The 236,731-nt window shown below is 33.8% G+C and overlaps 18 protein-coding genes, 1 long non-coding RNA gene and 4 pseudogenes across 22 annotated transcripts; 10 read left to right on the top strand and 13 right to left on the bottom strand.

Moving 5' to 3' along the window:
• The first annotated feature begins 12,452 nt into the window (after positions 1-12,452).
• Positions 12,453-15,067, top strand: LOC120205241 (annotated as a pseudogene).
• Positions 15,068-16,561: 1,494 nt separating this feature from the next.
• LOC120205240 (rho-associated protein kinase 1-like) lies at positions 16,562-20,947 on the bottom strand. Its single transcript, XM_039205154.1, has 5 exons — positions 20,850-20,947; positions 19,523-20,572; positions 18,644-19,330; positions 17,226-18,124; positions 16,562-16,720 (listed from the first exon to the last, which is right to left on the bottom strand). The coding sequence occupies exons 2-4, from the start codon at positions 20,555-20,557 to the stop codon at positions 17,549-17,551; spliced, it is 2,298 nt and encodes a 765-aa protein (XP_039061085.1). The 5' UTR covers positions 20,558-20,572; positions 20,850-20,947; the 3' UTR covers positions 16,562-16,720; positions 17,226-17,548.
• A 3,236-nt stretch (positions 20,948-24,183) lies between these two features.
• Positions 24,184-25,995, top strand: LOC120205196. The gene is made up of 2 exons (XR_005524014.1): positions 24,184-25,586; positions 25,714-25,995. It is a non-coding gene; the product is annotated as an uncharacterized LOC120205196 (long non-coding RNA).
• Positions 25,996-38,689: 12,694 nt separating this feature from the next.
• Positions 38,690-39,095, top strand: LOC120205199. Its single transcript, XM_039205115.1, has one exon. The coding sequence runs from the start codon at positions 38,733-38,735 to the stop codon at positions 39,093-39,095; it is 363 nt and encodes a 120-aa protein (XP_039061046.1). The 5' UTR covers positions 38,690-38,732.
• Positions 39,096-45,635: 6,540 nt separating this feature from the next.
• On the bottom strand, positions 45,636-56,780 carry LOC120205239 (malate dehydrogenase, mitochondrial). 2 transcript variants are annotated; one of them, XM_039205153.1, is made up of 8 exons: positions 56,485-56,780; positions 55,376-55,549; positions 54,844-55,012; positions 54,565-54,626; positions 54,341-54,462; positions 54,087-54,204; positions 53,642-53,789; positions 45,636-45,658 (listed from the first exon to the last, which is right to left on the bottom strand). In XM_039205153.1, the coding sequence occupies exons 1-7, from the start codon at positions 56,716-56,718 to the stop codon at positions 53,649-53,651; spliced, it is 1,020 nt and encodes a 339-aa protein (XP_039061084.1). In that variant the 5' UTR covers positions 56,719-56,780; the 3' UTR covers positions 45,636-45,658; positions 53,642-53,648. The 2 variants fall into 2 exon arrangements, with proteins under 2 accessions (XP_039061084.1, XP_039061083.1); XM_039205152.1 differs by lacking the exon at positions 45,636-45,658 and having other exon boundaries at positions 53,426-53,789.
• On the bottom strand, positions 47,620-49,209 carry LOC120205322 (annotated as a pseudogene).
• Positions 50,264-53,294, top strand: LOC120205237 (transcription factor GTE4-like). Its single transcript, XM_039205150.1, has 5 exons — positions 50,264-52,092; positions 52,189-52,234; positions 52,355-52,456; positions 52,561-52,621; positions 53,008-53,294. The coding sequence occupies exons 1-4, from the start codon at positions 50,470-50,472 to the stop codon at positions 52,587-52,589; spliced, it is 1,800 nt and encodes a 599-aa protein (XP_039061081.1). The 5' UTR covers positions 50,264-50,469; the 3' UTR covers positions 52,590-52,621; positions 53,008-53,294.
• A 3,583-nt stretch (positions 56,781-60,363) lies between the features above and the next one.
• Positions 60,364-64,622, bottom strand: LOC120205238. The gene is made up of 9 exons (XM_039205151.1): positions 64,482-64,622; positions 63,556-63,744; positions 62,622-63,401; positions 62,223-62,381; positions 61,994-62,126; positions 61,799-61,918; positions 61,212-61,366; positions 60,596-60,788; positions 60,364-60,526 (listed from the first exon to the last, which is right to left on the bottom strand). The coding sequence occupies exons 2-8, from the start codon at positions 63,646-63,648 to the stop codon at positions 60,600-60,602; spliced, it is 1,629 nt and encodes a 542-aa protein (XP_039061082.1). The 5' UTR covers positions 63,649-63,744; positions 64,482-64,622; the 3' UTR covers positions 60,364-60,526; positions 60,596-60,599.
• Positions 64,623-76,733: 12,111 nt separating this feature from the next.
• Positions 76,734-125,363, top strand: LOC120205232 (receptor kinase-like protein Xa21). The gene is made up of 6 exons (XM_039205143.1): positions 76,734-77,665; positions 77,769-78,134; positions 122,368-124,221; positions 124,358-124,720; positions 125,117-125,126; positions 125,225-125,363. The coding sequence occupies exons 1-6, from the start codon at positions 76,735-76,737 to the stop codon at positions 125,361-125,363; spliced, it is 3,663 nt and encodes a 1,220-aa protein (XP_039061074.1). The 5' UTR covers position 76,734.
• A 1,502-nt stretch (positions 125,364-126,865) lies between these two features.
• On the bottom strand, positions 126,866-130,392 carry LOC120205235 (cold-responsive protein kinase 1-like). Of its 3 annotated transcripts, none has more exons than XM_039205145.1 (7): positions 130,277-130,377; positions 129,566-129,690; positions 129,367-129,482; positions 129,028-129,238; positions 128,716-128,953; positions 128,229-128,379; positions 126,866-127,551 (listed from the first exon to the last, which is right to left on the bottom strand). In XM_039205145.1, exons 2-7 carry the CDS (start codon positions 129,639-129,641, stop codon positions 127,183-127,185), a joined length of 1,161 nt encoding a protein of 386 aa, XP_039061076.1. In that variant the 5' UTR covers positions 129,642-129,690; positions 130,277-130,377; the 3' UTR covers positions 126,866-127,182. The 3 variants fall into 3 exon arrangements, with proteins under 3 accessions (XP_039061076.1, XP_039061077.1, XP_039061078.1); XM_039205146.1 differs by having other exon boundaries at positions 127,183-127,551; positions 129,566-129,686; positions 130,277-130,392; XM_039205147.1 differs by lacking the exon at positions 130,277-130,377 and adding an exon at positions 129,889-129,918 and having other exon boundaries at positions 127,183-127,551.
• A 4,278-nt stretch (positions 130,393-134,670) lies between these two features.
• On the bottom strand, positions 134,671-138,003 carry LOC120205234 (protein DJ-1 homolog B-like). Its single transcript, XM_039205144.1, has 8 exons — positions 137,854-138,003; positions 137,562-137,762; positions 137,068-137,217; positions 136,756-136,938; positions 136,548-136,628; positions 135,747-135,947; positions 135,508-135,648; positions 134,671-135,040 (listed from the first exon to the last, which is right to left on the bottom strand). Exons 1-8 carry the CDS (start codon positions 137,986-137,988, stop codon positions 134,834-134,836), a joined length of 1,299 nt encoding a protein of 432 aa, XP_039061075.1. The 5' UTR covers positions 137,989-138,003; the 3' UTR covers positions 134,671-134,833.
• A 7,893-nt stretch (positions 138,004-145,896) lies between these two features.
• Positions 145,897-149,074, top strand: LOC120205236 (probable beta-1,3-galactosyltransferase 14). Its single transcript, XM_039205149.1, has 7 exons — positions 145,897-146,322; positions 146,528-146,680; positions 146,767-146,849; positions 146,955-147,054; positions 147,719-147,832; positions 148,315-148,457; positions 148,754-149,074. The coding sequence occupies exons 1-7, from the start codon at positions 145,946-145,948 to the stop codon at positions 148,846-148,848; spliced, it is 1,065 nt and encodes a 354-aa protein (XP_039061080.1). The 5' UTR covers positions 145,897-145,945; the 3' UTR covers positions 148,849-149,074.
• A 1,283-nt stretch (positions 149,075-150,357) lies between these two features.
• Positions 150,358-151,090, top strand: LOC120205190 (anther-specific protein LAT52-like). The gene is made up of 2 exons (XM_039205109.1): positions 150,358-150,563; positions 150,697-151,090. Exons 1-2 carry the CDS (start codon positions 150,389-150,391, stop codon positions 151,056-151,058), a joined length of 537 nt encoding a protein of 178 aa, XP_039061040.1. The 5' UTR covers positions 150,358-150,388; the 3' UTR covers positions 151,059-151,090.
• Positions 151,091-154,586: 3,496 nt separating this feature from the next.
• Positions 154,587-155,231, bottom strand: LOC120205197 (anther-specific protein LAT52-like). Its single transcript, XM_039205113.1, has 2 exons — positions 155,050-155,231; positions 154,587-154,967 (listed from the first exon to the last, which is right to left on the bottom strand). Exons 1-2 carry the CDS (start codon positions 155,222-155,224, stop codon positions 154,609-154,611), a joined length of 534 nt encoding a protein of 177 aa, XP_039061044.1. The 5' UTR covers positions 155,225-155,231; the 3' UTR covers positions 154,587-154,608.
• An 8,377-nt stretch (positions 155,232-163,608) lies between these two features.
• Positions 163,609-164,298, bottom strand: LOC120205230 (pollen allergen Che a 1-like). Its single transcript, XM_039205142.1, has 2 exons — positions 164,090-164,298; positions 163,609-164,011 (listed from the first exon to the last, which is right to left on the bottom strand). Exons 1-2 carry the CDS (start codon positions 164,250-164,252, stop codon positions 163,653-163,655), a joined length of 522 nt encoding a protein of 173 aa, XP_039061073.1. The 5' UTR covers positions 164,253-164,298; the 3' UTR covers positions 163,609-163,652.
• A 408-nt stretch (positions 164,299-164,706) lies between these two features.
• On the top strand, positions 164,707-166,517 carry LOC120205231 (annotated as a pseudogene).
• A 507-nt stretch (positions 166,518-167,024) lies between these two features.
• On the bottom strand, positions 167,025-169,835 carry LOC120205229 (tubby-like F-box protein 7). The gene is made up of 4 exons (XM_039205141.1): positions 169,381-169,835; positions 168,518-168,605; positions 167,975-168,104; positions 167,025-167,682 (listed from the first exon to the last, which is right to left on the bottom strand). Exons 1-4 carry the CDS (start codon positions 169,729-169,731, stop codon positions 167,109-167,111), a joined length of 1,143 nt encoding a protein of 380 aa, XP_039061072.1. The 5' UTR covers positions 169,732-169,835; the 3' UTR covers positions 167,025-167,108.
• A 6,558-nt stretch (positions 169,836-176,393) lies between these two features.
• Positions 176,394-179,208, bottom strand: LOC120205179 (axial regulator YABBY 5-like). Its single transcript, XM_039205096.1, has 7 exons — positions 178,972-179,208; positions 178,133-178,252; positions 177,138-177,252; positions 177,009-177,057; positions 176,839-176,914; positions 176,693-176,761; positions 176,394-176,582 (listed from the first exon to the last, which is right to left on the bottom strand). Exons 1-7 carry the CDS (start codon positions 179,047-179,049, stop codon positions 176,547-176,549), a joined length of 543 nt encoding a protein of 180 aa, XP_039061027.1. The 5' UTR covers positions 179,050-179,208; the 3' UTR covers positions 176,394-176,546.
• Positions 179,209-179,356: 148 nt separating this feature from the next.
• On the top strand, positions 179,357-188,693 carry LOC120205321 (annotated as a pseudogene).
• Positions 188,694-196,604: 7,911 nt separating this feature from the next.
• On the top strand, positions 196,605-197,009 carry LOC120205320. Its single transcript, XM_039205229.1, has one exon. It carries the CDS (start codon positions 196,605-196,607, stop codon positions 197,007-197,009), a length of 405 nt encoding a protein of 134 aa, XP_039061160.1.
• Positions 197,010-197,985: 976 nt separating this feature from the next.
• LOC120205178 (ubiquitin domain-containing protein 1-like) lies at positions 197,986-199,396 on the bottom strand. The gene is made up of 4 exons (XM_039205095.1): positions 199,143-199,396; positions 198,881-199,003; positions 198,344-198,463; positions 197,986-198,248 (listed from the first exon to the last, which is right to left on the bottom strand). Exons 1-4 carry the CDS (start codon positions 199,177-199,179, stop codon positions 198,184-198,186), a joined length of 345 nt encoding a protein of 114 aa, XP_039061026.1. The 5' UTR covers positions 199,180-199,396; the 3' UTR covers positions 197,986-198,183.
• A 13,431-nt stretch (positions 199,397-212,827) lies between these two features.
• Positions 212,828-213,898, bottom strand: LOC120205319 (receptor kinase-like protein Xa21; the record flags this gene model as incomplete). Its single annotated transcript, XM_039205228.1, has 2 exons — positions 213,277-213,898; positions 212,828-213,135 (listed from the first exon to the last, which is right to left on the bottom strand). Coding segments are annotated over exons 1-2 (930 nt in total), but the record flags the coding sequence as incomplete, so codon positions are not given.
• A 2,811-nt stretch (positions 213,899-216,709) lies between these two features.
• LOC120205317 (receptor kinase-like protein Xa21) lies at positions 216,710-226,517 on the bottom strand. The gene is made up of 4 exons (XM_039205227.1): positions 225,677-226,517; positions 225,269-225,562; positions 217,205-219,064; positions 216,710-217,065 (listed from the first exon to the last, which is right to left on the bottom strand). The coding sequence occupies exons 1-4, from the start codon at positions 226,515-226,517 to the stop codon at positions 216,710-216,712; spliced, it is 3,351 nt and encodes a 1,116-aa protein (XP_039061158.1).
• Positions 226,518-236,731: the final 10,214 nt, after the last annotated feature.

Genomic DNA, 236,731 nt, shown 5'->3' with positions numbered 1-236,731 from the left:
AGGTTTTTTGCCGATATAATCAGAATTTTGTAGCGAAGCAGTCTGCCAGATAATTTGGTTCGGTCACCACACCTTTATCATTTCGTAAAGCATCTCGTTCGACAGAAACAAGGAGTTTTTGTAGCACCCCAAATCCTGAGTTAGTAGTTTCTGGTTTACCCGAGAGGTAAGTGGACCTCATAGAATCAATAATTCAAGTAGTTGGGCTTAATTGGGTTTGGTTATTGCCCAAATAGCCTGAAGAGGAGATTTTTGAATGGTAGAAAGATGAGAATGACCAAAGATACAATTAACCAAATTTAGAAAAGATTAGAGATTTATATCTCATTTCGACTTTTTCCTTTCATTCTCCATCTTTTCATTCTTTCTCTCTAAGCTCTATAGCCAATGATAAGCCTTTTGAGCCTTTTCTTTACCTATTTCAAGTTCAGTTTTCGTTCTTAATCCCTCAAGTAGCATGAATTTAACCATTCAAGCCTTGGGTTCTTTATTTATAAGAGAAAGTTAGGGGTTTTATCATCCAAGTCAATGTGGGCCATGATTTATAGCAAAATGAGCTTCATTTCAGGATTCAATCAGCAAGGTAGTGTATTTCTAATATTTTGAAGTGTTAAGCTTTCATAAATTTCATGAAATAGCTAAGATTTGAGTAATTGGATATTTTAGAGTTCAAAATTGATTCTCGCCATAAATGATATTTTAGATGTAAAGAAAGTGTTTTTATGATGCCTTAAGACCTTAGTTAACTCCCTAAAACTTCAGTACATTTTTTAAAATCAAACCATGACCTTTAAGGTACTTTTTAGAAGATTCTCGAGCCTAAAATAACAAGTTCTAGATTATAGTATCGAGACTAGGAAGAATAATACCGAGATTGGGGTGTTCTGAGTAAAATTATGGGTTTCTGGGCAGGGAGTATCGATATTGCCCCTTTGATATTGATACCAAGAATGTTGGTATCGAGATCGGACCCTAATTTTCAATAGCATAGTGCATCTTTAATACTGATACTCATAGGGGTATCCATACTTGACCCTAGGGTATCGATACTACAAATAGAGTATTGATACTACCACATTCGATGACCAGTTTCAACTCGGTTAAGGTCTATAAGAACTTAGGATGGTCTGTAAGGAATAAGCTTAGTCCGTGAGGGATGTATTTGTCCAAATGGGCTTATAGACACTCATGGGAGCGGGTTACAAATAGAGTAACCATAGAAGACATAACTCATCCAAGTACATTCAGTGAGAGCGTAACAGATAACTAGGGACGGAGGATCAGTGCACAGGGTGTACCGACGAGTGGTATGACAAAGGAAATAGATTATGGAACAACAATGTCGTACATCACAAGAACAACGAGAGTGTTGGACGCATAATATTTCCTTTAATTCGAGGGTGAATTGGGGTAAAACGTAGAGTTGCAAATAAAGTATCGTTACTCAGGAAATGAGCCAAATCAAATACAAGGCCAATTAGAACCACAACCAGTAAATAATAACCCCAATAATTGTCGTAAAATCTCAAAATGCTTAGAGATTTTCCCAGAGTTAGAGAATGACTAAAATACCCTTAAGTAGCGAACAACCAAATCATTACAGACTATCAATAGTAGTAGATTATTTAACCCTCACGTAACATTATTGACGAAGGAACGGGCGAGTAACAATTAAAAAATAGTAACAATCAGAAACAATAATAATAACATTAAAAACAATAACAATAACGACTAAAAACAATAACAGCTAGAATGACATAAAACTGACCTTCTATGACACTTGGGAAATAGTTAGGACACCTGAGTTACTTCAGCAGTAAGATGATTGTCTTGTTGTCAGTATGTCCATGTATATACCAGTTGGTGCTACGACACTTCTTTTACTAGCTGGGCGCCAGATGCCCCAAGACTCGACAGAGAAAGTTGATGAGTTTACGTTTTCGATGCAACATTTCGGATCTCACCCCGAGTACCTTCGAGTATTCCGGTAGGCTAGAGGGGTGTGTAAGATTCGAGATACACAACTCTCAACCGCACCATGATGTCTGCCACAAATTTTTTTTTTGTATATCATATAATAGTATCTGATAGAGGGGTGTGAGCTCCGAGATGCAACCCCTCAGTTGTACCATGATGTCTACCACAACTAGTGTATGAGTCACAGCAGAGTCAATCCTACAGTCAGACTATGCAGAAAATAGTCCGTATGATATTTAAATAATGCCCAGTAAAGTCAGTATTGTATTTAGGTAATGTGTAGCAGATTCAAACATTAGGGGTTAGTGACCCTTACTTCAGAGATAGGACATCTAAGCCTTAAATAAGTAGTACTTGATCTATATCATATATGTACATACCGTTTAGTATCAGTTCTTTAGCATGCTTGAGTTTATGAAATTCTTATGTTGCACTAGATTAGTGATTACTGCTGGGCTTGTAAGCTCAACATTCGGATGTTTTTCGTTGGTAGGTTAGTAACATGAGCAGTTCGTGGAGCACCGTCGCTACAGGACTTCCAGCATCTCCTTCAGAGTATTGTACTGTAGTTTAGCATGCATATGTATATATAGTACCTTACTTACGTATTCAGTTTATTAAAATCAGATTTGCATTATTTTATTTTAAATTATGTGTCATGGAACTCCGATTTTTTAATTTTTTTAATACAGTTGTGTTTTATTTATGGTATCATTCAGTTTATTTGAAAAGAAAATGAATAGGTTTTGAAATCAATGGTTGCCTCGGTAGCCCAATGTAGTACTTTAGGCCCATACAAGTTTAGGATGTTACAGTTTTATGAAGGTTACTGAATTATTTTGATGTTAGTCTGCATTCTCAAAGGAATATTTCGTTATCTTCATATATTTTAACTTAATTTTTATTTTTGTATGGAATTTTTGTGATTATTGTCCCTATTTTTCTCTTTATAATTGGATATGTTTTAATTCCAATTATTTTTTATTTTTATTAATAAAATTTAGTTGTTATTGTTAATTAGTTTCCATAAATATTTTCCTACAACATATGAAAATCTCCATTTCTTACCCGTGTGTGTATATTATTTAAATTTTATACCCATAGAGATTTCCGCGGTGCATGTACCTAAAACCTTATGAAACAAGAATTACTGTTAGGGGTGTAAATGAATTGTGTTTGAACAAATGAAGTTATGTTTGTGTTCGTTTGTTTATTCTTAAAATGATTCATGTTCAATTCATGTTCGTTTAAATTTTTAGTATTGTATTCGTGTTTGTTCATTTATTTTTTAAGGCGTTCGGTTTTGTTTATTTATTCTTGACGAACATGTTCGCTTAATGTTCGTGAACGTATTCGTTTATATGTTAACGAACGTGTTCATTTAGCGTTTACGAATACGTTCATTTAGGGTTAGATGTTCAATTTTTAGTTTTACTATTTCAGGCTAAAGAAAAAAAGGGTAAAATTATAATATTGTTGCTTAAATTCTTTAAAATTCACTGTTTAAATTACAATTTTTGTCATGTGTTCAATCTAGTCACTATCATCACCAATATTTAAAATGTAAAAAAAAAATTGAGTAAACGAGCTTGTTCATGAACACAATTAAATGAGTCGATAAACGAGCTTATAAACGAGTTTGTTCATGAACATAAACGAACCGAACACACATCTATTTGTGTTCGTTCATTTATTAAATGAATATAATTTTTTGTTTACACTCGTTTACTTAATTTAACAAATGAACATAAAAGAATACCAACGGTTCACAAACAGTTAAATGACAAATACCAAACATATTAAGTTTATAATGAGTGCAAGCTAAGGGGAATCTTTTGCAGCTTGTTAAATGAGATTGATAGTAAGTTTTGTCTTAATTCATTGGCTAAATTTAGCACGATTGGATCATTCGATAAAATAAATATAATTTTAGTATTTTAGATGAATTGTATATTGCATATAAATGGTTTTCAAATCACCAAATTAAGTTGGCAATTATATTTATAAAATCTATTATTTTATTTTTTTTCCTCACCTATATTTAGGGTTTATTTTCAAATCACATAATTTGGTCAACATGACTTTATTTTATTCATTATATATTTTTATGTAAACATTCTTTTTGCTCATTCTCTGCCATAAAAAATATATATATTTGATACATTTTATTTATAATTTATAATTTAATATTTGATGGTTTATTTTTAAATTTAAAACATATAGTAATTAGTTATATAAATTAAGAAAAATATATATCTTTGGATTGGACTTTTTAATACTCGAATCCACTGATCTTGAGAAATTTTAAATATAACATTTTATAAGATATTAACTTCTTTTATGAATTAATTTATAAAAATGTTGAAAATAAAACACAGTTGATTTTTATTTATTATTCAAATGTTTTGATAGTTTCATCTACTGATTTTTATTTTATATATTTTTATTAATAAAAATTTTCCCATTTTTTAATATAACAAATCCACTTTAAGCAACTCAGTTATATATATATTGACACGGTGATCTAATATTTTATTAATCCTTAAGATTTTAAATTCGAGCACTAAGAATATCACGAGTATAAAAGTTAAATGTTAAATGATTGAGAGTTATATTTAAACAAATATTTTTAAATCTAAATTAATAAAAAAAACATTTGATTGCCAATATTAGAGGTGTAGATTAGGGTTGGTAAACCTAGGTTAAGCTGAAAATAATAAATTATTAAAATAAATTTAAGTGGGACCCATTAAAAGATACTGTCGTGGGGTTAGAGCGAGACCTGGGGCGGTCAATGCGGAGCCTGGCATTTTTTATTTGTTTTTTTTTCTCAACTCTTTCCATCTTCACCCATCCACTTGCTACCATACACGCGCCAATTCCCTCTACTACAGTTTTGCAGTATTATGTTATAATTATGGTTCCACCCTCACTATGTTATAATTATGGTTCCACCCTCACTATTATGTTGGAACTTTAAATTCGATCATATATATTTTAGTTTGGTATAATTTAGTACGTTTGTTTTTATCAAATTGTTAGTATGTATCTAAATTAATAACTCCATTAAATTTTTTTATTAAAATGAAACACCAAATCATTTCAGAATAATATTAAGTAATAAGTATCTAATTATATAAAGGTAAAAGGGTCACTTTTATCCTTGTAGTAGACCAATTTAACATTTTCTCCTATATCTTATTTTCGTATCAATTTAACCCTCAAAATTATTTAATCGTATCATTCTATACTCTAAACTCTAAACCTTGAACATTAAACTTTAATTTATAAACCACAAACTATAAACCCTAAACAATAATACATGTTTTAAGCGTTGACGTAATTAATGAACTTCGATGATTAAATTGATGTGAAAATACAATAAAAATAAAAATAATAAATTAGATTTATTATAGGGGCAAAAGTGATGCTTTTACCTTCTATAAATTTATTCCATGATACCTTTTTGAATGACATTGATTGGTACCAATTTGTACGGTCGTACATACCGAAAACGTTATAAAATTATAACACCGAATTAAAAAAAAGAAAAGAAAAAAGAGTAAGTCAAATTTCCAGAATAAGAGACGGACTAATTTGCGTGGATGAAAATGGCGCGTGTAGATGGAATGGAGAGGGTCGCAGGTAAGGGACACAGTGCCCTGCAATTCGTGCGCTTTCGTTTTTCTTTATGAGAAACGATGCACCGACTCACTGCCGATGACACGTGCGCACGTGACGCCTTAATCTGACTCAGTACTCACACGCCTGTTCTCTGTTTTTTTTTTCTTTCTTTCTAATATTAATTAATTAATCTCTGTTTAAAATCATTTTGTTTTTGTACTAATTTGATACGTGCACCTCACCCCTTTCAAGGGACTCTTCAAAGACATTTCTATCCCTTTTTATATTTTCCATTTATTTTTTTTCCGGTTCCAAGATTTTACATGGACTAATCTGGATAGACCGCGTCACACACTTAGTTTTGGTGGGTGAGTTTCTAACAGATATTTTCATCTTACAGAATGACTCGAACTTAAGACATTGCTTAAGTGATATCAAACTGTTTACCATTTAAATCAACGCTTGTTGATACTATTTTCCCTTTCTTTAAAAACACCACTATTACAACCCGTTTGGTTCACGGACTTCTTCATTCCTGGGAGGAATTTTTTTTCTCGGACTAAGATACTAATGTTTGGATAGGCCATATTCCCAAGTGAGGGTAAAAACTAAATACCAACAGTGGTTTTTTTGTTATGTTTAACTGGGAATCCAAATACCACATCTCCCTTAGGTATTTGTTTATTCTCATCCTTTGATGGCTAAAATACCATTCTTCTAGTTAGCTTGGTTATGGCTGAAACAAAATTTATTCTTCTTCAATTTGGCAAGAGTTGCGAATATCTGTCCATTACTTTTTCTGTGGTGCTCTAGCTCTATCTGCTAATCTGTTGCTAGGTTTGTCTCTCTCTCTCTCTCTCTCTCTCTCCCTATTTGTAGTTTTTGTTCCTCCCCAGTAGTACTATTAAATCCACGTGTTTCTATTATTCAAAGGTTACTCCTCCATCTTTGTCTTCTCAGTTATATCTTGTCTAGCACTCGATCTTGAACTGGGATTTGATGGGTCTTTGGTTTCGAGTTTAGTTATTTCATTTGATTCATCGACTTGATGGTTGAATTTGAAAATTGGTTTTCATGGTCTAGGGAAACAATTGTTCGCTTTCTTTCATGGTCTAGGGAAATAAAGGTTTAGGGTTATTTGAATTATTTTCCTAGCATTATTTCTTATCCTTCCATTATTTAGTGGGTTTTTTTGGGGGTTAAATGGAGGTCTTGATACATCACCTGGATGGAATTCAGGAGGTTGATAAGTCTTGGTTGAGCCCCGTTCTCTCCATTGTTGCATTTACATAATAACTTGGTTTCTGATAATTATCTGTTAGAAAGCAAAGTTAATTCTTCGGTGAAGAACTGCAGTTGCAATTTTTGTTCAAGAGTTACACGATTCCCTCACTACAATGACCCACTGAAGGTATGAAGCTATAATACTTTGTTCTACCATTATCTTCTTTTTTCTTTTCCTTGTGTGTGGGGTTCACGTATCAATTGTTGAATTTTCTCCATTTCTTTTTGCAGCTTGTAAAAACAAGGGGCGTTGTGGAGAGTGAGCTAATTGCTTCACATTGTACTGTTGTGCTTTTGGCTATGACTCTCGTCTGGTTAGTCATTTATATGTCAATTCAATATCCAAATCCAATTGACTAAAACATAACTCTTTCTATCGTTAAAAAGAAGATGGTTAAGCTAATTTATAATAAGAAAGAAATTTGCTCCGACTGTTGTACTTGCAATATATATGTGTGGTATATATGGACCTGGAATTGTTATTCTTTCAATCTAAAGCTTTTGATGACAGGATATCTGTAATATCTAGTCCACTAAACAAAAGGATTTGGAAATTCATTGAAGATAAACCTTTTATTTGATATTAGGACAATGTTTGACCTGGATTATTTTGATTCTGTATTGTCTGCCAAACAAAGAACATGTTCAAGATAGATTTAAAGAATTTTGAAATGGTATGTTTGTTTATGTATAATATTTTGATGTCTTTGACATTATAATTGAAACCCATTTTTAGCTTTATAAATGAGTGGTTCACTGGTTCCTTTGTTGATAATTGTATAAATTGAAGTTATTGATTCTGCAATATATGAAATCAATATTTATGGTGGCATGGAATGTATCTAGAATTGTGTACTTTAATAGCAAATGTGTGCATAGCTGCTTACATTTTAATTAGCTATAGCTGTTTAAAGATGACATTCCATGGGACTTCGGATAATTTGCTTGCTTGAGATGATGTTTTATTTGCACCAACTCTTCATTTCTAGGTCCTTGATTTTACAGACCATGTTTGGACATAATGTTATTCAGAAGCCATGGGAAGGTAAAAAAAAACCCAAATTGATGCCTTTTAATCTTTAATTGGGAAGGATCCCTATTATGTAGCAAAGAGGCTAAACTATGTGGTCATTTCACGAACTAATTATTCATTCATTTTTGTACAGGTGGATGCATCTTGATCCTTGTGAAGCAATCTATGACAGACCGCTATTATATGAAAAGGGGTACTCTAATTTGTGTTATTATCCATTTTTCAGGAAAAAAATCTTTTATTTTTGTTTTGATACTACAGTTATAGTAAATGCTTCCTTTCTGCAAGTGGAAAAAGAAATTAAATTATGTAATTGCTATTGCAGAAGATGGAGTTTATAATGTCACTAAACGTTACACACGGAATTGGAATGAGGTAATTATGAAGAAAAAAAATAGCACTTTTATTGCCTCTAATGCTTATTTCTTCTTATTCTTAGTATTTCTTATCTATGCATTGTTATGAAGAAACATGATTCTCTTCCCCAAACTCATCTTTTTGTTCATTACCATTTTTTCAGGTTTTGTCTCGACGAACCATTACCAGAGAGTCCTCTCTGGTGTCTGCTCTCACTTCAATGACCAAAGAATAAGTAACTTTACATCTCAAATTCTTTCAGTATTGGAAGACCGTGACAAAATTGAAAGGGAAGCTTTAGACAAAGATTTACTTTCTATTGATGATGCTCTGATCTCTTTACCTGGGAGGCAAAGTGGGGATAAGCAATGGCGCATTGCAAGATCAGAATTTGGGACCGACTCTCTGAGTTCATCTGCTTGTGAAGTTCGCATATGCAGAGACGAGCAAGTCACAAAAATCTATAATGCCTTTTCTTCTATACTTCATAAGTTTGTTGAAGAATCTGTAATTGCTTCAAAAGGTGTTGAAGTTCTCAAGATTCTTAGAGCAACCGTTGTAGATCTTAAGAAATTACCGTATATAAAAAAGGAGAGCTTCTTTAAAGTCAAACTCAGTTGTTGGCACATCTTTGTTACATCGATTGCTGCCATTCTCTAAGGAATTTCTTAATGCTCTTTCACTAAAGAAATTTTTGTGTATATAATATAGCCAACATATATGATTAAGTTTAGAATGTCATGGCTATTATCTTTTGTAAGTCTGAACATTGTTGTTGCTTTTTGATGGTTAATGTTATACTTATTTTTGTTCTGTAAGCTAAAAAAAGAACGTAAGCTTATCTCTTATCCTTCAGTTTGCACTTTTACTTTTCATTTTGACTTTAGAACATTGTTGTTGCTTCCAGTGTTTCTCATAAATGTTGCATCGTAAAGGGTATCAAGAATACCACATGTTTTGTGTTCATCTAGCCCTGTCTGCAAAATAAAATGAATCGATTGTGTTGTAATAAAAAGGGTCTTGCAAAGTCAATAGGTTGCTGCTCGATATTGGATGATGAGTTATGGGGTATTTATGAAAGTTTAAAGCTTCTATGGGAAATTTAACTCCATACTTGTAAGATAATTATGTTCAACATTAATAACTAAGTGGACAAGAGAAGACTATCCCTTAATTATGTTCCGAACACCTATTTACTTCTCAATTTAATTCTTTATACCGGGTTGATCCTTATTCCATGTAAGCCTGGTTTAAATTGTTTTACTATATTGGGATGACAGGGCATTCCTAAAAAAGGGATTAATTGTTACCTCGACAATGTTAAAAATAAAATTGGGAATGGTTGCGAATGCTCTGCTCCAAACATGGACAAAAGATTCAACAGTCAGATTTTCGAATCGAACTTCAATCTTCGGGAATTCCAAATCCACTCTGCGACACCACAAACTAGAGTAAATTTTAAACAACAATAAAGACCACTCTAGGAGAGAATAATAATAACAACATCAATCAATAACTTCAAAATAAAATGCTGAAATTATTGAATGAATAATATAAATTTTAGTTTTTGTTCTGATTTTAAAAAATGTTTAAATTATAAAATTTAACTTTTGTTATCTTTAGGAGTAAAATGGTTCATCTATTAAAATTTTCATATGCTTATTTAGTTAAATCATGATGTAAAATTTTAATATATTTTTAAATAATTAATGTAAAAAATAATATTATTTATAATTAAAATAATACATGATATATTTACTCTTTTATTCTATCCATTTATCTTTTAAATTTTATAAAAAATTATATATAAATTTTATTAAAAAGTATATAAATTTAAAATAATAAAGTAATATATTTTTATGCTTTTTTATATGACTATTTTAATTTAAATATTTAGAATTCCACTTGTTAACACATAGGGATGGCAACTCAACCCGAATCCGACAGGTTCCGACCCGACCTGACCCGATCGGGTCGGATTTTTAAAAAAAAAATTCGGGTTCGGGTCGGGTCGGGTCGGGTTTTTTTTAAATGTACTGTTCGGGTCGGGTTGGGTCGGGTTTAGGGTGAAAAAAATCCGACCCGACCCGACCCGAAAATATATATAATTTTATCCTATATATTTAGGGATAATTACAATAATGTCCCTCCATATATAATTTTTTTCAATTAAGTCACTGTTTTCATTGAATAAATTTTTTTTTATTATTATTTCGGGTCGGGTCGGGTCGGGTCGGGTTTCTAAGTCATATATTCGGGTCGGGTCGGGTCGGGTGAAACCTTAATTTCGTCGGGTCGGGTCGGGTCACGGGTGAAAAATCCTTTCTTCTCGGGTCGGGTCGGGTGGCCCAAAAACCCGACCCGACCCGACCCATTGCCATCCCTATTAACACATATGGCACAAGGACAATTTGGTAAAATATACATTTCAGTAATCTCATATTCCTTCAACCAAACACTGTAATTATATATTCCTGCCAAACAAACCAAACACAATAATGTAACATTCTCAGTAATCATATTCTCTGATAATCTTACATTTTCATTGGTAATCTTACATTCCGTGAACCAAACGCACCCTTAAGGTTATTTGATCATTATATAATATTACAAAGTGTTATTTTTTAATATTACGGATTAATTCTGTTAAATATAAATATTATCCTCATTATAAGAAGAAATAAGGTCGAATATGAATTTATAATTGTTGTCATTAAATTTTTTAAGTGTCATGTATAATATAGTATCTCAATGCTAAAAACTTAACGTGTTTAACATCTAAACTATTAATTTTGGCTTGTTTTAGTACTTAGATTTTTAATTTTTTCAAAAATTAACGATAAATTTTAAACATTGATGCTAAAATGAAACAAAAACTAAACTTTAGATATATATTTTTTAAATAAATTTAAATATTAAAACGGTTCAAACTGATAATTTAAATATTAAACTTATAATTACCTATATTCAATTATGTTTTTGACGAGTCTCTCGTACCACCTATCAACTTTAAGAATGTCTTTTAAAAGAGATGTTTGATTTATAGAATATAGTATCGATTTTAAGCATAAAATTATTATAATATAAAGTTATTTAATAAATTATAGTGAGTTATATTATAATTATCTGTTTCATTCGTTTAAAAATATAAAAAGATTATTATAATTGTTTTCTAAGATCAGTTTTTATCTGCATGACAGATTTTTTGGATGGTCTCTTTCATGTTGATGTTATCTAAGATCAATATTAGGTCGAGCATGAGAATAAGTCACTGCTGATAATGACGACATACATGTAAATTATGTACCATGACTAAATGAGTGTATGTTTTGAAGATTATATTTAAAAAAAATATTTTAAATTATTTTTAAAAATTCATATATAAACAATATGAAATTTTAGAATATTATGATAAAATTTTATTGATTTTGAGTTTTCAAATATAGTTCTTAAACTTGACCGGACTTATATCGACATACAGTCAAAGAAAACTTTTGACTTTTGGACGAGTTTGATAAAATTTACGAATTATCTTTCATAGCTCAATCAACAAACTTGTGTTATGATATTCTCAAAACTCATATTTAGACGTGATCTTTTAAAGTGTTTAAATAACCTTTTAAACATACATTCATTGAGTAATTGAAGACAAAACCTATACATGTACATCATCATCATAGAGATACTTTTATAATATTAAAAAATACTTTTATAATTTTAAAAATGAATCATAAATTTATATATATATAATTTATTTTTTAGAATTATTATTCCAAAATATTGAAAATATCAAAATAAAATTTAGTTTATAATTAAGGGTTGAATGAGATTTTTTATTATTATTAATTTAACATGTTAAGTTATTCTTTTAATGATAATTAAAGATTCAATGCTCATTTTGTAATATAATTGAGGGATTGATTGAATGAGATATTATATAACTTTTAAAATTTGATGCTCAAAAGAAGTATTTTAGTATAGTTTAATGACCATTTAAAAATATTACCTTTAAAATTAGTAGTACATTTCGATACTATCGTAGAATTTTCCGACCCCACCAATTTTATATCTTTCATACTTGAAACTACTTGAAACAATGCAAATATAAAAAATGCTTCTTCCCTTTTTGTTAATATTTTCTTACGAAGAGAAAGGGAGCTGCATTGGTTGGGGTTTTCAGACAAAACAATAGTTAGTAAAGCAAGAAGCTTTGCTTTGTGGTCTTCAAAGGCAGCGTCTTCCCCCCCCCCCCCCTCTCCTTATTTTTTGCTTCTAAAAACCCAGAGAGAGTGGCAAGAGAGAGTGATTTTGAAAGAGAAAAAAGAAAGGAAGAGATGGTGGGCTCAGGTTCAGCAGATAGGAGCAAAGATGCTGTTGGGATGATGGCCCTTCACGAAGCACTTCGAACCGTTTGTCTCAACTCGGACTGGACTTACTCTGTTTTCTGGACCATCCGTCCTCGCCCGTATCTATCTTTCTATTTATTCGCTCATCATCACTTAAAGTTCCCATTTTTACTTCTTCTAATTTTTCCCATCTTCTTCGAGTTCTTTCACCTGTTTGACTCAATGGGTTTTCTTTGTTTTCTTGTGTGTTTGTAAGGAGGGTGAGGGGTGGTAATGGTTGCAAGGTTGGAGATGATAACGGCAGCTTGTAAGTTTTTATTTTTCTTTCTTGTTGTTATTGTCTGTTTGTTTCACGGGAAAAATGGAGGAAAACGAGGGTGTTTTGACTGCAAAATCTGTGGTTTTAAAGGATGTTGATGTGGGAAGATGGATTTTGCAAAGGAAGAATTGCAGATTGTTTGGAAGAGATAGATGGAGAAGATCCAGTGAGGAAAGCTTTCAGCAAAATGTCCATTCAATTGTATAATTATGGAGAAGGGTGGGTATTGGGTAGGTTTTTTTTAATATGTATAAACACACACACACACACACAAACACACACACACGTATATATATATATATTTCGATCCTTTTAGTGTAAAAACAAATGGAAATCTGTGTTTTTTGATTTGTTGAAATTTGATTTATTGAATAGGTTGATGGGAAAAGTTGCATCAGATAAGTGTCATAAATGGGTATTCAAAGAACCAACAGAATGTGAACCCAATATCTCCAATTACTGGCAGAGTTCCTTTGATGCTGTAATTTTCTCTCCTTTTTGATTTCAATTGTTTACACTATTTTTCGAGTTCGAAGATTAATCTATGTCGAATCCGGCACATTCATGACATCAGTAATCGGTATTGTGGCTGTGATTGCAGCTTCCTACTGAATGGACTGATCAATTTTGATTCAGGCATTCAGGTCAGCACAGAAACTATTCGATTTTCATATGTTCACTGTTGGTTTACTTTGTCTAATCATTAAGACTTTGGTGATTTCTTGGTGTGCTTTTCTTTCTTTCTTGCTCAACAGACTATTGCTGTGATTCAAGCTGGCCATGGTCTTCTCCAGTTAGGTTCCTGCAAGATTGTGAGTCTTATTATTATATGTTTAGTTGGTTATATAGTAGCTCCTCGAAAACGTAATTTCCGGGGTGTTTTTTGAACTTTTCGATTATCGAGATTGAAGTTCGGTTTTTAATCTCATCGTGTGAATCCTCATGCACCTTTGAACCACTTGGATATCAATCTGGTTTCTGGTATGAAATATTTATGTTCAGTAGTTATTTAGTTGATCATAAAGTTGCTTTTCAAAATGCAACTTTCGTTTTCTTTAATCGACTCATTGCAAGTTGGTTTTCGGGATGAAAGTCCTTTTTGATCTCGGTGTGCAAATCCTCGGATACCTTTGAATCTCTTGGATGCCAATCTGGTTTTTGATATGAAACATGTATACGATTACTGGTTTTTGAAATGTTGGTTCATTTTCGAGATTCAAATGTCGATTTTCGAGATACATTTGAATCTCTTGGACATTAATTTTGTTCTTCATGTGAAAAAATTTATTATTTCTAGTTTAGTTGATTTTCGGGATTGAAGTCTCGTGTTTTAATCCACAGATACCCGAAGACCTTCATTTCGTGTTGAAAATGAGGCATACCTTTGAATCTCTTGGATACCAATCTGGTTTCTATCTGTCTCAGTTTGTTTTCGTCAAACAGAAACGCTTCGTCTCTATCGACGATTCCTTCGAAGCAGTCCGTCGTTCCAACACAGCCACCTCCTCCGCTCTTCAATTGGAGCCAGCGGCCACTTCCGACAGCAACTAATCCAATGCTTGCTTCGCCTAATTTTCAGAATCCGGCTAGACTTGGATTTCAGCAACCCAAAGACGAAACCCACATGTTCCTAATGCCTCGTTCGTCCGAAACCCGAATGGAAGACATGATAGCCGAGCATGAAAACGACATCAAATGGCCTAATGGCTTGAGTTTCTTCAGTGCTCTAACCGGACGGACCGAAGACGCCAAGCTTTTATTCAACTCCGAGGGTTTAGGAAACAAACCAGAAACAAACCATCACCCTCTCATACTCGAAGGAAAAGACTCGAATCAAAATTCAGACGCCGGGGCGAACCCGAACGAGTTCCTGAGTTTGGATAGTCCTCCGGAGAATATGAGGAAATAGAAAACAAGTTGAAGAAAAACTTTCAGATACCTGCAAGGATGGCAACGTCTTCATCGTCGACTTCAGTCGAACATCATCAGCACCAACCCGGGGAATATCTGAACTCCGAGCCCGGGATGTACTCGGGTGTCATGGAAACGTTCTTGGAATGAAATGTAGAAGGATTAGTGTTTGCTTTTTTCATATAAATGTCTCTTTAATCCACCAAACTGAACTTTCTAATCATTTCTTGTAGTTTATCCTTAACATAGCTTCCTCCTGCTAGGTTTTCCTTCAGAAAATTATCGGGTAAACTTTAAAAATAGTCATTAAAATGGTTTCTTTATCTCCTTAAAATGAATCATGGATCGTTAATTGAAATGACATGATACATTAAGTATCATTAAAATTAATAGACACCATTTTTTAACTTAAATCTTATAGTATATTTTTCTATGTTTTAATTATTAATCCATTTATATTCTATAACGATTAATTTTAATTTTAATGTGTTCGAATATGTATTCATGGATCCAAGATAAAGTGGACTCATTTTGGAACAAAGGGGGAAAGGTTGTAATTAATAGTATGCAATAATTCAATCATTTAGTGAAATAAAAATAGTAACTAACAGCATGCATAAAATAAAATAAAAATCTAAAATATCAAAAGGAAAAAGGAAAAAAAACTATAAACACTCTCAATATTCTAATGTCGTCTTCTTCTTTTCCTCTGTTTTTTGTTTAACCGACGACGACATCAATTTTAATATGATTTTCGACAGCTGGTGATTATTAGTTTTCTTCTTCTTTCGCCTTTGTTTTTTTTCTTGAGTTTTTTCACTTTTAAATAAAAATCTTTGTCCTTGTGATACGCTTTTCTCTATTTTTGTGGTACGTTTTTTTCTTTGACCTTATGACTCGTTCCTTATTGTTTTTGATAAGTTTTTTGCATAGTTATGAGGTCGTATTGGTGCTTTAACAAATATCATCACGTATTTGTTTTCTGATTGGCTTGTCGGTGTTCACGTATTGTCAGATTCTCTCCTTTGTAAATGATCGTTTGCTGATATAATAAAAATTGTGTAGTGAATCAATATGCCAAATTGTTTAGTTCACCCACTAATCTTTTATCACATCGTAAAACGTCTCGTTCGACAGAGACACGTGAAGATTACTAGATTTTTTTGATGTTTGGAAGGTTTCATTTTCTTCTTATCTTTGGATTTAATATTTTTATTTTATGTATGAATTGTTGATGACTACTGTCTTCAATTTTCTCTTTGGATTCAATTGCCACTGTTAAAAAAAACATAAACTAAGTTTTAACCCCTCACAAATTTTTGAATTCCATTGCTGCTTAGGTCTTCTTAATTTTGAAACTAAGCAAATTAAGCCTTAACCTCCCAAATTGTTGGGTAAAATTGCTTATTAGGTCCCCATCAGTTTTTAAATTAAGCATATAAGCCCCCAACCCTCCTAATATTTAAATTGAAAACTTGATAACTAAACTATAACTCTATTTAATTTGCACACCTGAAATTTTTATTATGTGGTTTTCAGCTATATGTTTTTTCAACAAGAAAGAGAGATTTTTCTACATATCAGAACATGCATGCACCCAACACTGTGCTCAACAAAGTGGGATAAATACATAGCTTTAGAGTATATAACAAATCCTGGAAATCTTGCAGAAATATGCAATTGCAATGAATAACACAAGACCAAATTCAATTCATCAAAGAAACCGGCCCTATACTCTTCATTTTGCCCCATTATATATAAATATGTATAGTTCACAAGAAAAATAAGATTCAGATTACAGACTTGTCAATCACCTTTGATTTTGTTGATGAAAACTGACAAATCCATCTTTGCATTTCCATATCCACCCTGCAATATTGAAATTCCTCAGTTAGAATTTCTAATTTGATGTATTGGTTCAAGTATTTACAATGGAAGTAACTCATACATTCAAGAATATTACACTCTTTAACTTCCGGATCGGAAGCATCGCAAAGCGTCTCGATTGAGTCCCCATAATATCAGATCATGATAATGTAGCATAAAATTGCTCGACATGGATTTATTTATAAAAAAAACAAGTTTTATCTCGAAGTCTTCTGGAAACTCATATCGCAAACTCGTGTTTGGATACAGGTAGTTCAGAAAAATGCAAAGTGAAGTAACATAGAAGCCTATGGTGTTCATGCAGAATGAAAGTTTGAGTGTATAAGCTCGTATACACGACGAAAACTGATTTCAAAGAAGTGCAAGAAGTTAAAATAATTGACCTCAGCAACATCAAAAGATTTGAAATAAAAAAAATGGAAATGGAAAAATAGAATTATAATATGTTCGAATGAAACTAGCCTGCAGAATCCAAAACTTGATTTACCATTTGAGAAGCATAATTCCTGAAGTAGCAGCTGGCTCTCAAATTCCTTGAATTGGCTTTCAACACAACTTCCCCAAGATCTGTCATTTTTGGTTGCATGCACCTTGAGATGACATGGATGATCCAAATGGCAGGCATGAAAAGTTAGAAGTAAAAACGATCCCGGATGGTGCCACAAATGGTTTCATTTTCTAAGGCAATGAAGCATTATGAAATTACGCAAAGCTGCAGAAGAGAAAAATGGAAAACCCGTATTTTGCATCAAATAAGGCAATTCTGAAGTTGTGTTTAGACTCCATAATCATCAAAAGCTACTCTAATAATCAGGATCCGGACAGCGCTGCTAAATCCATTAATTTCGTATGGCCAAGGCTTGTTACAAGCTCCAGGGAGATGAAGTGCTTTGGTATATCTTCAAATTCTTCTTCTTTCAGATTATATTTCTGTTGAAGCTCTTTTGCTTCAGAATTAGCTGCATCGGCCTCTGCAAGTAGAAGGCTGGCCTCTTCCTCGTCACCCAACTCTAGAGCAGCTGATCTTTCAGCTTTAGCAGGGCCAACAATTAGGAGTAACCTCTGGAACCTAGCCATTGCCAGTTCTTCTTCTTTTGATGAAATCAGTCCTTCAATCTCCTGCAATTTATCTACTGTATGCTTTATCTCTTCCTCCAGTTTCCCCAGATCCAAGACAGCTTTATCCAATTCACTTTGTACGCTTTCCTTTTCAGTGCTTAACGATTTTGCTTCAGTTGCTAATCGTGCAGCTTCCTTGAAATTTCTCGAAGCAGCAGCAACTTTCTTTTCTGCTTCGAGTTCTGGAACCATTTTGTCTATGAAAAAAACCCTCTGCTTTAAAGATGCTATATTCTGCTGAATGTTTGATTTTGTTGAAGATAATTCCTGAAATTCATAGAGGGCAAATTTAAACAACTACTGGTACCATAGAAGGGGCGACAAAAAGATTAGCAGATATCGAAGGCTCTTTGTATACTGCTAACTAGCACATACTAAATTCAAGTGAAACATACTACTAAGAAAAGAGCAACATCATGGTATTTAATATTCCACTTACCGACTTTCCAGTGGAAGAATTGGTTATCAATAGCTTTGGTTATGAAATTATGGATAAGTATACATTGTTTTCCTAGATGAATATTTGCAGTAGGTTTTTAAAGAATTCATCTGAGGTGAGGCTGGGAATTCAATCCAAATTATGCAAAGCTTGAATTCACAAAGTAGGACTACTAGACAGTGCTTTATGATAGCTAAGAGGGTTAGCATTTCATGTTGGATGAAGGAAATAAGAATGAATCTCATGTTGGGACTTGGGAGTACAAAGAAAATAAAGTAACAGAAGTATAGAACACAATCAATTATAGAAAATCAATCTTGTTTATATATTAGAGAATAAGAACGAACCTGAAAGGAAGCCCTCGCTGTAGAAGCCTCCAGTTGAAGCGTTTGAACATCCTCAGAAAGCTTCTCTTCAGTTTTAGCAAGCCTCACTTTATCTTCCATGGACTTCAGAACAGAGGATAGCAAACTTTTTCTTAGCCCGACAACTTCGTCATACATTTTTGCTTCTCCCACAGAGACCTCTGCAAGTTCCTTGAGTTTGGCCCCCCTATGTTCTTCTTCAGCAAGGACTTTGTCAATTTCTTCCTTTTTCTTTGACAGAGTTTCGCTCTCTATGTCCATCAGAGAAAGATGAGATTGAAAGCTGTCATACTTGGAATCAATGCTCAATCGCATATCTTGAAACTCAGAGATCCATTCAGCAATCCTTTGATCCACTTGTTTCATTTTGGAGTCGTTTTCGGCGATTTCTTTTTCCTTTTCCTTTACTAAGGCAAGCAGTTTTTGCAATTCACCAGTCAAGATATCCTTTCGATTACAAAGAAATTCTTTCTCTCTCTTATCGTCTTCGATCAAGCTGTCAAGGGAAGCATTGAATACCGCACGAGCATCGTCTACTATATGTGCCTCAATTTGCAATTCTAACTTATTCAACTCCAAGGCTTCAGTCGAAGAAAGCCATTTCTCCCTTTCTTCTGAAGATTGAGCTTCTGATTTCTTGAAAACTGAATCAGCATCACTCGTAGCATCCTGTGGGAACAAGAACATGTAAGACCAGACACAGAAAGCACAATCTCTAATAATGGAAGAACAGAACCGAATTATATTCCACTCATAACACATAAGAAAGTAGTTGTAAGAAAGCGCTACATATATAAGCAATCTATGACAGTGAAAGATTGAGATGTTAAGTCATTGACAACTTTGCTACTAATGATTAACCTCGGAGAAACGATGGAGCAAAGTGGCACATTCTTCCTCTACCGCAATCTGGCAGTTGAGAACCTCTAGCATTTTGGAATCAATAGCATTGCATTGGGCCTCCGCATCTTGGAGAGCAGTAAGGAGAGCCTGTTTATCCTTGTCAGCAGCAGCAAGGCTCTCATTGATTCTATCAGCAGCTTCGAAATCTTCGGCTTCACAAGCTTCATCCAATTGCTTTTCAAGCTCCCCGAGTCTAGTAGTTGCTAAATGAAGATCATCAGCAGCCTTTCTTCTCCTCCCAATGGAGTCCTTGCGAGCTGCAAATATAGAGGCAGCCAATTCACGAGCATGACTGAGCTTATCAGCAATCTGGGTCTTGATTTGGTCAAATTGGGATCCAGCATCATTAACGGTTTGCTGTTGTTGTTGTTTTTCCTGCTGCTGCTGCTGAGGTTGGCTTTCTTGAGATTGCAAATCCGAGTCCAAGGCCAAAGATATTTTACTGGCCATGGTGCTGCTACTATGAAGAGATGGTTGCACACGTTGGTTAGCATCATGACCATCAGTATTATTATTAATCTGATCATCTCCACCATATCCAATCCTAGAAGTGGTATCATGACTACCAACATCATTATTATTAATCCGGTAATCTCTACCGTATCCAATTCTGAACCCAGCTGCTTTCTTTTTCTTTCGATGAGTCGAAGACATCTGCCGAGAGAATGCAGTAGCAGAAGCCGGTGCGGGTTCTGGTTCATGCTTGGGTTGAGGTTCAGGTTCAGGTTCCAGCTGATCAAGCGAGGTTTGAAGGACAAGGTCAGAGAATAGATTCTCATCAAGGGGCTCCGGAACCCCTTCCTGCTGTTGCTGTTTTAAATCCATCTGTTCGTGTTTAGCCTCGGGTTCAGATTCCTTGTGATTGGGATCTTGCTTTTGCTCTAGTTCATGGTCTTCTACCAACTGGGATGGTGTAAAAAGAACCATCCCTTCAAACAAAGAATTCATTTCATCAGCATCCATCTCCATTCCACCTCCACCTGCCATCTCCATCTCAGCTTTCTTTGTCTAAATATTTTCCCACCAACCAAACAGAACAAAACAAACCGGAAAATCACATATCAAATCAAGCATTCAAAAGCGATAATTCAACACCCAGAATGATTAAAAGAAAGAAGGATCAATATCTTACAGCGATAATTACAAAATTTGGCCTGAACCCGATTCAAACCCAACTAAACTAAACTCAATTCTAACAATACTAGAAAACACCATTACTACTGAGATTTAGGCATAGCTGACAAAGATTATTGGAAAAACAATTTAAAGAAACTGTCTTTCTTACCTGTTTTGAAATTGAATGCAACTAATTCCCTTTGATCCGAGTTCCCCAATTCTCCTTGATTTGTAAAAAATCTCGTCGGGAAGAATTCCCAGTATTCCCTTTTGCATTTTTGTCTTCCACTTTAATGGGCTTGGGCTACTGTATTCAGAATTCAATCTTAATAAATATAAAAATATATTTTATATTAGTTTTATTATTTATAGATACAATTTTTCAGATAATGTGATTGAAAAAAAATCGTAAAATAATGCAACCGAAAAATTATTTCGTGAAATAGGCCGAGTGTTGCACTAATCCCTACCTCCCTTTCTTTTTACTTTCATGCATGGAATAAAATGCTAGTTTTTTTTCTTTTTCTTTTTTGGTATTTTAGGGTTTTTTTTTATATTTTAGATTTAAGGATTAGAATCAATGTTTTTAAAATCAGATCGAACATTAAATCGATAAAGATACTGGTTCACTGGTTCAACCGCGGTTGAACCAGATTTTATATAAAATAATATTTTTTAAAATTTTACATAATATTCAAAACAATATTAATATATATGCAACACTTTTTTTAAGTTTACAATATTAAAAGGTATAAAAATATTACAAGTCATAATATATATAAATTAAAAACCATAAAATAAAGTGAAACAAAATGATTCAAATAAACTACAATATAATATATAAGGTAAAACATATTAAATAATAAATATAATTATACAACTATAATCAAAAAAATAAAATTGGAACTTAAAAAATCATAACAAATGATGTCATTTGGTTTAATTTTTTTAAAAAAAATAAACAATCCCACATGGCTAAGAAACATAGAAGAGCATCCCAAAAGTTTAAAGAGTAAAAATATGAGAACAAAACAATCTCACATGGCTAAGAAACATAGAAGAGCATCCCAACTTACTTCTATAAATAATAGAGGTAATTGGACATTCAAAATCATGGAGTCTTTTAGTGGGCACAGAGCAAACTATTTTTTCGCTTCAATTGAGCTCAAATTTTTAGCTTCAATTGAACTTCTAAATTTTAGACAATATTGGTGCACCATGCGACATTGACATTATTATTAATCTAAATATTTTAAAATAAAAATGGATTTGGAGTTAAATTTGGTTTTTTTATTAAGCTAAGATAATTATAGGATAAAGTATAAAAATGGTCCTCCGACTATATGATGTTGTTTTGTTGAGTCCTCCGACTATTAAAAGTTACAAAATGGTCCTTCAATTATAGGATATTACTTTTTTGAGTCATTCGACTATTAAAAGTTACAAAATAGTCAACTGACTATTCATTATGTTCCAATATTATCCTTTTTCGTTAAAAAATTAGCGACAGTCTAAGCTAAAAGTTAGTATGATATGTGAGATATGATAAAATATAATCATTGAATCTGAAACGGTTATAATATCTCAAACAACATATTAACATCCAACTCAGATTGTCGTGAATTTTTTAAAGTAAATGACAAATTTGGAACATAATAAATAGTCAAGTGACCATTTTGTAACTTTTAATAGTCGAGGGATTCAACAAAGAAATATCCTATAGTCGAGGGACTATTTTGTAACTTTTAATAGTCAAGAGACTTAACAAAATAATATCATATAGTCGGAGAACCATGTGTATACTTTACCCATAATTTATAAAATAGTATATGTTCTAAATACTCTCAATGATTTGACATTGAACGTTCAATCACCCATGCTACAGTTGTTGATTCTCAAGTCTGCTACCTTTAGAAATAATAATTATTTTTTTAATCATTAAAATAATTTGATTTGTGCAAATTTAGTGTGAATTTTAAACATGTACATGTCATCAAGTTTATATAATAGTTCATGTATATTTATTTAAGAAATTTTGTTATCCAATTCTTTTAGACCATCAAATTTGAAATGAACATAAGTGAGGTATGGTAGTAAACATGTAGTGCGCATAATCATAATAAAAGTATATAAATGTAACACCAGCACATTAAGTATTGTATGTAACCAAAAAAAAAAAACACATAAAGTATTGTCATATACGTGCAACGTATAATTTATAATACGAGTTGTTAAACACACGAAGTATTAGTTCGATCCGAGTGATCTCTGTGGCAAAAAAATTATTGTTATTTTTTGAGACTCGGATTTGAACACTATAGATGTCAGGACTGTAAGCGTTCATTGTTGAAAGGTTGAGAGTTATCTATGAATAAATATTACCTTGTGCTTACCCCATATTAATAAAAAAAAAAACTCACATTATTAACATACCTATTAGAGGCGGACAGGGGCGGAACTTGGTGATAAAATTTGGAGGGGGGCAATGTAAAATTTTAAAAATTTCATATGTTTAAATTAAAATCTTTAAAAAATTTTAAGGTTTTAGTTTACATTTTTCCAAAAAAAAAAATAAGGTCTAACTAATTTTTTTGAACTTTTGAGAGACTTGAGAACTTTTAGAAATTATGAAAGGGGTTTCATAAAAAAATTAAAAAATTAAAACTTAATTTGAATTTTTAAAAATTTTAGAGGGACCAAATTATTTTTTTTGCAAATTTTAGGAGTCTATATTGTAATTTTATATTTTTTTTGGGGTTGGGGGCATGGCAGAGCTATGTGTTACAATTTCAGGTTCGAAACCTCTCCCTTCCGTCAGCCTTAGAAACCTAACAGCTTTATCTGTACTGTCGATCTTACACAAACCATTAAGAAGTGTAGTGTAAGCAATTAAATGAGGCTGATACCCCTTTTCGATCATTTCATCGAACAGCCTCACAGCCTGAGAAATCTTACTTTGCTTGCAAAGTCCATTAATCAAAGTGGACAGAGTTACAACGGTTGGTTCAACGCCTAACTTTAGCATTTTCCCCAAAACAGAAAACCCAAAATCAACCCGACCTAATTGACAGAAGCAATTAATCAAGATGCTCAAAGAATAAACATCATGGGAAACCGCTAGTAATTCAATCCGGCTATACAAAGAAACGACAATGGCATAATGTTTCATTCAACAATGGGTCCTAATAGTTTATTAAATTCCAAGACAGAAGGCTTTGGGTACTTGGCAATCATCTTGTTGAACACAATCAGAGCACCACCAACAATATCAAAGCCATCATACTTTTCCCCCTTCCCACTTGCGGAAATGGAATTCTTATTTAAAGCATCGATGTAGGGGTTAACAGGAGAAGAAGAAAAAGAAGAGTGAAAAATAAATAAAAACATCAGATATAATTTTTAAAAAATTGATATCAGAATGAAATAAAAAAATAATTGAGATACTAAACTAATAATTTACCCTATATAATCTAGGGTTTCCATTCCTTAGAGCGGATCGCAGCTTACCAATCCCTAAATGTCTCATCTCCTCTTTTCCTCCCAGAGCTAAAGGAGAATAAAAACTATGTACTTTCGTCATTCGATGGGGGCGATGAATCCTAATTTTAAGCCACCATCTGAACCGCCGTACTCCCACCGTCCCACTTCCTTTGACAGCCACCCTGACGAGCATTTTACTGACAGTATATTTAGGGTTTTGATTTTTTCGATTATTCATGTCTTCATTCTAGCCTCGTGCTGCAGATGCATGCGGGTTTCTCCTACTCTTACTAGGGGGAACACTTGCATCCGCTGCTTATCTTGTCCGGTGAATGTGTTGTTGATTCTGCATGGTGTCAACCATTTGTCTACTTAAGTTTTCTATTGGTGGATATTATGATTAGATCTAAATCTGCTTCTCATGGTTTTTCCTGTTGGTTTATTTTTTTTATAGTATTGTTAATCACTTATGGGTAAGCTTGATTCTTCAGTGGTTAATGAGATGATTGTAATTTATGATGCCTCGACTTTGATTAATAAGATTATTGTAATTTAAGAGATCCGTTGTCAGGATGAAATGATATTTTTGTTGTTGTTTCTATACGTATCTGGATGGAATTATTAGGAGTTCCCCATGATGTTTATTCTTTGAGAATATTAATTAACCGCTGTTGTTAATTTGATCAAATTGACTTTGGATTTTCTTTTGAGTTTGGTGTTGAACCTATTATTGTCAACTTTTTCATGTTTGATGAATGGACTTTGTAATTGAAGAAAGATTTCACAGGCTGTGGGTTTGTTTGATTATATGGTTATATGATGAACCTTTTTATATGATTATACCATCAAACAAACTCACAGCCTGTCATCTTTAATGCATTTGTTTACTTATCCGGAGAATGTGTTGTTGATTTTGCAGGGTATCAACCATTTGTCCATTAAAGTTTTCTATTGTAGATATTATGATTGGATTATATCTGCTTCTCTTTGTTACTTCTGTTAGTTTATATATTTTTTATTTTTATTGTATCATTAATCACATGAGATATGTGTAAGCTTGATTCTTCATTGGTTTTCATCTAATTCTTAGGAGTTCCCCATGATGTTTATTCTTTGAGCATATTGATTAACTGCTGTTAATCTGATTAAATTGATTTTGGATTTTATTTTGAGTTTGGTGTTGAACCTGTTAGTGTAACTTTTTCCAGTTTGTTAAATGGGCTTTGTAATTGAAGTAAGATTTCACAGGCTGTAGGTTTGTTTGATTATATGATTATGTGATGAACGTTTTTATATGATTATATCATCAAACAAACTCTTCTGCATCTTTAATGCATTTGCTGATGTAGCCTTAACAGGTCAGGGTTTGAGCATTTGCGTTGTTAATGGCTTCTGAAGTTGAGGATAATGTTGAAACAATGATAAGGTGAGGCATTGAGCAAGTATTTGCGCCATTGGTGTTCGTGGTGGTTCTTTTCGGTTCTGAAGGATATTATACCTTGTTATTGGGTTTTGTTGTTCTTGGTGTCGGTGATTGTATACTTTGTTTTCAGGTCAAGTTCCACTTAAAATTCCCGATTGAAGATGCATTCCAGAATGTATTTTTCTTTAAACTTGATAGGTTAGATGTATTTTTCTTTAAACTTGATGCATGAAGGCGTGCGGATGCACGATGGCGGATGCACGATGCCATTGTGCACGATGGCGGAGGCACGATGTAATACATTGTTTTTGTAGATTTTTGCTGCACTAGGATCATGTTGCAGTTAATTATACTGTGTTGTTGTTCTAAATACATGGGGTATTGTTTGCCTATATATAGTTGCATTGTTTGAGTCTTGCATTTTGATGGCTTTTCAGATTTTCCCAGTAATAACTAAAACTTTAAACCCTTGTACCCCAAGAGAAAACTGATTATATTTTTTCATATATTCATATGACATTCAATTTTCTTTTAGGGTAAACTACTTCAAATGCTATTTTGACCTTTAAGCCTTTAAGCATGGGTTTGAAAATGTCATTGATGTTTTAATTTTGTTAATTTTAGAATGTTTATGTTTTACTTCAATTAAGCCACCATGTTGTTAATCCGTTAAAGGGATACTGACATGACATGGACGGGTTGTGATGGTAATAACATGGCCTACCAAAACTTTATTTTGGTATAATTGTTTTGATGCTCAAAAAAGCTCAAAACGTCGTTTTATTAATGAAAAAAAACTTGTCTTCTTTTTTCCTTGATCGAACAGTCAAAACCCAATTTTTTTCCACAATCATTAGCGGACCAAACGACGGCGTTGTTCCTAGAAATGTCGTGATACCAAACGGAGAAAGTGTAGAGATTAGCTTAAGAATCTTAAACCCAGCAGCGAAGACTCCATTTCTCGAGACAAGAGACCTGTTTTGCGATGGATCGAGACAAGAGACCTGTTTTGCGATGGAATCCATGGGAAATCTGAGAAACTAAAGGATGGGTTTTGCTGGGACAACAATGGGTGAAGGTTTGAGAGGAAGAAGAAGGAGAATAAGAAGAACAAAGGCGTTGTGTTTCAATGGCTTCTCTGTCAATGGAGAACTTGGAGATGTTGAAGAAGAAGAGAGTCCCACCAAAACGACATCGTTTTGGTGAGGGAATCATACTATCACCGTCACGGTTTGTTTATGTCATGTTAGCATCCCGTTAACGAATTAATTGTGGGGTAATTTAATTAAAATAAAACATAAATGTCAATGCTTAAATTTGCAAAATTAAAATGTCAGAGACATTTTCGAACCAACGCCTAATGGTTAGTGATATTTATAGCAAATTACCCTTTCTTTTATCTTCTCGTACCCTTTGCTTATACATCATTTCGTAGTTATTATAACATTAACTGTGTCAATTGAAATAATGTTCAGTCTAAACTAAGTTGACTTCAAAATTTGACTTTTTTTATTCAATTCTAACTGATTTTGAGTGTTAACTTTTTAGATTCAACTAAAATAAAATACTTAATATACTTTTTAATGCCTAGACTATATTTTAAAATACGATTTTACGTTTAAAGAATTTTCGTTAAAAAAAAATGTCTAACGTTTCTAACGTCACACTTTTAGGTGTCTGACCATAGCCGCCGTCAAATTTGATCATTAATTGACAAGTTTTGCTCTCATATTTTTTTAAGTTTTTAAATTAGAATATTATTAATTTAAAAAACCTAATTTTTTTTGAAGTTTTAAAAAGATTCCTAAAATTCTAAAATCTTTCATTTCAATTCTCATATCGTCGTCACCCGTCATCATTGGCCGCCTTCGACATCATCGAATGGCCACCCACATGTCACCGAATTTTCATTGACGTACGTCCCTCTTATCATCGTTTGAATCTCCCTAAATCTATGAATCCCTAAACTTAAAATCCTTAATAATAAATCTCATAAACACTAATTGTCCGATAAATATTTATAAAAACTAAACCATTCTTTGATGCAGAACGATATAACGTTGAAAATGATAACAAAATTCTAGCAAAAAATGGTTGCGCGAGGGAGGGAGATTTGGGAAAGGGTTGCGCAGGTGATATGTTGAATTCTGGAAACTACAATGTCAACGAGTGTTAAGGCCTATTCTCAATGTAGTTTATTTTCTTGTTAAAATTTAATCAGATTAGTCCAAATTTAATAAGATAAACTATTTATTTATTCGTTTATGTATTATTTAATTTGATCATCAACCATTATTCCTTTTAAATTGTACTTAATCATACATTTCGTTTATATTTTAATCATCTGTCGTTATAAAATAACAATATTACTAACATAATATCTTTTAGTTATTTTTTATTATTTTTAATTTTTCACATCAATAACTAATGATAATTTTTAATTAATTTTATTTTTTTGTTTAGGGAAACCATGGCCGTTTAAACCCTCTGGTCTCTGTCAATCATAAAATTGTTAAAACATATTAGGGTGAATTACAGTAGAGGTAATTTATGTTTTCGTGATGACGTATTATATTCTTACGGTGAAAAATCAAATTTTCAACATCACCATTAAATTTTTAATGAACGATACTAAATTAAAAAAAATAAACCTCATATATAATTTAAAAAAAATTAGATATCAAAATGAAATAAAAATAATAATTGAGATACTAAACTAATAATTTACTCTATATAATCTAGGGTTTCCATTCCTTTCTTTTCCTTAGAGCGGATCGCAGCTTTCCTATCCCTTTAAATACCAATATATATATATATAGTTTAGGGCTTCAGTTCATTCCTTTATCTCATAGCCGCTCGCAGCTTTCCTTTCCTTCCCTGAATGTCTCCTCTTCTTTTCCTCCCGGAGCTAAAGGAGAATAAAAAGTATGTCCTTTCGTCATTCGATGGGATGGTGAATCCCAATTTTGAGCCATCATCTGAATCCCCGTACTCCCACCGTCCCACTTCCTTTGACAGCCACCCTGACGAGCATTTTACTGACAGTATATTTAGGGTTTTGATTTTTTCGATTATTCATGTCATCATTCCAGCCTCGTGCTGCAGATGCATGCGGATTTCTCCTACTCTTACTAGGGGGGACACTTGCATCCGCTGCTTATCTTGTCCGGTGAATGTGTTGTTGATTCTGCATGGCGTCAACCATTTGTCTACTTAATTTTTCTATTGGTGGATATTATGATTAGATCTAAATCTGCTTCTCATTGTTTTTCCTTTTGGTTTATTTTTTTATTTTTATAGTATTGTTAATCACTTATGGGTAAGCTTGATTCTTCATTGGTTAATGAGATGATTGTAATTTATGATGCCTTGACTTTGATTAATAAGATTATTGTAATTTAAGAGATCCGTTGTCAGGATGAAATGATATTTTTGTTGTTGTTTCTATACGTATCTGGATGGAATTATTAGGAGTTCCCCATGATGTTTATTCTTTGAGAATATTGAGTAACCGCTGTTGTTAATTTGATCAAATTGACTTTGGATTTTCTTTTGAGTTTGGTGTTGAACCTATTATTGTCAACTTTTTCCTGTTTGGTGAATGGACTTTGTAATTGAAGAAAGATTTCACAGGCTGTGGGTTTGTTTGATTATATGGTTATATAATGAACCTTTTTATATGATTATACCATCAAACAAACTCACAGCCTGTAATCTTTAATGCATTTGTTTACTTATCCGGAGAATGTGTTGTTGATTTTGCAGGGTATCAACCATTTGTCCATTAAAGTTTTCTATTGGTAGATATTATTATTGGATTATATCTGCTTCTCTTTGTTATTTCTGTTAGTTTATATATTTTTTATTTTTATTGTATCATTAATCACTTGAGATATGTGTAAGCTTGATTCTTCATTGGTTTTCATCTAATTCTTAGGAGTTCCCCATGATGTTTATTCTTTAATCTAATTAAATTGATTTTGGACTTTATTTTGAGTTTGGTGTTGAATCTGTTATTTTAACTTTTTCCAGTTTGTTAAATGGACTTTGTAATTGAAGTAAGATTTCACAGGATGTAGGTTTGTTTGATTATATGATTATGTGATGAACCTTTTTATATGATTATATCATCAAACAAACTCAGCTGTCATCTTTAATTCATTTGTTGATGTAACCTTAACAGGTCAGGGTTTGAGCATTTGCGTTGTTAATGGCTTCTGAAGTCGAGGATAATGTTGAAACAATGATAAGGTGAGGCATTGAGCAAGTATGTGCGCCATTGGTGTTCGTGGTAGTTCTTTTCGGTTCTGAAGGATATTATACCTTGTTTTTGGGTTTTGTTCTTCTTCTTGGTGTCGGTGATGTTATCCTGATTGAAGATGGCATTCCAGAATGTATTTTTTTTTAAACTTGATAGGTTAGATGTATTTTTCTTTAAACTTGATGCATGAAGGTGTGTGGAGGCACGATGCCCTTGTGCACGATGGCGGAGGCACGATGTAATACATTGGTTTTGTAGATTTTTGGTGCACTAGGATCATGTAGTAAATTATACTGTATTGTTGTTCTAAATACATGGGGTATTGTTTGCCTATATATAATTGCATTGTTTGAGTCTTGCATTTTGATGGCTTTTCAGGTTTTCCCTGTAATAACATCAACTGTAAACCCTTACCCCAAGAGAAAACTGATTATATTTTTTCTTATATTGATATGGCATTCAATTTTCTTTTAGGGTACACCGACCTTTAAGCGTGGGTTCGAAAATGTCATTGATGTTTTAATTTTGCTAATTTTAGTATTGATGTTTATGTTTTACTTCAATTAAGTCACTCTGTTGTTAATCTGTTAACGGGATGTTGACATGACATGGACGGGCCGTGATAGTGATGACATGTTTACCAAAACGACTTTGTTTTTGCATGATCGTTTTAATGCTCAAAAAGCTCGTTTTATTAATGAAAAAAACTTCCCATGATATTCCAACCCTAAACCTCTAGGAACTAAAGCCAAACACTTAACTATTGTGCTAAGTTAAGAAGTAAACACTTAACCATTGTGTTAAGAATTTGTTATGAGTCATCTATGAACTTTCAACTTGTCTTCTTTTTTCCTTGATCGAACAGTCAAAACTTTTTTTTTTCCACAGAAAAAGTGTAGAGATTAGCCGAATAACTAATTGGCTTAAACCTAGCAGCGAAGACTCATTTCTCGACACAAGAAACCTGCTTTGCGAATTGCGATGGAATCCATGGGAAATCAGAGAAACTAAAGGATGGGTTTTGCTGGGACAACAATGGATGATGATTTGAGAGGAAGGAGAATAAAAAGAACAAAGGCGTGGTGTTTCAATGGCTTCTCTGTCAACGGAGAATTTGGAGATCTTGAAGAAGAAGAAAGTCCCACTAAAACGACATCGTTTTGGTGAGGGAACCATATCATCACCGTCACGGTTTGTTTATGCGATGTTAGCGTCCCGTTAACAAATTAACTGTGGGGTAACTTAATTGAAATAAAATATAAACGTCAGTGCTTAAATTTGTAAAATTAAAATGTCAGAGACATTTTCGAACCAACACCCAATGATTAGTGATATTTGGAGCAAATTACCCTTTCTTTTATCGTTTCGTACCCTTTGCTTATACATCATTTCGTAGTTATTATTAACATTAATTGTGTCAATTGAAATAATGTTCAGTCTAGGATAAACAAAACTAAGTTGAATTGAAAATTTGACTTTTTTTATTTGATTCGAACTGATTTTGAGTGGTAACTCTTTAGATTCAACTAAAATAAAATACTTAATATACTTTTTTAGTGCCTAGACTATATTTCAAAATACAATTTTGTGTCTAAATATTTTTTGTTAAAAATAGGTATATAACGTTTCTAACGTCACACTTTTAGGTGCTTATATTATAACCGCCGTCAAATTTGATCATTAACTGACACGTGTCGCTCTCATATTTTTAAAGTTTTCCAATAAGAATATTATTAATTTAAAAACCTAATTTTTTTAAAGTTTTAAAAAAATCTCAACTCTAAAATCCTTCATTCCAATTCTCATACCGGTCGTCATCGGCCGTCTTCACCATTATCGAATGGTCACCCACCTGTCACCAAACTTCCATTGACGACCGTCTCTCTTATCATTGTTTGAATCTCTCTAAATCTATGAATCCCTAAACTTAAAATCCTTAATAATAAATCTCATAAACACAAATTATCCGATAAATATTATAAAAACTAAACCATACTTTGATGCAGAACGATATAACGTTGAAAATGATAACAAAATTCTAGCAAAAAATGGTTGCGCGAGGGAGGGAGATTTGGGAAAGGGCTGCGCAGGTGATATGTTGAATTCTGGAAACTACAACGTCAATGAGTGTTGAGGCCTATTCTCAATGTAGTTTATTTTCTTGTTAAAATTTAATGAGATTAGTACAAATTTAATAAGATAAACTATTTATTTATTCGTTTATCTATTATGTAACTTGATCATCAACTATTATTCCTTTTAAATTATACTTGATCATACATTTCGTTTATGTTTTAATCATCAATCGTTATAAAATAATATTAATACTGACATAATATATTCTAGTTATTATTTTTTTATTTTTAAGTTTTCACATCAACAATTAATGCTAATTTTTAATTAATTGTCAAATAAATAAGTCGATGAGTGTTTTATTTTGTTGTTAATTACTCCATGTTATCTCTTTGATATTGCTGATTTGGGTCGTTTATGTTTAATTTTGTGCATGACTCTATTTTCTAGAAAACAACATTTAAAGGGCAAGTTCTGCAGTTTTTTTTTATTTTCTGGAACCAAGACTGGACACATAGGCATGACGATGTCGACGTGGTAAAATCCGCAGTTCAGTCAGCGACAACTTCTTGAAGGTGACCTGCAGAATCAAGAAGAAATGACGAGCAGACGAAAACTCTTTATGGTTTAAGAATTGTAATTGAATTTAAATGTTTGAGAATTATTATTTTAATTAGGAATTATCTCTAAATTATTTAGAATTTTAGATTGCTATTAATTGGATTTAAGTATTTGAATTTTCTTAGGATTATCGTTAGGTGTTTTATTTTCTTTTGGTTATCTCAAGTTATAAATACTCATTAAGGTGAAACTTGACAGATGTATTGTTTTTGGCTTTTATTTGCTTTGGGATATTTAGTCTTATAAAGGCTATTTTCTTCTTTATCTTTGTTTATTTTCTTTTATTTTCTTCTCTATCATTACTTTTTAATTGTGGGATACCAAAAGAAATCTAAACTAAATACTACGTATAATTTAAAAAAAATTAAAATTTAGGTATTAAAACGAAATAAAAATAATATATTAAGTGCTAAATATATAATTTACCCAATATATTATATGTATACAAATATATGTACATTATTTTTTTAATAATTGGGGGTGGGACATGGCCCCCACTATCTTTTTAAATCTCTGTTTTGAAAATCGGATCGGATCGACCGATTCAATCGGGAACCGTTACTTAGTTCGGTTTAATCTAAATCGGTTGAACCGCTATTAGTGAACCGGCCAGAACCGTTAAATCATTCGAACCGGACCGGCTGAAAATCGAAAAAAATTGGGAAAAACCGAGATTTTTATTTTTTTTAAAAAATTAAACCAAACAACATCGTTTGTTAAACGAGCCAAGTCGAACTCGAGTATTGCTGCTCGACTCGAACTTGAAAACTTTAAAAGTAAGCTCAACTCAACTCAAACTCACAAGCTAAAAATTATCAAGTTCAACTCAAACTCGAAATATAATATTGAAATTTGAACTCAAAAAGGCTTGAACTCAAAAAAAATTAGAAGCTTGATTGAAGCCTAAAATTCGAGCTTGATTGAAGTGAAAGAATAGTTCACTCAATGCTCACCAAAAGGCTCTATGATTTAGAATGTCAAATTACCTCTATTATTTATAGAAGTTAGTTGTGATGCGCTTCTATGTTTCTTAGCAATGTGAGATTTTTTTGTTCTCATATTTTTACTCTTTAGACTTTTGGGATGCTCTTCTATGTTTCTTAACCATGTGTGATTGTTTAAAAAAAATTAAACCAAACAATATCATTTTGTTATGATTTTTTTAACTCCAAATTTATTTTTTAATTATAGTTATATAATTATATTTATTATTTAATATGTTTTACCTTAAATATTATGTTGTAGTTAATTTGAATCATTTTGTTTCACTTGATTTTATGGTTTTTAACTTATATATGTTATAACTTGCTTTGAATATGACTTGTGATATAAATTTTTTTTATTAAATATTTTTGATATTTTTATTTAATTTTTTAAATAATTATGAATTCGTCCGGTTCTTCCGACTGGTCAGACCGACTCGACCGATTAAACCAATAAATCGATAACATGACCGGTTCGTTAACCGATTCGGTTCTAAAAACCATGTTTTAAAGCCGCCACTGCTACCAAACCCACGTTCCATCTTTCTACCCTTCTCAAATTCAGATTCTTTTAACCAAGTCTTCCTCCCACGTTTTTAATATTTAAAACCATTTTCTTTTCTTTTCAACCCACGTATTACCACCAGCATTAATAAAACCAAAACCCTTATTTTTCTTTTTCTTCACTATACACTTTATATTTTTTTTAGATTTAAGCCTAAACAAGCATAATTTTTTATTCTTATTCATTTATTTGATTGAGTGTGCCGGACTAATGTTGATATTATAAAATTTATAATTAAATGTATATCGAGACTACATATTAAACTTGATGTTTTAATATGATAGAGGGACTTGAGATTTACTTTTCTACTAAAATTGCCTTCCCATTTATTTTTCCATTAGTGAACAAATTTTGTACCTTTACCCTTTCATTGTTTTTACCACTTTATTAACTTTAGGGATGGCAATAAGCCGGGTTCGGGCCGGGTATTAGTCTCTCCATCTCCGACCCCGTTTAAAAAACTCATACCCGTCCCTGCTTAAAAAACCATGGGGATTTAAACGGGGATCCTCATCGGATAATCGGGAAAAACTGCGGGAAAACGAGTATCCTCGTTTAGCATAAACGATTATTTAAACGGGTATCGGGCCGGATATATATATATTTAAATTAAATATATATATATATATATATATTAATTTAAATTAAATTTATTAATATTATATATATATAATAATAATTAATTTTAATATTTATCGGGTGGGTATCGGGGCGGGTAATCGGGGCAGGGATTACCAAACCTGTCCCCATCCCCGTTTAGCATAAACGATTTTTCCCCGTCCCCGTTTAATTCAGTTTTCGATTTTCCCCGTCGAATTCGAATTTTTTTACCATCCCTAATTAACCTGAAGCCTTTTATTTATTATTTTTACTTTTTTTTGTTACTATTGTCAAGACAAGAGATAAATTTGTTCCATGAACAAAAGAAAAAGGGAGAGAAGAACCATTTAAAAAAGCAGAAAAAAATTATGGTTCAAATACTGTTTGGGCAGAACAAAAAAAAACAATAGAAAAATAGAAAAAAAGGAGAAAAGATTCGAAGAAAACATTGTTTATTGTAAAATAATACAAGGTTAGTGACCCAAAAATATGTTTAAACGTCGCATCCATTACTTTAAGCTAATTCAATTGCATTCCCTTTGGAATCATTAAGTTTCCATTTGGTCGGATCCATTCCAAGTTAAGGTTTATTTATTTAAGCCTAATGCTATACATGGTTCGAGCATACAAACCGGTGTAACAAAATATTTAGGTCAAAATCAATAGGAATTGGTTCAAGTGATAAGCAGTTTGATATCGTTTAAGTAAGGTTTCGAGTTTGAGTCATTGTGTATGCATAAAATCTCCGTTAGGAGACTTACCCACAAAAACCAGGTGTGCGGTGCGAATCGATCCGGATTAATCAAGATAAAACCTTGAAACCGAGAGAAAAAAAGTTTTAGGTCAAACATTGATCATACTTCATAGCATATTGTTCTTAATACACGATGAAAATAAAACATTAATAAATATCAGTAAAACGACTATATTCAAAATATATATTACAATTATTAATTATTGATATAATCATAAAATTAGTTGCAAATCTAGAAAGGTCAATATAAACATAATAATAAATTTATTTAAAAAAATTCATATATATATTGATTACCTACTGTTAAAAAACTAACAATGATGTTAATCTTATGATGATACATCAACATCAACGTTAATATGTTAAAGCGAGAGATCAAAGTATAACCAAATGTAACATTAAGTGTGGTTTAAAATAAATAATAGTTGAATGATTAAAACAAAAAATAAATAATAAATGAGTGACTCAATAAGTAATTTACTCTTTTCGGGCATGGTGGGCCATGGGATAGGTAGGCTTAGATACCCCTGAATAAAATATATTATTATATTTATTAGAAATAAATTAAACTTCAATAGCAGAAACTCTAACCATAGATTAAATTTAAATTATTTTCAACTGACATCACATGTCAATGCACTAATTTAATGAAAAGTACATAGTATTACTGGTGGTAGCAACTAGTGAGTACATCCACATCATCCCGTCAGTGACGGCGACGTATCGGCATCTCTATCGATTAATGCTTTGCATTTCACAATCTTAGGGGGTTTAGAGATGGGAATGTAGGATTTTCCGGAAATAAAATCCACATTATTTCGTTTGGTTTGATTAGGATTGTCATTTTTGGTAATGTTTTATTATTAATAGTAGATTTTTTGGATATATTATCGGGAATGTCATTATCTCATTTCTCTTTAGGGTTGGCAAAAAAACCCGAACCCGACGGGGAAAACCGAAAACCGAATTAAACGGGTCGGGTTAGGGGATGATAAACGGGGACGGGGACGGGGACGGGTTTGGTAATCCCCGCCCCGATTACCCGATTACCCGCCCCGATACCCGACCTGATAAATATTAAAAATAATTATATATATATATATATATAATATTAATAAATTTAATTTAAATAAAAAATATATATTTAATTTAAATATATATATACCCAGCCCGATTCCCGGCCCAATACCGACCCAATACCCGACCCAATACCCGGCCCAATACCCGTTTAAATAACCGTTTATGCTAAACGAGGATACCCGTTTCCCCGCGGTTTTCCCCGATTACCCGACGGGGATCCCCGTTTAAATCCCCGCGATTTTTTAAACGGGGACGGGTATCGGTTTTTTAAATGGGGACGGGGACGGGGGGACCAATACCCGGCCCGAACCCGGACCGTTGCCATCCCTATTTCCCTTAGGTATTGTAACATTACTGGCGTTTTGGACTAAAATACCCTTAACTTTTTATTATTTTTCAAAAATATCATTCTTCTGTCATTGAATAATAAAAATTTATATGAAGGTTAAATTACAAATTTATCCTTTAATTATTTTAGATTTACAAAAAAAATCTATAATTAAAATTTTATATGAAGTTCAGGAGTTAAAATAAAGTTTTACCCTTTCATTAAATATTTTTTATATTTTTAATTTTGTAAAAAAAATTATATAAATATTATGAATTTAAATTTTTTAAATAAAATATATAAATATTTTTCAACTTGTAATATTATACAAATATATAATAAGGACAATTTGGTCAAATATACATTTCAATAATATTTTATTCATTTAACCAAACACGGTAATCTTACATTCCTGCTAAACCAATCAAACACAAAATACAACATTCCCAGTAATCATATTCTCTGATAATCTTTTATTTCCACTGATAATCTTACATTCCGTGAACCAAACGCACCCTTAGGGTTATTTATGAAGTTGTAGGGTTTCATGCTTATGTTATAGTATCTTCGAATCTTCAAAACCTAAAAAATTCCAGAATACATAGAGAAATTGTTTCCGAAAGAAGGGCCTTGAATATCTATTATTGATCTTCGGTAAGTCACAACTTGTTGGTATGATTTTTAGTGAACCTATATGATCTGTAAGAGTTAAATTTGTTGTTATTTGATCGTTTCTATCAAGCCTACCGACATACAAGTAACTATTATATCTCTATTACACCAACACCAACTCCAAAAGTTACAAAATTTTTCGACCAAGACCGTGAGAAGGGATGAATCTAATGAAACCACTTTACCTTAACTTTTCTTCACCCTACCTCGTTATGGAGAAGAAATGCATTAATATTGCTCATCCGTCGATCACTCACCGATTACAACTCTCCGTTAGCTTCATTTCTATTTATGATACTATCGATCCTATATTATCTATAAAACAAAATGAAAGTGTAACATGGTCCATGAAGCCTCTAACATGCATGCATGAGTTTCTTGTTTTAAGTGGTATAAATATATTAAGTGAGTGGAGGAAAGGAGTTGTTTAAAGTCGAATAACCTGAGTAAGGTGCATGAATTCGGTGCTAAATGTTGCAGTTTTCTGTTTGTAAGACATGGAAAGATGCATGAATTCGGTGCCAAATTAAAATGCCCAGCCTTTTACCGTACACATTTATACTTTTTAAAAATCCATTAATTGGTCGAGTGGTTAAATATATTTATGTCATTTTACTATAATCTTGATATTTAGACACTAATCATCTCGATGATTAAATAAATCGTTGGTATATTTTAATTTTAAAATACCACATTTTTATCCAATGAAAAAGCAAAATGAAAAGCAATGTGTGCTTTTCAACTAATGCTTTATTACTGATTGAAGTTGTATTTTATTTTATTTTATTTTATTTTATTGTCTTCAAAAAGTCTGCTAAAAAGTATCATCCAAAAGAAATATCTGATCTGCTTTCTGCATTTTTCTTTCTGCACATGACATCTGCATTTGGTCCTTTATTACTCAGATTCGTTAATGAGTCCCACATATGGTCAAAATATGCATCCAATCCCTGTGACAATCTTTTTAAGTACGAGGATTAAATGTCAAATTTAGTAATATATTGGGAGTGATTGCATATTTTAACTTACATATCCTTTAATCTTTGCTTAAATTAATCCTCCAAGTGCAAACTTAAAATACTTTACAAAAAAGAAGAATTTTATTTATCTTTTCAATACCAAAAAGAAATATGTATACGGCCATTGGGTCTATATATACCTATCCATCCCATTCCAAGCTCTGCAACTATAAACCCTGGTTTCTAACGTTCAATGGCGAACTTCAAACTTTTATTCACGCTTTGCCTTCATGCCTTGTTCTTGATTTCCGGTTCCGGAACTCGATTGTTTCGATTCCATCCGCTTTCGATCGCCGATCAAGCATCGAAAGACCAGAGACTAGAGATAAATATCGACCGGTATTTAGATTTTAAGAAAATTTCAGTCGCCACCCGGTCATCGGCATTGGCGGTTGAAGCTAAAGGAGTCGAGTCGGATCGGCTTCGGAGCAGCAGCAAGCGTGCATTAACGGAGGAAGGCAGAGAAGCCATTAGAGCAAGCATGGAGAGACACGGCGGGAATCCATTCGAGTCGAAAAGATTGAGTCCAGGGGGACCTGACCCTCACCATCACTAATCAGAGGGGGTACATCTTTATAGCGGCCGGTGATTTACACCATGAGAAACGATAGGGTGCAGAACATTTGGTATTTTTCGTCAATTTGTTCAGGTTCTTTTTATGCACATGACTTGGTATGTGGTCGGGACTAAAATAGTTGTACGTTATCGTAATAATCACCTTATATAACAGTGAAAATATTTTTCAAATTTATTATTTTACAAACCTTTGTTATTACCATAATCATAATAAACACAATATAATCAAAATCACAAGTATTACTGATAAAAAGGACAAGTGTTCTAAATGTGATAGGGTCATTCAATCCACAAAGTTCAGGGCAGCGATTCACAAAAATGCATGGTTTGATCAAACAAGTACCAACACAACTAAATATTAACATAACTCGTAAAACCTGTAACAAACTAGCATGCTTCATCACTAACAGGTTGGTTCAAGTGATAAGCGACTTGATATCGTTTAAGTAAAATCTAGAGTTCAAGTCCTTGTGTATGCAGAAAATCTCGCTAAGAAATTCACCTATAAAAATCAAATATGCGACACGAATAAATCTAAATTAATCAAGATAAAACCTTCAACCAAGATAACGAAGAAAGAACTAACATGCTTCATCTTTAACCAGTACAAATACAAAAAGAACTGAAATAAACAATAACAACAACAACAACAACAACAAAACCCAATTCCCATATGCAATTGGGTAAGGGGGAGGTAGGATAGTAGGCTGCCCCCAATGCCAGGTTGAGAGTATGAATTATATATATATGAGTTGAATTATATTAAGTTTTTGATTCATTTGAATTTAATTTAAATATTATCTTTTTTATTTATTGTCTAATCTGATCTAAATTTAAAGATATTCCATCAGACTTAAAATCTGGCATAAAATTTGAAATAAAACTATATATATAGATATAAATATAATTCTCGCACTAAAATAAGGATTTAATTGATATAATATATATATATATATATATATATATATATATATATAAATGGATATGTTAAGTCATATTGAAGATATTTCATGTTAAATTCAACTCGATTAAATTTTATCAGTACAATTATTTTAATTTAAGATATTAAAAAGAAAATTATACTCTATTTATTTAGTTCAAAACGACTCTTTACACAATAAATAGGGTAGAACCTTAGGTGGTGTTTGTTTTTGCAGAGGTAAAAGGTCGGCAGTCTGCGAACTACATCTGCAGGCATCTGCAGCAGAAGAGGTGGACTAAAAGTCTGCAGTCTGCAAGAAGAAGACTGTTTGTTTTTTAACGTCTGCAGACTGCTAAAATGAACTGAGATTTAAATAAATTGATTTTTTTAAACTCAAAAGAGTTTTGCAATACTGAGATTTAAATAATTTTAGTTTTACAATACTGAAATTTAAATAATCCATAAAACTACAATAATAAATTATTTAAAATAAATCAATCCATATTTTAAAAAATCAATCCATACTAATAAATTATTTAAAATAATCAATCCATACAACTACAATAATAAATCATCCATATTTTAAAATAAATCAATCCATACAAATAAATTATTTAAATAAATCAATCCATACTAATAAATTATTTAAAATAAATCAATCCATATTTTAAAATAAATCAATCCATACTAATAATTATTTAAAATAAATCATCTATACAACTACAATAATAAATCAATCCATATTTTAAAATAAATTAATCCATACAAATAAATTATTTAAAATAAATCATTCCATACTAATAAATTATTTAAAATAAATCAATCCATAATTTAAAATAAATCAATCCATACTAATAAATTATTTAAAATAAATCAATCCATATTTTAAAATAAATCAATCCATACTAATAAATTATTTAAAATAAATCAATCCATACTAAATTATTTAAAATAAATCAATCCATACTAATAAAATTAAAATAAATCAATCCATATTTTAAAATAAATCAATACATACTAATAAATTATTTAAAATAAATCAATCCATATTTTAAAATAAATCAATCTATACTAATAAATTATTTAAAATAAATCAATCCATACAACTAAAATAATAAATCAATCTATATTTTAAAATAAATCAATCCATACTAATAAATTATTTAAAATAAATCAATCCATACTAATAAATTATTTAAAATAAATCAATCCATATTTTAAATAATCAATCCATACTAATAAATTATTTAAAATAAATCAATCCATATTTTAAAATAAATCAATCCATACTAATAAATTATTTAAAATAAATCAATTCATACAACTACAATAATAAATCAATTCACATTTTAAAATAAATCAATCCATACTAATAAATTATTTAAAATAAATCAATCCATACTAATAAATTATTTAAAATAAATCAATCCATATTTTAAAATAAATCAATCCATACTAATAAATTATTTAAAATAAATCAATCCATATTTTAAATAAATCATTCATACTAATAAATTATTTAAAATAAATCAATCCATATTTTAAAATAAATCAATCCATACTAATAAATTATTTAAAATAAATCATCCATATTTTAAAATAAATCAATCCATACTAATATTTAAAATAAATCAATCCATATTTTAAAATAAATCATACATACTAAAATTATTTAAAATAATCAATCCATATTTTAAAATAAATCAATCCATACTAATAAATTATTTAAAATAAATCAATCCATACAACTAAAATATAAATCAATCCATATTTTAAATAAATCAATCCATACTAATAAATTATTTAAAATAAATCAATCCATACTAATAAATTATTTAAAATAAATCATCCATATTTAAATAAATCATCCATACTAATAAATTATTTAAAATAAATCAATCCATATTTTAAAATAAATCAATCCATACTAATAAATATTTAAAATAAATCAATCCATATTTTAAAATAAATCAATCCATACAAAAATTATTTAAAATAAATCAATCCATACTAATAAATTATTTAAAATAAATCAATCCATATTTTAAAATAAATCAATCCTACTAATAATTATTTAAAATAAATCATCTATACAACTACAATAATAATCAATCCATATTTAAAATAAATTAATCCATACAAAAATTATTTAAAATAAATCATTCCATACTAATAAATTATTTAAAATAAATCAATCCATAATTTAAAATAAATCATCCATACTAAATTATTTAAAATAAATCAATCCATATTTTAAAATAAATCAATCCATACTAATAAATTATTTAAATAATCAATCCATACTAATAATTATTTAAAAAATCATCCATATTTTAAAATAAATCAATCCATACTAATAATTATTTAAAATAAATCAATCCATATTTTAAAATAAATCATACATACTAATAAATTATTTAAAATAAATCAATCCATATTTTAAATAAATCAATCTATACTATAAATTATTTAAAAAATCAATCCATACAACTAAAATAATAAATCAATCTATTTTAAAATAAATCAATCCATACTAATAAATTATTTAAAATAAATCAATCCCATACTAATAAATTATTTAAAATAAATCAATCCATATTTTAAAATAATCAATCCTACTAAAAATTATTTAAAATAAAAAATCAATCCATATTTTAAAATAAATCAATCCACTAATAAATTATTTAAATAAATCAATTCATACAACTACAATAATAATCAATTCACATTTTAAAATAAATCAATTTATACTAATAATTTTAAAAAAATCAATCCATACTAATAAATTATTTAAAATAAATCAATCCATATTTAAAATAAATCAATCCTACTAATAAATTATTTAAAATAAATCAATCCATATTTTAAAATAAATCAATTCATACTAATAAATTATTAAAATAAATCAATCCATATTTTAAAATAAATCAATCCATACTAATAATTATTTAAAATAAATCAATCCATATTTTAAAATAAATCAATCCATACTAATAAATTATTTAAAATAAATCAATCCATATTTAAAATAATCAATACATACTAATAATTATTTAAAATAAATCAATCCATTTTAAAATAAATCAATCCATACTAATAAATTATTTAAAATAAATCAATCCATACAACTAAAATAATAAATCAATCCATATTTTAAAATAAATCAATCCATACTAATAAATTATTTAAAATAAATCAATCCATACTAATAAATTATTTAAAATAAATCAATCCATAATTTAAAATAAATCAATCCATACTAATAAATTATTTAAAATAAATCAATCCATATTTTAAAATAAATCAATCCATACTAATAAATTATTTAAAATAAATCAATCCATATTTTAAAATAAATCAATCCATACTAATAAATTATTTAAAATAAATCAATCCATACTAATAAATTATTTAAAATAAATCAATCCATATTTTAAAATAAATCAATCCATACTAATAAATTATTTAAAATAAATCAATCCATATTTTAAAATAAATCAATCCATACTAATAATTATTTAAAATAAATCAATCCATATTTTAAAATAAATCAATCCATACTAATAAATTATTTAAATAAATCAATCCATATTTTAAAATAAATCAATCCATACTAATAAATTATTTAAAATAAATCAATCCATATTTTAAAATAAATCAATCCACACTAATAAATTATTTAAATTAAATCAATCCATATTTTAAAATAAAACAATACATACTAATAAATTATTTAAAATAAATCAATCCATATTTTAAAATAAATCAATCTATACTAATAAATTATTTAAAATAAATCAATCCATACAACTAAAATAATAAATCAATCCATATTTTAAAATAAATCAATCCATACTAATAAATTATTTAAAATAAATCAATCCATACTAATAAATTATTTAAAATAAATCAATCCATATTTTAAAATAAATCAATCCATGCTAATAAATTATTTAAAATAAATCAATCCTTATTTTAAAATAAATCAATCCATACTAATAAATTATTTAAAATAAATCAATTCATACAACTACAATAATAAATCAATTCACATTTTAAAATAAATCAATCCATACTAATAAATTATTTAAAATAAATCAATCCATATTTTAAAATAAATCAAACCATACTAATAAATTATTTAAAATAAATCAATCCATATTTTAAAATAAATCAATCCATGCTAATAAATTATTTAAAATAAATCAATCCATACTAATAAATTATTTAAAATAAATCAATCCATATTTTAAAATAAATCAATCCATACTAATAAATTATTTAAAATAAATCAATCCATACAACTACAATAATAAATCATTCATATTTTAAAATAAATCAATCCATACTAATAAATTATTTAAAATAAATCAATCCATATTTTAAAATAAATCAATCCATACTAATAAATTATTTAAAATAAATCAATCCATACAACTACAATAATAAATCACTCCATATTTTAAAATAAATCAATCCATACTAATAAATTATTTAAAATAAATCAATCCATATTTTATAATAAATTATTTTATAATAAATTATTTTAAAATAAATTATTTTATTAAATTATTTAAAATTATTTTAATAAATAACTATATTTTATAATTGTTATTGAAGATATTTGAAGACCTTTTAAGACATAAAATCAAGTCTGCATCAAGAAGAGCTCGCGCAGACGTTTGAAGGGCTTCTGTCTTCTAAAAAAACAGTATGCGAAGCCTAATGTCTGCGCGTGGTCTGCGCAACGCAGACATAAGTGGTTTGAAGAGCTTGCATAGTGAAAACAAACACCACCTTAGTAATAAAAGTTAAAATATGTTGTAAGTTTGAAATAAAACTATAATTCTCGTTCTTATCCACTAAAATAAGGATTTAATTGATATATATATATATATATATATATATAAATGGATATGTTAAGTCATATTGAAGATATTTCATGTTAAATTCAACTCGATTAATTTTTTTTTTGAAAAAATTTTAGGATTGAAATCAATCAAATCTAGATTTCATCGCCATCGATATTAATTTAGGCTTAAATGTAAAATAAGTGTCCAAACTATACCGATTTTCACAAACAGGTGCCTATGATATTTTTGGACTCATCTCGGTGCCTAACATTACAAACGTTATAGTTTTAGGTGTCCAGACCGTCGACAAAATTAATTTCTTCCAGTAAGTGACACGTGTCATAATATGGTGATTTTGAAATTTAGTTTTAAAAAAATTAAAAAAAATTATTATATTTATAAAAAACACTAATTTCTCTTAAATTATATAAAAACCCAAAATCCCTAAAATCCTCAAATCCTAACCTTAACCTGCCAGCCACCACAACTGTCGCTGATATAGTTCATACCATCCTCCTAGTCATATGTTGTCGTAGTTGCCTCCGATTGACCTTCGAAATTACGTGGGATCACAATTTTCATACTAGGTTTGCAGGGTATAAAACGTCGTTGATCGGTCATGATTTCATAGGGATTTTAGTCACCGGGGAAGGTGAGGTCGGGTGGAGCTTCGTCAACAGGCAAAGGGCAACGATCAGTGTGGGTTTAGGAGTTGAAATGAAGATTTTTAAAGTTTTGAGGTTAATTCAAAAATTTTATGTATTTTATAAAAATATATAATTTTAAATACTTTTTTTTAAATATCAAATTATGACATGTGTTACTTAACATTAAAAATTAACATCGTTGATAGACCAGACAACTATAGTGATAGCGTTTGTAACTTTAGTATGAGCACTTATTTTTATATTTAACCCTTAATTTTAAGAGTCTCCAAACTTGATGATGAAAATTTGGACGTATCGTTGTAATTCCCAAATGCCTATCAAATCCACCCAACGGTTGAGCAAAGAATCTTTCAAGCCTCTGCAAAATTTTCAGCACTAAGAGATTTTGAAGGCAAAAATATGATTTCATTTACTTTTCAACAAGTCGATTTACATTTAGTCAATTTGGTATTTCCAAAATCTTATTCAAACAAAGACTCCCTCTTGAATCTTCCATCTTTTCTTTTCCAATTCTCCAGGTTTTGACACTTTTTCTTACCCTTTTTCCTCTTGTTTCATCATTTTCTACCTTGAATATTCTTGCATAATCATACCCTTTTCTCTTATTCATACTCACCTTTAAAAACCCACATGTCTTGTACTATGACAATGTCTTCCAATCAGAAATGGAGTACAAAGTTATGAACAATAGAAGTGGACGATGGTGTCATGGATATGGTAGCCATAGTTGGAATGGATCCCCTTTTCAAATTAGATAATCCAATATGCGATAAGGCCCTTGATTTTGCACTGATTTATACAGACTTCTACTTTACGTACTATTTCTTATCTTCAATTCCTAATTGTCAAGAGAGTTAGGATAACATCTATAGCATCGTCAATCATATTCTATTCCTTTCGAATCCACTACCGGATGTACGAAAGACTCATGAACAGAGACATCCATGAAGCCTTTGTGCAATGATCCATATTTGTCTGCTATTTTTGTGACACAAGTGGTAAAGACAGTGTGTAATTCAGGCACTGCAACTTCAGCATTTGTCAACTATATTCCATAGGCTAATATGTGTGCTTCTCAGGTAAATCTTACTACGGATGCTTCGGGATTGGGAGAATAATCCGCCGGGAATACCAATTTTGAGTACTTATAGCGCCTTTTGTGCATCGTAAGTGATAACAGAGTTGTCTATATGAAGCATAGGTAGAGCCGTAGGTAACTGTAAGAACCAACATGTCATGTTAATCTTAGGACTGATGATCAACTTGTCATCTGAGCATATCAATATTTGATCATTATTGATGAAATCTCAGCCACTAAATGTGGGTGTAGTTGAGTAAACTTTGACTATGTGTATGTAAAATGTATGCATGTAATAACATCTATATGCTGTCTTAGTCAATAATCTCGTTTCAATGTGGATGAGATATGCTGATGTATGATTCTATCCTCATCAACTTGTCGAATCTGAATTCTATCCAATACCTTTCTGACAAATCTTGCTCTATCCCTAACTTAAACCTTTTGAAATTCAATGCAGAAATCATTATATATCACCTGCACCAACTGCGTTTCTTGGCTGTTTTCTGAAGGGAAAGAACACCAACTTCGGATTGCAAATAAGAATTGGAAATGAACTAGTGTGATGGAGATGGCTCGGGAAAAGCGGAAAATTAGCTCTGTTTTGGATGGAAGATAAGCGGTTTACGATAAACTATACATCGGTAATCGATGAACTGATATGAATGTCTTATAAGATGACTAACTTTATGTTGCTTGATCAAGCTTGGCAAGTTCATTGATCACTTCTTTTCTCCTTGTTAAAAGAGTACTATGGCCTCAAATTCTTTGTCTACTATCTGTAAAAAGTGTCTGTAATTGATCTGCATATGATTGTAAAGAATTCAGGTTGTCTCACAACAATGCTTTATTGGTGAATGCACCAGCTAATGTAAAATTTAACTGTGAAAAACACATTTTATTTCTGAAATAATTTACCTGAGAATACAGTATTGAAGTAAAATAATCTCAAAAAAATACATAATCAATAGTATATCAAATCATCATAAACCAACAGTAATTTGACAGGAAAAAATAACAAAAAAAAAAGGGTTAAGAAAATGAATGTTTCTTTCACAATCTGTAGGAAGAGTGTACTGACAGAATCTGGGATTCTTCATGCAGAGAAAGAACCTTTCATAAGCATCCGCCATTTTACTTGCAGTAAACATCGATAATGCATGTTTTCTTCAAGCAATCCCTTTGTTTTTCAACACTTTTTGGCCCATCTTTTATTGCTGATTCCAATGCATCAACAAAGGACTCTACATTGGGTGAAAACGTGTATCCAAAAGTTTGGTTGACAACTACCGTCCCAACTATGCTAGGATAATTTGGTGTCAAAATTGGTTTCCCACAATGCATTGCTTCCATCAAAGTAAGATCGAGGCCTTGAGGCATCGACGTCGGGTTCACAAACACGTCGATTGCGTTGTAGAAGTTGGAAAGCTCCGAAGGCTCCAGTGCACCTAATACTTTCACATTTGAGACTAAATCTGCATACCTTTTCCCCCATGGACCTGATCCTGCAACAAGCAGATAAACACCGGTGTGTGTTTTGCTGATCTTTGAGAAAGCTTCATATAGAAGTGGATGCCCTTTGTCTCTAACTAATCGTCCGGCAACCCCCAGTACGACGCTTATGTTGGCGGGGATACCATGCTTTCTCCGGAACTTTGCACCGGATGCCGGATCGAGAACAAATTTGGTCTGATCAACACCGTTTAATATCACATGGACATTCCTTTGAGGGAGCTGATAGATGTTAACCAATAACCAGTACCTGACCAGCACTTTTTGCTTATACATATATGTTGTGTATAGCTAGGGAAAAATCGGATTTCATCGACTAGTCTCGGCATTGCTTCATGAAGCTCACCTACTGGTCTTGGCGTCGTCTCTTGTGAGTTAAAAACAAGCTCTTCAAATAACTTTGAGTACATAATTTCATACCAGATTCCATGCCAAGTTACTGCAACATTAGGCACCATTTTCGCACGCCAATGAGGCAACGAAACGCTCTCAGTATGCACATAATCGAACGGTCCATTAGCGTTTATGGTGTTGAATATCTCAAATGCTAAAGAACAATTGACCGAACCATGATAATTGGCAGCGAAATATACATGGAGATTGCCTTCATGGATGTCGAGGTGAGGCTTTCGATCGGACGGCATGGTAAAAACATGGATTTCATGGCCTTAAGCGGATAAAGCACGGTATAACGTTGCAGCATGACGTTCCATTCCACCAGGGGCAGCACCAATTGGCCCTGTTTTGGAGAATACTGCAAGCTTAAGCTTCTCGAAATTGTTCCCAAAACAAAGACGGTTCCGTGGGAACTTAGAATCCCTAAGATCACCATTGAATCTGGTTTCTATTCTTGTCCAAGAGCATGGCTCAGAGCCATGGTTGATCGGTGAAATGAAGAGATAAACTGAAGTAAAGACGACGGTTATGGTTAAAACGGTGGAAAATCTGATGGAGCAACAACCTGCAGAAGAAGACGGGCTGGTTGCCTTTTTCGAAAAGGATGGTGATTTAATCAGTTTGAATATTGTGGAATTGTCGATGATGTTAATGCAAGGTACCATTAATGGCGGATCTCCATGAAAACTTCCGCAAGTTTTTATGGGATGCACATGGCTGTTCCTTTCCTTGAGATTTTGGGCACGCCTGCAACACTAAGTTCAATGCATGCAGGTGGAGTAAAGGATACGTATGAAGCCGGTGCTGTATTATAAAATTAATTAAATGTTTAGAATTTTTCTTTTCATAGGAGTAATTAGTTTTATTAAAAATAAAAGTATTTAGAATTATAATGAAAATTTATAAATCAAAACTTAATATAAAAAATTAAAGGAAAAATAAGGAATATTGATCACAGTGATTAGCACTGAAAAAAAATAAGTGATTTTAAGTTTTTCTCTAGATATATGTGAATTGATGTGAATAATTGATAATGTTTCTCAGAATGAACTAAGGGATTGAGGATACTTTTTTCCTCTAAAAAATATAAATTTTCATATAATTTAATTATTTTTCATATTTATATTGATTATTTATTTTCATCTCTCACTAAAATTTTATAAATTCGTAATATAGAATTTTATAAGTTCGTAAATCTTGCGTCCATCCCTTGAAATTTCCTAACTATATTTAGATGCAAAATTTGTAAGCATTAACTAATCTAATAGAAATACTTTATATAAGTATTAATGATATGACTATATGATAATAAAATCATATTTAATATGCGTATATGTATAATATAAAAATATATGATATCTTTAATGCTGATTAAAATATTATAAAATAATCGTTAAATTCTATTAAATTATTATAAATTAATTTTTGAAAATGATCGAATTTATATCATCAAAATATTCATTATTTGAACCATTTAATAATTATTTTATAAATTTTAAAAGATGTAATCACAAAAACATCATTTTTACTTTTACCCTATTATTATGGCTCGAATTGGATTAAGGTACCATCCAACGTGGCTATACCCTAAACATTCTTTCCCCTTTCCCTCACTCGCTCCCGTAAGCGCGTGTATTCACCTCTCAGCCCCAGTCTCCCGAGTCTTCTCCGTTCTGAAAACAAACAAAGAAAATACTAAAGAAATAAATCGTACGGATCCAAAACCTCCATTACCCCTCTTTTCAACCCAAAACCCTAATTATCAAATTACCCCTTTTTATCTCTTATGAACTTGAATCTTCCCGTACAATTCAGCATAAACCCCTGAAGAAACCCTTTCTAACCCTCTAACCCATCTGGGTATTTCTTAATTTGGGGTTCCCCCCTTTTTTATTTATAAAAATTTGAACTTGTTACTTGTATGAATGGCTACGGGGACAATTGAAGGTGAAGAGTCGAAGAACGATAAGTTTTATGCCAGGAAAATCCACAGCGAACCCCAGAATCCCACTTCTCAGCAACCTCTAGCCACCACCACCACTTCAGCTGACGATAACAACTCCCAGCATCAGCTGCCACTCCAACCTTCCGATGCCGTGGCGTCGGATGATTCGTCTAGTCGTAAACGGTCGCGGCAAAGCGCGAAGAATGCTACCAATGGGATTGCAACATCTGGGTACGTAAAATATGATAACCTTGTTAAGATTGACTTGAATGTTTTATCGAAGAATGAAGTTAGAGTTTTGAAAAGGAAGTTAGCTACTGAACTTGAGGAAGTTAGGGATCTAGTTAAGAAATTTGAGGCAGAAGAAAGTAGGTTTAATGGGGTATATGCATATTCACGGGTTTCAGGGAATGAGAATGTTGATAGAGGCTGCGGAAGTTTAGTTAGAGCGAATTCGGATGTTGGTTCCGTAGGATTGCCTAGTTCGAGGTCTTTCCATGGATTATCCGTGTCGATGGCAGAGCCTGATCATAGTAACAACGATGATGGTGGTGGGAGAATGGGTGTGAAGAACGAGAAGAGAAACCCGAAGGCAAATCAGTATTATAATAATTCAAAGTTTGCTCTAAGGAAGGAGAAGTTGAAGCCTATAGAGAGTAATAAGAAGATGAAGCCGAGTGGTGGGAAGAGTAATGGGGGTCAAATGAGAGGTGGGATTACACCGGATAAGTTTTCCAGTCAGTTGTTTAAGAGATGTAGTAATTTGTTAGGGAAGTTAATGAAGCATAAGTTTGGTTGGGTGTTTAATAAGCCCGTGGATGTGAAGGGACTTGGGCTGCATGATTATTATACAATTGTTAAATGTCCTATGGATTTGGGTACAGTGAAGACTAGGTTGAACAAAACTTGGTACAAGTCACCTAGGGCGTTTGCGAAGGATGTTAGACTAACTTTCAGTAATGCAATGCTTTATAACCCAAAAGGACAGGATGTACATATTATGGCAGAAAACTTATCTCAGATATTTGAAGAAAACTGGGCAGCTATAGAATTGGAGTATAATCTTAAAAGAAGGTGTGAAAGGATTCATGATTACAGTTCGCCAAATCCCACTTCAAGGAAACTTCCTGCTCCGGTTCCGCCACAGGCTTCAGTTCCGATTCAAACTCTTGCTCCTTCATCGCTATCATTAGAGGTTAGGACTTCGGGGAGACCAGAATCCATGACAATGCCCGATGATCCGAAATCAAGAGCTGTGGACTTGACTCCTACTGGTAAGATTGCAGTACCAAAGAAACCCAAGGCAAAGGAACCTGATAAGAGGGATATGACGTATGAGGAGAAGCAGAGACTCAGTGTAAACCTTCAAAACTTACCTTCAGAGGAACTTGATAGCATTGTCCAGATTATCAAGAAGAGGAACCCTGCACTTTTCCAGCAAGATGATGAGATTGAGGTGGATATTGACAGTTTTGATCCAGAAACACTTTGGGAACTTGATAGATTTGTGACCAACTATAAGAAGGGTTTGGGCAAAAGCAAGAGAAAAGTTAAAGTTCCTCTTCAAGCAAATTCTGGAGATGGTCACAATGTTCACGAGACTGTAAGATTATGAACAAGTGATTCTTGAGCATCATAACTGTTTTTGCTGTATAGAATTTCTGTTCACTGCAACATTTTGTTGTTATTCTTTGTGCAGAATCTGGAACCACTTGCTGAAGAGGTACCAAAAGTAGCTGAAACAGGTAATCACCATGGACCGACAAGAACTTTTATCATTTTTGGTCTATTCTTCACTTGTTTCGTTCTGAAGAAGATGGAATTTTCATACACTTATTATCATAACCGGTTGTATTGTGAAGCAGAAGAGAAGATTGCTCCAACGTCTCCTGTTCATAGAGAAAAACTACAAAATAACGAGAATGGATCAAGCAGTTCTAGCAGCGGCTCTGGATCGTCATCAACTGGTAAACTTTAAAGTTTTTCCTTTTGTTTTGCTCGAATGAGTTATATTTCAGTTTTTTCACGCTAATACTTTCTTTTTTGGTACTCAACCCAATACTTTATGCAGACTCTGACAGTGATAGTTCATCAGGGTAAGGTGACCCTGTCTTTTAATGGACTTAACTAAGGTAGGACATGTTATCTTGGGTAATGAACTTTTTCAATCCTTATTTTCAAAATAGTTTTGCAATTTTTTTAAGGTGATAAAGCAACTTTTAGTCTCTAAATTTGCCAACTTTTTTTCAACTCGGTCCCTGAACTTCTTTTGATCCACATTGGTCCCAGAACTTGGCAACTTTTCTCCTTTTTAGTCCTATGATGTGGCATGTTGATATTGTGACATGTAGCACAATCTTATATCATCAAAATGACAAAAATCCAAGTTCAAGGACTAAAAGTCACTTTATCCCATCTTTTCATGGTGCTAATTTGAGTTAAATCTCGTGATAAAACATATTGTAACCAGGGAACGTATAGGTTGATCCCTGCTTAAGTTTTGCTCTGTAATGCATAGGTGAACATCAAACACGAGGCTGATTCAGTATCATTACAAGTAGCAATCAATGATTCTGCTTAGCATTTCTGGAGGACCTGATCGAACTGTGTAACAGACCAATCTGAAGGAGATGAACGGCATGCGACTCAACTTTTTGAAAAGCTGGTTCTTTCAGTTGCATCATGCGGGCCTGGTATTCAGTTTTTCGAAATTGTTATGGCAAGGTTTTTCTGTAGGTCATGACACGTTCTATACCTGTTAACTGCTTATCTCTTAATGGTATCCCTTCATTGCAGACCTCAATCGTATAGAAGAAATTGTTGAAAGGGAAATGTGTAATGTTTTTGTGATAAAACATCAACTTCTCTTATTAAAACATTTACTAAAACAGGTTCCTGGCTGACCGAATGTGATTTCACACATTCACATTTTAATGCTCGAATGAATGGAACATCCCCAACTAAACTGGAATGAGAAGTTCTAATCAAATCCCCCTTCACAACATATCACTGGGAATTATTACTTGAAATGCTTATGTAAGGCCTATCCTACTAAGAACAAGTAAAGCCGATGCTGTTTGCAGCATGAAATACATCAGTTGCACTAAAACTTAAGAATTTACGATTGGTCTTATGGAAGAAATCATAAATAGTTGAGAACTAACTCTGGTTGGCAAACTTGATGCCCTTCTCAATAGATGCTTTCAGTTCTGGTTTGAGGCTCTCCAAGCCTTCTTTCTCGTAGTCTGAGAGAGGGCCTAACCCCAAAACTTCCTCCACTCCATTCTTTCCGAGCCTTACCTGCAAGTCAGAAATTGTGCTCAAGTGATCAGAGACGAGAAAGAAATCCCTACATTCCAGTTTAATCCAAAGCAATCAAGACTTAAATGTAAACAAATTGGGGGAATGGGATGATATAAGTGTGATATGGTATCAACTATACATGGGTGGGTGCAGGTTACAGCAGAGATAATAAATTCAATGCAGCTCACCTTCGGTATTGATGCAAAATTGAAAAGCAAATAGGGAATGGTAAAATATCAAAGAGATGTTGAGGGACTTTTGGACAATTCAACGATGTATAACAGGGATTATCACCTTGGACGCAAAGTAGGGGAGTTCAGTGACAGTTGACTGCACAAATGAACACTCCACCACATCAGGAACGCCATTCAGTCCCTTAAGGCAAGCATCAGCAAAAAGGGCTCCAGCATAGCTGCCCAAAGAAACAACACAACTTTGTCGGGCTAGAATGTCGTAAACCAAAATGATATGGCTCCATTTCAAGGCCATACAAAACAAATGCAAGGAAATCGAAACCTTCAAGTGAATATGTGATAACTAATACTTACGCCATTGATAGTGTTGCCGAACCCTTTCCGGCCTTTGCTTCCACAACTTCAGTGCCTCCGTCTTGTGTTCGCTTCGTGAGAGCCTTGATATCATCTTCAGGCAAATTGGCTTTTGGTGTGGCCTAAATGAATTTAAGATGCAACTAAAATTAGCAAAGACCAACAGAAAACTAAAATGAGCAAGGGTCAATCACTGCATGCATTAAAATAGAGAGAGAATGTACTTGAGAAAATAGAGGGAGAATGGTTATTCCAGCATGACCACCAACAACGGGGACATTAACATCTGCAAGCAAGAGAATAAACTTAGTCAATCAGCAAGTTCCTCCTATAATCAATATGCACTTATGCTATGATAATACCTTGCATGAAAGGAAAATATATCTACTTAAAAAAAACTTTTCTGGGCCCCAGAAACCCTTTGATAAGCTTCCTTTTTTCAGGAGAAAAAAAGGGATTATAAAGGGAGAAGGAGAGGTGAGGTAAAATAGTAGTAAACAAACCTGCAACATTTACTTTTGCCTTCCCAGCATAAAAAGTCTTAGCCCTAACCACATCAAGGGTGGTTACGCCAAACAACTTTCTCTCATCATATGTCCCTGCCTTCTTGAAAACCTCAGCTGCAATCGGAACAGTTGAATTGACAGGGTTGCTGATCATATTAACAAGTGCCTGGACCACAAATTTGGTTCATTAAAGTTGGGAATAAAAAAAAATATTCTATCCATATAGAAGCTCGCAACAGAGAAAAATTCTTAGTAGCTTTCAGTTACCAAAACTCTGTTAAATTTTAAGCATCAGGGGGAAAGAATGATGATTAGTTGATCGAACAGAACTCTAAACTCTTTACTAAATCAGACAACAAAGTGCAGTGTTAGGTTCTCTGATCATTTGTATGGTTGCCTCATACCTTGACACGATAGACATTAATACTCGTATACAAGACAGAGGACCAAACAAATTATATTTTTACAAGCATTAAGGATCCCTGATATATGGAATTTTCAAATTAAAAGAAAAAGGATAGACACTCACATTGGGACAATACTTGGCGATTGCAGAGCATAGACCCTTGACAATTCCGGCATTAATGTTGAAAAGATCATCACGAGTCATACCAGGCTTTCTTGGCACCCCAGCAGGAATGATGACAACATCACATCCCTCCAAAGCTTGCCCCAATTGCTCTTCACCAACATATCCGACAACCTGAAGGTAAAAAAGGGTAAATACATAAGGAATAGGAATAATGATTACAAAATTAAGAGTTTAAGACACAAGATTATAAAATAAATACATTTCATAACAGAATGAAGATCATAACCCTGACAAAAGAATAACCAGGTAGAAAACAGAGTACTTTGATTAAATCAAATAAAAAATGGGCCCATGAGCATGAACCATAGAAAAATGGATAAACTGATTGTCATAAAGACATGCTTAAAAGTTCAAAAAAATAATCAGGTAAGCCGTAAACCACACAGATATAAAACATTGGAACACGTATAGACAAATGAAATGAAACTAAGCCGTATCAAAGCTCATACAAATATAGAAGAATCATATAAATTTCCAGATGTTAAGAAAAATACAAGTAATGATGGGCATGGACATCAACATGCAACAAATCTCAATTCTTCAATCCTTTTTTATGGAATGAATCAAGTAAAAAAGCTAGATCAGAGGCAAATACATATTATTTAGGTAAGAAAAAACAAGGTTGATTTCAAAATAGAAACCAGTCAAATCATATTAGACACATAAATACATTCACATAGACACTTTAAAAGATGAAACCATATAGCAAAGCCAAATTGAAATGAATCAAAGAACTAGACCATTAAGCTGAAATCCCATCTACAAAGTTTGAGATCATAATTTCACTATAAACACATTCATACAAAATGTCACATTTTACAAGCAATAAATCCATTCTTTAAACAAATTAAAAATAAGCGAAATCAATAATAATAAGATAAATAAAATAAAAAAGGGGAAAATCCAAAATAAAACACCAAAACCAAAACAGAACCGACATCAGAAACAGCTTGAAACAACTTTGTAAACTAAACAGTAGGAAAACTAAATCTAAAAACCATACATTTTTACACGACAAAAAAAAATGAGATTTTTTATATATGGACCTCAGATCTAGTGTTGATATGGCTGACATCAGCGGCAACACCGGGAGTGTTAGCGATATCATAGAGAGTAAGTCGAGAAACAAGAGGGTTAAGCTTCATAAGAAGAGCCAATGGCTGCCCGATCCCTCCAGATGCGCCCAAGACGGCAACTTTCCGATCGGGTACGGATTCAGTGGAAAATCCTCGTCGGAGGAGGTGCTTTCCGGCGGCCGATCTAGCAATTGATCGAAACATTTTCGCAGGAGGTTGAAGCTGCGGACTGGCGAGAATAAATAAAAAAGAGGGCTTTTGGTATTGGTTTGATAGCTTCGAGGAGTGGGTAATATCTGAGGTTTATGTAGGCATATTTGATTTGTGAATTTAACATTTTTTTAATTTTAACATTAAAATAAATATTCAAACTATAATGTTTTTTTAATAGAGGACTAATATTATTATTTTTTTGACTGATTCGGTGTCATATTAGGTAATCGAACCATCAATGATATTAATTTTTTCGTTAAATTACACGTGTTATAATATGTTAATTTTAAAAAATTTATTTAAAATAAAAAAATAAAATTATATATATTTTTAAAAAATATAAATATTTTGAAATAACTTCAAAACCTTAAAAGCCTTCATTTCAACCCCTAAATCCACACCCGCCGTCACATTTTGCCGTCAACAAAGCTTCACCCAGCCTCACATCCCTCCGACGACAAAACCCTTATGAAATAGTGATCGATCGATGATGAATCGATATAATCGTAATCCCATGTTATTTCAACGGCCAATCGATGGCAACTATGACAACGTAAGACTAGGAGGAGAGTATGGACTATGTCGACAGCGGTAGTCATGGTCGGAAAAGACGATGACGACGAATTAAAGTTTGGATTTGAGATTTTGTAGTTTTTTATAATTTATGAGAAATTAGGATTTTTTTTATAATTATAATATTTTTTAAATATTTTTTAAAAATAAATTTCAAAATTACCAAATTGTGACATATGTTAATTAACGAAGAAAATTAACGTCATTGACGGCCCAAGCACCTAAAATGATAATGTTTGTAACGTTAGGCTCTCAGACGAGTCAAAAAATAATTGAGCACCTATTTGAGAAAATTGGTATAGTTTAGATACTTATTTTGGTTTTAAGCATATTTTTTCAAATATTTTTATTAATAAATTAAAATATTAAACTTAAAATATAATTTAAAAATATATGTTTTTAAATATCAATTTAAAATAATATGGTTAGTTAATTTAGATACGAAATTTATAGTTAAATCTATTATGTATTTACGAGTTAATTTTGAAAATTTCAAAATAAAAATGTTTTTCTTATATTTGAAGTTAAATGGTTTTAATTGATTTCTACCCAATTTTAGCATTAATTGCTAACCTTTTAGCTACAATAAAGATAAAATAATTTGTTAGTACTCGACATTTTACCATTTTGACACTTAAAAAACCATAAATATAGATTATTGAAAATGCATTTTGTTCGTTTTTTTTATTTTTAAAAATTAATAATTAAATTAATAAAAACTGTAAACATATGAAACTAAAATATAAACATTTTGAAATTAAACATATATTTTAGATTTTTTTATGTATATTTTAAAAATTATACATCCAATTTAGCATTAAATAGTTAATATGATTTGATTTGAATTTAGGAGTAATGATTTAAATAACAATTTGTTATCGTAATAACAATTCTGACTGCCGAAGGTCTTCCACGGAAGTTACTCTCAACCTGGCGTTGGGGGTAGCCTACTACCCTACCTCCCCCTTACCCCATTACGTATGGGAATTGGGTTTTGTTGTTGTTGATGTCTAAAATTATTATTGTATGATTGCGATACCCACAATGATCATAATAATATTTGTTAGGTCCGCAATTACAACAAACATAACACAATAAAAAATATAATCACAGCCGTAATTTAGATCCCTAAGGGTGCGTTTGGTTCACGGAATGTAAGATTACCAGTGGGAATAAAAGATTACCAGGGAATAGGATTACTGGGAATGTTGTATTTTGTGTTTGGTTGGTTTAGCAGGAATGTAAGATTACCGTGTTTGGTTAAAGGAATAAAAGATTATTAGAATGTATATTTAACCAAATTGTCATTATATATTTGTATAATATTACAAATTGTAAAATATTTATATATTTTCTTTAAAAAATTAAATTCATTATATTTATATAATTTTTTTACAAAATTAAAAATATAAAAAAAGGTTTAATGAAAGGGTAAAATTTTTTTAACCCCTGAATTTTATATAAAATTTTAATTATATATTTTTTTATAAATCTAAAATAATTTAAGGATAAATTTGTAATTTAACCTTCGTATAATTTTTATTATTCAATGATAGAAGAAGGATATTTTTTGAAAAAAATAAAAATTTAAGGGCATTTTAGTCCAAAACGCCGTAATGTTACAATACCTAAGGGAAGGGAGGTAATGACATTCCCGGTAATATACACAAAAAAATCTACTATTTGTAATAAAACATTACCGGGAATGAGATTCCCGACCAACCAAACATGAGAATGTGGGATTCTCATCTCATGGGAGATGGGAATCCCCAATCTTTGAACCAAACAACCCCTAAATACAACGATCGAGTACTATTGCACTCGATTCATAATGGAACCTATCTCAGATCATGCAACAAATCATATTGTACTAAAACGTCTAGTGAACCTGAAATCCATATATAAACATGACTAGAGATGGGAAGGAACGAACATAAATTTATAAATGAGACGAGATAAATCGTGAGCTATTCAAGATCGACTCGATCAACGCTCAATAAATACTCGACTTGTTTCGAGTTCATAACGAGCTAAAATGAGCTACTTCATACTTGATTCGAAAAAATTATATATTAAAATTATATATTTTAAAAAATTAAATTATTAATAATATTAACATTTATGTGTTTATTTAAAAAAAATGTAGTAAAAGGTTTTCATGTGCTTAAGGTTTAGATTAAATTAATTTCAAGATTTTTTTTATTTCGAGCTTTGGCTAGTTTTTTTGAGCTGCAATTCATGATTTCAAGTTCGAGTCGAGCTTAAAAATTTTAGGATTACAATTTTTCAAACCAAATCGAACTCGATTTTAGAGTTTTCGAATTAAGTCGAGCTCAGAAATACTTGAGCTCGATTCCACTCGTTTACAGCCCTTACCGGATGTATTGGTGTTTGAGAGCTACGTATGGTGGATGTACAAGCCTCAGATCAATGATACGTAAGTGTTCGGTACCGCGTAGGATTTACATATGAATATATATGAATTTCACTTCAACCATGTTAATATCTTATACAAGACTGTAATAACATAATTCCGAAATCGGAATCATGGTCATTGCTTTCAGCTACGGATCCATGGAGGATGTTCAAGTATATAATGTCACAACTGCTTACAGAATAGCAATGGAAACTTGGGCAACCTGGTTAGAATCCGCCATAGATCCTCATCTGCGAAAGTTCGTCTTCAAGGTTCATATTGGGGCACAGGGTCTAACCCAGATATCATGGAGATAATGCATGAAGTTCTACAAGATCTTAAAATCAATGTCACATTCTTTAACATTACCCAGTTATCAGAATATAGGAAACATGATCATACAACGGTTTCCGGAGAACGGAGAGGCAAGCTCTTGACAAAGGGGCAAAGAGCCGAGGCAAGTGCCCGATACATGGAATGAGATTTTGTATGCACATTTGTTGCAAGGTTATCAAAATTTTTTGTGATCTCAACTGTATTTGCATGTGAAAGAAAATGGAGATGAACATCAAAATGATGATGCAAACATGTATTTCAGATAATCAAGCTTGATTATGAAGAAGTAATGGCTCATGTGCAATAAAATATGTATGAAGAAAACATAGAAAACTAGATATACACTGTTGAAATTTGAAACGCTGTGCCATTTATCATAGACAATTTGATTTACAGGACAGATTGATTACCTGCATGTTTATTGTAAATACATTGAAGGTGGAACTTTGAACATGAGTATTCACAGCGTATCTCATTCTTATGGCACGAGGGAAAAGCTTGAGAATGAATCCGGTTGAAGATGATCAAAATAAAAGTCTTTATGTGCTTAAAGGATTTCCCAGTCAGAATCACATACAAGTTCTGTCTGCGTATTTTTGGGCTCCGAGGATGATGGCTGTAGAGTTTGAAAATGATCGTGGACTGAACACATGTCCGCATCGCCAAACCAAATTGCTAGCTGCTCGTACTCCTTCGCCCGCCTCTTTCTTGAAGTTAAAGCATCCTGTATTCTTTTCTATTGAAAGAAAAATGAGAATGCAGCAATTTAGCTAATGACTATATAGAAAGTAAAAGAAGATACTATCAGATCAGGCCGGGCATATGAGAGACCCTGATTCGGTCCCCATTTATCTAAAGCATCATGCAAAAAGTAGCCTAAGGTTCATTGTCATTTATGTACCTATGCATGTCTCAACATAAATAAAGTAAAAATGACTATTAAATTCTAGGTATTTCACATATTAAATGATTTTTGCAGGTAGATACTAATAGTATCAACTCTATTTGCATTGCGAACATAAAATTTTCTCAAGAATTTACTGACATAACTGAACATTCAATTGGAGAATACTATCACATTTTCTCATGTTGAAAAGTAAGATCTCCAATGTCCGTGACTTTATGCATGTGTGCATAAGAGAAAGTGAGAGAGACGGACCCTGTATGATTTGTGTTTATTTAATCTACGCGAGACCGCATAAAGTGCACTACTATCAGGAATGACACAGCTGTCCTCAAGCTTCACCTTGTCATACAAATCAATGGTCTCCATGGAAGAAAACTTGATATCATCATTGGAATCATCTACATGTCCTGTGTATGGTTTCCATAAAATTAGAAGATGGTTACGTTTCTCCAATCAACATTTCTTTTGGTGCAATGAGATATACCGTAAAAAAAACCTTCTTATGCTATGGTGCAAACCAGGTCACCAAAAATGCATAACATAAAGAAATCCGTTCATAATTAGCAAAGACTGGCCCCTTCATACTATAGATATACACACAGATATGTACCGATATGAAGACACTGACTAGTTTGAAACTCATTTTGATCAAATTGCTGAATGACCTAACCGTTTAATATATTACCAGCATAGTTTTTAAATAAACCTTCTTTTGAAGGTAATATCATTTCATTTTTCATGCATATAGTGGCTTGTATTAGCAGAAAAATCAATGACTACACACATCTAAAGCAAGCCAGGTTTCTGATGGTCTAACATTTTACATTATGCTTGCTTACCTATATTAGAAGAGGATGAATCCTGAAGTTGAGGAGATTCACCACCAAAGTGAAGATTTTTGTTTCCCGAAATTCCAGTCAGAGACTTGGAGCTATTAACAGTTCTGTAGGCACCATTTCCTGTTATATTACAACTAAGATGAAAATCAATTCCACGAGAAATAAAATATCATTACATAGGAACAAGAGGCTAACCAACTGATGCCATGGACAAGTCATTTCTAGATGAAATGGATGCTTCCACCTTCAACTCCTTCTCATCGGATAGAAGTGAAGCCAACATGGAAGATGAATATACATTGTGAGAAACTAACCCAGCTACATTAACAGGGTCATGATAAATAAATGTTTTTGCGGGTGAACTTTCTAGTGAGTTCTCAGCCAAATAAAATTCCTTAAATGCCGAACCACTAGAAGAACAGACCCCAACCTCTGCCATATCTTCCTCACAACCAATGACTAAAGAAGCCATTTTGGAAGAAGTAACATCACCTAAAGAATCTGAGACACGCTCATCCTTAATTTTTCTTGCATTTTGGTTACCATGAGCTGAAGTTGTAGAGGAAAAATCAGTGTGAACCATGGATGGATTTTTATCTTCACAATTAACAATTCCTTCCTCGCAAGGAAAGATCGATTTCGAAACATCAGATGCAGATGGTTTTCTCACATCCTGAATTGAATTAGCGGGAGAAACCTCAGCTTCAAAATACATTTCTTTATCATTACTATCATTGAACTTGCTCAACAATGAAGCTCCAAGGGGTTCCTTCGCAAAAGGTGTCACTAACCCCGATACCTTGGAAACTGAAGGCTTCTCCATTGTGGGATATTCCTCTAGGTTTACTTCAAGTTTTGTATCATTCAAAGCCTCGGCAGCTTCTTCTGATGTTATGGATTGTTTACCCAAATGGGAATCCACAGTATTAGGGTTACCTGGTTGGTCTACATGGCAAAGCTCACCAAAAGAACACGCGAGCTGCCTGTTGACCACATCAACTCCAATGTTATCACTAATTCCTGCCTCCTTTCTAGGGGATTGAGATTCCATATCATGAACTAGCATTGCAAGAGAAACCTCACCCGCAGCCCCAGGTGAAATTTTCTTGGTACAATCAATGAACTTATTATTAGTCAATGAGTCTCCAAATGATTCTTCCACTCCAAAAGAAATCAGATCTGGTACATTAAACCCAGATGATTTTTCCCTGATGGGATTTTCTTCTATGCTTACAACAGAACTTGTAGTTTTCATAGCATCACAAAGTTGTTGGGAAATTATGCCCGACTCTGCCCCATCGAGGGTATCAGCAGAAGTTGGAAAGCTTGATTGAGCCAGAGGGAAAAGTTCATTAAAAGCATGATCAAGCTGTTTTTCAATTGTATCAACTGCAACAGGCTCAACATGTGATAGGTTACAAACAGTGCTTATGTGATCATCCTGAATAGCAGCCTTCAATTCAAAAGGGGTATCAATTGTAGCGCTTCTTTTTAAAGCAACTCCTTGACCTTCATGTTTTGAAGGAAGTACAACATCAGAATAAAATCTCTTCATGCTTTTACCCACACGATGTGCCTGGTTTTCAGCATATTTGATAGTGTCCTGCAGAGAAAGCCATTTACCAGATCATGAAAGAACTTCAATGCCAAAGCATATATATTCTTGGGTGCATCAATGACTATTAATTGTCGAAAACTTGTTTCAGTCAATTGATAACAGAGCATGGCTGATGAAGATGAGATCAAAGAATTAATACCTGATTCACAATATTATCCATCTCATGACACAATGTTTCGAACTTCTGGTAAATGCCCCCCACCCAGCCAATACCTCTGATTTTAAAATCCATCCCCGAGTGTTTTATTGTCAAAGCCAATGACACACATACCTCAGTTCAAACAACAGGTATACGTCCTTATTCTTGCCCCCGAGTTCTTAATTTAGCCTGAGAAAGTTCCAGAACAGAAGAATCACTTACAAAATTAGAAGAAAAGAAAATATCCAGATAAGCAAATACCATCTGCGTCTGAGTCAGAAAAACTAAATAGGAGGTAAACAGCAATAGACTAGACACAGACGAAAAAGTGTAAATAGATTGTCAAATAAATTTAAGTCTTTCCCAATCACTATAATAGCAGTCAAACTACGGCTAACTCATAATTACCAGGTAACATAAATCAGAATGATGAAAAAGAAATTTTTTACCACATTTAATCCATAAATCAACAGCTCAAAGTACTCAAAACTCACTATATCCTCCATGGATAACCATTTAAAACTCACTGCTTGCACAAATTTAGCTACCCATAAGTATCGTCGCTCTAAAAAGAATAAAAAAAAGAAGATAGAGAACTTTAATTCTCCATTATTGCTTTTAAACGTTCCCTAAAAGAAGTCTATCACTTCCCCACCATCATACATACATATATGCATGCATCATGCACAAGCATAGAACACGGAGATCATCTAAAAAAACGTATTTTGCAGAATTTCCAGATGTTTTTTTTTATAAATAAAATTCGATTTACATCAATATATATATATATATATATATCCGTACATAGGATAGAGCCCAAACTCATCAAAAGAAAACAATTCCAGATGAATTTACGAAAATTTCAAAAACTGAGGAATAGAATAAAACCCAGAAAGATTATAAGGAGTAGGAGATGGGATGGTTACCGGTGGTCGGGGCGGGTGGTGGACGGCGGATACCGGCGGATTATTTATCAACGGAATTCTATTGAGTGAGAGAAAGAGAAGAGAATGGGTTTTGTGAGGAGAAAGAGGGGTTTTTTAGTAATCATCAAATTCGTAAACCACACCGTGTTATCATCAATCAAAGAAAAACAGCTTTCTTATATATATATATTATGAAAGTTAATTGTGTTATTATGAACAAATAATACCAATTTGGGAAAGTTTTATCACTTCCTTTTGCGCTAATTAATCTCCAATTTTAGTTATTTATTTTGAGAAAACTTGTATTAGCCTTTCTTTCTAACGATAAATGTATATAATATTTAACTTAAATTATTCAATTCATAAATTAAATACTAATAATTATAAAAATTTAAATAAGAGCTTATAATTAGTACTTTTTGTGCAATTATAATATGAATTAACTATAGGATTAATGATTTTGCTTTCATATTGGTACGCTTTTATTTATTTTAGATTTAAAAATATTATTTTTTGGTTACTTACGTTATTAATTTATTAAATTTTGTTTACTTTACGTTACCAATTTCTATGTTTATATCATTAAACCATTTATACCTAAATTTTAGATAAAATATTAATTTGACGTTAAACTTTAGATAAAATATCATTTTTGACACTTAAATTTTAGTTAAAATATCAATGTGGTGCCTAAATTGCACAAAAAATCTCGTCATTGACTTTTCTCACCGTTGTTGTTGTCGGTCACTACTAATCACCGTTGATTATAATTGTCGATGACTGTTGGGCTGATGACGATAATGGTCAGTGACGGTTGACAACGACTATAGTCAATGGAAACTGGTGGTGTTAAATTAAACTCGAAATAACAAATTGAAGCACGACTTGACATGAAAGCTCGCAAGCTTAAAATTTTCAAGCTTCACTCGAAAGTAAAAACTCAAACCTGAACCTTAAGTACATGAAAGTCTTATATTGTATTTTTTAAAATAATATATAAATATTAATAATATTAATACTTTAATTTAATAAATATAAAAATTATAATATATCGTTTTTTTAGTATCTCATGAATTTTTGAGCAAGTATTAAGTAGATCACTTCATCTCGTTCAGAATTCGAGTCAAGTTCGAGCTCGAGTCTATCCAATTCAAATATTGACCAAGTTTTATCCGAGTCAATCTCAGGTAACTCGTGATCTGTCTCGTTTCGTTTACATTCTTATTATAACAGCTCAATTAGGAACATATCTATTTGATAAATGGGAGTGGCTATGGCCCCTAACCTGGAAAAAAGTTTTTTTTTTTACATTTATATATATACATAATATAAACATTTATGGTATGACCTAATACTTTAGAAAACTTACATTTTACCCCTCCCGAGTTAGAATTTAGCATTATCCATAGACTCAATGATCAAAATGTAACAATCGATAATGTAATCGACCAAAATTCAATAAACCAATAAAGTAAATAACTGAAACATAATTTTTAATTTTTGATAAATAAAAATATACAAAAATAAAAAAATGGCCAATCAAATAATTTACCTTGTAATATTGATTTTGGCCGTGAAAGTTCATCATGTCAATGTTTATTGAAGAATTATTATCGTAATTAAGATTAATTAGAAAATGTATAATCCATTTTTGTACCTATCAAAATTCCATCAAATATTTTTATTATATCGAATTAATCAAAATTAAGAAATTCAATTCTTTTAAAACTCTTTTATAAAGACGATTCTCTTCTGTTTGATCATATGGAGTATATTTAAATAGCTTTATTATCTGACACATAAAAATATTTTTTTGAATTAATCACACTGTTATCCGATCTATTGACCGACTAATCCAGTTTGAGTACTGTAAAGGCAAAAACGATCCTCTCAACCCAGCTTGCTCCATTCGCAAACATCAGGATTCGAACTCGTGACCTTGCTTAAGGTACTTAATGTCTCATCCTATTAGACCAACTAATTGTTGGTCATGAAAAATAATTTAAATATATGCATCGATATGCTTTAATAAATAGTAAGGGCAACCATTTTTTTTTGCATTGTACTCGTAAAATCCCCATAGTTCCTTAAATATGTTTTATATTTGCATATCAAAATTGTTGTTTTGATAACTTTTAATTTATTTAAAAATTTATTAAATGGTAAATTATTTTAGATGATTCATTCACCTAGAAAAAAATTAACCACTATTTATTTGTATGATATTTTCTTTATTTTAGCAATAAATATAACGACTTTAAAATCATTAGAAGGCAAATTATGTCAAAATGACTGATATAATGTCTTGGAATTTTTTTGCCAAAATAGTTTATCTGGAACATTATTTTCCAGATAGGACGATTGTTACGGTATAAAGAAGAAGGTTACTGTATAAAGGAGAAGACTCGTTGTGTTTCATACGTCTTCAGAAGACCCTACGAGTCTTCAGTTGAAGATTCCAAGACTGCTATGCGTTTTCAACCTTCCCATATATTTCAAATTCTGGAAACTCGTTGAATTCCTGAAATCTTCAACTGAAAACTCGTTGCACTCTTAGAGTCTTCTGATGTTGCATGGATCACCCTACGTCTTTGCCTTAACATTATAGCAATCACCCTAATTTGAAAAATAATGCTCATAAGAATTTTTTTTAAACTCAGCAATCAGTACTAAAAGCCCGTCTCCTCTAGTTTGTTTATTTTTACAGAAATCTTTGCTTGGAAATACGAACGTGAACTTTCCCTACTCTCTCTCTCTAAGACTGTCAATAGCCATGAAAATTGGCCACCACTCTCTTGGCCGATGAAAGGGAGTTTCTAGCATATCCAGCACCAAAAACGAATCGATCTCACCACAAGCTCTCAAGTAACCACCCCATCAGCCATTATTAATAATTCTAAAGCAGTCTTAATAGCAACTACCAAAGCCAAATCAGACCCGAACCCCTCCACTGGACCAGAGAACATAACACGAAGGATCCCATCTGGTTGGCACAACACTCCTCCGCAACCTAGCTGGCCTTCTACCATAACTCCTGCCACCATGAATTTCGCCAAACATTCCAAATAGTCCTCCAATCCTGCTTCAGAAGAGAAACTTTGGTGATGCAACAAGTTGAGCTCCTCGGACAGCTCCACCAACTATCCAACTTGACTTCCAAGCAATCCTTCGAAGACTTTAACCAGGTCAGCGAACGTAGTTTTGTATTAAAAATCAAATCCTCCACCCTGCACAACTTTCCTTTAAATATCGCGTCATTTCTAGCCACCCAAATACTCCAAATTGCAGCAGAGACAGATTAGCCACATGCTTCTACTCGTACCTGACCAACCCGAATTAAAACAGAACGTAAACAACCCATCTAAATCACTAGGACTTGGTCGGTGTATATTCCACCACTGGCAAAAAAGGCTTCAAAAGTTAATGGTGACCCTGCAAGAAGTAAATAAATGCTTTGCATCTTCAAAACCTGATCCGCACCAACCACACATTTCTTGTCATTCCTCAAGCACGACCCCTCGATCCACAAGAAAACGCTTTGTAGGGATTTTATCCAGTTTTAGCATCCACAAGAAGCTTCTCACCTTCGGAGGCACCTTTAGTTTCCACAGTGTATCAAAGTTAAAAGTTGGGACCTCCACCCCCGTATTCACAATCAACTCGGTAAGTTTCTTAACTGAAAAATCTCCACCTTATCATGAAGCCAAATAATCCGATCTGGAATATCGCGAACCAACTCCATTACCTGAAATACCTGCAGTAACTTGCTCAATTGGACAGATTCTCGGTCTAACAAGCGTCTTGTGAATTGTAGATCCCAATGAACGACTCTGGCTCCTTCCCTTATTGCCACATCGGCCACTACCACCCACTTCTGACTTTACAGTCTATAAAGGCGCGGAAATTTACTACTTAGCGTTTAATCGCAACACCAACAATCTTCCCAAAACAACACCAACTCTCCGTTCCCCACCTTCTATTTAAACTCATCAGCTCCCATCCATTTACTAATATCTTCTGTACACCAATTATAAACTATACCTCTCCACACAATAGACATCCTTCTCACTTTTGAGGTCTTCAACAACCAACTCCTTCTAGACTTCCCGTATTTATTGATAATTACTCTCCTCTACAACACCTTTTCTTCCATGGCATACCTCCAACCCCACTTGGCCAATGGAGCCTTGTTCTTCGCTTGTAGATTAATAACCCCCACTCCTCCCTTAGATTTCGATAGACAAATAACTTTCCACCTAACACGAGCCAGCTTCCTGCTACCGAGAGAACTATTCCACAAAAAGTCACGCCTAAGCCTATCAATCTTCTTCAAAACCATCTTAGGTACCTCAAAAATGGACATATAATAAAGCGGTAGTACGGATAAGATCGAATTGATCAACGTCACTCTTCCTGCAAAAGACAGTCTTGCACTTCCACCCAGCTAATTTCGCACGAACCCCTTATACTATCGGATCCCAAGTCCTGACTCTTCTCGGATCCGCTCCCAGCGAAATTCCCAAGTATGTAATTGGAAGGCTTCCAACCTTGCACCCCAGACAGGACGCAAGATCAATCTCTACATCAGAATCAGTCTCGGCCTCCACCAAACAAGATTTGTTAAAATTTATCGTTAGACCCGAGCACAACTCGAAACAATTTAGAATGCTCCTAACGTTGACCAAATTTTTTTTTTCGATTGAAAAAACAACACTGTATCATCGGCAAACTGCAAGTGAGATATCGAGCACTCCTCCACCACACCCCTGATCCCTTCAATTACCTTAACTCTTTCTGCCTCATCTAGAAGGAGATGTAATGCTTCAGTTACAAAAATGAACAAAAAACGGGGACAAAAGATCCCCCTGACGCAGTCCCCTCTTCATTTTGCATTACTTCGTAGGTGAACCATTTACAAGGACCGAAATTCTAGTTGCCGAGATACATTCCGCCATCCACCTGTTGCGGAATACGGCTATCGGATAGAGCAAAATCGTAACTGATAATTTGAGAAAATAAAAATGAAGATAAATAAGACACAAATTTTACGTGGAAAACTGACGCCGGACATAATAATGATTATCCTGCAGGCGCTCCAACAGATGATTCACAAGAGAAAATTCGCCCAAAAAAACCAGAGAAAAAAAGTCTCCAGGGTTTAATAAAATATTATAACATCAAACAATGCCCAAAATCAGTCCACAAGCCGGACTGTTATAGCAAAAAATCGTCTTTATTCAAATTTTGCCAAAAATAGCAAAATTCCAAAAATCACTCTAAATTGAAATTCGAAATAAAATAAGCAATCTCCAAAAAATCCGGCCTAAATCGGATTTAAATTGACTTCCTAATTGACAATCGAAATATTACCATAAATATTAAAAAATATCTAAATCTAGTGATTCGGAGGGGATAACGGCAGAATTTGAGGTTGAAAAAAAGGTTATATGGAGCATAACTCCATGTGGAGAGCGTGCGCGTCGAAAAGAGCTTTCCGGATTGGGGTCTTATGCGCGATTCTGACACCTGTAGCCAAAGTTATGGCTAAAAGACTGAAACATACTCAAAACGACCCCAATGAGGACCATGTCACAATCAATTCCCGCCTTTGCGCTGATCTGCCAATTCATGGTATCTCAGCGCCATCAAGGTGCAATCTGACAGCTCATCATCATCTGTCTTAGATCCCCTGCATCAGTCACCCCTAAATAATATAGGGTAAAAATCACGGGCAATGGTAGAATAATTTCACTATGAGAAAATAGGAATTACAACTTCTCTCGATCTAACAATGAGAAAACAATAACAATTTTCTCTTGATAAAAAGGAGAAAACAACTTTCAAAAAAACTCTCTAAATTCTCTAGTATAGGGAGAAAGCTAGAATAATTTGGGATGATTTTGAAGTTAAATGGGTTAGGATATTTATAATTGAAGCTTAAGAACTAATCTTGTAAATACTATAAAGTATAGGGACTAAATGTGTAATTTTCCCATCTCACTTTTTTCAATATTATTGTTGCCAACTTTCATTGAATCATTGCTGCCAACTAATGCACTTTATCATTACTGCCAACTAATGCACTTTCAGTGCATTATTGAAACAAATTTTCAACAATCTCCCACTTGAAGATTTGATTGGAATAATCATATCTTCACACCATTCTTTCTACCTTGTATCATCATGTTGATTACGTCTCTGATAGGCCACAAGAGGATCGACACCAAGTAAATTTATCAGCATTGATCGCCTTCGTCATGCAATCTGTTATGTTGTCTTTGGTATGGATCTTCTGCATATCTACCGTCCCTTCTTCCACCTTTTCACGAATAAAATGGTACTGAACTCGTATGTGCTTTGTCCTTGAATGAAATGATGGATTCCTTGCTAAATGCAAGACACTTTAACTGTCACAAAACAGAGAGACATACACTTGGTTGTTCCCAAGCTCCTCTAATAGCATCTTCAACCAGATTGCTTCTTTAATGGCTTGTGTAGCTGCTATATATTCTGCCTCTGTTGTGGATGTAGCCACAACTGACTGTAATTTTGAAACTTAGCTTACACCTCCACCAACAACTTTGAACACATATCCTGTAGTAGATTTGCTTTTATCCAAATCTCCTGCATAGTCAAAATCGACATACCCATTGATAAGTAAGTTTGATCCTCCGTAACATAATGTAATATTTGAGGTCCTTTTGATGTATGGTCTTGTGCATATCATAGCGAACATTAAACTTCCCACTGCTGATGCATACGGTACTCGAGACATCTCCATCATCTCTTCTTTACTACTAGGACTCATACTGGAGGATAATTTGAAGTTAATAGGAAGAGTGGTAGAAATTGGCTTACAATCTTGCATGTTGAATCGTGACAAGATTTTCTTCAAGTAATTTTTTGTGAAAACCAAATCCTCCTATTACTTTTGTCTCAGTGAATTTGCATCCCTAGAAACTTGTTTGTTGATCCCAAGTCACTCATTTCAAATTCCCTATCCAGTTGTACCTTCAATTCTTCAATATTATCTTTGTTGGGTCCAGCAACCAACATGTCATCCACATACAACAATAATATAACAAAATCATTATCACCAAACCTCTTGAAATAAGCACAAGGGTCTGCATTAAGTCTGTTGTATCCAAGGCACATAATGAAGGAATACCAATACCTCGGCTTCTGCTTTAGACCGTACAAAGATTTGTTCAACCTGCAAACCAAGTTCTTCTTTTCGTCTTCTTCAAAACATCTAGGCTGGAGCATATAAATCTCTTCTTCAAGATTTCCATGAAGAAAAGCTGTTTTAACATCTAGCTGCTCTAGATGTAAGTTCAATGTAGCACACATTGCCAAAACTACTCGAACTGTTGTTAGTCGAACCATATGAGAAAAGATTTCATTGAAATCAATACCTTGTTTTTGAGCATATCCTTTGACCATCAGTCTTGCATGATAACGCTCAACTTGATCGTCACCATTTCGTTTGATTTTGAAGACCCATTTGTTACCAATTGGCTTCCTTCCTTGTGGTAGTGGCACAAGGTCCCATGTATTATTTTTATAAAGGGATTCAATTTCTTCTTGCATCACCATCATCCACAGTGAAGCATCTGAGTTGTTTATTACCTCCTGGTATGTTGATGACTCACCGTCCTCTGTACAATATGCAATATTTCCTTCTATAACATAATCTGAGTGCCAATTGGGACTTCTTCTCACACGATCTGCTTAAGTTGTTGGAGCTTCAGAACTCTCTGGCTCTTGGTCATCATGTGTTGGTTCTGCTTTAGAAGAATCTCCTTGTTCAACCTCCTTTTCCACATATATCTATGTAGTCTATGACTTTTTAGTGCTATCATCGTCTTCTTTTCTTTGTAGTTTATCTTCTACAAAGATAACATCTCTACTGATGATCACTTTGCGGGCAGTAGGATCCCACAAGCGATGCCTCTTTACACCATCAGCATACCCCAAGAATTTGCATTTCCTGGATTTTGGATCCAGCTTTGAAATTTCTTGGGAGTTGTACATCACGTACACAATAGTTCCAAATACATGGAGGTTTGAATAATCAGCTGGTTTATCAGTCCACATCTCCATTGGTGTCTTCAGCTCTATTACAGTTGATGGAGCTCGATTCACCAAATAACAGTCGGTATTGACTACTTCTACCCAAAATGATTTTTTCTAGGCCTGCATCCCTCAACATTGCTCTTGTTCTTTCTAACAAGGTTCTGTTCATCCGCTCTGTCACTCCATTTTGTTGAGGAGTGTTCGCCACTGTGAACTGTCTTTTGATGCCCTTTTTCCTGCAAAAGTCATCAAATTCTTCACTTGTGTATTCACATCCATTATCTGTTCTGAAACACTTGATCATCTTTCCAGAATCAAGTTCTACCCGCGCTTTGAAGTTTTTGAAAGTTGAAAACACATCTGACTTTTTCTTAATAGGATACACCCAACATCTCTTGGAGTAGTTATCAATAAATAAGACAAAGTATTTTGCTCCACCTAGGGATGTAACTGGTGCTTTCCATACGTCAGAATGAACCAATTCTAGAACACTTTTGCCTCTAGAATTTGACGTGTTGAATTTCAACCGGTGCTGCTTACTTGTTATGCAATGCTCACACAAAGTAAGTGATACATTTGTTAAGCCTGGAAGTAGCTTTTGCTCCACAAGGACTTCCATTCCTTGTTCTGACATGTGTCTAAGTTTCTGATGCCATAACATTGCAGAATCTGAACTACATGAGGCAACAGAGGCTTCTGCTTTTTAGCAAAGTCTCTCTCTTCTGCTACAAGTTTGTTGCTATCTTTTCACCTTTTATCACCACAAGCACTCCACGAAACACTTTCATGATTCCTTTTCGTGTTTCAATCTGACTTGCATTATTATCCAATAATCTGTAGGATAATAAATTTTTCTTCAGGCCTTTCACGTGCTGCACATCTCGAACAACTTTAATTGTTCCATCATACATCTTCAATTTGATGGTTCCCACGCCAACGATCTCTAAGGCATGATCATTGTAACTATACACAGATCCTCCTGAGACAGGTTCATAATGATGGAACCATTCTCTTTTTGAGGTCATGTGATATGTTGCTCATGAATCATTGAGTCATATATCTGCAAATCTCTTTCTGCCTTCCACGGTGGTTGACACTTCACAACATAGAGTATCTCCATTATCTAAAGTGTTTACGGTATTGCCTTATGGATTGTAGTTTTTATTTAGACTCCAACAATCCTTCTTCAAGTGACCCTTCTTTCCACAGTTGTAGCACTTTAAATTCTTCTTGCTTCTCGACTTTGATCTACCATGTTTGTGACTGCTGTTTTGGCCATGTTTTGTTGATCTCCCTCTCATCGTTGTCAACACTTCTACTTGTTGCAGATTTACTTGTCTGTCTTCCTTGTTCTTGCGATGCTTTTCTTCTTGTAGAACAGGAGCTGCAACGTCATCGAAGACTAGACTGGTGACATTACTGTTTGTCAAGTTGATGATGAGTTAATGATACGAATCCAGTAGACTTTGAAGTAGAAGTTCAGCACGTTCTTGTTCTCCTATTTTATAGCCTAAGGATGTAGGATGAGAAAATAAAGTGTTCAGTGTGTTTAAGTGCTCCGTCACTGAAGTAGATTCTGGCATACAAAGAGTGTATAATTTCCTCTTAAGGAAAATGTTATTGTGCAACGATGTGGCCTCGTACAGTTTGGTGAGATGATCTCATATCACCTTAGCTGTCTTCTTCTCCTCGATGCTTGACAATACTTCATCTGTTAATGCTAGATGAAAGTTTGCCATAGCATTCCCGTCAATTTCTATCCATTTGTTGTCATCTGTGAAATCTACCGGCCTTTCACTGATAACTGCTAGACAATCGTCTTTCCTCAGGATGACCTTCATCTTCAATTTCCACAATGAGAAATTTCTCCCATTGAACTTTTCAATATCAAATTTTGTTGCCATAGCTTCTAATACAGATAGCTCTCACTATTTCACTATCGTGAATAGTTCTCTGGAACCTTCAAAGAATGGGTAATACCTTCTTACTTTCTTATGTTGGAGGATTCATCTTTTGGTGGCAACCACAAAGACAATAAGTATATATTACACACTCTAATATGGCTCTTGATACCAATTTTTGCGAAATACGGCTATCAGATAGAGCAAAATCGCAACTGATAATTTGAGAAAATAAAAATGAAGATAAAGAAGACACAAATTTTACGTGGAAAACCCCTAAATAATATAGGGTAAAAACCACGGGCAATGGTAGAATAATTTCACTATGAGAAAATAAGAATTACAACTTCTCTCTATCTAACAAGGAAAAAACAATAACAATTATCTCTTGATAAAAAAGATAAAATAACTCTTAAGAAAACTCTATAGTATTGGGAGAAATCTAGAATGGTTTGAGATGATTTTGAAACTAAATGGGTTAGGGTATTTATAGTTGAAGCTTAAGGACTAATCTTGTAAATACTCTAAAGTACATAGACTAAATATGCAATTTTTCCATCCCATTTTTTTCAACATTATTGTTGCCAACTTTCATTGAATCATTGCTGCCAACTAATGCACTTTCGGTGCATTATTGAAACCAATTTTCAACACCACCCTCGCCATCTTGCCCCAAACCCCATGTTCTTCATTACCATCATGAGAAAGTCCCATATGACACAATCATAAGCTTTTGCAAAGTCTAATTTCAATACTACCCCCTATTTCACTAGAGCCCTTGGACATCGAATGTATAACTTTATTTGCTACTAAAATTCCGTAAAAAATTATCTACCTTTCACGAAAGTGCTTCGAGTTTCTCTAATCACCAAGTTTATCACGGACCTCAATCTTCGGGACAGCACTTTTGCAATAATTTTATAAATTGAACCCACTAAACTTATCGGTCTGAACTCTGAAATATCCATTGGGTTATTCGACTTCGGGATCAACGAAATGAAGGAAGAATTAATCTTTGCTGGCAACTTACCCTTTTAATGAAACACATTTAGCAACAACTGCAAGTTGTCTTTTACCAGTCCCCAACAATGTTTATAGAACTTTAAATTAAAATCGTCCGGTCCGGAGCCTTCAACTCATCACAACTCCATATCGCTTCTTTGATTTCCTCTAGAGAGAAGGGAGCCTCCAAATTACGTGCTTTCTTCTTAGGGAGCCTCTTGAACTCTAATATTGATTAGAGTTAGAACAGCCAGTGTAGTTTATTTTCTGAGCATGTTATTGGTTCTTGCAGGTTACAGACGATGATGCAATGCTAGATGAATTATTTACTATGTACAGTCACTTCACTGACAACTTGAAGTATTCAACTTAAACGACTGAAATGGTGCACAATTCAATCTTATCAAAATGATCTAATGTGCTGATCTTCCCCATTTTTGTAGTCTCCATAAAAAAACAAATTTTAAGTGTACATTCATACCAATATTGATTTTAAAATAAATTATGATAAAGTTAAAACCACCGATTTTGTTAAAATTGAAATGTTTGTCTTCTGTCCAAAAGTCGCTCAATCCTAAAGTGAAATAGAACTCCAAAGACACGTCTAAATATTGAATGCATAACATCAAATTTAATGCCAACGGTTTATTGCTTTCGAGATAGTTAATGAGACTGAAATGATGAAAGAAAGTAGTTGGGAATTCAATGCATGTTGTTGGTTGAGAATTTTTTAATAAATTATATATCTAATCTTAATTCTACTTAGAGGGAGAGTAAGGAAGAAGAGTGTTTTTAATAGGTACATAATCCATTAATAATCAATCGATCAACTTATAGTAAAGCTATATGATTTTAGTAGATATTAAATATATATACGAAAGTTATAAGGAATGAATAAAATACTTTTAGTAGTACAATTAGCTGGAAAATAGAAAATCATGTGCTCTTGAATGCAGGTAGTTGTGATTGGGAAATTATGTCAAGTTGATGGAAATTTAGTGAGAAAATTCTACGCCTATGGGGTATGATAAGTAATTCCATGATGGCTGTGAATTGTGATATTCCCACTTTGATCGAGATGGACTGAAGAGGCGGTTGAAGGCAGTCGTCCTTTAAAAAGTTCAAATCAGTATATATTTCAGGTTAAAATTTTAAAAGTTCGCTCTTAACATAAAATTTTATAATTAGACTCCATCTTCCCACGTTTAACCTTTTTTTTAATCTCTTGGTAATATATGTCCCAATAAATGTATTTATAAAATTCGTATTTGAGCATGATCTCTGCGATTTTCTTCATCATCCAACTACTTTATCAATTCAAATTCTCTCTTCCTACTTTTCTTGGTTTATTTCCTTTTATAAACATGAAGTGCAACCCTTGCTTCCAACTACTCTATGTTTTGTGGATACAATGTTTCGTAGTTTGTTCATCAGCTGTAACTGTCAGGAATCTCAGCACTGATCAGAATGCACTTGTCCAGTTTAAAGATGGAATTGTGGATCCTCATAATGTATTGGCCAACAACTGGACGACCTCTACTTCTGTTTGCAAGTGGGTTGGTGTTTCTTGTGGTGTCACCCATGAAAGAGTTGTAGCTCTGAATCTTACATGCATGAATCTTACGGGTACGATTCCTCCACACCTTGGGAATCTTTCATTTCTACATTCTCTTGACTTGGGCATCAATAATTTCCATGGTCATCTGCCAAAAGAATTGGGGCAGCTGAATCGTTTGCGTCTCCTTCGATTAAGCTTCAATGGTCTTAATGGAGAAATCCCATCGTGGATAGGGAACTTACATAGAGTTAAAATCTTGAAAATGAGAAGTAATAAGTTCACAGGCACAATCCCTCAGACACTCGTCAACATGTTCAATCTTGAGATCTTGAACTTGGGATTCAATCAACTATTTGGTCAGATTCCATCTTCTATCTTCAGAATGACCTCTTTAAAAGAGATTTGGGTTGATCATAATAGTCTTTCTGGAAGCTTGCCCGAAGATCTCTGTCACCATCTTCCCAAGCTTGAAATTCTTCTACTAAGTGTGAATAATTTATCCGGTTATATTCCATCAAGTGTAGGCAAATGCAGCAACCTTCAATGGTTGCATTTGTCTATTAATAAATTTAATGGGATCATTCCAAAAAGCATTGGAAATTTAACACAGCTCAAGCAATTATATTTAGGAGACAATAATTTAGAAGGTATGGATTTTTCGTGGATATCTTAATCTAATCAGCTTTGTATTTCCAAATTAGTATAGATCAAATGGATTTTTTGTTGTTGATATTTTCACTGTGTTTGCAGGTGAAATTCCCAAAGAACTTGGTAATCTTTTTAGTTTGGAGATATTGAACATTCAAATAATTAAAGGACTCACTGGTCAAATTCCACCTTCTATCTTCAACATTTCTTCTCTCATGATTATTAATCTTGCCAATAATAGTCTATCAGGTGGTTTACCCGATGATTTGTGTCACCGTCTTCCCGAGCTTGAAGAACTTTACCTGGATACGAATCAATTATCGGGTAATATTCCAACAAGTATAAATAAATGCTCTAATCTTCAAGTTTTGTCATTATATGATAATAAATTCAGAGGAAGCCTTCCAAGAAATATTTGGAACTCAACCATGCTCGAAGGGATATATCTACATGACAATAATTTAGAAGGTATGTTGCTTCCTTTCAATTTTTTTTAAGTCCAAAAACATTCAATTTAATTTGTTCCTCCCTTCCGGTCACACATATATATAGATTGTTGTGGAATTTGGTTAATTTCCACCAATAATAACAAATTCATCTTGAAAACTATTATCTAGGTGACTAGTGTGAAAACGATTGTACTAAAAATCACCCCAATGTAGATTCCCAGGAAAGAGGAGGGGTAGAGATGCACAGAAGCCGGATTTCAATCCGATCCGGATCGGATAAAAACCGATCCGGTTTTTTCCCCCAACCCAAAAACCGGATTTTAAAAAAACCGGTTCGGATCCTAACTGGTTTGGAGGGTCGGATGGTGTAACCGGTTTCGGTTTGCAAAAAACCGGTTTTTTAAAAAAAAACCGGATTTTTTCGGATAAAAATCCAGTTTTTTAAAAAAACCGGATTTTTTTTCGGATAAAAAACCGGTTTTTTATCCGGTTTAAAAAAAAACCGGTTTTTAATCCGGTAAAAATACCGGTCGTTCAATTTTTCCCAAACCGGTTATACTATCCGGTTTTTAAATATCCGATCCGGTTTAAAAAAACCGGTTTTTCCAAAATCCGGTTTCGGATATTTTTTACCCAAAATCGGATATTCGGATTTTTTGTGAACCTCTAAGGAGGGGTCACAATGGTCCCTCTTAAAATCCACTTTCCTTAGACAGAACTACCAAGACAAGTAATTTTAATAGGACAATAATTAACAACTATACCCGACAATAACTATTAAATAGATATAAAGAGAACACAAAAATTTAACGAGGTTAGGCCAAAATTTTGCCTACCTCCTCGAACACTACTAAAATAATATTTCACTAATAGAGGAAATATTACAAAGAGAGAAAGAGTACAAATAGCCTTTAATAGTGAAGAAGACTTATATTTGTGGGATGCTAAACTAAGAAGGAGGAGGGCTCTATTTATAACAAAAGAATTTCCCCTCCTCCTTATACAAAACCAATGTGGGATATTTGCCAAAAACCAACAAATCTCCACCTTGGCAAATTTCACACACGTCTCTCAAAAAATCCAATCTTCAGTAGTGTCTGCAAATTCATCTTTCAATTTGTAACAATATTGACCAAGTCTAAACAATGTTTAAACTTGACCGCAATTACCACTTTTGTCAACATATCAGCAGGATTCTCAGTGGTTCGAATCTTCTGGATTATGACTCCACCTTATTCTAGAATCTCTCGTACAAAGTGATATCGAACATCGATGTGCTTCGTCCTTGCATGGTAAACTTGGTTCTTTGCTAAATGAATAGCACTCTGACTTTCACAATGCACTTTGATGTGCTTTTGTTCCATTCCCAATTCACCAAACAACCCTTGAAGCCAAATTGCCTCATTCACAGCCTCTGTAACTGCCATATACTCTGCCTCTGTAGTAGACAAAGCCACTGTTGACTGTAAGGTGGACTTCCAACTGACCGGTGCTTTTGCAAATGTAAACACATAACCAGTAGTTGATCGACGCTTGTCCAAATCACCTGCATAGTCTGAATCACAATACCTAACTACACACTGACCATCTTGTTTGTCCTGCCGAAAGACCAAACCAACATCTACGGTGTTCAGAATATACCGCAGAATTCATTTCACAGCTTCCCAATGCTCCTTTCCAGGATCATGCATATACCTTCTCACAATCCCAACTGCCTGTGAAATATCGGGTCTCGTACACACCATTGCATACATTAAGCTACCAACAACACTTGCATACGGAACCTTTGACATGTATTCCCGTTCTGCATCATCTTTAGGTGACATGGATGCACCGAGCTTGAAATGAGGAGCAAGAGGTGTACTAACTGGGTTTGACTTTTCATTCATGCCAAAACGTTTTAGTACATTCCTCAGATATTCTTTCTGAGACAAACAAAGCCTCCCCAATTTCTTATCCCTTGATATCTCCATGCCTAGAATCTTCTTTGCTTCACCAAGATCCTTCATCTCAAACTCCCTGTTCAATTGAGTCTTTAGTTTCACAATTTCTGTCTGACTCCTGGAAGCTATCAACATATCATCAACACAAAGAAGAAGATATATATAGTATCCGTCTTGTAGCTTGCGTAAATACACACAATGATCATATTTGCTTCTTGTGTACTTCTGCCCTATCATAAACTTGTCAAATCGTTTATACCACTGCCTTGGAGATTGCTTCAATCCGTATAGCAATTTTTCTAATTTGCACATCATATCTTCTTTTTCAGCAACTTTGAATCCATCTGGCTGAGTCATGTAGATTTCCTCATCCAAGTCTCTATGTAAAAATGCAGTTTTTACATCCATCTGAACTAGTTCCAAATCCAACTGTGCTACCAAAGCCAACAAAATTCTGATGGAGGAATGTTTTACAACTGGAGAAAATACTTCATTATAATCAACTCCCTCCGTTTGAGCGTAGCCTTTAGTCACCAATCTTGCTTTGTAGCGGATGTTATTCTTGTCAGGAAATCCATCCTTCTTTGCATATACCCACTTGCACCCAATTGCTTTCTTTCTCTTCGGAAGACTAGCTAGTTTCCACGTCTGATTCTTTTGAAGGGATTGCATTTCTTCATTCATTGCGATCCTCCACTTTTTATGTTCTGAACTTTGGACTGCTTCATTAAAAGTGGCAGGAACGTCATCAATTGCAATTGGTGATGCAAAAGAGACCATATCAGCATAACGAGCAGGTTGTCTAATGGTCCTCTTTCCCTTTCTGAGTGCAATTGATTCATGTTGCTGTGGAGGTTCTTGGGTCTGAACCTCTTCTTCTACCATAGGAGAGTCAATATCAGTTTCTTTACTGGCTGGGTCAATTCTGCTTCCTTCAAACTCCACCTGTTTGGGAGTTCCATCTGTCTGCTCCAATTTTTCTGAAGTCACATTTCTCAACATGGTAGATTCATCAAAGGTAACATCCCTGCTGAAGATTATTTTCTTTGTTTTTGGACACCAAAGACAATAGCCTTTCACACCAGAGGTGATCCCCATAAAGATCGCCTTATTTGCTTTTGGATCCAGCTTTGACTCCCTAACATGGTAGTATGCAGTGGAACCAAACACATGTAAGGAATCATAATCTGTAGCAGGTACTCCAAACCATTTCTCTAATGGTGTTTTACCACCAATAGCAGTCGATGGTAAACGATTGACAAGGTGACAAGCATAGACCAAAGCCTCAGCCCAAAATTCTTTGCCTAACCCAACATTAGACAACATACACCGAACCTTCTCCACTAATGTTCGGTTCATACGCTCTGCCACCCCATTCTGTTGTGGTGTACTTCTGACAGTGAAGTGCCTGACAATACCTTCTTCTTCACAGACTTTCAGAAATTGATCATTTTTGTACTCTCCACCATTGTCTGTACGGAGACGTTTGATTTTTCTGTCTGTTTGAGTCTCCACCATCTTTTTCCATTTAAGGAAAAATCCTAGCACCTCATCCTTTGTCTTTATTGTATACACCCAAACTCTCCGGGAAAAATCATCAACAAATGTGACATAATAATGTGTTCCTCCCAATGAAGTTGTTTTGGAAAGCCCCCATACATATGAATGAACATAATCCAAAATACCTTTAGTATCATGGATTGTTGTTCCAAATTTCACCCTCGTCCTCTTCCCTTTGATGCAATGCTCACAAAAAGCTAATTTGCAAGCCCGAGTACCCTTCAATAATCCTTGATCTATCAACAATTTCAAGGATTTTTCACCAACATGCCCCAAGCGCATATGCCATAACCTGGTTGCTTCTGACTCCTGTTCATCAGTAAAAGCTGCCACTGCTGATGTCCCAACAATTGTACTACCCAGAAAGTAATACACATTGTTTCTTTTCCGGATTCCCTTCATTATCACCAGTGCACCAGAGATAATCCTCATAATCCCATCTTTTGCCCTCACTTCTAAACCTTTTGATTCTAAGGTTCCCACAGAGATGAGATTTCTCATTAAATCTGGTACATAATGGACACCTGTTAAGGTTCTAATTGATCCATCCTGATTCCTCAAGCGAATTGAACCAATCCTAAGTGTGTCAAGAGGTGAATTATTTGCTGTGTAGACAATTCCACCTTTTAGTTCTTTAAAATCAAAGAACCAATCTCTATTGGGGGTCATATGGTGGCTACAAGCTGAATCTAACAGCCATGAACTGGAACAGCTGGTTGATGGCGTAGCAGCGAATGCGAAATCTGAATCTGTATCATCATACTCGACCACATTTGATTCTGAGACAGCCTTTCTCCTTTCAGGTTTGCCTTTGTTCTTTAGCCTGTGACATTCTTTCTTCCAGTGCCATTTTTCTCGACAAAAGGCACATTCATCTTTGCTCAATCTGGACTTTGACTTCTATCTCCCTCTTCTTCCTTTATTCTGACTCTTCGAGCGGCCTCTAACAACAAGAGCTTCTACTTCGACACTTGTGTTTTCTTGTTTGTCTTTCTTTCTCAATTCATAACTATACAAGGCAACAATTACTTCACTGAGAGACACATCAACTTTCCCATGAAGTAGAGTAGTTTCAAGATACTCAAACTCATCAGGAAGTGATCCCATCAACATCAGAGCCAGATCTTCGTCTTCAAAAGTCACGTCCATGTTCATCAGATCAGTCACCAGTTGATTAAAACTAGTAATGTGATCATTCATAGTGGTACCTGGTATATAGTTGAAGCGGAACAATCTCTTTTTCATGTAGAGCTTGTTCTGACCGCTTTTCTTCAAAAATTTCTCCTCTAGTGCCTTCCACAATTTACTTGCAGAAGTTTCCTTAGAAAATGTATACTTCTGCTCTCTAGAAAGACACGATCGAATAATACCACATGTTAATCTATTGATCCTCTTCCATTCTTTCTCCTCAACATCATCTAGTTTCTCTCCTTCAATAGCAATGTCTAGACCCTGCTGAAATAGGGCATCTAGAACCTCACTTTGCCACATGCCGAAATGACCGGTGCCATAAAAAATCTCCACTGCAAATCTAACATTTGTCACAGCTGTTGACGACGATGTGGATGTTTTTGTTGCGTCTGCCATTTCTGCTACAAATTCTATTTAATAGTTGTTAATGCGAAATGCCAATTATCCCAAGGAAATTTTTTCTGATGTGGAAGATCAGCCTAAGCCGCAACCACAGAGCATACTAAAATAAACCAAGAGCGATGATACCAATTGTTGTGGAATTCAGTTAATTTCCACCAATAATAACAAATTCACCTTGAAAACTATTATCTAGGTAATTAGTGTGAAAACGATTGTACTAAAAATCACCCCAAAATAGATTCCCAGGAAAGAGGAGGGGTCACAATGGTCCCTCTTAAAATCTACTTTCCTTAGACAGAACTACCAAGACAAGTAATTTTAATAGGACAATAATTAACAACAACTATACCCGACAATAGCTATTAAATAAACATAAAGAGAACATCAAAATTTAACGAGGTTAGGCCAAAATTTTGCCTACCTCCTCGAACACTACTAAAATAATATTTCACTAATAGAAGAAATATTACAAAGATAGAAAGAGTACAAATAACCTTTAATAGTGAAGAATACTTATATTTGTGGTATGCTAAACTAAGGAGGAGGAGGGCTCTATTTATAACAAAAGAATTTTCCCTCCTCCTTATACAAAACCAATGTGGGATATTTGCCAAAAACCAACATAGATAACATCTAATTATACAATGTAAAACTTTTTAGTTTTACACGGATTCACCGTTAAAGTTTGACACCCTGAGTTTTCTTTTTATGGAATTATAAATCCCTCTTGCTTCACCATGTAAATCACTACTTTTAACTCTTCATGGAGAAATGTTATTTTCACTGTTTGATTCTCATATAAAGATTGTATTTCTTACTGCATAACTTTTAATCATTCTTCTTTGCTGTCATCATTTATTGTTTCATCAAAACTTTGAGATTCCCTCTCATTAAAGGTGAAAAGTAAATTAGGCATTCAATGAATTTTAAAACTGAAAAATAATGTAAGATGCACTTTTAACAGGAAATTTGCCGCCCTTGATCAATGTTCCAAAGCTTGAGAGGCTTGTTTTGTATGGAAATAAACTTAGCGGAAACATTCCCAGTTCTATCTCCAATGCTTCCATGCTCAAGCGTCTAGAGTTACAGAAGAACTTCTTCTTTGGCCTAATTCCAAATACGCTTGGCAACTTAAGGCACCTTGAATGGTTAAATATCGGATTCAATAATTTGACCACAGAATCTGCAACTCACGAGTGGACCTTTCTTTCTTCTTTGTCGAATTGCAGGAATTTGACAAAAATATTAGTTTCGGAAAATCCATTGCATGGTGTACTCCCTTCTTATATCGGGAACTTTTCGACATCCCTTCAATACTTTTTTGCTTACAATTGTAAGCTTAAAGGTAATATTCCTATGGAAATAGGTAACTTAAGCAGCGTGTTGCTTCTACAACTTGGAAACAATCAGTTGAGTGGATCTATTCCGACTTCAATAGGACGAATGGTAAATCTCCAAGTTTTGAATCTTACCTCTAATATATTAAGAGGTCCCATCTCAGAAAGCATATGTGGCTTGGAGAGATTGTACACGTTGCATTTATCGTTGAATGAGTTGCATGGACCTATACACACTTGTTTTGGTAATTTGACTTCTTTGGGATTTCTTGACTTGGCTTCCAACAAATTGAGTTCTGCAATACCCTCAACTCTGTGGAATCTTAAAGATATCTTAGAATTAGATTTATCATCAAATTATCTTAACAATTCTCATGCTCTTGATGTTGGAGTTCTGAGGAGTCTATTGAAATTGAATTTGTCTAATAATCTGCTCACTGGTGATATCTCATCTACAATTGGGAGTCTTCAAACTCTGCTTTCACTAGATCTATCTGATAATAATTTACATGGTCATATCCCTCAATCATTTGGTGGTTTGATTAGTTTGGAATTCTTGGATTTAAGCCATAACAATCTCTCTGGAACCATTCCCGAGTCTTTGGAAAAGCTTTCATATCTGAAATATTTTAATGTTTCTTTCAATAGACTTGAAGGTGAAATTCCCACCAATGGATGTTTTCCAAACTTTTCTAGCACATCATTCATCAGTAATTATGCACTTTGTGGTCCATCAAGATTGCTCGTCCCACCTTGCAAGAAAAACATACACAAAAGTTCCAAGATGATGATATTGCATGCTTTAAGCTATGGCTTACCGACAATTGGGATTGTCATAGTACTAATAGTCTTAGCTATTATGTATAGAAAATGCCACGGTAGGAGTACAACTCTACCAATTCAGGATGACTCATCGTTTTTGAACACATGGAGAAGAATTTCACGTTCGGAACTTTCACAAGCAACCAATGAATTTGAGGAAAGCAATTTACTTGGTTCAGGGAGTTTTGGATATGTATACAGAGGAAGGCTTTCAGATGGAACGGAAGTAGCAATAAAAGTCTTCAATTTGCAGATAGAGGGAGCATTTAGGAGCTTTGACATTGAATGTGAAGCTTTGCGTAATATAATTCATCGGAATCTTGTAAAGATCGTTACTTGTTGCTCTAATGTTGACTTCAAAGCCTTGGTGCTTGATTTCATGTCTAATGGAAGCCTTGAGAAGTGGTTACATTCTGAAAACTGTTCACTTGATATCCTACAAAGGATGAACATAATGATAGATGTTGCAACAGCTCTTGAACATCTCCATACTGGACATCCAACACCTGTAATTCATTGCGACCTAAAACCGAGTAATATTCTACTTGATGAAGACATGGTTGCACATGTGGGAGATTTTGGCATTTCCAAATTGTTGGGAGAAGGTGATGTAATGAGACAAACCATGACTCTTGCAACTATCGGCTATATGGCACCAGGTCAATTTTTTACTTCTTTTTATGATCATTTTCCCTTTTTTTCATTTTATATTATTTCATGTGTACGTGTATATATAATGAGATAACCATTTTAGAAATAATCAAGGATTAACAGCTCTTTGATTGTGCTTGAAATGCAGAATTCGGATCAGCAGGAATTGTTTCTATAAAATGTGACGTCTATAGTTATGGGATTGTCCTATTAGAAACTTTCACAAAGAAAAGGCCAACTGATGAATTTTTTACTGATGGAATGACTATGAGAGATTGGGTGAAAAGATCATTGTCTAGAGGACTGATAGATATTGCAGATGCTGATATATTAAGAAGAGAGGATGAGTACTTTGTTGTTAAAGCAAATTGTATTGCATCGATCATGGACTTAGCTTTGGGCTGTTCAGCGGAGTTACCAGAAGAAAGAAAAGATATGGAAGATGTTATGGTTGAGCTCAAGAAAATCAAACGAAGGTTTCTAAACAGTATCGAACATGTTTGATAAATACGGTAAGTAATGAGTACGTTTGTGATTATGAATTCACTTTTAATTTTGGATTAACTAAACATTTTAATTATTATAGCAGCTATGTATATTAAGCTTGTCCTATCTATATCACACATTGATTGTCCTATATATGTCAAATATCCAATGCTTCAAATGGAATTCATCTTTGCACGCCGATACCTCGGATGAAACCATATTAGTTTTTTTTTTTTCATAAATCTCGTAACCAACATTTGTTTTTCCTCACAATTTTATTGTCTCAGCTCAACAGTTTGGTAATGAATGAGTTACAAAATCTGCAGGAAACGGTCCCAGATTTCCAGTAAATGCAGCAAGTTCGAGGTCGGGAGGGGTTATCTTTTTACCGAATTTGAACCTATACCAGTTAGTAGGCTTTTCAACTTTATTTAATCAAGCTGCTATACAATGATTTTGGCAGGATGCTGAGGCAAATCACCAAATGAGGCAGCAGAAGAAGCTGCTGAAAATCAAGAGGGACATCAAAACCTAAGTTCAATGACCGAGAAGTCTACAGAAAAACAGCTGAAGAAGAGGGTCTCAACTCCCGAGCTTCTGATCCCCCAAAACAAGAATTCATCAATACCGGAGCTTGAAGAAGCCCAACAACAATAAGTTCTAGTCTCTCCAATTTAAATACTATTTATTTGATTATCTTGTTGTCAATGTCTATACCTACTCTAAACCCTCGACCGGATAATGATAGAAATCCATTGTTGACAATGATTTTATTTGCATCTATCAATTTTTCTTTTTTAGTTTGGTTGAGTTTTTAACTATTTTCCTATATGGTCTTTTTTTTGTCAATTAAATGACTATTTTATAAACTTCAATAATTTCAGGGAAGATACTCAACTTATATAATTTTTATTTTTTTTTATTTTTTTGAACTCTTATAATTTTTGAAATATGTACTCCTAATTTAATAAAAGTAATCGTTATATTACAATAAATGACTGAATTATTAAAATAAGGGTAAATTATATGGATTATTTTGTGTAAATTCTAAATTCCTTTTATTTATTCTTTTGATGTTTCATAAGATATTAAAGGATTAATAAAATTTGTTGTAATTTTTAACTTGGACCTTTGGCATAGTGGTTTGGGCGTCCGCTTGCTCAATCTTTCTCCTTGACCGTGGTTCGGCTCTCCACTTATTCAAATATTCTTCTTTTATTTTCATTTCAATCGGGGCGGTTCACCACCAGATTAGATAGAAAAATTATTTAATTAAATAAATTAAAATCATAAATAAAACATTCTAATCATATATTGACACTTTTCACCTTCTAATTAAACGATTAATTTATTAAATTAAATTTATTTAATTGAATTAAAATAGTGACTAAACTGATAGAATATGTAAATATTAAAGATTGAATATATAATTATGTTAATTTTATTAACTGACACGTAACTACATCCGTTAAAATCAACGGTTGATGATTTTATTGAAATATTTAAATAATTGAGTGATCTCATTGATCAAATCGAAACGTCGATGGTCAATATGAAAATAAATAATAGTTTAGTAGATTGAATATTTAATTATGTCAATTTTATTAACATACACGTAACTACCAATTAGCGATACATTGAATGTGTAATAGTAAAGTCGTTTTTAATGTTTTGTTTGCTTTTCAAAATGTTGTTTTTTTTTTTGATATTTCAGGTTCTACCAATTATATATGTGGGGTATATTATTTTTATTTTGAGTGGTAAACGAAAAAACTAGGCAAGACTAGTTTTTACAATATGGAGGGCCTTCAGTATCTCGGCAAAGGAGATCATGAACATAAACAGGAGAAGAAACATGCTGAATCAAATCAAGCATGAGGGGAGAAGCATGTTTCTTCTCCTGATCTGCCGGGAAGTTGGCTTCCTGGTGAATCCACTTTAAGTCTAGGACCCTACATCTTTGCTGAAGAGCAGAGATAGCTCTGATTAAAGGGATAGGGCTAGAAGAAGAAAATCTAGAAATCTCAACTAATACCTTAAATGTCAATGATCCCATAGTACTATCAGAATTACAGGTACTATCAAGGGAAGACCCTTATCTATTTCGATACAGTGAGAGCACACATAGTTTCATTAACCCAGGCTGGGCCAAAGAAGGAGCATAGTTAGTACATACCAACCCATTAGTGATTACTGCAGCTGGGGGCCAGAAGTTACAAAGTATAGCTAAAAGTAAAAACCTAGAGTGGAAAAGGCAATGCCATATCTTTCAACATGATTTTAGGGTATTACAAATGCGAGGCAACGATATGGTTGTGGGAGTGGATTGGATGAAGAGGTACATGATTTTAGGGTATTACAAATGCAAGGCAACGATACGGTTGCGGGAGTGGATTGGATGAGGAGGTACAGTCCCATTCTTATGGACTTTAACAAAATGACACTACAATTCACTAAGGATAACAAAGAGATCACCTTACAAGGTGGCAATTCAAGTAATTCAGTGAAATTGATCTCAGGAGCTAAATTACGAAAAATGGCAGCAAAAAATCCAGAACTCACAGGGGAAATTTACTTCTTAAAAGCCCAATAGGAAGAAGACAGAAGAAATCCCTGAACCTATTTATTGACTACATATTCTAGAGTATTTGATGACCCTACAGGTTTACCCCCTCCGAGAAGTCATGATCATGCCAAACAACTACAACGTAACACACAACCAATCAATTTATAACCATATAAATTATCAGAAAACATAAGTTGAGAGACAGATACAAGAAATGCTCACTTCATCCATTATACAACATAGTAAAAGCCCATTTGCATCCATGCCTTTTAGTTAAGAAAAAAAATGGGAGTTGGAGACTTTGTGCAGACTACATACAGCTGAATAGTCAATCTGTCAAGGATAAATTCCCTATTCGAATTGTGGAAGACCTACTTGATGAATTAGTGGGAGCTACTTACTATTCAAAAATTGACCTTCGATCTGGTTACTGGCAAATATGGATTAAGGTATACAAGACCGCATTCAGAACACACCACACATTATGAATTTAGGGTGATGTCCTTTGGGCTCACTAATGCCCCAACCACCTTTCAAGCACTAATAAACCAAGTATTTGGGCCTTACTTATAGGGGTGTTCATTTTTCGGTTTTAACCGAATTAATTCGGTTGGCCACCAAATTAGTTCGGTTGAGGAACGGTTAATAAATTTTTTAAAATTCGGTTAACGGTTAATTCGGTTCGAAATCGATTAATTAACCGAAATTAAATTTTAAATATTATATATATATTATATATAACATATGAGTTCAACCCAAACTATTTAAAACTCAATTAATAATTTAAAATTCAATAACTTTTAAACCTAAATCAATATTAATTAATTAAAAAATCCATATAAAATTTTTATTTTATAATTATATATTATTTAAATTAATTATAAACTGTTTTTTTGAATTAAAAAATATTAATTTTTTATATAAACTAGAAAATTTTAAAAATTTTCGATTAATTCGAAAATTAACAGAAATTTATTCGGTTCGGTTAATATTTCAAAAAAAATGGTTCGGTTAACGGTTAAAGAAAAAAAAATTCGACTAATTCGGTTAATGGTATTTCGGTTCGGTCGGCCACCATTTTAACTGAATGAACACCCGTACTTACTTAAGAAAAATTGTATTAGTTTTTTTTACGATATTTTGGTGTACAACTCTACTTTGAAGAACGTATACAAAACCTACAGGTGGTTCTAGAGCTACTACAACATCACAAAGCTATTTGCTATGAGGAAAAAAACGTTTTTTTACTTAACGACAGGTGAAATACTTGGGCCACATAATATCATCAGAAGGAATGGCTACAGATCCTGCTAAGGGGGAATCCATGCAAAACTGGCCGCTACCAAAATCATTGAAATCATTGAGGGATTTTTGGCACTAACATGCTACTACAAAAAAATTATAAAGGGGTATGGAGAGATCAGTAAACCACTTACAAACATGCTGAAAAAAGAGATTTTTCATTGGTCACCAGAAGCTAGGGACGTTTTTTTTATTATTCAAGGAGGCTATGTGTCGAGCTCCAGTGTTGGCATTACCAGATTTTACAAAGAAAGTTACCTTGGAAACAGATGCAAGTTCAAAAGGGATTGGGGCTGTATTGTCACAGGAAGGGATGCCTATTGCTTATCTAAGTAAGGCATTGGGACCTAGGCATGCTGATTTATCAATCTATGAGAAAGAATACTTAGCTATCTTAATGGCAGTAACAAAATGGAGACATTATTTGGAGGAAATAGCTCTCATTACCAAAACTGACAATGAACCCCTAAAACATTGGTTGGAACAGAAATTGACAATTGTTATTCAAAAGCAAGGATTAACCAAACTACTTGGATTGGATTATCAAATTCAGATAGAAAGGGCAGACATGAGCTGGTGACTGATCCACTCTCTCGGAAATATGAGGGCCAGAATGATCTTTTTCAGATGGCATCAGTGATCATTACACCTCAGTGGGTACAAGAGATTGAGCAGAGTTATATTGAGAATGCTTTGGCTAACAAGTGATGAGTGCTTGATATTTATTTCTGTTGAGTGACACTCACCAACTATATATTAAATCTCTATCAAAGAAAAATAATCAAGGAGTCTATTAAAATTTATAACTCGAATTTCATAAATAAAAATATTTTATGTCTCCAATTTTTCAGGTCATACTCATACATTCGAACAAAATTTATGCGTCCCTGATTAGGAAGCGAAAACCCTAACCAACGCCTCAATTTGTCCCTGATTAGAAGTATATAGAATCACAAATTATACCGTATGAATGAAAGTAAGTTTACAAAGCAAATTTCCTAGACTATTTTTCTGTCAAAATTCATTTAAGCCATTTTGTTGTCTCCATCATTTCACTAACCCTTTTCTCCATTGATGAATCCTTCCATTTTAGTGAGAAAAAAGTGAATGGATCAAGCCAAATTTCTAATGCATGATTGAATTAGGTATAGAAAAGTAGATCCCTTGAACCAAATCTTAACCGAAATTTAATATGTCATTTTGAGTCGGTACATGTCACCTAAAAATTTAAAATTCATAATTTGATATTGACTTGTGATTAGTGTGATTCATTTTCTTTCCTATAACTTGAAAATGTCTAATGATTCGGTGAAGTTAATCGACCTTGGATCATTTAACAATTTGGAGTGTGCTTTACTCAAAAACTTACTAATAATTAAGTGAATATTTTTGTAGTTTACCTATTCTAAAAATAGTAAGAGAGATTCAGTAAGTTAAAGTAGCTACATAGTTTACTTATAATAAAGTATATAGTTAGCATATTATAAAAATTAGTAATTTTAATATATATTATTTTGATATAAACAAAAAAATTAATAAAAATAATCTTGATAAACTTTTAATTCGCATGCATTTCCAAATCAGTTGTAGAAAAGTCAATAACCCCAAAGACCCATCGGATTTTGATATAATTAAATTGATTGGTCTCATGATAGGAGACTTGTTAAGGAAATGTAAGTCAGTAGCTAAATGAAATACATCCAACCTTTCATGATGTTTGTGTATTTTTTTTAAACAAAGACAAAAACAAGAATATATATATTGGCGGGCTTAATGAATATTAAGCTGACATCAATAATCGTATTTTTGCCCATTATATATATTTGATCATTTTTAAATTTTTTACAATTTATATATATATTTTTATATATTTTTAAAAAAATTAATATTTGATCATCATCAAATAATTTTTATTTTTTTTATATAATATGACAAAATAGTTGAAGTCGACATTGATAAAAAAATATAATTGAAAAATTATGTCAAGTTGATGGGAATTTAGTGAGAAAACTTTAAGTCTATGGGGTAGGACGAGTGATTCAATGATGATTGTGATATTCCCTGGAGCTCAGCTGATTTTGATTTCGTGATTTGGCACCTAAGTGTCCACGTCTTCAATAACTGATTTAATAAATGCTAATTAATTTGCATTTTAATTGTTTGTCGAATTTTCAAAATTGAAATACAAGTCTTTGATTTCAAGTTTATCCTTTTTTTTAATCTCATGATATCAAAATGTAAACGGCGAGTATTCGATTAAGTTGAGTCGATTCAAAATATTTTGAGTGATTCGAGTTGACGAGTCGTATTTTATGACTCGAATTTAAATTTTTTTTAAGTTGAGTTGAGTTAGTTTTTATACTAATATTATTATAATTATTTATAGTATTATGAAAAGGATTTGTTCTAATTTTTTGACTTCCTCTAACCATATAAGATATATATTATATTTTTATTACATTATAATATTATTTAATATATTAAATATATTCTAAAGTTATAAAATATATTTCTAATATTATATTTTTATTTGACCTTCGATCTGGTTACTCGCAAATATGGATTAAGGCAGAAGATATATGCAAGACCACATTTAGAACACACCACACATTATGAATTTAGGGTGATGTCCTTCGGCCTCACTAATGCCCCATCCACCTTTCAAGCACTAATAAACCAAGTATTTGGGCCTTACTTAAGAAAATTTGTATTAGATTTTTTACGATATTTTGGTGTACAACTTGACAAACAGTAATGTCACCAGTCTAGTCTTCGATGACGTTGCAGCTGCTGTTCTACAAGAAGAAAATCGGCGCAAAAATAAAGAAGACACACAAGTAAATCTGCAACAAGCAGAAACGTTGACAACGATGAGAGGGAGATCAACATAACGTGGCCAAAGCAGTAGTCACAAACATGGTAGATCGAAGTCAAGAAGCAAGAAGAATTTAAAGTGCTACAACTGTGGAAAGAATGGTCACTTGAAGAAGGACTGTTGGAGTCTAAATAAAAACTCCAATCCACAAGGCAATACCTCAAACACTTCAGATGATGAAGATGCTATATGATGTGAAGCGTCAACCACCGTAGAAGGCAGAAAAAGATTTGCAGATATATGACTCATTGATTCATGAGCAACATATCACACGACCTCAAGAAGAGAATGATTCCATCATTATGAACCTGTCTCAGGAGGATCTGTGTATAGTTGCAATGATCATGCCTTAGAGATCGTTGGCGTGAGAACCATCAAATTGAAGATGTATGATGGAACAATTAAAGTTGTTCGAGATGTGCGGCACGTGAAAGGCCTGAAGAAAAATTTATTATCCTACGGATTGTTGGATAATAATGCAAGCAAGATTGAAACACAAAAAAGAATCATGAAGGTGTTCCGTGGAGCGCTTGTGGTGCTGAAAGGCGAAAAGATAGCTGCAAACTTGTACATGCTGAAGGGAGAGACTTTGCTAGAAGCAGAAGCCTCTGTTACCTCATGTAGTTCAGATTCTACAATGTTATGACATCATAAACTTGTACACATGTCAGAACAAGGAATGAAAGTCCTTGTGGAGCAAAAGCTACTTCCAGGCTTAACAAAGGTAACACTTCCTTTGTGTGAGCATTGCATAACAAGTAAGCAGCACCAGTTGAAATTCAATATGTCAAATTCTAGAGGCAAAAGTGTTCTAGAATTGGTTCACTCTGACATATGGCAAGCACCAGTTACATCCCTAGGCGGAGCAAAATACTTTGTCTTATTTATTGATGACTACTCCAGGAGATGTTGGGTGTACCCTATTAAGAAGAAGTCAGATGTGTTTTCCACTTTCAAAAACTTCAAAGCACAGGTGGAACTTGATTCTAGAAATAAGATCAAGTGTTTCAGAACAGATAATGGAGGATAATACACAAGTGAAGAATTTGATGACTTTTGTAGGAAAGAAGGCATCAAAAGACAATTCACGGTGGCGGACACTCCTCAACAAAATGGAGTGGCAGAGCGGATGAACAGAACCTTGTTAGAAAAAACAAGAGCAATATTAAGGGATGCAAGCCTAGAAAAATCATTCTGGGCAAAAGCAGTCAATACCGCCTGTTATTTGGTGAATCGAGCTCCATTAACTGCAACAGAACTGAAAACACCAATGGAGATGTGGACTAGTAAACCAGCTGATTATTCAAACCTCCATGTATTTGGAAGTATTATGTACGTTATGTACAACTCCCAAGAAATCTCAAAACTGGATCCAAAATCCAGGAAATGCAAATTCTTGGGGTATACTGATGGTGTAAAGGGGTATCGCTTGTGGGATCCCACTGCCCGTAAAGTGATCATTAGCAGGGATGTTATCTTTGTAGAAGATAAACTACAAAGAAAAGAAGAAGATGGTAGCGCTGAAAAGTCAAAGACTACACAGATACATGTGGAAAAGGAGTTTGAACAAGGAGATTCTTCTAAAGCAGAACCAGCACATGATGGACAAGAACCAGAGAGTTTTGAAGCTCCAACAACTCGTTAATCAGATCATTAAGTAAAAAAGCATTTTTTCCTCATAGCAAATAGCCTAAAACCGCCTGTAGGTTTTGTTGAAGAAGACGGCTATCGGATAGAGCAAAATCGCAACTAATAATTTGAGAAAATAAACATGAAGATAAAAGAGACACAAAATTTACGTGGAAACCCCCTAAATAATATAGGGTAAAAACCACGAGCAACGGTAGAAGAATTTCACTATGAGAAAATATGAATTACAACTTCTCTTGATCTACCAAGGAGAAAAACAATGATATTTCTCTCTTGATAGAAAAGAGAAAATAACTCTCAAGAATCTATCTAAATTCTCTAGTATTAGAAGAAAGCTGGAATTCTTTGGGATGGGATGGTTTTGAAGCTAAATGAGCTGGGGTATTTATAGTTGAAGCTTAAGGACTAATTTGTAAATACCCTAAATTATAATGACTAAAAATAATTTTACCATTTTCCAAATTTCCACAAAACCCACTGTGCACCTTTCGGTGCATTAATGCATCACCGAAAGGTGTCTTGACCTTTAGCAATCTTCCACTTGAAGATTTGATTGGAACAATCATGTCTTCACGCCATTCTTTCTACCTTGTTTCATTCATGTTGCTTATGTCTCTGACAGGCCACAAGAGGATCGACACCAGGTAAATTTATCAGCATTGATTGCCTTCGTCATGAAATCTGTTATGTTGTCTTTGGTATGAATCTTCTGCATATTTACTGTCCCTTCTTCCACATTTTCACGAATGAAATGATACTGAACTCGTATGTGCTTTGTCCTTGAATGAAATGTTGGATTCCTTGCTAAATGCAAGACGCTTTAACTATCACAAAACAGATAGACATACTCTTGATTGTTCCCAAGCTCCTCTAATAGTATCTTCAACCAGATTGCTTCTTTAATGGCTTGTGTAGCTGCTATATATATTCTGCCTCTGTTGTGGATGTAGCCACAACTGACTGCATTTTTAAACTCAGCTTACACCTCCACCAGCAACTTTGAACACATATCCTGTATTATATTTGGTTTTATCCAAATCCCTTACATAGTCAGAATCGACATACCCATTGATAAGTAAGTTTGATCCTCCGTAACATAATGCAACATTTGAGGTCCCTTTGATGTATCTCAGGATCCTCTTTACTGTATTTCAATGCTCTTTGCCTGGATTCGCCATATACCGACTAACCACTCCCACTGCTTGTACAATGTCTGGTCTTGTGCATATCATAACGAATATTAAACTTCCCACTGCTGATGCATACGGTACTCGAGACATCTCCATCCTCTCTTCTTCGCTGCTAGGACTCATACTAGAGGATAATTTGAAGTTAATAGGAAGAGGGGTATAAATTGGCTTACAACCTTGCATGCTGAATCGTGACAAGATCTTCTTCAAATAATTCTTTTGTGAAAGCCAAATCTTCCTATTACTTCTGTCTCGGTGAATTTGCATCCCTAGAATCTTGTTTGCTTATCCCAAGTCCTTCATTTTAAATTCCCTAGCCAGTTGTGCTTTCGGTTTTTCAATATGATCTTTGTTGGGTCCTGCAACCAACATGTCATCCACATACAACAGCAATATAACAAAATTGTTATCACCAGACCTCTTGAAATAAACACAAGGGTCTGCATTAAGTCTGTTGTATCCAAGGCACATAATGAAGGAATCATATCTCTTATACCAACACCTCGGCTCCTGCTTTAGACCGTACAGAGATTTGTTCAACCTGTAAACCAAGTTCTTCTTTTCGTCTTCTTCAAAACATTTAGGTTGGAGCATATAAATTTCTTCTTCAAGATTTCCATGAAGAAAATCTATTTTAACATCTAGCTGTTCTAGATGTAAGTCCAATGTAGCACACATTGCCAAAATTACTCGAACTCTTGTTAGTCGAACCACAGGAGAAAATATTTCATTAAAATCTGTCGTAACCGGTTTTCGTCCGGGTACGAAATATTAAAATTTGGCGGGGAAATTGATGTGAATAAATAATTTTGAAAATAATTTGAGAGTCGCCATCGGCCTTTTGGGTCAGGTAGGTCGAATACCTAAAAATTATCTTTTAAAAAAAAATTTTAAGAAAACATTATTTAAAAGATGCACTGATCTGCGTTTTATAACCAAAAATTCGTTCTTTTTAATAATAAAAAGGGATTCGTGGTCGGTTACGTTTAGGGAAGGATTAGCACCCCTACAACGCCCAAAATTGGTACTTTTTAATTATAAATTGTCTCTATTATTAAAATTTAAAAATTCAAAAATATATTTAATTTATAATCCTATTATTTCAAAATTATATAAAAAATATTTATTTATTTAAAAATATCCGAAAAGAACTTCTAGGTGCCTTAAGACAGCTCTTTTCTTTGATATTGATAAATATTAATTTAAATAATATTGTTTACTTTTTAATTTTAAAATATCAGAATAGGACATCCAGTTGTATTAAGACTGTCCTTTTCTTCGATATTAAAAATAAATATTTAAAAAAATACTATTTATTATATATATATTTATGAATATATAAAAAATGTTTAACAATATAATAAAATAAAAATATTACTAAAACAATAAAATAAATGAAGACATATATAATGAATAACCAAATTATAAAAATAAAACTAATTACTAATTAATTGAAATTATAGGGTTTAAATATTTTATTTTCTATTTTAATAATTTAGTGACCAAAAGGAAATTATTTAAAATCCAAATTTTATAATAGAATAAATTAAAAATATGAACTAGGGATTAAAAAAAATTATTTATTAAAATTAAGGGATTGAATCTGTCATTTATCCTAAATATATTATTTTAATAAAAAGGACTAAAATGAATAAAATTAAAATTCAAAGACTAAATTAAAATTATTATAAATTCAGTTTAGTGACCAAAATGTAAAATTTATAAATACGAAGGACTGCGGAAAGGATTTAACTTTTTCATAATTACGCATATAGTCCTTCCCGAAACGACGTCGTTCGGGAAGGACTATAAGAGTCCAAATCGGCTGGCCCGAAGGGCCAGCCATTTCATTTCTCTTTTTTTTTTTCTTAAACCGAGAGAGAGAGAGAGCCAGAATTCTCTCTGGCCTCTCTCTAGATTCCCTCACCGGAGGGAATCCGGCAGCCGTCTGCCGCCGCGAGTTCTGCCGCCGACCACCGCCGCCGGTGGTCGGAAATTTCCCAAATTCACCTAAAACATAGATCTAGACACCCTGAGCCCGAATCCAACTTTTGTTTTCCCAAAAAGACTCCAAATCGGAGTAAATCTATGAAAATACCTTCGTATTTTTGGTTCTCCGGCGATGTTTAATGATTCCGGTGTTGGTCAAAGCTTCCTTGGTAAGCTTCTTTCCTCTCTTTTTCCTTCTATTTTTGCTCTGTTGTTGTGGACTGGGATCGTTGGTAGTTGTTATTTTTTTTTCTTTCTTTTTTTTTTTCTTTTCTTTCCGTTTCTCTGTTTTTTCTCTGGTTTCTGTCTCTTCTTCTTTTTTTTCACAGGTGGGGTGGTGGCTTTTATAGCCACCACCATTGTAGCCGTCGGACCGGTCCGAAGAAGGGCTCTTGGTGAGTCACCGGACTACCAGTGGTGACTCACCGAGTAGCCATGGCGTGGACGGCTGCCATTTTATCTTCTGGAGTCTTCGGTTGGGACGTGGCAGCGGCGGAGGCGGCGAGAAGACTGTCGGCAGCCGCGTGGAAGCTGGGGCGGCGCCGCGTGGCCCTAGGGTATCAAACCCTAGGGTTCATCTCTGGAGCCATCTGGACCGTTGGATCTTGCCAGATCCAACGGCTATGAGCTGAGGCGGCTGGTTAGATTAGGGTTAGGAAACCCTAACTGGAAACCCAAATATTTAGGGTTTCTGGTTGGATCTGGACCGGTTCTGGTTGGTTTGTAACTGGGCCGGTTCAATTGTAATTGGGCCTGTAATTATATTTTTTATTATTTGTTTGTTTTTAATAATATTTATATGTATTTAATATATTTAATAATAATAATAATAATAATAATAATAATAATAATAATAATAATAATAATAATAATAATAATGATAATAGTAATAATAATAATAATAATAATATTAATAATAATAATATGGATAAAAAATTAATATCTTCAGCTGCCCCTCTTTGCTCATTCTTGTGTTAACAAGAATAGGGCAAAGATGAAAAGATAATAAAATTTTTTATCCATTTGATTTTATTTTGATCATAATGGAGATATCGAATAAATTCTTCTCTCTCTCCAAATAAGTTCTTCTTATTATGAACTTTCTGCTGGGGATAATGATAACCTTCTTTCTGTGATAGAGTCATTCAAAAGGTTGAATAAGCTCTTGATGAGTTCTTCTCATTATGAACTTTCTCTAGAAAGGTTGATGTTAATCTATCTCCTTCTGTGATAGAATTATGCCAAAAGTTGAACAAGTTCTTCTTATTATGAACTTCTTCTTTCTTCTTCAGATGAGTTCTTCTCATTATGAACTTCTCCGGAAAAGATAATCCATCAATTGATGGATTCAGGTAAAAGGTTGAACAAATTCTTCTCATTATGAACTTCTTCTTCCTTCTTCAGATGAGTTCTTCTCATTATGAACTTTTTCTGGAAAAAATGTTCCATCAAGTGATGAATTCAGGTAAAAGGTTGAATAAATTCTTCTCATTATGAACTTCTTCTTCCTTCTTCAGATGAGTTCTTCTCATTATGAACTTTCTCTGGAAAAGATGATCCATCAAGTGATGAATTCAGGTAAAAGGTTGAATAAATTCTTCTCATTATGAACTTCTTCTTCCTTCTTCAGATGAGTTCTTCTCATTATGAACTTTCTCTGGAAAAGATAATCCATCAAGTGATGAATTCAGGTAAAAGGTTGAATAAATTCTTCTCATTATGAACTTCTTCTTCCTTCTTCAGATGAGTTCTTCTCATTATGAACTTTCTCTGGAAAAGATGATCCATCAAGTGATGAATTCAGGTAAAAGGTTGAATAAATTCTTCTTATTATGAACTTCTTCTTCCTTCTTCAGATGAGTTCTTCTCATTATGAACTTTCCCTGGCAATGTTAATCTTTCAAATGATAGATTTGAATCTTTACTAAAATCTTTGAAATTCCTGTTAAAATTTCAACAAGAATAAAAATGAATGAAAATGCACCTATTTTTGTAAACACCTAAAATATGATGCATGAATGTTAAGTTATTTGATTTCAGATTGGTGAATTGAGTATTTTTTCAATTGTAAAAACCCAATAGATCTTTCTTCTTCAAAACAAAGAATCTATCATCTTTGAAAAATGTAGATGTAGATATAATGTCACAAAATCTCTTGAGAATAAAACTCAATAGTATAGGCTCTTGAAAAGCTCGCATTCAGGCAACATGTTGATTCTGATAACAATTCATCTGATTATGAAGTGACCTTTCAAGATGATTTCACCGATATTGATAGTTCTTCTAATACCGAGAAATCTTGACTTCTGATTCTGATGAAGAGATAAACTGTTATACTTGACAAAAATGGGATTCTCAAAGGCTGAAGCTTCAATAGTCAGGTAGAGATGTGTGGTCCAAATTCATTAATTGCAGAATTGGCAAATTTTATATGCTGCTCAAATGACTAAGGCTGTTGATACACTTCTTCAGATCAAATAACTCAAAGAACACTTCCAGAAGATGCTATTGAGTATCCTTATTTTTACTATGAGCAAATTCATCTTCCAAATTCAATGATTGTTCTATCCAACCAGATCAGATAACTCAAAGAACACTTCCAGAAGATGCTATTGGCAAATTCATCTCCTAAATTCAATGATTGTTCTGCTAAACCAGGTCAGATAACTCAAAGAACACTTCCAGAAGATGCTATTGGCAAATTCATCTTCTAAATTCAATGATTGTTCTGCTAAACCAGGTCAGATAACTCAAAGAACACTTCCAGAAGATGCTATTGGCAAATTCATCTTCTAAATTCAATGATTGTTCTGCTAAACCAGGTCAGATAACTCAAAGAACACTTCCAGAAGATGCTATTGGCACATTCATCTTCTAAATTCAATGATTGTTCTGCTAAACCAGGTCAGATAACTCAAAGAACACTTCCAGAAGATGCTATTGGTAAATTCATCTTCCAAATTCAATGAATGTTCTGCTAAACCAGGTCAGATAACTCAAAGAACACTTCCAGAAGATGCTATTGGCAAATTCATCTTCTAAATTCAATGAATGTTCTGCTAAACCAGGTCAGATAACTCAAAGAACACTTCCAGAAGATGCTATTGGTAAATTCATCTTCCAAATTCAATGAATGTTCTGCTAAACCAGGTCAGATAACTCAAAGAACACTTCCAGAAGATGCTATTGGTAAATTCATCTTCCAAATTCAATGAATGTTCTGCTAAACCAGGTCAGATAACTCAAAGAACACTTCCAGAAGATGCTATTGGCAAATTCATCTTCTAAATTCAATGATTGTTCTGGTAAACCAGGTCAGATAACTCAAAGAACACTTCCAGAAGATGCTATTGGCAAATTCATCTTCTAAATTCAATGATTGTTCTGGGATATCACAGTACTTATTCGATATAAAGCCAGAATTTGTAGATTCGAAGCATTTTCATGCTGCTACACTAAAAAAGGCTATATTCATAATCTGCCAACAGAGTTTCTCTTATTCTGCTTCTTTCATGTGCTGATGCTTTTCCATTGACAAAGAAATGATGGCCTTCTTGGAATCCAAGAATAAAGTTAAACTGTTTATAAACATGTACAGGAAATGCCAAATTGACAGAAAGGATCTGTAAGGTTCTTGAAGCTTATGACAATGAGCCACCTTAGAGTGTCCAGAAGTATGTTCTTAATGAATGCTGAAAATGGAATCTAGTATGGGTTAGAAGGAATAAAGTTGCTCCACTTGAACCTGATGAGGTGGAAATGCTTCTAGTTTTCTTTAAAAACCATACACAAGGATCTATATAGAGACATATTTCCCAGTGATATCAATGTCTTGTTTCTTTTTGCTGGAATCAGTACTGCAAAGATCATCTTCTACTGTTTTAGTATATCTTTGAAAACAGATGTGCAAGAACTGAATGGTGATCGGTTGGAGCAATTGATGAGTAGATTTGGCGGATTCGACCTTGTTGTCGGTAGCACCACTTGTAACAATCTTGATGTTCATGGCTTTAAGCTAGTGATGATTTGCCTACTTTGTATTCCATGTATTTAAAAGTATTAACATAAAGTGATATTCAGAAATCTTTAAATTATTTCAAAATTATGTTAATTCAATAGAAAAGAATAAATTGAATTTCCAAAAATAAATTGAATCTCAAATAAATTGAACTTGAAATAGATATAATTGTATTCAAAGTTATGACAAGCATAAGAATAAAAATTCAAATGTCTCAACAAATTATAAGCATAAGTATTTCTAAATTAATCAAGTTGACACAATTTAGAGTAATGATGTAAGCTTTTGTCTGGAAGATCTCAAACGTTGTCAAAATGCTTGTAGATGTGAAGTTTCTCCCAAACTGTCAAAATCTTAAGAGGGTTCAATTGCCAGATGCCTAATATCAACCTGCATTTGAGCCGCCTTTTCAGGTTTTCAACTCAAATCCTTCATTTGGTTACAAGATGCCCTTTGCGGGTTTTCACCTTGACCCCCTTTTTTCTTTTTTCTTTTTTTTGGTTTTTTTATTCTCTTTTTTATTCTCTTCAAGCATAATATTTCTTGACAGAATCCGAGTTTATTGGATTTTTCAGAATTTTTCCATCCATTTCTGCCAAGATCAACGCTCCTCCGGAAAAGGCCTTTTTCACAACGTATGGTCCTTCCCAATTAGGCATCCATTTCCCACAGAAATCTTTATGTATAGGCAAGATCTTTTTTAATACTAGATCACCCTCTTGGAATTCTCTTGGATGTACTTTTTTGTCATGAGACTTCATCATCCGTTTCTGATACATCTGTCCATGGCAAATAGTTTTCAATCTTTTCTCTTCAATAAGGTTCAATTGATCAAATCTAGCTTGGATCCATTCAGATTCATCCAATTTTATTTCTCTCAATATTCGGAGCGATGGAATTTCAACTTCAATTGGTAAGACTGCTTCCATCCCGTAGACTAAAGAAAAAGGCGTTGCCCCAGTAGATGTTCGAACAGTAGTTCGGTATGCATATAGAGCAAAAGGTAACTTCTCGTGCCAATCTTTGTAAGTTTCAGTAGTCTTTGTAATGATTCTCTTGATGTTCTTATTTGCTGCTTCAACTGCCCCATTCATCTTTGGACGATATGCCACTGAGTTTGCATGTTTGATCTTGAACTGTGCACAAAGTTCGGTCATCATTTTGTTGTTCAGGTTCAGAGCATTATCTGTAATGATCCTTTCTGGTAGGCCATATCGGCAAACTATCTCTTTCTTTATGAATTTGCAGACTGTGGACCTCTTAATATTGGTGTATGAAGCAGCTTCAACCCATTTGGTAAAATAATCAATTGCCACAAGGATGAAGCAATGTCCATTTGATGCTTTTGGTGTGATTGCCCCAATGACATCTATTCCCCACATAGAAAATGGCCAGGGTGCTGTCATTACATGTAAAGGAGATGGGGGTACATGAATCTTGTCTGCATATATCTGGCATTTATGACATTTCCTTGCGTAATCAATGCAATCTGTGTACATGGTAGCCCAATAATATCCATATCTCATTATTTTTCTGGCCATGGAAAGACCATTTGCATGTGTTCCACATATTCCACTGTGTACTTCTTCAATGACATTTCGAGCTTCACTGGTATTTAAACATCTCAACAGCATTTGATCACTGCTTCTTCTATACATAATCTCTCCATCAAGAAAATATCCAGCAGCCATTCTTCTCAAGGTTCTTTTATCAATTTCCGATGCATTTGGTGGATAACTTTGATTTTTGATATATTGCAGGATATCATGATACCATGGTTTACCATCTACCTCTTCTTCCACATTATAACAATGTGCAGGAATTTCATATACTTTCATTTTGATTGGCATCATATCAACTTTCTTATTTGCCTGAAACATAGCAGCTAATGTAGCCAAAGCATCTGCCATTTGATTTTCTTCTCGAGGGAGATAATTGAAGGTAACTCTCTCAAATTCTTTCACTAATTCGAGTGTAAAATTTCGGTATTCTAACAATTTGGGATCTTTTGTTTCCCACTCTCCTCGCAATTGATACACCACTAACGATGAATCTCCATATATCTTGAGAAATTTGATTTTTCTTTCTATAGCTGCTTTCAACCCCATGACACAAGCTTCATATTCTGCCATGTTATTGGTGCAAAAGAACTCTAGTCTACTTGTAAAGGGATAATAAACATTTTCAGGAGAAATTAACACTGCCCCGATTCCTCGTCCCAAAGCATTAGATGCTCCGTCAAAGTAAAGCTTCCAAGTTGCAAATTCATCATTTGTTCTGACTTCTTCATTCATGGATATGCATAACAAATCTTCATCAGGAAAATTGAAGTTCAAAGGCTGATAATCATTTGATACACGACTGGCCAGAAAATCAGCTATTACACTTCCTTTTATTGCTTTTTGGTTGACATATATATATCAAACTCAGATAATAACATCTGCCATCTAGCCATTCTGCCTGTCAAAGCTGGTGATTCCATTAAGAATTTCAAAGGATCAAGTTTTGATATTAACCAAGTAGTATGGTATAACATATATTGTCTGAGTCTTCGAGTAGTCCACACCAAAGCACAACATAATTTTTGTATTGGTGGATATCGAACTTCACAATCAGTAAATTTCTTGCTCAGATAATAAATAGATTTTTCTTTTCTTCCAGATTCATCATGCTGTCCTAGTACACATCCCATCGAATTTTCGAAGACCGTTAAGTAGAGAATTAATGGTCTATCAGGCATTGGTGATACTAAAATGGGGGCATTGGATAAATATTTCTTAATAATATCCAAGGTTTCTTGACATTCTTCATTCCAGACTTCAGGATTGTTCTTTCGAAGTAATTTGAACACTGGATCACATTTGTCAGTCAATTGAGAAATGAACCGAGATATAATTTAATCTCCCCAAAAAGCCTCGAACTTCTTTTTTTGTGTTGGGTGGTGGAAGATCTTGAATTGCTTTTACTTTATCTGGATCAATCTCAATTCCTTTTTTGCTGACTACAAATCCCAAAAGTTTCCCAGAAGTTACCCCAAAAGTGCATTTAGCAGGGTTAAGCTTTAATTGATACTTCCTCAATCTCTGGAAAAGCTTCCTCAGATTTTGAATATGTTCTTCTTCCGTTCTGGATTTGGAAATCATGTCATCTACATATACTTCAATCTCTTTGTGCATCATGTCATGAAACAAAGTTACCATGGCTCTTTGATATGTTGCCCCTGCATTTTTCAATCCAAATGGCATCACTTTATAACAGAATGTGCCCCACATGGTTATAAATGTTGTTTTCTCCATGTCTTCAGGATTCATTTTTATCTGATTATATCCTGAAAAGCCATCCATAAATGAAAACCATGCATGCCCTGCAGTATTGTCCACCAATGTATCTATGTGGGGTAATGGAAAACTATCTTTCGAACTAGCTTTGTTGAGATCTCTGTAATCCACACACATTCGAACTTTTCCATTTTTCTTTGGTACGGGAACAATGTTGGCTACCCATTCTGGGTATTTAGATGCCTGTAGGAAACCTGCATTGATTTGTTTCATCACTTCTTCTTTGATTTGCAACAACATTTCTGGCCTCATTCTTCTGAGCTTTTGTTGGACTGGTTTATATTCTGGATTGATTGGAAGCTTATGTATCACTATATCTGTGCTCAAACCAGGCATATCTTGATAGGACCAGGCAAATATATCTTTGAACTCTTGAAGGAGATTTATCAATTCTTATTTTATCGGGATTGTCAGAGTAGTACCAATTTTCACCTCTTTTCTGTCTTCATCTGTTCCCAAATTCACAGTCTCAACCCTTTCCTTGTGGGGTAGAATTTGTTTGTCTTCTTTTTCTACCAATCTTAATAGTTCAGTAGGAATATCACATTCCAGTTCATCTTTACAACCATTGATTTCTTCCAGACATATAGGCTGCTCTAAATTTATCACTGGATTAAATCTAGGAATAAACATGCTATTAACACGGTGACACCTGCAAATTTAAGTCGGAACATTTCCGAAAGAATATAGTAAATTTATGAAAATAAATAAATATAAAAATATAAGAAAATGTAAAGAATGATTGCCATCTGAAATTTTAAAGAAAATTTCTTATATTTAACATAATTTCTTTTACAAGATAACAAAAAGTTTTCATATTTTTGAGCTAAACATAAAGATTAGTTCTGAATATTACTCTGCATTAATATTAAAAACTATAGGAAGATCTTCAGCGGTCCAATTGGTGAGTGTTTCTCCAGGAAAACATGGGCGAATCCTATCCCAGTACTTGCCAGTCTTGTTGTCATTCATGATCATGTTGACAAATAATCCATTCATAGCTTCTTCAACTATGTCTTGATATTTTGTCAACTTTTCTTCTTTAAAGGCTTCAACAAGCTGCTGTTCTGCATTAATTGTTCCCCCTGATCTGAATGTGGTCTTCAACTGTGGGAAAGACATGTGTTTCCAAAGGATTTCTCCCCCTTTCAATTTTGCCTTTCTGTCTTCACATCTTCTTTTCATCTCTTTGTTCTTTTGTTGAAGATTGGGCTTAAATCCCAGCCCAAAACGGTCTTTTTTCATCTTTATACTGATAGGAACTGAAATCCCTTGAAGATTCTTTCCTAGACCTCTCCCAGCTTTAGCTCCGATGCCTAAAGTTTGTTGTACCGTCATCTTGGTGCAATCAGACAATCTGGGATATGGAATTTTGCTTCCTTCTGCAATAAGGTTGCATTACAAATTCAAGAGCTCGAAAAGAGCATTCAAGAGCCTCATCATTGTGTCGATATATGGAACATCGCTTGTTACAGACGCAATGATTTCTTCTTCAGCACTGACGCATATTAGTTGTCCATTAACAACAAATTTCAATTTCTGATGTAATGAGAAGGAACGGCTCCTGCTGAATGAATCCATGGCCTCCCTAATAGACAATATGTGGGGTGGATGTCCATAACCACAAAGTCAATATTGTACACGACTGGGCCAATTAACAACGGTATTTCCATTTTCCCAAGCACTTCTTTTTGAGTACCATCAAATGCTCGTACCACATTCTGATAACTCTTCATGTGTGATTGATCCAGAGGCATTCTTTGAAGTGTAACTAAGGCATCAAGTTGAGAGCGGATCCATTGTCAATCAATACTCCTGGCACACATGACCATGACAATGTGTCGTGATGTTCAAAGCTTTTACTGACCCCATTCCGCCTTCTGGTATTTCATCGTCTGTGAATGTTATATAATTGTCAGCGGCTATATGTCCCACAATTCTGTCAAGTTTATTGAGGGATATATCTTCGGGGATAAATGTTTGATTGAGGATTTTCATCAAAGCATTCCTATGCGCTTCTGAATTCATCAAAAGATCAAGAATAGAAATTCTTGCCTGTTGTTGTGTAGTTGTTCAACCACACTATACTCATGTTTCAAGAATTTCAAAAATTCTTGAGCTTGTTTTTCTGTCACAGGTTCATTGATGCTGGAAGGGATTCATCCTCAAATACCTTCTGAGGTATTGCCATGGCTTTTCCTTTTGCTTTCACTTGTTCTGAAGCATTGGATGTTTCGGGAGAGTAACATCTCCCACTTCTTGTAAAGAAACCGACCTCGCTCACTGCTTCAGACGTCAATGTAGTACTCAAACTCTGTATTTTCTCTTCTATTTTTTCTAAAGAAACAGGTCCTCCTACCATTGAAACATTGGTAGTATAATTCCAGGTACCCTACGGGTATCTTTATGGAAATGGTAGAGGAGTGGAAATAACAACTTTTGGCCTTATTGGTGCAGGAATCACCGTGGATGATTTCACATTAATGATCACAGGATCATTTATTCTTTGATTTGATTTAGAATCCTCTGATGAGCAAACATCATCTTCTTTTTTCCCGGGTTTTTCTTCAAAGAATTCTATTTCTCTGTTGTTCATCAATTTTTGCACCAAATTTCTAAACTCAGGACATAGTTGAATTTTATGCCCTTTCTCCTGATGATATTCACAATAATTCTTGCCTTCATTCTGCTTTGGCCTGAATTGTTGTGGAATTATACCGGCTAAAGAAAGTTGTTGGAATATCCAAACAAATGGAGATTTAATTTCAGAAATGTCAGTCTTTGCTTTCTTTCTGTTCTCTTCCTGAATGCATTCACGTTTTTATCTCCATGATTTGGCAATGGATGACTTGATGCGGATGGTGTATTGAATTCCAACTTCCCAGTGTTGATAAATTTTGAACCACCCTTTTGAATGCTAGACAGTTTTCAATAGAATGTCCTGTAATTCCTTCATGGTAAACACAGTGTGCCTTTGTATCATACCAAGGAGGGAATGGTGGTTGCATGGGAACCAAAGGATAGGGCCTTATAACATCTGCTTTTAATAGCGAATCATAGATCTCTGCATATGGTACTGGTAAAGGTGTAAAAGACAACCTTTCATTTTCCTTTCGAGATCCTCTGGACTCTGCTCGATTAGGTGTTGTTTCCTCTTTCTTAACCCTTGGCTGGGTTATTGTAACACTTTCGATGAATCTTTGCTGGAAGAATTGGCATTGTTGACCTCATTCTCCTTTTTCCGGTATGTAGGTCTTTTGGAACTAGACCCATCATTCGATTCAATCTTGCCACTTTTCAAGACATTTTCAATTAATTCTCCAGAAATGACCAAATCCGCAAAATTTCTGGTTGCATTCCCCATTAGATGGTTTAAATAAGGAGCCTTCAATGTATGGACAAACATCACTGTGGCCTCTTTTTCTGACAAAGGTGGTTGAACTTGGGCCGTAGTGTCACGCCATCTCTGGGCATACTGTCTGAATGTTTCATTATTCTTTTTCTCCAAGTTTTGAAGAGTCCATCTATCAGGGACCATGTCTGTCACATGGTGGTACTGCTCTAAAAATGCTTTAGCCAAATCTTTCCAGGATCTAATGTTGGCTTTGGTCAATTGAGTATACCATTTTAAAGCCGGTCCTGTCAAACTATCCTGGAAGCAGTGAATTAACAATTTTTCGTCCTTCACATATCCTGCCATTCTTCGACAAAACATAGTAATGTGGATGAAGGGCATGTAGTACCGTTATATTTATCAAATTCGGGAGCTTTGAACTTGATAGGGAGGATTAGGTCTGGAACCAAACTTAACTCACTAGCATCAAACCCATAGAATGATTCAGTTATTTCTACTGATTTCATTCGTTCTTCTAAGTTCTTGATCTGTCTGGTCAGTTCTTCATTTACTTTTTGTTTCTCATTCAGCTCATTCAAATCTGGGATCAAATGCTCAGTATTAAGATCCCCTATTTTCACATCGGATATAAGCGGATTTTTGCTTGAAGATGCAGGATCTACTTGTTGATCCTCATGTGGTTTAGCTTCTTGTAATGCAGATGTACGAGCATGATTTGTATAGGGGTAGTACCAGAGTGATAAATTGGTTCTGGTGAAAAACCTAGAGGATATGGGTTCTTGGTCGAAAGATACAGGATTTTCATGCATTTTTCCACTGATAGCCTGCCTTTTAAACATATCCTCTATTTTCTTCATCATACTGTCTTGTGAATTTGCAATGCTGGCTTCAATTTTTTCCAACTTCATTCTCATTTCTTCTTGTTCTTTATGATGTTGTTCCTCAATACGCTGTATTTTATCCTCCATAATTCTCTTAGTAGCTTGTCTAGTACCGTAGTGATGTAGTATTTCTCTTTGGCCAGAGTAACTGCGATTGAAAAATCTTTTAATATTATTTTTTCAAATTTTAATTGATGAATTTTAACTTAATAAAATAATTCATAGTGAAAATTATGAAATGAATGATGAATGTATGCAAAATGCATGTATGTAAAAAACATTGATCCCAAAAGGTTAACTGTCATAGAACAACTTTCATCGGCATACAAAAGTTTCTTTATAATAGTTCATAACTACAGATAAGGCGTAGCTTTCCTATTAAGCTCTATAATTTCTTTCATTAACCATGACACCTTCTTTCCGCACTTAGAAACTGGATCAACTTGATGCTCAATTATTTCGGCTTCAACAGCTAGTTCCCCAACATATCTGGCAACCTCGCTCATTTGTACCATGGCCTCGAACACCATATTGCTTCTTTCTTCACTTCTTTCGACATAGAACTCAGTTGACTTTTGCCATCGTTCAGTTGTTCCTTCAAGAGTTTGCTCTAACTCAGTGATTCTGATTTGACAATTGTGCAGAATTTTTTCAAGATCTCTAATGCGTCTTCGCAGTGAAGCATTTTCCTCATTACTTTCTTTGAGATCATTAGGTCCTAGACGAACCTTTTCTTGAAACAATGATTCTTTAAGTTGCAAAATGTAAGCATTAAATTCTGAGTTTTTGTTTCTAGACTGATCCAGATCCTCTTCAAGTTTTGTTCGTGCTTCTTGCGTTCTTTGATTAAGCTTCTGGATTTGAACATCTTTGTTTCTGCATCTTTGCATCCTGTTGCTAGCCACTTCCTGGCTCTACCTCAAGTCTGGTGTTGAAATTTTTTCTTTCTAGCTCCCATTTTTCTTTTTCAACATTGGATTCTTCCATCTTTTGGCCTCTGACTTCAAGTTCAGCAATCAACTGGTTCATTTCAGATTCAAATCCTTTGAACATGCTATTTTTCTCACCTTCAAATTTAACAAAGATGTCATTCTTCATCTCTTCTAAATCTTTGGCTCGATCTCTTTCTCTTTGCATTTCATTCATGATCTCACGGTGTTCAGCCTTGTGTTTTATAATTCGCTCTCTTCTGTCGACCTCGAAATCTTCCATTTTTTGCTTTCCTTTTTCCAGACTTTTGAGTAGACGGCTATTCTTTCCTTTCAGATCTTCAACTCGTCTTTTCTCAATGTTCAATTCTCTGGTCATCTGTACCGTTGATTGGTTGGGTCCTGATGCTTTTCGGGATTTATATAACTCCTGGTAATTTTTCTGTAAGGCTCTGTACTCATCCTCACCTTTTTCTTTATCTTTTTCTCAACATTGCACATTGTGATGAATGAAAGTCAATGTCAACCCCCAACATAGCTTTGTCTTATCTCATTTGCTCTAACTCTTTCGACCAGCTATCTCTTTCTGTTTCAAACTCAGCTCTCAAGATTTCAATCTCTGATGGAACCACCTTAATGCGATCTTCCATAGAGATATCCTCATTTTGATCTGGTAGAGGAATATTTTCGTTTTTCTGACAGATCTCCAATCTTCATAATCAGGAGTTAGCATTTCTTTTGCTGCTTTAGCTCGGATACAAAAAGTTGTTTTCCAAGCTGTAACGGCTTCCATGATATTTCTTTTATAATTTTTGCTGTGAAATGCGAACTCAGATGACTGTAATCCAGCAGTGACAGGTACAAATTGACGACCTTCATACTGTCTTATGACCAGCAGTGGTGCATATCCAATTCCTCCCCATAATCCGAGCAGCATTATCCAGTTGTAATTACCACACCTGTAAAAGAATTCCCTTTGGATTTGCCACGGGGCGCGCCAAACAACGTCATTGCTTTGCAGATTTCGAAAGGCATTAATCCACATATTTTTCTTAATTTCTTTCGGCCATTCCTGCTCTAGAAATTCTTTTAATGGTGAATAATCCGTATTAAAGCGTCGGTATGAAACCTTTTCTGTTCTCCAGAAATGACTACGGATCCAAACATATAACAATTGGGTACACCCTGAGAATCGTCCACCTCCTAGCCTTCTGCAAGCATTTAACGATCTGAAAGTCTCTGCTAGGATTGCAGAAACGGGATTAATCTTCTTCGGTAGCTGTTCAAACAAGTCTACCACTGCAGCTTCAACATATCCCAATACTTTTGGGAAGATAACCATACCATATATACCCAGAGCAAATAGATCGAATCGTACTTTAGCGTCTGGATGACTCTGAATAAGCTCTCTGATGTTGGTCCAAGCAATGCCTTCGCTTTCGCCTTTTTGTTTTGTACGGGATGCTACCCATTCTTCTCGTACTCCGGCAATCTTTGCTAATTTAACTCGAAAAGGTTGAGTTTTAATTGATTTTGAATATATTCGATTCTCCAAAGCACCTTCAAGATGTAACAAAGTTGTATATTCTTCAATAGTAGGACCAAGTCCTCCTTATTGAAAGTGAAGCAATTGTACCCTGGATTCCAGAATTGAACTAGGGCTCGGAGTAATTCATCATCAACTTCTACATAGAGCAGATATGGGATGTCTCTGTAAGTCTGATAAAACTGCAATTTTTTGTTTGAATCCCAACTTTCCCAAATTCTTCGCAAATCTTGCATATCATTTCTTTTTAGTGAAACTGAAGCATAACTGGACAAGTCAGATACATAATCATCCTGCAGACTATCTCCTCCTTGTCTTTGTAAATCCTCAGCCCACTGTCTTACTTCTGAGTTCAGAATTATTTGATTTGAACACTTTTTATCCATAGATGAAGGCTTTCCAATGAGACAATTAACACAAGGATCAATGTCTTTTATCCTGTATGATGCAATGCAAACAGAAAAATAAAGAACACACAAAAAAAATAAATTAGTTTACATAAAAAATTCAATAATAACATTTATTTAATTTAAACATGCTTTTCTAAATTTAAATAATTTAAATAAACATGTAATTTAAACAATAAATAAATTAACAGGAAAGACAGAATTCATTTCTCCTGTGTGTACATCTATTTTGGACAAAATTTCGGCATGACTTCGGATTGGAAGAGTTTCTAAGGTTTTTTATATGCAGGGTTTCAGATCTAGGAGTAAAGGTACTCGAATTGTCCATGTTAGTGCCCCCTTAGGCTGCTAACCCTCAACCCTAGTCCATCACAGACTAAAGTGGATCGAGTTCAATTCGAGGGGATACATTTCTCTATATCTGACACGGAGAATAAATTCTCATGAAGACATAGAGCATATGAACCCCGGAAGTTACTTGCTAGGTCTGACACGGAGAATAAATTCTCACGAAGACGTCGCTTTCACCCCCACTTAAAAGGGACAACTCAATTATAGAGCTTTATGTTATGCAAGGCAAGTGTTGTGTGTGAGGAGAAATGCTCAAACCTTTGACAGTATAAATAATGAAATAAAATACTTACAAATAAAATAAAACATGTAAATATTATGAAAATAATAAATAAAAAATTTGAAAAGAGAGAATTAAAAATTAAAAATATAAATTTTAATTTTTAATTAATAGAGACAATTTATAATTGATTTTTAAAAGTTTGACCAAGTCCCACGCCACGAATGGCTCAGCCAATGTTGAGGCATTTTAAAGGTTCCTTCAGACATATCCATGTGGGGCATTTTGAAGGCTCAGATTAACAAGAAGCAAATGTCGGGGCATGCTGAAAGCCCCTTTCAATCAGAATGAAGAATGTTGATGTAGTTTGAACGCTCATATCAGTAAATATTGGGGCATGCTGAAGGCCCACATCATCCTATGTCAAGATCATTGACTTGAACAAATATTTACAATAAGAGAGAAAGGTATGAAGAATGAAAATGATGAAACAGTGACAGTTGAACTGACTATACATAATTTCTTCATTCATCAAACACTTACATCAGGGTCCTGTTGTTGAATAAATATCTACCCAACAGGGATAAAGATGGTCCCCAGGTAGACTACTCGATCCAGGGTTCAGTTCCTCAAGATCTCAGCGTTGAATTTTGCATTCTCTGTATCAGTGATAATTGAAAATATTTCTTTGAGGTTCCTGGCAGTTAGTTTCAACCATATTGTTGGGATTATGAAGTTGTTTTTCACATAAGTTTTTACTTACTTGATGACATTGGAAAGGAATACTCGACTCACTTACATTATTGTTATTCACGTTGTTATTGGGGTCATCATTTCCAGCCAAGATGAACTGATTTTCCATCTATTGGGTTTTATCATGCGCGTTTCATCCCCAGCAGAGTCGCCAAGCTGTCGTAACCGGTTTTCGTCCGGGTACGAAATATTAAAATTTGGCGGGGAAATTGATGTGAATAAATAATTTTGAAAATAATTTGAGAGTCGCCATCGGCCTTTTGGGTCAGGTAGGTCGAATACCTAAAAATTATCTTTTAAAAATTTTTTTTAAGAAAACATTATTTAAAAGATGCACTGATCTGCGTTTTATAACCAAAAATTCGTTCTTTTTAATAATAAAAAGGGATTCGTGGTCGGTTACGTTTAGGGAAGGATTAGCACCCCTACAACGCCCAAAATTGATACTTTTTAATTATAAATTGTCTCTATTATTAAAATTTAAAAATTCAAAAATATATTTAATTTATAATCCTATTATTTCAAAATTATATAAAAAATATTTATTTATTTAAAAATATCCGAAAAGAACTTCTAGGTGCCTTAAGACAGCTCTTTTCTTTGATATTGATAAATATTAATTTAAATAATATTGTTTACTTTTTAATTTTAAAATATCAGAATAGGACATCCAGTTGTATTAAGACTGTCCTTTTCTTCGATATTAAAAATAAATATTTAAAAAAATACTATTTATTATATATATATTTATGAATATATAAAAAATGTTTAACAATATAATAAAATAAAAATATTACTAAAACAATAAAATAAATGAAGACATATATAATGAATAACTAAATTATAAAAATAAAACTAATTACTAATTAATTGAAATTATAGGGTTTAAATATTTTATTTTCTATTTTAATAATTTAGTGACCAAAAGGAAATTATTTAAAATCCAAATTTTATAATAGAATAAATTAAAAATATGAACTAGGGATTAAAAAAAATTATTTATTAAAATTAAGGGATTGAATCTGTCATTTATCCTAAAGATATTATTTTAATAAAAAGGACTAAAATGAATAAAATTAAAATTCAAAGACTAAATTAAAATTATTATAAATTCAGTTTAGTGACCAAAATGTAAAATTTATAAATACGAAGGACTGCGGAAAGGATTTAACTTTTTCATAATTACGCGCATAGTCCTTCCCGAAACGACGTCGTTCGGGAAGGACTATAAGAGTCCAAATCGGCTGGCCCGAAGGGCCAGCCATTTCATTTTTTTTTTCTTAAACCGAGAGAGAGAGAGAGAGCCAGAATTCTCTCTGGCCTCTCTCTAGATTCCCTCACCGGAGGGAATCCGGCAGCCATCTGCCGCCGCGAGTTCTGCCGCCGACCACCGCCGCCGGTGGTCGGAAATTTCCCAAATTCACCTAAAACATAGATCTAGACACCCTGAGCCCGAATCCAACTTTTGTTTTCCCAAAAAGACTCCAAATCGGAGTAAATCTATGAAAATACCTTCGTATTTTTGGTTCTCCGGCGATGTTTAATGATTCCGGTGTTGGTCAAAGCTTCCTTGGTAAGCTTCTTTCCTCTCTTTTTCCTTCTATTTTTGCTCTGTTGTTGTGGACTGGGATCGTTAGTAGTTGTTATTTTTTTTTTCTTTCTTTTTTTTTTCTTTTCTTTCCGTTTCTCTGTTTTTTCTCTGGTTTCTGTCTCTTCTTCTTTTTTTTCACAGGTGGGGTGGTGGCTTTTATAGCCACCACCATTGTAGCCGTCGGACCGGTCCGAAGAAGGGCTCTTGGTGAGTCACCGGACTACCAGTGGTGACTCACCGAGTAGCCATGGCGTGGACGGCTGCCATTTTATCTTCTGGAGTCTTCGGTTGGGACGTGGCAGCGGCGGAGGCGGCGAGAAGACTGTCGGCAGCCGCGTGGAAGCTGGGGCGGCGCCGCGTGGCCCTAGGGTATCAAACCCTAGGGTTCATCTCTGGAGCCATCTGGACCGTTGGATCTTGCCAGATCCAACGGCTATGAGCTGAGGCGACTGGTTAGATTAGGGTTAGGAAACCCTAACTGGAAACTCAAATATTTAGGGTTTCTGGTTGGATCTGGACCGGTTCTGGTTGGTTTGTAACTGGGCCGGTTCAATTGTAATTGGGCCTGTAATTATATTTTTTATTATTTGTTTGTTTTTAATAATATTTATATGTATTTAATATATTTAATAATAATAGTAATAATAATAATAATAATAATAATAATAATAATAATAATAATAATAATAATAATAATAATAATAATAATGATAATAGTAATAATAATAATAATAATAATATTAATAATAATAATATGGATAAAAAATTAATATCTTCAAAATCAATACCTTCTTTTTGAGCATATCCTTTGACCACCAGTCTTGCACGATACCTCTCAACTTGATCATCACAATTTCGCTTGATTTTGAAGACCCATTTGTTACCAATTGGCTTCCTTCCTTGTGGTAGTGGCACAAGATCCCATGTATTATTTTTATGAAGGGCTTCAATTTCTTCTTGCATCGCCATCATCCACAGTGAAACATCTGAGCTGTTTATTGCCTCCTCGTATGTTGATGGCTCGCCGTCCTCTGTTAAAAGGCAGTATGCAATATTTTCTTCTATAACATAATCTGAGTGCCAATTGGGACGTCTTCTCACACGATCTGATTGACGAGTTGTTGGAGCTTCAGAACTCTCTGGTTCTTGTTCATCATGTGCTGGTTATGCTTTAGAAGAATCTCCTTGTTCAAACTCTTTTTCCACATGTATCTGTGTAGTCTCTGACTTTTCAGCGCTACCATCTTCTTCTTTTCTTTGTAGCTATTTTCTCAAAGTGAAATTCTTCTACCCTCAGTCTGTCCCTGATTAGAAGTATATAGAATCACAAATTATACCGTATGAATGAAAGTAAGTTTACAAAGCAAATTTCCTAGACTATTTTTCTGTCAAAATTCATTTAAGCCATTTTGTTGTCTCCATCATTTCACTAACCCTTTTCTCCATTGATGAATACTTCCATTTTAGTGAGAAAAAGTGAATGGATCAAGCCAAATTTCTAACGCATGATTGAATTAGGTATAGAAAAGTAGATCCCTTGAACCAAACCTTAACCGAAATTTAATATGTCATTTTGAGTCGGTACATGTCACCTAAATATTTATAATTCATAATTTGATATTGACTTGTGATTAGTGTGATTCATTTTCTTTCCTATAACTTGAAAATGTCTAATGATTCGGTGAAGTTGATCGACCTTGGATCATTTAACAATTTGGAGTGTGCTTTACTCAAAAACTTACTAATAATTAAGTGAATATTTTTGTAGTTTACCTATTCTAAAAATAGTAAGAGAGATTCAGTAAGCTAAAGTAGCTACATAGTTTACTTATAATAAAATATATAGTTCGTATATTATAAAAATTAATAATTTTAATATATATTATTTTGATATAAACAAAAAAAATGCTGAAAATAATCTTGATAAACTTTTAATTCGCATGCATTTCCAAATCAGTGGTAGAAAAGTCAATAACCCCAAAGACCCTTCGGATTTTGATATAATTAAATTGATTGGTCTCATGATAGGAGACTTGTTAAGGAAATGTAAGTTGGTAGCTAAATGAAATGCTTCCGACCTTTTATGATGTTTGTGTATTTTTTTTAAACAAAAACAAGAATATATATATTGGTGGGCTTAATGAATATTAAGCTGACTTCAATTATCGTCTTTTTGCCCATTATATATATTTGATAATTTTTATATTTTTTACAATTTAAATATATATTTTTATATTTTTTTTAAAAAATTAATATTTGATCATCTTCAAATAATTTTTAATTTTTATACAAAATGACAAAATAGTTGATGTCGACGTTGATAAAAAGATAACAAAAATTATAATTGAAAAATTTTGTCAAGTTGATGGGAATTTGGTGAGAAAAATCTAAGCCTATAGGGTAGGACGAGTGATTCAATGATTTAATAATTGATTTAATAAATGATTTCGTGACTTGGCACTTAAGTGTCCACGTCTTCAATAATTGATTTAATAAATGCTAATTAACTTGCATTTTAATTGTTTGTCAATTTTTCAAAACTGATAATTAATTTGCATTTTAATTGTTTGTCAAATTTTCAAAACTGAAATACATATAACCCCTAGACGCAGCCTATGCGTTTCGGTTAAGTCTAACGAATTATATTAAAAATTCTTAAAACAATTTCTAAAATGTTATTTGATAATTTAATTCCATATTTTAACATAACATCATGAAAATATAATGATTAATAATAAATCCATTGGAAAAAGATAAAATCTTCAGTAACAGAGTAAAATAAAGCATGTCATAAGCAGTAGCAAACCAAAATAAATCACATAAACAAGTATTTATAATAATGGCACATGTCATTGTAATTGAAGGCAGAGTGGGAGATAAAACATTACAACAAAATGATTTGTACTAAATGTATTGATCCTCCAAGTGTCTGGTACGGGGTTCCTATCCAAGAGTATCTGAAAGTGGAAAACAGTTTGAAATGTGAGCTAAGGGCTTAGTGTGTCCTAATATTGCAATTAAAACATGGTATGTAAAATAATCAAGTAATAATTCGGTAAAATATCATGGAAATCTTGATGAAGTTAAGTTTTTAAAACTTGTAGTTTACCCTCCTCCCGTACACCATATGCAGTTCCCCAGAACTGCATCCATAAGGCTTACCTTATACCCAGTAGATATAAAGAGCCAACCTAAGGAAGCATCTTGGGGCCTGAGAGCATACCCAAGAAAGTTCTCGAGGCCACGGAGCCTACCCAAGGGTCAACGTAGGTCCGTAAGGAATTATTAGCTTGATCAGAGCTGAACCTCCATACCCTAGTATCCTACCCAAATCGTATCTCAAATATACAGTTTGCACAGTAAGTAGTAAATTCCATAAATCCATAATCAACGAAATCATATTTCCAGTGAAAACCAATAACCAGATAACATATATCATTTAAACATAGTCCATAAGCCATCAACCAGTAAATCAGTAAAACAATAAATCATAAATTTCAGTGAACCACGTTCCAAAACAAATAAAACAATGATGTAGCACATAGGGAACACACCTCGTAAAAATGAAAATCAGGCAGCAAATCCACTAAGCACCGGCCTCGCCACGCTCTGCAACAATGCTTGAACCTAATTCATAGTAAACCGAGTTAATTTCAAAGTAATATTCTAATCTAGATATTCATAGAGTTCACGGGTCATACGAGTAACTACTGGCTCACGAAGTTTAGCTGATCGAGATGAGCTGGGTTGAGTTATCGAGAGATCGGGAAAGTCGTTTGTACCTTCAAATAATAATATCCAATCAGTCTCTAACCTTAATTTAACTATCCTTAAATAAAATGCTTAAGTACATATGCATGTTCGGGTTTAATGGTCAATTTGGAGGCTTTCGGATTCAAATTTGGCAAAACGAACTTCGATTCGGACTCAGGATGTCGAAAAACATTAAATAAGACTTTTTAAATTTTTTAAATTTTTTGGTCAAAGTCAACGGTCAAAGTCAACGGGTTGACTCGGACAAGTTGACTCGGTCCAGGTTGACTTAGACAAGTTAACTCAGTTCAGACCGGTTCGGTCTGACTCAACCAATTCCAGAAGCTTTCTGGACCGGCCAGAGAGCCCCATGTGCACTGCCAGTGAGTGGCGGCGTGTGCGACGGCGACGGGGTTTGTTTCCATCGAACGATTACTCCCATGTCTTCTACACACTCCAATTTATGCATGATTCAACCAATTTCACAACAAAACTTGCCGAAATCACCCAAAATATTAAAACCTAGCTTACCCACTCTGATGACAATGAAACGATGGTAAAGCATTGACCCACGGGTTCGGACACGAGCGTCCGAGGACGGCGAACACAACCTCACCGGCGGTAAGGCAAACCGATGCCTTGATCGTCCAAAAATTGAGAGAAAATCTCACGAGTTTTGGGGTTTTGTCAAAACTTTACGACAGGTTTTACGGCGAACGACATCGATTTTGAAAGAAGGGTTTTGCTCACCCGGTCGATGACAAGCCGAACGGGGGTGGTGGCTCGAGCTGGGTGGCCGGACGATGACGGATTGAGGCGATAGAGAGGGTTGACATGGAGGAATTTAGGGCTTTGGGGGTTTTGGATTTTGGTATTTTTAGGGTTAATCGGGTTTTAAACCCCTATATGATATATTTAATAAATATATCAACAACAATACCTTATCCTAAATGGCTAGGGCATGGCCGACCTCATGGGTGGTAGGGGTTTGACACCCCGCAACACCTAACCATTTCTTTTATTTTTTTTCTCTGATAACATAGAATGGGTTAATTCTGGTTCAAGTCCATGAATTTCCTGGAACTTTCTAAAACGACATACAAGTTATGAAAACTTGCAATTTAGTCCCCAAAGTTCATTAAATTGCTTCTAAATTTTTATTTATTTTTATTCTAATTTCTTTAAATTGGGTTGTGACAATACAAGTATTTGATCTCAAGTTTATCGTTTTTTTTAATCTCTTGATATCAAAATGTAGGAGCGAGTATTCGATCAAGTCGAGTCTGTTCAAAATATTTTGAGTAATTTAAGTTGACGAGTCATATTTTACAACTCGAACTTAACTTAAATTTTTTTTTGAGTTGAGTTGAGTTAGTTTTTATACTAGTATTATTATAATTATTTAAGTTTTATGAGAAGGATTTGTTCTAATTTTTTGACTTCCTCTAACCATATAAGATATATATATATATATATTACATTATAATATTATTTAATATATTAAAGATAATCTAATATTATAAAATATGTTCCTAATATTATATTTTAAAGAAAATATTTTGAGGGTAAAATATTGATAGGAGTACAAAGGAGTCAAGGAATTGATTGGAACAAAGAATTTGCTAACAATTGTAGTCAAAAGACCAAATTGAATAAAATGTAAATTTAAGGGACTAAATAAAAAAGAAGTACATTTTTAGTAAAAAGGTAAGAATTGGAGTTACATAGGTACCCTATTGTGGTATGTGAGCAGGTGGTTCAACTTTGGGGAAAATGGGTTTAAAATAAAAAGATGAATTGAAAAAATAAGAAAATTATGAAAAAATGTGGAACTAAATTGAAAAATAAAAAATTTGTTTTGATAAAGAGGAATTGAAAGTACATATGTATTCTACGATGATTTAGAAGCATGCGGTTCAAATTTAGTAAAAATGTACTTAAAATGAAGGAATAATGAAATAAAAGACTAAATTGAAAAACTGTCAAAATATTTAGTCAAATTTTTGGTTTGTCGAGTAATTCAAAATTTCAAAATTTTGACTTGACTCGAACTCGAAAACTAAATTGATAATTTGAGGTGACTCAAATAATTCAACTCGAATAACTCGAAATTGAAAAAATCGATTTTTTTAGTCGAGTTTCGTTCACCCAACTAACATTCATGTCCCAAGAAATGTAGTAATAAAATTCCTATTTAAGCATCTCTGCGATTTTCTCCATCATCCTACTTTTCTCTTTTCTTGGCTTATAATCATGAAGTACAATCCTTGCTTCCATCTGCTTTCTGTTTTGTGGATACAATGTTTCATAGTTTGCTCATCAGCTACTGCTGTCAGGAATCTCAGCACTGATCAGTTTGCACTTGTCCAATTTAAAGATGGAATTGTGGATCCTCAAAATGTATTGGCCAACAACTGGACGACCTCTACTCCAGTCTGCAAGTGGGTTGGTGTTTCTTGTGGTGTCATACATGAAAGAGTTGTAGCTTTGAATCTTACAAGCATGGATCTCACGGGTACCATCCCTCCACACCTTGGGAATCTTTCATTTCTACATTCTCTTGACTTGAGCAACAACCATTTCTATGGCCATCTGCCTAATGAATTGGGACACCTTCATCGTTTGAGGGTCCTTCGATTAAGATTCAACCGCCTTAATGGAGAAATCCCTCAAACACTAGTCAACATGTCCAATCTAGAGATCTTGAGTTTGGCAATCAATCAACTGTTTGGTCAGATTCGGACTTCTATTTTCAATATTTCTTCTCTAAAGACTATTGCTCTCTCCAACAATAGTCTATCAGGTAGTTTGCCTGATGATTTGTGTCACCGACTTCCCAAGCTTGAAGAACTTTACTTGAGTAAGATGGAATTATCTGGTAATATACCATCAAGTATAAGCGAATGCTCTAGTCTTCAGATTTTATCACTATTTGCAAATAAATTCAGGGGGATCATTCCAAGAAGTATTTGGAACTCAACTATCCTCCAGGGAATATATTTATATGACAACAATTTAGAAGGTATGTTGTTTGCTTTTTAGTTTTTTTCCAAGTCCGATACATTCACGTTAATTTATTTCTTACTTTGGTTATCACATTCGATAACATACTTTTTGTGATATACTAAAAGATGCATTTTTAGCAGGAAACTTGCCGCTCATGACCAACGTTCCAAAGCTTGAGAAGCTTGTTTTGTGGGGAAATAAACTTAGCGGAAACATTCCCGCTTCTATCTCTAATGCTTCCATGCTCAAGCGTCTAGAGTTACAGAAGAACTTCTTCTTTGGCCTAATTCCAAATACGCTTGGCAACTTAAGGCACCTTGAATGGTTAAATATCGGATTCAATAATTTGACCACAGAATCTGCAACTCACGAGTGGACCTTTCTTTCTTCTTTGTCGAATTGCAGGAATTTGACAAAACTATTAATTACGGAAAATCCATTGCATGGTGTACTCCCTGCTTATATCGGGAACCTTTCGACATCCCTTCAATACTTTTATGCTTACAATTGTAAGCTTAAAGGTAATGTTCCTATGGAAATAGGTAACTTAAGCAGCTTGTTGCTTTTACAGCTTGGAAGCAATCAGTTGAGTGGATCTATTCCGACTTCAATTGGACGACTGAGAAATCTCCAGTATTTAGATTTTTACACTAACAAATTAGAAGGGTCCATCTCAGAAAGTATATGTGGTTTGGAGAGATTATACACCTTGTCTTTATCGTTGAATGATCTGCATGGACCTGTACACAAGTGTTTGGGTAATTTGACTTCTTTGAGATATCTTGACTTAAGTTCCAACAAATTGAGTTCTGCAATACCATCAACTTTGTGGAATCTTAAAGATATCTTACTAATAGATTTGTCATCAAATTACCTTAACAACTCACATGCTCTTGATGTTGGAGTTTTGAGGAGTCTGGTGCAATTGAATTTATCAAACAATCTGCTCATAGGTGATATCTCATCTACAATTGGAGGTCTTCAAACTTTGGTTTCATTAGATTTATCTAATAATAAATTGCATGGTCATATCCCTGAATCATTTGGTGATTTGATTAGTTTGGAATTCTTGGATTTAAGCAATAACAATCTCTCGGGAATCATTCCTAAGTCTTTGGAAAAGCTTTCATACCTGAAAAAATTTAATGTTTCTTTCAATAGTCTTGAAGGAGAAATTCCAACCCATGGATGTTTTCCAAACTTTTCTACCGCATCATTCATGAATAACCATGCACTTTGTGGTCCACCGAGATTGCTCATCCCACCTTGCAAGAAAAACATCCACAAAAGTTCCAAGATGATGATATTGCATGCTTTAAGGTATGGCTTACCGACAATTGGGATTGTCATAATACTAATAGTCTTAACTATTATGTATAGAAAATGCCACGGTAGGAGTACATCCCTACCAATTCAGGATGATTCATTGTTTTTGAAAACATGGAGAACAATTTCACGTGCTGAACTTTCACAAGCAACCAATGGATTTGAGGAAAGCAATTTGCTTGGTTCGGGGAGTTTTGGATATGTATATAGAGGAAGGCTTTCAGATGGAATGGAAGTAGCAATCAAAGTCTTCAATTTGCAGAGAGAAGGAGCATTCAGGAGCTTTGACATTGAATGTGAGGCATTGCGCAATATAGTTCATCGGAATCTTGTAAAGGTCATTACTTGCTGCTCTAATGTTGAGTTTAAAGCTTTGGTGCTTGATTTCATGTCTAATGGAAGCCTTGAGAAGTGGTTACATTCTGAAGATTGTTCTCTTGATATCTTACAAAGGATGAACATAATGATAGATGTTGCAACAGCTCTAGAACATCTCCATACTGGACATCCAACACCTGTAATTCATTGCGACCTGAAACCGAGTAATATTCTACTTGATGATGACATGGTTGCACATGTGGGAGATTTTGGCATTTCCAAATTGTTGGGAGAAGGCGATGTAATGAAACAAACCATGACTTTTGCAACTATCGGATATATGGCACCAGGTGAATTTTGAGGGTTTTTTATGATAGGTTTCCTTTTTTTCTTCTTTTATATTGTTTCATGTGTATCTGTATATATAATTAGATATGAGAGAAATAATTAAGGATTAATTATGCTTTGATCATGTTTGAAATGCAGAATTCGGATCAACAGGAATTGTTTCTATAAAATGTGACGTCTATAGCTATGGGATTGTCCTAATAGAAACATTCACAAAGAAAAAGCCAACTGATGAAATTTTTACCGAAGAAATGACCATGAGGGATTGGGTGGAAAGATCATTGTCTAAAGGAATGATAGATATTAGGGATGCTGATTTATTAAGAACAAAGGACGAGCACTTTGTTGTTAAGGCAAATTGTATTTCGTCTATCATGGAGCTAGCTTTGGGTTGTTCAACTGAATTACCAGAAGAAAGAAAAGATATGAAGGATGTTGTGGTTGAGCTGAAGAAAATCAAACAAAAGTTTCTAAAAGCATTGAACATGTTTGATAAAGATGGTAAGTAATGAGTATGCTCGTGATTATTAATTCACTCTTAATTTTGAATTAATTAAACAGTTTAATGATTATAGCTTTAACATTCATGTCTATGAAGGATGTCCTATATCTATAACATAGAAGGTGAAAATTAATAGACTATTTTATTCTCTTTTCTCACTCATTATATATAACATCTATTGCAGAATCAACATGGACACAAATCAAAAGAGCAGCAGACCTTTCTATCAATTAGAGTTTATGTTAGGTATGGATCTCAGTTAAGTTTGATTCGTAGTTTTATTTGTACTTAAGATATTTCATTTTTCATGGCTGATATTCATCGTAATTAACCTCAAAACCGTTTGTTACGTTCAAGTCCGCTATTCTTACCTATATGTTTTCTGTGATCTGCAGGATCACCATGGAAGTGACACTGAAGCTGTTGACATGGTATGGCAAATTGTTCTGCGTCTTTTTGAGTCTATTGGGTCAAATATCCAATGCTTCAAATGGAATTCACTTTGCCCTTTTATACCTCGAATTAAACCATATTAGTTTTTTCATAAAGCTTGTAAATCTTCGTCTCGATTTGTTTGATGAGCCTGATGAGGCCAACTTTAGTGGTGGTACTGAAGATGAGCCATTTGTTTTGGATTGTTGATAACTCTTGTTTTGTTATCAAAATAATTTCGGCTTCTTAATAAAATAAATAATTATAAATAAAAAAGGAAAAATAAAAAAATAATGAAAAAAATAGTAATAAATATAAAAGGGGTTTTTAAATTATTTAAAGAAGTATAATGAGATGAAAATTAAATAAATAAATTGAGATAAAGAAAACTTATATTGAAAACGGTCTCAGACTTCAGATTTGCCTCAAATTCCTCAGATCATCGAAACGGATTTCTTTACTGTCAACTCGGATTGTGTCGTTTCAACAATAACTGATTCCGATCTCAGTTTCCTCTTAGCAAATAATTTTGCTCAGTGTGTTCTCGGGGAGTCGAATGTGCTTCAATAAGGCAATCCTTCTTCCAACATTAATCATAACAATATCCAGACCAATGTTGAAAATTGTTTTGATTTGTAAAGTAAGTTCAGAAAACATAGAGAAAAATCCCGAAGCGATTTAAGTGCCTTACAATTCTCATATTTGGAATTGAACATTCGCTTTAGTCTTCGGCTTAAAAAAAATTGGTCATGCTTAGCAATTGTTGAAAACGAAATTTAAAAGAAAATAGAGGAATATGCGAAAATAAAGAGAAAAGCTAGAGAGAAAATAAAGATTTTATCCTCAGATGAGAGAGATATAAGGGAGGATGTTGAGGTTGATAAATATAAGGGAGGATGCTGAGGTTGAAAAATATAAGGGAGGCCAACCTTTGAATGAGGCAGCGAAAGATAGTGCTGAAAATCAAGAAAAGGGGCCTCAGAATTCAGAACCGAAGTTCAAAGACTGATCCTACAAAAGAAGAATACATCAATACCCCAGCCTGAAGAAGCCGACAACAATAAGTTGTAGTCTTGTAGATATGGTGATGATTTCAAGTAAGAAGAGAAACGATCGAAGGAAAGATGAGAGATTTCTTCAGGGATTTGCACCTGGTTGCAGCAAGCTATAGGTATGTTTTCTTCAGGTACTTGTATTTCGTTGTACAATTAAATCAACATCTAATATCGATTAGAGTTAGAACAGCCAGTGTAGTTTATTTTCTGAGCATGTTATGTGTTCTTGCAGGTTACAGGCGATGATGTAATGCTAGATGAATTATTTACTATGTACAGTCACTTCATAGACAACTTGAAATATTCAAACTTAAACGACTGAAATGGTGCACAATTCAATCTTATCAAAATGATCTGATGTGCTGATCTTCCCCATTTTTGTAGTCTCCATAAAAAAACAAATTTTAAGTGTACATTCATACCAATATTGCCTAAAATCGTCTTTGAATTCATCTAAAACAAGTATTTATGACTGGTAATTCCTGATACCCATAAGAGGTGCTTGGCATTTGAGAATGGAGCATGTAGTTTACATGAGAATTTGATCTTAAGACAGAAAAACCTTAAAGAGTCACAAATATGGAACAATTTAGCTGTTATGTTGAATCTTTTCTAACAGATTTATAGAACATATTTGCAACGTTAAACCACTCTTTCGAGCAACATAAAGGCTTTCTTGTCGCATGTTCAGTTCAACCAATTCGAAAAACAGCTCAAACAGTGAAGAGATTGATCCTTAAAAATGTTCAGAACAATGAAACAAGAGTGAGCCCACGAGTGATTAAAAAAGAATCAAAATATTAAGCCCCAAATGATTAAAATTTACATCATTGCTTCTCTCACAAGGCAGGAAAGGTGAACAAGGTATAATTTAGCTAAGCAAACCCCGAAACCCAGATTTTTACTTCAAAAAAATGAGGCAGAAAACTTTTCAGAACTATAGCTAACGAGTACCGAAACAAGAATAGATCAACCTAATTGCTTCGATCGAATATTGAATTGAATGTCATTGTAGCATTTGATACAGTAATGTTCTCTGATGATGAAGATGAATTGCCTCCTCTGCCTGTGCCTTCAGAAGTATTGCCAGATTTATTTTTTTGGTCTCTGAGTGTCGTGATATCTGAAAGAAGGCCAGGCTTCGATATATTCTGGTCATTCACAACTTCCTCTCCCATTAGCATCTTCACCACTTGAGACATGGATGGTCGTAGTTTCGACAAGTCTTGGGTGCAAAGTAAACTAATCTTTAGGAATTTGTGTGCTTCTTCATCATCGAATTCTCCGTTCAATAATGGATCAACTAATTCCAGTAGTTTCCCACACTCATACATGTTCCATGCCTGCAGTAGTAAATCCATTAACCAACGAATCTCAAAACCGTAAGTCGTAACACCAAAGAACCAAATAAAAACACACGAAGCTCGGAAAAATGCCAAAGCACAGAACACACAGACTGGAGACTTTGAGGCAACACTCATGCAATTTATGTATACAGAGTTTGGAGAATTTCACCATGGAACATCATGACCCGAATGGAAACACCTGATGTGTTGGCTGCAGATGAAGGTCAGGCATGGAGTCAGTGGCTTAGCTAAGTGGAGATTGACCTAGAAGATTGGGTGAAAATCACACGACTCCGCCATTTGAGACCAAACAACATGGAATAAGTACAGAACACAAATAAGCAGGTCAAGAACCTAAAGGTATAAACTCTTGTGAAAAGGTACATACACTGAGATATATGACATTTGCATTATATGAAACATTGGCAAAATCTACTTTAGCTTTTAGCAGTATCAGCAATTTACTCATTGCATATGCATGAAATTTTTCGGTTCCGAACATTATCACGAGTATGCTATAATGTTTGTTTAAGGTTAAAGCTGTAGGATCAACGGATTGAATAAGTATATCGCGTGCTGAGAGACTATACGGCTATTAGTTATGTCAAAAATACAAAAAGATTTGAATTATGGTAGTGATGTAGGGAACGGTAAGACAACAGAGAAATCCATACTCTTTGAAGAAGAAATTGCTCCGACACAGGCAATCTTCTGTTTGTATTGCATCTACCGCTAACAATTTCCAACAGTAAAACGCCAAAACTGTAAATATCTGCTTTCCTCGTCAATTGACCTCTTACAGCATACTCAGGAGCGAGATAGCCTCTACATAAACCACATAAGGATAGACAAATAAACTGGAAATACAGAAAGGAACATACACAGATCGTTAAACAAATTATGCAAAGCTTGTACCAGAGGCTAACAGTTCACCAAAAAGGATGCGACGACAAGCATAATCAAGTGAAAAAAAATGTTTGTAAAGCCGGAATACCCGGCACTTCATCACCAACCATTCCTCACAGAAAAATGTATACCCTTTCATTAAAACTGGTTCAAATTACTTGATATTTTTGAAACTATCATGTACACTATACTTACTCTGTTCACTAAGAACGAGAGATAGAACTGACAAGTATATGCAGCTATTTAAGAACTCACATTGTTCCAGTGACACGTGTACTTATGTGGGTCGTGTTGTCTGGGAAAAGCTTTGCCAGACCGAAATCCGAAATTTTGGGATTGAGATTTTTATCAAGTAGAATATTGCTTGCTTTGATGTCCCTGTGAACAATATGTGGTCGAACTTCCTCGTGAAGAAATGCAAGCCCCTTTGCAACACCAATGCAAATGTTGCGCCTTGCTTTCCAGCTAAACTGCATACTGCTATCCCTTCCACCTAAAAGGTAAGAGACCTTAGGTTATTATCGTTCAAGCATATATTAAAAACGGATCGAACACGGCAATAATTACCAAGGAGTGTTTGTGCTAGGCTGTTGTTCTCAAGATAGCTGTAGACCAAAATCCTATGTTTCCCTTCCACGCAACAGCCGTACAACTCAACCAGGTTTTCATGCTCTATATCAGCAACCACATTTATTTCCGTCAAGAACTCCCGCACCCCTTGATTCGAGCCTGCCGATAGCACCTTTATAGCAGCCGTGGTACCATCTCTAAGAGTTCCCTGTTCATTACAAAAATAACCTTAAGAAGTTAGCAACTTAGCATCTAATGACAAAACAATAAAACAGGATTAGTTTCGAAGTCAAGCATCGTTTCCAAAATATCTGACCAAAAGAAGTTTGCAATCACCTTGTAGACGATACCGAAACCTCCCGATCCAATTTTATTGGAAAAATGAAAGTTTCCAGTTGCCATTTTCAGCTCCTTGTAAGTAAACATTTTAGTGTTCTGAATACCGGAAACCTCTGTGCCAATAAGCATGCATTAGGAACTTTTACAAGAACATTAAGTCATCACCTGAGAACATTCAGTCGAGTTAACAGCATACCTTCATCGATCTCTACGGTATGTTCACCTGAGAAAGTTTTCTTCTTTCTCGAAAATAAAAATGAGAAACAAGTCATCACCACCTGCTGTTCAAATTGAATGCCTTAAGACAGACGGAAACCCTGCCTGGCCATTATAAAGTTTAGAAACATGCCAGCATTGCTCGAAATTTGAAATGTAAAAATCTTCCATGGAATTCAAACTCCCAAAACAAGTAAAAATTTCTCAATCTCCATAGTTTTTTAGCACATCAAGAAATTATATGATCTGATCTACATAACCCAACTACCCAAAAAAAACTTCATATTTTTGGAAAATGGAAACCTTTGTAAAACATTCCACCATACAAATTTGAAACTTCAAGTACCAGAGCCTAATTTTTCAGAATTCAAAGCTAAAACATCATAGATTAGCCCAGAAAACTAAACAATCGAGAGGGGGGGAAAAGCTACTCCTTTTCCCCCTGCGTTCTGCTAATAACACTAATAAAATTTTCAATCTTTGAACCATTATTTTCTGGCTCATAAGAATCCAAGAAAACAAGGAATAAAAACCAGCCATAAAGACCAAGCATGACTTTTTGAACATATCCAAGCAAACCAACACAAAATGAAGAGATCTAAATCATGAAATCTCTCATTCTTTTCCCTGCTTTTATTCATTTTCCTATATTTTCTTGAAAAACCAAACAAAACCCAGATTTGGAACTAACCTCAAATGCTCTTGCAAGCTGCAACAAAGACTTCAACAACCTTAGAATACTGACATAGAAGAGCTGTGCAGTTAATTGCGGTCCTTCTCCGGTCTTTCTCGAGACCTTTGATACTTGTAGCTTTCTATTGTTGTCAATAGAACGTGACGAAAAGAGAATGAAAAAAAAAATTGAATCACTGATCTCAACCTCTCATTTTTTCTAAGATCATTAACTCATCAGTCTTTACATCATAAATTTAAAAATATTTTAAAAAATGGGTGTTCATGTATTAATAACACAAAATCAATGATATTTAAAATATTTTTTAACATTTTAAGTGATTATATTATTAAAATCAATAATATTAATGATTGTTTTATAATTTTAACAGTTTAAGTATGTGTGTGCCTATATATATATATATATATATATATATATATATATAAAGCAATGTCTTGTATTTCATCTAACACTGAAGTTTATTTTAAATAATTGAGATAAGAGCGATGGGATGTGGAGCATGGTTTTCAGAATCGTACCGGTTAACGAATTGGTTAGCGAATCGGTAATGTTATTGGTTTACTGATTCAATCGGTTGAATCGATTCGATTGGTCAGAAGAACCGGACGACGTCATAATTATTTAAAAAATTAAATAAAAATATCAAAAATATTGAATAAAAAAATTTTTTATATCACAAGTCATATTCAAAGCAAGTCATAACATATATAAGTTAAAAACCATAAAATCAAGTGAAACAAAATGATTCAAATTAACTACAACCTAATATTTAAGGTAAAACATATTAAATAATAAATATAATTATATAATTATAATTAAAAAATAAATTTGGGGTTAAAAAAACATAACAAAATGATATTGTTTGGTTTAATTTTTTTTAAAAACAATCTCAGATGGCTAAGAAACATAGAAGAGCATCCCAAAAGTCTAAAGAGTAAAAATATGAGAACAAAACAATCTCACATTGCTAAGAAACATAGAATCGCATCACAACTAACTTATATAATTAATAGAGGTAATTTGGCATTCAAAATCATAGAGCCTTTTGGTGAGCATTAAGTGAACTATTCTTTCACTTCAATCAAACTCGAATTTTAGGCTTCAATCGAGCTTCTAATTTTTATTTGAGTTCAAGCCTTTTTGAGTTCAAGTTTCAATATTATATTTCGAGTTTGAGTTGAACTTGATAATTTTTAGCTTGTGAGTTTGAGTTGAGTTGAGCTTACTTTTAAAGTTTTCAAGTTCGAGTCGAGCTCAGCAATACTCGAGTTCGACTTGGCTCGTTTAACAAACAACGTTGTTTGGTTTAATTTTTTTTTTAAACAAAAATCCCGGTTTTTTCTCATTTTTTCCGGTTTTCAGTCGGTTCCGGTTCGAACGGTTTAACGATTCTGACCGGTTCACTAATAGCGGTTCAACCAGTTTAGATTAAACCGAACTAAATAACAATTCCCAATTAAACTGACCGATTCGATTCGGTTTTCAAAACAGAGATGTGGAGTAAGGGTTATTTTGATTAGTGTAGTTAAATTTTGTCAAGAGAGTGACGTGATGCGTCATGGTCGATTGAATTAAGAGTAAAAGATAATAAATAAAGATATGTTTCATAATTTCAGCATTAAATTCCTTTGTCAAACCATTGTGTACGTAATTTGACTTTCAAAACACCTTATATTCGTCAAACGAAGAAAACAGATAGCCATAGTGACGACTGCAAGATTTGTAATTGGGGTAATCGCACCAAATGTTTTTATTCTTAAATTATAATTTCAACTTTAAATTGATCATAGCTTAACAATGTTTTCAACAATTGACTTATTTGCATGTAATAAAAATAGTAATAGATTGTTTATCAAAAATAATAGTAATCGATTGAAATAATATTAATTTTTTTTCGAAAAGAGCGTCTTGTATGTAATTAAAACATGATAACATACAAAGATAACGACAATGATCGAAATATCTTAAAAAAATATTTTTAATTTTAAACGAAGGAAAAAGAATACATCAAAACCAAAATCACTCTGGCAAAAAAATTCGAATAACAAAAATCAATATAATCCCACAAAATTTAGAGGGTATGGATATTCTGCAATCATGTCAACCATAAGCAACCATATGACTCAAACGAACCAAGGTACCATATAAACGTGGCACGTGACCACACCAAGGCAGCAGCAGCCCAACAAACAGATGTCAATTACAAATCTTTCTAAGAAACGTTTGTCTTCCGTGATGGTCTATTTTAATATATATCTTTTATTATATAAACTTTTTATAATTTTTTATTTTAAATTATGGATTTTGAATTTTTTATTCTAATTATAAGTTTTGAACATTTTAAAATCAAGTTTGTTCAGTTTTTAGTGTCAAGAACTAAATTTATTATATGTCAATTGAAAGAGTGCCACGGTAATAGAAGAATAAAAAAATTAGTGTAAACTACGTATTTAATACTTAAACTATCAATTTTGATTTTTTTAGTACCTAAACTTTTAATTTTTTTTAAAATCATACATAATCTTTAGGTTTTGTTTCATTATAATATCCCACCGTTAAAAACGTAACGCGTTTAAACTATCAATTTTTGTCCTTTTAATACCTAAACTTCCATTTTTTAAAAAAAATTACGTTGAATTTTAAACAGATACTAAAATGAAATAAAAACTAAACTTTAGTTAAGGTTTTAAAAAAACTGATAGTTTAAGTACTAAATGTGTAATTTACCAAAAAATATAGGATAAACTATATATTTAATACTTAAACTATCGGTTTTGATATATTTTAATACATAATTTTTTTAGTTTCTGTTGGCTCGTGATAGGGGTCGTGGTATTCAGGAGTTGAGGCAGAAGGTGAGGGTCTTTATTCCGAAGAGGTATGGGCTGTTGAAGTGATTCTCCGACAGTATGTTATGGGATTGATGCGCATGTCTTGGGTGTCAGAGGAGTGGATTAATGCGTTGGAGGTCGTTCATGGGGCACTTTTGGGGTATGAGCTGTTATTGTGCGATGTTGCGCATGTGAAGAGATGCAGACCTTCGCTTACCCGATTTTTTTATTTATTAGAGAGACATCCCATATCTAGAAGTTCAATTAGCTTAGTTTCTGCGTTTCGAGGAAAGTGGAACAGAAGCTTTAGGTTTCTAGAAGTTCAATTAGCATTAGTTTCTGCGTTTCGAGGAAAGTTGAAGGATTTTGGGTTGGAGCTTCTTCCAGTTTGTCTGGGTGTTCAGTTTGGTCCTACTTGGATTATGGTGATCGTGAGTTTGGTGTTCTCTTTTTTTCTGGGACCTAAATTATCCGTTTTGATCCATTTTAGTATCTAAAATTAGTTTTTTTTTTTCAAAATCATACCTAATGTTTAGTTTTTATTTCATTTTAACGTTGCATTATTAAAACTTTAACGAGTTTAGTACCTAAACTATCAATTTTATTCGTTTTAGTATCTAAATTTTTACTTTTATTCAAAACTTAACGTTAAATTTTGATCAGTGTACTAAAATGAAATAAAAACTAAACTATAGGTATGATTTTAAAAGAATTAAAAGTTTAGATACTAAAATAGACCAAAATGGATAATTTAGGTACTACACGCATAATTTACCCAAAAATACATCAATCTCCACAATATTAGTAATAAAACTTAAAAGTGACTAAAAATGTAATTAACCCTTCTCTCTCCTTGGGAACTGAAATATCGAAGGGCAGTTATGACACTGTAGCAATGTTCAACTAAGATATTTTCAATATCTGTGCTAATATTATTGTTCATGATTACTAAATTTTGCTTCAAAAGCAAAAAGATTATACTAAAAAAAATAAGCACCTTACTCGCGAGCCTAGTAAAGATTCAATCTTATCTTCAACTCCATTACTTTTGTTTGGTTAATACTGAGCCATCTCTCGACCAAGTGCGTGAAAGAGAGGGAATATGAGGACCTAAATGTAACAAGTTAAAAGCAATGTAACCCGGTCATACAAATTAACTTTTCTAAATATGATAGCCAAATGAGATTCTTTTAATCAAAAGAATTTATTCAAATGTTGAACTTCTTAGAAATCAAAAGTAAGCTTGGGGTAAATTTGCATTGTAGCTGGATGTGTAACTTAGAAATATGGTAATTGCCGATTGTGGTTTTAGTTGAGAATATAAGAGTTTAAGGTGTTTCTTGTAATGGTATATATCACCATAGGAGTATATTTCGTGTTTTCTTATGTATTGGGTATTATTATTAATAAACTATGAGGTATTATTTTATTCCTTCCAATGTTAGTTAACATACTTCTTAGTGTGTTAAAGAATAAGAAGAGAGTTTTTAATGAGACCTCCAACTTCTATAAAAATAAAATTGCATTGTAGAGATCATATTGGTAAAGAAAGCATCATAAATGAACCTGGGTCTTTTTTATTGCTCAGCTGTTCCAAATCTTATTTATCAACAAACTATTGTATTCAAACCGCAGGGCGAATTTGTATTCAAATGCAAATTCACCTTTGATCACACAGCATGTTCTCCGGTAGTAAAGACGGAGGACAAAGATTCATACTCATCTACTGGCGTACAAAAAGCATTACCTTTGCTAGTTCTAAAGCTTTTGGGCGTCCGAAAAACTTCTCCACGATTCCAAGTGCGAATTCCATGGAAGTTCCTGGACCCCTGCTTGTAATGAGATTGCCATCCACCACCACTCGGTTCTCAATGAAACTCTTATCCGACAGCTTGTCGCACATTGCAGGGAAAGCTGTGGCCTTTTTGCCCTGGACCATAGCAGAATACAACTGTTAAACATCCAAGAATACCAAATGCAGAAATTTTCTCACGACTTCAGTATCGCCCTCAGATCTGTATATTGAGTCAAATATCACAAGACCGACATGAAAACTTAGCAAATATGGCTCATGACTAAGTGAAATATTAAAGTGCGAAAGCAAAGCGAATTTGAATTTTTTTAATAGATTTGTGTAGTTGAAGTTTTATGTTTCAAAGGCAAAGGCAAATAACTAAACTTACAACTGTTTGCAATGACCTATAGACTAATTCTTTGTTGGTATTATAAAATATTAGAATTATTTAATCAAAGCCTCCACAGAGATAGATTGTGGATTTTTAAGTGCGATGATCATTTATTTTACTGAGCAACTAAAGGATGTTAAGTAAACTAGCTTTCATAACATGAAAGATGAAACAATTATTCACTCGATGCAATTTTTGATCAAAATCAAACCTTGAGTAAGCCATGGGGCTCCAAGACCAAAGCTGGAGATGCACAAATTGCTCCGTAGGGTTTGTTTGATTCAGCCTGCTTCTTTAGCAAGCTCACCAGCTTATCGGAGTTGGCAAATGCTTGGGCACCACCAAGTCCTCCCTGAAAAAAGAAATGCACAAACCAAGTTTAAAATATATTTAACGAAGGAAGAAAAATTGAAAGGACTCGAGTCAAGGAAGATGGCAATTTCGACTTACTGGCAAGACTATAAGGTCATATGAAAGTTTAGCGGCTTCCTCAAGAAGCATATCTGCCACTAATTTTACTTTCCTTGAAGCCAGAATTTCAAGATTGTCTCCAACGGAGGCCACCACAACATTTGCCTTTGCTCGACGCAAAATATCAATTATCATAATTGCTTCCATTTCTTCTGAGCCATCAGCAATTGCTACAAGGATCTGAAACAACAATGGAACATGCTTTCATTATAAAAAAGAACCCAAAAATATGGAAAATAGTGCTGCAAGGAAGAGAAGTTTGAATGTCAGAATACTTGGAACCAGCATGTTGGTCAGTGGTCCACATGTCAAAATGAGTGCCATTGTTTCTCACTGCAGTTAAGACACCCTAGAAACTAGAAGATTGTCATAATTGAGCTGAGTTACAAGGTTATGCTTTCATCGACCACAGATGCATAAACATAAAGAATCAGAGATAACAAAGACACCTAGAAAGTGCAAAACTAGACCTAAAGGCTATAAAGTGGAACTTGCCATGTATTGAAAAGCTGCAGCTAGGTTCAGTTTTGAGTTTCATTACTAGGGATGAATGCTGAGTGCATATTAGCTTGTATGTTAATTGAGCCTTATTAGCTGACAATCTTATTTTTTGGCTTTATATGGGTTCCTTGAGTAAGGACCTCTAGACCTTTAATTGGTTTCTGACCTAGTTGTAGTCACATTTTTGCGCCAGTCATAAGCTATTGCTAGGAACAGCAATAGCACAGAAACTTGACAAAATGTAAATGCTAAACCGGGAAACCAACATTAAAACCTCACCTGGGGAATATTATTGCATTTCCACTCCATAGGATTCAGCTCAGTGACTGTGTACTCATAACCATGGTTAGGACGCATCACCTGAAGACAATCGGTTACATTTTAGCAAACAGTGATATCATTTACTGAATATCTAGTTAGCCAGATGATTTTCCCCATTTCACCCAAAAGAATGCATAAATAACTACTACTGTAGAAAACTACATACCAATGGCCCAGAAACTTCAGCAGCTTTGTCTTTGCCATACAATTCCTCAACTAGCGTTACAGCAAACTCCATGGTAGTGCCTGGTCCACGACTTGTCACAACTTTGTTATCCTGCTGAACTCTTGATTCAACAGCTGTTGCACAAGATGACAGTTGCTCCATAAAAGACGGATAACAAGTAGCCTGTCAAGAACAATCATGACTATTGCGAGTCCAACCAAGCAACATTATACACAACACAAAACATATCACCAATAGCAACGACATATAGCACGATCTGTGAAATACTTAAGCTTATCACATAGTACGCACTTTCAGTCCCTTCAACAGACCCCAAGAACCAAGAGCAACTGCAGGTGAAGCACACACAGCAGCATAAAGCCGTCCATCTGCAGCCTGCTTCTTCACAACACTTTCAAGAACTGAACAATCTTTAAGGTTGGTAGCACCAGGCATGCCTCCCTAAATCCAAAATATACATACGTATCAATGACAAATGCGATATTATTTGTATGAACTAAAAACGCAAGATAAGACCAAAATTTGAATTTTAAACAGAGTAATTTAAGTAAGACTTCGTTTCTATAACAAATGAAATTTAAGACATCATCTTTTGGTCATTACAAAATACCAATCATGCATTCATAGAATTCATTAGCTTTTGTAAGCAACTTTGTTTCGAGAAGGTTTTTAAAAATAGCAATAAAACCAAAAATCACTTTAAATTTCCATATATTTGCATTTATCCTCAACATAACAGCCTGGAGAAGTGAAAAAGGTAAAAAAACGAAGTAGTTACAACTTACAGGAAGCGCTATGAGATCAAAAACGGTGTCCTTGCAATCACCGATCAGAGCATCCGCAACAATCTTAACACCGTGGCAAGCGTCAACACGGAGATCTTTCTCGACGGAAGAAACAGTGACGTCAGCTCCCGATCTCCTCAGCACATCGATCGTAATCACAGCTTCCATCGGCTCCGTCCCGTTTGCAATCGGCACCAAAACCTAAGCAATAGCAAAAATCAAAATCGACGTCATAGAATCACAAAATCAAAAAATAAACAAATAGATAAACAATATTTGTTTCTGGATTTACTTCTTTAGCCATCGTGGTTGAAGCAGAAGCTGAGTAGGAGAAGCGAAGGGATTTGCGAGCGGAGAAATGGAAATGAACTTTGGGAGTAAAAGGAAAAGAGTGGGGGGTCAAGTGGCGTAATTGTAACAATGCCATTTCGTTAGGGGGTTTTTCGGATTTTCAAGTTATAATGCCAGAGATATCAACTCGCACCCTCTGTGACCGTGCTCGATGGAGCTTGGTTTCAGTAGTGTTCGAATATGGCGGCTAATTGATGAGATCGTAAAGATGAACGGTCTCAAAATTCTTTTTCATTTTTTCCTCGTTAAAAAAAATCATACGAGCCATAGTTTGGGCGTTTTTATCGGAAAAATATCATAATATTAAAATATTAACTATCTAACATCCATTGATTAAAAATATCTGAACTAACACCTAAAATATTAAAAACTCACTTAAGGCGTGTCGAGTGCACCGCGCCTCCCTAAGGCGCCTTTGATGCACCACGCCTCCCATCCTTTCCCTTCATGCGTCTCGACTGTGTCCCACTCACCTCCATCCTCTTCCACTCCTACCGTAATTAATGTCTCGTTGTAAGGGAAACGCTTCCCCCTTTTTCAGAGAATATCTGCTATGTCATAGTGTCTCATCCCATCAAATATATAGCGTTTATGGGAATAGTTCCCCGACTGCCGATATATAAAAATCTCAGTTTACATAATTGTCTGAGAGGCTCGTTCAAAGGGAAGTGTTTTCCATTTTTTCATAGTCTCTGTCATGTCACGGTGTCTCATCCCATCAAATATAATTAACGAAAATAATTGCTCGAACTCTCAAACTCTCTTAAATTCTCAAACTCTCTAACTCTGAAACTATCAAACTCTCAAACTTTCAAATTCTAAAAATGGATCATATTTCAGCTGTTGTTTATTATGATGAAATTCGGGAAGATGAATTTGGGATTTTTTTCCAATCAGATCATTATATCCTCATTACCTTCAAGAGAAACATAACTATTGAGGAATTAATAACAAAAATCTCAAGGAAGACTCGTGTTGGAAATACTAAAAGATTGTTTAAACTTCAATACAGATTTCTGACTGAAACTTTTCCTTTAACATATACAACATTCGACCTCTCCACCGATGAAGATGTTGCTATGATGGTTGATACTTCTAATCAAAATTCAGACTCTATTACAGAAATATATGCCACATTTGTTGACGTTCATGCAGTTTGTGGTATGTCATTATTCTCCCATTATGGGTTGCCTCAACCAGTTCATCAAGTTGACAATCCAACTCAAACAATTTGTAATTATTTAACATCATTAATGGCAAATCCAGCTCCAGGTATCATTCCATCAAGTTCAATAGGGAGACATTCATTTGTCAACTTCTTTGACGTCAACATGGATACGCCTTCCAGTTCCAGGGGGAGACATTCACTTGCCAGCTTCTTCGACCTCAATATAGATATGCCTTCCAGCTTTAGAGGGAGACACTCATCTGCCAGCTTTTTTGACCTCAGTATAGAGATGCCTTCGATACAAAACTCAATTCATAACCCATATGGCGATATCTCTTCAAGTTCCAGAGTAAGGCATTTATCTGCGAACTATCATGGAAGCCTAAACATTGGAATCATATAGGAACTCTCATCACCACCAGAATAACCTTTTTGTGAGCCAAGAGCATATGATGCTGAGACTGGATTACTCGTTCATGAATTACCACAATTCAACATGGACTCAGATGATGATGCGGATAAAGTTTCCATAAATACGTTTCCATAAATACGTTTCAATACGAACCTCCAGCATGCATGTTTGAAGCTGACTATGACGTGATGTACGGGCCAACATTTCTGGATATGCCTAATGTTAGAAAATATGAGAGGTATTTACCAGTTAACGATGGTGATTTGTATTGTGGAATTTAGTTCACATCTATAGACGAAGCAATGATGGCAATAAATAATTACAATATTCATAATTCAGTTCACTCCATAGTCGATTGATCTACCACAAAAAAGTATGTATGTTATTGTGTCAAACATGATAATGGTTATAATTGGATGGTTCGTGTTTCAAAAAAGAAAAGAAAGAATGGCATATGGGAACTAACAAAATATATCGGTTCTTACACATGTTGTAAACGAGGGATCAACCAGGACCATCGAAACTTGGACTCAAAGTGATTTGCCAAGTCATCATGCCCATGGTCAAAGCAAGCTCTCACATGGCTATTGCAATGTTGATTTCTTTAATATAATCTCAATATGGGTACACCGTCTCCTGCAAAAAAAAACATGGAAGGCAAAACATAATGTCGTTATAAAACTACACGGTAATTAGGATGCATCTTACAACGAACTACCCAGCTGATTTAACCTGCTACGAAGACTGAATCCTGGGACAGTAGTTGAGTTCGAAACTCGTTATGCCTACAAGAATGATCGAGTGCTTCGACATCGTTGCCAATTCTACTGTGTTTTCTGGACTTACCCACAATGTATTAATGCTTTGAAATACTGCAAACTCGTAGTCCAAAATGATGGTACATTTTTGTATGGAAAATACAAGCAAGTTTTATTATTGGCAGTAGTCTAAGATGATAATCACAACATTCTTTCTATTTTTTCCCTTGTTCAAGGAGAAGATACAAAGTCTTTGGGCCTTTTTCTGAGAAATATACGGTTGCATGTTGTCAGATGGAACACATTTGTGTCATTTCAGACCGAGGAGTTTAGATCAAAGTAGCAATGGACTCTTTGGGTCCAATATTAAAACTCTCACACATCCAACATTGTCTCGGTATCCGACATATTACTGCAAACTACCACGAAAAATACAAGAAGAATGATGAACACCAAATAATTATACGTATGTGTACGTTATTTTTTTCCAATTTTTTTCTTAATTATTTTCATCTAATTTATTTATATATCACACTAACTAATACATATGACAACTTAGGTTACTAGTAACTGCTTTGGCTAAAAAGACGTATTTTTGTTTGGGTCAACTTTTTTGCGAAGCTCGGGGTCAAGCTCTTATATGGATGCAAAATGGTCATGTTTATCACCCAAGATTAATAGCAAATTTACAACAAAAAGTTACAGCATCAGACAAAATGTCGGTGATAAGCTTTTCTCGCACCTAGGAATTATTTCATGTCACAGAATTGCCACAACCTCTTCAAGGGATAAAATTTAACTCTTTTAGAGTTAATCTATGATAGAGGTTGTGTGACTGTGGGTTTTTTCAAGTTCTGAAGTATCTATGCTCTCATGTCATAGTATATTGCTCACATTCTCGTCAAAATTATAAGCGTTATGTGGATCTCGTATACCAACTTTTAGAAGTATTCAAGGTATATGAATATGAATTTCCTCTATAGGTAATGAAAAAGACTTAAATAAGGTTTAGACTTAGCTTCTAATTATACCAGATCCATACTTATTAAGGGATCCAGGTAGTCCAAAATACACTTGAATTCATTATGATATGGATATTCGAGATATGTCAAAAAACACAAAATATGTGGGCATTGCAAAAACCTAGGCCTTAATAGAAAAAATGTTCATCTCTTTTATCATCACGTAATCGATGACCACTACTCATATACTTCTATTTTCTAATGTTTCAAATTATGTTATTTCATTTTATTTTAGTACCAATTAATTTAATTTGAGCTTACTTATACCAGAAGATGCTCCTTAATGTAAACATTAGACATAATAAGAAAAACTTACTTAATATAAAGACAAAATAAATGAAAATATTACAATAAATGAAAATATCATCAACGTTATCTATCGATGCCTCCTTGAATGTGTTCCGCACGGTGGTGGTTGTCTACTTCAATGAGGGTTTCTTCTAGGAGGTTACTCTTTATCTTTACTCTCATCATTTTCGTCGTTGTCTTAATCGTCATCGTCACATTCATCATCAGTCTCAGTTATATTTTCTCGATAAGCCAATGACGACAATGCATGTTCTCAATAGAATAAAGACCCTGGAGGAGTATGACTAACCATCCCACCACTCGTTGAGAACTGTGAAAAACCGGAAATAGATGTCTGCGATCCATATTACGGTCTGTACCATGAAGTAAATGTTGGATCCATAGGCATAGTCATATAATATCCGTCAGAGGGTGTTATAAAACCCTATGTGATATGTACGTAACCATGAGTAGAGGCATCTGAACCGGCTGCGGTGACATTTGAAAGTGGGGCGGTGGCATCTAAAAGTAGGGTGGTGCCATATGAACCGTCGGGCTAGGGATGTAAACAGGTGTCGATGGTTGTTATTGTGATAGTTCTGGTGGCATATCTAAGGACGACACGGATGCGCCTGTTCTTGATCCACGAATGGGGGACGATGATGTTGTGACGGTGGACGTTTTTGTTGACAACAATGATTTGCCCTCCTCGTGCTCCCTCTGAAAGTAAGAATGACTTCGCGTTTGCATTAAATCATTCAATATAACTATTTGAAACCATGACACCATTTTCTAATATATACTCTCGAGGGGGAAAACATTGATGTCAGTTCTTCCACATCGCTAACCAATCTCTATGCTTCACCAACTAGTTAACCTCTTTTTTTCTCGTATATCGATGTTATGCATATTGTCGATATTTATTGGTACTTCAAGAATATATTGTGTGCAAACAAACTGACGAAGCACACGGTCAATCGGATGTCACTCGACAATAGCATAACAAATAAGAGGAACAATTGCCAACCATACATTCAATTGCCAACTCAAATCAAGTGGGAGCAAACCCTCATTTCATCATTCAAATAGGGTAACCATTTGAACTAAAATATATATATATATATATATTATCAAAATTTAAATGAGAATCAAATTATATAAATACAATTAAATGAAAAAAATAAAATTAAAAAACGTACCTCTAAACCAGTTTTTTGGTCAATGAGTAATCGGATATCTTTTAATTTTTGTGGGATATTACGATGATATTTTCTATTTAATGACCACCTATTTAATATATATATATATGTGTGTGTTTGTCATTATATAATAATCAAAAACATTATTTAAAAAATAGCATTGAAATTACCTTGATAGTAATAAAAATACAAATAAATCATTCACGATCGGACACAAAAAAGGCATGTGATACCATGCCCATGATTGGAGAAGTATGAGACAACAACAAATAGCAGTTTTACTATATTTCATGGTCTGACACATTTATCTAAACAAAAATGCCAACACTGCAGAGCCATAACTCAACGTGTCGGCTACTTGAAAATTGATGAGATATCGCAACCACATATAATGGACATGGTTCTGAGACTTGTTGGGCATCAATATGCCTCCAATAATTTGTAATATGTATGCTTGGGCAAACGCTTTTTCCTTTTCCTTGAAACAATTTTCGAGCAACTCTTTGAAATTTCTTTGCAACCATGATAACGTTATTCGGCCGCCGTTGGAAGTCTTCGGGGCATCACCAAGATACTCTTTGTACAAATTCTCTCAATCATCATCAGCCACACCAAAAATGGCAATTCTATCTACCGGGAGCCCCAACTGCATTGAAACATCTTCCAGGGTAATGGTGCACTCCCCACGTGGCAAGTGAAACGGTTGTGTGTCTGGCCTCCACCTCTTAATTAATGCAGAAATAAGGGTGAGTTCAAGTTTACAACCTCCTTCAATTTTTGCTAAGTAATTAAATACAGTTATAGATAAATATTATCAGATACGCCTTGGTGCATTCATCTTGTTGTTACGAATAAAAAGTTTTAATATTCGATCAATTTCCTAATAAATAAATTATAACCATTAAAATTTGAACTAATATTACAAAAATTATTTAAATAAATTCTAACAATTTAAATAATATATGATCAATTTCCTAATATTCAAAATTTAAAAAGAATATAGTTTCGTATTCTGATCGTATCGACAAAATGACTCGAAATATGATCAGCATCCAATCGTAACATTTTGCCTTTCATTTCTTTTAACTACAGATAATAAATATAAATTAAATAAGTTTATAATCAATTAATAAAATAATACAAAATTATGTAATAAAAATAATAATAAATTTATTAAATAAAAAGATAACAAAATACTTTATTGGCTAGAACTTGATAGAAATAATATATAATTTTTGTTGTGGTTTGTATGAGGCCAAGGTGTGGTTTATATAGGGGATAAGAGAGTAGGAAATAACCTGGTGGAAAAGTTGGACGGGAACCCGGGGGAGGTGTGCCACGTCGGACGCGCCTTTGAGGGGAGGCGTGCCACATAGGATGCACCTTTTTGGGATGCAGGGGAGGCATGCCACGTAGGACGCGCCTTAGGTGGGTTTCTAATATTTGGGTGTTAGTTCAGGTTTTTTGGTCAAACGAGTGTTAGATATGTAATATTTAATATTATGGTAATTTTTTAATAAAAACGATCATAGTTTGATTACAAGATTTAAAAGATGTCACAAATCCATCCCAACAAGTTTATAGGATCACCTTCTAAAGGTTTATTTAGCCCGATAATGCTTATGGATAAATTTATTAGTCCAATAAGACAATTCAAGTTTATTTTGTGATTTACGACATTTATTACAATTAAGGATGAACTCATTATGTGGAGGTGATATGCTCTAAAAAAATATTTTCTTATTCAAACTAGTCAAGTGGGCACGACGAGTTCCAACAAAATATACTTTTTTATTAAAACCTATCATATTGGGGTAACATGTTTCAATAAAAATATATTTTATTAGAACTCGTCATGCGCACGTGACAAGTTCTAAGACATTATAATATTATCGTAGATTGCTAATTAATTTTTTAATCACATAGAAACCCAAATAATTATTGTGCCAGCATTAATGGGTTGATTTTGCCCACCTCTAAAAGGAAAGCCCGAGAGTCCAACAAATCATCAAGGTCTCGAGGCATTGGATTTAACTCTTTAACTAGTGACATATGTAATCATCTTGTGCGAGCAAATTTATCTTAATTTATTAAAATTAGAATTAGATTAATATAATACATAAGTAAAAGAGATAAAAATGAGTAATTATATCAAATTGTTAACTAAATCGTCATCTTATCTGTTAAATGTTAAGGATCAGTGACTCAATTGACAACAATTAAATCTTAAGTGGTTTGATTGATAAAATTCAAAGATCAATAGTCAAAATGAAAAGAAACAATAACTAAGTGATTACAAGTATAATTTATCCTTTATTATATATTAACTTTTTTATGTTAAGTGTCAATCATCCACGGTAATAAAACATTTTCTTGTACGCTAAGCATCAATGATCAAATTAAAGCACTTTAATTTGTCTTTATTGTGGAGGAAGGTTATAGGACAAGTCCTTTTCTCGGTTTCTAGTTCAATGTATTCTAATAGTAAAAACAAGTATTCTTTACATAGAAAAGTTTTAAATTTAGCTGATATCAATTAAATTTAAATAAAACATATTTTTAATTTAATTTAATTATAAAATATAAACACTTTTAAAGTAAATATTAGTTATTTTTTAAAAAATTAAAAAATTAAATAGTTTATATAATAATTTATTCAAACAAAATAATTATAATCTTGAAAATTTTAAAAGGGTAAACTATACGGATACTCTCTTTTATTTTCGGTCTAACCGACTTTGGTCACCAATTTAAAAACTAAAAGTACATAGCCTTTAATTTTAAAAGGGTAAACTATGCGGATAATCCCTCAGCTGTTAACTCATGTTCGTTTTTAGCCCATCGGCTATGTCACATATTTGTTAAGGGTTAACGGTGGAGGGACTTAAACCGGACAGACCGATAACGTTAGGGATTATTTACCCTTATTTTTTAAATTGGTGACCCAAGTCAAACATAACCTAAGCAAAAGGGATTATTCACATAGTTTACCCTTTTTAAAAATTAAATCTTGTTTGCTTAACCTTGAAACCGATATTTAACTGCCGACGAATTCGAAGAACGGAAAACTGTTAGTTAAGACACGTCAACCTTCTTTGTATATTTGACTTGTGATACACTTCAATTGAACCCATCAATTTCTTTGTTGAGTCCTCCCCAAATCTCTCCCCCTCCAGCATCACAGTTATGCCATCGTCTCCCAAATTCTTCCACGCGCGCACTTCGCCGCAGCCCACGCACCCCGCCAGATCTGCTCGCCTCATCTTCTCCGCCCTTCTCACCTTCGCCATTGTCTCTTTCCTCTTCGCCCTCTCATCTTTCCTTTCCTCCGGTGGATCCGGCTTCCGCTGCCGGAACTCCGAACCGAGATCCGTCCGTGTTCTTTGGGACAAAACCGCTAATGCTAATACCGCTGCTGCTGGTGGAGGTGGAATTGATGATAATGGGACGAAGAGGCATAAAATTATGGGATTTGTTGGGATCCAAACCGGATTCGGCTCGACAGGCCGGAGACAGTCCTTGAGAAAGACGTGGATGCCTTCCGATCGTCAAGGCCTTAAACAGTATGTAACATTTTGTCATTATACAGTACTTTAGCTGTAATTTAATTTTCACATTAAATTAATTCTCACAGCTTGAACTTTACAACGATTAAGCTCCGTGTTTGAAATACGTATAATTCTATCTTACTATGAACAATAATGCTTGAATTAACCATTAAATTTTAAATACAATTTAATTTTACCTTTTTTTTGTTTTTTTTTTCAGGTTGGAAGAGGCAACTGGATTGGCTTTTAGATTTGTAATTGGTAAAACAAATGATGAATCAAAGATGGCAGAGCTGAAAAAAGAAGTAGCAGAATATGATGATTTCCTTTTGTTGGATATTGAGGAAGAGTACAGTAAGCTCCCGTACAAAACGTTAGTTCCTTTATTCAAATATTTGAGTTATGGATTGGTCATGTTATTCGATTGAAAGATCCCTTAGTTTAGAATGCATGCTTCAGGTTAGCATTCTTTAAAGCTGCGTATGCACTCTTTGATTCGGAGTTCTACGTCAAAGCTGATGATGATATTTATTTGAGACCAGGTGATTTGATTTATTTACACTTTTATGCTTGTGTTGAACGGTTTTCTTTACCTTTGTTGTGCACTTAATGTTGATAGTTAACAATGTTGAACTCTTGATTTGCAGATCGGCTATCACTTCTACTAGCAAAAGAACGTTCTCATTCTCAGACTTACCTTGGTTGCATGAAAAAGGGTCCGGTGTTCACCGATCCTAAGCTGAAATGGTTAGTATTAACCTATGGTTTAGAAATTTTTCTAAACTGATTTTTCTGTTCATGTATTAGGTGAGTGTTCTATCTTCGTTGATAGAAATGGTTAGTATTAACTTATGGTTTAGAATTTTTTCTAAACTGATTTTTCTGTTCATGTATTAGGTGAGTGTTCTATCTTCCTTGATAGAAATGGTTAGTATTAACCTATGGTTTAGAAATTTACCTAAGCTGTAAATTGATAGAACTATAGTTTTCTATCTTCATTAATATTGGCAATTTGATTTAGGAGGAAAAGGGGATGTAAAGAACTAGTTTAATGACATCTACCGACATTACAAACTTTAAGGAAAACTCAGGAAATCATCCACCTTTTATTGGTTATAATTGTCATGGTCATTTGTAAGGATCATACAAAACCATAGGTTTCTTTCATTTGTGAATGTGTAGCATAGAATATTGTAATTTACTTTGAATTTATATTTTATCACTTGTATACGTAGTTAAAAGGTAGAGAGGTTATGATTTGAAGGGTTTGAAATTCATCATAGGTTTCTTTTGTGAATTATATTCTACAAGATCTATTATTATTGCATATGGAACCATAAAGTTGACTTTCTATTAATGTTGATATTCATACCGGTGTAGATCGATCATGTTTGACTAAACATATATGCAGGTATGAGCCACTATCCTCTCTATTAGGCAAGGAATACTTTCTTCATGCCTATGGTCCTATATATGCACTTTCGTCAGATGTTGTTGCAAGTTTGGTTGCACTAAGAAATGACAGGTACTCTCAATGATTTCATATCTAATCCATAACTATCTATCAAAACGGTTCCTTCCATTCCTATTGTTTCTTGCTCACGTCCTGTCTCTATTTGGATTGCAGTTTTTCACTTTCTATCGATGTAGATCTTGCTCCCAACATTTCCTATTTTCAACCTTGTTTTGAACTTGATGTGATTAGCTTAACATACTATTCAAATGTTTGAACTCTTGTTTGGGCTCATGGGCTCGTGGCCAGCCATGCCCCCAATTTCAGTCTTGTTTTGAACCGAGACATTATGTATGCTGATGAAGATTTTTATCGTTCCCCAACTCCATTGTATTGATTGAGGTTGGGGGCTTGGTTCTAAATGAAAATTGTGTATATTCTAATATTAGGAAAGCTTAATACAGTATGTATATCTTGCAACATGTTCTTTCTCTTTGACAGCTCATTAATCTCTGAATTGTTACATTGTTTTTTCCATTTTTTTCGAACTGCAGTTTTCGGATGTTCAGTAACGAGGATGTTACCATCGGAGCATGGATGCTTGCAATGAATGTCAACCACGAGGATAGTCGAACATTGTGTGAGCCAGAGTGTACGGCATCATCTGTTGCGGTCTGGGATATCCCCAAATGTTCAGGTAGGGTTCCATGTAATTGCAAAGCTTGCAACCTTGTGCCACCAATAATAAACATTCTAAAGCTTGTCAACCCGTTACCAGGTTAGATTGTCTCCCAAAAAACACTATTTAGCGGCCTCATACTGAATTTAAAATTAACATTTCAGAACTACTCTCTCCAGAAACTATGGCGGTGTCAACTGGCACTTTGTCTATTGACTTGATCCAAAAATTTTGGAAATTTTGGAGCCTTAAAGTTGCAACAATGGCTTTGAAACCTCCACACATGGCGTTCTAACAGTACTCTTGTTATGCAGGGCTATGCAATCCAGAGACCAAGATGTTGGAACTTCATCAGATAGATACCTGCTCAAAAAGTCCAACTTTGCCATCAGACGATGATGATGATTAGTTAAATTTGCCTCGACACAGATTTTATTAACACGAGAAAGCATTTCGAAGAATCGTTTCCTCTGGTAAGTTGATCTTACTGCCATCAAACATATCTAAACTTCCTCGATCAATCATCACTACCCATTTTTGTCTTCCACCATCATTTTGTCTGTAACATGTGAACTTCTTTTACCGACGATGGAAGTTACCAAGAGACATTTACCGTACCATTCCTTTTACCCTTATATAATATCAAAAGGAAAACTCAAACTCACTTCGTACCAATTGTATATGGTAAAATGTACTCTGCTACAATTTGTGAGCTTGAAATACCACTTTGACATAGAAAAAATTCATCCCATTGTTTAATGCGTGTTTTGCTATCCATAAATTAATCTATTTTTCGTTCTAAAATCTAAAATTATATGAATATACTGCACTCATGAACTACTAGTGCAAGAGAATTAAACAAATCAGTCCAACGACCAGAAACAAGACAGACTAATCGGAGAAAGGCAACAAACTTTCAACTACCATCTTATAAGTCATACAGAATCCAGTTAGGAAAACAAGAAGAAATTAGATCATTACCAGCAAGTGCAATTCGTGCAGCACAGCTGATCACATACAAAACATCCGCAAAAAAAAAAAAAAGTTCTTCTCAGTAAAAATAAAACTTTCAAAACCCAAAAAACGAGTCAGGTACCTAGGTAGTAGAGGCTAAGGCAGTGATAATGTCACAACATTGACTTTTTGAAAGCCAGGGCATATTGCGTTGTAATAAACATTGAATATCGATTAACATTTTATTAAAGGAAAAAATAGAATTAAATTCAGTTGAACCTGATATACAAGCTAACTACAAATTATAGAAATTCATACGACTATAGGTGAGTTTCTCCAACTAGTTGAAGAGCTGGGATAAATTTTGCAATTCGTGATAAAACAAGGTAAGAAATGTGATTGCTCAATGAAATAAGGCTTCTAATAGACAGGTGCACTAATTGTAGGATAAGTTATATGATTTCTTAGTTTATTAAATAAAAAGAAGGGCAAAAATGTGGTGCCTATTAGGGAGAGAGAGTATCCAAAAATACAACCATCAATATAAAATGTAGTTCAGGTTTTGCTACCTCAATAATAAATAGATGATCATTATTTTTAAAAATTCTAGGTTTGAGCACAAAAGATTATAAGGATGTTTAAGCTTTACTCACCTTAGATTAATGAAAATATATATTTTTATCTAAAATTAATCATTAATTATGTATTAATCCCTTCTCCTTCAACCTAAAACCAATATTTCGTAATTATAATTACTTATTCATTGGAATAAAAATTTAAGGTTAGCATGAAAAATTCAGTATTTGGTAGTCCCGTTTTAGATAATTAGTTGTTTTGTTTGATTAAATCCCGTCCCCCTCAACAAACGAAACCCTAAAAGATAGAAACTGCGAATAACAACAATACCCTAAAATAAGTGAACCCCTCCCCATAAATTAACCATCCATTGTCAAGCATTGATAACCCAAGAAGGAGCAAAAAATAGAGAAAGAAAAATGGCAAAATCCTCTGAATTCGTCCTCCTTTTCTTCTTGATCTGTATTTCGTCCTCCCTCAGCTTCGCCTACGGCAAAAACGCTACTGACCCGAGTAAGTTCATTGTCGTAGGCCGTGTTTACTGCGACACTTGCCGTGTCGAATTCGAGACCAAACTCAGCCAACCCATAAGTGGTATATATAATCAACATTCCTTTTGTAATCGACATGTAAAATCCTGTGTTCGTCCCTGCGTAAACATGAAAATAGTTCACATGCATAAAGATGTGTTGACAGATATGAGTTTTGGTGCATTGTGATGTGGCAGGTGCAACTGTGGTGCTGGACTGCAAGAACCGAATCGACGGATCGTACACGTACCGCAGTCTGTTAATGTTAACCGATAATAACGGATACTACAAAATCGAAGTGGAAGGTAATTACGAGGATTCTGACTGCGACGTCTCCCTGGTGAAGAGTCCTCGGCCGGATTGCAACGAACCGACCGAAGTGTGGAGGAAAGCCAGGGTGGTCCTCACCACCGACGACGGCGTTAGCAGCGAAATTCGCTTTGCCAACAATCTTGGGTTCAAGATGAAGGAAGCTCTCCCTGAGTGCAAACAAGTTCTTACGGAGATGGGCTATTATGAACTTAGGGATGAAGTTGGAAACGATAAATACTTCCCTTGAACACAGGGCTATTAAAAACTTTAATATTATGTATTTTCTTCACTACCATTTCTACTATAAGTTGCACTTTTGCCCATCTAATTATAAGAACTTACTGATTTATCCTCATTATTATTCTACTTTTTTTTATAATCACTTTCTAATAGAAAATCTGTAAAACACAACTGTTTTACGTTAGAATGTTTTCCCAAAATTTCAGATAAATATTTTAGAATTTGTTTTCTATGAAACACCCTAACACTAAGTTTTGTTACACCTAAATGAGATTATTTTATTTAAAAAATATATATTTATAAATTTTATTTCGATAATTATTATATAATTCAAAAGATAAATTAAATGTTAATCATGTTTTATAATTATTTCATTTTTTTATTTTAAATTTTATATCGATTATGATTTGGTTTAAATAATAGAAGATGGATTTAGGGTTTAAAGATTTTTCTCATCTAACTCGAAACTTGGGAAATTTATATTTTTCTCACTATAAGGTTTGAGAATTCAACGATAGCTTATGAATAGAATGAAGAAGATGACCATATTCGATGGAAAATGGTTTCTAATCTTAAAAACCGGGCTTGAGAAATAAATTTGGGGTTTTAGGATTTTCCATTTTAACGAGCCATAAAATTTGGATTGTTTTTATTTATTATTGATAAAATTATTTTTATCGAGCAATATATATATATATATATATAAACATGAGTCTAAACAACCCTAATTTTTTTTCATTTGTGTGTTATTCATCTCTTTTCTTTTCTTTTTTGTTGATTGACAACGACATCAATTTTAATATTGATTGTCGACAGTCGATAATCCTTATTATCTTTTTCTTCTCTTTATAGTGTATCTCTATTTTCTTTTGTTTTTTTTATTTTTAATAAGTTTATCGGTATGACATGTTTTCTTATGCTTTTATGACCCATTTTCTTATGCTTTTTGGCATGTTTTTCAATTATTTGACATTCTTTTATTTATCTTTTTCTAATGGTTGATTTGATATCGTCACGACTTATCAGGATGATGTTTATTTGATATCTTGTTGATTTTCCTTGCTTTAGACCCTCGGGTTGGATGTAGATACATGATTTGCGTTTGTGGATAGCTTTTCACATTGCTCGAGTCTGATTTGTGGTTTGTCGGTGGCTTTTTAATAGCTTGACCCCCTTTTGTGGTTCATTTGCTGATGCGATCAGATCTATTTGTATTTATCTTTATTCGAGTTTCTTGGCCAGATTTTTAATATTTCCTTGTCTAGTCCTTATGTGGTCTTAAGTTGCTAGTTTTGTTTAAATGATTATAAAAAAAATCCTAATTATATGCTTAATTTACTATTATGATTATAAATATTTATTATAATTCAAGATATTTCTTATTTTAAATAAAATTGGTTCCTTCTATAAAAGAAATATAACATATATGTTGCGTCAAAAAAGATATAACATATATGTATCTTATAAATAATATATCTAAATTAATCTATGAATGGAACATATAAAACATTTCTCATTAAATTCCATTAAATCTAACCTCAGGACTAATAACTCAAGACTAATAACCATGTAAGGTTCAATATTTTTCATGTCTTACAATTTGGTCCTTCATTTACCAATTACACGGTCAAATCAAGGGTGAATCATAATTTAATCCGTCAATATTCATTGTTTTTCCTTTACTTCTTTACATCAAAGCTTTGCTCCTTCTTTGTTTTTTATTTTATTTTTAACGATTTTTCTTTATAACACGTTTTCATATGTCTTTTGGTATATTTTTTATCTTTTTTATCGATCATTTGACTATTCTTCCGTTTATCTTTTTTTTAGATTGAATTTGACGTCATTTCGACTGATCAGTGTATTGCTTATTTGTTATTTTGCTGATATTTCTTACATTAGACTATTGGATTGGATTTGAATACGCGATTTACATTTGTGGATAGTTTTTACATGTTGTTCAGCTTTGATTTACGGTTTGTCCAAAGTCTTTTAGTTGTTTGATCATGTTTTGTGGTTTATTTGCCGATGTAATTAGATGAGGTCGCTACTGACTAGTGTCAATAGTTTTAGAAAAATATTATAATTACATGTTTAGTTAATGATTATGGTTGTAATCTTTATTATAATTTTAAATTTTATAATAAATTAGAATTTTGAACACATAAATGCGTGGTACTTATATGTTGAAAATATTTTGATGTTTCGATATAACAAATTAAATGTTATTGAATTTTAAGATTTTACAATTATATTCAATTAAATTATTTGAATATCAAAATATTACTCCAAGCTTTTCAAAGATCAATTTCAATCCTTACTAAAGTGTAAAATTGTGTTTTAAACTTAAAATATTTTTGAAACAATTTCTACAAAGTATTTCGAATCAAAATCGAGCCAAAAAAATTATTTTTCAAAGGGATGTACCGATGCACTCATTGATGTATTGATGCACACCCTATTTCGAATGCATTTTGTGTACCGATGCACAGCCATGCATCGATGCACTCTTAAATTTATTGAAACATCGAATGCATTTTATGAACCGATGCACATACCATGCATCGATGCACATACCATGCATCGATGCACTCCTGGCTCTTTTGAAACATCGAATGTAATTAGTGTACCGATGCACCCCCAGTGTTCCGATGCACTAAGTCTTATAACAGTCGAAATATTTGAATTTTACACATAGTGTACCGATGCACACACGCTCCCAACCAGATTTTTAAATCATAATTACACAATAACGGCTCTATTGACTTCACCAATGATTCCCAACGTTCAGAAGTGATTCAAGGTGTATTTAAACAAGCTTAGGAGCCATTGATCAATAACAATTGTGAGAGAAACAAAGAGAAAGCTTTAAACATCAAGTTTGAACATTTCAAGCCTATTTTCTATTCAATATTCATTTTGCTTTCAAGAACACCCTTTGTACTCAATTGTATTATTCTTGAGTGTTCTTTCTTTGTTCTAGAATTGTGCAAACATCTTGTCTTGTGAGATTTTTCTGTAAGTTTGCAAAATTTGTATTGTTCTCTTTGAGAGAGAGTGTTCTCAAAAATTTGGGGTATAATTTTTGAGGGAGTTGTAAGGTTTCTCTTTGTCCTCAAAAGAAAGACAAATGAGTGAATTTGTGGAAAATCCTTAGTGTGGATAGCTAAGGTAGTGGACGTAGACTTTGGTTGAGAAAGTCGAACCACTCTAAATCGCAGTATAATTATTTTCTATTTTCTGTAAAAGTTTCCACCAAAATTTTTATTGTCAATTCACCATCTCTTGACCGATTCGTCGATCGATTAACTCAACATTATATTTATAAAAGCAACGCCATTACGGTAATATCATGAAAAAAAACTTTAGATAGTGTCTTTGAATCTTAAAATATAATTTTCAATTATTTTATTGAAATATTTATAAAACTATAAAAGCAACACCATTATGGTAATATCCACCATGCATTGTAAATAAAAGTATTTTAATTTATTTCTTAATTGAGTTGATGTAATAATTATAATAATTAATAAAGTTTTCCCTTAATAGTGTTGCGTTTATGCGACGGCTTCGTGGCCAAGTTCTTCTTTGAGTTCATAATATCCCATATCTGTAAGAACTTTTTTACACCCAGGGAGAGCTTCCTTCTTCTTGAACCCAAGGTTGTTGGGGTATCGGAGCTCGCCGACGACGCCGTCGCGTGCGGTGAGGACGACCCTAGCTTTCCTCCAGCCTTCCGTCGGTTCACTGCAGTCCTCCCTGGGACTCTTTATCAGGTTGATATCACAGTCGGAATCCTCGTAGTCACCCGTTACTTCGATTCTGTACTCTCCCGATGGATTCGTCGCTATTTCTTGGCTCTGATAGGTAGTTGCTCCGGTGGTACGATTATTGCATTCCAGTTTCACAACCGCACCTGTCAATTATAATGTACCAAGAACCACACTTTTTAGGTGCATTTGAAATATGAAAGAATATGTAGTGATTTGAACATGTACCATTGATGGGTTCGCTGAGTTTCGTCTCCAATTCGACGCGGCAAGTGTCGCAGTAAACTCGGCCTACGATGATGTACTTGTTTTGTTTAGCAGAGCCTGCAACGTAGGCGAAATTGAGGGAGGACGATATGCAGATGAAGAAGAAAAGGAATGTGATTACAGAAGCTTTAGCCATTTCTGTTCTTCTTTGCTCATATCAATGCTTGACCAAAAAAAAAGGGTAAATTTATAGGAAGGGGTTCACTTATTTTGGACCAGGGTTGTTATTCAAGTTTTCTATTTTGTTGGGTTTGGTTTGTTGGGGGACAAGGAGACTGTTTCATCCTTGTTTAATGTTGGGACTATACCAAGTAAAACAACTAATTATCTATAAAAAGAAATATATATATATATATATGTATAATAGTATATTTATACATTAAGCAAAAAATATATATAATAATTAATAATATTTTCATACTAAAAATAATTTTCCCATTTATTTTTATCCCAATGAATTAAGTGATTGAATCTATGAAATATTGATATAACTAAAATTAGCTAAGCGAAGTTTGCAAGTAGCTTCAATCTTGCCATTATGTCCTCACGTGATTAGGGCTTCATTGTTTTCAAAGTTCAACTAACCAACCTTTAAATATGTTAAAATTGTTGGAAGGTATTTCAGAAGAATGTCATATTTTTTGTTGTTTAAGCCGTTTGTCCTTCCACTTTTTTCCTAATAGATATGTGTGCTAGAAATCATATTAAGAGATGGTGATTTTTTAAAATGTGTAAGATTCTTGAGATCACATGTTCGAGACATTATTTTGAATATTACACCAATCAATACAATTTTCCTTGAGACAATGATTCTTCAACCCTAAACCCTAAACCCTAAACCTCAAGATAAACGTCTATCATGATCGGTATAGTAGACAAGATATGTATACATTGTTAATAAATTTTAAGGCAAAAGGAAAACCTTTACCACTGTAGTAGACCTAATTTATCACTTTCGTCCTATTGTATTTTTACATCAATTTAACTCTCGAAATTGCTTAATTGCATCATTCTATACCTTACCCCTAACTTAAAACTCTAAATTATAAACCCTAAATCATAACTCCATAACCTCTAAATCCTAAACCCTAAATCATAACTCTATAACTTCTAAACCCTAAACCCTAAACTCTAACTTAAAATTTATAATTTAGGGCGGAGTGTAAAATGATGCAATTAAACAATTTTGAGGGCTAAATTGAAGCGAAAATACGATAATTACGAAAATGATAAATTCAATCTAGTACATAAACAAATATGATACTTAAGTCAAATTTTAAAAATCAAGAACAAATATTATCTTATAATTCTTAAATTATTAAAAACAATTAACCAATAACTCTTAAAAAATAAAAAATTCAAACAATTGTATAAATTATTAATTTATGAAAAGGTGTGTGAAAGCAACAAGTCATGAGCCTTCCATATTTGATGAAATAATTAAGACAGTGCCCCCACGATAACTAAAAGTTGCCCAACTTGTTTCTTGCATGTGTTATTTTGAATTTTCTTTCGCCTTTCCTTTTCGCCATAAAAGCAGCTACATTTGCATATCTATCTATTTCTACCATCAAATTTGGACAATAAAAAATCTGAGTATATACAATTATGCGATGATTAAAATAATGTTGTCAAAGTTATGTTTACTATTTTTTTTCTAGATGGTATCGATACTATTGACAATGATATAGATACCACATTGTCAAAATTATTACATTTAAATTCCAGGATATTATTCTTGTATTGACATCACATAAAAATATCGATACTCATTTAAGAATATCGTTGTTCAATATAGAGTATCGAACTAGATCTGCACATTGTTGAACCTTCTAACATTACTAAAAGTGTTTACAGTGTGTCTGCGCCAGGAACAAAGTTTAAATTACCAAATAATTTTGCAGAAAAGGATAATTAAATTAATATTTGTGAATTTGAGAAGTTTAAATGTTTTGTTTTTACAAAATTTTAAATTTATCCCTAATAAATAGAGAATCATAACATAAAAAGATTTAATATTTTACTGAAAATGTGAAAATGGCGTGTGATATTGTCAACTGGTGGCGGTGCACGCTGTGTGCTTGTGTCAGCCGATTGTAGGCATGGTATGTGTTAATTAAGTGGAGGTGATTAAAGGGGAATTGGTTTAAGCTATAAGTAGTTTAATATTATTTATTTAGATTTTGAGTTTAAATTTTTATATATGTAAAAATTTATGTTAAAAGATTTATTTATTAATGTTAGATGTGACATGAATAAGTACGAATTAATCAAAGGTAAATTATATATTTTTTTATTGAATTTTATTTTTTTCTCCTATTTTACTTATCCTGTTTTTAATTTTTCTATTTTACTCATTGAACTTTATAAATTGAATTATTTTGTTCACTCTACCGTTAACTTTAACAGTGAGATGATGTGTTATTTATTATTATTATTATTTAATATAAAAATAATTGAAAATATAAAGGGTAAATTACATCATTCCTCACTAAATTTTACTCTCTCTTATTTTGCTCACCAAACTATAAAATAAAAATAGAAGGTGGTCGGATGCCACCGCCGATCACTATTAATTGTCGTAGAAGATGACCGTTCGGTCTCAAATTTCATGGGTCGCTTCGTCTCAACACCTTAAGTCCGAATCTGACCTCCATTTTGTCGAAACTTGTTTCGAAGTCCACGAATTGAAAATTAAAAGTGAGGGAGCCGAAACATTTGAATCGAGATTCACAAATTTTGTGATATTTTCCAGTGAAACAACCACCAGATTTGGACTCAAGGTGTCGAGACGAACCAACCTATGAATTTTGAGACCAAACGACCACCATCAACGAAGGTAGACAGTGAACGGAATGAAAAATGACGCGGTGGCCGACGATGGAATAGGAAAAAAATGGGAGGAAAGAAGAGCATTCGAAACGATGTCGATTTGATGTATATTTGAGTTTTTCAAAAAGTCGTCGTTTTGATGTTTGATGGCACGCCATCACACCGTTAGAGAGTTAATGACAGAGTGAGTAAAATAATTTAATCTGTAAAGTTTAATTATTAAAATAGAAAAATTGAAAATATGGTAAGTAAAATAAGAAATAGAGTAAAATTCAGTGAGGAATAGTATAATTTACCCATTAATCAAAGTAAAGTTATAATATAATTTACCCATTAATCTAAGTAAAGTTATAAATAACTGAGGAAAGAAAATGGAGGTACTTAGGGTGTCCCAAGAGCTAAGTGTGGGGGCAAGTAAAGGATGGTACACTCATAATGAATCATGACCGAAAGGTGGGGCAGTGTGTCAATGAACAAGGGCTTTAGCTATCACCAAAACCAGTTGGTTTTATTGATGCTCTTTTAATAGTTTGAATTATTTTGTTGATAGGGTCAGATTTATTTACATTTATCTTTGTTTGTTTGAGTTTTAGTTAAGTTCTTTAATCTTTCATGGTCCTTCGACTATAGAGTGTTGCTTTGTTGAGTTTCTCAATTATTAAAAGTTACAAAATGGTCACTCGACTATTTATTATGTTCCAAACTTGTCATTTTCTGTTAAAAAAAGGAAGATATTCCGAGCTGAAAGTTAGCTTGTTGACTGTGACATGATAAAATTTGATCCTAAAATCTCAAACGACTATCATATCTCCGTCATAATGTTAACATATAGATAAACAACTACCAATTTTTTAACGAAAAATGACGAATTTGAAGCATAATAAATAGTTAGATGACTATTTTATAACTTTTAATAGTCGAGTGACTCAATAAAGTTGTAACAACCCGGAAATTTGAAAATATTATTTAAATGAAATTTGAGGTTTTAATTTTGTAAATTGGTAAATTTTGGGGACTAAATTGAAAGTTTTTAAAACTTGTTCCTTGTTTTAGAGTTAAAGAAAATTTAAGGATTAAGCCCTGAATTTACCCCTGAAGTGTCGGCAGGCACTGGTTATTTAGAAGTGCAATTGGTTTCAGAAACCAATTGCTCAAAAATTTTTTTCACACAACTTCCAAACCCGATTCCGACGACATCCGACCTCTAATCGTCGTTTTGAAACCACCATCGTGTTCGTCATCGAGCGAGGAACAAACACCTTAAATTAATTGAAGTGAAACATTGCCAAACGCCGTGAATTTCAAGTCAAAGTCTCGACATTTTTTAGCTCAATCGCCGAGAAAATCTTAAATTCATCGTCGATCGTTGCTCCGTTTACGACACCTCCCGCACCATCGTGTTCCTTGTGCCGTTCTGAGTCCGCCGGTGTCATCCTTGGTCTCCGTCGACGGCGGCGCGTGGGGAGGTGAAGCGGTCAAAGTTTTCGATTTGTTGAAATCGAGCTCTCCGCCGTTCAAAAATTTGAACCGAGCTTTGTAAGTATCTCGAAATCGCTCAAAATAATTTTTAGGATTTTTTCTGTAAATTTTCCAACACTTATAGACGCCGCACGCGCCGCCACTGCGCGTGTGGAAGGCAAAAAAAACCGGTTTGACCGGTTCCGACCTGACCCGACCGTTGACCCAACCCGTTGATCGTTGACTGTTGACCGGTACTATTTTAGTAATTAATTCGAAATAGTTGCTATTTTAGTAATTAATTCAAAATAGGTGCTATTTTAGTAATTAATTTAAAAAAAGGGTGTTATTTCTGTAAAATGATTGACAGTTTGTTGACCTCATTTGACCAAAACTTTGACCGGCTATTAAACGACCGTTAATCTTTTCCGAGAATACATATCCTGACATTTTTTGACGTCCCGAATATGTTTTTGGGGTCTGTTTCACCAAATTCGAATCCGAAAGTCTCCAAATCATCAGTCAAACCTGTTGACTTTGATTTTGACCAAGAATTCAGAATTTCGGAAGGTCATACTTTATGTTTTTCGACGTTCTGAATCTGATTCCGAAGTCCATTTTGCCAAATTTTGACCCGAAATCCCTGAATCGAGCATGTGAACCCAAAAGGCTTAGTATTTTAATATTTTAATTATTTAATTGAGATTTAGACGTAAGGGTAAACTGAGTCCGCGATTTATCGGGTCGTATTGTATTTTGAAGAAAGTTGGACCTGTTGCTTATCAGCTTGAGTTGCCTCCCCAGCTCAGTCGTATTCATGATGTTTTTCATGTGTCTATGTTGAGGCGATATCGTCCAGATCCAGATCACATCATTCAGGTTGACGAGGTAGAACTGAGACCTGATTTATCATATGAGGAGGAGCATGTTCATGTTTTAGAGAGGGTTGAGCGAGTTCTTTGGAATAGGCGTATTCCAATGGTCAAAGTTCAGTGGAGTAATCGTAGCCCATCAGAAGCTACTTGGGAGACATTGGAGTCAATGGAGGTTCAATTTCCGCATCTATTTTCATAAGGTAAATTTCGAGGACGAAATTTCTTGTAGAGGGGGAGAATTGTAACAACCCGGAAATTTGAAAATATTATTTACATTAAATTTGAGGTTTTAATTTTATAAATTGGTAAATTTTGGGGACTAAATTGAAAGGTTTTAAAACTTGTAGTCTGTTTTAGAGTTAAAGAAAATTCAGGGATCAAGCCCTAATTTTACTCCTGAAGTGTCGGCAGGCTCTGGTTATTTAGACGTGCAATTGGTTTCGGCAGAAACCAATTGCTCAAATTTCTCTTTTTTTTTCACACAACTTCCCAACCCGATTTTGACGCCATCCGACCTCCGATCGTCGTTTTAAAACCACCATCGTGTTCGTCATCGAGCGAGGAACAAACACCTTAAATTAATTAAAGTGAAACGCTGCCAAACGCCGTGAATTTCAAGTCAAAGTCTCGACCTTTTTTTAGCTCAATCGCCGAGAAAATCTTAAATTCATCGCCGATCGTTGCTCCGTTTACGACACCTCCCGCACCATCGTGTTCCTTGTGCCGTTCTGAGTCCGCTGGTGTCATCCTTGGTCTCCGTCGACGGTGGCGCGTGGGGAGGTGAAGCGGTCAAAGTTTCTGATTTGTCGAAATCGAGCTCTCCGTCGTTCAAAAATTTGAACCGAGCTTTGTAAGTATCTCGAAATCGCTCAAAATAATTTTTAGGAATTTTTCTGTAAATTTTCTGACACTTATAGACGCCGCACGCGCCCCCACTCGTCGCCACTGCGCGTGGGGAAGGCAAAAATAACCGGTTTGGCCGGTTTTTAAAGGTTTTGACCGGTTTGACCGGTTCCGACCCGTCCCGACTGTTTACCCGACCCGTTGACCGACCCGACCCGACCGTTGACCGTTAACCGATGTTATTTTAGTAATTAATTCAATTAGGTGCTATTTTAGTAATTAATTTAAAAAGGTGATATTTCTGTAAAATGGTTGACAGTTTGTTGACCTCCTTTGACCAGAACTTTGACCGGCTATTAAACGGCCGCTAATCTTTTCCGAGAATACCTATCTTGACATTTTTTGACATCTCGAATCCGTTTTTGGGGTCCGTTTTACCAAATTCGAATCCGAAAGTCTCCAAATTGTCAGTCAAACCCATTGACTTTGATTTTGACCAAGAATTCAGAATTTCGGAAGGCTATACTTTATGTTTTTTGACGTTCTGAATCTGATTCCGAAGTTCGTTTTGCCAAATTTTGACTCGAAATCCCTGAATCGAGCATGTAAACCCAAAAGACTTAGTATTTTAATATTTTAATTATTTATTTGAGATTTGGTTAAGGAATTGATTTAATAAAATATTTTATAAAGGTACTCGTGTTTCACCTGAGCGAGGATCAGTTAGGTCTAGAGTTGTTCGTTCGTCAGATCAGTCCGAACCGCATACTACAAGAAATACTCGTAGGTTCCGTATATTATTTAAATAAAGATTAAGATTATTTATACTAGGATTCCAATATGGATTTTTTTCTAATTCGTAGGATCTAGCGCTGCAACAGAGCGTGATCGACAAACCCAATAATAGGCTTCCCTATCTGATTTCTCAGACTGTTACAGGTGTGTTTTCCGACAGTGTTACATTAGTAATGTTTTAAAATATATATCTGAATATTGTGTATCTGATATCTGATTTACTGTATATTTCTTATATGATTTCTGGTTATGGTATTTTATACCGATTCTCTGAATACTGATTATCTGATATCTGAATTTCTGTATACTATTGATTTGTCTTCTGATTTCCGTATTTCTGTATATGATTTCCAAATATGAACACTTTTATGTTTTAAAGAATTAATCATGGTTTTCATTCAAATACATTCATGAACATCTCTATCATTGGGGGTATTGTTGAATGAAGTATATCCGCAGGTTCCTCGGTTTTGTGCTCAGGGCCTTATTTGTTGTGTGGGCTGGGTGTATGGTTCTGGGGAACCTACACATTCTGTTGTGATGGGCTGGGGGTAGTGTTTATATTTTTAATGACATAATTGCATAAACTGATTTAACTGGAATATTTTTATCAATATGTTTTTATATACACTGTATGGTGCACACTGGGCTTTTTAGCTCATCCTGTAGTTTTTACCCTTTTTCAGATAGCAGCAGATCGTAAACTATCAGATTTGGCATCAGGAGAGATCAACTACTTATTTTGTACGAACTTATATCTCTATATGTTTTTCATTTATGTTTGGTGAGATGCAATTGCTATCGTTTTGGATATATCTGTATTATTAACATTTTGTTCTGTATTATATCTAATGTATTATAAGATGTTTTAAATAAAAAAAATCTCTGAATGGGATATGTGACCACTTAGGTTTGGGTCTAAATCCATATTGGAATCCTAGTATAAATAATCTTAATATTTATTTAAATAATATACGAAACCTACGGGTATTTCTTGTAGTACGCGGTTCAGACTGATCTGACGAACGAACAACTCCAGACCTAACTGATCCTCGCTCAGGTGAAACACGAGTACCTTTATAAAATATTTTATTGAATCAATTCCTTAACCAAATCTCAAATAAATAATTAAAATATTAAAATACTAAGCCTTTTGGGTTCACATGCTCGATTCAGGGATTTCAGGTCCAAATTTGGCAAAACGGACTTCGGAATCAGATTCAGAACGTCGAAAAACATAAAGTATGACCTTCCGAAATTCTGAATTCTTGGTCAAAATCAAAGTCAACGGGTTTGACTGACGATTTGGAGACTTTCAGATTCGAATTTGGTGAAACAGACCCCAAAAACGGATTCGGGACATCAAAAAATGTCAGGATAGGTATTCTCGGAAAAGATTAACGGTCGTTTAATAGCTTGCCAAAGCTGATCAAAGTTCTGGTCAAAGGAGGTCAACAAACTGTCAATCATTTTACAGAAATAGCACCCTTTTTAAATTAATTACTAAAATAGCACATATTTTGAATTAATTACTAAAATAACACATGTCAACGGTCGGGTCGGTGAAATTAATAAAAATAGATGTCAATTTTAATTTTGAGAGGAAGTTATTTTCATACGTGATGTTAAAAAACAATATGTATGAGTAAATTAGCTACTTATTAGTAGCAGTGTGTTATTAATAAACTGGGACTAGTTCTAGAATTATTGCAATTAATTTACCCCATTTCTATTACAATGGCAAAAGTTTGGTGGAAGTGATCAAGGGATATAGGAATGGCCTTCTTCTCCTTGAAGTTCATAATATCCCATCTCCTTAAGAACTTCAGTACATTCCGAGAGAGGCTCCCTCTTCTTGAACCCGAGATTGTTGGCGAACCGTTGGATGCCTTCGATGCCGTCTTTCGACGTCATAACCACCCTGGATTTCCTCCATGCCTCGGTAGGATCACGGCAATCATCCCTTGGACTCTTGACGAGACTCACTTCACAGATCTCTTCCGCGTGATCGCCTTCCACCTCGATCTTGTATGCTCCGGCGTCATCGGTTAGGACATCTTTGGTGATCGTGGTTACCGTCCCGTTGGTACGGTTCCGGCATTCCAAGTTCACTAATGCGCCTGCAACATCAACACAGTGAAACTTGTCAATGTACCAACAAATCAACATATCAACTTGTCATAATGTCATTTACATACCCTTGAGTGGTTCGCTGATTCTGGTCTCGAATTCGACACGGCAAGTGTCGCAGTAAACCTTGCCTTCGACGATGAACTTGACCTGCGCGGCACTGACGGAGTCGAGGACGGATGAAAGGCAGATCGCCAAGGAGAAAAGAGCGATCTGTGAAACTTTTGCCATCTTTATTTATTTTTGTTCTCTTTTTCCTTGGATGATTAAAGCTTGTGAAAGTTGGGAAAACTTATAAGGAGGGATTTAGCTATTTTGGGCTATGATTGTTATTCTAATTTTCTACTTTCAAGGGTTTGGTTTACTGAAGGGAGAAAGAATCGATCTTTAGTATACTTTTTAATTGTTTGAACCATATTTAGGCGAAACAACTAATTATCAATATTTTATAGAAAGAGGACGAGTTATGAATACTTAAGTGATCATTTTATAACTTTTAAAAGTTGAGAGACTCAACAGAATAGTTTCGTACTAGTAAAGACCATTTCGTAATTGTTAATAATTAGAGAGCTCAATAAAATAATATTATATAAACGAGGGATGATTTGTATACTTTACCCATAAAAAATACAGTCACGAGTCCGAATGATTGAAATGAAGAGCAGCCCAATCCATGTATCCAAAGTCAAAAAAGGATCCTCATTTAGCTTTGACATCCAAATATACAAAGTCAACCATGGCCGGAATCGGACCTTTGACTCAAGACTGGGAGCCGATCGTTATTAGGAAAAAAGCCCCAAGCGCCGCCGACAAGAAGGATGAGAAAGTCGCTAACGCCGCCCTCCGTGCTGGTGCCGAGATTGAATCCATCAAAAAATGTATTTTTTTATTTTGCAAAAATCCGCAGATTTCGTTAGATAATCACTATATTTTATCAATATGGATTCTTTTAATTTTTTTTTGGTGAAAGTAATTTTATCATGGGAATTTGCAGCTAATGCTGGGACGAACAGGGCGGCATCAAGTAGTACTTCTTTGAACACGAGGAAGCTCGACGAAGACACTGAAAATCTCGCTCGTAAGAAATATTTATTCCTTTTCTTTCTATTGACCCAATAAATTCTGAATTGTAAATGGTTTAGTTTTTGTACGAATTGCTCAAAAGAGAATAATATTAGTTTAGAATTAATTTTGGGATTGATTATAATGATGTCTATGTTGGAATTAATGTTGGGATTGATTATAATGATGTCTATGTTGGAATTGATTATAATGATGTCTATGTTGTTAGCAAGGCCAGATGCAAGATTTTATGTCAAATTGTAGGTGCGAAAACAGATTATAAATAAAAATACAAAAAATATATGTATAAAATATATGCGCATTTGAAAATTTTCAGGGGTGACTGTCCCACCGTCCTCTTCTGTCCATCCTTGGATGTATGTGTCTGCTGATTATTGATTTAAATTAGGCACTAAATTGTGTGATCTTGTATAACCAGTAGTTTTCATTAACTTATTAGCCTAAGGGATTCAAACAAATTGTTTTATAACATTAATAAAGAGGGTTTTATGAATTTACTTTAATAGCATGTTACATGTATGTGTGTGTATTGCTTTCTTCTTTCTTCTGTGTGGTTAAGAGCTTTTTTGGTACATATATATCCCTGGGAATGTTTTTTTTTTCATTTCTCCTTTTTTGAAATTCTTTATTTCTTTCTTATAATGCTTGAGCAAGTTGGGTTGTTTTGGTCCTATGCATGTTGAATGACCTATGCTCTATATCTCCATTAGTTTGGAGGATCAAATGATCAACTATGCTCTATATCTCCATTAGTTTGGAGGATCAAATGATCAACTATGCTCTATATCTCCATTAGTTTGGAGGATCAAATGATCAATTATGTGTCTATGATTGTATTTACATATTGCATTTTTGTATGTCTTCATAGCAACCTTGGTTTATTTATCTGATTACACAATTCAGCGATCTCCTCCATAACAAGCTAGATGCATTTAGGTTTACATGATTTTCTATTATGATATGACCCCGAACCTGGTCATCAACCATTTGTAAATAATCTTATCTGCAGTCCTTACTGAACTTTTATGGTACCTTAGTTCTCGAGGATGATTCCATTGTAAATTTTCGTTGATGTTTAAACTCGTGAACAGATGAGTGAGTGCCGACTGAACTAAAGAAAGCCATCATGCAAGATCGAATGGATAAGAAACTTACCCAGGCTCAACTTGCTCAGGTCTCCCTCTCCCTCTTGCTCTATGTTTGCATGTATTCATGTGTAATTCTTCAAGAGTGATGAGTCTTTATTTATATGCTAAGTTCTTTAACTGAACTATTTTCTGTCATCCCACAGATGATCAATGAGAAGCCACAGATCATACAGGAGTATGAATCTAGAACAGCCATTCCTAATCAACAGATAATCGGTAAACTGGAGAGGGCTCTTGGTGCAAAGCTGCGAGGGAAAAAGTGAGAGGGTCAACAACCTGAACTAAAATTCCGTCCAACTTCTCGATTCCTAAAACCTGGTGATGTAAATGAATGTTTTTCTACCGTGTCTTTATGTGATGATTATGTCTTATGACTATGACCATGAAATGAAGTTTGTGTGCATGCTCGACTGTAACATGTAATCTGGGATGAACTGTGCTGTTTGTGTTTGGCATTGGCGAGTTTCGTATTATTTGTTAGACACACTCCTTCCATAATGTTTATCAAGGTTTCAGCAACTAGAAACACCAAGAATTGTGAAATACGTTCGACCCTTTTAGCTTGCTGCAATTGGATTTTTATGCTTGGAAATATATAGTAGCATGATTGTGCTCGTATTTCACCTCCTTTTGTTTTCAACCTTTCTTGTTGCTAAGCCATTAACTCCTATTAGTTTGATGGAAACTGTGTTGAGCTAACATGAGATATGTCTCAAACCAATGCGCTATAGGAACGTGTACCATCATTTGCTCTGTACCATTAAAAAAAGGCTGTCCAAAACTTATGAACTTTGACATGTAGAAATATTTATATTAAACATGTAACACAGTTTAAGTATAAACACTTCAAAGAAAATCATTCACAAGCCAATTTGGTACCAAAGCTTGTTAGGCAGATGGCAAATGCAAGAAAGGCTGACAAGGGATGGCTATAATCCATGGTGAATGTATCGTCCCCAACTTTCCCAAACTGGAGGAGAACCATGTCCTCATCTCCTTTCCCTCCTGGTTGGCTTGGGTCTACAGTCGCAGACAGCTGAAAGTTTTTCACAGATGCTACTGTTACCCGACCATGGAAATTCAAACACCAGCACTGTAAATGTTCATGCCATCTCGGAGCTTTGTTATTGAAAATTGCATGACCAGGTGCAGCATTCTTGGGCATTTTCAATTTGGAGTCGTCTAAATGCTTGTTGGTCATTTCTTCCGGCAAAGGGAATTTCACAGTGCAGACCATCCTCCTCGGACCTCTTGATTTCAAGATATTGAACTTGTAAGACACTTTTCCCACCTCAAAATTGCCAGCTGGAACTTGGGGGCTGATTCGCTTACTCGCAAACCTGCAACTTGATGTAATGCTCGAAGGCTTGGCACCACTGTGTGGCGGTTGACTATCATATATTGTAAAGTTGGTGCCTAGAAAATCCGAACTGCAAAGATTTTAAATTTACATGCGAGAGTCAACTAAAAGATATAAAAGAAAGTCCAAGGTATTCTATATATACTATAACATGACAAAAAAGAGAAAGTAATGGCATCGTAAATAAAGACAGCTACCCCACCATATGAGTAATCTTCCACATGCTCTCTCAAATTCAACCATATCTCACCTAAGAACTGTAAAAGATAGACTAAGTTCAAAGTGCAGCTTCTTTCAACGTTCCAAAAAGAGAAGGATCACAGGACAAAATACATCACTAAAACATCATACAAGTTTCCTACCTTAACTTCCCAACATAGGCATTGCTGCCTTGAGATATATCATCTGGATCATGGGATAGAATATACTCAATATGAGCACCATGTCTATATCTTTTTGCTGCCAATAGAAATTTCCCCTCATCGGTGAATGCTGCCAAAAATCAAGAAAAAAATATTCAAATAAGGCAGATATCAACCACTAATTCACTAACTTAATCTAGCTGCATGGTAGCCACAAATAAGGAAATTGATTGGCTAAAAACAATAAAACCCTTATACATTCTCTCAAGAAATGAAATAAAAAACTGCCAACATTTTCGAGGGAAATAATTGCTTGCAAGCTTAATGTAACATATTTCAATTTGGCCAAGACACAGTAAAGTGTAAAGCTTAGAAAAAGAAATCAGGTATCAGGCTAGGTAATGAAACAATGATCATTAAGCAGATGGATGGTCTTTGTTTAAAGTTCTGGATATTTTCAAGGTTAAGAACAAGTCATTCTGATTAAGGCAAAGGTTAATCATCATGCTTGGATTTTAAAACCAAAAGAAAAAAATCACTTACACGGCGTAGGAGAAAGATAAAGGTAGAATGTTGAGCTCTTTTTGCATCGCTTTATAATGCACTGGTTTGGAAAATCTCTTGGACCAGGCTGCATTAGCAAAAAGGTAATAAAACCATCAATCACAAAACATTCAAAAAACTGATCAGTTGGCAATGCTAAATCCCAAATGCATTTTAGATTCATAACCAGAATCAGCGGAGCAACTTAATTACTGAAAACTTCACCTCAAACTAACAACAATAAGCAAACAAACAAATTTAAAGATCACAAAACAGATAAATTCTGTATGCTTTATTTTGTTTTCAAATTTTATTTGTGTAAATGAAAAAAATAAGTTACTTTATGATGATTGGGAGGGGCCATTCCACATTTCTGAACTGCCCAGAAAACAATCCTTACCCTCACAGGATAATTTTCCCAGAATATGAAAAAGAAGTTTCCTTTCTATTAGACGCTAATCGTGTTAAAAGCAAAAAGTTGACAATACATGGCTAAAATTTCACCGAATTTCAAATGTAAAAAAATGACATTTGCTTCAGATGTGTACCTATATAACTCTTACATTTCTCTAAAATCACCCAATACACAGGAGAAACAAAAAAGTAATTCTCTGAATTAAAATTAAATGATATAAGAACAAAACGCATCAATCAATAAATCCAAATGTAAAGAAATCCATGCAAAAAATGAAAATCCGGACAAATAAACAAACGAAAACAAAATTTTCACCAATTCTGGAAGTTTTAAATTCCTGAAAATTTTAAATATTGAAAACTTTAACATGATCATGAGATTATATCCTAAATTCAATTAAAAACCAAAACGAAATTGGAAAACAAATTAAAGGAAAGTTTTAAATTACCTGTTTAAGACATGAAGGAAAGGTGATTTTGCCGCTACCAGGGGAAGAAGCCCTAACGATCTCTCTCATAGCTTCTCTCCACCTCTTACATACGCCGGCGCATGCGACGACGTTTTGCCTCTGAGGCCACCGATCTTCACTCGACTCCACGCGCTTCATGATCTCACCTAACAACTCCGGCATCATTGTGGACCAGGAGTCCCCTTCCTCCTCCTTCGGACGCGGCGAAGGAGAAGAAAATTCCGGTTGGTTCACCGTTGCTATCGCCGCCGTTTTGAACGATGATCTCCACGATCTCGAGAATCTCCGTGAAAGGCACGAGCGCTTCCTGAACGATGACGAACACGACATCGTGTACTAGAAAGGTTTTGTTTTGGCCCTAATTGTTTCGAGGAGAGATTCAGAGAGAGATGGGAGATTTTGTTTGAAGGATCGGAAAGTAAAAAGGGAAAAATTGAGGGAAAAATGATGACAGTTGTATGAAGGACATACCGGTGACAGAATGGAAAGAAGGTCGAATAAGATAGAGGAGTTAATGCAACGTGTCAATACATTATTGGTCGTTATGAATTGGGGATTGGTATAGTTGCCCTTTTATTATGTTTGTTCAATTTTGACTCGGTCCCTTGTTTCTTTAATATTAAGCGCTCAACCGCTGGTTTTATTTTATTGAAAATTTAATAGATAAATTATGTATTTAGTATCTAAATTATCAGTTTTAATATGTTTCAGTACTTAAACTTTTAGTATTTTTAAAATCATATCTAATGTTTAGTTTTTGTTTCATTTTAGTACCCTATTGTTAAAAACATGCCCGATTAGTACTTAAACTATCAATTTTGATTTGTTTTAATACCTAAACTTTAAGTTTTTTTCCAAAGCTTAATATTAAGTTTTTAATCGGGTATTAAAATAAAATAAAAACTAAACTTTAGGTATGATTTAAAAAAAAATAAAATTTTAAGTACTAAAACAAATCAAAATTAAAACTTTAATTATGCTTGTCCATTCAAAAAATTTGTATTATTAACCTATATATGCCCACCCTCAAAATTATTTTTAGATCCGCCACTGAAATATATATATTATACTCAGAAGAAAGCAAGTAGCGTCGTAGCGAACAAATTTCAAGCAACTGTGAATTAGAAATACCTCAAAACTGCTTCGAAGATATAATCAAATATATATTATCAACCCAAATATAAATTTATCGGCCAACGTGTGACGCTTTTGCCGAGTGGTTAAGGGGAGTGCCTGTTAAGTACATGGGTTTATCCCTCGCGAGTTCGAATCTGTAGGCGTCGTTTTACACAGAATATTTTTTCCAAAATTAACTTCTCTAAGGGGGTGTTTGGATTGGGGAATGTGGGATTCCCATGAGAATGAAATCCACATTCCCCCGTTTGGTTAGCCCGGGAATCCTATTCCCGGTAATATAAGATTACCAATAGTGGATTTTTTGGGGTATATTACCGGGAATGTCATTACCTCCATTTCCTTAGGTATTGTTGGATTACCGGCGTTTTGGACTAAAATGCCCTTAAATTTTTATTTTTTTTCAAAAATATATTTATTCTGTCATCGAATAATAAAAATTTTACGAATGTTAAATTACAAATTTATCCTTAAATTATTTTAGATTTACAAAAAAAAATCTATAATTAAAATTTTATATAAAGTTCAAGGGTTTAAATAAAATTTTACCCTTTCATTAAACTTTTTTTTATTTTTAATTTTGTAAAAAATATATAAATATTATGAATTTAATTTTTTTAAAGAAAATATATAAATATTTTCCAACTTGTAATATTACACAAATATATAATTAGGACAATTTGGTCAAATATACATTCCAATAATCTTTTATTCCTTTAACCAAACACGGTAATCTTACATTCCTGCTAAGCCAACCAAACACAAAATACAACATTCCCAGTAATGCTATTCCTTGGTAATCTTACATTCCCACTGGTAATCTTATATTCCGTGAACCAAACGCACCCTAAGTGGTATAATCAAATAATCCATCCAATAGTTTTTGTTAAATTGTTATTCATTATACGCATAATTGTGAAAAATCCACGTCAATTAAAAAAGGGTAAATTATGTATTTAGTACAAAAACTATCAATTTTAGTCTGTTTTAATACTTAAACTCTTAATAATTTTAAAAATCGTACCTAATACTTAATTTTTGTTTCATTTTAGTACCATATTGTTAAAAACTTAACGTGTTTAGCACCTAAACACGTTAAGTTTGATATGTTTTGGTACCTAAACTTTTTTTTCTTCAAAATTAACGTTAAATTTTGAACAGTGGTACTAAAATGAAATAAAAATTAAACTTTAGGTATGGTTTTGAGAGAATTGAAAGTATAGGTACTAAAATGGACCAAAACTAACCATTTAAGTACTAATCGTGTAATTTACCCTTAAAATTATTACACTATATCTATCTATGTGTTCGAAAAATTTTAAACATGATGTATGCTTCTATACGAAAAATATAATGATGCAATTGTTAATTAAATATTTTTCTATAAAAATAAAATTCATTGATTTTATTGAAAAGAAAATAAATTTGCGCGATCCAACTTATCTCAGTAGTTAAAGGAATTGTTGTTAATCTTAGAGGTCACAGGTTCAAGCACCAACGGCTGTAGTAGGATGATTGAGCGTTCATTGTCAAAATGTTTGAGAGTATTTAGAACCTTTACTATTGGCTTATGATCTAATCGTAACTTAAATAAATAATTAGATATATTCATTTAACCATTAACTCAAAAAACTAACCACTTAAATTCATAAAAGATTATACAAGGAAAATCTTAAAAACTCATCCAAAAGCTCGAAAAATATATAGATTTGAAAATAGGATAGTTAAGTATTAAAAGGTCATCGAGAATTGTAAATCAAAGTTGAACATAGTAAGAAAATTATCTCCAAACAAAAAACACACATTCAATCATCATTTTATGAATTTAAGAGAAGAAAAAAATATAATAATACTTATGCTAATTTCGTGAGGTGAAGAAAGAAAAATGATCAATAAGACCTTAATATTTTAAGGATTTAAAGTTAATGTTTTTTACAATTAATGTTTAATTAATTTTGGTATTGATGATTGGATAGTTGGTAAATAATTCATATGATATTTTGAGATAAAATATTACATGTTTGATAAGTAAGAGATTATACGATATAGAGACTTTAACTTATTAAAATATGGATATAAAATTTTAATAATTATCTATTAATTATGAATTAAATATAAAGATTACTTAATTAATTTTGTGACAACAAAATTACAATCTTTTATTCTATATATAACATGAACACCTTAAAGTCTAACACATAGACATTAAGTTTCTTATTGTTAAAGAAAATTCAAAGTGATTAGGTATTTAGAGAATATGTTAATAAAAACTCATAATTGAGTCCTTGCTAAGGGATTATCACCCTATATCTTTCATGAATTTGTAAAATTTGATCTTACCCATGTTTAAATATGAGTAGTTAGAAATAGACATGTTTGATTTATATTACATGTAGTTTTCATTCTACACTCCATAACTGATTTATGTAATTTGATTGTGTTTGATACGTGACTATTAGTGGGTCTAGTCATGATTAATATGATGAAGACTACTTTTATCCTATATATATATATATATATATATATATATATATATATATATACGAGATTGTTATAGACTACATATTATATGATAGCAAATTTCGAGTTCATAAGATTATACATTTGTCAAGAAACATATGTGGCCTAAGTTAGAGATTGTCGGATTAAAATTCATAATTATGGGCAGATTGAAGTATGACGGAAAACTAATAAACCAATTATGTTACATGTTTCATAGGTAATAAAGTGTCATGGAATAAATTGTAGCCATCATGCATAAGTGACATTTATAATTTGAAGAGAAACAAAATTATAAATACTTAATAGATTGACTTGATATTCATTCTATATAAAGAAGTAGTGGTCCCCAAGGAATAGGTTAACATGTATTACTCTTATCCCGTCATATAATTTTTACAGCAAGAGAAGACTTATATTCTTGGAAGAACACAACCAAAGAAAGATTAAAAGATTTCAACTCATTAATTAATTCATCTACGCTTTTGCATCTAGTATTTTATTATCAATGATTTGGCACGATTAGATCCTAATTAGCTTTCATATTTATTATAATTTGGTTCTGACATTTTTATTTTTATTTTGAATAATATCATATAAATATAATAATGCATGTTTAGTTAAACATCTAAGTTTTTTGTGTGTTTTGGATTGAATTTAGCTCGGGCTCGGGTAGAGTTGTAAATGAATAAAGCGTTAATTGAACTATTCATAAATTGTTCATATAACATTCATTTATATGAGCTAAATAAACGAGCATAAGAAAAAAATTCATGTTCATTGAATAAACGAACAAGCACGAACAAATGTGTGCCTGATTCGTTTAGGTTCATGAACAAGCTCGTTTATCGACTTGTTTATAAGCTCATTTATCGAATCATGTATAATCTCATTTATAAGCTCGTTTACTCGGTTCTCATTTTTATTTTTTTACATTTTGAATACGGGTAAAAATAGGGACTAAATTGAGCAAAATATTAACTTTAGAGTTCAAACTATGAAGTATAAGGAAATGAAGGACTACTGATGTAATTTCACCATTTTTCTTCAGCTAGCAAATAAAAGAGGAAAGAGAGAGTGTTGGTAATTGACTGTTAAACTAACATGTTCACGAACGTTAAATAAAATTACTCACAAGCACAAAATTTACGAATATGAACACATTCAAAAATAAATAAACGACAACGAAGATTTATTAAAATATTAAATGAACACGAATCAAATATGAACATCTTCAAGAATAAATAAACGGACATAAACATAACTTTATTCGTCCAAACTCGATTCATTTATATCCCTAAACTCCAACCATATTGGCCTATGGCACGAGCTGTTATGGGTTTCGACTTTCTCAAACACAAATTTTATTGAGCTCAGATTTAATCAAACTCTAGTTGTTTTGAGCTCAAATTTCCTCATGTTCAGAGCAACTTACACTCTAATCAGCACTGCCATGCTTTCAAACTCATTCATGTTTTGCCATCTCTATTGATATATATCATGCCAGCACAATAATCATTAAAGATGTATTTTGTTATTCAAAAGACTTGATGTTTTGCTATAATAAGAGGAATTAGACCCATTGTTAAATTAATTCAAATTAAATATTATAAAATTAATCACGAATTAATTTTTTTTAACTAAGTTTACTTTATTCACAATAATACAAGAGACTTTTCTTCACGAAGTACTTAATTAATATTTGTAGAAAAACTGCACATGCATTATATGTGTGTGTATATCTTTAGGTCAACTAATTAATTACTTTACTTTTTTATGTTTCAGTTAAAAATATATGCACTCGTTATACTTGGCCACCGCCAATTATATTTTTAATTATTAATTAATATAGAAAAATATATTTTTTAAAAAAATAAATAAAGAAAAAGTTATCAGCCCCTCAATTAAAAAATTGTATTTATGAAAAATAAAAAAATATTTTAGCCCCCTCTATAATAAATTCCTAGTTCCGCCCCTGGATTCGACTCGAAAAAATTTCATGTTTAAATTGAGTTGTAAAATACAACTCGAATAACTCAAAATTTTTAGTAATTAGTAGATTGAGTTTCAAGTTTGAGTTGAGTCCTTAGGCTTTGTGTGATATATGTATATCACATAAGAAAGAATATGAAGAAATATATTTGTATCGCATATATAGTTATAGAAAGTCATTTAAATTGTATTCATATTATAAATATTTATAATTAAATATAAACAGAAACTCGAAAAGTCTACTCGACTAGAAAAAAAATTTCAAACCAATTCAAAGTTGCAAAATAGGACTCATCAACTCGAATAACTCAAAATTTTTTTGACTTTACTCGTTCTTTTAATGTTTTATAGGATATCTTTACACTCCATTTTATAGCTTCCCCAACGGACGGTGTTTCAAGTACATTTTATTTTCATCATATTGTGCAACTCTTATTTCATTGCTTTTATTTTCTTAAATGAATTTGTGATAGATATTTGGGATGCCATCTGAATGCATGTCATGGTATGTTTCGAATATCGTGGAGTAATTCGAGAATATCAGTTAGGGTTATCTCGAAAATGATGCGATATTTTAAATTTATTTGATTTATTGTAACTATTGACACATAAACCGTTAGAAAAAAAGTAAAAATTTATATTGATACTATTTAGAAAAAGTAGAAACATAAGGTCCCTAAACTATGACCCTATTCAAAGTTGGTCTTTAAATTTTAAAATATTCTGTATCAATCTCAAAACTATAAATCTTACTGCAAATTGATCCTTAAATTTTAAAATATTCTATATCAATCCTCATACTATCATTATCACTCTACTTTGATCATTTCATTAACGATTCGTTAACTCTACCGATTTTTTAGGGTTTTAGAATATAACCCATGACCTTCTAAAAGACTTTAATGTGTTTGAAGTTCCTAGGAATTGAGCTCATGACATTCTAAAAAAATTCATAAATTTGTGAAGGTCCTGAGAATTTTCTACAAGGTCACGAGTTGAACACACAAACGTCAAGATGCTTTTTATATAAAAAGATTTAATTAATAAATTTTAGAAAGTACAAAGAATATATATATATATATATATATATATATATATATACACCATTAAGTCAATTGATTAATTGCTTTATTGTTTTATATTAGTGTCCGGTGGTATTCTTCGAGTGATGTGATTTTTTTAATAGTCTCGAGTAATTATAAAGGTAGTATTTATTTCAAGGTTTTTATCATTAACAATATATATTATTCTAAAGATGCAGCCGTTCGAATCAAATATTTAATATAGTGAAAAGGTTTTCTTTCCAAAGTCAATATTTCATAACTTCAACCATCACATTACATTACAAAGAATTACTGGGGAATAAAAGCAGGCTGTTCAAACCCTAATAAAAACAAGCAAATCTAAGTCCATTCGGCCTCCAAATATAATAAAAGCCTTTCACTTCCAACCAACACACAAACAGATAGAGAAGCACATATATCACTACAATCATCTTCGAAAAACAAGAATACCCATTTTTATTTGAGCAGTTGCTGGAAATGCTCGGTCGAGGTCTGCACAGAATCATTGAAAAGAAAGAAACAAAAAATGGCGATTCATCAGCACAAGCAAAACCTAAGCTGAAAACACAAATATACGCTTGCAAATGAAATCAAACACTTGCATCATTCGGCTTGGGTTGATTATCAGTCTCCAACATGAGTCCAGAATCAATGTGAGGGAATCGTGCCCACTGTAGCAACATGTACAAAGTCTGTCAGATTGCTAGCAATTAAAAATCAGAGATTCTTTGATGAATGATAAGCTTACGTTCTTGGCAGCAGTGCTAAATGCCTCCCTGTGGCTGATATCAGGGTTGTTCATCTTGATCCTTTGAATCTCCTCTCTTCGCAAAACAAACCCCATATTTTTCAAATCATTAAAAAAAGTGTAAAAAAAAGTTATCAATAATCAAATTACAGTCACTATATTGTAATTACTTGATGAACTGATTGTACAACGAAGGTGCTCTATGCCTCTTCTCAGGAGCTGGAAAAAGAAACAGTCCATGAAATGTAGATAAAGAGAAAGTTATACGAAAAATGTAGGGTAAAGATTGGGATACTCACGTCGATTCACAACCCTTTGTTGAGCAGTAGTTGTTGGTCGCTTTGGAAGCTTGGTCTTGCCTTTGGAAGAAGAGCTTAACTCAATTCTATACCCCGACGATGTATAGTTAGGCACCTAAGACATTCAATAATATTTTCAACAGACCAACATCAGTTAGGTAATATCATTGAGCTACACAAGCAACTAAACCCTGGCTTATTGATAGCTAAATCCTTCATTGAGCTTAACTAAATCCTCTCTTTTTATACATTGCTAAGGGTTTGCCTTAATACACCAACTTATAAATTCATTAAGTTTTTTTCGTATACATACAATCATTTATGTTTGAATAAAAAGTAAAAAATTTTGGTTTTATATCAACAATCTCCAGAGTAAGTGATTAAAATCTTTCGATTAATATCTCTCTTCTCCTTTAGGTTGTGAGCCCGACACTTGTTAGGAGCAAAACTTTACTTTATTTTTGTCTATTTACTTACCCCCGTAAAATGAGGGAAAGGAAAGAAGCCAAACGGAGGGGAAAACAAGATTTAAGGGACTAAATCAATGATAAAAAAAGTAGGTGTTTCTTTAGAAAACTTAAAAAATATAGGAGAATAAAGCTTCGAGGGATATAAAAACTGAATCTTTGAAAGAAAGGAAGAGATCAGCGTAGTGACTAAAAGCCTACAAACCCTAAAATTCATGTCAATCAAAGTCAAATCTTTACAAACGGCGGCTCAAGGAGATTAAGAGCGAAAAAGGAATCCCTAAAAATGTCAAATTTGCCCTAAATAACCAACCCATATACCGGCTCTTAACAAAGCTTCCAAGAATTAGGTTTTATTTGCAGTAATTAGAGCAGCACCGAGAATTATGGGGGAAAGAAGCTTTCAAAATCAAATGAGGGTTAAAACCCTAGATTTCAATCCCCTGGGAAAGTTTACTGAAGTTTCCCAAGAAAGTGACAAGACCCCAGAGAACGTAACTAGATCTCCAAGAAACAAGTTTGGAAAACCTGAATATCTTTTCCAGCTCTGGGTTGAAAGGATGCTGCCATGTTTATTGAACACAGATTGGTGCACTGCCCACATCGAATTGTCACTGTTTCAAACAATCTGCTGCATGGAACATTCACCTGCAAAAACCATGTAAAAATTTCATCTCTTCCTTTTTTAAAGGAAAAAAACATAATTTGCTTACTAAAATTTAGGGTTTCTGAAGAACTATAGGTTATGCAAAGTTTCATGATCTTTCAAAGTAAACAAAAAAGATGAAACATTATACTAACAAATTGGACTTTCAATTTTCAAAGCAAAAGGAGTAGCAAAATCTAGGGCTTTGTTTTTATTTTCGTTTTTTAGGGCAGCAGCACTTGTTAAGTACATGAGAATGGGGTTTTTGAGGAAGAAAACGGGGATAGTCCCTTTCGTTTTCCATGGCCGTGCCAAAAAAAGAAGGTTTTTGAATTGGGTTTTGCAGAAGAAGAACTCAAGGCAGGTACCTGCAGTATCTTAATGAGGAAAAGTTTGAGGTAATCAGAGCAAAATATGCAGGATTTGTCATCTTCATCCATTATATAAAATATATATTCATATGTTTTTTTAGCTATAAATTTAGGATCTATATTTAATAACTTCTCTCAAAGGATAAGATCTGCAAAAGAAGAAAAATCAAGAGAATTTATGACTTTTCTGCAAACAAATTAGAAAAAGAAGTCTTAGGATAGTGACCTGACTTCATTACCCGTAACAGCCTAGACTGCTTCAAAAAAAAACCCCAAAGAAAATCATAAAATCTAGACGTACAAGCCTTATTATAAACAAAAAAATAGGGTAGGGATCAAAATCAAAATACCGAGAGAATCATGTTGCAAAGGTTGCAAGGGATGTAACAGAGTTGTTCTGGTGCCGAAATAGGGTTGGAGCTTGACATCTTTGAGTTTTCTTTTCTTTCTCTGATATCAAACAATTTTCGTTTTGTTTTAGGTTTAAGCCCAGGGAAACGACGAGAAGAACACCAGAAAGAAATTCCCGGAGTTTGTATTTATGATCAACCAGCAAAGCAGCACAATAATGAAGAAAGAAATGGAGAATTCAAGAAACAATCACTGTAAAGAAGGTGAAAGCAGACAGACAGGAACGTGGGATTCGTAGTGCAATGGCAGGCAACACCGAAAAACAAAAGAGTGTACTCGCTGAGTCATTAATATTTTCAGTCACTCACTCTCATGAAAGAGAAAATGGTGATGGGGCCTTGTGGAAGTGGACAAAACAATACGGGGGTTGGGGTTGGGGTTAGGGTTAGATTAGAAACAACGAAAGGGAAAGGTTTTCAGGGTACCATCAAACTTACAATGAAAGGTGCTGTATTGAATGAGAATTGAAAATTATTTGTGTGTTTATGGTGAACGAATTATAGGGTTTGGGTTCATAGACAATAACAACAACACGTGCAAATGTTGTAATATTTTGGGGACAAGGTTACTTTATTCGAGAGTGTAAAGTGTTTCAAGTGTCCTGTCCGAAACCAATGGATCCTGTTGTAGTTGGATATGAACTAAACCACCGGAAGGGATTTTTTTAGATGTTTTTCTCCTCTTTATCTCTCTCATTAACTGCAATCTCGAGCTTAATTAGTTTCCAAAAGTAATCATTTTGCAAGACTCCGACGATCCTTAAAGAACACAATTTTATGTGACATTTGGTTAATAAGTGTAATAACATGCGTAGCTACTTATTTTAGTATAAAAACTTCAAATTATCGTATATTTTGAGTTAATTATATTATATGTTCTCAAATTATGAGTCTCATTTTAAATTGATCCTTAAATTTTGAAATATTCCAATTTCATCTCCAAACTATAACTCTTACTTTAGATTAGTCCTTAAACTTTTGAACATTCTAATTTTATTTCCAAATTATGACTATTATTTTAAATTGGTCCCTAAACTTTTGAATCTTCCAATTTCATCCCCAAATTTATCCAAGTGTGTAATCAGTTTCAACCTTGGTTTAACCTAAATGTTACCTTTTCCAAAATAATAATATAATTTGACCTAACAATTTTATTAACAAGGGATGTGATTAGTATATGCATATATGTGGGATGAAATTGAAATGTTCAAAAAGATTGAAGACCAATTTAGAATGAAGATCACAGTTTGGGATGAAATAGAAATGTTAAAAATTTTGAGTACTAATTTAGAATGATAATCATAGTTTAAGGATAAAATTATATTGTTTAAAATTTTAGGGACCAATTTAAAATAAGGATCATAATTAAGGACATGTGATGCAATTAACTCATATATTTTATATTTTTTCTATTCCTAATCTATTTTCGTCTCTCTATATTTTTACAAGTTTTTCTCTCTTCAAAAAAATTAAAATTTCATTCCTTAATGTAAAATGTTTCGTCCTTCGTGAACACGAGTAACTACTTATTTAGTACATGAGTACTAAAATAGTTGTAGTAGTAAAATGTTCGTACTAAATTATAAACCATAACCCGTGATAAATGAATTGCTATTATTTTTTGAGGACTCAGGTTTAAATACCATAAATATTAGGGGTGCGAGCATTCAATGTCGAAAGGTTGAGAGTTTTCTTTGAACATATACTACCTTATATTACCCCAAATTAATAAAAAAAATAGAGTTTCAAAGAAAAATAGCATACTTTTTACGTGAAAATTGGAATTATTTTTAAAATATGTTTTATAAAAAATTAAATTGTATAATTTTTAGAAATTGTACTATAGATAATATAAATTAGAGTTAAATGATATTTTAGATCATGAAGTTATATATTAGGGTTAAAGGTGAACCTTGTCCTTGTAGTAGTCTTAATTTATCATTTTTGTCTATATTGTATTTTCACATCAATTTAACCCTTAAAGTTGTTTAATTATATCATTTTATATCATACCCATAACTTAAAACCCTAAATTATAAGTCATAAGCTAAGATTTATGGTTCAGAGGTTATGGATTATAGTTTAGGATTTAGGGTTTAAAATTTAGGGGTAATATATAGAATGATGCAATTAAACAATTTTGAGAGTTAAATTGATACGAAAAGTTAATACGAAAGTGATAAATTGAGTCTATTACGGAAGCAAAAGTTATTTTTTTATCTATACTTTATTATCATTTTAATATTTGAAAGAAATTTTAATTTAATTTGATGTACGTTATCCTTAATTTACATAAATGTTAATTATATTTGAATTTAATGTCATTATTATTATTATTATGTTTTTAAAATGTCATAAATTCAAATTATATTTTAACAATGAAATGAAAAAGAAATGAAATTGATAATTTTGAATGTTGGGCTTTGGTTAATGTGCTTTCATCTGTCGTTTTCGATCCCCATGTTTATACGCTCGGAGTTTACAGTCTCCGAGCATCGCATAAGTAAATAAAACGAAACATAATCATTGTCTCTGAACTATCAGAGACACACACTTTGACTAGAAAGAAACTGATTAATGGGGAAATCGGTTAAGGTAAAAACATTTAGATAACATTGTGAAGAAAAAAAGAGTGACTCAATTAGGATCTTTGTTATAGCGTAAGTAGAGAAATGTTTGGTTTATTTGATTATTTTTAGAAGATATTCGGATGATTCGATGATTTTTGAATTGTGCAGTTCATTAAATTATATATAACATGAACAAGATGTTGCGTTTTTATGTATTTTTTATAAAAATATCGTGTTTTTCATACGTCTTTTCAAATACGTCAAATGCTCTCTACATCTCCTTACTTGTACCATATCAAACCCTCTAACTAAGAAAATAGATTACTTTATTTGAATCATTTTTATTCTCATTGCATTATCTAATAAACTTTTCCAGTTAATGTGATATTATACACAATGGTTGATATACGTACAATTTAGGGTGTGCGTGAGTCCATTTGGAATCCGAATTTCTTTATGTTAGTTTATCATTTTACTGAATTTACCCACCTTGAAATTTTATTTATATTCGTTTCATACAAATTCTTTTTTTTTATTAATACATATGAGCTCACCTTGAAAAATATTTATGGATCTGCCACTAGTTATACTAACAAAGAGTACCTAAAGAAATAAAGGGCTAGTTATATATTTGCCCCGAAGTTTTACCTTATTATGTTTTGGTACTTAAATAAATGCTTTATCAGGTGAGAGGCATAATAAGTTGTACGGGTGAGAGGCAGCAGCAATGAAGTTTTGGACTCCCAAATTAAAGATATAAACAGAAAAAGGAAGAATTGATGATCAAAATTACTGACAGATTAAAGAGGCTATGGCCTATGAGATTAGATGATTAGTTAGGGTGAGGTCTATATCAAATTTACTCATAAAAAAACTTTGATTTTGGAAAATAATTACTCTGCGAAATTGCTCATGAATTCCATGGGATTCTGCATTTGTCAGAATCCATATGCTATGGAAGAAGACAACCTAGGGTAGAAGATGTAAATTTCAGAGGCTATGGAAAATAGATTATTAGACCCATAATTGGATCAAGAAACTATAATATGCCATGGGATTCTGCATTTGTCAGAATCCATATGCTATGGAAGAAGACAAACTAGGTCGTATTGAATTTTCTGTTAATTCGATCAGATAAAAAATATACATCATTCATCTGAATTTGATCTAAAAAATATACACTTTTCATACTCCACTCAAACATAACCTTAAAAAAAACTCGACCCGAATATATTTTTTTTAAAATAATCAACCCTGATTGTATCATATCGGGTCGAATCAGAATCCATCGCCCATCCCTAATTACAGTACATCAAGATCAAATATTTATTTATTTATTATATACTTGTTAAAGAGATCATTCACAAGAACTAATGTAAAAAGAAGGAACATGAAGGAGTCTTGTGAATTGTTTGTTCTTATATCTAATTTTACACAAACAAGTTGATACATGCATCACGTTCCAATTTTACCTCACCTATATACCATAAAATATTAATTGACAATCCAGCCAAAGGAAATAAATAAATAATGACAAACCATACACTCCAACATTTATAATTTCCTCACACCAACATTTATAATTTATTTTCGGAACTATTTTTTTTTATAAATTTAGGTAAATACAATATAATATTCGCTTTAAGATAACTTTCAACATATTGACATTAAACGCTTACAACCCTGATATTTCTAGTGCTTGAACCCAAATCTTCAAGAAATAACAATAATCTCCTTAAATGAGTATTAATAATAATTCAAATTTGAATAATAATCAGAATCTAAGGGATCTATTATATTAATAATTAAATGAGTATTAATATATTTTTTAATTATAGTCATATGAAAGATTATAAAATTAGGGGTAAATTACATATTTAGTAGTTAAATTATCAGTTTTTATCCGTTTTAGTACCTAAATTTTTTTTCAAAATCATATCTAATGATTAGTTTTTGTTTTATTTTAGTACTCGTAATTAAAAAATTAACACGTTTAGTACCTAGACTATCACTTTTGATACATTTTAGTATCTAAACTTTCAAAAAAAAAATTAAAAATTTAACGTTAAATTTTTAATGATATACTAAAATGAAACAAAATCGAAACTTTAGTTTTGGTTTTAAAAGAAATTGAAAGTTGAAATAATAAAATGGATTAAAATTGACACTTTAGGTACTAAACACACAATTTACCCTAAACTTAGTTTACATCCATATATTGTCGAAAATAACGCCTTTGTCCTGAATAGATTCATTGGAGTTTCTTTTCGACAAGGCAGTACTATTAGAGAAAAGGGTGCAATGACTACGGTAGTACAACTGTGGTGGTGAATGGTAATTTTCAGCAGAAGCCGAGGTGTTGTTGGCGAGAAAGTTGGATGAGAATATGGTCAGGTTTTTGTGTGTTGAAAACTCAAAAGAATTAGGTTAAAGAGGGATGTGACAACGATTGAACCCATGCTTCACAAAACGACTTGTCGCTTTAAATGGTGTGAATGCCTCTGCCGTTTTGGACACTCCCCATTATTCCTTTTCTTTTAAAGAAGTTCTAGCTTCAATAATTGAACCCTAATAATTGGGTTTATTGCCTTTCTTATTTGGGAAAATTACATATTTAGTTTCTAACTTATTACTTTTGTTCCATTTTGATACCCAAATTTTATTTTCAAAGCATACTTAATGTTTAGTTTAACTTTCATTTTAATAGACCGTCGTTAAAATTTAACGGTGATGTTGATGTGTCAATATGAGGTAATGTAATGTTATCATTAGAAAAAAACCCTATGTCAGCAATTCTGTTAAATTTTTTATGGTGTGATACCAAATTGAAACTTGAACTAAATGTTAGGTATGGTTTTGAAAAAAAATAAAGTTTAGATATTGAAACAAAATAAAAGTAATAATTGAGGTACTAAAAGTGTAGTTTACCCTTATTATTTTCATACATTTGATTTTAAATAATTAATTAACTCAATCTAACTTTGATTCTAGTTCAACGCTTTAAAGTTATAGTTTGAACTAAATATAATACTGCCAACGAGTGTTGACACACGTGATTGAGATTCATGAAATATTTTTATGTTGGTTACCGACCGTCGGTAATTTTTATTGTCTTTTCCCTTTCTTATATCGTTTTTCTATTTTCTTTTATTTTCAATAAATATACTTGTATGACACATTTTCATTTGCCTATATATATCACATTTTCGTATGCATTTGTGGCACGCTTTCATATTCCTTTGTGTCATGCTTTCTTTTGTCTTTTAACATATTTTCTGTGTTTAACCCTTTTTTTCATTTTTTTTTCTAAGAGTTGAGTTGATATCGTCACAATTGATAAGATTACGCTGATCTGATATATTGTTGATCATCCATGCTTTGGTCTCTCAAAGTGGATTTGGAAATTCGTTTTGTGTTTATGGATAATTTTTCATGTCGCTCGAATCTGATTTGTGATTTTTTCGGTGGTCTTTCAATTGCTTGATCCCCTTTTATAGTTCGTTTGTCGATGCGATCAGATCTATTTGTATTTATCTTTTTTCGAGTTTTTTGGTTAGCATTTTAATCTTTCCACGTATGATCCTTATGATCTTAAGTTGCTAGTTTTGTTTGAGTGATTATAAGTAATTGTACTAATTATTTGCTTAATTTACGATTCTGATGACAAAAATTTATTATATTTTGAAGTATTTTGTATTTTAAATAAAATTAATTGTTTCCATTAAAAAAATCATATCTCTGAAAGTTTTCAATATCATTTATTAAACAATTTTTTATTTTAATAATATTATTATTATTATATTTAAGCTGACATTTATAAAATAATTTAGATATATTTATAAATTCATATTGTAGCTTTGACCCCAAAATAAAATTTGATTAACAGAAAGTGGTGAATGAAAAAACTTCTTTTTGTTGAAAATGTTATAAAATAAACATGATTTTTAAAAATGCAAAAAATTATTACTTTCGATAATAATAGGTTACGATAAACTTGATAGAATAAACTATGTCGTTCAAATTATTTTATAATTACATTAATCAAATAATTTTAGTGGTGAAAATATTTATTGTTATCTTTTAAAATTTTAAGCTGAGTGCCGCATATATTAAGGATATGAATATTTCATTATCGAACAATTAGAAGCTTTTGAATAAATATTACTTTATATACACTTAAGATTTATCCAAATCATTATTTTAAGAATTATAATTAAAATTTAGTTATATATATATAATTTATTGTAATTAATTAAAAGTTCCTAGACAATTGAATAATTTTTAACCAACAATATTTTCCTAATTTTTTTGCCCCAATATTTCCCTTAATTTGCCAATAGGTTACTAACGATATTAGTGTGTCTGTGTGTGTATTTTACCCTATTTAATTATTTTAATTAAACCATAATTACATTCACTTGACTTCCTCCCTTTCTTCTAGTCTCTGCCAGATCTTGGCATAGGTAATTATTTATTCGTTGTACTTCGTTCATTAGTTTTGTTCTTGTTTATGGGGGAAAAAGGAACTTTGAGGTAATGCTATTACTGACAATCTGTTTGTTTGCTGAGAAATATTTATGGAAAAATTTGGGGGATGGGGTTGAAATTTGGTCGATGAATAAGTTTCAAAGTTTTGGTTTTTGAGTGGAGAAGGTTTATTTGTTGTTCAGAGTATTGGGATTACGAGTTTCACGCCAAATTAAATATCTTTCCAAGTAAAAAAAAATGATAAACATTTATGATATTATTATTCATCCATTCGGATTAAAAAGGTGGAGCTGAAAGACTGATCGTTGATGCGGCTGTTGAATTGTCATCCCATGGGCACAATGTTCATTTTTTCACAGCTCACCATGACAAAAATCGATGCTTTGAGGAAACCCGTACTGGTAAATTTCTTTTCCCATTTGTTCTTTCTATAATTTTAGCCACTTGTTTGTGTAGTTGTGAGAAAACAGATTGGAAAGAGGACCTTTTTTCCAAATCATAATATATTTTTTGATGTTAATTCAGAAAACTTAGTGCATATAGCTTTTTAAAACTAATAGCAGTGAGTGTACTTATTGATTATAGCTGAGCAGGGACGTCGAAATCGACTTGGTTTTGTTTCATGTTAGTACGCATATAATGCTATATCGCTAAGCGGAAGAAATAAGAATGCCTGAAATTTTAGTTCTACCTTGTGTTCATTGTTATTCTTCGGTCTAATTGAAATTGAACAACACCCTTTTATGAAATCCAGGCATCTTTCCAGTTACTGTATACGGTGACTTCCTGCCACGACATATTTTCTATCGTCTTCATGCTGTTTGTGCATATCTTCGATGCATTTTTGTTGCACTTTGTGTTCTGTTCATGTGGCCATCATTTGATGTTATACTAGCAGACCAGGTCTCTGTTGTCTCACCGTTGTTGAAACTTAAGCGGTCAACGAAGGTATATTAAATTATTTCTTTTCATTTCTTATCGAAGATGTATGTTGCGATGGCTTTTTTTTTCACAGCGGTCCTTTTTATTTATTTATTTATTTAATTTTCCAGGTTGTATTTTATTGTCATTTTCCAGATTTGTTACTGGCTCAACATACAACTTTCCTGAGGAGGATATACCGGAAACCTATTGATTTTTTAGAAGAACTGACAACAGGTCAGCTCTGCATACAGTCTCTTTCTTTTTTATGCATTATGGAATATGGAATAATCATGTTCATCATCGTTTTGTGTTCTGCTATGTTTTGGAAATTGGAATTCAGGAATGGCGGATATGATACTCGTTAATAGCAGATTTACTGCATCTACCTTTTCAAAAACATTTAAGCATCTTCACGCACGAGGAATTAGACCAGCTGTTCTTCACCCTGCAGTCAATGTGGATCAGTTTGATGAGCCCCATTCTTATAAGTAACCAACATGCTTGTACGTCCCGTCGTCTCTTTTTTTGTTGTTCTCGACACTTGTTTAAACTTTCATCGAACATTTATTCATTCCTATAAAACCTCCCACCATAAGTGTCTCTCTGAACGTGCTTTTTGTTCCTTTGGCTAGGTTGAATTTTCTCTCCATCAATCGTTTCGAAAGGAAAAAGAACATAGAGTTAGCAGTTTCTGCTTTTGCGACGCTTCATGCCCTTGAAGGAAATGTTCATCAAACTTCTCAGTTGGCTGATGCCGAATTAACAATTGCCGGCAAGTTTCCTTCCCATTTTAACATGAGTATTACAATTTTTCTGCTGGCTGATGGATATGCGGACGGAATTTGATCATCACATATTTTCTGTGGTGAAGTGGGGAGTATATCGAATATGATTTGTGATATATAAGTTCAATCTACAGAAAATGAATCATGCATTTCTTCTCTTTTATTCATTCAAATTTCAGGTGGATACGATAGACGCCTGAGGGAAAATGTAGAATACTTGGAGGAACTGAAAAGCTTAGCAGAGAGTAAAGGAGTTTCCGGTCGGGTTAATTTCGTTACATCTTGTTCAACCGCAGAAAGGAATTCGCTGCTCTCTCAGTGTCTCTGTGTCCTTTACACTCCAACAGTATGTTGGCATATATCAAGTTAAAACAATTTATAAGATTGATGCAAGAAAACTAGGTTTTAACATGCAAATATTTTTTCCAACTCTATGTAGGATGAACACTTCGGCATCGTTCCATTAGAGGCAATGGCAGCGAAAAAACCAGTTATAGCTTGCAACAGCGGGGGTCCGGTGGAAACGATAAAGGCGGGGAAACGGGATTTCTTTGTGGTCCAAGTCCAGAGGACTTTGCTTTGGCCATGGCTAAACTCATTCAAGACCCGGAGATGGCAAGGCGAATGGGGGAACAGGCTAGACAGCACGTCAACGAATCGTTTTCGACAAAGATATTCGGACAGCGTTTGAACCAGTTTCTCCTGGATGTTGCTAGAACTAAGCAGGACTGAGAATGGGGAAATACACAACGATTCCTGACCTTTTACGAAAACATAATTTGACAGATGGTCAACGTTATACTTGAGATGTTTGAAGTGTTTTCCTTCATGAGTTTTATGGATGTGATTTTAACAGTTTTTGTTGGGTTTTTACGGCTACTGGTTAATTTTTATCTGTGTTTGTGAATCTCAAAGTATGTAACCTTTCAGGTTATTGATATAACCTTTTCAAAGATTCATAAAAGATTCATAAAAGTTGAGGACCAATATTATTTAATCTTTCTTTTTTAGTCACTTCCATTCAGGTTATTGATCTTACTATTGTTCTTTTTCTCAAAGAATAAGTTCAAATAATTATTCTTTTCTCAATTATAAATTAATTATAAGATAAGCTGACAATAACTTGAATAGAACAACTCTAACCATCTGTTTTGATAGTCTTAGGAACGAGTCCTATCAACAATTCTGTTGGCAACATTTGAATTTCCGCACGTCTTCTATAACTTGGCTTTTGCATGTGTTTTACTTCAAAAATTCATGGAAATCATATGGGTTATGGCGCATCCATGTCCTGCACACGTAACATCATATGCATAATGCACTGGTAAATAACTTTTTTTTGCCTTCTTGGTTCCAGCTAATCTAGACTGATCCGGGTTGTATATCTGGTCTTGGTGTGTCAGTCTCCTAATGGAGACTTTTTGCATACACAAAGGCTTAAACTCGAGACTTGTTTAAAAAATATCAAGTTGTTTACCATTTAACCTAACCCTATTGATACACCCGGTAAATAACTTTAAAATCAATACAATTAGATATTTTAAAACATCGCGTATATAAATGTTATCACTCAAATACTCCATATCATACCAAAAGTAAATTTGTTAATTTTTTTATAATATTGCGTATAGATATATAGAAATTTTAAATATTAAAACTCATCAAATGATCTCAGTAGTGAAAGGAACCGTTGTTATCCCTAGAGATTTTAGATTCAAGTAGTTACGTTTTGTTTGCAAGTATACGTGCATTGTCAATAACTAAAACAATTCGAACATATACTATCTCATAATCATTCTATATTATTTTAAAATATTAGCAAATGAAAAATAATAAATTATTAAAGAATATTAAAATTGTAAAAGAGTTATAAAAACAAGAAAATAATTAAAAATGGCTAAACAAATCCAATTAATGATACATCCCATTATTCGTAATGCCAAACGCATCGCAACCCCACTTTTCCCCCCTTCTTAAACCCACGTTCAACTGAACCATCATTTTCCACTTTTGCATTTTGATCTTTACACTGCCCGCACATCCACTCGACTCTTTGTCGGCTAAAAATCAAAATTTTACGTTTTAAAAAAAAAATCTTAATTGGGATTTTGTGGTTGTAGTCCTCACGAATGTGATAAAATTTCATTAAATTTGCAAATTTTAAGATAATTGACTTTTTTCTTAATATTAATGTATTTTGAAAGATTCTAATCTAAGATTTTGATTGAGCTAAAATAACCCGCATGTGCATGAGCCATTGATGTGTGATTCAGACTCAGGCTCCATCACCACAGCCAAATAGCTTACCCACCATGTTTCTTCACCTTTTACTCGGGGAACTTCCAGAAAATTTGTTCCTCTTCCGTTCTTATTGTTTTTTTTTATTGTGTGTAGTTTTATATTTAGATTTTGCGAATTGAAAAGAAGCTGGTTAGTTTTGAACGTGAAATGAACTAAATTAAGCTCTGCTTTAAAGTGTTCGTTTATGTATTTTCACTGTAAGATAATAATTCTGTTTCAAGGTGGAATTCTAGAGTATCAAGTTTTTGGTAGAAACGATTCGTTGTTTGCACAGGATAAATGAAGAAATGGATAGAATAATATTTAGGATCAAGGCAACAACTGGAATCTCATTGTCTTATTGATTTTCAATCTTAAAAGAAAATTGTCTTACATGAATTCTGTGTATAGTGTGCAAGCTTGCATCCCAAAGGACCCAGCTGCACTTTGGAATACTGAATTTATACAAGCTGAAGAGCTCTTCGAGCAGCCTACCACAGTGGATAATTGCTTGAGAGATAACAGGTACCCTACTTCCGTAACTGAACATTTCAGCTAGGGAAGATAAAATATTTCAGGTTGCATTGACGGTTCCTTCATGTTACCTAGTTGTTGCTGGTCCTTGTACTTACCATTGAGATATTTTAGTTATGTATACATTTAATGAAAGAGATTTTTGTTGGGAAATAAAACGAGAACAAGTCATTTCCCTATAATCAGATTAGTGAGAATATGAAATAAAAGCGGAAAAATAATACCCGATATTGATAACGGAGTTCAGCCAATTATGCCTACGTCTCCGGACTGTTGCAGATCTTTTACTAAGAGAAAAAATTTACAGGTGTTTACAAAGCACTCACTACTCACAAGAAAGCTCTCTAGTATTGGGAGAAATAAATGATTTGGGACGGTTTTGAAGCTAAATGAGCTAGGGTATTTATAGTTAAAGCTTAAGGACTTAATCTTGTAAATACCCTAAAGTCCAGGGATTAATTGTGATTATCCCCATTATCATTTTTCAACAAACATCTACCAAATTTTGAGAAACTATTTTTCAAAGAAACATTTACCAAACTTTGAAAACCATTTTCAAAGAAACATTTACCAAATTTGAAAACCATTTTTTAACAATACTTTCAACAATCTCCCATTTGAAGACTGATTTTAATCTGTCTTCACACCTCGATCGATGCAGCAACCTCTCTAGTCTTGTTATTCTAACATGCCAACTGAAGCTGAACACAACTTCAGTTTGTCCGTGGTCACCGTCTTTGTCAACATGTCTGTTGGATTTTGAGTTCCACTAATCTTTTCCAGTTTCAAAATCCCATCTTCCAGAAGAGACCGGATAAAATGATATCGCAATTGTATGTGCTTCGTCCTGGAATGAAAAGACGAATTCTTTGCTAGATGGATAGCACTTTGATTGTCGCAATACAAGACATTGTTTTTGTTTCTTGCCTAACTCTTCCAAGAAACTTTGGAGCCAAATCATCTAATTGCTGGCTTCCGTAACAGCGACATATTCTACTTCAGTTGTGGAGAGAGCAACTATATTCTGTAGTTGAGAAACCCAACTCACCGCAGTTCCTCCTAGAGTATAGACATACCCTGTAGTGCTTCTTCTGATGTTAACATTCCCGGCTAAGTCAGCATCTACATAACCTGTCAGTATCGTATCTCTACCTTTGAAACAAAGTGCTTTGTTTGTGGTACCCCGCAGATATTTGAGGATCCATTTGACTGCTTCCTAGTGTACTTTGCCCGGATTATTCATGTATCTGCTAATAGCTCCCACTGCATGAGAAATATCTAGTATGGTACAAACCATGACATACATCAAACTTCCAATTGCTGAGGCATACGACACCTTCACTATGTGTGCACGTTCTTCCTCCGTATTTGGTGACTGTTCTTTGGAGAGTCTAAAATAAACACCTAAAGGTGTACTTACTGGTTTAGCATCTTGCATGTTGAACCTGGAGATTACTTTGTTGATGTACTCAGCATGTGATAACATCAAAGTCCCCGACTTTGTGTCTCTCTTAATCCTCATCCCAAGAATCTGCTTTGCAGCGCCCAGATCTTTCATTGCAAACTGTTTCGACAATCTTTGCTTTAAGTTTATAATCTCTTGCATGTTTGAACCTGCAACAAGCATGTCATCAACATACAATAATAAAATAATGAAGCTATTGTCGAACTTCTTGATGTAGCAACAATGATCTGCTTGGCATCTGGTAAAACCACTGCTACTTATGAAGCTATCGAACTTCTTGTACCACTGTCTATGAGCTTGTTTTAAACCATACAAGCTATTCTTAAACCTGTATACCAGGTTTTTCTTGCCTGCCTCTATGAAGCCTTCTGGCTGCCTCATATAGATTTCTTCCTCCAAATCACTATGAAGAAAAGCTGTCTTTACATCTAACTGCTCAAGATGTAAATTCTCTGCAGCTACAATTTTCAATACCAGTCTGATTGTAGACAGTTTTACGACTGGAGAGAAAATTTTATTGTAGTCAATACCTTTTTTTTGCTGAAAACCTTTGACAATCAATCTTGCTTTGTAGCGTTTGCTCCCATCGTGCTCTTCTTTGATCTTGTAAATCCACTTGTTGTGGAGCGCTTTCTTGTCTGGTGGTAATTCAGCTAATTCCCACGTCTGATTTGACATAAGCGAATCCATCTCATCTTTCATGGAAGACTCCCACTTGACTGAATCATCCACCTGCATTGTTTCATCATAGCACTCTGGTTCACCATTGTCAGTCAGCAACAAGTAGTGCAAAGAAGGCGAATAACGCTGGGTTGGTTTAGGAATTCTGGAGGAGCGTATCAGTTCTGGTGTGTCTGGTTCTTCTTGAACTACTTCAGGATTGATCTGAACATTATTTCCAGAAATCTCCTCAAACTTAGCAAATTCCTTTGTTTCAACTTCGGTATTGGAGCTACTTGATTCTATTGTTGACCTGTCTTTGTACATCACATTCTCATTGAAAATGACATCTCTGCTTCTGATGATATTTCGATTTTCGTAGTCCTAAAACTGGTAACCGAACTCATCACCACCATAACCAACAAAGACATATTTGTTGGACTTGGCATCAAGTTTACTTCTTTCAGCAGAGTTTATAAGTACATAAGAAATACAACCAAACACTCTTAAGTGTGAAAGATTTATTTCTTTCTTGTTCCAAGCTTCCTCTGGTATTCCACCATCCAAGGGAACTGAGGGCCCATGGTTGATCAGGTAGCTGCAGTATTGATAGCTTCAGCCCATAGAAATTTGGGCAATCCAGCATGTATCCTCATGCTTCTAGCACATTCATTCAGAGTTCTGTTCATGCGCTCTGCTACGCCATTCTACTGCGGTGTCATGAGAACTGTTTCAATATTATCCTTTATTGTCAGACCTCAACCGCTTGACTTTCAAACTAGTCTCATTTTCCACCATGGCCTTCCATTTTCTGAAGGTATCAAAGACTTTTGATTTTTTTTTCAGAAAATAAACCACACCTTCCTTGTTGAATCATCGATGAAGGTGACATAATATAATGAGCCTGCAAGAGATGGAACTAGAGATGGTCCCCATACATCAGTATGAACCAACTCTAACTTTTCTGCCTTTGGTGTCTTTCCAATATTTGCAAAACTGACTTTCTTTTGTTTTCCAAAGATGCAATCTTCACATAGTTCGACATCTACATTCTTTAGATCCAGCAGCTTCCCTTTTGAAAAAAGTGTCTTCATCCCTTTCTCGCTCATATGTCCAAGCCTTTAGTGCCATATGATTGATTTTCCATCAGCATATGCTGCAACAATGATATTCTCTAAATTTGAGGTTACATAGAGAGTACCATTCTTCTTACCACGAGCAATGACGAGTGCTCATTTGGTAATCTTCCATTCATAGCCTGAAAAGGTTGTACTATATCCTTCTCCATCAAGTTGTCCTACAGAAATCAAATTTCTTTTGAGGCTAGGAATATGTCTTACTCCTTTTAGCTTCCAGGTGGTCTGGTTTGGCAAATTTAATCGGATGTCTCCTTTTCCGACGATCTTCAAGGTTTCATCATCAGCTAGATGAACCTTCCCAAAATCACCACCGACATAGTTCTCCATGATTTCTCGGCATGGGGTGGAGTGAAAAGATGCCCCTGAATCCAAGATCCATGATTCAATCGGTTTGCTGACGCTTAGAATCATGGCATCACCTGTCTCCTCTGTCACGTTGGCATAATCCTGTACGCCAGTATTTTTCTTCGGTGCTCGACAATCTCTTTTAAAGTGATCCTTCTTGCCGCAGTTATAACAGGTAAAATCTTTTTTTCCCTTCTGGATTTTGATCTGCCACGATTTGAATTTCTTTATTAAGTTCTCCCTCTAAACTCCGTGTGCAAGGCTGAGGAGGTTGATGCTTCACCCGATTCTCTCTGTTGAATTTCTTTGCTTAGTACCAGATCGAATTTTAATTTGATGTTTCCCGACGAGCTGCTGACTGCTGTAACAGTAGCATTCCAATTGTCTGGTAGAGATGATAAGAGAATTAAAGCTCGAACTTCATCATCGAATTCATTTTCCACGGAACTCAACTGGGTTATGATTGTGTTGAGTTCATTTAGGTGTTGAGCCACTGATGCCCCTTCTGCCATCCACAAATTGAATAATCGCCTCATCAAATGAACTTTGTTTGAGGCCGATGGCTTCTCATACATACTGGAGAGAGCCGCCATTAGACTTGCCGTGGTCTTTTCCTTTGCTATGTTGAAAGCAACATTTCAGGACAACGTCAGTCGGATAACTCCGAGGGCTTGTCTGTCGAGAAGAGCCCAGTCTTCATTCTTTATGCCATCTGGTTGCTTTCCTAGAGAGGTTGATATAGATTTTTCTTGTACAGAAAATCTTCAATCTGCATATTCCAAAAGCCAAAGTCCGCACCATCGAACTTCTCAATTTTCACTTTCCCTTCGTCTGCGGCCATCGCTCCCACTCGAATCTGGCTTCATTTGGATCGTTTCTGACAATTCTTGCGAACCACTGTGTATTAGAACACATCCGTCGACAAAATTCGTATCGCTGACAATTTTTTTACTATTCACGAAATTCACTATTCATGTGAATAGTAATGAATAGTAACCTCGCAAAAAATTGACAAAATTCACAACCAAAAGCTCTGATTACCAGTTGTTGGGAAATAAAACGAGAACGAGTAATTTCCCTATAATCATATTAGTGAGAATGCAAAATAAAAGCGAAAAAATAATACCCGATATTGATAACGGAGTTCAGCCAATTATGCCTACGTCTCCGGACTGCTGCAGATATTTTACTAAGAGAAAAAATTTACAAGTATTTACAAAACACTCACTACTCACAAGAAAGCTCTCTAGTATTGGGAGAAAGAAATGATTTAAGAGTCCATGATCTGGCCACCAAGCCTTGTGATAAAGAAAAAGTTATTCCTTGCCTTCTAGTAAAAAGAAATGCCAGAATGATAAAGGTTCCGCTGGAAATTGAGGTTCGTTAGCAAATTTCTGGGATCATGCAGCTACTAAACCAAAGACCTGTACTGTGCCAGCAGATAACAATGGTCCCATCCAAAATTCCAATGGTTTGTTTCCGTTTGTTCTATTACTAGAGTTTCTTTCATATTTGAATTTTTTAAGTGCATTCTATAAATCATAAAGCGAATTTTTATTCAACAATCTAGAGCTCAAATTATTCAGTGATTCTGCTATTTAAAATTTTGCTTTTCTACAACATGGTTTTTATATTCATAGCTACTTCTCTTATTTATATAAGTTCTTTTTGAATTATTTGTTACTGCAGATGCACAGGTTTGTGCTCGTCAAGCAGCATAACATGAGAACAATGACATTGATGCTCAAGAAGTTAATTTTGGAAAAGTTTCTAAAAATGAAAGCAATAGGAAACAGAGGGTAGTTTTTGATTTGTCGGATGAAGATGAGTACGATGATGCTGTTGATCTAGCTTCACTTGATCCCCTAAAAGGAAATCATTTTTAGATTCAGAACAAAATTCTAAAACATCAGCTCTAGAGAGACCGGTTTTGGTTTCAGACAAGCCAAACAAAGATGAAGCAAAAGTTGGCCGAAAATCTGCCGTCCCAAATCAGAGGGAGGCATTGGTCTTTAAGGATTTAAAAACTTGGAACAAAGCTTGCATGATGAGCCTAATAAAGAACATACTAGCTGGTGAAGGATCTTTGTGGGTAGCATGGCTAAAGAGCTACATGTTTAGAACTAATGATTTTTGGTCTGTTGCAGTCAAATCAAACATGAGCTGGAGCTTAAAACATGTTTTGATGCTAAGGTCTGAAGCTTCCTCTATTCTGCCTTCTGTCTCCAAGAAAATTAGTGATATTTGGAATGGCATTAGGGTGAAGAACCCGAAAGTTCACTGGCAATCTATTCTTTGGTTCCCTCTTCTAATTCCTAAACATAGCCTTATATCTTGGATGGCATTCCTTGACCGACTCCCCACAAAAGAGAGGCTCCACTGAATGGGGATCGTCATTGACTGCCACTGCACATTTTGTGGTGCTGGAATGGACACAAGAAACCATTTATTTTTCAAGTGTCAGGTTGCTACTGCACTGTGGTCTGCAATTTTCTCCTGCAGTGGTCTTCGGTTTAGCCATCATTCATGGGATGCTCTCTACGCTTGGGCAACTGCTAACTGGAAGGGATCTTCCCTCCTCACTTCAATCATGAAACTCTCCTCGAATGCTTTGATCCACACAATCTGGAAAGAAAGAAACAAGAGGATTTTTCAATCTCAAGCATTAACAATTGAAGCTATGTTCAGTTCGATCAAGGAAACTACTGGATTCAAACTAAGGGGAAGGCATATTAATCGCTTACCCACTGCTAATATTTCTCTTTGTAACCAATGGGGTATTATTTAATTCTATCTTCAATTGCCATTTTGCTAATGCAATTTATAATTTTCATGGATATGCTAAACTTAAATTTAATTACTGTAAAATTTTCATGGTGTTAATGCTTGTTTATCTGCTGTCTTCCCCTCAAATGCACATACTTATCCTCTTTTCCCCCCTTAAGTGCGCCAAATTGGAGTGAACAGTGTACTTGCGAAATTAATATCTTCTCATATCATCCTTTTCCATTTATGTAAATATTAGGTACTGAGGTAGTTTGGGAAGGCGAGGAGACGGAGGTGAAGAAAGTTGAAAGTGACATGCAGAAGAAAGCTGGAAGTGGAACAACCAATGCTAAAAACAAACAGTCTCAAATACTAATAGCAGGTGATGCTACTTTCCACCCCCTTACCATGCCTTTTTTCTGCTTGTTCTAATTGTCTTTAACCATAAAATTGTGTATACCAACTCTAAGGAGGGAAGAGAATAGAGAAAAGGGGTGAAGGAATCGTATATCTTGTTACTACAATGCAGTCTTTCCGGTGCTCAAACTGCATCTTGTCTAATTTTGCTAGTTCTAGACATCGACATATTGGTTGTTTTCCATGCTATGCTGTCAATGAGAATACTTGCCTGCACTGAGGCCAATCTTTGTTCCTGTTCTCTTAGATATGCGATTGTTGGTGCAATCTAACTATTTGAATCCTTGATGCAGGCCTGCTGCAGCCAAAAAGTCCCCTGCAGTTGGAACCACTGCACCATCTAATCCAGGAGGTAAAGCTGGAAACAAGAATGATGGAAATGCCAAGGATCCTAAGCAAGGAAATATTCTATCTTTCTTCAAAAAGGTTGGATCATCAGTATCAAGTGCGTTTTACCTTTTGCTTCCCTGTTCTATATGAGCTTTGTGGTAATGGCAAGTTGCTTTAACGGAAATCAATCTATGTTCAGGTACATTTCCATGGATTATTATGAATGGTAAATTGAGTTCAACGGAACTGTATTACTCAATTCAAACGAATGTTTATTCCCTTTATCATTTCATCAGAGAAACTTAACAGTAACCTAATCAGCATTAAAAAGTAAAAACACAGGTTAAAAGGGCACCTAAGTGACCCTGAGTTCATAAAAGGTTTTGAAGAAGACGAGGGAGTAATATACATGATTTATATTCAACCTTGCGTACGTTTGCAATCGGTCTTCAACTATCTCGGATCAAGTTTGTCGGCTCACTCAAAACATACTTGGGTAGTTCGTACTTAGCACCTGCAAAGATGAGTTGGTGCAAGGCATGTCAAGAAGAGATTTCAACCGAGAAAAAAAAAGTGATATCGAAATCTGATGCAGCAATGTCAGTTTACCTCTTTCATCATAGCAGATGGTTAAATCAGCATTTTGCACTATGACCCCTGCACTGTCCACGATCGCTTGAGCAAGTTCTAAATCTGCTTCAGCTGCAGCCTGAAGTGCATCCCAGATTTCTACAGTCCAGAAAGTTGGCATTTTCAACTCAGATTCATGTGAAAAATAACCAAATCATTTACATTTAGGCAGAATAAAAGTAAAAATAACCAAATCATTTACATTTAGGCAGATTACAAGTAAAAAACGCTATACTGCAAGAAAAAGGGTATCGATTTCATTCATTTCATGTTTATAGTTCTTGGCTTAACTCTAAACGAATATATTAGTTTAGTTTATTCAGTTTTCAGTAAAAATGGATTCTGCATACTGGAGGGTTAACTGCCATTATCAGATTTTCAACTCAGTTTTTCAGCTCATACAGGAAAGATCTTTCTTTGTTTGGTTAACACAAGATCAACAACATATCTTCTCATTCACAGAAATTGAGAATTATCTACAAGCAAAGATGTTATAATAGGGTAACTACTAACTACCTTTCCGGCCACCGTAATGGGGTGAGGTGTCCCAAAACTCTTCACGCATCCGCACGAGTTGAGACTTCGTTATCGGCTGAGGATGTTTCCATGGTTTTGGCCTTCGGATCTTCTTCACATTCCCTACAGGAGCCAAAAGGTTCACAATTTGGTTAACTAGTCCCATTGTTCCTTGAGTCTCCAAATTTCCAGACGATTTTCTCAGAAACCAAACAGGAAAAACAAAAAGAAGAAAAGGACAAGTAAAATAAAAAACCCTCACCGTCTCCTTTAGCCGGCGTCGATCCAGCACACCCCATTTATGAAATTCTTGTAAAGCTCAAAGGGTCACAATTTCCGACGCCAAAAAAGGAAATTCAGAGCAAATTCTTTGTTCGTGGCTGGTTAAGTCAAACTATGTCTGAAGAAGAGGGATAAAGAGATGAAAAATCCCCGGTGAAAAAGCCGTCGACTTTTCCACGAGTTTAATTAGTTTTTTAAAAGGAAAAGCAGCTGATGATTAGATCATGATTGGGTCTATAGCAATGTGATAATTAAAAAAGAAAAAGGAATTGTAAATCGATTGAGACAGTGGTAGTTGGGATGGATGTCATGTTCCAATGTTCTTGTTGGACTCCCGATAAGTAACTTTATCCTATATTTTATCAAATTTTATAATTCAATCCTTTCAAGTTTGATGGATTTACAGTTAGGTCCTCCACACTCGAAATTATTCTTTAATTTGGGTTTTTAGTAGTTTGAAATGATTATAGGATATTATTTGTTCAAATTTTTTCTTACCTTATGGACAATGTACACATTTATCCTACAGACACAATTACTCAAATCCGAGTTCTCTAAAAAAATAAATATCCTCTTTTATCTCTGAGACCATTCAATGAGGTATTAATAATATTTGATAAATAAAACATCCGTCCACTTAAGTATCTGACCCTCGCTTACTTGCTCGAGCCATAGATATTTGTCCCATCTAAGCCATTGAAGTTTAAGAACTCCACTTTCTCATCAATAGCAGCTTCAAGCTTCATTAACATGTCAGTAATAGCTCCACCACCATTTGATATGGGATTAGAATAAATCAAGTTTTACTTATGGAAACTACAGAAAAAGGGAAAAATTGACATTTTAGATCATTTTGACTAGATCGAATTGTGCACCATGTTATGGAATTCGGGTTAATTTCCACCAATAATAACAAATTCACCTTAAAAACTATTATCTAGGTGACTAGTGTGAAAATGATTGTACTAAAAATCACACCAAGGTAGATTCCCAGGAAAGAAGAGGGGTCACAATGGTCCCTCTTAAAACCCACTTTCCTTAGACAGAACTACCAAGACAAGTAATTTTAATAGGACAATAATTAACAACAACTATACCCGACAATAGCTATTAAATAGACATAAAGAGAACACCAAAATTTAACGAGGTTAGGCCAAAATTATGCCTACCTACTCGAACACTACTAAAATAATATTTCACTAGTAGAGGAAATATTACAAAGAGAGAAAGAGTACAAATAGCCTTTAATAGTGAGGAAGACTTATATTTGTGGGATGCTTAACTAAGGAGGAGGATGACTCTATTTATAACAAAAGAATTTCCCATCATCCTTATACACAACCAATGTGGGACTTTGCCAAAAAACCAACAAATCTCCACCTTGGCAAATTCCACATACATCTCTCAAAAATTCAATCTTCAGAGTGTCTACAAATTCATCTTTCAATTTGTAACAATATTGACCAAGTCTAAACAATGTTTAAACTTGACCGTAGTTACCACTTTTGTCAACATATCAGTAGGATTCTCAGTGGTTCGAATATTCTGGATTATGACTCCACCTTCTTCTAGAATCTCTCGTACAAAGTGATATCGAACATCGATATGTTTTGTCCTTGCATGGTAAACCTGGTTCTTTGCTAAATGAATAGCACTCTGACTGTCACAATGCACTTTGATGTGCTTTTGTTCCATTCCCAATTCACCAAGCAACCCTTGAAGCCAAATTGCCTCCTTCACAGCCTCTGTAACTGCCATATACTCTGCCTCTGTAGTAGACAAAGCCACTGTTGACTGTAAGGTGGACTTCCAACTGACTGGTGCCTTTGCAAAAAACACATAATCAGTAGTTGATTGACGCTTGTCCAAATCACCTGCATAGTCTGAATCACAATACCCAACTACACACTGACCATCTTGTTTGTCCTGCTGAAAGACCAAACCAACATCTACGGTGTTCAGAATATACCGCAGAATCCATTTCACAGCTTGCCAATGCTCCTTTTCAGGATCATGCATATACCTGCTCACACCCCCAACTGCCTGTGAAATATCGGGTCCCGTACACACCATTGCATACATCAAGCTACCAACAACACTTGCATATGGAACCTTTGACATGTATTCCCGTTCTGTATCATCCTTAGGTGACATGGATGCACCGAGCTTGAAATGAGGAGCAAGAGGTGTACTAACTGGTTTTGACTTCTCATTCATGCCAAAACGTTTTAGTACCTTCCTCAAATATTCTTTCTGAGACAAACAAAGCCTCCCCAATTTCTTATCCCTTGATATCTCCATGCCTAGAATCTTCTTTGCTTCACTAAGATCCTTCATCTCAAACTCCCTGTTCAATTGAGTCTTTAGTTTCGTAATTTCTGTCTGACTCCTGGAAGCTATCAGCATATCATCAACATAAAGAAGAAGATATATATAGGATCCGTCTTGTAGCTTGCGTAAATACACACAATGATCATATTTGCTTCTTGTGTACTTTTGCCCTATCATAAACTTGTCAAATCGCTTGTACCACTGCCTTGGAGATTGCTTCAATCCGTATAGTGATTTTTCTAATTTGCACACCATCTCTTCTTTTTCAGCAACTTTGAATCCATCTGGCTGAGTCATGTAGATTTCCTCATCCAAGTCTCCATGTAAAAATGCAGTTTTTACATCCATCTGAACTAGTTCCAAATCCAACTGTGCTACCAAAGCCAACGAAATTCTGATGGAGGAATGTTTTACAACCGGAGAAAATACTTCATTATAATCAACTCCCTCCGTTTGAGCGTAGCCTTTACCCACCAATATTGCTTTGTAGCGGATGTTATTCTTGTCAGGAAATCCATCTTTTTTTTGCATATACCCACTTGCACCCAATTTTCTTCTTTTCCTTCGGAAGACTAGCTAGTTTCCACGTCTGATTCTTTTGAAGGGATTGCATTTCTTCATTCATGGCGATCCTCCACTTTTTATGCTCTAAATTTTGGGCTGCTTCATTAAAAGTGGCAGGAACGTCATCAATTGTAATTGGTGATGCAAAAGAGACCATATCAGCATAAAGAGCAGGTTGTCTAATGGTCCTCTTTCCTTTTCTAAGTGCAATTGATTCATGTTGCTGTGGAGGTTCTTGGGTCTGAACCTCTTCTTCATCTGACTCTTCTTCTACCATAGGAGAGTCAACATCAGTTTCTTTACTGGCTGGGTCAATTCTGCTTCCTTCAAACTCCACCTGTTTGGGAGTTCCATCTGTTTGTTCCAATTTTTCTGAAGTCACCTTTCTCAACATGGTAGATTCATCAAAGGTAACATCCCTGCTAAAGATTGTTTTCTTTGTTTCTGGACACCAAAGACGATAGTGTTTCACACCAGAGGTGATCCCCATAAAGATCGCCTTCATTGCTCTTGGATCCAGCTTTGACTCCTTAACATGGTAGTATGCAGTGGAACCAAACACATGTAAGACATCATAATCTGTAGCAGGTACTCCAAACCATTTCTCTAATGGTGTTTTACCACCAATAGCAGTCGATGGTAAGCGGTTGACAAGGTGATAAGCATAGACCAAAGCCTCAGCCCAAAATTCTTTGCCTAACCCAGCATTAGACAACATACACCGAACCTTCTCCACTAATATTCGATTCATACGCTCTGCCACCCCATTCTGTTGTGGTGTACTTCTGACAGTGAAGTGCCTGACAATACCTTCTTCTTCACAGACTTTTAGAAATGGATCATTTTTGTACTCTCCACCATTGTCTGTACGGAGACATTTGATTTTTCTGCCTGTTTGAGTCTCCACCATCTTTTTCCATTTAAGGAAAAATCCTAGCACCTCATCCTTTATCTTCATTGTATACACCCAAACTCTCCGGGAAAAATCATCAACAAATGTGATATAATAGTGTGTTCCTCCCAATGAAGTTGTCTTGGAAGGCCCCCATACATCTGAATGAACATAATCCAAAATACCTTTAGTATCATGGATTTCTGTTCCAAATTTCACCATCGTCTTCTTCCCTTTGATGCAATGCTCACAAAAAGCTAATTTGCAAGCCCGAGCACCCTTCAATAATCCTTGATCTATCAGCAATTTCAAGGATTTTTCACCAACATGCCCCAAGCGCATATGCCATAACCTGGTTGCTTCTGACTCCTGTTCATCAGTAGAAGCTGCCACTGCTACTGTCCCAACAATTGTACTACCCAGAAAGTAATACACATTGTTTCTTTTCTGGATTCCCTTCATTATCACCAGTGCACCAGAGATAATCCTCATAATCCCATCTTTTGCCCTCACTTCTAAACCTTTTGACTCTAAGGTTCCCATAGAGATGAGATTTCTCATTAAATCTGGTACATAATGGACACCTGTTAAGGTTCTGATTGATCCATCCTGATTCCTCAAGAAAATTGAACCAATCCCAAGTGTGTCAAGAGGGGAATTATTTGATGTGTAGACAATTCCACCTTTTAGTTCTTTAAAATCAAAGAACCATTCTCTATTGGGGGTCATATGGTGGCTACAAGCTGAATCTTACAGCCATGAACTGGAACAGCTAGTTGATGGCGTAGCAGCGAATGTGAAATCTGAATCTGCATCATCATACTCGACCACATTTGATTCTGAGACAGCCTTTCCCCTTTCAGGTTTGCCTTTGTTCTTTAGCGTGGGGCATTCTTTCTTCCAATGCCTTTTTTTCTCGACAAAAGGCACATTCATCTTTGCTCAATCTGGACTTTGACTTCGATCTCCCTCTCATTCCTTTATTCTGACTCTTCGAACGGCCTCTAACAACAAGAGCTTCTTCTTCGACACTTGTGTTTTCTTGTTTGTCTTTCTTTCTCAATTCATAACTATACAAGGCAACAGTTACTTCATTGAGAGACATATAAACTTTCCCATGAAGTAGAGTAGTTTCAAGATACTCAAACTCATCAGGAAGTGATCCCATCAACATCAGAGCCAGATCTTCATCTTTAAAAGTCACGTCCATATTCATCAGATCAGTCACCAGCTGATTAAAACTAGTAATGTGATCATTCATAGTGGTACCTGATACATAGTTGAAGCGGAACAATCTCTTTTTCATGTAGAGCTTGTTCTGACCGCTTTTCTTCAAAAATTTCTCCTCCAGTGCCTTCCACAATTTACTTGCAGAAGTTTCCTTAGAAAATGCATACTTCTGCTCTCTAGAAAGACACGATCGAATATTACCACATGCCAATCTATTGATCATCTTCCATTCTTTCTCCTCAACATCATCTGTTTTCTCTCCTTCAATAGCAATGTCTAGACCCTGCTGAAATAGGGCATCTAGAACCTCACTTTGCCACATGCCGAAATGACCGGTTCCATCAAAAATCTCCACTGCAAATCTAACATTTGTCACAGCTGTTGACGACGATGTGGATGTTTTTGTTGCGTCTGCCATTTCTGCTATAAATTCTATTTAATAGCTGTCAATGCAGAATGCCAATTATCCCAAGAAATTTTTTCTGATGTGGAAGATCAGCCTAAGCCGCAACCACAGAGCATACTAAAATAAACCAAGAGCTCTGATACCAATTGTTGTGGAATTCGGATTAATTTTCACCAATAATAACAAATTCACTTTGAAAACTATTATCTAAGTGACTAGTGTGAAAATGATTGTACTAAAAATCACACCAAGGTAGATTCCCAGGAAAGAGGAGGGGTCACAATGGTCCCTCTTAAAACTCACTTTTCTTAGACAGAACTACCAAGACAAGTAATTTTAATAGGACAATAATTAACAACAACTATACCCGACAATAGCTATTAAATAGACATAAAGAGAACACCAAAATTTAACGAGGTTAGGCCAAAATTATGCCTACCTCCTCGAACACTACTAAAATAATATTTCACTAGTAGAGGAAATATTACAAAGAGAGAAATAGTACAAATAGCCTTTAATAGTGAAGAAGGCTTATATTTGTGGGATGCTTAACTAAGGAGAAGGATGACTCTATTTATAACAAAAGAATTTCCCCTCCTCCTTATACACAACCAATGTGAGACTTTGCCAAAAAACCAACACACCATTCCAATCGTTTAAGTTTGAATACCTCAACTTGTGGATCGAGTGATTGTACATGGTTAATAATTCATCTACCTTTGCTTGATTGCCTGTAACCTGCAAGAACCAATAAAACTCTCACCAAACTTCGCTAGCTACAACTATATATTGCTGCAATTAGGTACAAGTCCCCAAGGAAATCTCTCGTCTTTCCTTTGATCGTTTCGCTTCTTACTTGAAGTCATCTCCATATCTACAACTACAAGACTTCACCTTTGTTGAAAATTCAATGCATGAGAGTGGAAATTAAAAGCACATGGGCGGCTGTTTTCTAAATCAACAAGTGGGGCGGCTAAATAATTTTGGTGCATGGGCTGCTAATTTTTTATTATTATTTTGTAATAGGGATAATTACAAAATTGAGTCATTGAACTTTAGGGTATTTACAAGATTAGTCCTTAAGCTTCAACTATAAATACCCTAGCTCATTTAGCTTCAAAATCATCCCAAAATCTTCTAGTTCTCTCTCAAGTGTATTTTGTAAACACCTGTAAATTTTCTCTTTAGTAAAAGATCTGCAGCAGTCCGGAGACGTAGGCAAAATTGACTGAACTCCGTTATCAATTTCGAGTATTATTTTTCCTCTTTTATTTCATATTCTCACTAATCTGGTTATAGGGAAATTACTCGTTACTCGGTTTATTTCCCAACAACTGGTAATTAAAGCTTTTGGTTGTGAATTTTGTCAATTTTTTGTGAGGTTACTATTCATGTGAATAGTGAATTTTGTGAATATTAAAAAATTTGTCGGCGATACGAGTTTATCGACGGAGGTGTTATAATACACGGTGGTTCGCACAAATTGTCAGAAACGATCCAAAGAAGCCAGATTCGAGTGGGAGCGATAGCTGCAGACGAAGGGAATGTGAAAATTGAAAAGTTCGATGGTGCATACTTTGGATTTTGGAAGATGCAAATTGAAGATTTTCTGTACCAGAAAAATCAATATCAACCCCTCTTAGGAAAGCAACCAGAGGGAATGAAGAATGAATACTGGGCTCTTCTCGACAGACAAGCCCTCGGAGTTATCCGACTGACGTTATCCCGCGATGTTGCTTTCAACATAGCAAAGGAAAAGACCACGGCGAGTCTTATAGCGGCTCTCTCCAGTATGTATGAGAAGCCATCGGCCTCAAACAAAGTTCATTTGATGAGGTGATTATTCAATTTGCGGATGACGGAAGGGGCATCAGTGGCTCAACACCTAAATGAACTCAACACAATAACAACCCAATTGAGTTCAGTGGAAATTGAATTCGATGATGAAGTTTGAGCTTTAATTATCTTATCATCTCTACCAGACAGTTGGAATGCTACTGTTACAACAGTCAGTAGCTCGTCGGGAAACAACAAATTAAAATTCGACGATGTTCGGGATCTGGTACTGAGCGAAGAAATTCGACGGAGAGAATCAGATGAAGCATCAACCTCCTCAGCCTTGTACACAGAGTCTAGAGGGAGAACTTCAGAAAGAAATTCAAATCGTGGTAGATCCAAATCTAGAAGGGGAAAATCAAGAACGAAAAAGAAAGATTTTACCTGTTATAACTGCGGCAAGAAGGGTCACTTTAAAAGAGATTGTTGAGCACCGAAGAAAAATATCGGCGTACAGGAATCTGCCAACGTGACAGAGGAGACAGGTGATGCCATGATTCTAAGTGTCAACAGTCTGATTGAATCATGGATCTTGGATTCAGGGGCATCTTTCCACTCCACCCCATGCCGAGAAATCATGGAGAACTATGTCAGTGGTTATTTTGGGAAGGTTCATCTAGCTGATGATAAAACCTTAAAGATCTTCGAAAAAAGAGACATCCGACTAAAGTTGCCAAACTAGACCACCTGGACGCTGAAAGGAGTGAGACATATTCATGGCCTCAAAAGAAATCTGATTTCTATAGGACAGCTTGATGGAGAAGGTTATAGTACAACCTTTTCAGGCTGTGAATGGAAGATTACCAAAGGAGCACTCGTCATTGCTCGTGGTAAGAAGACTGGTACTCTCTCTGTAACCTCAAACTTAGAGAATATCATTGATGCATCATATGCTGATGGAAAATCAAACCTATGGAACCAAAGGCTTGGTCATATGAGCGAGAAAGGGACGAAGACACTTTTGTCAAAAGGAAAGCTGGCGGATCTAAAGAATGTAGATGTCGGAATATGCAAGGATTGCATCTTTGGCAAAAAAAAAAGAAAGTCAGTTTTGCAAAGATTGGCAAGACACCCAAGGCAGAAAGGTTAGAGTTGGTTCATACTGATGTATGGGGACCATCTCTAGTTCCATCTCTTGTAGGCTCATTATATTATGTCACCTTCATCGAATGATTCTACAAGGAAGGTGTGGGTTTATTTTCTGAAGAAGAAATTAGAAGTCTTTGATACATTCAGAAAATGGAAGGCCATGGTGGAAAATAAGACTGGTTCGAAAGTCAAGCGGTTGAGGTCTGATAAAGGAGGAGAGTACAAAAATAGAAGATTAAGAGATTTCTGCGCAAACAATGTGATCAAGATGGAGACAACATTTCCCATGACACCGCAATAGAATGGCGTAGCAGAGCGCATGAACAGAACTCTGAATGAACGTTCCAGAAGCATGAGGATACATACCGGATTGCCCAAATTTCTATGGGCTGAAGCTATCAACACTGCAGCTTACCTGATCAACCATGGGCCCTCAGTTTCTTTGGATGGCAGAATACCAGAGGAAGTTTGTAGCAAGAAAGAAATAAACATTTCACACTTAAGAGTGTTTGGTTGTATTTCTTATGTACACATAGACTCTGCTGAAAGAAGTAAACTTGATGTCAAGTCCAATAAATGTGTCTTTGTTGGTTATGGTGGTGATGAGTTCGGTTACCGATTTTGGGACTATGAAAATCAGAAGATCATCAGAAGCAGAGATGTTATTTTCAATGAAAATGTGATGTACAAAGACAGGGCAACCATAGAATCAAGTAGCTCCAATACCGAAGCTGAAACAAAGAAATTTGCTGAGTTCGAGGAGATTTATAGAAATGATGTTCAAATCAGTCCTGAAGCAGTTCAAGAAGAACCAGGCACACCAGAACTGAGACGTTCCTCCAGAATTCCTAAACCAACCCAGCGTTATTCACCTTCTTTGCACTACTTGTTGCTGACTGACAATGGTGAACCAGAGTGCTATGATGAAACAATGCAAGTGGAGGATTAAGTCAAGTGGGAGTCTTCCATGAAATATGAGATGGACTCACTTATGTCAAATCAGACATATGAATTAGCTGAATTACCACCAGGCAAGAAAGCAATCTACAACAAGTGGATTTATAGGATCAAAGAAGAGCATGATGGGAGCAAACGCTACAAAGCAAGATTGGTTGTCAAAGGTTTTCAACAAAAAGAAGGTATTGACTACAATGAAATTTTCTCTCCAGTCGTAAAATTGTCTACAATAAGACTGGTGTTGAAAATTGTAGCTGCAGAGAATTTACATCTTGAGCAGTTAGATGTAAAGACAGCTTTCCTTCATAGTGATTTGGAGGAAGAAATCTATATGAGGTAGCCAGAAGGCTTCATAGAGGCAGGCAAGAAAAACCTGGTATGCAGGTTGAAGAAGAGCTTGTATGGTTTAAAACAAGCTCCTAGACAGTGATACAAGAAGTTCGATAGTTTCATGGGTAGCAATGGTTTTACCAGATGCCAAGCAGATCATTGTTACTACATCAAGAGGTTCGACAATAGCTTCATTATTTTATTGTTGTACGTTGATGACATACTCTTTGCAGGCTCAGACATACAAGAGATTATAAACTTGAAACAAAAATTGTCGAAGCAGTTTGCTATGAAGGATCTGGGTGCTGCAAAACAGATTTTTGGGATGAGGATCAAGAGAGACACAAAGTCGGGGACTTTGATATTATCACAGGCTGAGTACATCAACAAAGTACTCTCCAGGTTCAACATGCAAGATGCTAAACCAGTAAGTACACCTTTAGGTGTTCATTTTAGACTCTCCAAAGAACAATCACCAAAGACGGAGGAAGAACGTGCACACATGGTGAAGGTACCGTATGCCTCAGCAATTGGAAGTCTGATGCATGTCATGGTTTGTAACAGACCATATATTGCTCAAGCAGTGGGAGCTGTTAGCAGGTACATGAATAATCCGGGCAGGGTACACTACAAAGCAGTCAAATGGATTCTCAGATATCTGCAGGGTACCATAAACAAAGCACTTTGTTTCAAAGGTGGAGATACGATACTGACAGGCTATGTAGATGCTAACTTAGCTGGAAATGTTGACATCAGAATGAGCACTACAGGGTATGTCTATACTCTAGGAGGAACCGCAGTGAGTTGGGTTTCTCAACTACAGAAGATAGTTGCTCTCTCCACAACCGAAGCAAAATATGTCGCTGTTACGGAAGCCAACAAGGAAATGGTTTGGCTCCAAAGTTTCTTGGAAGAGTTAGGCAAGAAACAAGAAAACAATATCTTGTATTGCCATAGTCAAAGTGTTATCCATCTAGCAAAGAATCTGTCTTTTCATTCCAGGACGAAGCACATACAATTGAGATATCATTTTATCCGGTCTCTTCTGGAAGATGGGATTTTGAAGCTTGAAAAAATTAGTGGATCTCAAAATCCGGTAGACATGTTGACAAAGACGGTGACTACAGACAAACTGAAGTTGTGTTCAGCTTCAGTTGGCTTGCTAGAATAACAAGACCAGAAATGCTGCTGCAATGATCGAGGTGTGAAGACAAATTAAAATCGGTCTTCAAGTGGGAGATTGTTGAAAAATTAATGCATGAGAGTGGAAATTAAAAGCACATGGGCGTTTGTTTTCTAAATCAACAAGTGGGGCGGCTAAATAATTTTGGTGCATGGGCTACTAATTTTTTTTTATTTTGTAATAGGCATAATTACAAAATTGAGTCATTAAACTTTAGGGTATTTACAAGATTAGCCCTTAAGCTTCAACTATAAATACCCTAGCTCATTTAGCTTTAAAATCATCCCAAAATCTTCTAGTTCTCTCTCAAGTGTGTTTTGTAAACACCTGTAAATTTTCCCTTTAGTAAAAGATCTGCAGCAGTCCGGAGACGTATGCAAAATTGGCTGAACTCCGTTATCAATTTCGGGTATTATTTTTCCGCTTTTATTTCGCATTCTCACTAATATTGTTATAGGGAAATTACTCATTACTTGGTTTATTTCCCAACAACCTTACAACTTCAAAGTTAGTTTCATGGTGATCCTGCAAATTACAGAAAACATATAAGTAACAATGACCGACTTTAATGCTTATAATGTATGTTTTATGTTGGGACCGTCGGCGCACCCCATGGCGCAGCGGAAACAAAACTCGACGGTCTCACCAGTGATCCAAGTACGAAAAACTGAAATCGGGAGGAAGAGATGCGAACACTTACAGCGGGTTCCTTGAAAAACAACAAGGACAATAATGAATACCGGTGATATAGATCGGTTCGAATCTTAAGCCTCCACGAAATCACGTCTCGGCCTCTACTCAGTTCACCTGATTGAGAGCCATCTTTGTTTTCCCCAAAACTCCTTTTGAGAGAAAACGACTGAAGGTTTTGAGTGTGTTGTGTAAAACGGCTGCTAAACCTAACACACCCTTTTATAGCCAAGTTACCCTAATCATATTAGGGTTTTTTTTAATTCAAATTAATTAAATATATATTTAATTAATTGGAATTTAATAATCCTTTTATATCCAAGTTACCCTAATCATACTAGGGATTTTATTATTTGAAATTAATTAAATCTATATTTAATTAATTGAAATTAAATATTCAGGATTATTAAAACATATATTTAATTAACTCTAGATATATATTTTAGTAACGTACAACAAATTGTACATCTTTGCTCATTTCAATCCTAGGGTTTGACCTTGTAGGTTCTTGTAACGTTAGCAGTAATTATTAGAACAATTCTAATATTACATACAATGAGTGACATCTAGCAATATATCATTGTCACCTAAGCTACAAGAAAATATGATTCGACATATCATCTTGGTGATTACTCTTTTATGTATTACATTCTTATGTTCTTTATATCTAGAATAGGCACAAGTCTTGGAATAGTCACATTTGTATAGCACATCTATTGTTTCTTGATATCTAGAGTAGACTTTAATTAACGAATAGTTTATGATATCTCATATCAACTTATTCGAGCATGTCCATGCGTTTATAGTCTTACTCAATCAAGTGGCCTATGATATATTTTTTATTATGTAGGAAGGACAAATCCTATCTTAATCATACACACCCACTACATATATTGAGATATATTCAATAACAGTCTTTATAGAGCAACCAATTACGAAGCTTGTTTAGCTGCATCAAAACATACAACAATATATGTTGGGGTAGTATTGATCTCAAGTCTGAGGATCATACATATAGTCATCACCATGAGCAATGTTATGACTGTCACATAATAATCCAAGGCATATGCTCATGGTCGGTCAATCCAATACATTGTTCTCTAACAATATAATCATGTATCAATTCTAACATCTCTATGTCAATGACAACTCATTATCATCAATCAATAACATGTTAGTCTTAAGCGTATTATTATTGTCCATGCCCATAATAATACTTGACTAGTAATCATTTAATAATAACAATTATGTCATTATATGGACTTATTATCTTCCAGTTTATGTTAAACACATATATATAAATGAAAATAATAGTGGCAATGCCTTTATTCAATAAAATCGGTAAATAAAAATATTATTACAATCATCATATGATTGATGTTTGGACATACTCTAACATTTTATGCACCCAATTTATAATGTAACAAACTTTTTTGAGGTTAATTACAATGAACATCAACCATGAAAAATGAAATATTTTATTTTAAGAACAAATAAAACTAGGAATCAAACCTGACAGAGATCCGTACATAGTGTTTTTTTGGTCACCCTTACGAATACAACGGCTTTAAATCATCTTTTGGTGTTTGACATTTCACAAAATTTTATCTCAAAGAAAACGTTACAATTATTTCAACAAATAATTAGATTTTAATTGCAGTCACTATTTTTTATGAAAATAAATATCATATTTAACTAGAGAAAAGCAACGAAAAATCCGTATCACTGTAAAACACTCGGAAAATATTAAAACAAAATTATAGAGTAACGAAATAAGCAGGTAACTGAACAAATCCAAACCATCAAAGAAAATTATTTAATACCCCAAAGCTAACATAAATTCTAATTGATAGAAAGGTCTGCTGCTCGTTTGACTTGTGTCCATTTTGATTTTGCAGTTGAAGTTTGAATTCCAAAGAGAGCCTATTACATGAGAGCAAATGAGTGAAAAAAAAAGAGTAAATTAGTTTACTAATTTCCACCATCTATGTGTGATATATATAGGACAAGCTTCATAGACAAGGATGCTATAATAATTAAACTGTTTAATTAATCCAATGTTAAGAGTGAGTTAATAATAACAACCATCATCATTACTTACCATCTTTATCAAACATGTTGGATACTGTTTGGAAAGCTTTGTTTGATTTTCTTCAGCTCAACAACAACGTCCTTCGTATCTTTTCTTTCTTCCGGAGAATTTGTTGAACAACCCAAGGCTAAGTCCATGATAGATGCAATACAATTTGCTTTAACAACAAAGTACTCATCCTCTCTTCTTAATATATCAGCATCTGCAATATCTATCAGTCCTCTACACAATGATCTTTTCACCCAATCTCTCATAGTCATTTCATCAGTAAAAAATTCATCAGTTGGCCTTTTCTTTGTGAAAGTTTCTATTAGGACAATCCCATAACTATAGACGTCACATTTTATAGAAACAATTCCTGCTGATCCGAATTCTGCATTTCAAGCACAATCAAATAACTGTTAATCCTTAATTTTTTCTAAAATGCTTATCTCGTTATATATACACGTACACATAAAATAATATAAAATGAAAAAAAGGGGAAAATGATCATAAAAAGAAGTAAAAAATTGACCTGGTGCCATATAGCCGATAGTTGCAAGAGTCATGGTTTGTCTCATTACATCACCTTCTCCCAACAATTTGGCAATGCCAAAATCTCCCACATGTGCAACCATGTCTTCATCAAGTAGAATATTATACGGTTTTAGGTCGCAATGAATTACAGGTGTTGGATGTCCAGTATGGAGATGTTCAAGAGCTGTTGCAACATCTATCATTATGTTCATCCTTTGTAGGATGTCAAGAGAACAGTTTTCAGAATGAAACCACTTCTCAAGGCTTCCATTAGACATGAAATCAAGCACCAAGGCTTTGAAGTCAACATTAGAGCAGCAAGTAACGATCTTTACAAGATTCCGATGAATTATATTACGCAAAGCTTCACATTCAATGTCAAAGCTCCTAAATGCTCCCTCTATCTGCAAATTGAAGACCTTTATTGCTACTTCCATTCCATCTGAAAGTCTTCCTCTATATACATATCTGAAACTCCCTAAACCAAGCAAATTGCTTTCTTCAAATCCGTCGGTTGCTTGTGAAAGTTCAGCATATGAAATTCTTCTCCATGTTTTCAAAGACGATGAATCATCCTGAATTAGTAGAGTTGTACTCCTACTTTGGTGTTTTCTGTACATAAATTTTTTTGATGTGGTCTATTAGTGTTTGCTCAAGTCTTGCTTAAACCGTTTTGATTGTAATATTTAAGATGTAGTCTTTATAGATCTTTCAAATATCATTTTATATTTATTTTAGACAAAAAGGTATCAAATGTCCCTGTATTTTTTAAGAAAAAAACTAATGTGACCCTCGTATTATTTTTTTTCTCTCTCAATGCAACCTTCTAACTCAGAAAATAAAGTCAATATGACCCTTTGACCAACTTTTTTTCGTCATTAACCATTACGGTGTTGATGTTTCAGTTGACGATACTTATGTGACAATCCACGGTGTTGCCATTACAGTCGAGGATACCAAATTAATTTGGTGATGAGTTCTTTAAATAGTTAATATTTTGTTGTTAATTACTCGTTTAATTTATGTCGTTGATTTGGGCATTTTCATTTATTTTCTGTACAAAATGCTGGATTCTGGAAACAACGCTTAAATGACGCAATACTGCCTTTTTTTCTTCTTCCGGAATCAAGGTCAGCTTAGTGAGCATGACTTGGGGCATGACCGTGTCTAATGTGACATCCAGTCAGCAACTTCTAGAAGGTCTACTCAGCAGTTTTGTGAGGACGGGAGACTCAACTGCAAATTTGAATTTCAAATGAGGAATTATCTTTGTTTTTATGATTTAATTCAAACAATTTCTAAGGGATTATTTATTTTCATTTTTGCTACTTTTTAGGATTTTAGAGGACTATAAATAACCATCGGGGTAAGCCTGAAAACATATCTCAAATTAGCTCGTTTCTTTCTTTCTCTAGTTTTATAAAATTCTTGTTTTGGTTTATTTCACTTTCTTTATTTTAAAATTTTTCTTTAATTTTTCTTTTAAAATGTTAAGTATGTTTTCTAATCATGCTTAGCTAAGTTTTCCATTGGCAAAGACTGAAGAAATGACTCAATTCCGATCGTGAGAATTGAAAAACACCTAAAACCCTTCGGGTTACATTCTATTTTTTAGAATCAAGGATTGGCAATCGACCATCTTTTTAAAATCAAAATCATTTTCATTTCAGAAAGTGCATGTTGACTTGATTGCGGTTTCGATTAACAGTTGGGAGGAAGGATCGGCTTGTAGCATATTTAATTTCCTATGAACACTCTTAACGGCGATCTTCTAAAAGAAATTGAGATCGTATTCGATTCTCATCAAGACGATATAGTATGAGTCGGGTATTTCCAAATATTTTAATTAAGTTGGCACTAGCAACGATTGTCGTGGTTAGTTCACAAAGGGACTGAAATTCAAAGATTGATTTTGGGTTGTCAGTTTACCAGAGAGAAAAACACGTTACAAGGGTTGAGCCCTGTAAGCTATAACTGACATGAATCCAAAGCTAAAATCTTATTCAATGGTCGGAATTTGAGGCAAAAACGAAAGCCTGGGGTTGTTTTAATTATCTTGAATTTTAATCACTTTATTTCAATTTCTTTAAATCTTTATTTTCTTATTCAATTTCTCGACAAACCCCCTTTTTATATTTTATTTGTAATTTTTGCCAGATCAAAATCAAAGACTATTTCATCAGCATCTTCCATAGTCTTTGTAGATCGACCTTTCTTCTCACTATACTATTATATTTTAAATTTATTTGAGATTAAAGAATTATTATTTTGACATTATACGACGCGTATCAAAATTAGCGATGTTATCAGGGACTTCTACAAAAATTACTAATTTAGTTTTTTTTTTATTACCAGGCATAACTCAAGCACATTAGAAGAATTTGATCCAGAGATCGAAGCACGAGCTAGACAAATTCACGAACAAACGCTTTGGGAGAAAAGAAGATGACAAAAACAATGGAATTTTGAAGAATCAATTGACGTTAGGGATGGCAACTCAACCCGAATCCGACGGGTTCCGACCCGACCCGACCTGATCGGGTCAGATTTTTTTTAAAAAAATTCGGGTTCGGGTCGGGTCGGGTCGGGTTTAGGGTAAAAAAAATCCGACCCGACCCGACCCGAAAAATATATATAATTTATCTTATATTTAGGGATAATTACAATAATATCCCTCCATATATAATTTTTTTCAATTAAGTCACTGTTTTCATTGAATTAAATTTTTTTTTTATTTCGGGTCGGGTCGGGTCGGGTCGGGTTTCTAAGTCATATATTCGGGTCGGGTCGGGTGAAACATTAATTTTGTCGGGTCGGATCGGGTCACGGGTGGAGAACCCTTTCTTCTCGGGTCGGGTCGGGTGGCCCAAAAACCCGACCCGACCCGACCCATTGCCATCCCTAATTGACGTTACCTCCCACGAAGAACCGACACATTCTACACAAAAAAACCATCAAATACCGAATCGCATTCAACACCAAACACCACGCCTAACGGAGAAGCGCCAGAACCGATGGACAATTAAATACCGAATCCATACAACTATAAAATATTAGGAAAATATTAAAACAAAATTATAGAGTACTTATGAAATAAGCATGTAACTAAACAAATCCAAACTATCAAAGAAAATTATTTAATACCCCAAAGCTAACATAAATTCTAATTGATAGAAAAGTTTGTTGCTCTTTTGATTTGTGTCCATCTTGATTTTGCAATTGAAGCTTGAACTCCAGAGAGAGCCCTAATACATTAGAGCAACTGAGTGAGAAATACAGAGTAAATTAGTTTATTAATTTTCAGAATCTATGTGTGATACATATAGGAAAAGCATCATACACATGGATGTTATAATAATTAAAATGTTTAATGAATCTAAAATTAAGAGTGAATTAATAATCACAACCATACTCATTACTCACCATCTTTACTAAACATGTCCGATGTCGTTTAGAAACCTTTGTTTGATTTTCTTCAGCTCAACAACAACGTCTTTCATATCTTTTCTTTCTTCCGGTGAATCAGTTGAACAACCCAAAGCTAAGTCCATGATAGATGCAATACAATTTGCTTTAACAACAAAGTACTCATCCTCTCTTCTTAATATATTAGCATCTGCAATATCTATCAGTCCTCTACACAATGATCTTTTCACCCAATCTCTCATAGTCATTTCATCAGTAAAAAATTCATCAGTTGGCCTTTTCTTTGTGAAAGTTTCTATTAGGACAATCCCATAACTATAGACGTCACATTTTATAGAAACAATTCCTGCTGATCCGAATTCTGCATTTCAAGCACAATCAAAGAGCAGTTAATCCTTAATTATTTCTAAAATGCTTATCTCATTATATATATACGTACACATGAAATAATATAAAATGAAAAAAGGGAAAATGATCATAAAAAGAAGTAAAAAATTGACCTGGTGCCATATAGCCGATAGTTGCAAGAGTCACGGTTTGTCTCATTACATCTCCTTCTCCCAACAATTTGGCAATGCCAAAATCTCCCACATGTGCAACCATGTCTTCATCAAGTAGAATATTACTCGGTTTTAGGTCGCAATGAATTACAGGTGTTGGATGTCCAGTATGGAGATGTTCAAGAGCTGTTGCAACATCTATCATTATGTTCATCCTTTGTAGGATATCAAGAGAACAATTTTCAGAATGTAACCACTTCTCAAGGCTTCCATTAGACATGAAATCAAGCACCAAGGCTTTGAACTCAACATTAGAGCAGCAAGTAACGATCTTTACAAGATTCCGATGAATTATATTACGCAAAGCTTCACATTCAATGTCAAAGCTCCTAAATGCTCCTTCTATCTGCAAATTGAAGACTTTTATTGCTACTTCCATTCCATCTGAAAGCCTTCCTCTATATACATATCCAAAACTCCCTGAACCAAGTAAATTACTTTCCTCAAATTCATTGGCTGCTTGTGAAAGCTCAGCACGTGAAATTCTTCTCCATGTGTTCAAAATCGACGAGTCATCCTGAATTGGTAGAGTTGTACTCCTACTTTGGCGTTTTCTGTACATAATAGTTAAGACTATTAGTACAATGACAATCCCAAATGCAGGTAAGCCGTACCTTAAAGCATGCAATATCTTCTTGGAGTTTTTGTGGATGTTTTTCTTGCAAGGTGAGACTAGCAATCTTGGTTGACCACAAAGTGCATAATTGTTCATGAATGACGTGCTGGAAAAGTTTGGAAAACATCCATTGTCGGGAATTTCTCCTTCAAGTCTATTGAAAGACACATTAAAATATTTCAGATATGAAAGCTTTTCCAAAGACATGGGAATAGTTCCAGAGAGATTGTTATGGCTTAAATTCAAGAATTCCAAACTAATCAAACCACCGAGTGATTGGGGGATATGACCATGTAATTTATTATTAGATAAATCTAATGAAGCCAGAGTTAGAAGACCCCCAATTGAAGATGAGATATCACCGGTGAGCAGATTCCTTGATAAATTCAATTTCAATAGACTCCTCAGAACTCCAACATCAAGAGCATGAGAATTGTTGAAGTAATTCGATGACAAATCTAATATTAAGATATCTTTGAGATTCCACAAAGTTGAAGGTATTGGAGAAGTCAGTCTGTTGGAAGCCAAGCCAAGATACCTCAAAGAAGTCAAATTACCAAAACAAATGTGTATAGGTCCATGCAGCCGATTCATCAATAAAGTCAAGGCGTATAATCTCCCCAAACCACATATGCTTTGTGAGATGGGCCCTCGTAATTTATTAGAGGAAAGACGCAAAGCTTGGAGATTTCGCAGCCGTCCTATTGATGTGGGAATAGATCCACTCAACTGATTGCTTCCAAGCTGTAAAAACAATATACTGCTTAAGTTACCTATTTCCATAGGAATATTACCTTTAAGCTTACAATTGTAAGCCAAAAAGTTTTGAAGGGTTGACGAAAGGTTCCCAATATAAGTAGGAAGAAATCCTTTCAATGGATTTCCCGATACCCCTATATATGTCAAATTCCTACAATTAGCCAAAGAAGAAAGAAAGGTCCACTCATGAGTAGCAGATTCTGTGGTCAAATTATTGAATCCAATATTTAACCATTGAAGGTGTCTTAAGTTGCCAAGCGTATCTGGAATTGGGCCAGAGAAGAAGTTTTGCTGTAAATCTAGAACCTTGAGCATTGAAACATTGGAGATAGAGTTGGGAATGTTTCCGCTGAGTTTATTTGCCCGCAAAGTAAGCTTCTCAAGCTTTGGAATGTTGGTCATGGGAGGCAAGTTTCCTGTTAAAACTGCATCATTTAGTATATATATCAATTCAAACTAAACACTGAGATCCTAGCCAATCTTTACATTACTTTTTCAACTTAAAAAATTCATTAATTGAATGTCAAATTTACAAAATATTTACATAACCATTTTTATTTATTTATTTATATATTTATTTTGCTAAACTTTTTCAAATAAAAATAAAATTTGTGGACGAAGAAAAGCAAAGCATATATTAAATATATAAAAAAAATATTTTTTTAAAATGTCAATAATGATAATTATATTTTCTTTTTTATTTATTTATTTTAAATATAATTTTTAAACAAATATATGACAAATATTTTAAACATAATTTTAGTTTATTAATTTTAAGTGAATCATTTTTTTTATATTTTAAACAGTTTTCCCCCATTGAAACCTTCTAGATAATAGTAGTTATTTAATTTTATGAATTCATCTCAAGATTGCTATATAATTTTAACTTAATCAAAAATATGATTTTAAAATGTTAAGTTGATATAAAGTCATATAATTTAATTAGAATTTAATTTTAAAGTGATTATTATTTTTATTTTATAATTAAAAAGGCAAAAATGAATGATAAATAATAAATGGGTATAATTGTGAAGTGTTGAAGTTTGAGGTAAGGCTAGTAAAACACATGATAAAGTATGAAATTGAGTGTTTTCAGGGCAAAGTACACAAATGGTCCTCTAACTATAGCATATTATTTTATTAAGTCAATTGACTATTAAAAATTATAAAATGGTCATTTGACTTGTAACACCCCAATTTAGGGGCTAAATTTAAGAAAATATAAATTGGTGGATTTAATTTGGTATTTTGAAAGAAATAAGGGATTAAATTGTAAGATTTCAAAGTTGACAGACCGTTTTAAGAAGTGCAGGAAGTTCAGTGGCTAAACTCTTGGTTTAGCCATTTTTAATTATGAGATGTTATAAACCCCCCAAACTCCCGTATGTTTCTGGAAAATTTTCCAGTTTTCCTCTCCCGTTCTCCCTACTTCCAACTCCGATCTACTCGCCGTCCGACCTCCGATCGACGAGCCGAAACCACCATCGTGTTCGTTGTCAACCGAGGAACAAAACCCCTCAAACCTTTCGTCGTGAATCATCTCCGTTCGTCGTTAATTTCAGTCGGAAGTATCGTCGGTAATAACTCGGTTTTAGTTGGTTTTTCATCGATTCACAACGATCGGATCATCCGTTTACGAAACCTCCCGCACCATCGTGTTCCTTGTGCCGTTCCGAGTCCACCGGTGTCCTCCCTTTTCTCCGGCGGCGGCGGCGCGTGTGGAGGTGAAGCGGTTAAAGTTTTCGATTTGTTGAAATCGAGCTCTTCGCCGTTCAAAATTGTGAACCGAGCTTTGTAAGTATCTCGAAATCGCTCAAAATAATTTTTAGAAATTTTTCCGGGATTTTATCACTGTTCACGCGCCCCCACGCGCCGCCACTGCGCGTGGGGAAGGGAAAAGTGACCGGTTTGACCGGTTTTGAAACTGTTTTGACCGGTTTGACCGGTCACAACCCGACCCGACCCGTTGACCCGACCCGACCCGTTTACTCGACCCGTTGACCCGACCCGACCCGTTGACCCGACCCGTTGACCCGTTGACCTGTTGACCGTTGACCTGTTGACCGTTGACCGGAGTTGACCACTGTTGACCAAAACTTTGACCGGCTTTGATCGGGCATTAAACGACCTTTGACTTCGACCGAGTATACCTATCCTGACATTTTTCGACGTTCCAAATCCGATTCCGCTGTTCGTTTTTCGAAATTCGAACCTGAAGGTCTCGAAATTGCCGGTCAAACCCGTTGACTTTGATTTTGACCGAATATTCCAAATTTCTGAAAAGTCATATTTTATGCTTTCGACGTCCTGATTCCGAATCCGAAGTCCGTTTCACCAAATTCGAACCCGGTAAGCCGTCTTTCACTAATTTATCACCCGATTTGATCCGTTTATCGTAATTAAGCTTCGTTTCTGATATAATTTATGTTGATATGTATCTGAGGAATTATTGGAAGTTGAATTGAAGATCAAAGGCGTTCGAATGGAATTTTTTATGGTCGATCAGTATTGCACGAAAATCGAGGTAATACTTTACTACCTCTTTATGCTTTATGGAACATGTTGATATTGGTAAATGCATGAATAAGATAATGTTGGTCACTTTTGTGGAGTTGAATAATTTATTCACTCGATATAAATATGGTAGAAATTATGTAACTGAATACGGATCGAATGACTAATATAAGAGATTGAGGAATTGTTAGATTAAATTATAAGTTTGTGATTAGTGATAAAGAAATCAGCCCTGTATCTGCAACTTATAATTTATTTCATCAAAGGTTAAATGTTAAAAGTACTTGGATGAGAAATTGTGAGAATAATCTGGTAGGGTAAAATTACGAAAATACCCTTATGTTGTAAGATGATAAGAATTGTCCCTGGAAGTTGGTTAATAACTCTGAAAAGATATATTGATCTGGTAAAAACTATTGATGTGCATAAGAAATGCTAGTTTTGATTAGGAAATGCGGATAACCGGTTTTTAGTCTTATGAGGGTTTGTGAAGGATACTAGAAGTCTGTTAAGGGAATCATTTCAAGATCAGAGAGTGTTCAAGAAATCAATTAATCATAGGATCTCTAAATTATACTTATTTTCGTTAAGAGCTAATATCAAAATTTTCTGGTTAAGAAATTACGGAAATGCCCTTAAGAGGTAGAATAGTCTGAGTTGACTCGGAATGAGAAAATACTTAGAGGATTCGTACTTAACTCGATTAAGTACGGATTTAATTGTTAAGATCCCGACTTAGTACAAGAAAATTCTTGATATTCCGTTTGTAAAGTCTGAGAAGACACTTGACCTGAAAATATTCAAATAATGAGTAAATACTTGAAGAGTAATTTATCGGGGGTATTCTGCTATCAGAATTGTTCGAACGGACTGGAATAGATAATAAATTGGAATTAAATAATAAGATCGGATTGAGGAAAAAGATTGAAATACCGTGGATCTGTAAAATGGCCAAAATACCCCTATAATAGAAATGACCCAAGAATATCACCAAGCTCAGGAATGATTGGATATCCTCGAGCTCTGAAATGAATGGAATAAAACTGAACACCAAAAATGACCAAAATACCCTTATGGCCTATACTAAGTAAATGTCTTGGATTAATTAAGGAATCTAAGTAAGCATAGGTATTGGACTATCTTTAAAGGTAATGGAAAACAATTTAAGTGAGTAGATCAACCCTAAAGCTATGTCAATACCTGAATGATATAGATATTACTGGAACATGTGTTCGTCTTCTCAAGTTTGGCTCGATGATAAATTTTGGAAGTATTCAACTCAGCTCTAGATTGTATTCAGTACTAAGAATTGGACGTTTGTTCGACAATCAACCACGAAGACCAAATTGAATGGAATAGAAGTACAACATGTATCTGAAATTCAGGAACGTTTGAATTACTCTGGAAAATCCTGAAGTAACTGGAATAGAGATGACTGCTAAATGAAATAGGTAACTTCAATGACTGAGGATTTAGTAAGTGATTTGGACAAGTCTGGAAACTCTGATGAGTTTACGAAGTGTACAATTACAATAGGTTATGAACAAATTAATCAAGTACGTCAGCATTTCATGATATTGTGGAAGTGTGGAAATGAAATAAAGACATTGGAAGATCTATTCAACGATGATTCCGAAAATGGTCTATGGACAAGAATTGTGGTATTAAAGAGTAAATACCCTGGAATAACAATGAATTGACCAATCGACAGGCATTAGCTCTGGGAACTATTCATGTAAGAGTTGTCTGATAATCCGATCAACCGACATAGAATATAAATGTCCTGAACCTTCATTTCTTCCTTATCAGCTCAAGTCACATTATGAATAACTGATGATTCTGTCAGTTATTGAACTCTTTCAATAGTGATTCTGAATTCCGATATTCTATCTGTATACTAAAGATCCGTGTTCCCCTACTTGTTAAGATTATCCAATATCTTTGAATACTATCTGTAAATTCTGGTGTGTTCCCTACTCACATGAATATTTTACCTGATTTTCGATTTGATTTCTGATCTGATACTTGACATGGATTCTGATCTGATATCTGACATGGATTCTGATCTGATACTTGACTTGAATTCTGATCTGTTACTTGACCTGATTTCTGATATGATACTTGACCTGATTTATGTTTTGATTTTTGATATATCCGTTTACGGACGGACATATTTTACTTGGGGGGTAATATTGGAGGAAGTATACCTGGAGGCTCCTCGGCTATGTGCTCAGGGCCTTATTTACCGGTTCCTCGGCTGTGTGCTCAGGGCCAACTGGACTTGATAGTGGGTGTATGGTTCTGGGGAACCTACACAATTTGGACTTGTTGGATGGGGGTATATATATATATGTTTTAAAAAGATCTGAAAAGTTACATGGTTTTTGGGAACACACTAGAAAACCTGTTCTGATCTCCTGAACCTAGACATCCGAAATATTTCTATCTGAAATGAATATTATCTGTCACTACCTGCGATATCAATGAACCTCAGCTCAACCAAAGAAATCTGTAAATATCGGAATCAATAAGGAAAATACGTTTATCTGTATCTGCATGTTCATCAGCATCTTCTGGTAGTTCTGTATTACTGAGCTTTCCAAAGCTCACTCTATTACTCACCTTTTCAGGTTAAAAGAATTGTACCAGTGCATCTATTGACTTCAGTAAGGGAGTTCGTTCGGCGTTGTTACAGAGTATGGTACATGTGATTAGGGGGCATGTAATTGTATTTTGATTTATATACGAGTTTGGAAATCTGTTTTATTTTTAAATAGTGAAAACTGATTTTATAAGTTTACATGTTCTGATAAAAAGTTTTTAATTTTCCGCTATTTTTACAGTGGGTCGCTCCGGTGGCCCTAATGTGACTTCCCGGATCGGATCGGGCTACCCTTATCGGTCTGTGGGGGTTACATGACTATAGAATGTTACTTTGTTGAGTCCTTTGACTATTAAAAATTATAAAAGGATCATCTAACTATTCATTATATTCCAAACCCGTCCTTTTCCATTAAAAAAGTAACAATATTCTGAGTTGAACGTTAACCTACTGACTGTGATATGATAAAATATAATCTTATAATCTCAAATCACTATCATATTTCAGTCATCATGTTAACGTCCAACTTAGGCAATCACCAATTGTTTAACGAAAAAGGATGAGTTCGGACCATAATGAATAGTCAGATGACCATTTTGTAACTTTTAACAGTTGAAGTACTTAACAATACAACATTTTATAACCAAAGGATCATTTTTTGAACATCAAGTGCGGGACATAATTCCAATTAGATATTAATTATAGTTATTTTACTTCATTAGCAAGTTATATAACTTTTTACTATTACAAATTAGAGATACATACTATCGTCTTCTATAATCAATTACTTACTTTTATTATACATAATTTATCTTTATTTATAGTAATTTTTACTCATTTATTATGAATTAATAGTTTCTACAATGTATTGTCATTTACTATTATAGTCTTCTACTTTAATTTTTTTAAATGTATTGATATATTATCAATCTATTATGAATTAGGGTAAAGTATACAAATGGTTCCTTGACTATAGGATACTATTTTGTTGAGTCCTTTGAATATTAAAAGTTACAAGATGGTCCTCTAACTATAAGATATTACTTTATTGAGTTTCTTGACTGTTAAAAGTTATAAAATGATTACCTAACTATTCATTAGGTTCCAACTGGTCATTTTCCATTAAAAAAATGACAACAAATTGACCTGGACGTTAATTTGGTAATTGGGTTATGATAAAATCTGATTTCAGAATCTCAAACTACTATCATATCTCAGTCAGTATGTTAATGTCCAATTTAGACCGCCGTCAATTTTTTAACGGAAAAATATGAGTTTTGAACATAATGAATAGTTGGGTGACCATTTAGTAACTTTTAATAGTTGATGGACTCAACAAAGCAATATCTTATAGCCAGAGGACCTTTTTGTAACTTTTAATAGTCAAAGGATTCAACAAAGCAGTATTGTATAGTCGAAGGACCATTTGTGTACTTTACACTTATATATGACCAAAAAGGATGAAATAAATTAAATTAAAGTTTTGATAAGTATTAAAAAGGAAACAACATACCTTCTAAAATGTTGTCAGATAGAGAGATACTTCGGAGCGTGGTTGAATTCCAAATACTTGTTGGAATGATCCCTCCGAATTCATTTGAATCCAAATAAAGCTCTTCAAGTTTGGGAAGATGGTGACACAGATCATCAGGCAGAGTACCTGATAGACTATTGTTGGAGAGATCAATAAGCTTGAGAGAAGAAATGTTGAAGATACAAGTCGGAATTCGACCCGTAAGGCCTTCAATTACTTGAATATTTAGCATCTCCAAACTAACAAGATTACCAATTTCTTCAGGTATTTCACCTACAAAACATAGTTGAGACATCAAGGTGTTAACTAACCTTCATTGAGCCAAAGAAGTTTTACTTTGCAAAGTTTCAATACAAATAAAAAAGGAGTTGAAAAAGAAAACCATACCTTCTAAATTATTGCCTCCCAAATACAATTCTTTGAGCTGCGTCAGATTTCCAATGTTTCTTGGAATGGTCCCACTAAACTTATTAATAGACAAATACAACCATTGAAGGTTGCTGCATTTGCCTACACTTGATGGAATATTACCAGATAAATTATTCGCACTTAATAGAAGAATTTCAAGCTTGGGAAGATGGTGACAGAGATCTTCGGGCAAGCTTCCAGAAAGACTATTATGATCAACCCAAATCTCTTTTAAAGAGGTCATTCTGAAGATAGAAGATGGAACCTGACCAAATAGTCGATTGTATCCCAAGTTCAAGATCTCAAGATTGAACATGTTGACGAGTGTTTGAGGGATTGTACCTGTGAAATTATTATTTCTTATTTTCAACATTTTAACTCTGTGTAAGTTCCCAAGCCACGATGGGATTTCTCCATTAAGACCATTCAAGCTTAATCGAAGGACCTTCAAACGATGCAGGTGTCCCAATTCTTTAGGCAGGTGGCCATAGAAATGGTTGCCGCCCAAGTCGAGAGAAAGTAGAAATGAAAGATTCCCAATTTGGGGAGGGATGGTACCCGCAAGATTCAAGTTTCTAAGATTCAAAGCCACAACTCTTTCGTGGATGAGACCACAAGAAACCCCAACCCACTTGCAAACTGAAGTAGAGGTCTTCCAGCTGTTGGCCAATACATTTTGAGGATCCACAATTCCATCTTTAAACTGAACAAGTGCAAACTGATCAGTGGTGAGATTTCTGACAGTTATAGCTGATGAGCAAACTATGAAACATTGTACCCACAAAAGAGAAATTAAATGGAAGCAAGGATTGTACTTCATGATTATGAGAAGAAACAAGCCAAAGAGAAGAGAAAGTAGGAAGAGGGGATTTGAAGATGTAGTTGGATGATGAAAAAAAGAGCATGCTTAAATAGGTACAATTTCTGGTTTGAAATTTCTCATTCTCCCATGCATCCTTCTGCATACAATTCCAACTCAAATTAATTTAGAGTTTAATGATTTAATCATCAAATGAAATAACCAAATCATATTTATGGAAGACTCTCTCCAAGTGAAATAACCATATCATAATATCGTATTTTAAATCTATATAACATCTAAAACACAAAATAAAATATCACAGGATACAAATATTTATGATTCAAATATTGAAATATCTCAAAATTTACATGATAGAAATTATTAAAATATTAAAGTTTCTAAAAGTGTTACTTTAATTAGATAATACAAGAAAGGACAATTATATCGAGATAATTTGATTTAAATCTTATTTTGACGTTAAAATACACTAACAATATGAATGCAAAAAGACTGAATTTATTTCATTTTAGATATGATCATGACATCATATCTAAATGTAAATTAAAAGTTTATTCAAATTATTTTATTAATTTATATCTAAATAATATATACACATATATATGTGTGTGCACGAACCAAACAACCTCCATGGATAAGAGATTTGTTATTGTTCCTTCATGTCTCGAGTTTGAGTACTAAGTATGCAGAGATTTAAGCGTTCTTTGTCAAATAATTGAGTCTTCAAACAGATACTACATTTTATTTATATCAGATCTATAAAAAATAATATATATGATTACCAAAATATTATATATATATATATATAAAGTTATTAAAATTTATAATCTCATTAAGGGACTATAATGATAAACGTGAATACTCCGGTACTAGTCTTCGGCTCTCCAATGAGACTAACTTGTCAATTTTAACACTTGCAGGTCTGAGATTTGAGTTTAGAACTTAACCGTGGACTCGTTTTTCCACATTTGTCCCTTATAAGGGACATGACTTTTAAAAGTTGTTTAAAAATGTTCCCCCACGTGATCCACCACAAATCAAAACTTGTATATTTCGGTTATGAAAATTCTGTGCAGTGCATCCTTCTTCTACAATCAATTGACGAAGACAAATGAATTAGCATTACAAATATGAATTGATGAAGACGTTAAGACTTGGAGTCAAGTCACGAAATCAAAGCGAGAATGTCACAGTCATCATGGAATTGCTTTCCATAGGGGTACATCTTCTCGCTAAATTTCCAATTACATAACTGAATTTCTCAATCACAACTAATGCGTTCATCGTCAACTGATTTTAGACCTAAATCCAATGATAAAATTAAATTTTATCCTTCTATGCGGTTTTAAATTCGAATAGCTACGTTTTCAAAACAAATCTAAATAATTACTATCTTATAATCACTTTATACTATTTAAGAACAAACAAACATCAACTGTTTTTCTATTTTTTATCTACCTTGTTTTTTTAATTTTTTTAATCGGTAACAGTTTTAAATTAATATTTAAAGAAAGCAAAACACATTAACATGTGTTGTTTGCGGAAAAGTTACAGAATCGTTTAAATTGACCAAAGTCAACAAAACGACTAAAAATAAACGGAAAATAGAACACCAAACATCGACAAAATCATGAAAAAGAATCAATAACATCATTTAATGTCAAACATCACCATTCAACAAACTTGAGCTTTTATTAGATCGTAACAAAAATAAATAAATATCAAACACTTGAGATTAATGTTTCATAATCAATATATTATTTATGATGTAAATATATTATAAATTATATTAATAAATAAAAAATATTATTTACATATTAATATATAATATAAATATACTACAAATAATATTAATATATACTACTTTTATATGAGAAATATTTTATATTTAGAATATGATAAATAATATGAATATATATATATATATACATATATATATATATATATATATATATATATATATATATATATTATACGGTAAACTACATAAAGGACCATATAACTAAGAGTCAGGTGGCGAAATGACTAGCATTTTCAAATTTGCATCAATATGACCACTAAACTATATAAATGGTTTCAAATATAGCCACATGCAGGTAGAATTTAACAGAAGTGTTTACGTGACAGTTCATAAAATTTATATAACACAGGTCATTGTAAAGTTGCATATTCGTGACGTTGACACCCTACTTTGTTTTCTTTTATTTTGGTCACTACTTGTTTATGATTTGTTTCCTTGGATTTTCATTTAATGCAATTTGATCCTGGTTCTGTTTTTAATTTGTTTAATGCCTCAAGTTGAGCATTAACTTTAAAATCTTTTATTGTAGTCGTGTATTAAATTTATAGATTAAATCACCTAGATCTTAGAATACTCAATTAGATCACCAAGATTAACTTTAATTCTTAATTTTTAATTCTCCTAGATTTTAGAATAATCAATTAATCTAATTAACCTGCACATGCCTTAACCACTAAGCTAATTCTCACACTGATTTTAAATTACGCTTGTGAGTTCATGTATGTTAAAAAAATTAATTTAATTTTAAATATAATTTCATATATATATATATATATAATTATAAATAATATATTAGATTTTTAAACAATTTAAGTGTTATCATATTCTTAATTAGCCTAGATTTAAGTCCTCACTTGTCTATTTTTATTTATATCTTTAACTATAATATATAATATATAAAAAGGTAAACTACATAAATGACCACATAACTAAGGATCAAGTCACAAAATGACAATCGTTTTCAAATTTGTGTCAATATGGCCACTAAACTATTTAAATGTTTTTAATATAATCACTTGCCGTTAACATTTAACAGAAGTGTTTACGTGACAGTTAATAAAATTAGTATAATTAGGATGCGGGTCATTACAAAATGGTTGGGATTCATGAATTTGAGTTTGTAAGGTAAAGTTCGAATCATACCACCGTCACTCTTGGTGGGTAATCTGTAAATTCCTATATAAATCTCAATTGTGTCTTAGATATGCCCTGACCTAGACTGGGGAGTCACCATTGACCTAAACTTTTTTATAGTAAAAAATAAAATAAAATATTTAATTGATTTTTAAAAAACAATTGTAAAGCCTTATTTCATCAATAAAACTTTTTTTTTTATAAAAAAGAAGAATTCTCTTTCTTTCTCGGCTCTCTCTGCATAGGGCTTTGAAAAAGTTAGCAACTTTTACAAAACGCGCAACGACAGAAAAACAAAGCCAACAGAATTTATTGCAATTTCCTTGGAATTTATTCCAATCCACCCTGCTCTAGAACAGAAGTTTGCATTTTCAAACTCAACGTGTATTCTTCGTTGAATATTGGGTAAATTACGAGTTTAGCAGTTAAATATAAGTTTTGGTTCGTTTTAGTACATAAATTTTCATTTTTTTAAAAAAAAAACCTAAAGTTTAGTTTTTGTTTCATTTAGTATCATGTTCAAAATTTAACATTAAGTTTTGAAAAAAATCAAAAATTGAAGTACTAAAACAGATCAAAACTAATAGTTTAAGTACTAAACACGTTAATTTTTTAATGTTGTGATACTAAAATGAAATAAAAACTAAACATTAGATATAATTTTAAAAAAATGAAAATTTAAATACTAAAACAGACTAAAACTAATAGTTTAAGACTAAATGCATAGTTTAGCCTTAAATATTTTCTATCCCATCTTTCATTAGAGCATGTATGTTATTAGATAATTAATTGAAATTTTTAATTTATTATAAAGCCTTTTATTCACATCAACTATGATCTTAAATTTATTGAATAATTTTAGTGATTAAAAATAATATTAATTTTTTAAGGTATTAAATTCAAACAATTACATTTATAAATTATATGTACGTTATCAAATGATAAAAAAATTATAAATAAATATTATTTTATAATCTCTTCGTACTATTAAAAAAGTATGATACTATTCCATTTAAATTATTCACTTATTATTTATTTTTATTATCATCAATTCACTTAGATGAAAATTTCAAAAGATTATATTTTAAAAAATAAGTTAAAAAGTATTAGAAACTACACATTTAGTACTTAAATTATTAGTTTTAGTATGTTTTATTTTTGTTTCATTTTAGTATTCGCAACTTAACGCATTTAGTACCTAAACTTTAAAAAATTTAAAATTAATGTTTAATTTTGAACGAGGTACTAAAATGAAATAAAAATTAAACTTTAAGTGTGATTTTGAAAAAAATATTACAATTTAGGTGTTAAAGCATACCAAAATTGAAAATTTAGGTACTAAAACGTAATTTACCCTAAAAAGTATAAGTGAAGTTTCAATAATTAAAAAATATATATAAATTACACGAATCAAGCGACGTCGATGAAAAATAAATTGTCGTAATTCCTTGAGGTTTCGGGTTTAAGAACAAAAAAATATCATATGTGTAAATGTTAAATATCAAATGATTGAAAATTACTTTTAAACAGATACTCTTTTGTACTAAACCGAGATTAATAATATATATATGATTGGTAAAATGTATAACTGGCGCGATGAAAATTTTAAAATATAATGTAATCAAATTGACGGTTTAAATGGTTCTAACAATTGTGTACAGAAAAATCACCATATTAAAAAAATATTCATAGGTAAAAAAGCTTGGCAATTTGATAAAAAAATCACCATATTAAAAAAACTCTACTTATCAATCACCCTTTCCTAACTATTTCCCGATCTAACACTTTTTTTCAGGAGAGAGAAGGAGGCACACGGCAGAGGACGCACCTTAGTTGGGGGGGAGGCGCGTCGCATGAAACACGCCTTCGATGGGTTTTATGAATGGTGCGTCCTATGGAACATGCCTCCCTTGAATGGCGCATCATACGGAACGCTCCTCCCATGCTCGATGATTTTAGGTTTAGGATTTTATGTTAAAACAACTAGAGGGTTTTGTAATTGGTTTTAGGGTTTTTAGTGGTTTAGGGTGTTATATTTGTATGGTTTAGGGTTAAAATTGATTGTATGTTAGAATGTTTGTGTTTTTAAAGTAGGATAGAGTTAAAGTTGATTGTATGTTAGATTGTAAGAAATAAATGTTAAACATTTAATTGGAAAATTATATAGATAGACGAAAGGGTCATCTTGTAAAATAAACAAGTTGAAATCACATTAATTAAAACTAAAAGAAAATGAAATAACATAAGTTGAAACATTAGAAAATATGATTACATGAGTAGTAGACAACAATTACGTGATGATGAAAGAGATAGACAGTTTCTCCTATCGTGGTCGGAATTTCTGCAATGGCCACATCTTAAGTTTTATCTTGACGTCTCTCGAATATCCATATCGCAATGAATTCGAGTGGATTTTGGACGACTTGGTTCCTTTAATAAGTTCGGATCTGGTATAATTAGAAGCCAAGTCTGAACTTCATTTGGGTCTTTGTCATTACCTATGGGGAAAACTCATATTTATATACCTTGAATACTTGTGAAAGTTGACATACAAGATCCACATAACACTTATAGTCTTGAAGAGAAAATGAGCAAGCTGCTATGACATGGGAGCATGGATACTTCAAAGCTTGAAAAACCCACAGTCACAACATCTATCTCGTAGATTAACTCTGAAATAGTTACAGACATGTTGTTTGATGCTGCAACCTTTTGATGCAGATCTGCTACTAATCATGGGTAATAAACATGATCGTTTTGTATCTAAGTAAGAGCTTATCCCCCGAGCTTGGCAAAAAGTTAACCCAAACAAAAATACGTCACTTTAACCAAATCAGTTATTGGTAAATGACAGACCCCCTTTAAGGTTGAATTGATTACCTTAGCCAAGTTGGTTGTCATATGTCCATATTTATATCCACCATCGTATGCGTTTGTCCATTTTTCTTTGTTGATTTCACTGATGTAATTGTATCCATGTTCATTTTTTCCTTGAAATTCTTGAAGCATAACCTCAAACGTTTGAGGTGAGAGTTCGTAACCTAAGCGAAATGAAGTAGTTAGTATAAAAAATGAAAAAGAGTGAGAAATAAAATTGGAAAAATGTAACATACCCATGCGTATAATTAATTTTCGTTCATCATTCTTCTTATATATGTCATGATAGTTTGAATCAATATGTCGGATACAGAGACAATGTTGGATGTGTGGGGGTTCCACATTGGACCTAAAGAGTCCATTGCTTCTTTATTCCCAGCTCCTCGGTATGAAATGATACAAATATGTTCCCTCATGACAACATGTAATCGTAGATTTCTCAGGAAAAAAGCCCAAGACTTTGTATCTTCTCCTTCAACAAGGGCAAATACAATGAGAAGAATGTTATGATTACCATCTTAGACAACTGGCAATAATAAAACTTACTTGTATTTTCCGTACAAGAATGTACATCAATTTGGACAACGAGTTTACAATATTTCACTACATTAATGCATTGCGGGCAAGTCCAAAAAACACAGTGGAATTGGCATTGATCTCGAAGAACTCGATCATTATGGTAGGCATGGAGAGTTTCAAAATCAACTATTATCCCAGGATTCAGTCAGTGAACCAGTTAAACCAACTGGGTAGTTCGTTGTAAAATGAATCGCATTCGTCGTGTAGTTTTATAATGACATTATGTTTTTCCTTCTATTTATCAATCACCCTTTTCTAACTATTTCCCGATCTAACACTTTTTTTAAAGGAGAGAGAAGGAGGCACACGGCAGAGGACGCACCTTAGTCAGGGGGGAGGCGTGTCGCATAAAACACGCCTTCCATGGGTTTTATGAATGGTGCGTCCTATGGAACATGCCTCCCTTGAATGGCGCATCGTACGGAACGCTCCTCCCATGCTCGATGATTTTAGGTTTAGGATTTTATGTTAAAACAACTAGAGGGTTTTGTAATTGGTTTTAGGGTTTTTAGTGGTTTAGGGTGTTATATTTGTATGGTTTAGGGTTTTAAAGAAGTTTAGGGTTAAAATTGATTGTATGTTAGAATATTTGTGTTTTTAAAGTAGGATAGGGTTAAAGTTGATTGTATGTTAGATTGTAAGAAATAAACGTTAAACATTTAATTGAAAAATTATATAGATAGACGAAAGGGTCATCTTGTAAAATAAACAAGTTGAAATCACATTAATTAAAACTAAAAGAAAATGAAATAACATAAGTTGAAACATTAGAAAATATGATTACATGAGTAGTGGACAACAATTACGTGATAATGAAAGAGATAGACAGTTTCTCCTATCGTGGTCGGAATTTTTGCAATGGCCACATCTTAAGTTTTGTCTTGATGTCTCTCGAATATCCATATCGCAATGAATTCGATTGGATTTTGGACGATTTGGTTCCTTTAATAAGTTCGGATCTGGTATAATTAGAAGCCAAGTCTAAACCTCATTTGGGTCTTTGTCATTACCTATGGGGGAAACTCATATTTATATACCTTGAATACTTGTGAAAGTTGACATACGAGATCCACATAACAGTTATAGTCTTGACGAGAAAATGAGCAAGCTGCTATGACATGAGAGCATGGATACTTCAAAGCTTGAAAAAACCCACAGTCACAACATCTATCTCGTAGATTAACTCTGAAATAGTTAGATTCAATCTCTTGCAGAGGTCGTGTATTTTTGTAGTCCGAAATAATTATTGAGTGCGAGAAAAGTTTATTACGGACATGTTGTTTGATGCTGTAACCTTTTGATGCAGATCTGCTACTAATCGTGGATAATAAACATGATCGTTTTGTATCCAAGTAAGAGATTATCTCCCGAGCTTGGCAAAAAGTTAACCCAAACAAAAATATTTCATTTTAACCAAAGCAGTTATTGGTAAATGAAAGACCCCATTTAAGGTTGAATTGATTGCCTTAGCCAAGTTGGTTGTCATATGTCCATATTTATATCCACCATCGTATGAGTTTGTCCACTTTTCTTTGTTGATTTCACTGATGTAATTGTATCCATGTTCATTTTTTCCTTGTAATTCTTGAAGCATAACCTCAAACGTTTGAGTTTAGAGTTCGTAACCTAAGCGAAATGAAGTAGTTAGTATAAAAAAAATGAAAAAGAGTGAGAATGAAATTGGAAAAAATGTAACATACCCATGCGTATAATTAATTGTCGTTCATCATTCTTCTTATATCTGCCATGATAATTTGAATCAATATGTCAGATACAGAGACAATGTTGGATGTGTGGGCCACATTGGACCTAAAGAGTCCATTGCTGCTTTAATCCCAGCTCCTCGGTCTGAAATGGTACAAATATATTCCCTCATGATAACATGTAACCGTAGATTTCTCAGGAAAAAAGCCCAAGACTCTATATCTTCTCCTTCAACAAGGGCAAATGCAACGAGAAGAATGTTACGATTATCATCTTGAACAACTGGCAATAATAAAACTTACTTGTATTTTCCGTACAAGAATGTGCCATCAATTTGGACAACGAGTTTACAATATTTCACTACATTAATGCATTACGGGTAAGTCCAAAAAACACAGTGGAATTAGCATCGATCTTGAAGAACTCGATCATTATGGTAGGCATGGAGAGTTTCAAAATCAACTATTATCCCAGGATTCAGTTAGTGAACCAGGTTAAACCAACTGGGTATTTCGTTGTAAAATGAATCTCATTCGCCGTGTAGTTTTATAATGATATTCTATTTTTCCTGCCATACTTTTTTGTATGATACAGTGTACCCATATTAAGATTGTATTGTAGAAATCAACACTACAATAGGTATGTGGGAGCTTTCTTTGACCAAGGGCATGATGAATTGGAAAATCATGTTGGAGTCCAAGTTTGGATGGTCCTGGTTGATCCCCTATGCACAATATATATGTGGATCGTTGTATTTTGTTAGTTCCAATCTGTCGGCCTTTTTCTTATTTGAAACACGAACCATCCACTTACAACTGTTATCACGTTGGACACAATAACAATCATACTTTTAGGTGGTAGATCAATCAACTCTAGATTGAACTTAATTACGAATATTGTAATTCTTAATTACCATCACTGTTTTTTCTTTAGATGTGAACTCCATTCCACGATATAAATCACCATCATTAACTGATGAATGCCTCCCATAGTCTCCAATATAAGGAATATCAGGAAATTTTGGCCCATACATCGCATCATAGTCAGCTTCATACATGTGTGTTGGAGGTTCTCGTATTATACCATATATGTAGGAACTTCATTCACATCATCATCATAGTTCATGTTGAATTGTGGTGACTCGGGTTCAATGAATAATCTAGTTTCAGCACCATCTACTCCTGGCTCATGAAGAGGTTATTGTGGAGGAAATGAGGGTTCTTCAGTGACTCCGATGTTTAGTTCGAACAAGTTCATAGATGAATGCCTTCCTCTGAAACTTTAAGGGATGTCACCATATGGGTTAATGAATTGAGTGTGGTGTGGAAGGCATTGCCATATCGAGGTCAAAGATACTGGCAGATGAATGTCTCCCCATAGAACTAGAAGGCATCTCCATATTGAGGTCGAAAAAAATGCCAGATGAATGTCTTCCCCTGGAATTTTATGGTATGCTAACAGGAGGTGGGTTAGCCATTAATGACATGAAATCATTACAGATTGTTTGAGTTGAAATGTCAACTTGATCAACTGGTTTATGTAAGCCATAGTGGGAGGATAAAGACATACCCCGAACTGGATACATGTAAACAAAAGTGGCATACATTTCTGTAATAGAGTTTGAATTTTGACTGGAAGCATCAACCATCATAGTAACATCGTCATCGTTTGAGAGATTGAATAATATATATGTTAACGAAAAAAATTCAGTAAGAAATCTATACTACAATATAGCCAGTCTTCTATTGTTTCCAACACGAGTCTTCCTTGAGATTTTTGTGATTAAATCGTGAATAATGATGTTTCTCCTGAAGGATAAAAGGATATAATGATATGATAGGAAAACAACCCTGTATTCATCTTCACCAATTTCTCCATTATAGTAAACAACAGTTGAAATAGGAGTCATTTTCTTATTTTGAGAGTTTGAGAGTTTCAAAGTTTGAAAGTTTACACATTTGAGAGTTTGAGATTTCAAAGATACTTAGTTTTAGGATTGAAGAGTTTAAGAGATTGAGGGTCGGGGAACAATTCATGTCAATTATGTGAAATGGCAGAGATTCTCTGAATAATAATGAAATATGTGTCTTTCATTTCGGATGGGATGAAACATTATGAC

The sequence above is a fragment of the Hibiscus syriacus genome, unplaced genomic scaffold (assembly GCF_006381635.1).
Source record: "Hibiscus syriacus cultivar Baekdansim isolate YM2019G1 unplaced genomic scaffold, ASM638163v2 tig00012370_pilon, whole genome shotgun sequence".
NCBI classification, from domain to species: domain Eukaryota; kingdom Viridiplantae; phylum Streptophyta; class Magnoliopsida; order Malvales; family Malvaceae; genus Hibiscus; species Hibiscus syriacus.
This window is presented reverse-complemented; position numbering and strand designations above follow the sequence as displayed.

Excerpts from the sequence above, each read along its gene's own strand:
- LOC120205240 (XM_039205154.1), bottom strand. The coding sequence starts at position 20,557 with ATGGAGATGGCAGGTGGAGGTGGAATGGAGATGGATGCTGATGAAATG. Across the intron at positions 19,331-19,522 it reads TGCTCCATCGTTTCTCCGAG|GATGCTACGAGTGATGCTGA; the intron begins GTTAATCATTAG and ends TTGTTCCCACAG. Across the intron at positions 18,125-18,643 it reads CAGCGAGGGCTTCCTTTCAG|GAATTATCTTCAACAAAATC; the intron begins GTTCGTTCTTAT and ends TATGAATTTCAG.
- LOC120205199 (XM_039205115.1), top strand. The coding sequence starts at position 38,733 with ATGGCGAACTTCAAACTTTTATTCACGCTTTGCCTTCATGCCTTGTTC.
- LOC120205237 (XM_039205150.1), top strand. The coding sequence starts at position 50,470 with ATGGCTACGGGGACAATTGAAGGTGAAGAGTCGAAGAACGATAAGTTT. Across the intron at positions 52,235-52,354 it reads ACCAAAAGTAGCTGAAACAG|AAGAGAAGATTGCTCCAACG; the intron begins GTAATCACCATG and ends ATTGTGAAGCAG. Across the intron at positions 52,457-52,560 it reads CTCTGGATCGTCATCAACTG|ACTCTGACAGTGATAGTTCA; the intron begins GTAAACTTTAAA and ends TACTTTATGCAG.
- LOC120205239 (XM_039205153.1), bottom strand. The coding sequence starts at position 56,718 with ATGTTTCGATCAATTGCTAGATCGGCCGCCGGAAAGCACCTCCTCCGA. Across the intron at positions 54,205-54,340 it reads TCGGCAACACTATCAATGGC|CTATGCTGGAGCCCTTTTTG; the intron begins GTAAGTATTAGT and ends TTCTTTGGGCAG. Across the intron at positions 53,790-54,086 it reads TCCCCTACTTTGCGTCCAAG|GTAAGGCTCGGAAAGAATGG; the intron begins GTGATAATCCCT and ends TCTGACTTGCAG.
- LOC120205238 (XM_039205151.1), bottom strand. The coding sequence starts at position 63,648 with ATGGATTTTAAAATCAGAGGTATTGGCTGGGTGGGGGGCATTTACCAG. Across the intron at positions 62,382-62,621 it reads ACCTAGAGGAATATCCCACA|ATGGTTCACACTGATTTTTC; the intron begins ATGGAGAAGCCT and ends AAAAATCCATCC. Across the intron at positions 61,919-61,993 it reads CTTGTCCATGGCATCAGTTG|GAAATGGTGCCTACAGAACT; the intron begins GTTAGCCTCTTG and ends GTAATATAACAG.
- LOC120205232 (XM_039205143.1), top strand. The coding sequence starts at position 76,735 with ATGATCTCTGCGATTTTCTTCATCATCCAACTACTTTATCAATTCAAA. Across the intron at positions 77,666-77,768 it reads AGGAGACAATAATTTAGAAG|GTGAAATTCCCAAAGAACTT; the intron begins GTATGGATTTTT and ends CTGTGTTTGCAG. Across the intron at positions 78,135-122,367 it reads ACATGACAATAATTTAGAAG|GAAACTTGCCGCTCATGACC; the intron begins GTATGTTGCTTC and ends CATTTTTAGCAG.
- LOC120205235 (XM_039205146.1), bottom strand. The coding sequence starts at position 129,641 with ATGACTTGTTTCTCATTTTTATTTTCGAGAAAGAAGAAAACTTTCTCA. Across the intron at positions 129,239-129,366 it reads GTTTCGGTATCGTCTACAAG|GGAACTCTTAGAGATGGTAC; the intron begins GTGATTGCAAAC and ends TGTAATGAACAG. Across the intron at positions 128,380-128,715 it reads ACACGTGTCACTGGAACAAT|AGGCTATCTCGCTCCTGAGT; the intron begins GTGAGTTCTTAA and ends TGGTTTATGTAG.
- LOC120205234 (XM_039205144.1), bottom strand. The coding sequence starts at position 137,988 with ATGGCATTGTTACAATTACGCCACTTGACCCCCCACTCTTTTCCTTTT. Across the intron at positions 135,948-136,547 it reads AATGCAATAATATTCCCCAG|ATCCTTGTAGCAATTGCTGA; the intron begins GTGAGGTTTTAA and ends TTGTTGTTTCAG. Across the intron at positions 135,041-135,507 it reads AGCCCCATGGCTTACTCAAG|GGCAAAAAGGCCACAGCTTT; the intron begins GTTTGATTTTGA and ends GCTATGGTCCAG.
- LOC120205236 (XM_039205149.1), top strand. The coding sequence starts at position 145,946 with ATGCCATCGTCTCCCAAATTCTTCCACGCGCGCACTTCGCCGCAGCCC. Across the intron at positions 146,681-146,766 it reads AGTAAGCTCCCGTACAAAAC|GTTAGCATTCTTTAAAGCTG; the intron begins GTTAGTTCCTTT and ends TGCATGCTTCAG. Across the intron at positions 147,833-148,314 it reads GTTGCACTAAGAAATGACAG|TTTTCGGATGTTCAGTAACG; the intron begins GTACTCTCAATG and ends TTCGAACTGCAG.
- LOC120205190 (XM_039205109.1), top strand. The coding sequence starts at position 150,389 with ATGGCAAAATCCTCTGAATTCGTCCTCCTTTTCTTCTTGATCTGTATT. Across the intron at positions 150,564-150,696 it reads ACTCAGCCAACCCATAAGTG|GTGCAACTGTGGTGCTGGAC; the intron begins GTATATATAATC and ends GTGATGTGGCAG.
- LOC120205197 (XM_039205113.1), bottom strand. The coding sequence starts at position 155,224 with ATGGCTAAAGCTTCTGTAATCACATTCCTTTTCTTCTTCATCTGCATA. Across the intron at positions 154,968-155,049 it reads ACTCAGCGAACCCATCAATG|GTGCGGTTGTGAAACTGGAA; the intron begins GTACATGTTCAA and ends TATAATTGACAG.
- LOC120205230 (XM_039205142.1), bottom strand. The coding sequence starts at position 164,252 with ATGGCAAAAGTTTCACAGATCGCTCTTTTCTCCTTGGCGATCTGCCTT. Across the intron at positions 164,012-164,089 it reads AATCAGCGAACCACTCAAGG|GCGCATTAGTGAACTTGGAA; the intron begins GTATGTAAATGA and ends TTGATGTTGCAG.
- LOC120205229 (XM_039205141.1), bottom strand. The coding sequence starts at position 169,731 with ATGTCGTGTTCGTCATCGTTCAGGAAGCGCTCGTGCCTTTCACGGAGA. Across the intron at positions 168,606-169,380 it reads TTCCTTCATGTCTTAAACAG|CCTGGTCCAAGAGATTTTCC; the intron begins GTAATTTAAAAC and ends TTGCTAATGCAG. Across the intron at positions 168,105-168,517 it reads TTATCTTTCTCCTACGCCGT|CATTCACCGATGAGGGGAAA; the intron begins GTAAGTGATTTT and ends GATTTTTGGCAG.
- LOC120205179 (XM_039205096.1), bottom strand. The coding sequence starts at position 179,049 with ATGTCAAGCTCCAACCCTATTTCGGCACCAGAACAACTCTGTTACATC. Across the intron at positions 177,253-178,132 it reads GAGCTGGAAAAGATATTCAG|GTGCCTAACTATACATCGTC; the intron begins GTTTTCCAAACT and ends TGAATGTCTTAG. Across the intron at positions 176,915-177,008 it reads TTGTACAATCAGTTCATCAA|AGAGGAGATTCAAAGGATCA; the intron begins GTAATTACAATA and ends TGTTTTGCGAAG.
- LOC120205320 (XM_039205229.1), top strand. The coding sequence starts at position 196,605 with ATGGGGATCGTCATTGACTGCCACTGCACATTTTGTGGTGCTGGAATG.
- LOC120205178 (XM_039205095.1), bottom strand. The coding sequence starts at position 199,179 with ATGGGGTGTGCTGGATCGACGCCGGCTAAAGGAGACG. Across the intron at positions 199,004-199,142 it reads GACGCCGGCTAAAGGAGACG|GGAATGTGAAGAAGATCCGA; the intron begins GTGAGGGTTTTT and ends TGGCTCCTGTAG. Across the intron at positions 198,249-198,343 it reads CATCTGCTATGATGAAAGAG|GTGCTAAGTACGAACTACCC; the intron begins GTAAACTGACAT and ends TCATCTTTGCAG.
- LOC120205317 (XM_039205227.1), bottom strand. The coding sequence starts at position 226,517 with ATGAAGTACAATCCTTGCTTCCATTTAATTTCTCTTTTGTGGGTACAA. Across the intron at positions 225,563-225,676 it reads GGGAGGCAATAATTTAGAAG|GTGAAATACCTGAAGAAATT; the intron begins GTATGGTTTTCT and ends TATGTTTTGTAG. Across the intron at positions 219,065-225,268 it reads ATCTGACAACATTTTAGAAG|TTTTAACAGGAAACTTGCCT; the intron begins GTATGTTGTTTC and ends TAAATGATGCAG.